Raw genomic sequence first — 280,330 nt, 5'->3', positions numbered from 1 at the left:
GGTCAGGTATCCCACACCTGGGGTGTATCTGAAGACAAGACACAGGCCCCCCAGCGTTCACCACAGCGCTGTTTACAGTAACCAAGACACCAGAGTGGCCAAAATGTCCATGGACCGATGAATGGATAAGGAAGAAGAGAGACAGTGGAATCTTAGCCATAAAGAAGAACAAAATAAGACCCTTCTCAGCAACGTGGATGGACCCAGAGATGATCGTACTAAATAAAGCTAACCATCACGTGATATCACTTAAAGGTGGAATCAAAAACTCATTCCATATGAACTGATTTGCAAAAAAATAGATTCAGAGACTTGGACAAGAAACATGCTTACCAAAGGGGAGAGGTGAGCGGAAAGGATAGATTAGGTGAAAGAAACCTACACACACTAATATATATATATATTTTATAGTAATTATAATAGATCATCAACAAAGACCTACTCTGTATCACAGGAAGATCTATTCAACAGGTTTTAATAACTTGTATGGGAACAGAGGCTGAAACAATGACCATGTGTAGATATATAACAATCCCTTTGCTGCACTCCTGTAACAAAACATTGTAAATCAGCCATACTCCTAGAAAAACTAAAATAAGAAACACCAACTCCATGAGAATTCCCTGGTGGTACAGTGTGGTTAGGACTTCGTGTATCAATACTGAAGGCCCAGGTTTGATTCCTGGTTGGGGAACTAAGGTCCCACAAGCTGCATGATGTGCCCAACCCCCCCCCCCCCCCTCCAAAGAACAGCAAAAACAACCTCGATGACACAAGGGTGGCACTTTCAGACACCTTTTGGAGTTTGTCGGCTGGGAGCTTGGTAAAAGTCATGGGGCAACAATAAGAACATGGGTAGGAGGTTCCCTGGTGGTCTAGTAGCTAGGACTCTGCACTCCCAGTGCAGGGGGCCGGGGTTCAATCACTGGTCAGGGAATTAGCTCCCACATGCTGCAATAAAGATCAAAGATCTTGTGAGCCCCAGCTAAGACCCAGTGCAGCTAGCAAATTCTGTATATAAAGAACAAGGGTATAGCATGCATTAGCAGGAGCAGTGGGTATGCACGATACAGATGGGATTCCTGGGCCAGGTAATCAGTCAAGCTGTATCAGAGAATTTTGAATTAAAAAAATTTCTTTAAAGAAATGTAATTGAAAACCAGGTAGAGGCAGAGACTTCTCATTGGATTTGGGGTGAGTATCTGGACTCAGCAGCTCACCTCCTCCATGTCCCTGCACTATTTTGGAACCCAGAGAATCCTTGAAGCACCCTGGGGAAGCCCAGCCCAGGTGTTCTCAGAGGTCCCAAGAGTCCTGCAGTTCTAACAGACTGAACAAACACATCGAACCCGCCTCATCTCCCATGTGAGGAGTCCTGCTCAGGGAGCGTCATGCCCAAGGGGCAGTGTCATCCTGAAAGTGGGTGCTTCCCTCAGAGAAGCCCTAGATCTGCTGCACGGGACAGTGTGTTTCATCGTAGCAAAGCCCTGGAAACAGCCTAGATGTCCGTACAGAGGGCATCGGCTAAATAGCCACTGCTCTGGCCACCTGCTGGAACATGGTGATGCAGGAGAGAATGAAGCTCAGACCCCAGGTCCCCAGCCAGGGAAACCTGAAGAATGACTGACCGTCTGTGGAAAGAGGATGCCATCCAGCTAAGTACACATGCATACTCTGCTGACTTACAGTACTTACGCCATTCTGCACTATCTTTCCTGGCAATATAGCTAGCTCGCTCTCACACCACACTGGTAACTGGCTACTTCTGGGAGAGGGAGAAGGGAATGGGGAGGGGGAAGATTTCAAAAGGGACTTTAGCTTTGCCCCAAATATTCTACTAAAAACAAAAAAAAATGTATGTGTCATTTGTGGAATGAAAAAGTCATAAAGGTAACTTTAAGAAACAGAAATGGGCAAAGCAGAAAATGAAGTCCAGAGAGCAGGACTGTTGTGGGATGCTCACCGTGAAAACAGCCTGGCTGCTCTCCCAGCCCACAGGCACCCAACATGCAGGGCCGGAGGAGGCCCTAGCTGTGTGGGGGGGATTCTTGCCTTGCTGCAGGAATCCTGAGCACCTGTCAGGCTCCTGGCCTGGGGATCCTGACTCGCTGTGTGACTGTCGGTGACTTGGCTCCACATGCTCACACGGGGGGAGTTAGAGTGAACATCAGTGTTGGGACAAACCCAGCCTGGCACCTGTGAAATACATAACATGAGTCTACCCAAGAAGAAACAGCTGCACATCCATGTTGAGGGACATTTTTGCAAAATAACTGGCCTGAACTCTTAAAATGGTCAAGGTCATGGAAGATCAAGAAAGGCTGAGAAATGGTTCAGGGAATTAAAGGATACTAAAGAGCCCTGGCAAATCATTTATAATCCAGGAGAGTTTCTAGACTAGGAAAGAGTTACTTGTAAAGAAAACCATACTAACAGCTGGCAAAATGTGAATATTTTCTGTGTGGATTGGATAATATTTGCTGTATTATACTGTTATATAAGAGTATATCATTGCTCTTAAGTAGTACATGCTGAAATATTGATGGGTAAAAGGGAAGAAATAAAGCTGAATTTTGACCAATGCACTTTCTCTAATGGGTCAAACTTATTTGGCGCAGTTCAGAACATGTCCACCAGAGGACACTGTCGCCCCACCCTCTGACAAACTCGAGTTGGCTTGAACCTCCTCTGGGAAGACTGGGCTGGTGATCAATGATGGTGAGGTAATGAGACTATAAATAATTCAATGACAGGGATAATTAAAAACTTTCTCACTCTGTCAGGAAGGCCTTCTGCTCGTCAAGTGCTATCTCTTTGAATCCTTGCCACAACCCTCTGAGGTAGGTATTATCCTTACTCCCACTATGTAAATGAGGAGTCTGAGATTCGGAGAGGTTGAATAATTCTGCCAGGATCACAGAGCTGGGAGTCCTTAGTCTTTGAGATTCCACTGCCTTGAGCTCCCCCCGGGTGGTCCTGCCTCCTGTCATGAGTCAGAGTGGGGAGAACTCACTGAGCCTGCCCCTGCCCATCTGTAGGCTGAGCACATAGAAGTATGTGTGTGTGTGTCCCCACCCATAAGTATAAAGCAAACACAACTCTGCCTACAGTGAGTTCTAAGTCCAGCTCTAAACAGCAACCCTCCCCCCCACCTCTAACCCACCCCAACCCCTACCTCTCCAAGGGAAATGACTACCGCCAGTTTCTCTGGATCTTTCCAGAGATAACTTTTCAAATATGACGGCCCAGTACACACACATCCTCTGCTGGCTTGCCCTGCTCATGCATGTTCTGCTCTGTGCTTCTTGCCTGGTACCAGGCACTGGGTGGCAGGTATTTGCTGCTTTCTACAGCAGTGGATGGAGATTCTGTGGTGGAGGCACTGAGGAGGCTCCACTCTATCAAACCTTTGGAGAAGGAAGGCAGGAGGGAGAAGCTGGAGCTCAAGTTCTCTAGGGGCTGTTCCCCATTCTAGGGGGCTGTCCTTGGGGAAGGGAAGAGGCTGTGTAGCATAGTTGCTGAAATATGCACAGATAGCAGACCTGATTTCATATAGGTCCACATTGGTTATGTGACCTTGGGCAAGTACCTGATGTCTCTGAGGCTGTCTTCTCATTGATAAAATGGGAATAGTGATGGGTGGCAGGTGCCAGGGCTGCTGTGAGGAGTAAGTCCTACTTCATACTGAGTGCTCGGCAAAGCCTGATCCAATTCTAGGCATCCAACTTTGGCAGCTCCCATGCCTTGGCCTGGGACTGGCACTGTCACCTTTGTCCTGAGGCTGAGGAGGGTGGGGCTGAAGAGCCAAGAGGAACACCCAACGTGGAAACTCATCACGTGTGACTGTTCTCTCTGGGACCCTTGAGATCAAATCGGTTAGGTGATCTAGGACACTGAGAATGACCCCTCAAAATATATACATCCCCTCAACTACCAACTTCACAGAAATGAAAAGGATCATAAAAGAATACTATGAACTGCATGTCAACAAATAGGATAGATGAAATGAGCAAATTCCTAGGAATATCCAAGCTACCAAAACTGACTCAAGCAGAAAGAAAATCTGAATAGAACTGCAGGTCTAGAGATTGGACTTCCTTGGAGGTCCGGTGGTTAAGAATCCGCCTGCCAATGCAGGGGACACGGGTTCAATCCCTGGTCCAGGAAGATTCCACATGCCGCAGGACAACTAAGCTCATGTGCCTCAATGAATAAGGCCATGTGCCCCGGAGCCCATGCTCTGCAGCCAGAGAAGCCACTGCAATGAGAAGCCTGCAATGAGCTTTTGAAAAACTGCAACATCCACTTATGATAAAAATTCTCCAGAAAGTGGGCGTTAGGGAGCCTACCTAAACACAGTAAAGGACATCTACAAAAAATGCACAGCTAACATCATTCTCAATGGTGATGTTGAGCATTTCCTCTAAGATCAGGAACAAGACAAGGATGTCTTGCCACTCATACAACATAGTTTTGGAAGTCCTAGCCACAGCAGTCAGAGAAGAAAATAAAAGGAATTCAAACTGTAAAGAATAAAACTCTCACTGTTTGCAGATGACATGATACTATATGTAGAAAATCCTAAAGATACTACCAGAAAACTGTTAGAGTATCAATAAAGTCAGTAAAGTTGCAGGATACAAAATTAATACAGAAATCTCTTACATTCCTATACACTAATGGTGAAGGAACAGAGGGAGTCATTAAGGAAACAATTTCATAAACCATCACATCAAAAAGAATAAAATAATGCCATTTGCAGGAGCATAAAAGGACTGAGAGATTCTCATACTAAGTGATGCAAGTCAGAGGAAGATAAATACCATATGGTGTCACTTATATGCGGAATCTAAAAAGATGGTACAAATGGACTTATTTACAAAACAAAAATAGTCACAGATGTAGAAAACGAACCTATGGTTACCAAAGTATGAAGGTGGTTGGCAGAGAGTGATAAATTAGGAGACGTGTAGGGGAAATCAACAAATAACAATACAACATATACAAAACATAACTAACAAGGACCTACTGTATAGCACAGGGAACGCGACTCAATATTCTGTCAACCTATATAAGAAAAGAATCTAAAACAGAGTGGATATACATAGCATGTGAATAATTCACTTTGCTGTATGCCAGAACTTAACAAGATACTATTTATCAACTAACTCCAATAAAAATTAAAAAATATAAAATATTTCAGAATTTAAAAAGTGAAAGGACTGTACCCTGAACCCTCTAAAAACATTACTTAAATTAAAAGGGCCTAAATAAATAGAAAACAACCCTTGTTTAAAGATTAGTATGCTTAATATTGGGCTTCCCTGGTAGCTCAGTTGGTAAAGATTCCGCCTGCAATGCAGGAGACCCCAGTTCAATTCCTGGATTAGGAGATCCACTGGAGAAGGGATAGGCTACCCGCTCCAGTATTCTTGGGCTTCCCTTGTGGCTCAGCTGATAAATAATCCGCCTGCCATGTGGGAGACCTGGGTTTGATCCCTGTGTTGGGAAGATCTCCTGGAGAAGGGGAAGACTACCCACTCCAGTATTCTGGCCTGGAGAATTCCATAGACTGTATAGTCCATGGGGTCACAAAGAGTCAGACACAGCTGAGAGACACTCACTCACTCACTCATGCTTAATATTGTTCAAATAATAGTATTTCCCAGAATAACATATAGATTAAATTCAATCCCTGTTAAATCTTAGAGTTTCTTTATGTTCCAGTTTGTATTTAATTTTTTAAAAACTCTTTATTTTGTGTTGGAGTATACCTTATTAACAATGTTGCCATAGATTCAGGTGGACAGCAAAGGTGCTCAGCCATACATACCATGTATCCATTCTCCCCCAAACTCCCCTCCCATCTAGGCTGCCACACAGCATCCAGCAGAGTTCCATGTGCTATATTGTAGGTCCTTATTGGTTATCCATTTTAATTATAGCAGTGTGTACATGTACATCCCAAACTCCATAACTATCCCTTCCCCCCATCCTTGCCCACCTCCCCAGCAAAAATAAGTGCCTTCACTAAGTCTGTGAGTCTGTTTCTGTTTTGTAAGTTCATTTGTATCGTTTCCTTTTAGATCCCATATATATGGGATGTCATACAACCTTTCTCCTTCTCTGCCTGACTTCACTCAGTCTGATATCTCTAGGTCCATCCATGTTGCTGCAAATGGCATTATTCCATTTTTTAAAAAAGACTTTGAGTAGTATTCCATTGTATAATATACCACATCTTCTTTATCCATTCCTCTGTCGATGGACACTTACATGACCTCCATGTCTTAGGTATTGGCAACAGTGCTGCAGTGAATATTGGAGTGAATAGATCCTTTTGGATCATGTTTTTCTCTGGATATATGCTTAGGAGTGAGACTGCTGGATCACATGGCTGCTCTATTTTTAGTTTTTCAAAGAACCTCCATACTATTCTCCATAGTTCAGAGTTACTTTATTTATTTTAAAAATGGGGGGAAATCCTAATATTCTTTGGAATTCCAAGGGACACCAAAGAGCCAAAATAATCTCGCAGAACAGTGGTAGCGCATTATTAGAATAGACTTACAGACCAAGGGACCGATATGATAATCCACAAACAAATGCTCACTTCCATTTTCACTTGATTTCTGATAGAAGTGCTAAGACTGGTCACTGGGCCAAGAACATTTCCAACAAATGACATTGCAAAACCTGGACCTTACGTGCAAAACCTTTAGGGTGGACCTGACCTCATACCATACACAGAAGTTAATACAGGATGAATCACAGCCTAAATTTTGGAGCTAACCCATAGATATGTAGAAAAACATCTGTGAACATCTCCATGACCTGGGCTTGTTCATAGTTCATTAAATATGATACCAAAGGCACAAGAAACAATGAAAAATAGATACACTGGCTTTCCAAAAAAATGCAAAACTTCCATGTGTCACAGGACATTCTCAAAAGAGTGAAAAGACAACCAAGAGAATAGCAGAAAATGTTTGCAACCCACAGGTTGCCTATGGGATTAATATCCGGAATATATAAAAGATGTCGACAACATGATTTAAAAATGCGAGACAGCAAAAGAAACACAGAGATAAAGAACAGGTTTTTGGACTTGTGGGAGAAGGTGAGGGTGGGGTGATTTGAGAGAAGAGCATTGAAACATGTATATTACCATATGTGAACTAGATCGCCAGTCCAGGTTTGATGCATGAGACAGGGTGCTCATGGCCGGTGCACTGAGGGATGGGATGGGGAGGGAGGTGGGAGGGGGTTCAGGATGAGGGACACGTGTACACTCGTGGCCGATTCGTGTCGGTGTATGGCGAAAGCCACTACAATATTGTAAAGTAATTAGCCTCCAATTAAAATAAAAAGAACATAAAAAAATGAGCCAAAACCTAAACATTTCTCAAAAAAGATGTATAAATGGCCAAGAGCACATAAAAGATGCAGGATATAACATTAAAGAAATGGAAATCAAAACTATAATGACATACACCCTCACACAGGTCAGAATGGCCATCATCAAAAAATCTACAAACAATAAATGCTGGAGAGGATGTGGAGAAAAGAGAACTCTCCTACACTATTGGTCGGAATGTAAAATGGGTACAACCGTGATGAAGAAGAATATACAGATTTCTTAAAAAAACATATATAGAACTACCATATGAGCCATCAGTCCCACTCCAGGGCATATATGCAGAGAAAACCATTATTTGAAAATATATGTGCATCCCAGGGTTCACTGCAGCACTGTTTACAATAGCCAAGACATGGAAGCAATCTAAATATCTATAGACAGACAAATGGGTAGACGAAGGGGTACATATATACAGTGGAGTATTACTCAGCCATGAAAATGAATGAAATACTACCATTTGCAGCAACATGGATGGACCAGGAGATTCTCATAGTCTCTGATGTAAGTCAGACAAAAAATGATAAATATCATATGATATCACTCATATGCAAAATCTAAAAAGTTGATATAAATGAACTTATTTACAAAGCAGAAATAGAGTCACAGATATGGAAAATAAACCTACAGTTACCAGAGGGGAAAGGGAGGGATGGCCAGGAAGGATAAATTAAGAGACTGGGATCAATATATACACACTACTTTATGTATGTATAATAGATAACCAATAAGACCTACTATAGCACAGGGAACTCTATTCAGTATTCTGCATTAATCCCTAGGTGAAAATAACCTAAAACAGAGTGGCTATAGGTATATGTTGAACTGATGCACTTTTCTGTATGCCTGAAACTGATAAACATTATACACCAACTATGATAAAAATTTATAAATAACGTAACATATTTCAGAATTCAATCAAAGAAGTGAGAGACTTCTACCCTGAAAACTCAAACATTGCTTACGGAGGACCTAAATAATTGGAATACAGTCCATGTTTAAATATTAGAATGCTTCAATTAATAATACTAGTCAGCCCAATATTCAGATTCATTTCACTCCTATTCAATCTGAGAGGTCCCCCCCCCCGCCAAATTAGGGGGGAAAATCCTAATATTCATATGGAATTCCAAAGGACACTGAAGAGCCAAATTTATCTTGCAAAAGTGTGTTACTGCATTCAAATAGACATACAGACCATGGAATAGACTTGGAACACAGAAGCAAACCCTCAGCCTAAGCTAAGAACTACAGACAAAAACACTGACACACATCTTCATGATCTTAGCTTGGGTTTTGGGTCCTAAAATATGACACCAAAGGCATAGAGAACAATGAAAATTAGATTCACTGGCCCTCAGAAAAATGAAAAACTTCTATTAGTCATGGAACATTATAATGAGAGTGAAAGGACAACTAGAAAATGGTAGAAAATGTTTGCAAATCATAGGCCTGTTATGGGTTTAAGATCCAGAATATATAGAGGATGCCAACAACACAATCAATAGTGGTCCAAAAACCTGAACAGACATTGCTCCTAACAAGACATACAATGGCCAACAGCACTTGAAAAGATTCTCAACACCACCAATTATTAGAGAAATGAAAATTAGAACTACAATGAGATATCTCATCATATAGGTCAGAATGGCCATCATCATAAAATTTACAGGGTCTGAAGTGACCTCTAAAAATGGAGCACAAGACACTTGACCCAGAAAACCTCACAGATCATGCAGATCAAGAGGTTCAGATCTTCGTGTTCACTTTAAGAACACTCGAGAAACCGCCCAGGTCATTAAGTGTATGCATATCTGAAAAGCCACCAAGTAGCTGAAGGATGTCACCGTAAAGAAGCAATGTATGCTATTCCATCACTCCCACATGGAGTTGGCAGGTGTGCACAGGCCAAACAGTGGGGCTGGACGCAGGGTCAGTGGTCCGAAAAGAGTGCCGAGTTTCAACTGCACATGCTCAGAAATGCAGACAGTGCTGAACTTAAGGGCTGAGATGTAGGTTCTCTGGTCATTGAGCACATTCAGGTGAACAAAGCCCCCAGGAGGCAGCACAGGACTTACAGACTCATGGTCAGATCCACCCACATGTGAGCGCTCCCTGCCACACTGAGATGATGCTAACTGGAGAAGAACATTGTTCCTAAACCAGACAAGGAGGTTGTGCAGAAGAAAAAAGATATCCCAGAAGAAACTGAAGAAATAAAAATTGATGGCCCAGGAATAAATGCAGCAAAAAATAAATGCATATAAAAGTAAAAAAAAATCTATGAATAAATGTTGGAGAGGGTAATGAGGAAAGGAAACTCTCCTACACTAATGCTGGGAATGTAGGTAGGCACAACCATGATGGAGAAGAAAATACAGGTTCCATAAAAAACAATATACAGAACTATTAATACCATAAGATACAGCAGTCCCACACCAGGGTGTATACCCAGAGAAAATGGTTATTCAAAAAGAAAGATGCACCCCAGGGTTCACTGCAGCACTGTTTGCAATAGCCAAGACATGGAACCACTCTAACTGTCCATCAGCAGACAAATGAGTGTAGAAGAAGCGGTACATATATGTAATGGAGTATTAGTCATAAAAATGAACAAAATAGTGTTATTTGCAGAAACATGGATGGACATAGAGATTCTCACAGCCAATAATGTAAGTCAGACAGAAAATGACAAATATGATATCACTTATATGCAAAATCTAAAATGTTGCCATAAGTGCAGAAATAAAATAAAACAGAAATAGAAACACAGATACAGAAAACAAACCTATGGTTACCAGAGGGGAAAGTGAGGGGTGGCCAGAAGGGATAAATTAGGAGACTGGGATCAACATACACACACTCCTCTATATAAAACAGACAACTAATAATGACCTACTCTACAGCACAGGGAACTCTATTCAGTATTCTGCATTAACCCCTGTGTGAAAAGAATCTAAAAGACAGTGGATATACAAATATATTTGACTTACTTTGCTGTATGCCTAAAGCTGATACAACACTGAACACCAACTATACTCCAATAAAAATTTAAACATAAAATATTTTAGAATTCAATCCAGGAGGTGAAATGGTTCTACCCTGAAAACTCGAAAACACTGCTTAAAGAAAACCTAAATAATTGGAAAACAACCCATGTTTAAATATTAGAATGCTTAGAAATGTTCAGATAACAATATTATCCAGTAAGAATAGATATTCATTTCATTCCTGTTCAATCTCAGAGTTTATTTTTTTCTGAATTGGGAAAAGTGCTCTAATATTCATATGGAATTCCAAGGATGCCAAAGAGCCAAAATAGTCTTCCAGATGTGTGTTACTGCATTGGGAGAGACATACAGACCATGTAATAGACTTGAGAACCAAGAAACAAACCCTCTCTTCAATTTTTACTTGATTTCTAATAGAAGTGCTGAGACTGGTCACTGGGCAAAAACAGATTCAAAAAATGACACTACAAAACCCTGACCTCACAAGCAGAATCTTGAGGGTGGACCTGACCTCATACCATACACAGAAGGTAATGCAAGATGAATCAAGGGCTAAATTTTGGAGCTAAGCTATAGAACAGGGCAGGGCAAAGGAGCAGGCAAGGGCTAATAGAGTTTTGCCAAGAGAATGCAGTGGTCATAGCAAATACCGTCTTCCAACACAAGAGATGACTCTACATGTGGATGTCACCAGATGGTCAATACCAAAATCAGATTGATTTTATTCTTTGCAGCCTAAGATGGAGAAGCTCTACACAATTAGCAGAAACAAGACCGGAAGCTGACTATGGCTCAGATCATGAACTCCTTATTGCAAAATTCAGACTTAAAGTAGGGAAAACCACTAGACCATTCAGATGTGACCTAAATCAAATCCCTTATGATTATCCAGTAGGAGTGACAAATAGATTCAAGGGATTAGATCTGATAGAGTGCTTGCAGAACAACAAGCTGTGGAAAATTCTTAAAGAGATGGGAATACCAGACTACCTTACCTGTCTCCTGAGAAATATGTATGCAAGTCAAGAAGCAACAGTTAAAACTGTTGCTGAAACAGACTCGTTCCAAATTGGGGAGGGAGTATGTCAAGGCTGTACATTGTCACTTTGCTTATTTAACTTATATGTAGAGTACATCATGCAAAATGCTGGGCTGCATGAAGCACAAGCTGGAATCAAGATTGCAGGGAGAAGTATCAATAACCTCAGATATGTAGATGACACCACCCTTTTGGCAGAAAGCAAAGAGGAACTAAGAGCCTCTTGAAGAAAGTAAAAGAGAGTGAAAAAGTTGGCTTAAAACTCAACATTCAAAGAACTAAGATCATGACATCCGATCCCATCACTTCATGGCAAATGGGAAAACAATGGAAACAGTGACAGACTTTTTTCTTTGGGCTCCAAAATCACTGCAGATGGTGACTGCAGCCATGAAATTAAAAGACACTTGCTCCTTGAAGAAAAGCTATGACCAACATAGACAGCATATTAAAAAAGAGACACCCAAAGCAATCTATAGATTCAATGCAATCCCTATCAAGCTACCAACGGTATTTTTCACAGAACTAGAACAAATAATTTCACAATTTGTATGGAAATACAAAAAACCTCGAATAGCCAAAGCAATCTTGAGAAAGAAGAATGGAATTGGAGGAATCAACCTGCCTGACTTCAGGCTCTACTACAAAGCCACAGTCATCAAGACAGTATGGTACTGGCACAAAGACAGAAATATAGATCAATGGAACAGCATTGAAAGCCCAGAGATAAATCCACAAACCTATGGACACCTTATCTTTGACAAAGGAGGGCAAGGATATACAATGGAAAAAAGACAACCTCTTTACAAGTGGTGACTTTGGGAAAACTGGTCAACACTTGGAGATAAATTGAAACTGAAAACACCTTCTAACACCATATACAAAAATAAACTCAAATAATTAAAGATCTAAACGTAAGACCAGAAACTATTAAACTCCTAGAGGAAACCATAGGCAAAACACTCTCCGACATAAATCACAGCAGGATCCTCTATGACCCACCTCCCAGAATATTGGAAATAAAAGCAAAAATAAACAAATGGGACCTAATTAAAATTAAAAGCTTTTGCACAACAAAGGAAACTATAAGCAAGGTGAAAAGACAGCCCTCAGATATGGGAGAAAAATAATAGCAAATGAAGCAACAGACAAAGATTAATCTCAAAAATATACAAGCAACTCCTGTAGCTCAATTCCAGAAAAATAAATGACCCAATCAAAAAATGGGCCAAAGAACTAAACAGACATTTCTCCAAAGAAGACATACAGATGGCTAACAAACACATGAAAAGATGCTCAACATCACTCATTATCAGAGAAATGCAAATCAAAACCACAATGAGGTACCATTACACGCCAGTCAGGATGGCTGCTATCCAAAAGTCTACAAGCAATAAATGCTGGAGAGGGTGTGGAGAAAAGGGAACCCTCTTACACTGTTGGTGGGAATGCAAACTAGTACAGCCACTATGGAGAACAGTGTGGAGATTCCTTAAAAAACTGGAAATAGAACTGCCATATGACCCAGCAATCCCACTTCTGGGCATACACACTGAGGAAACCAGATCTGAAAGAGACACGTGCACCCCAATGTTCATCAAGCACTGTTTATAATAGCCAGGACATGGAAGCAACCTAGTGCCCATCAGCAGACGAATGGATAAGGAAGCTGTGGTACATATACACAATGGAATATTACTCAGCCATTAAAAAAGAATTCATTGAATCAGTTCTAATGAGATGGATGAAACTGGAGCCCATTATACAAAGTGAAGTAAGCCAGAAAGATAAAGACCAATACACTATACTAATGCATATATATGGACTTTTAAGAGATGGTAATGATAACCCAATATGCAAAACAGAAAAGAGACACAGATGTAAAGAACAGATTTTGGGACTCAGTGGGAGAAGGCGAGGGTGGGATGTTCTGAGAGAATAGCACTGAAGCAAGTATACTATCAAGGGTGAAACAGACCACCAGCCCAGGTTGGATGCATGAGACAAGTGCTCAGGGCTGGTGCACTGGGAAGACCCAGAGGGATGGGATGGGGAGGGAGGTGGGAGGGAGTTTCAGGATGGGGAACACATGTAAATCCATGGCTGATTCATGTCAATGTATGGCAAAAACCACTACAATATTGTAAAGTAATTAGCCTCCAGCTAACAAAAATAAAGAAAAAAAAAGGGAAAAAAAATAAAAAAGAGACATTACTTTGTCCACAAAGGTCTGTTTAGTCAAAGCTATAGTTTTTTCCAGTAGTCATGTATGGATGTGAGAGTTAGACCATAAAGAAAGCTGAGCACTGAAGAATTGATGCTTTTGAACTGTGATGTTGGAGAAGACTCTTGAGAGTCCCTTGAACTGCCAGGAGATCAAATCAGTCAATTCTAAAGGAAATCAGTCCTGAACATACATTGGAAGGACTGATGCTGTAGCTCTAGTACTTTGGCCACCTGATGCGAAGAAGTGACTCATTGGAAAAGATGCTGATGCTGTGGAAGATTGAAGGCGGGAGGGAAACGGAACGACAGAGGATGAGATGGTTGGATGACATCACCAACTCGACGGATATGAGTTTGAGTAAGCTCTGGAAGTTGGTGATGGACAGGGAAGCCTGGCGTGCTGCAGTCTATGGCATCGCAGAGTTGGACATGACTGAGCGACTGAACTGAATTGAACTGGTTTGGTGGTGCTGAATTCTCTTAAACTTTGCTTGGGTTGTGGGTCTGAAAGTATAACACCAAAGGCATAGAAAACAATGAAAATTAGATACACTGCTCCTCAAAAAATTAAAAACTTCATGTGTCAAAGGATGTTCACACAAGAGTGAGAGGACAACTGAGAGAATGGCAGAAATGTTTACAAACCATAGGCCTGCTATTGGTTTAAGATTCAGAGTATATAAAGGATCCCAACAACACAATTCAAAGGTGGTCCAAAAACCTGAACAGACGTTTCTCCTAAGAAGGCATACAAATGGCCAACAGCACATGAAAAGATGGTCAGCACCACTAATTATCAGAGAACTAGAACTTAGAACTTCAGTGGGATATCACATCACAAGTCAGAATGATCATCATCAAAAAATCTACAAACAATAAATGCAGGATAGTGTGTGGAGAAAAGGGAACTCTCCTACACTACTGGTGGGAATGTAAATGGGTACAACCATGATAGAGAAGAATATTGAGGTTCCTTAAAAAACTGTATACAGAACTACCATATGAGCCAGTAATTCCACTCAAGTGTGGATATTCAGAGAAAACCATTATTTGAAAAGATGCGTGCACCCCACGGTTCCCTGCAACACTGTTCACAATAGCCAAACACGGAAGCCACCTAAGTATCGACAGACAAGTAGGGAAGAAGCGATACTCAACAGAAAAACTTGAAATCACTTTTTTTTTTTTCACGTCAGACAGGTAATGTGCCGATGTCATAACAAGGTTTGGAGGGAGGCACATATCACGCAGCAGCGTGAACACCCAGTCATCATGCTCATGAACTACAAAAGGATCTTGAAATCACTTTTAAGTCAAGACACAGAACAGAATTCTCTTGGAATATTTTGAAAAATACAAATGCTCAGGTAGAGCCGTTTTTCTCCAAGGCTTCAGATGTGTTTGTAACTGCAGACTTGTTGAAAAACGACTGGACTATATGCTGGTCGTTTACCTTTATCTAGTTTGTTTCACCTTTTCTATTTCATATTCCGTGCTCCCATTTCATTTACTTTATGTTTCCCAACTTCTCTGTCTCTTTTTGTGTTGTTGCTCTTTCTCAAGCATTTATCAAGTGTAGCACTAAAGCGTTTGTATATGAATATATATACAGTATGTATAATAAAATGGATATATATTTTTAAAAATTCATGAATTTTTGCCTAGCTAAAAAAACTTATGACATTTTGATTATACTTGTTTGACTCAGCATGACTAGAATGCTAGATTTTAATTTCTATTCACTCAGAACTTTTATATAATTCCATGTATTTTGCTAGTATTAGTGCTAAAAATTAGTGATTTAAAAAAATTTGAATGAGACTTGAAACTTCTAATCCAATTTTTAGAATATAGAGATATAGAATGTTAAAAAAATAGGAAATAAGTGATACAGTATTATTAACTAAAGTACAGATTTTGTTCAAATATTACAAAGTTTTATGCCAGTGTCCATTATATGTTTTAATCCTTATCAAGATTCCACATTGTATTTAGCTGCACCTTCAGCCGGATGAACAAATTCTGATAAATTCTCTTTTCATTTTTATTCTATTACAAATATTTTCTAATTTTCCTTGTTATGGCTTCTTAGATACAGTCATTATTCAAGAGTGGACATTTAATTTCTAAATACATGAGATTTTGTCTAAAGTATCTTTAATATTAATTCTCATTTTGATACTAATTTCTCATTTTAATGATTTCTTCTCTGCCATCACCCTCTGTTTTACTCACTCTAACTTTACCGAGGCTTTGGATGGCTAAGTCAAAGATCTCTCTTGATAAATGTTATGTTTTGTATGAAAATGTGTGGGTTACTTTCAAATATCTTTTGATATTCATTTCCAACATAATTCTACAGTGATAAGAGAACATACTCTATGATTTCAATACCTTTAAGACCATGACATTTTTGCACCTTGTGGTATGTCCCTGGATATGATCCAGTGTCTTGTAGTTTACAGTCTATGGGAACTTGAGTAGAATTTTTATTATACTGTTGTTTGAAAATTGTATAAATCTTAGTTATGTTGAATTGGTGTATAGCATTTTTCAGGTCTATTCTATCCTTCTACTTCTCTGTATATTCATTGTATTAATTTTGGGGAGATTGACTTGAGACTCCAAATAAAAATATTAATTTACTTAAAAGATAATTGTCAGAGAAGGCAATGGCAACCCACTCCAGTACTCTTGCCTGGAAAATCCCATGGACGGAAGAGCCTAGTAGTCTGCAGTCCATGGGGGTCGCAAAGAGTTGGACACAACTGAGCGACTTCACTTTCACTTTTCACTTTCATGCATTGGAGAAGGAAATGGCAATCCACTCCAGTGTTCTTGCCTGGAGAATCCCAGGGACGGCGGAGCCTGGTGGGCTGCCGTCTATGGGGTCACACAGAGTCAGACACGACTGAAGCGACTTAGCAGCAGCAGCAAAAGATAATTGTAATAAACAGTTGAACTGTATATAAACTTGTTCTGCATTTTCCAGGTTTTTTATAAATGTGTTATCATACTTTCACAATTTAAAAATAAAAAACTTTTTAAAAAAAGAAAACAGTGGTACATACCTACAATGGGGTAATACTCAGCCAGAAAAATGAGTGGAAAAACTACCATTTGCAGCTATGTGGATGGCTCTAGAGATTCTCATAGCCAGAGATCTAAGTCAGACAAAAAATGACAGATATCATATGATATTGCTTATATGCAAAATCTAAAAAGTTGGTACAGATGAACTTATTTACAAAAAGAATTAGAGTCAGAGATAAAGAAAACAAATGTATAGTTCCCAGAGTGGAAAGTGTGTGGTACTGGGAAGGATAAATTAGGAGATGGGGGAACATATACACACTACTCTGTATGTAATGGATAACTAATAAGGACCTATTATACAGCACAGGGAACTCTTTTCAGTATTCTGCTTTGACCCCTTTGTGAAAAGAATCTAAAACAGAGTAGATACAGATGTATGTCTAATTGATTCACCTAGCTATATGTCTGAAGCTGATAACAACATTGAACAACAACTATACTCTAACAACAACTAAATAAAAATTTAAACATAACATAAAATATTTCAGAGTTCATCAAGGAGGTGAAAGTCTTCTACCCTGAAAACTCTAAAACATTGCCATGAACTTGGATTTGGTGATGGTGCCTTAAATGTCAGACCAGAGGCACAGGATACAACAACAACAACAAACAGATACAGTGGCCTTCAAGGAAAAGATGAAAATTTTCCATGCATCACAGGACATTCTCACGATGGTGAAAAGACAACCTAGAGAAGGACCAAAAATGTTTGCAAACCATAAACCTGCTATGGATTTACTCTGCAGAATATGTAAAAGACACTAAAAACAATATAATTCAAAAATGGACCAAAAACCCAAACAGACATGTCTCAAAGGAGACATACAAGTGGTCAAATGAACATGAAAAAATGCTGAACACCACTAATTATTAGAAAAATGGAGATTAAAACTACAGTGAGATACTACCACACAAGGGTCAGAATGGCCATCATCAAAAAATCTGCAAACAATAACTGCTAGAAAGGATGCAGAGAAAGTGGAGCCCCCTACACTGCTGCAGGGAGTGTAAATGGGTACGCCATTTATGGAGAACACTATGGAGGTTCCTTAAAAAGCTCTATGTAGAATTACCGTATAATTCAGCAATCCTTCTACTAAGCATACATCTGGGGGGAAAAGTCAGTATTTGAAAAAATATACTTTCATTGAAGGGTTCACTGCAGCATTGTTTACAATAGCCAACATTAAAGCCATCTAAATGTCCATTGACAGAGGAATGGATAAAGAAAAAGTGGTACATCTAGGCAATGGAATATTACTCAACCATTAAATAGAATGTAATAATGCCATTTGCAACAACATGGGTGGACCTAGAGATTTTCATACTGAATGACGGAAGTCCCACTGAGAAGGAGAAATATTGTATGACATCCCTGGTATGCAGAATCTAAAAAGAAAGGATACAAGCGAATTTAGTTACAACACAGAAGCAGACTCACAGACTTATGGAACAAACTTATGGCTGCTTAGGGGAGAAGGACAGAGAAAAGGGATAATTAGGGAGTTTGGGATGGGCATGTACACACTGCTATATTTAAAATGGATAACCAGCAAAGTCCTAATGTATAGTACAGGGAATTCTGCTCAATGTTATGTGGCAAGCTGGAAAGGAAGGGAGTTTGGGAGAGGATGGATACACGTATATTATGTATGGCTAAGTCCCTTTGCTGTCCACCTGAAACTATCACATTGTTAATCGGCTATACTCCAGTATAATATAAAAAGTTTAAAACTAAAAACAAAAAAATAAGTAAATTAGATACTACCATTTGCAGCAACATGGATGGACCTAGAATTTTTTATACAAAGGAACATTAAGTCAGATAGAAAAGAAAACTATCATTTGATATCTCTTACATGCAGAATCTAAAAAGATGATACAAATGAACTTATTTGCAAAAGAGATAGAGAGGCATTTATATAAAAAACAAACCTATGGCTATAAAGGGGAAAGTGAGAGGGTGGCAAGGAGGAATCAATTAGGAGATTGGGATCAACGTATATGGACTACCGTATATATATTAATAAGGTCCTACCATATAGCACAGGGAACTCTACTCAGTTTTCTGTATTAGCCTACATGAGAAAAGAATTTAAACAAAGCGGATATATGTATAACTGGTTTATTTATCAATGCTTATTCACGTATTCACTTCAGGTGCTGTACACCTCAAACTGATAACAACATTGTTAATCAACTATACTCCCATAAAAGTTTAAAAATAATAAAAAGTATTTCAGATTCCAAACAAGGAGGCAAAAGACTTCTACCCTGAAAACTTTAAAGCATTGCTTAAACTAAAGAGGACCTAAATAAATGGAATACAGTCCATGTCTGAAGATTAGAACACTTAACAGTGTCCAAAATAGCAATACTCTCCGGAACAAATACAGATTTAATTTGATCCCTGTTTAGCTCAGAGTTTCTTTTTTTTCTGTTGTTTCTCAAATTGGGAATAAATTCTAATATTCATATGAAATTCCAAGGGACACTGAAGAGCCAAAATTATCTTCCAGAAGTGTGTTACTGCATTCCCATACAAACCATGGAATAGACTTGGAGCCCAGAAACAAACCCTAAAATTAAGCTGAAAATCACAGATGAAAACATAGACACACATCTCCGTGACATTGGCTTGGGTTATGGGTCCTAAGACATGACTCCAAAGGCATAGAAAATTAGATACACTGGTCCTCAAAAGAATTAAAAACTTCCGTGCATCACAGGACATGATCAGGAGAGTGAAAGGACAACCTAGAGAAAGGCAGAAACTGTTTGCAAACCATAGGCCTGCTACGGGTTTAAAATCCAGAATATGTAAGGGATGCCAACAAAACTATTCAAATATGGTCCAAGAATCTGAACAGACATTTCTCCTAAAAAGACATAAAAGTGGCCAAAAGCACAATGAAAGATGCTCAGCATCACTAATTATTAGCGAAATGTAAACTAGAACAATAACGAGACACCATGTCACACAGGTAAGAATGGTCATCATCTAAAAATCTCAAGACAGTAAATGCTGGAGAGGGTGCGGAGAAAAGGGAACTCTCCTACACTATTGGTGGGAATGTAAATATGTACAACCATGATGGAGAAGAATATGAAGATTCCTCAAAAAAAAAAAAAAACCCATATATAAAACTACCATATGGTACAGCAATCCCATTCCAGGGCATGTATCCAGAGAAAATCATTATTTGAAAAGACACATGCATCCCAGGGTTCACTACTTCACTCTTTACAATAGCCAAGACATTGAAGCAACCTAATTATCTTTTGACAGACAAATGGGTAAAGAAGAAGCTGTACTCACTTATAGAAAAACTTGTAATCACTTCTTAAAATTCAGATGCATTACAGAATTATCTTGGAATATTTTGGAAAATACAAATGCCCAGGTAATACTATTTTTTCCCGAAGCTTTAGAAGTGTTTCTCATGAGCAGCCATGTTTAAAAACAACTGGACTATATGAACTCTTTTAACTAGTTCATTTCACTTTTTCTATTTCATATTCAGGACTCCCATTTCATTTAGGTTGTTTTCCAATTTGTCTATTTTTGTTGTTCTTTCTTGAGCCTTTATTAAGTGTAGTAGAAAAGCATTTATATACATATATATAGAATGTATAGTGTTTATATTTAGAAAATTTTTGAATTTTTGCCTAATTATAAAAATTTATGACATTTTGATTCTACTTGTTTGATGTAGTGTGACTAGAATGTTAGATTTCTAATTTATATGCACTCAAAACTTTGATATAGTTCCATGCATTTTGGCATCTAGTATTACTGCTAAAAGTCTAGAAAATTTATTATCTTAGTAACACAAATAAATTTGAATGAGGCTTGAAAATTCTAATCCAATTTGAGAATATACAGAAATATTATGTTGTAAAAAAAAAAACACCAGGACATTAACAAGTGATACAGAATGATTAATTAGAAAGTACCATTTTTTTTCAAATTTCACAAAATTTTATGCCAGTGTCCATTATTTGTTTTCATACCTCACTCAAGACTCCACATTGTATTTAACTGCACTGAGCAGCTTCAGTTGCATGCAACAAACTGACAAATTCTCTTTTTATTTTTACTCTATTACAAATATTTTCTAATTTTCCTTGTTATGACCTCTTAGATATACCCATCACTTAAAAATGGACATTTAATTTCTAAATACACGGGATTTTGTTTAAAGTATCTTAATATTAATTTCTCATTTTGATATTAATTTCTCACTTAAATGCTTTCTTCCCTGCAATCACCCTCTGTGTATTTTTCAGTCTAACTTTATTGAGGCTTTCAATGGCTAAGTCAAAGATCTTTCTTGGTAAATATCATGTTTTGCACTTGAAAATATGTGTGGGTTATTTTCAAATATCTTTTGATACTGATTTCTAATGTAATTCTACAGTGATAAGACAATAGACTCTGTATGATTTCAGTACTTTTAGACAATGTAATTTTTGCACCTTGTTTTATGTCCCTGGATATGTTCCAGTGTCTCCTAGTTTACAGTTGATGGGAACTTGAATAGAATTTGTCTCCTACTGTTGTGTGAAAATTGTATAAATCTTAATTATGTTGAAATGGTTCATAATTGCTCCCAGGTCCACTCTTATCTTTCACCTTCTCTGTATATACATTCTATTACTTTTGGAGAGTATGATATTGAAACTCTAACTAAAAAACTTATCTAAGTAAAAAAATTATAATATATAGTGGAACTATATAACTTTGTTCTGAATTTTCTAAGTCTTTTGTAAATGTGTTATCATACTTTCATAATTTAAACAATAAATTACTCAGCCATAAAAATGAGTGAAATGCTACCGTTGCAACATGGTTGGACCTAGAGATTCTCACAGCCAGTGATGTAAGTCAGACAAAAAATGACAAATATCATATGATATCACTATGGGCAAAATCTAAGAAGTTGATACAAATGAACTTATTTATAAAAAGAATTAGATTCACAGATATAAAAACAAACCTACAGTTGCCAGAGTGCAAAGTGAGGAGTGGCTGGGAGGGATAATTTAGGAGAAGGGAATCAACATATAAACAATACTCTATATACAATAGATAACTGGTAAGGACCTACTCTATAGTACAAGAAGCTCTATTCAGTATTCTGCATTAACCCCTATGTGATGAGAATCTGAAACAGAGTGGGTATCGGTATATGTCCAACCGATTCTTTTGCTGTATGCCTGAAACTAATACAACATTGAACACTAACTACACTCCTATAAGAATGTAAAAATAATATAAAATATTTCATAATTCAATCAAGGAGGTGAAAGGCTTCTATGGTGAAAACTTTAAAACATTGCTTAAAGAGGACCTAAATAATTAGAAAGCAACCCATGTATAAATATTAGAATGCTGAATAATGTCCAAATAACAATACTATTCAGATCAATATGGAGCTTCATTTCATTCCTATTCGGTCTCGGAGTTTCTTCTTTTCAGAATTGGAAAAAACATCCTAATATTCATATGGAAATTCAAGGGATGACAAATAGCCAAAACTGTCTTGCAAAATGTTTGTTACTGCATTAGTGTAGACATACAGACCATGGAATGAGAACTGGGAATGAGAACCCAAAAATAAACTCTCTCTTCTATTTTCACTTGATTTCTGATAGAAGTGCTAAGCCTAGGCACCGGGCAAAGAACAGATCCAACAAATCGCACTGCAAAACCTGGACCTCATGTGCTGAACCTTGAGGGTGGACTTGATCTCATGCAATAAACAGAAGATAATGCAGGATGAATCAAGGCCTAAATTTTGGAGCTAAGCTATAAAACTGAAGAAGAAAAAACAGCTGCACATCTCCATGACCTTGGATTCAGAGATGGTGCCTTAAATATCAGACCTGAGACACAGAAAACAATGAAAAATAGGCATACTGGCCTTCAAAAAAAAAAAAAAAAGAAAAACTTCCATGCATCACAACAACAGAATCTTAGCCACTAAAAAGAATGAAATAATGCAATTTGCAGCAACACAGATGGACCTAGAGATTTTCATATCAAGTGAAGGAAGTCAAACAGAGAGGGAGAAATATTGTATGGCATCCTCTGGATGCAGAATCTAAAATGAAAAGATATGAGAGTATGACATTGAAACTCCAACTAAAAATCTTAATTTATCTAGGTAAAAAATTACACTATATGGTGGCTTTATATAGAACTTTGTTCTGTATTTTTCAAGTCTTTTGTGAATGTATTATCATACTTTCATAACTTAAACAATAAAAATATTTTTTAAAAAAATAAAAAGTGGTACATACATACAATGGAGTATTACTCAGCCATAAGAATGAGTGAAATATTACCATTGCAACAACCTGGTTGGACCTAGAGATTCTCATAGTCAGTGATGTAAGTCAGACAAAAAAATGACAAATATCATATGTTAATGTTTAGAGGCAAAATTTAAAAAGTTGGTACAAATGAACTTATTTACAAAAAGAATTAGAGTCATAGATATACAAACAAACCTATAGATACCAGAGTAGAAAGTGAGGGGAGGCTGGTGGGATAAACTAGGAGACAGGAATCAACATATACCGACTACTCTGTATATAATAGATAATTAATAAGAACCAACTGGATAGCATAGGGAACTTCATTCAGTATTCTGCATTAACTCCCATGTGAAAAGATTCTAAAACAGGGTAAATACATGTATATGTCTAACTGATTCACTTTGTTGCCTGAAGATGATACAACAGTGAACACCAACTATACTCTAAAAAAAATTAAGAATAATATAAAATATTTCAAAATTCAGTCAAGGAGGTGAAAGGTTTCTACCCTCAAAACTCCAAAACATTGCTTAAAGAAGACCTAAGTGAATGTTTAGCATTGTTCAAATAATAAAAATATTCAGACCAATACAGAGATTCATCATTACTGTTAAATCTCATAGTTTCTTTTTTTTTTTCTGAATTAGGAAAAACATCCTATATTCATATGGAATTCAAGGGACACTGAAGAGACAAAATTATCTTGCAAATGTGTGTTCCTGCAGTAGCAGAGACATAGTCTAGACCATGGAATAGACTTGAGAACCCAGCAACAAATCCTCACTTATGTTTTCACTTGATTGCTGATAGAAGTGCTAAGACTGGTCACTGGGCCAAGAACAGACCCAACAAATGGCACTGCAAAACCCAGACCTCACTGCAAAACCTTGACGGTGGCCTGACTTCATACAGTTAACACTAGATGGAAGTTAACACTAGATGAATCAAGGCTGAAATTTTGGAGCTAAGCTATAGAACTGTAGAAGGAAAAACAGCTGCACATTTTCATGACCTTAGATTTGATGATGGTGCCTTAAATATCAGACAAGAAGCACGGAAAATAATGAAAAATAGAGACACTGGCCTTCCAAAACAGTGAAAAAATTTCCATGCATAACTGAATCTTCTCATGGGATTGAAGATACAACCTAGCGAAGGGCAGAAGATGTTTCCAAACATTAGGCCTGCTATGGTTTTAATACGCAGAATATGTAAAAGCCTCCAGCAATACAACTCAAAAATGGACCAGAAACCCAAACAGAAATTTCTCAAAGGAAACATACAAATATCCAGCAGCTCATGAAAAGATGTTCAACATCACTAATTATTAGAAAAGTGGAAATTAAAACTACAATGATATACCACCTCACATGGGTCAGAATGGCTACCATCAAAAAATCTACAAGCAATAACTGCTGGAGAGGATGCAGAGAAAAGGCAACCCTCCTATATTGCTGGAGGGAATGTAAAATGGGTATACCAAATACTGAGAACAGTATGAAGATTCCTTTAAAAACTATATATAGAATGGCCATATAATTCAGCAGTTCCATAGCAAGGCATACATCTGGAAATAAAAAATAGTATTTAAAAAGATACATGCACCCCAGGGTTCACTGCTGAAGAGTTTACAATAGCCGAGATTCGGAAGCTACCTAAAAGCCCATCAACAGAGGAATGAAAGAAAAAGTGGTACATCTATACAATGGAATATTACTCAGCCATTAGAAAGAATGAAATAATGCCATTTGTAGCAACACTGATGGACCTAGAGATTTCCATACTGAGTGAAAAAGTCAGATAGAGAAGGAGAAATATCGAATGACCTCCCCTGTATGAGTAATGAAAAGAGAAAAGATACAAGTCAACTTATTTACAAAACAGAAACAGATGCACAGATGTAGAGAATGAACCTATGGTTGCCAGGGGTGAAGTATGGGGAGAACAGATAGTTAGGGAGTTTAGAATTGATGTGTAGATACTGCTGTGTTTAAAATGGATAACCAGCAAGGTATAGCATAGGGAACTCTGCTCAATGTTTTGTGGCAGTCTGGATGGGAAGGGGAGTTTTAAGGAGAACAGATACATGTATATGTATGGCTGAGTCCCTTTGCTGACCACTTGAAACTATCACAACATTGTTAATTAGCTATACTCCAATAAGCAGCTTAAAAGAAAAAATAAATAAATAAATGAAATAGTGCCATGTGCAGCAACATGGATGGGCCTAGAGATTCTCATATAGAGGAACATTAGTCAGATAGAAAAGAGAAGTGTCATTTGATATCTCACACACAGAATCTAAGATGATACAAATGAACTTATTTACAAAAGAAAAATCAAGGCACCGATATAGAAAACATACCTATGGCTACTAATGGGACAATTGAGAGGGTGGAGAGAAGGAATAAACTAGGAAATTGGAATCAACATATATACACTATTATATATAATAGATAACTAATAAGTACCTACCATAAAGCACAGGGAACTCTACCTCAATATTCCGTGTTAACTTATATAGGAAAAGAATCTAAAACAGAGTGAATATATATACAACTGATTCACTTATCAGTGTTTATTTATTGACTTCAGGTGCTGTACACCTGAAATTTACAACATATAGTCAGCTATATGCTATTAAAAATGAAAAAATAATATAAACTATTTCAGAATTCAAACAAGGAGGTGAAAGACTTCTACCCTGAAAACTCTAAAGTATTGCTTAAGTGAAAGAAGACCTAAATAAATGAAATACAGCCCATGTTTGAAGATCAGAACACTTAATATTGTTCAAATAACAATACTATACCAAACAATATACACACTCAATTCCCATTCAAGCTCAGAGTTTGCTTTTTTCTGCTGTTTTTTGAATTGGGAAAAAATCCTATTATTTATATGAAAATATGAAATTCCAACAGATCCTAAATGGCCAAGATAATCTTACAAAAACGTTCCTGCATACATACCATGGAATACATACCATGGAATTGACTTGGAACCCAGAAATAAATCCTCAGGCTAAGCTAAGAACTAGAGATGAAAACACAGACACAGATCTCCGTGACCTTGGCTTCGGTCATGGGTCCTAAAATATGACACAAAAGGCATAGAAAACAGTGAAAACTAGATACACTGGTCCTCAAAAAAAATTAAAAACTTTCCTGTGTCACAGGACATTCTCAGGAGAGTGAAATGACAACCTAGATATTGGCAGAAAATGCTTGCAAACCATAGACCTGCTTCGGGTTTAATATCCAGAATAGGAAGCCAACAACACAATTCAACAGTGGTCCAAAAATCCGAACAGACATTTCTCCTAAGACACACAAATGGCCAACAGCACATGAAAAGATGCTCACCACCACTAATTATCAGAGAAATGGAAATTAGAACTACAATGAGATATCACGTCACACAGGTCAGAATGGCCATAGTCAAAAAATCTACAAACAATAAATGCTGGAGAGAGTCTGGAGAAAAGGGAACTGTCCTACAATATTGGTGGGAATGTAAATGGGTACAACCATGATAGAGAAGAACATAGAGGTTCTTTTAAAAATGTATACAGAACGATCATATGAGCTAGCAATCCTACTCCAGGGCATATATCTGGAGAAAACCATTATTCAAAAAGATACTGCACACCATGGTTCACTGCAGAATTGTTAACAACATCCCAGACATGGAGGCCACCTAAGTATCTATCGACAGACAAATGGGTAAAGAAGAAGTGGTACATATATACAATGGAGTATTACTCAGCCGTAAAAAAGAACAAAATAATGTTAATTGTAGCAACGTGGTTCTACAATTGTGTATAAGAGATTCTTATACACAATGATGTAAGTCAGATAGAAAATGACAAATATCATATACAGGAGGGATAAATTAGGAGACTGGGATCAACTTATACACAGTCCTCTATATAAAATAGATAACTAATAAGGACCTACTATACAGCACAGGGAACTTTATTCAGTATTCTGCATTAATCCTTATGTTAAAAGAATCTAAAACAGAGAGGATATACAAATATATTTAACTGACTCACTTTGCTATATGTCTGAAACGGATACAACAATGTATACCAACTGTACTCCAAAAACTATACTATTCAGACTAACACAGAGATTTATTTCATTCCTCTTCAACCTCAGAGTTTCTTTCTTTTCTCTGAATTGGGAACACATCCTAATATTCCTATGGAATTTCAAGGGACCCTGATGCTCGGAAAGATTGAAGGCAGGAGGAGAAGAGGACAAAAAAGGAAGAGATGGTTGGATGGCATCATGGATTCAATGGACATGAGTCTGAGCAAAGTCTAGGAGGCGGTGAAGGACAGGGAAGCCTGGCATGCTGCAGTCCACGGGGTCGCAAAGTGTCAGACACGATTGAGCAACTGAACAACAACAGACCATGGAATAGACTTGAGAACTCAGAAACAAACCCTCACTTCTAATTTCACTTGATTTCTGAGAGAAGTGCTAAGACTGGTCACTGGGCAAAGAACAGATCCAGCAAATGGCACTGCAAAACTCGGACCTCACGTGCAAAAACCTTGAGGGTGGACCTGACCTCATACCATACACAGAAGTTAACACTAGATGAATCAAGGCCTAAATTTTGGAGCTAAGCTATAGAACTGTACAAGAAAAAACAACTACACATCTTCATGACCTTGGATTTGGTGATGGTGCCTTAAATATCATACCAGAGGCACAGAAAACAATGAAAAACGTCCATGCATCATCTGACATTCTCATGAGAGGGAAAAAACAACCTGGAGAAGGGCAAGAATGTTTTCACACTGTAAGCCTGCTATGGGTTTACTATGTAGAACACATAAAACACACCAACAATATAATTCAAAAATGGATCAAAGACCCAAGTAGGCATGTCTCATGGAGAATATACAAATGGCCAAAGGAACATGAAAAGATGCTGAACATCACTAATTATTAGAGAAATGGAAATGAAAATTACAATGAGATAACACCACACATGAATTAGAATGGCCATTATCAAAAAATCTACAAACAATAAATGCTGGAGAGGGTGCAGAGAAAAGGGAGCCCTCCTACACTGTTGGAGTGAGTGTAAATGGGTATACCATTTATGGAGAACAGTATGGAGGGTCCTTAAAAAGCTATAAATAGAACTACTGTATGATCCAGCAACACCACCCCAAGGCATACATCTGGAAGGAAAACCTGTATTCGAAAAGATGCAAGCACTCCCAGGTTCATAGTAGTATTGTTTACAATAGCCCAGACATAGAAGCCTCCTAAATGTCCATCAACAGAGGAATGAATGAAGAAAATGGGGTACCTCTATACAATGGAATATTACTTGGCCATTAAAAAAGAATGCAATACTGCCATTTGCATTGACATGGATGGCCCTAGAGATTCTCATACAAAGGAACATTAAGTCAGATAGAAAAGAGAAATATCATTTGATATCTCTTATATGCAGAATCTAAAAAGATTATATGAATTAACCTATTTACAAAAGAGAACTAGAGGCACAGGTATATAAAAGAAACCTATGGTTACTAAAGGGGAAAGTGAGAGTGTGGAGGGTTGGAATAAATTAGGAGACTGGGACAACATATATACATTAATACACATAATAGATAACTAAAAAGGACCTACCATACAGCACAGGAATCTCTACTCAGTTTTCTGTATTAACCTATACGGGAAAAGAATCTAAAACCGAGTGGAAATAAGTATGTGCATAACTGATTCATTTATCAGTGCTTATTCACTTATTTACTTCAGGTGCTGCACACTGAAGCTGATACAACACTGTTAATCAACTGCAATCTCTTACAAATTTTAAAAAATGTAAAACATTTAAGAACTCAATCAAGAATATGAAAAGGCTTCTACCCTGAAAACTCTAAAACATTGCTTAAATGAAAGATAACCTGAACAAATAGAAGACAACCCAGGTATGGAAATGAGAACACTTAATATTATTTAAATAGCAACACCATACAGAACAATATACAGATTCAATTCAATCCATATTCAGTCTCAGAGGTTTCTTTTTTTTCTGTTTTTTGAAATGGGAAAAAATTCTAATATTTTATGAAATCCCAAGAGACACTGAATGGCTGAAATAATCTTGCAAAAGTGTGTTACTGCATTAGCATAGACACACAGACTATGGAACAGACCTGGAACCCAGAAATAAACCCTTGTGGCAAGCTGAGAGCTACAGATGAAACACAGACACACATTTCCATGATCTTGGTTTTGGTTCCTAAAAATGACACTAAAGGCATAAGATACAATGAAATTTAGATACACTGGTCCTCAAAGAAATTAAAAACTTCCATGCATCACAGGGCATTCTCAAGATAGTAAAAAGACAACCTGGAGAACGGCAGAAAATGATTGTAGACCATAGTCTGGCTACAAGTTTAAGAATCTGAATATGTAAAGGATGCTACTATTTGGGTGTCACTATCTGGTGTCACTATCCAGAAGATAGTAAAGGACAGGGAAACCTGTGCGCTGCAGTCTATGGGGGGTCACAGAGTCAGACACGACTTAGTGAGTAAACAGCAATATCAACACACGAAGGATGCCAACAACACAATTCAAAAATGGTCCAAAAATCTGAACAGACATTTCTCCTAAGAAGACATACAAATGGCCAACACTACATGAAAATATGCTCAAAATCACTAATTATTAGAGCAATGGAAATTAGAACTACAATGAGATATCACATCATACAGCTCAGAATGGCCATTGTCAAAAAATATACAAACCACAAATGCTGAAAGGGGTGTGGAGAGATGGGAACTCTCCTGTACTATTGGTGGGAATGTAAATGGGTACAACCATGATGGAGAAGATATGGAGGTTCCTCAAGAAAAGCTATATACAGAACTACCATATGAGTCAGCAATCCCATTCCAGGGCTTATATTCAGAGAAAACCATTATTCAGAAATGTACTTGCACTCCAGGGTTCACTGAAGCACTGTTTACAACAACCAAGACAGGGAAGCCACCTAAGTATCTACAGACAGATGGTTAGAGAGGAAGTGGTACACATACCAATGGAATATTACTCAGCCACAGAAATGAACATAATCTTGCCATTTGCAGCAACATGGATGGACCTAGAGATTCTCATAGCTAGTGATATAAGTCAGACAGAAAATGACAAATATAACATATGCAAAATGCAAAACATTGGTACAAATGAACTTATTCACAAACAAGAAACAGAACCACAGATATAGAAAACAAACCTATAATCACCAGAGGGGAAAGTGAGAGGTGTCCGGGGCAGATAAATTAGGAGACTGGAATCAACATACACACACTACTCTATGTATAACAGATAACTAATAAGGCCCTACTATACAGCGCAGGGTGGAGAAGGCAATGGCACCCCACTCCAGTACTCTTGCCTGGAAAATCCCATGGATGGAGGAGCTGGTAGGCTTCAGTCCATCCGGTTGCTACAAGTCGGACATGACTGAGCGACTTCACTTTCACTTTTCACTTTCACACATTGGAGAGGGAAATGGCAACCCACTCCAGTGTTCTTGCCTGGAGAATCCCAGGGACAGGGGAGCCCGGTGGACTGCCGTCTGTGGGGTCGCACAGGGTTGGACACTACTGAAGTGACTTAGCAGCTTAGCAGCATACAGCGCAGGGGAACTCCTATTCAATATTCTGCTTTAACCCCACGTGAAAAAGATCTTAAACAGAGTGGATATAAGTATATGTATAACAGATTCACTTTAATGAATGCCTGAAAGTGATACAACATTGAACAACAGCTATACTCTAGCAAAAATTAGGAAATAATGTGAAATATTTCAGATTTAATGAAGGAGGTGAAACAAATACTTCTACCCTGAAAACTCTAAAAATTGCTTAAAGAGGACCTAAATACATGGAAAACAATCCACGTTTGAAGATTAAAACACTTAATATTGTTCAAATAACAATATTATGTAGAACAATATACAGATTCAAGTCAGTCTCTATTCAATCTCAGAGTCTCCTTTTTTCTTGATGTTTTTCTAATTGGGAAAAATTCTAATATTCAAATGAATTTCTAAGAGATGCTAAATGGTGGAAATAATCTTACAAAAGTGTATTACTGCATTAGCATAGACATACAGACCATGGGATAGACTTGGAACCTAGAAACAAACCTTCAAGCCAAGCAAAGAATTACAGACAGAAATACAGATGCACATTTCCATGACCTTGATTTTAGTTATGGTTCCTAAAATATGATGCCAAAGGCATAGAAAACAATGAAAGTTAGAGGCACTGGACCTCAAAAAAATGAAAAACTTTCATGCATCACAGGATATTCTCACAGAAGTGAAAAGACAAGTTAGAGAATGGCAGAAAGCATTTGCAAACCATAGGCCTGCTGTGGGTTTAAAATCCAGAATATGTAAAGGATGCCAATGAAACAATTCAAAATGGTCTAAGTGGCTTCTCAAGTTGTGCCAGTGGTAAAGAACCCGCTAACCAATGCAAAACTGGTCCAAGGCTTCCCAGTGGTAAAGAATCTGCTTGCTGGTGCAAAAGACACAGGTTCAATTCCTGATCTAGGAAGATCCCACATGCTGCAGGTCAACTAAGCCTGAGGGCCACAACTGATGAGCCTATGCTCTCAAGTCGGGGAAGTGCAACTACTTGGACCCAGATGTCACAACTACTGAAGCCCACTTGCCCTAGAGCCTGTGCTCAGCAACAAGAGAAGCCACTGCAATGAGATCACATGCCACAACTAGAGAGTAGCCCCTGATGGTCACAACAAGAGAAAAGCCAGCATGTCAACAAAGACCTAGCACAGCAAAAAATAAATTAATTAAAAAAAAATTTTTTTAATGGTGTACAAACCCAGGCACACATTTCTCCTAAGAAGACATACATATGGCCAACAGCATATGCAAAGATGTTCAACATCACTGATGATCAGAAAAATGGAAATCAGAACTATAATGAGATGTCAAGTTACATAGGTTAGAATGGGCTTCATCAAAAAAACTACAAAGAATCAGCGCTGAAGAGGGTGTGGAGAAAAGGGAACTCTCCTATACTATTGGTGGGAATATAAATGGGTACAACCACGGTGGAGAAGCATATGGAGGTTCCTTAAAAAACTGTATGTAGAACTACCAAATATAGGAACAGACTTGAGAACCCAGAAATAAACCCTTACTTCTATTTTCACTTGATTTCTGATAGAAGTGCTAAGACTGGTCAGTGGGCCAAGAACAGACCCAACGAATGGCACTGCAGAACCCGGACCTCATGTGCAAAAACTTGAGGGTGGACCTGACCTCATACCAGGCACAGAAGGTAATGCAAGATGAATCAAGGCCTAAATTTTGGATCTAAGCTGTAGAACCGTAGAAGAAAAAACAGTTGCACATCTCCATGACCTGAATTTGGTTTTGTTTCCTTAAATATGAGACAAGAGGCACAAAAACAATGAAAAATAGATACAGTAGCCTTCAGAAAAAAAGAAAAATTTCCAGTCATCACAGAACATTCTTAAGAGAGTGAAAAAACAAACTAGAGAAGGGCAGAAAATGTTTGTATACCGTAGGCCTGCTGTGGGTTTAATATGCAGAATATGTAAAAGATACCAACAACAGAATTCAAAAATGGACCAAAAACCTAAACAGATGGCCAATGGCACATAAAGAGATGCTCAATATCACTCATTATTAGAGAAATGGAAATTAGAACTACAATGAGGTATCACATCATATAGGTCAGAACGACCATCATAAAAAATCTACAAACTATAAATCCTGGAAAGGGTATGGAGAAGAGGGAACTCTCCTACACTATTATTGGGAATATAAATGTGTACAACCATGATGAAGAAGAATATGGAGATTCCTTTAAAAACTGTATACAGAACTACCATATGATCCCACAAACCCACTCCAAGGCATACATCTGTAAAAACCAGTATTCAAAAAGATACATTCACCCCAGGGTTCACTGCTGAAGAGTTTTCCAAAGCCAAGACAGGGAAGCCACCTAAATGTCCATCAACAGAGGATTGGATAAAGAAAATCTGGTGTATCTATACAATCAAATACTGCTTGGCCATTGAAAAGAATGAAATAATGCAATCTGCAGCAAAATGGATGAACCTAGAGATTTGAGTGAAGGAAGTCAGAGAAGGAGAAATCTCATATGACATCCCCTGTATGTGCGATCTAAAAAGAAAGGATACAAGTGAACTTATTAACAACACAGAAAACAGAGAATGAACTTATGGTTGCCAGGGGCAAAGGCCAGGGAGAAGAGATAGTCAGGAGGTTGGGATCAACATGTACACACTACTATATTTAAAATGGATAACTATCAAGGTCCTACTGTATAGCATAGGGAACTCTGCTCAATGTTATGTGGCAGCCTGGATGGGAGGGGAGTTTGAGAGAGATGGATACATATATATGTATGAGTTCCTTTGTTGTCCACCTGAAACTATGACAACATTGTTAATCAACTATACTCCAATATAAAATAAAAAGTTTAAAAGTAAATACAAACGAATAAATCACTGAAATGCTGCTATTTGCCGTAAAATGGATGGACTAGAGATTCTCATACAAAGGAATGTTAAGTCAGATAAAAAGAGAATCATATGATATCTCTTATGTGAAGAATCTAAAGAGATGATTCAAATGAACTTGTTGAGAAAATATAGTTACTAAAGGGGAAAGTGAGAGCGTGGTGGAGAGGAATAAATTAGGAGGTTGGGATCAACATATATATATACTACTATACATATAATAGATAACTAATAAGGACTTACCTTAGAGCCCAGAGAACTCTACTCAATATTCTGTATTAACCTATATGGGAAAAGAATCTAAAACAGAGTAGATCTATGTATATGTATAGCTCAGTGGGTGAAGAATCTGCCTGCAATGCAGAAGACACAAGAGACACAGGTTCCATCCCTGGATCAGGAAGATCCCCTGGAGAAAGGCATGGCAACCCACTCCAATATTCTTGCCTGGAGAATCCCATGGACAGAGGAGCCTGGTGGGCTATAGTCCATAGGGCTGCAGAGAGTCAGACAAGACTGAAGTGACTAAACACATAACTGGTTCACTTACCAGTGCTTATTCACTGATTCTCTTCAGGTGCTATATACCAACCAATACAACATTGTTAATCAACTATTCTCCAGAAAAATTAAAAAATAATACAAGGGCACTTCTCTGGTGATGCAGCGGGTAAGAATCTGCCTGCCAGTGCAGGGGACACGGGTTAGATCCCTGGTCGAGGAAGATTCCGCAGGAGCAATTAATCCTGTGCTGCACAATTGCTGAGCCCGTGTACAACTGCGGGAGCCCCTGAGCCTAGAACCTGTGCTCCTCAGCAAGAGAAGCCCCTCAAAGAGGAGCCTGCTCACCACAGTGAAGGGTAGCCCCCCTTGCTGCAACAAGAAGAAACCTGCCCAGAAACAAAGACCTAGTGCAACCATAAATAAATGGTTTACAAATAACGTACAGCATTTCAGAATTCAGTCAAGGAGGTGAAAGGCTTCTACCCTGAAAACTCTAAAACATTGCTTAAAGAGGACCTAAATAAATGGAAAACAGTCCATATTTGAAGATTAGAACACTAAACAGTGTTCAAATAACATACTATCAAGGAAAATACAGAGATTCAATTCAATCCCAGAGTTTCCTATTTTGTTGTTCTTTTTTGAATTGGGAAAAAAAATCTAATATTCATATGAAATCCCAAGAGATGCTGAAATAATCTTACAAAAGTGTGCTACTGCATTCACATAGACCGTGGAACAGACTTGGAACCCAGAAACAAACCCTCTGGCTAAGCTAAGAACTATAAACAAAAACACAGACACACATCTCCATGCTCTTGGCTTTGCTAATGGTTCCTTAAATATGACACCAAAGGCATTGAAAACAATGAAAATTAGATACACTGGTCCTCAGAAAAATGAAAAACTTCTGTGGGTCACAGGACATTCTCTCAAGAGAGAAAAGACAACCTAGAGAATGGCAGAAAATGTTTGCAAACCGTAGGCCTGCTATGGGTTTAAGATCTGGAATATGTAAAGGCTGCCAACAGCACCATTCAAAAGTAGTCCAAAATCTGAACAGACATTTCTCCTAAGAAGACATACAAATGGCCAATGACACATGACAACATGCTCAACATTATTCAGTATTAAAAGTGAAGTGTTAGCCCCTTAGTCATGTCCAATTCTTTGCAATCACATGGACTGTAGCCCACCAGGCTCCTCTGCCCATGGAATTCTCCAAGCAAGAATACTGGAATGGGTTGCCATTCCTTTCTCCAGAGGATCTTCCCGACCCAGGGATCAAACCCAGGTGTCCCACATTGCAGGCAGATTCTTTACTGTCTGAGCCACCTGGGAAGACCTGATGGCTACAAGCGTGATGGAGAAAATATGAAGGCTCTTTAAAAAACCATATATAGAAATGCCATATGAGCTAGTAATCCCACTCCAAATCATACATCTGGAAAAACCCTGTTCTGAAAGATACATGCACACCGGGTTTCACTGTAGCACTGTTTATAATAGCCAAAACAGGGAAGCCACCTAAGTATCTATCGATAGACAAATGGGTAAAGAAGAAGAGGTACATATATACAATGGAATGTTTTCCAGCCATAAAAATGAACAAAATACTGCCATTTGCAGCAACATGCAGATTCTCATAGCAAGTGATGTAAGTCAGACAGAAAATGACAAATATCCTATGATATCGCTTATATGCAACATCTAAAATGTTGGTACAAATGAACTTATTTACAAAACTGAAATACAGTCAGAGATATAGAAAACAAACCTATAGGTACTAGGGAGGAGAGTAAGGGGTGGCTGGGAGGGATAAATTAGGAGACTGGCATCAACATATACACAGTATATATATAATAGATTAACTAGTAAGGACCTACTATACAGCACAAGCAACCCCATTAAGTATTATGCATTAACCCCTACATGAAAAAAATCTAAAGCAGAGTGGTTACATATATATATATATAACTAATTTAATGGTTCATGACCATCACAAGGGCAGATGTTTCCCTTTAATAACCTAGCAGTTGGAGTCACACTGGCCTGAAGATTAGAAGAATCACTAGCTGGGGCAGGGGCGGGGTGGGCGGGGAACAAGAGCAGGAGAACAGCCCTCTGGAGTGGTTTGACTATACACTCCACCCCTCTTTACCATGCACGACCCTTACCATATTAGTCTGCCCCTCTTGTGCTCTGAGCTGAGGTCAGGTATGTAGAGGGTCACAGCAACCAAACAACACAAAGGTAGTACAGGTGACCACAGATATAGAGTGTCTAGAGTTCAAGAGGTGGGCAAACTTTGGAGCCAGGCAGTGTTTCTTGGAATTTGAGGACAACAATGGCATCTCACTGCAAACCCAACAATGAAACTCATTTCACAGTGAGGCCTCCATTGTCCTCCAGGCCCCAAAGAGATCCCCCAACCCCACCTTGGACTATGGACTATAACCAACCTAGCAGGACCAATGGGGCCTTCCTGGGACAGGGATTCCTCCATGTACACTTCCTATCTCTTTGTAGAAAAACTTGAGCCTCCAAGGCCTTTCCTGTGTTCCAAAGAATAAATTTAACCCAAGAAGACACAGAAACCAAAACAGTCAAGCAAGACAAAATAATAATTCAACCATTAAACAAAATCAAGGACCTTTAACTCATCCTCAAGTGTTATAGATAATATTCTGAACCAAATCCTTTGAGCTGTTGGCAGATATTGAAATGGACGAAATGTAAGATGTTTATGAGGCAGAGTACAGGGAAGGTCATGACCATTAAGCAAAATACAAGCAGTAAGAGCGTTCTGAGATAATAGCACCCCTGCCTGAGGTTTTGTCCTGGCCCGCGGTACCACACCCTCTGTCCACTCAGTCCCTGCAGCCAGTGCTCAGTACTGGAGAGGCAGTACAATAACAGACCATGGGTTAATATAATATAATGTGAAAGTGTTAGTCGCTCAGTTGTGTCCGACTCTTTGGGACCCCATGGACTGTAGCCCATCAGGCTCCTCTGAACACAGAATTCTCCAGGCAAGAATACTGGAGTGAGTAGCCCTTCCCTTCTCCAGGGGATCTACTAGACCAAGGGATCGAACCCAGGTCTCCTGCACTGCAGGCAGATTCTTTACCATTTGAGCCACGAGGGAAGCCTAAAATATAATTTAATATAACATAAAGAAAGCTGAGTGCCGAAGAACTGATGCTTTTAAACTGTGGTGTTGGAGAAGACTTTTGAGAGTCCCTTGAATTGCAAGGAGATCAAACTATCCCATCCTAAAGGAAATTGGTCCTGAATATTCATTGGAAGGACTGATGCTGAAGCTGAAAATCCAATATTTGGGCCATCTGATGTGAAGAACTGACTCATTAGAAAAGACCCTGATGCCGGGAAAGGTTGAAGGCAGGAGGAGAAGGGGACAACAGAGGATGAGATGGTGGGATGGCATCACTGACTTGATGGACATGAGTTTGAGTAAGCTCTGGGAGTTGCTGAAGGACAGGGAAGCCTGGTGTGCTGCAGCCCATGGGGTCACAAAGAGTGGAACATGACTGAGTGACTGAACTAAACTGACTGAATATAATATAATAAATATAATATAATGTTTTTCTCCAGTGGGGGGGGGCCAGATTAATTACTTTAGTAGTCTTAGGTGGGGCCAGGTAGAGGACAGGTGAAATCTGTAAGTCCCTTTCTAATCCTATTCCCCATGAGGTAGCAAACTCAAACCACCAGTAACCTGCAAGTTCCAAGGCCATTTTACAGTGTGTTCCCTTGGGGAAATGATAGTGTCCTGACGAATAGTTGGCAGTGGTCCTCTGGTAGTCAAGAGTTGAACTTGGATTGTGTTGACTAGTTGCTGCTTGGTAACATGGCAGAAGCACTGGGATGTGTCCACGAGTTGAGAAAGCAAGTCTTCTGTCTCTGTAGTTGTTTAAGTCTATTCAGAGCCTAGCAGCAGTGAAACTGCCATTTGTATCAGCCCATTCTTAAACTTCATGGCCAGTAAAATGGGTTCCTTGGTCACTATTGATTTCCATGGAGGGCCTTATGTCATGCACAGATGTTCTAGATCCTGAATAGTGGCCTTTTCCCATTACTCAACTTTTGTAGCACTGTTGATCACACTATATCATTGCTCTGCGCCTTTCCTTAGCTGGGACCAGAAGACCGAGAGGACTCAGATCATTTTGCCACTGCCACCAACTGCATCCAAATCCTTCCAGGTAACTAATACACAAGCCTGTCCCTGAGTTAATATTCCTAAGACTGATGTCTGTAACTTTTTAGTAGTGTCAGGGGTATGCTTGTCTTTTCTGACCAGTTAACATTCAAGTATTTGATAGATAATCCAGGTCCTTACATTTTGTCTGTACCCACTAGCTGTCCTCAGGCAGTCAGATGAGCCATGAGCTGCAACTTTTAAACTGAAAAGGCTCTGAGGTTAACAGGAAAGCATCAATTTAACGGGAGAAAGACATTTTTCATGGTAGTCAGCTTCACAGGGCTCCATTCAAATGGCAGTCACCCTTACTCCCACAATTTTCCATTCCCTGTCCTTATTTCCTGACATCTCAGTGCTCCCAGGAGTTTCTTGGGCTGGCTCGTCAATTGTTGGGCTGCACCCCAACAAGTGTTGTAGTTGCCCAGAGTCAAGACTAAAGAAAGGGTCTGGAAGTAGCGACAGAGACATCAATGGTTTATTGGACAGGGGATTTAACACGTCCGAAACAAATGGGTCTGGAGCGACACCCTCACTGTGAGTGGCAGCCAGCAGGCAGGATATGGCAAGTAACCTGAGCTACTATGAGGAAATGGAGGCCACTGTTATAGGGCGAATTGACATCAGGTTGGTTCCTCATTTACCATGGAAACCAGGAGCTGGGGCACCTCAGGTTCATGACCATCACAAGGGCAGATGTTTCTTTTTAATAACCGAGCAGTTGGAGATACTCTAGTCTGAGGATTAGAACAGTCACTAGCTGGGGCAGGGGGACAGCACGCCCACATGAATAGGGGTAGGAGAAGCAGGACTGGTGGAGCAGGGGATGTACAATGACAGGAGAACAGCCATCTCGAGCGGCCTGACCATACAAGCAGACACGCAAAAGGCCAATATGATTCCTCCAAACATCTAGCATGGGAAAATTCACAGGGAAAGTAAACTAGAGGTTATCAGAGGTTGAGAGAAGAGGGAATGGGGAGCTGAATGGTCCAGGGTTCCCGCTTGGGGTGACAGAAAATATTAGGAATAGAGAGATGTTTGCACAACACTGGGAAGGCAGTTAATACTTAAAAGTGGTTAGAATGGGGACTTCCCAGGCGGTCCAGTGGTTAGGACTTCATGCTTCCACTGCAGGGGGCATGGGTTCCATCCCTGGTCAGGGAAGTAAAATCCCATGTGGCGTGGCCAAAAAAAAAAAGTGGTTAAAATCGCAAATTTTATGCTATATATTTTTTAGCACAATTAAAATACATACATGGCATTAAAGGGAACTCTAAAAAATTGAGATAAAATTTACATTCCATAAAATAATGCTTTAAAGTGTACAACCAGTGGGTTTTATGTACTAAATTGGTATAATTGCAGTCATCACCACTCTCTAATTCTAGAATATTTAATCACCTCAAAAAGAAAAAAAAAGGTTCATATCCATTAGCAGCTGTTCCTCATTCTTCCTTCTTCCCAGTCTCTGGCAAACACTCAATTACTTTGTTTCTATGGGTCACTTATTCTGAAGATTTCACATAAACAGAATCCTACAATATATGGCCTTGTGTGTCTGGTTTCTTTCACTAAAACATAATGTTTTCGAAGTTCATCCACGTTGAAGCATGAATCAGTACTTCAAACTGTTTTCCACAGTGACCAAACCAGTTTGCATTCCTGCCAGCAATGTACAAGGGTTCCAGGTTTTCCACATCCTTGCCAAAACTTATTATTTTCCATTTTAAAAAATTATATCTATCCGAGTGGGTGCAAAGTGGCTTTTGATTTGCATTTCTCTGATAATTAATGATCTTGAGCATCTTTTCATGTGTTTGTTGGCCATTTGCATGTCTTTGGGGAAATGTCTATTCAAGACCTTTTGCCCATTTAAAAAATTTTAAAAAAAATTTTTTATTTATCTTCATATTTGGCTGTGCTGGGTCTTCATTGCTGCTTGAGGCTTTTCCTGGTTGTGGTGAGCAGGGCCCACTCTCTAGTTGCAGTGCTCAAATTTCACATTGTGGTGACCTCTCTCATGCAGCGCGGGCTCTGGGGCACATGGGCTTCACTAGTTGCAGCACAAAGTCTCAGGACTTGCAGTTTCCAGGCTCCAGGGCTCAGGCTCAATGGCTGTGGGGCACACAGCATGTGGACTCTTCTGGACCAGGCATCGAACCCTTGTCTCCTGCATTGGCAGGTGGCTTTTTAACCACTTGACCACCAGGGAAGTCCTGTTCATGTTTGAGTTGTCTTTTTTTTTTCTTGAGTTGTAAGGGTTCTTGATACATTCTGGATAGCTGGTCCCTTCTCAGATAGGTCATTTAGGTCTTTGATCCATTTTGAGTTGATTTTTGTGTATTGTGTGGAGCTGGGGTCCAACTTCATTCCTTTGCATGAGGACAGCCAGGCACAGAGGAGGATTAAGACTCATGAGTGTCAATCCACCCCACGTTCTATCCACAGACACTGAGAACTCTGGGCCAGAGGTTCCCAAACACCCACCCACGCCAGTCACAGACACTTCTGGCCTCAGAATCAATTGGGCAACTTCCAAAATTCAAATATTCAAATGCTCCAAATTCTGATTCAGGAACTCTAGGAAAGGCCCAAGAATCTGGGTTTTACCAGGTTCCCCAGGGGTTCTGTTGTGCATCCAGGTCTGGGAGCTGCTGGGGCTGGCAAGTCTTGATCACTTTAATCCAGTGTGCTTTCTTTCTGCCCTCTGCTGTACCAAGCTGTGTGTTTCTAGGGTGGCGTAGGGACATGGATCCCTGTTCCAGGTGACCCACCCCAAAAGACCCACAAAACCCCCATTCTTTTAAGTCTCTTTCTCTCATTTCTTCCCTCCTTTCCTCTGCCTACCATATTTATAGCCCTTAAATCTCTCTTCTTATAGGAAGTCTTCCTGGCTAGCCTCTACATACTCTTTGATAACAGATACCCATACTCATTTTGAAATTATAGAAACAGAATTTCTATAAATTATGAAGAGTATGATACAGGACTTCCCCAGTGGTACAGTGGGTAAGAATCTGTCTGCCAACGCAGGGGACAAGGGTTCGATCCCTGTTTCTGAAAGATTCCTCATGCCGTGGAGCAGCCAAGCCTGTGCCCCACAACTACTGAGCCCACACTCTAGAGCTCGTGTGCTGCAACCACTGAAGCCCTAGAGCCTGTGCTCTGCGACAAGAGAAGTCTCTGCAATGAAAAGCCCGCACACTTCAATGAAGAGCAGCCACCACTCCTCACAACTCGAGAAAGCCTGTGCGCAGCAATGAAGACCCAGTGCAGCCAAAAAATAAAATAAAATAAAAAATTTTAAAAACCACTTTTATAAAAAAGAGTATGATACTATAATTTATAATGTATGGGTTACATTAGAGGTAATAGTGTTATAGCATATGTTTATATTATACATATTTTTTATCATATTACAGATCTTTAATTGCAGGCATTTAGTCCCAGTGCATAGATATATGAATTAAGTATGATGTGGTAGAGCTGAGAAGGCCCATCTAGTCTCTTAGTTCCTCTCTTCCCCATTTTACAGAAGGGGAAATTGAGGCCAAGGGGCATAGATAATAGGGCTCAAATGACTTTGAGGACCCTTGGCCCCCACACCCCTTGCTCACTTGGCTGTAAGCTCACCCAGGACTCACCCACCCAGTTCTCTAACTGCCCAGCTCATAGCACCCTGTGGTCTAAGGAGGGGAGGCTGAGGCCAGTCCTCAATGGTCTGCCCAGCCCCCATCCAGCTTCCAGCCCTTACATGGGGGCCAGGGCCATCTACACAGCTGGAGTCAGTTATCCAGATGTTTATGGGTCTTTGCCTCTGGTGTTTATAGTTCCGCCTTTGGGTCTGCTTTGCATCCCACTCTAATTAGAACAATACCCCAGAAGGCGGTGTGAGGGGCGAACCACTGGATGGGGAGCTGGACCTGTGCCCTGGCTTCTGCCTCGCATCCATTTAACAAGGTCTTAGGGCCTCTTTCAAGGACGCAGGAGGGACAGCAAGATGGCGCCAATTAAAAGTGGATGAGAAAACAAGCACACAGGAGGAGAAAGGAGAGGCAAGAAAAAGGCTAAAAGTGCAGGCTACCATGACTCAGGCGCTTCACACAGGCAAAGCCTTGGGCCAAATCTTTCCTTTTAAGAAAATATGTTTTTTAATCACAGACGTTATAGATGTCCGTTGTGGAAAACTGAGAACATATAGACAAATCAGAAGAAAACAAAACTGTCTATACCTATGACTCTGAAATAATCATTGTTAATATTTTTAGGACTTTTCCTCTCTGTCTGATGTATGAATTCGTTTTGTAGAAATGAGAATATACCAACATTCTATTTTGCTTTTCAATCATAATAAATTGTCAACATCTTTTTGTTGTTGTTTAGTCTCTCAGTTGTGTCCAACTGTTTGCTACCCCATGGACTGTAGCCCGCCAGGCTTCTCCATATATGGGATTTCCCAGACAAGAATACTGGAGTGGGTTGCCATTCTCTTCTCCAGGGGATCTTCCCAGACTCAGGGATCGAACCCATGTCTCCTGCATTGACAGGCAGATTCCTTACCACTGAGCCATCAGGCAAACCTCATCAACATCTTTACATGTTATTAAATATTTTCCTCCTATTAGCATATCAAATTGTCTCAGTTCCATTTTCATCAAGATACAAGATTGTTGGCGAAAGAATTGCAGTCATCAGTGAAGTGCACAAAATCTAAAGCATAAGAGTCTCTCTTTTCTGGGTCCCTGGGCTAATACTTCTAACTCTTTGGTGGGCTTCCTTCACAAGCTCTCCTATGCACATTATAGAACTGTATTATAGTTTATTTAAATGATCCCCTTGTGTTGAACACTGAGGTTAGGTACCCGACTGTGGCTTGAAGCCCATGGGCAGCTAGTGTGGTCAGGGAATCTTCCTGGTACCAAAAGCAGATGAGTTTCTCTTAGAAAATCCCATCAGTGTATCATAATGAATAATGTCCCCCACACCATGCTGGCAGGAACCACAGGAACGAGTTCCACTGCTCTGTTTCCTTGGGAATTCATGTTTGCTTTTATTTTTCAAATTAATGCAAGTAATACACATTCAATTGCAGGAAAAAAATGTAAATACAAGCACGCAAACCTAAGAAAATTGAAATGACTCATAATGCACTTTGTTGTCTCTAATCATAAAAGCTAATGTTTATTGGATGTTTGCTCTGTGCTAGTCACACTGTGCTAAGTGCCAGCACACATCATCGAGGCAGTGTCATTCATCTTACAGAGGATACAGCTTGGCTTTGAGGTTTGGTGCCTTGTCCATCATCTCCTGGCTACAGGGTGGCAGTGTCTGCCTTTGGACCAGGCCTTGTAGCTTCCGAATCTACACTCTTACACCATACCTCCTGCTTCCTCTACATGTCTGCCTGAAGGTTTTCTTCTTCGGCTTTCTTTTTCTGATCATTTCCTGTTTCATTAAATATTCTTTTAATTCAGTTTTGTGAATGTCCCACTCTTTACCTGTTGAATGTGTTAAATCTTTAGTATCGTAAACAAAGCCACTTGAGCATTTTTGCAGCTTAACCCTTGAGCACATCGGCAGTTATGACCACAGAGCTGTTTTTTCCAACTGCCCTTGCTGACCCAATCACACCAATGGGCACGGGGATCAGGGTGAGGGGGGACACCAGTGAGATGTGAGCACCAGCTGTTGGCTCCATCAGCTCACCTGGAGGGAGACATTCTACTCTACGGAACAGACAAAAGGGACAGCTCATCTTAAAACTGTCTCCAGAAGTGGGTTCTCAGCAGAGCTCGGAGAACCACTGAAAGGCTAAGAGCTAGAGATGACACCCCTGTAGTCACATCAATACAGCCCCCTCGATTTCCCAGATGGTTGAGTCAGAAGCGGAACAGAGAAAACTGATCTAAGGGAGGGGGTGGGCATCTTCAACAGAGGGGAAAGAAAGCTCTCATTTTTCTGGGGAGACTGCTTTGGAGTTTGGAGCCCAGCCCATAGAACAGCTCACAAAGCCCTGGGGCTCTGCTCCCAACCCTCTGGAAAGTGGGAAAGGTGTGTCCCAGAGCCCAGTGGGGCAGTTGGGGCATCTGGTCTACCTGGGTGCTTGGCTGAGTCTTGAAGGACTGGTCAACCCAGGTGGAAAAGAAGAGGTTCCAGGCAGGTGAAAACAGGAACCAAGGCTGGAGGAGAGGGACAGAGGGCCAAGGGCTGCCGAGGAGCTGAATGTCTTAGTCTGGAGAGTGGGAATTGGGGGCAGGGGTGAGGGAGGAGGGGTGATGAAGCTGGAGACTTTTGCCAGGTAGGTCCTTGGGGCCCCATCCAAGGTATAAGGAGTCTACACTTTATCCCGATGGTGGCAGGACTGCCACCCTGGTTTGGTACAAAGACACAAGGTTTGTGCCTCCCCTGGATACTTCCCCCTCTCCTCTGTTGTCAAACGCCCAGGAGCTGCTCCACTGTGCCAGGTGCTGGGAGAGGGGTGTGGAGGAGCACATGGGTCCTGGAGCCTCTAGACAGGGCCAGGGACCCTCAGGGAAGGCACTCTCAGCTCCCTGGGCAGGTGACCCCATGCTGGCCACCCTGCTGCAGGTGGAATGGCTGCATGAGCCTGGTCCCTGAAGCCTCACGTCCAGCTCTGCCTCTCCCAGCTGTGTGGCTGCAGCCTGGTTGCTTACCCTTTCTGAATGAGTTTTGCTGTGTGTAAAATGGAAACATTAATAGAAAAAGGAGGAGAATCTAGTAAGATGCTGCATGTAATGCACAGAGTGCAGCACCCACAAAGTGCTCAACATGTGTTAGTCGCTCAGTCGTGTCCAACTCTTTGCAACCCCAGGCTCCACTGTCCATGGGATTCTCCAGGCAAGAATACTGGAGTGGGTTGCCATTTCCTTCTCCAGGGGATCTTCCCAACCCAGGGATCGAACCCAGGTCTCCTGCACTGCAGGCAGATTCTTCACCATCTGAGCCACGAAAGAAGCCCTGCGTTCTTTATTCCCATCCTGTCTGCCGTGGAGGAGGGAGGCCGGCCAGCCCCTGCTTGTCTGCCTCCTTCATGAAGCTGAGGTCTGCTTCTCTAGCTCGCTTGGTGAGGCCTTTTCAAGTGTGAGGGGAGCGGATGGAGCCATAGACGTGTCTGTAGCCCTCCCCCACTCACAAAGAAAGTCATGATGGAGACCAGTCCCCTTGCTCCAAGCCGGGGTCCTTTCCCTTCCCCATTAAATTGAGTATGTGAGCCCCCTGGCCCCCTGACAGGCTGGATGCTAGGAGCAGAGTGCACACCCTGTTCCAGGCCCTTTCTCCATGCTAAGCTCCATCTCACTGAAACCCTGCAGCCCCGGGAAGGGACTCTGTTACTCCCCTCTACACAGAGGGCGGCGCCCGGCCCAGAGAGCTTCTGTGCATTGCTCAGACTGAGCCTGTGGGTGGCAGGGCCAGGACGCCTCCCTTCTCTGTCTGACCACAGGCCCTGGCTCTCAACAGTGGTGCAGCCTGTCCCCCCAGCCCAGCCCGCACCGAGGTCCCTCACACTCCTCCCTCCCCGAGGCGGCCCACCTGGCCCGGCCTGAGCGGAGGTGAGCCCTGCCGGGCTCTCACAAGGCGCCATTCATCCAGGCAGGCTGCTGATGGAAACCATGTGTGGCGCGGCCGGCCAAGGTGGCGGCAGCTCCGGAAGCCGGGCCTGGCCGGGGGCCTGGGGGCCCTGGGAGGGTTGAGGGAGGCTGTCCAGCTGACCCACAGGCCTGTCGGGCTGGGGGGAGCTCCAGGGCGGGACTGACCTCCCCCTCCTAGGCACACACTGGGGATGTGGGGGGCAGAGAGGCCCCCTCCAGGTGCGGATGGGGAGCACCTTGGGGCCCTTCCAAGGCTGTCCTTGGCAGGGTTCTGTTACTGAGGACAGTGTGCTCATGTGTGGCTGTGTGTGTGCTGACACCCAAGGAGGGTGCCCTGAGCCCTTGGGCTCCTGAGCACATCAGGGTTTCCATAAAGCACATTGGTGCAGTGGTGAAGACCGTGGGCTCTGAAAGCTCACAGGCCTGGGTCTGAATTTCATGTCTGCTGCTTCTTGGCTGTGTGACCGGAGACAAGCTGCCCAGCCTCTCTGAGCTGTGCTCCTCATTCGCCAAAGGAGGTCTGGGGCCTGGTCAGAGGGCCGGAGCAAAGACACGCTGGGTGGGGGTGGTGTGGGGTGGGGGTTGGTTCTGGGCCCTAGTCCCAGCCCCAGGGCCCCTGAAATCATTTTAGCCCTGACTCCTGACCTGAGCTGTCTGGGAATTGGGAGGGTGCTAAGTGTGGGTGTCTGGGTCTCTTCTGAGGCCCAAGGTGCCAGATAGTGAGGGTGAGGGGGGAGCATTGGATCACCAGCCGATGTGAGGTGCGGCTGAACTATCCACCCCCTCCTGGGCCAAGAACAGAGTGGGGCATTGTTCACAGGGCCTCCTCCTTGGCACTGAGGCCCCCACAGGAAGGGGTGGGAGGGCCAGGCCACGGCCAGCACTGACCGCAGGCTTGGCTGAGCCGGGACCCTTCAGGGCCTTGGTGTCCCAGAAGGCACCCTGGTTTCGCAAGGAATGCACGTTCTACTGGGCAACTCAGGCCTTGTCCCGCCTGAGGTGGGGGGAGACAGACATTTTGAGGGCACTTGGTCCTGGCTGAGCGTCTCTTGTGGATACCCCAAGGATTAGACTTGGCCCGGAATACAGCACCCAGAGATAGGGGTCCTCAGACTCCACCCTCTCTTCCAAGGCCAGGCCCTCCAAGGACAAACCTGGAAGAGCCCCGTCTCCCCCGACACGAGGCAACGCTGAGGCCGGGGGGAGGGGTGCCCATATCACACGGCACTCAGGGGTGGACGCCCAGCATTTTCCTTTGGGGTGGGGGCTGCGGTGAGGGGGAGTGAGCAGATGGCTGTTGTGAGGAGGGGGACCTGAGCTGATACGGAACAGCCCTCCACTTCCCAGCTGAGAGTCTGGGGCAGCCACGTACCCTCCCCTCCTTAGAGCTCCAGTTGCTTCTATAGCAGAGAACAGGATCCACCACACGGGGTTGTATGAGTGCTTTTCTGACGCAGAACCTGAGAGTGGCGGGACCATGTGCTGGAGTGAGCCTGGTTCAAGCTCCCAGCTCCTCCCTCTCAGCTGTGTGAGCTTGGGCAAGTCATTTTCTTCTAGAATAAAAGAGTTTGAAAAATCTTCCAAATGGGTTTGTTAGAGAAGCAAACCAGCTGACTTGGGCTTGGCATTACATCTGGCCCTGATGGTCAGCTTTATGTGTCAACTAGGCTGGCTGCAGTCCCCCATTATTCAGTCAAACACTAATCTAGGTGTTTCTGGAAGGGTATCTTGTAAATGTGATTAAAGTACATAATCAGTTGAGTTTAAGTAAGGGAGATCAAGGGGCTTCCCAGGTGGCACTAGTGGTAAAGAACCCGCCTGGCAATTCAGGAGACATAAGAGACACGGGTTTGATCCCTGGGTTGGGAAGATCTCCTGGAGGAGGGAATGGCAACCCACTTCAGTATTCTTGCTTGGAGAATGCATGGACAGAGGAGCTTGGTGGGCTACAGTCCATAGGGTTGCAAAGAGTCAGATTGAAGCAATTTAGCATGCACACAAGAGAGATTATCTTAGATAATCTGGGTGGTCCTGATTGAATCAGTTGGAAAGCCTTAGTAGCTGAGCTACTTGAAGAAGATATTCTACTTGTGCCTGAGAGTTCTAGCTTGCCCTTCCTGACAGACAGCCTGTATTACAGAGGGTTCTCCAGAGAAACAGAGCCAGTAGAATGTATACATACGTATACACACAAGTAGTGTTGGTAAACTCAGGAGAGGTGATGGTACAGTTCCAGCTTGAGTCTAAAAGCCTGAGAACCAGGAGACCCAATGTTTCAGTTTGAGCCCAAAGGCAGGAAAAAGCTAACATCTTAGTTCAAAGACTGTCAGGCAGAAAGAATTCTCCCTTACTCACTAGAGCATCAGCCTTTTTATTCAGACCATCAACTGATTAGATGAAGCCCACCCACATTAGGGACAGCAGTCTGCTTTACTTTGTATACTGATTAAAAAAATATCAATTTCATCCAAAACCATCCTCTGAGAAATGCACAGAATAATGTTTGACAAAATATCTAGGCACCAGATCAAGTTGACATGAAATTAACCATCACCTACGGATTTCATACTTGCCTAGCCAGCTCCTACAGTTGTATAAGCCAGTTCCTTGCAGTAAATCTCTTAATATGTCCCTCCTACTGGTTCTGTTTCTCTGGTTGAACCCTGACTCTTGCAAATAGTAAATTAAAATAAGAATAGTAGTCGTCATCATCATCATCTTTGAGAATTCCCTAGCCATGGGCTTTCATGTTGTAGGCTCTTGGCAAATGTCATGAAGCCCTGTCTTAAAGGGAGCATAAGTCATGTCAGTTTCTTTCATGACTCGAAAGGAGCCCAAGCAGCAAGGACAAGTCCCTTCCCAAGCCCCCAGCAATGAGCAGCTTCACAGCCCCATACCATAACCGGGCTGGCATCTATGGGTGCCAAGCCCACACACATAGCTCCACCAGGATCTCTACTAAACCCTTCACTTATTAACTAATTTAATCCTCGTAACAGCCCTGTGAAGCAGCCACTGTAATTCTCCCCATTTTACAGAAGGAAAAACTAAGTCACAGGGAAGCTCATGGTGTACACAAGATCCCAAAGCCAGGAAGTAAAGTATCCGAGGCCCAACCTAAATCACACTCTTCCCCCACTGCTTTCATGACAGCACAGGACCTCTAGAAACTAAAAGAGGTTTTGGAGTGACAGTGTCAGGTTACTTTTATGTTTTCCCTCTTTGCAAGATGGTAACATGGGTCTGCTTGAACTTTGATCTCAGTTTGAATCCCAGCTTTGACCCTTCAATTCCTGATTCATCTTTGGGTCCTGAGTATTTGGTGCAAGGAAATGGCAACCCACTCAAGTATTCTTGCCTAGGAAATTCTATGGACAGAGGAGCCTGGTGGGCTACAGTCCATGGGGTCGCAAAGAGTTGGAAACGACTTGAAGCAAGGTAGCACGCAAATACAGGTGTCCAACAAATATTAATTATTATTTCTTTTTTCTGGACCTCAGTTTTCTCAGTTATACAGTGAGGTTCCTGATATATTCCCTGAGCTTTTAGGTGTCCTACTGATTTCCCTCTTTCTCATTTTACATTTGTCACTTACTTACACCACATTATGGTACCTGATACGGAAAGCCAACTCACTGGAAAAGACCCTGATGCTGGGAAAGACTGAAGGCAAAAGGAGAAGGGGGTAGCAGAGGATGAGATGGTTAGATGGCATCACCAACTCAACGGACATGAATGTAAGCAAACTCTGGGACAAGAATTTAAGTGAAGGACAGGGAAGCTTGGCATGCTGCAGTCCATGGGGTCACAAAGAGTCAGACCCAACTGAGCAACTAAACAAGAAAAACAACCTACTAACACATACATTCTCCTCTCCTGATACCCCTACCCTCACATCTGATTGGTGGGGAGGCGGGGAACAGAGGAAAAGGCAGCCTGAAAAGGAAGGGGAGATGCGGCACAGAGAGAAGAGAGGGGTCAAGGCCAGGACGTCTGCTTTGGCCTCGTCTCTCAGCGTTGTACTGGAGATTCTAAGACAACCACACAAGAAAAAGAAATCAAAGGCATCCAGATTGGGAAGGAAGATGTAAAACGTCATGCAGATGACACCATCTTGTATCTAGACTAGCCCCAGGAATCTACTAAAAAACCATCAGAACTAATGAATGAGTTCAGCAAGTTTGCAGGACACAAATCAATCTACCAAAATTAATTGTACTTCTATATATTTGCAATGAACAATCTGAAAATGAAATTAAGAAAACAATTCCATTCACAATAGCATCTAAAAGAATAAAATACATATGAATAAATTTAACAAAAGAAATGTAAAATTTATGTCTGAAATAAAACATTGCTGAAATAAACTCAAGATTTCAAGAAATGGAAAAACATCATGTATTTATGGGTTGGAAGACTCCATTAATATGATTAAGATGGCAATACTGGGACTTCCCTGGTGGTCCAGTGGCTAAGATTCTGTGCTCCCAACACAGGCGGCTCGGGTTTGATCCTTCGTCAGGTAACTAGATCCCACATGCTGTAACTGAGAGTTTGCAAGCTGCAACTAAGACCTAGCTCAGGCAAATAAATACATAAATAAAAATACTTTTAAGAAGATGGCAATATTCCTCAAATTCATCTACAGATTTAATACAGTGCCTATCAGAATCCCAGCTGACTCCCTTGCGTGAATTAATAAGCTGATGCTAAAGTTCAAGGGATTGAGAATAGCTAAAACAACCCTAAAAAAGAAGAGTTAAGTAGGAGGACTCATACTTCCAGATTTCAAAACTTACTACAGAGCAATGATAATCTAGACGGTGTGGTATCAGCTCAAGGCTAGACATTCAGAGCAGTGGAATAGACATCAGAATCTCTTCTAGAAATAAATCCATACATCTAAGTTCAATCAATTTTTGACAAGGGTGACAAGACCATTCAACGAGGAAAGAGCAGTGCTTTCAAAACTACTTGAAAGAACAAGGAAAGAAAAAGCTTGGTTTGGGGATCAGGCAGCCTCCGCCATTGTCTTGTTGTGTGACTGAGCAAGTAACTTAATCTCTCAGAGCCTGAGTTTTTTCATCTGTTAACATGAAGATAATGAGAGAGTGCCCTTCTCATAGCTATAAGCGAGATAACCTTATGTGAAATGAGCAGCTTAGATCTGGCCCCTTGAGCAAACCGGCGGACAGGGTAGAGGACCAGGTGGGACACGCTAGTGAGGGTTAGGGTCTGGCGCTCCTCCTAGGCCCCCCTGGGGAACCTCTTTCCCCAGGAAAAGGCAGGGCTGGTGAGGTCTGAATGTGCAGACTGTGCTTGGCAGAGCTCTGTGGGTTGGTAATAAATGGACAGGAAAGGAGATTCCATTACGCAGGAATGTCTGGGGAGGGGGTGGGGAAGGAGCCGGCTCCCTTCCCAGCATCAGCCAGCCCTGCAGCCTTGATTGATGTGCCTTGCATCACAGCAGCGATGGGGCCTGGCGGAAGGAGGCCCCTCCGCCACTCACCCCTCCTGGAGCAAGGCCAGCAACCAGATGTTCCTGGACTTTGGGGAGCTGGGATGGGGGTAGGGAAGGCCGGCCAGGGGGCAGCCACCCAGATGTCGAGCTTCTGCCTCCTTCTCTTTGGCAGTTGGACGCAGGTGGTGTTGGTTCTGCTGTTGACCTTTGGCCAGTGGCCACATCTCCTTGGGACCTGACTCTGTTCAGAATTGGGGATGGTGGTCCTCCCCTGCCCTGTTCTGCTGGGAGAGGCACAGAACCACCTAGGAAAGGGCTTTAAGCTCCAAAGAGGAAAATGTCCCAAGAGCCTGCCCAAAGCTCTTGTGTTACTCTGCCCAGAGCCACAGAGAGAGGTGTGACTGGGGCCTGAGCCCTCTGTGAGTTTGGGGGATCCCAGTGAGGGTCCTGAATTTGTGATTTAGTGAGTGGGTCTCAAGGCAGATTCTGGGCACAAAGGTGGTTCCACCAGCACTAAGATAAGACCCAAGACTTATTGCCTCGTGCTCCTGTCAAACCCTGTGACTGTAGCTAAGACTCACACAGCATCATTTCCAATCTACTAATGATTAGTAGTATTAAAAATATAATAATTAGAGGAGAACAGGAGAAAACATAAGGAACAACAAAAAAAAAGAGAACGTCACTCCAAGATTCACCATGCAGGAAAATTAACTGCTAACATGTTCATATAAATTCTTCTTTTACTTATATTCTGGACATATTGATATAAATATTTAGTTAGGTATGCACATTTGGGGGCTTCCCTGGTGGTTTAGACTATAAAGAATCCACCTGCAATGCAGGAGACCTGAGTTCGATCCCTGGGTCAGGAAGATTGCCTGGAGCAGGGAATGACAACCCACTCCAATACTCTTGCCTGGAGAATCCCATGGACAGAGGAGCCTGGTGGGCTAAGGTCCATGGGGCCACAGTCAGACACGACTGACCGACTGTCACTTTCACTACGCACATTTTTCCAAAACGTGGGATCATCGTAAACATCCAGCTTTGTAACCTGCCTCCCTCTACCCAGCAGCATGTGGTAACCACCTGCCCTCTTCCTGGATTGGGGATCCCCATAGCCTTGTTGATGCCTTCCCCTTGTGTAGATACCCCATGTTCTTGGCTTTTGGGTGATATCCAAAATCTCCCCAATCTGGACAATGCAGCCCTGAATCACTTTGTACCAGTACCTTTGTACACACGTGGATGATTTCCTTAGGATAAATTCCAAGAAGTAAAATTGGTCAGTTGAAGAGTACGTGATACGTGGAGTTTGGGGGACACATGATGAAACTGACTTCCTGAAGCTCGAGTCAATCTCACTCACACACACAGGTCCTGGTTCCCCCAGTTTGGCTCACTTGCTTGTTCCCACACCTGCTCTCCATGTCCACTGAGCCTGGCCCCCCACTTTGCAGGAAGGTGGTGGGCAGGGCCCACAATGGCCAGCCAGGGTCAGTCTGCAGGCCCAGAAACACATGCTTCCCTGTTGTTCTCAAGAAGGCAGCAGGGGTCGGGGAGTCCTGGATGGGAACTGAGGGGTCCTTGGATAAGTCCTGTCTGGTCCTAACTTTGTCCATCTGCAGGTCTCTTCCAGCTCACAGGGTCTGTGAACCCACATCTCCACTGCAATCCTGCCCAGCTGGAAGGGGTGTCTGTGACTCAGGCGGGGACTGTGGTAGCCACAAGGGCCCGCTCACCTCTAACAGACATGAAGACCAGGCTGGATGAGCAGCCCAGCCCCCAGGTAAGCCGCCGAGGCAGTCTCCGCTGTCTCCCGGGTCCTCAGGGAGAGGGGTGTGTGACAACTCAGAGGAGCTGTGACCTCTCAGAGAAGCACTGGATGAGGGGGTAGCATTGGAGGTGACTCCTCAAGGATTCCTGGAACCCAAGAATCCCACGAGTGGCATGGAACCTGTGCCCTTCATGATATTCCCATGCACATTCAACATCAGTTACTCCTGACAGCATTCCAGACCTTGCTTTCCTTCACATGTGTTCGTGTGAGTGTGCATACACATGCACACTGGAGCCTACACTTTCATTGTTTCCCACAGTCTTGATCATGCTTAGACATACAATAATGATAATAATATACAATAGCATTTGTACTAACACAATGATTGAGCATTTACTATGTGCCAGGCACTTCCCAGGCACTGTTTGATCACCCCTAGAGTAGGCACCATCACTAGTTCCATTGCATGACTGAGGTGAATTCACCTGACTGAGGTCACAGAGGTGGGAGGCAGAGGAACTCTGCGCTTGGCACGTACACATGTGCATACATACACACACACACACACACACACACACACACACGGCCCCTCTCCACCAGCTGAGACACACCCAGCTCACTCCTGCTCCCTGCCTGCTGTCTTCCTGCCCAGGCTGGGTCCTGGCCACACCAACCTCTCCGCAAAGCCTCTCCCAGCCCTTGGTACACAGTGAACAGACTCGGTTTGTTCAGATTCAGGCAGCTGGAGATGCAGTAAATCCAGGCTGTAAACCCCCTTCTTGGCATCTTGTGTTTTCCCCAGCCCTGAGCTTCGGAACTGGAAAGAGGCACCACCACCCCGTCCCTCAACAGGTCCCTGAGCCCTTCACCTTGCAGCTCTCCCCCTCCCCCCTCTCCTTTCCCCTCCTTCCCTCCTCTCCCCTCTTTTTCTCCCTCCTCTGCTCTCTCAAGCCAGTCTTGGGGACCTGCCTCCTGTGTGCCTGGCCATGGGGCTGGGCTGCTGTGGGGAGTGGAGCCCAGGTTCCCCTCCTCAAGGGACTGACAGCTCTTCCAGTCATGAGGCCCAGAGGATGGGCTTGCTCAGGGTCACACAAGGAGTGAGCGGCAGTGGGGTCAGGCTCGGGCTAGGGCTTTTGTTTGCAGAGACACAGCACAGACTCTCCCGCCAGGAGATCTGAAGGGTGTGTGAACCCTGCGAGATCAGAGCAGCGCTAACACTGACTGTAGCTCGTGTGTTGGGGGCTGCCTGGCGGCCATTCTTTTTATGCCTTCTCTTCTTTACTCCCCTAAAAAACCCACCACAGTGGAAACTAACATTACCATCTCGCCCCCATCTTACAGAAAAGAAAAGCAAGGCTTACAGCCAGACAGGACTCAAACCTAGGCCTGTTGCTCCAAACTCCAAGTTCTCACTAGGCCGCACTCACAGGCTTGAATGAGGAAGAAACCAGGGCACCAAACAGGTGAAAGCTTTAGGAAACTGGGATTTGAGCGGGTTTTTTAGAGAATAGGGGTAAGGATGGGAGGGGAGAGGGGCGTATTCTAGGAAGTGAGTGTGGCTTGAACCAAGGGATGAGGGTGGAATGTCCCATGAGCCCCGCACCAATGAGGGGACAGACCAGCCCAAGGGGGGCTTGTGGCTAAAGGAGCCACACACGGACTTCTGTCACCCCTCCTTTCTTGAAAGAGGGGTGACAGGCAAGCCTGGCCCTGGTATCCTGTCTGGAGTGCTCCTGGGGACCCTGCCAGTGTTGGCCCAGAGCTGGGCAGAGGTGTCCCTGGTGTCACTAACCAGGACTCATGGAGGGAAGACCCAGGAGGCCCCTCGTGACTCTGGCACCCCCAGAGAGGATGCTACAGGGTAGCACAGGTACCGGCTCCTGAAGGTCCTTGGGACACACCAGCATTAAGCCCTGGCACAGACCAGTGTTTCAGGCAACACAGCTGAGTGCCAGGCAGAGGCTGGAGATGGAGGAGGGAAAGGGGAATGGCACCTCGCCAGTAGTTTCCATGTGAACCCGGCAGGAGATCGGGCTTCTGCCCCTCGGGCGGGGCAGCTGAGACCAGCAGTGCGATGTGCTCAGCCAGATCCCCAGGTCACAGGCTTAGAATGGCTCACACTGCAGAAACAGTGAATGATTCAGGCAGAAACCCCCTAAACCACAGCCTGTGGGGTCACACTCCACTCCTGCTTCCCGTCTTCTAGTTAGCACCTCCTCCTCTTTCGGGTCTCGGCTCAGGTGACCCCTCCTGGGGGAAGCCTGCCCTGATGCCTGCCTCCAAACTCCACCACACGCTGGAGTGCAGCCAAATTCCTCCAGAATAGCACTTATAGAACGGGGGCTTCTCCTAGCATGGCTGGTGATTAAACTCTCCTCTGCAGGATTATTTGGTTGATACCGTGTACCTTCTAGCTGCAAGCTCTGGGAGGGCAGGAGATGTGTCTGTTGTGTTCATTTGTGTACCCACCAGCCCTGGAAAATAGTAAAAACCTACATTTGTTGAGTGAATGGGTGGGTGGATGGGTAGATGAATGTCTGTATGTTTATATGGATGGATGGGTAGATGGGTGGATGGATGGATGGTTGAAGGGACAGATGGATGGATGGGTAGATAGATGGAGGGATAGGTGGATGGATGTGTCCTGGATTTGGAGGTAGATGAATTGGTGGGTGGACAGAAGCATGAACAGAAGGATGGTTGGGTAGGACTATAAAACTCTAAATTGCCAAACTCAGATGCTTTTTATTTATTATATCATTAGAATAAAACAGCTCAGCATCATAATTAGAAGGTGAAATTACAGAACTCAATCCCCTCTTACAAGAGATAGACAGGCTCAGAAAGGTGAAGTTTTGTCCAAGATCACACAGCAAATCTGGTGACCCTAAGTCCGTTTTCTATCATACAAAAACAGCCTCCAAAAATGGGGTTAAAATCGCTTGTTTCAGTCCTGTCTCTCCTCTGGGTTCTGTGTGACCTGAGACAAGTCACTGGGCCTCCATGTTTCCCTTTAAAAGCAGAGGTTGCTAAATCTCGGGTTTCCTCTGCATTCTTGGGAAGGCCAGCCTCTCCACTGGGTTCTGTCAGGCCTGGTACAGACGCCTTCCCACACCTTCCTCAAAGCCCAGTGGGGCTGTCAGGGTGGACTCCAAGACCCTCGGAATGTGGTGCATGAGGCCCCAGGTCTGGGGTGGGAGGACCAGCCAGTCTCTCCCTCTTGAGTCGGCCTGGCCATCAGCCGTATCTCAGCGTATGATTTTCTATTCTCAGGTGTGACCCAGGGGGCTGCAGGTTGTGGAAGGACCCCCCATGAGTTTCTGGCTCCACATATCCTGCCTGGAACTTCCTCATATTCATGGACACCTGCACTTGCAGCCCTAAAGCTGGGGAGGGGGGAGTGTGTTCTGTGGAGGCGAACATCCCTAGAGCCAGCCTTGGGCTGCCTGGCCCAGGCCCAGGCCAAGGTACAGGCCAGGGAAATAGTACAACTGAATGTTTAGTAAAAAATAAACTTCTTCTCTGTCTCTAGTTCCCTCCCTAGAAGGCAAAGAAGGGGCTTTGTGGACTCAGACGTCCCAGACACAGGCCTGTAGAAGTAAGGAGGAGGGGAGTGTGTGTGTGTGCACGTGCATGTCTGCGTGCGTGCATGCGTGTGTGTGTGTGTCCCCAGACAGAGGACTGTAGGAGTAAGGGGAGGAGGGAATCTTGTGTGTGTGTATGTGTGTGTGTGTGTGTGTGTGTGTGTGTGTGTGTATAAGAGAGAAAGAGAGAGAGGAGCTAGCCACATGCCTTGTGGCAGAGGTGTGGGGTGGGATGCAGAGCGGAAAGGGTCTGAGGAAAGAAGAGGAGGCTGGGGCAGCTGTCACAGGGGCTCCTGGGGCCACAAAGTCAGGTTGAGGCCTTTGGACTTTATCCCCTAGAGTAAGGAATCTTTTTTTTTTTTAAGGCTTTCATGTTTTTTTTGACACTAAAAAAGTTTAAGTTGCACATTCATTGTAAAAAAAAAAAAGCAAATAGTACAATTAAATGTGAAGTAAAAATAAAAATAAGTTTCTCTTCTCTGACACCAGTTCTCTCCCTAGAAGCCACCCTGACTGCCAAGTCTTTCATATCCTTGAAGAGAGAGTCTAGGCCACATTTGTCCAATGTATCCATCTCTCCTTTTCACACAGTGGAAACCTACCCTGCCCATTCTGCTGGGTTGTATGTTTTACACATCATTTCTTAGTACAGATCTGAGCACCAGGTGCCATCTGCCTACATGCACACACTGTACTTGGGTACCTAGTCTCTACCAATGGACAGTGACATGTTTTCTAGCCTTTCACTTACACGAATAGTCCTACAATGAATATATCCTTGTGCCTCCCCACTTTGAGCACATGGGCTAGTTTATGTTGGATGAATTCCTAGCCATGGTACTGCTGGGTCAAAGGATACATGCATTCAACACTCAGGACACATCCCCAAGCTGTCTGCTTGAAAGGTCTCAAGCAGAGGGATGACAGCCCTCCACTGTCTGGTCAGTTGCTCCTGACACATTTGACAGGGATGGAAATAGCAAGGTATTGGATTATGAGCCACACAATCTTGAGGTCTGAGATGGGCTAAAGGATCATCAAATGAGGGTCAGCTTGTGAGCTCCCAGCTCTCTGCTATCTGCTGTGCCTTCTGGAGGCTGAAAGAAAGGGGCCCCTGATGACATGTCCCTTGGCTGTGGGGGGAGGCCTCCAGCCCGGAGGTGGTGCACGGGATCCACACCCCCCCACCCTGTGGGATGGCTGCAAACAGCCTAGCACGGACAGGACAGGCTGCCGGCAGCTGTGAGGGGCGCGAGTTCAGCCAAAGCCCGTGCAGAGGGCTGCCAAAAGCTTTTTCTTTTCATTTTTCCAAGGCCTGCACGTGGGGCTGGGCACACTGTCATCCTCATGTTTCCTATTACTTTACAAGGCTCTGCATCAAAGCACCAGCAGTGCAGGCCCTTTGATGTCTGGGCCCAGCCTGCCTCCGCCTTTGGGAGAAGCATCTCTGCTGAGGATCAAGAGGGGAGTCAAGCTGAGATGGTCCCTGGCCTGCCCTGGCCAATGTGGTCCCCTGGATCCACAGACACTGAGACCGAAGGCTCCTGGGGGAGGGTGGAGGGACCATCACAGCCTGACCGAGGCCCCCGTCACTGAGTCCAGGGGACCCCAAGGCCCAGAGAGGGCAAGGGCTACCCCAGGCCACATAGCGATTTGGTGACGGTGGATCGATGCTGGTGGAGGGGATTCCTATTGGATCAGGGGGGCGGGGCAGCCCCTCGGTTATTGGTCTCTCAGGTTCCCACTTTGCTTCCTAGGAACTTTCTGGTGCTGATACCCTGCAGCTGAGGGAGGTGGTTCAGTGAAGGTGTCTATAGTCACCCTGCCTTGGTTCAAATCCTGGGCTCATTCCTTTTTGCTGTGTTACCTTGGTCAAGTTACTTAACTCCTCTGAGCCTCAACTTTCTCTTCTCTAAAATGGGATAAAGATATTTCCTATCTCAGAGGGTCCTTGTGAGGGTGAAATGAGAAGATTCACAAAAGTACTTAGCTCAAATGCCTGACACAGAGTCTCAAAACACACACACACACACACACACAACTCTTATCACTTGATGATAAAAAGATCGGGGAAGGGTTTTCTAAGGGGAGGGGGCTAGTGTGAAGCTGACTTGCTAATACAGGTCCCCAGTCCTGCCCAGTTGTGCTCTGAGGAAGAGCTGGGGCCATCAGTGACATCCAGGGAATTAAGTCCTTCCGTGTTCCTCTCCCAACTCCCCAGCTCCAATTCAAGGCTCTCTTCTGAGCCTCAGCTGGGGGTGTGGGCCTGGGGTGGGAGGTCTGGGGAAGGGGCGTGTGGGAGGACACGGCCCTATAGCCCCAACTCCCAGCCCAGACTCCAGGAGACAGCCAGAGTGGGGAAGGAGGAGCAGTTTCCTGGCACAGCTGAAAAGGTTTGGATTTGACTTGGAAACACACTGAGAAGTCCCTGGAGGCTGCCTCCACAGAAACAGCCTCTCTGAAGTGGAGCCCGGACTGGGGAGGCTGTTTTGTATAAAGGGGCTCCGGGGACCTCAGTGATGGAAGATGGGCTGAAACCTCTACCCCAGAATTTCGCCACAGGCAGACCAAACCTCTGCACTTCCCGAGGGCCTGCCCTGAGGGTGGGAGAATTCCATCCTCAAGCCTGTGCCAACAGGGGACCGATGCCTGAGCCTGGAAAGGAGGGTCCCTGCCCCTGGGAGCCCACAGATGGGGGAGGAGGAAGCACCTTCTCAGGCAGCCCCAGGACTTATCCCTGGGCTGCACCTTCCTGGTTTTGGCCATATCTAAGTTTAGCCTGTGATTTGACTTACACAACTTTTTTCCTTTAAATTGACTCACCTTTAAAAAACTTGAATATATTTTTTTAAAAGGAACTTTATATATGCTACTGTAAATGGAAGACCTGTATCACTTGTCATACACAATAACCATATAAATGGACTACAATAAACAATGTTAAATTCTAGCTGGCGCCTGAGACTTGTTCTTTCTTTGATTAAAAAATAAAAGGGAAGATTAGCAAGTATGAGAACTGTGTTAAAAACAGGCTAACACCCAACTAAGACCTTTTCCTAGATTAGCACTGCCAGATAAAATGCAAGATGCCCAGTTACATTTAAATTTCAGATAAACAATCACTAGTATTTTTAGTATATCTTAAATATTTTATAGGTCATACTTAGACTAAAAAAATTATTTGCTATTTAACTGCAATTCACATTCAACTGGGCATTATGTATTTTTGTTTGCTAAATCTGGCAACCCTATCCTCAATGAACGTAAGATATTCTTTTAAAAGAATAACTTTCTCACTGCTGAGAGATTAGATGTTTGCATGCGGTGTCCCTATGCCACCAAAAATAATCTTGAGAAGAACTGTTCTGATTCAAGGTGGAATTGGAGTGACAAAACATACTAGTGTGGGAATTTGGAGGTGGGGAAGAGTTGTGGCTGGGAGAAATTCTGAAAGGCTCCCAGAGGAGAGGGAGGCATTTGGGCAGGACTCTAGGGCCAGCGAGGGCATGGCAGCGATCTCGGGGTTCTGAGGGCCCTTCCCCCCGACCAGCCCAGGGCTTGAGCGACAGAGGACACTCCTTAGGAATAAAGCCTTGACTCTGCTCTCAGAGGACAGAGGGGCTTGTGTTGGCATGACTGTGGCTTGTGAGTATGAGTGACTGTGTGTGTTTGCCCAAATCACACCCTCTTGGGGTACAAAAGGGCTTTTGAGGGCCTCTCCTCTCACACCACCCCCGCCTGCCCTATGTGGAAATCTGAAACTTGCTTGCATTTCTCCAGTGGTGGGGCGCTCGCTACCTCCTAAGGAATCTCTCATCATTGGGCAGGGTTGATTGCAAGAAAGCTCTTCCTTAGCCTGAACAGAAATCTGCCTTCCTGTAGACACCCTCTGTCCCGTGACAGTCCTTCAGAGGTTTGTCATCCATGATGACAGCCTACTGGAGTCTGAACAGACCCATTTCTTTGAACTGTGCCCCTTACGGCTTGGTTTCTGGCTTCCTCATTTGCAGGGAAACAGGGCCTAGGAGTGGAGACAATGCCTGGACAAGGAGAAGGAAAGGGGCTGTGTGTGGGCAACGCTGGGAGCTGAGGTGAACACACACCAGCACACGGACAGGAGTTCCTTTCCTGCAGATGCTCAGCCTGCAGGAGTGGCAGGAGAGCCCTGGGCTCTGTGCCCTGTTCGGTCCCCAACTTGCTGTGTGCCTTCAGGCAAGTGTCCTATCCTTTCTGGGCCTTGGATCTTTGCCTCATGCACTGTGAATGCACTGGCCTGTTCTTACAGGTAAAAACATCTGTGTCTGTTCTGACTGACTGGTGCTGTGCTGGCTTGGATCTCTGTGATAAGGATTCTGAGGCAGTGTCTGGGTCCAGAGGGAAATCAAGCCATATACAGACAGTGCAACAGTGGTCTGGGAGCTGCATATGGCCAGTCATGGCCTTGAGGGGGCTGCCAGCTCTGGCAGGGCATGACTCTGCAATGACAAAGCAGGACAAACCAAGGTGCTCGGTGAACTCAGGTATGGGGCAGGGGCTGTCCCTGTGGGGAGGAGGGAGGAAGCCTGCACAGCGCTGATGGCCTTGGCCCTGTCTTTGCCCAGCCTACTGCGGACTCTCACATGTGTGGGGGCCCACGCCCTGCCACCCAGAGGACCGGGGGAAGGAGCTGCTCTGTGGAATCCTGTGAGCAGGCCAAGACTCGTGGCTGGAGGGCCATGTGGAAGGCGGCAGGGGAGGCTGGCAGGGTGGGGCTCGGGGAGTGCAGATGGGGCTTCTCTGCCGGGGGCAGGTCTTTAGGGAACAGAAACATGGGTCAGAGCTGGGGCTTGGTTTCTACACAAAGAGGCTTTCTGCCCATCCCTGCCCTGCAGGGCCAAGAGGCTGGAAGAGGGCAAAGCCCAGACTCTGAGTATCTCAGAGGGCTCAAATTGAATTTCCAAGCTGGGTAAAATCTCTTTTTTGTTCTTCAATTGCCAAGTCATGGTCCAACTCTTCATGACCCTATGGACTGCAGCACTCCAGGCTTCCCTGTTCCTCACCATCTCCTGGAATTTGTCCAATGAGTACAACTGTCTGGTGGGCAAAATCTCTACAGATCAACAAGTGCTCACTCCAGTCTGTGAACAGGCTTTCCAGACAGACGGAAACTCTTACTTCAAAGGTGGTGGAAGAAGGGGGTTCCTCCACCTCCCTGTCTCTCTCCTCTTGCCCCTGGTTCACGACAACTTTGTCAAGTTCCTTCCCATTCCTCTGGGCCTGGCTTCCCCCATTGTATAAGAAAGGACAGATGGTCTCCGAAAGGCCTGCAGGTCTCACATTTACAGACTCCAATATCTCAGGAATGGTGATGGTAATGAAGAGCTCTTAGGGTTTACAGAGCACTCCCTACTTCCCATTTAGTTTACCTTCTAACTGTGAGGTGGTTAGTGCGGTGACCATGGTAAGTATTATTCCCCTAACTTTTTTAAGATGACAAAACTGAGGCTCAGAGAGGGCAAAAGGGTCTTCCAGGGACTTCCCTGGTGGTACACTGGGTAAGACACCACGCTCCCAATGCCGGGGACCTGGGTTCAATCCCTGGTCAGGCAACTAGATCCCACATGTCACAACAAAGATCGGGCACAGCCCAATAAATAAACAAACAAAAAAGGGCCTTCCAAGTTCATACAACAAGGTGGTGGCCAAACCAGGACTTCCATGGCTGTGTCCAGACCTTAGTCCACTTGTAACACTGGTTTGCAGGCTCCCAGGGTGGGGCAGATGGGGCCTGGGCCAGAAAAGCCACAGTGGCTTCACCTGTCTGTTTTCCATGTGGATTTCTATGTAGTAAACATTTTGAGGAGCAAATATTTGTGTCTAAAAAGAAATGAAAGCCCTGTGCTCTTCCGGGATTTCTCAGGTAGGAGCTGGGAAGGACCCATTTCTCAGCTGCACAGACTCTGGATTGGGTAGCTTCGTCTGGGGTTTAGATGAGAGCTTCATGTGTCTAATGGAAGTGAAAGGGATTCGCACAGTTTTTAGCGTGTGATGGCATTTGGGTGAAAGCTGGAAGTTTTCACAATGCAGAGAACCCCACGGTATGAAAATGTCAGTATCACAAAGTGTTAATGCTGAAAGGATCTTTAGAAAACATCTGGCTCGTGCATCCCTCCCTGCCCTTTACTGAGGGGAAACTGAGGCCCAGAGAAGGAAACGGGTTTGGCCCAGGTCACACGGCATCAGAGACAGGACGTGGGTACCCTGACTGCCCAGAGATTTTCGGCACAGACCACTTTCTGGGGCAGGGGAAGGGGAAGAAGCTGAGGGGGCTGCAGCCCCGGGACCATCAGACAAGAGGTATGTGGGACCCAGCCGCCTGCTGATAAGAGACCCACAACGCCTTTCCAAAGGGATATTTTATCAAGATGTAATTTTTCTCGCCGCAGACACTATTTTCTTTCTTTCAGACCATGCTGGCCTTTGCGATAAGGCGCCCAGACATGTTCACACTGAGGCAGCCAAAACATGAGGCAGGAGGAAAAAAATTCCCTTCTTAATCTAGCCCCCCCACCACCATAGCCCAATCCCCCCCCTCATTTCCTCTCATTCTCTCCAAGTTCTCGTGCCCGCCCGCCCCCCCCCCCCACTCCTCACCCCCACCCCCACGGCTGGCTGGCCTCTTCCTGCCTTCCAGTAAGTCAGCCCGAAGGAGCCAGGAAGGTATGTGGCCCGAGGAGGTCAAAGGAGAGACGCGTGGAGGGGTCTCCCCTGGGGGAGGAGGTCCTGGCCACAGGCTCTCCGGCTGCGTGCAGGGGTGGGTGGTGAGGGGAGGGCTTCCTTTGGAGCCTCTGCCTGCCCCAATCCCCGCAGATGGAACACAGACCTCTCCCTGGTTTAGGGGTTTGAGCTGGAGGTGAGCCCCACATGCTTTACCTCCTGACCCCCACTTCTGACCTCCTAACTCAAGGGTCGATGGGAACTTCTGGGGAAGGGGCTACCCTGCCTACTTCTATGCAAAACCCCCTAGATTTAGGAGATCTGGGACCCACCAGTCATGGCTGAACCAGTCCCTTCTGTTCTCTAAGCTCTCCAGGCCTCAGTTTCCCCAATTGCCGGCTACAGGGGGCTGGATTCAGATGTCCTGGCCCTGAAATTCTCCTTCTGGCCTTTTCAGAAGATGGGGTTGTATCCCAGGCCTCCTGGGTGCTTGGCAAGTTGGCTGCATGCCCCCGTGTATCAGTACCCCGCCTCTGCCTTGCTCAGGAAGTCCACCCCGCCCTCCACATCTGGATGGAATTTACCCCCCAAAGCAACTCAATTACCAGTGATCTGATCAGGACGGATCATGTGTCAGAGGGGGCCCTGGTGAATGCTGCTCTGCCAGAGATGGGGGTTCCTGGGTCTGTGATCTACCCCTCAAACAGCCCAAGGGCCCTTCCTGGGGCCCCAAAGACACTGGGCCAGGTGGGCAGTGTTCTGCTGAGCTGGACACTCAGAAGGGGCTGCCACCTCCTTCTCTGTCCTAGGCCCCCTATTCAGTTAAGACCAAATCAGTGCATAAAAGCTTAAAGGGGAAGGAAGATGCTGTATGAATTTTACATCGTTGATTCAGCCAAGTGTCCACTCAGCGGTGTTTGTAAGGGTAGCGAACCTCGTGCCTTCTCTCTACACTCTGATCCCTAACAGGGCACCCTGGAAGGTAAAGGATGCCTGCAGCTCACATGCAGAGCTGCAACAGCAAGGCCTGGGAACCCAGTCCTAGGTCTTGGCATAGCCTCTTTGGGAGGACTTGCTGTGTAGCACAGGGGACTCAATGCCCTGTGGTGACCTAGATGGGAAGAAAATCTAAAAAAAGAGGGGATGCGTATATACGTGTAGCTAATTCATTTTGCTGTGCAACAGAAACTAACACAATATTGTAAAGCAATGATACTCAAAAATTTTTTTAAAAAAGCAGGGATTTCCCTGGTGGTTCAGCATCCAGTCATTAAGAATCCACCTTTCAATGCAAGGGATGTGGGTTTGCTCCCTAGTAGGGAAACTAAGATCCCACAGGCCATGTGCTGCAATTAGAGAAAACCTGCATACCATAATGAAGAACCCTTGTCTCAACGAGGACCCAGCATAGCCAAAATAAAATAAATAATAAAGCTTCTGGCTTGAGCAACCAGAAAAAAACAGAAAAGACAATCCCTTCCTGTGGCTTCTGCTAAATGGGTGAATGAGGGGCAGTGGACTTGGAGGTTTCCTATTTCTTCAGGTCTGCCTTCAATACCCCTCATTCTGAGCTCATTGCTCAAGAAATGTTTTCCTGGACATGAGGGCTCCCCACTCCTCATTATCCACGTATGAAGGAGGGTCACTGAGCCCTGCGCTCCAGGCACTTGAGCTCTGTGCCCATCAGTATAGTGACCTCCTGGCAGCAGGGACCACCAGGTTGAACAGGCCTGGATTGGAAGTCCAGTGGGTCAAAACCCTCATGCTCAGCAGCCCCAGGATCACATGTGAGTGCCCACTGCCCTCCAGGAGACACGGCCCCAGCACGCTCCGTGTGGGCTGGGCAAGCCTCGCCAGGCTGGAGAGGCAGTGCACATATGCACGCAGACATGCCACCTCCTTCCATCAGAAAATCACAGCAGGATCAGTCCAGCCAGTTGACTCACACTGGTTAAGAGCAAATCACCGAGCTCTGTGCTGCTGCGAGGAGGCTGAAGAGTCTGAGGCCAAATGTCACTCCTCTGGATCCCACACTGTCAAGGATGGAAAACACTGACCCAAAAGGCAGTGAGGAGCCCAGGCCGGCGCCAGCAGGCCCTGCATGAGTGTGACTATGCCCCGTGCAGGCAGAGGGCTTCAGGCCAACAGGTTAGCCTCCCTACCTTCCTCTTGCTATTGTTAGGGTGTCAGGAGCGAGCAGATAATGCGTCTGAAACACTAGCGAGTACCTGGCACAGAGTAAGTTTCCCATGAAATACAAAGGCTATTTTATTGTCCATCTTATGAAATAATGAGCATCGAGGCAACCACCTCTCACTTGCCTGGAAACCTTCCTACCTAAAAGAACCCAGCCAAGTACTTGTTGGAAGCTCCCTTTCTAAAAACGCCTCTGAGCTGTCACCAGTAAAGAGTAGCAAGTTTGTGCTCTGAAGCTCATGGACCTTCACATCAGTAAACTGATGATAGAAGCAGGAGTGATGAGCAGGTGATGGGCGTGCTGATCACTTGGAGAAGGGAAAGCTTTCTGGAAGCCCAAGGATGCCAAGCCAACGCGGGTAGAGGGTCTGGGTTGGGAAGGAGAGGGGAGGCTCAGGTTCGAGCCAGGTCTCTAGAGGTCATGATTGCCCCTTTAACTCATTGACTGCTGTGGGGTAACTGTGGGGTGACAAGATGAAGCGGCTTCTTCAGGAAGCTGATTCTGGGGGCTGATGTGGGTTGCAGCAAGGGGTACCTACTGGTAAGGAGGCCAGTCGGGGCATGTTGGAACCTAGACAGGACTGAATGCCAGGATCCATCCATGATGCAAAATTCCAGACAGGGAAATCACCATGTACATGGTAAATCCCCCCTCACATCCTTTATATCACATGACTTTCATGATTCATATTCCCTCCTACTTTACAGAGGAGAGAAACCGTGTCCTTAGCAATGGGACCTCACACAGCTGTTAATGGCAGGGCGAGGCCAGGAACCTAGGGCTCCAGCTCCTGCATCAATGCTCCTCCTTTATGGAAGCTTTGGGGTTGCTCTGCCTGCCTGCTCTTATTACCTATAGAGATATTTAATAATAACACAGTGATGGACAGTCTTGGGACCAGGGTGCGGCAAGTGATGAATGAGCTCCTAGAAGGTAACAAGCATTGATTCTGGAGTCAGGAAATCCTGGTTGGAGGCCCAGCCCCATTATCTACCACCAGCGTGGCCTGGGGAAGCATCTGAACCTCACTGAGTCTCACTTTCTCCCAACTGGGGAGAAGATGTCTGTAAAGGAGGCTCCTTCTCTTCCATGAGCCCTGGGAGGGTATGGGCTTGGCCCCTGTGCCTGGCATGGAGCTTGGGGCAGGGTAGAAATGCAGTCAATATCATCCTAATAAATTGTTCACATTTACCATGGGCATTTTTTTCCTGTGTCAAGCATTACACTAATTACTCAACTAAATGGATGGTTAGATGGTTGGTAAGAAGAGATTAGACTCTAAGAAGAATGGTGTGGGGTGGGGGGTGAATACACGTAAGTGGGGAAAAGTGCAGACCAGGAGGAAGGGGCCCTGTCTGGAGGGAGCTGGAGAGGAGCTTACCAGCAAAGCATGCCAGCAAGCACAGAATCTGAAGACGCAGGTTCAATTTCTCTCTCTGTCGTCATCTTGCTGTGTGACCTTGGTCAAGGACTGACCCTCTCTGGGCCTCTGTCTTTTTTCTCACAGAGGACAGATGGAAGGCACAAGGGAGCTGGGAGCCAGGCTCTCAGGGCGGGAGGCGCCCTCACCTGAGGTCTCCAGGCCTGTTGGGATCTGCCAGCCTGAAGGGGATTTCCTGGGGCCGGCCCAGTTTCCAGCCCAACTGACGTCTCCCCTGGATGGGTGCCCAGAACAGCTCTCTAGTGGAAAAGGCAGGCGGGCATTCTCCCAGCCCACACCTCAGCCCTCCCTCTGGGGTCTCCCCACCCCCAGCCCGACGTGGGGAAGTGGGGGATCCCTCCTGCTGAAAGAAGAAGGCACTGCCCCTTGGCTCAAGCTCCTGATTTGCTGTGTGACCTCAGGCAAGTCCCTGCCCCTTTCTGGGGGCCATGAGGAGGGTAAAGATTTCCAAGCTCTGTGGGGACTCTGACACTCTGGGATCCTTCTGGAGGGCCTGAGAAAGAGGCTTGAGATGGGAGCTGGACCCCAGGGCCTTGCTTTTCTTGCTGCAGAGTGGACTGTGGAAGGAGGGCAGTGGGAGGCCCCCAGGTGGCTGTGAGAAGGGGCAAGGCGGGCCTGGGGTTTGGGAAACATATTTACTTTTAAGTGTCCGGTGTCACCAGGGGTTTTTTCTTTGGGTTTTGAAATGCTCCAGAAGTCAGCGCTCTTCTTGTGCGTGTTTGCCGAGGAGAATATGGGCTGTATTTATTCATCCTTTAGCCCGAGCCCTTAAAAATATAGACGGCTAATGTCTTCAGTATGTATGAAATATCCCATATGCTCGGAAACAAAAGGGGCTCTGTTATTAAAGTTTCATTTCCACACGCCCCCTCCCCTCCCTCCCGCCCGCCCCCCTGACACCCTGCCCTCCTCCCATCCCGCTCAGCCTGCTCGAGACAGAGCTGAGTGAGGAGGCAGGCGGGCAGCCGTGGCTGGAGCCTGGGCACAGCGGTCCCCAAGAGAGAGGGTGCGGATCCAGCTCCAGGTGAGGTGGAGACCATGGAGGACGAGAGCAGGGTCTTCCTGGGGAGAGGGGCCTCTGGGGCCGCTGGGATGGCCAGTGGAGGGGTGGGGGCCAAGGTGGCCCCTCTTGTGGGCGCCTGTGGGGCCAGGGCCTGGCAGGGCCCTGATGTCTGGGACGGAAATGCCCGCTCTGCTGCTAACTGAAACCACATGTGTCTCCCAGGCAGCGGGACAGAGAAGCCGCCAGGCCTGGGACTGGGGACTGGGGGGAGGAGAGATGCAGGCTGGCCCCCACTGTGTGCCCAGGGATGGCTGGGGGTAGGGAGGTTCGGGGTCATTTGCGTGTGTACAAGAGCGTGTGTGATGCATGAGATGTGTGTGTGTTCACACTGCATGGGTGGGTGGGCAGTGTGTGTGTGTACGTAAGCATGTCTGCAGGTTGGTGGGGTGTCTGCTCTCAGGACCAAATGAGTCTCCCCTGTGGCCTCCTGTGGCCTGAGCCCTAGGCAGACTCCTTCCTAACACTCAGCGCCTGGGACACTGTTGGCTGCCCCCTGGGATGGTCCTCAAGGGACGTCAGGAGACACCCTGGCCGAGCTGGTGGCGGTCCTTCTCTGCTGTCCTCTGGAGCCACGATCCTCCTTCCTTTTGTCTCCAGCCCAGCTCAGTCCCCTCACACCTGCACCACCTCTACCCATTTCCCAGAAAGAAAGGCTGAGGCATAGAGCAAAGGGCTGACAACAGTCTCTTCTCCCTCATCCGCCTTCATTTTTTTTCAGAGTGCTTGTCTCCGGGAACTTGGCATCTTCACTGTAGCCCTGGGAAGTGAGGAAACCAAGCCAAGATAGGGGAGAGCTTGCCCATGGCACCAGGAGGACAGAATGGGGCTGCCCCAACCCGCAGGGGTCAGGGGATGACTGAGACAAGGGTTCCTTGGAGAACAGCTGCACCCAGATTCTGTGACAAATAGGGGCAACCCCTTGCCGGGGGCCCTGTGACCTGAGTTTTCTCTTCCAAAAGAGCAAGGCTTGGGGGGAGCTGGGCTCTGGGTTCTGGGGGTGACCCTGCCACTGCCTTGCTCTGGATGTTAAATGGGCTTCCCCCTAACTCTGGGCTTCAGTTTCCCCATCCCCCCAATAGCAAGTGTAGACCAAAGTAGTATTTCCTGGAGTGTGGTGTGCACAGCATTGGCCACTTGGAGATGGTGCCCTGGGGACCGCCAGTTTTCATTTTAACAAAGGTTGTGTGTTATTTATACCACCCCCCCCCCCACATTAGGGGAAAATATATAAAATCCAAACCAGGGAGTGGATTTAAAGAAAAATATAAACCACCCAAATGAATGAAGACTGAGGATTGCTAGGAGATCCCTGGGGTCCTGTTCATTTTGGCAACAGGCTCTCTTTATGTTTCTACCATTTTCAATGTTCACGAGAGTGTGGGTTCTGGTTATCCAGGGTCTAAAATGTGATCTGCCAAGTAGATCATTTTTTGGCCTCTACAAATTAGCAGCCCTGAAATTCTGTGATTGGAGTAAAAAGTTCAGTTGTTACCTTAAGGGGGGGTGAGGGGGCGGGGAGGAGAGAGTATGTGTGTGTGTCGTGTCGTGTTGTGTTGGGTGGGAAGGGACCACGAATGGAATTGGCAGATCTGGGAAAAAGATCAGCCCATCTGAGGTTGAGGCTGCGTGCCCAAGGTCAGAGGCAGGGAGTTGGGGAAAGAGATTGTTCCCTGACTGACATTTTCAAGTGCTTTGTCTGGCCTCAGCCTTGCATTGAATTGTCAGGATGGGTGGGCAGGCGAGGGGCCGCCCTAGCTTCAGCCTTTCCTGCCATTCAGCCCCAGCTCCCTGGCTATCTGGCTGCATTTTATGTGCCAACCCAGGAGAGGCGCGCTGGGAGGGTGTGCGGGTGCGGGCAGCCCCTCCCATGGCAGGGCACCGTCACCTCTCCAGGCTGGGCTGGTTGGAGCTGGTATCACTGAGGATGTACTCCCTCATCTCCACCCCCAGCCCCCGGAAGGCTCCCTGTTGCTGCTATTGTTACTCATGACTGATGCCTCCTTTTCCATGGATTTTCACTGGTGATCTGTTTCATCACCAGCCCTCTAGGCTAGCACACACCGCCCTGATGTAGGAAGTTCACCTCCTCAGACTGCCTGTCTTGTCTCATCCTGCAGTGGGAGGAGGGCATCCAGGGGGCTCATGGAAGTGGATGGCATCCTTGTGGGGATGAATGCATGGCCCCTTCTTGGGGAGGCAGCAGGTGTGGAGGAAGGAGCCCAGAGCAAGTGCCCTGACTGTCCGGGGCCTTAGTGTTCCTACTGACCTCAAGAGGCTGAAATAATTTTCTAGTTCTGCCCTGGGATGGACCAACATCCATCTACCTCTAGAGGGTTCTTGTTCCTCTGCATGCACGCCTGCATGCATATGTGCTCAGCCACTTCAGTAATGTCTGACTCTTTGCAACCCCATGGACTACAGCCCACCAGGCTCCTCTGTCCATGGGATTTTTCTAGGCAAGGATACTGGAGTGGGTTACCATGCCCTCTTCCAGGGGATCTTCCCAACCCAGGGACTGAAGCCACATCTCCTGTGTCTCCTGCAATGCAGGTGGATTCTTTACTGCTGAGCCACTGAAGAAGCCCCCTTGTTCCTCTACAGAAGTGCTTTCCCAGGAAAGGTGGGGGATAAACCATGTGAGTTTGTGGAGGAGCTCCCTGAGCAAGGATGGACCACATGTAGTCATCCATACTCCTTGGGCCCAGGTTCCCTTGGGGGCTGAACTAGCTATCTCAAACCCTGGGGAAGCAGCTGGCGAGGATCATGGCCAAAGTTCCTGCTTGCAGACCTTATCACATTCTAAGTGACTTTCAGTGGCCTTGAGAATGACCAGCAGCTACGCCCAAGACCAAGGGCAAACGGAAACCTGGACAGTTTTATGGGCATCGTTACAGAGAAATCAGCCTGGCCTGGGAGTGGGAGGTGGCCCTGATTAGCAGGGAGGACATGGGCTTAAAGAGCAACTTCTTCCTAAGGAAACATTCTCATCTGGAAAATGAAACTGTTCATATGACCACTGTGTGTTTAAACATATTCCCAATGGTGGACTCAGCCATGGATTCGGACAGAGGGAGAGGATTGTAGTTAAACTTGTAGCTTATCTACCCACAGGGATGCCGGAGAGCTCTACTTCCTTAGATTTCATCTGGTTTTTCCTGGGTTTGCCGCACATAGGGTGTGAAGCGGTGACAAAGCAATTCACATATAGCTGTCAAACCCAGATCTACTGATAATATTGACAGGAGGCAAAAGAAAGCTGCACTTTGCTCTTGGGTTAGGAAAAAAGAAAGGGATCAGGTGACCCTGAGCTCTTCTACCACAGCAGTGGGACGTTGCCAGGTCCCTGCACCTCTCTCAGCTTGACTTTCCTGATCTGTAAAATGGGATGTCATGAAGAGTCAGGAGGTGATGGTACAGAAGGCCTGGCACACACTGTATCTGGCACTCAATAAATAGCATCTCAAAGGTATCAGGTCTGAGGATAACTGCTGACTTAGGGAGGGCATGGCATTGCCGCTTCATGGAGGGGAGGGGACACGGAGCGTGAGCAGTGATGAGGGACGGGCACGAGCTCCCCCAGGCCTGGTTCCCCGGCTCTGTATCTTCTAGCACCTTCCTTCACTCTCTGTAAAACTGGGCCAGGGATAACACCTACCAACCTTGTGGGACAGCTGTGGCGATTAAACAGGCCAACAGGTGCTCAGAGAACACTGCTCTAGCTGAGTAGGAACCTGGAGGCCTGAGGCCAGGTCCTGTGCTGACCCCAGGGACCAGGCCCCTCAAAATCTTTGCTTCAAATTGTCCCACTTATGCCCAGTCAGGGCCAAGGCGCCAGGAGTAGGAAGGCCAGAGGCCCCACAGCCCGGGGAGGGCATTCCCCAGACTGGTTTCAGAACCTGCCACACACACCACCCCCTGGAGCTCTGATCCATCCCCGGGCGGAGGGTGGGCAGCAGCAGGGCTCCTGTCCCCGCCAGCAGGGCTGTGGGGCGGCTTCCTACCTGAAGGGTCTCGAGAGAAAGGAGGAAACGGAAAAGTGAGGCTCCGAGAGGGAAAGGGGCCTGTGTGGGGTCCAAGTGGAGCCGAGGCAGGGACTGGAGGGGTGGAGGCGAGAGGGTGGGAAACCCTGCGGGGAGAGGGAGGTGGGGAGGCCCCGTGCCGACCCTGCCAGGGCCTCCTTCCAGCTCTGCTCCCTGGAAGCGGGAACCGGTTGAAGGAGGGAACCGGTTGAAGGAGAACCGGAAAGGAGAGAAAGAAAGCAAACAGACTCAGAGAAAAGCCTGGAGCTCCGAGCGCTCGGGTTGTTTGGTCTGGCGGAGCCACCTCCCGGGCCACTCCCAGCCGTTCTGCAGACAGACTCCAACAACCCCCGCCACACGGGGTGTGTGCACACTCATGCACAAACGCACACATACACAGATACAGATATCCAGGCATATAGACATGCACATACACAGACATGTTTGTGTGTACAGACACACACACACACACCCATACATACAGACACACACACACACATTCACAGACACACACCCATACATACAGACACACACACACACATATTCACAGACACACACACAAGGCACATATTCACATGCACATATGCAGGGCACAGAAGTTCTGAGAATGAGGGGGGGTGCTGGGGATGGAGGGTTTCCATAGCATCTTCCAGCTTAACCACCTCGCTCCTCTCACCCCACAACACACACAGCTCAGCCCCTCGCTGCAATTACAGTAACACCTCCCATGCACTTACCCCGAGCTCTAAGCTCCTTACTTGGATAAACTTGTTTAAGCCTCACAGCCACTCCACAAGGCAGGCACTGTAATTAGCCCTGGTGTGCAGATGGGAAAGTGGGCTCGGGGCAGCGGGGCCCGGAACATGGTGCCCTCCCTGACTCTGTGCCAGGCCCTGAGACCAGCACTCTCACCCCCGCGGTCCACACCACATGACTGGCAACGTGATGCTGCAGGCCCCAGGAAGGCTGGATATCTGTGTGTGCTGAGCAAGGCTTAGCAGAGAGGAGAGGCAGGGGTCGACATCACACAGACTCTCACATCACACTCAGGCTCCATGCCCTCAGGCCTCTTCTTCCAGCATCTCTGCCACAGCTCCGTTCAGTCACCTGCCTGACCCCTGAGACTCAGTCTGCCTCCTAGGCCTTACCATCCTGTGTCTTTCACCCTCACATAGTTCAGCCAGCCAGCCACTGCCTCAACAAGTGTGTCCTGAGCTTCCTTAATGATAGCTCTGGATGCCTATTGACAAAACATGTTTCCCTTCCATTATTTTACTTCATTTTGCATGTGTGTATGTGATGGGGAGGTTATTATTTTCTTTCACCTTGGCTCTACTACTCACTGAGAATCCTTTCAGTCAAGAATCAAACTAAAATATATATACATATATCAGAGTCCTCCACTGGGCTCAAAATGCCAACTGCAGAGGTCCAGGGTGTGGGAGATGTGGCAGAAAAATAACAGCAGCATAGTGACATCTTTGTGAACCATATGGACAATATATTCCTGCAGAGATACAGCTGTTAAAGGGGGAAGAAGTTAATCTGATGTTGTTCAGTTGCTAAGTTATGTCTGGCTCTGCGACCCTATGAACTAAAGCCTGCCAGGCTCCTCTGTCCTCCAGTATCTCTTGGAGTTTGCTCAAATTCATGTCCATAGAGTCAGTGATGCTATCTAACCAATTCATCCTCTACCGCTCCTTTCTCCTGTTAGGCTGCATTAATAAAGGTAGAATGCCCAGAATGAGGGAGGTGCTGGTCTTGCCATAATCTGTGCTGGTTTGATTTTCCTGGTTTATTGTGGTCATGTTAGTTCTGAGAATCTGACAGATAGGCTGACAGTAAACGAGGGTCAACAGGATGGAAGGGGTCAGAAATTCTTTTCTGTATGAAATAGTTGAAGGGATTGAAGTTTAGCCTGAGGGAGAGAATAGAAAACACTCAGAGGATGGGGTTAAGCTCAGTAGGATAGAGTGCGGGGAGATTTCACCTCTCTAGAAAAGGGACACTAAAGATGGAATGAATGAGTTGCCTGGAAAGTGAGGCCTCTAACATTGAAGATGTACAGGCCAAAGATGGAGGCCTGAGTGAAAGAGGCCAAGATCAGTGTCTCCTGACTCCCGCTCTTTCAACAGGGTGTGCTGAAGGGAAGGGGTCCCCAGGGAGTCCTGAGCACACCTGCTCCCCTGGTCTCTCCAGGGCCTCAACTCCTACCCCTGCCCCACGGCCCACCAGGATGAGGACAGAGTCTCAGACAGGGTCATCCACAGTGGGGGAGGAGCCCCTGGGCAGCACCTTGTCCACCCCCTCCCTTTAAGGAGGGGTGGGTGAATGCAGGCAACTGAGGAGAAAGGGTTTTCATGAAGTCAGTGGCTCGGACAAGGTGGAAGATCATAACCCCAGCTTGAACCCAGACCTCCAGCCCTGGTTCCTGCCTCCCCAGCCCGCGAGGTCATTGGTGGACCGACAGTCTGGTTCTCCCCAGGGAAGGCTCCCAAGTCCACTCTTTCCCTCACTCCCTAGTGCCTCTCATTTGAGGTCTGCTCGGCATGCATTTACTGAGCACCCCCTAGGTGCAGGCGTTACACTGGCACCTAGGGGTGCAACAGCAGCTGCACTAGAGGAGGGGGTGAACCTTCTCCCTCTGTCATCTACAGATCACTTCTTGTTTTTGAAAGTACTTGGTTTATTTTTTCATCTGATGGCTTACTGTCTGTCTTCCCTGTGCCACCCTGCCCTGCTCTCGACCTATCCAAGCCCCCACTGTACTCCCAGATCCGACAGGAGTCCAGGCTCATAGGGTGTGTTTAAAAACTGCTTGCCAGGGGCTTCCTTGTCAGTCCCAGTGCTTAGGACTCTGCAATTCTACTTCAGGGGGAGCGGGTTTGATCCCTGGTCAGGGAAGTAGGATTCCCTATGCCTTGTGGTACAGCCAAAGATTAAAAATCAAAAAACCCTGCTTGCTGAATAAATGGATGGGGAGCAAAACTCACATGATGCAGCCCCAGTGGAGCCAGAGTAACAACCAACACTTCCTGAACCTGTCCACGTGCCAGGCACAGGGCAAAGTGCTTCTCCTGCATCATCTCATTTCATCTTCACAACAGTGTCTACAAGGTCATGCTATCATTGGCCCCGTTTTACAGATGGGGAAACTGAGGCTCAGAGAGATTGAGGTCCCCATGACCCCCGTCACCTGCCACCTTGTATTATAGCTGTTCACACCCCCATCTCATGTCCTTCTGCCCACACTAGACTCCTGAGTGGCAGGAACCACATCTGCTCTCCCTCTGATATCCCCAGTGTCCTGCACAGGGCTGGCTTTTCATGGCACTTAAAAGCATTTGTTACATTCAATTGGGTTGAGTGAAGATTTACGAAAGAAAAGGAGGACATGGTGAGTAAGAGCGGGTGAACAGAGAGCATCAAGCAAGGGGCATGAGGGTGTGCTCAGTTGTCTCCGACCCTCTGCGACTCTGTAGCCCACCAGGCTCCTCTGTCCATGAGATTTTTCAGGCAAGGATACTGGAGTGGGTTGCCATTTCCTCCTCCAGGGAAGCAAGGGGCAGAGAGCAGCACAATGCAGTGTCAGTGCTGGGAATCATCTTCAAAGGTCTTTTCACCAGTGTCTCTCCTACCCACATTCAGCTTGGGGACTCCCTCAAGAGCAGCCTGCCAAGGAGTTTCCAGGCTCTGCTTGTTTACCACCAGTGACCAGGAGCTCAGCATCTATGAGATACGAGATGACCCAAGGGTATCAATTAGCCCAGGGTCAGGCAGTCCCGGACAGCTCATTTTTACTGAGCTGTGCCAGGCACATTAAATCCACACGAGGTAGGTACTATTATTATCCTAGTTTGACAGATGAGGAAACCGAGGCATGGAGAATTGTATAATTTGCCCAAGTTCTCACAGCTGATGAGTGGTAGAACACAGAATATAATTCAAAGCCCAGCAGTGTGGCCCTAGAGAGCCTGCCCTCCCAACCTGATACCAGTGCTGTCCACTGAAATAAATGTAAGCACATACATAACGTTACATTTTCTAAAAGCCACACTAAAAAAGTAAAAAGAAACAGGCGGGGAAAAAAGGAACCTGAGAAATTTATCTTAATAATACACCCACTTGAATCCAAAATAGCATCATTTTAACATGTAATAAATCTAAAAAAGTCATTCATGAGACATTTTACATTCTTCTTTGGGTTCTAAGTCTTGCAAATTTGGTGAATACTAGAGTACAGCTTAATTTGAACTCATCACATTTCAAAAGCTAAGCAGCCCTTGTGGCTAGCAGCCACCATATTGGACCTCACAGTCGAATACTAGACTGCCTTTAAAAGTGCTTGCTGTGCTAGATCCTAGTGCATAGGAAGCAGCCAATAAATGTCAGGCACTATGATGATTATTTTTATCATTGGTTATTGTTGGTGATGGTCCGGGGGGAAGCTGGGCTGGGGCCCCAAGCCCTTGGCATAAGCACTGATGTTTCTATTCTTAATGTGAGCCCTTCCAGCCAGCAGCTTGATGTCTCCCAGGCTAAGCCAAGCTGTGTGAGCCCTTGGCCTGTAGGTCGAGAAGAACCAGCCTCATTCTCTCTAGGATGGGAGGGAAGAACCAGGCTGAGGTCTCTCCATCTCCCCAGCTGAGAACCACATGAAGTGAGGCCTCCTTGGGGTTTGTAAGCCTGTGGTCCATCTGCTGTGGTGTGTGGGGTGGCCAGGCTCACATCTGGAAGGGAGAGCGCAAAGGCCCCTCCTTCTGGGGTCCTTGGAAGGACCACACCTTCTGTAGCACCTCCTGTGTGTCTTAGGCAAACTAGGCCTTTACACAGAACAAACAATCAAACAAATCCCCACCATTTTTTAGGTTGTTTTTTTTTTTTTTTTTCATGAGACTCCATGAGTTAAATGGAACAAAGATAAGGGGTCAGCATGGTCCCCATCCCTCTGAGGTCCCTGGATAGCTGCTGAGTGCTGGCAGAGTGGTTCCCAAACCTAAATTTCAAAACCTACCAAGCCCCAAAGGTTGTGATCAAATTGGCCTAGGGTGTGGCCAGGGCTCTGAAATGTGTAAAAGATCTTAGGGGGATCTATCAAGCAGACACGTTTGGAAACACTTTGGGGCACAAGCTCATCTAATTCTCACAGTAGCTAGGGTGCAGGTGTGGTTATAGTGTCTACTTTACAGATGGAAACACAGAGGCTCACAGAGGTAAAATAACCAGCCCAAGTTCAGACAGCCAGCAAACAGGCATGAGTAGGGGTTTACTAGCAATAGTCTTAGCCAGTGGCGTGCAGTTAAATGTTTAACAAAAATCACTGCGGACAGTGACTGCAGCCATGAAATTAAAAGACACTTGCTTCTTGAAAGAAAAGTTATGACCAACCTAGACAGTGTATTAAAAAGCAGAGACATTACTTTGCCTACAAAGGTCTGTATAGTCAAAACTATGGTTTTTCCAATAGTCATGTATGGATGTGAGAGTTGGACCATAAAGAAAGCTGAGCACTGAAGAACTGATGCTTTTGAACTATGGTGTTGGAAAAGACTCCTGAGAGTCTCTGGGACAGCAAGGAGATCAATCCAGTCAATCCTAAAGGAAATTAACCCTGAATACTCATTGGAAGGACTGATGCTGAAGCTCCAATACTTTGGCCACCTGATGTGAAGAGCCGACTCACTAGAAAAGACCCTGATGCTGGTAAAGATGGAGGGCAGCAGGAGAAGGGGGCGACAGAGGATGAGATGTTTGAATGGCATCACCAACTCAATGAGCATGAGTTTGATCAAACTCAGGGAGACAGTGAAGGACAAGGAAGCCGGGTGTGCTGCAGTCCACGGAGTCACAGAGTGGGACACAACTTAGAGATTGAACAACAACTACTCTAGAGGGAAAAAAGCCCTGATTCGTAGCATCTGCCTATATCCACGGTGTAATGACTCCCACCACAGCTCACTTCAAGCTATCAAAGCGATGTCACTGAGCAGAGTTGGGAAGTGCTTCCCACAACTGACCTGTGCGTCAGTATGCTGGGCTCCAGCATGTGGCTGGGCCCAGGCGCATGGTGAAACGGGAGTCCTGTTGAGTGGGAGGTAGATATGGTAGTAATTTGCTGAATTTTTAGTCATAGAACACTTCCTCAAATGAAATATTGGAAAGCCCCAATATTTCCAACACATAAAAAGCAGTATCTTATCAAAAGTAGAGATTTATTTTATGAACTTAAATGATAATATCTTGCTCTTGTTAAACTAGGTGAGCCCCAAGGCAGGGTGAGGACTTGTGATCCTGGGCAGAGTAGAATGTGTAAAGAGCAGCCTCTTCTCAGAATCAGGAAGGAGCCTTGTGGGCCAGGCCCACTGCTGACCTCACTGTCCGTGTGGCCATAGGCACGTCCTTGCCCCTCTGGGCCTCGATCTTCTTGTGTGTCCAGGAGGAGACTGGACTGCCCACAGGACCCCCGGGGTGTGACTTTCCAGGCTGGCATTGGCTCTGTCGCACCCCCTGCCCAACCCCAGCCAGCCTTGCCCTGTATTTATAGCCATGACTTCAGTCTCTCCAGTTCCACTGAAGCTAGTTCCCAGGCCACATATTTATAAACCCAGCAGGGCAGAAATAGACGTGACGCACAGAGAACTTGGCTGACTTGGTGAGCAGCCTGGATTTGGTGTGTCCGATGGAATGGACTCAAGCCCCCAGTATCCTGGGTACTAGGATGCACGGGCAATTCAGAGCTGGAAGGGCGCTTGGAGATGCCAAGCCAGCCCTGTGTGTGGCTGGGGGTCACTGAAGCCCAGGAGTGAAGGGATGCGTCCAGGGGTGCAGAGGGCATGACAGAACCAGACCCATTATGAAGAGATTTTTGCTTTGTACAAAATGGCTCTCCTCGAACCCTGGGGGACCTTCCCCCATCAATGACCGTGCCAGGTAACTTTCAGGTACCAGCTTGGTTTTTCTCCTGCTCTGGGACCATGAAAAGAGATTATCCTCTCTCAGTCTCTGTTTCCCCATCTGTTAAATGGGAATAGTAGTAGGTACCTATTTTATAAAGTTGTTGTGGGGAATAAACAAGATCATACTTGATATCATATACCTGGATGGTGCCCAGCACACAGTGTTCAGTTAAATATGGCCCTTGTTCTAATTATATCCTGTCACTCCTTAACAAACTCAACAATTATAATGACAGCAGCTGCCTCTTCACAAGCATCTATGCACATTAACTTATTTAATCCTCACCACAGCCATAGGATATCCTTATTATTATCCTCAAAATCATGGGATAACATGTTTTCACATACAGGAGACCCTCTATCCACTTAATGTAGTTGGGAAAGAATTTTCTCAAAGAAACAAGCTAATATGTGAAATCACATTTTTATATACTGGACCATAAAAATACTCAGTCCTAAATTGTAGACAGGTTTTTAGCAGGACATGAAGGTTCTAAAGTGGTGAATGGTTGAATAATCAGAATGTTAGCATAAGACATGTCTCAGGGGCTTGCAGGATTTGTGTTCCTGAGTTTGCCATCTAATATGGATTTTATATATTTTTAATTGCATATGAGAATTCAACATAATAGGGAACTTGAGGGACTTCCCTGGCAGTCCAGTTCAAAACACAGTAAACTTGAAATATATATGCCATATAAACAGAAGACAGCACTATATGTGTTTGTGTGTGTCTATACATATATATGATGGCACTACATATGTATATTTTTGCCACACTGCCACGGTATGTGGTATCTTCGTTTCCCAACCAGGGATCAAAGCCATGCACTCTGCAATGGAACCGCAGTCTTGACCACTGGACCGCCAGGGAAGTTCCAAGACAGCATCATATTAATGCCACTGTTTTTTCTGTCCTAATGATACACACACTCTCCAGTTTCCTTTTCTGCTTAATTATTTTTCCATCATACTTATCACCCTTTGACATATTTATTTATTTTTCGTCAATCCCAACTAACATGTGGGCTTCACGCAGGCAGGGTGCTATTTTTTTTTTCTCTCTCTCTCTTTTGTTCACTGTGTACTGCCAGGACTTAAAATAGTGGATGGCACAGAGCAGGCGTTCAGTAAATACGTGTCAAAAGAATGAATGAGTAAGCAACTGCATGCGTCTCCATCCTACAAGAGGGCAACTGGAATTCAGTTCCAGTTCAGAGTGGCTGGCCCCCAATTACCCAGCTACCATGGGGCTTCACTGGGGCTGGCTGACACTCCTCTCTCCTGAGACCACCCAGTGCATCTGGCTCAGGAGTTCTTCCCAGCCCCCCACAGCCACCTCTTGTCAAGGGACGGTTTCCTGATGCTTCTGGAGCTCTCCCACAGGATGCTCATCCAACACTGGCTCCTCATGTCCCAGGAGTAGGATGGGAACCCAGGGAGGAGGGAAATGGGGAGAAAGGAAGAGCAGTCAGAGCAGGCTGGGCAGCCAGAGAGGTGAGGGCTGCAGGTCAAGACAGGAAGAAAGGAGGCCATGATTGGTCAGCCTGTCCCACAGGTCTGAAGGGACAGGTCAGTAACATGGGGTCACATTTGCACATCTCTTTGGGACTGACTCTACCCACTGGACAATGCCTGGAGAGGGCACCTCCAGTGAGGATTTGGGGACACCGTGAACCTTGCATACTACCATCCCCACCAACCAGTCTGCCTTTTTCTGTGGGAAAACTGAGGCTCATTGAAAGGAAGTTACCCTTCCAGAACACAGAGCAAGATAATTTTAATTGGTGGGCTTCCTCAATCTCACCAGTTCTGGAGGCTGGAGGGGTTTGAGATTCTCCATTTGGAGTCATGGGGAAGAGACCCCACTCCTACCTTGCCTCCTACCCCCTCCTGGAGAAAGAAGCACTAAGGCAGGATCATACTCTCAACTCAGACACCCGAGGACCACAACAGCTCTCCTCCTAGTGGCAGAGAGAACTCACCTCTGGACAGTCCAGACAGTAACCCCCACCTCAGCCCTGATGTGAGGTGCTGTCAGATGGATGGGACAGGTAGGTGCACCCTGAGCCATCTGGATCAGTACTGGATTACCCCTTTCCCCAGGGTGACTCTATTTTCATCCCTAGGCTATACAGTTAGTACCTCAGTCACACTCATTATTCCACTTGATAAATATTTATTGAGTGATTCCTGTGTACCAGGCTATGTACCAGGCATTAGAGATAGTCTTTTCCTTCTCCTCCTCCCATCCTTCCTTCTCATTCATCTGTTTGTTTAGTAATTACTTTAACCATTAAGGCAGCACATTCTATGGATATGAGTGATATTTGGAGCTAGACTATCAGGATATGACCCCTGACTCAGTCACTCACTAGCTGCGTGAGCTTGGCCAGTCACGTAAGTTCAATTTCCTTATCTGCAAGATGGGGATAATAATAGCATCTTCCTTACAGGGCTGTGATGAGGGTAACATGAGTTAACGCACACCAAGTGTCTGGAATAGCACCTGACGTAGTAAACACTTCATAAACTGCAGCTATCATCCTTGTCATTGTTATTATGTGCCTGGCCCTGTGCCAGGTGCGGAGGAAGTTCTTCCAAGATGCTGCTCTCACAGGGATGCCTGCATGCCAGCTCTAGTTCCAGCCTCCACCTTCTGCTCTGGCCTTGCTGCCTCCAGTTCCACCCCCAGAACAGGGCCTTGCACTGGCTCCCCCAAGCCCGACAGGGCTACCCTCTCTGTCACCTCTCAAGACAGCAGGAAAGAGTCCAGACAACTGAAGTCTGTCACAGTTTGACCATGTTCGCTCACCTCCCTTGGCCCTGCCACACATGCCTTAGCCTCTACCTATCCAGGCCCTTGTGGTTCTCCAGGTTCATCCTCAAATGGTCCTGCTTTCTGGCCTTCACTGGGTCTTGATGGACGGAGTAATCTCCGTTCATCAGAATGCCAAGCACTTCCTGCCAAAGTCCGTCAAATTCAACTAAAACATCATTCTTCATCCCCAGGAAGCCCTCCTTTCTTCCCCTCAGCCAAGAATCATGAGACCTGCCTTTGAATCTGCATTTCCCTTTGTTTGCAACTTTTCTTTATCCCATGATCAATGGGGAGCCACGGAAGGTTCCTGAGTGTGTAAGCAGCACACTCAGAGATGTGCTTTAGAAGAATGGACCAGATCCTACAGAGGATGGATGGAGACAGGGAGAGTCTGCAGATGGGGAGGCCAAGGATGAAGTCTTTCAGAGGAATAAGAGTTTAATCTTCCTAGACTCCTTCTCCCCTTTCTGCCTCCTCTAATCTCTTCCTTACAAAACCAGATCCTGTGATTTCCCCAGCATTGACTCAGTAAGTCAGAGGGAAAGTCAAAAGTAGAACCCCAGGCCTGAGCCTGCAATGCATCCACTTAAGCCCTGACCCTCTGCATCCCCGCACTCCGTTTACTTCCTCTGCAGCTGCAAAAGCAGGCTGGGGGCCCTGCAGATGATGGAGAGTCAGAGGGGCCAGACTGGGCTTTCCATTCACCCAGCCTGTGAGCCAAGCATCCCTAGAGCCCCACAGGTGAGCAGCACACTGCCCTGGTCCCTCATCCACTGCCGAGTGAAGGAGGAGCCTGTATTTCCCCCAACAACCCTGGGATGCTGGCCGTGTTTTAATCTGTTTTTCAGAAGGGGAAACCAAAGCTCACAAAGAGTCAGGCAGCCAACGAATGGAGGAGACAGAATTCAAACCCAGATCTGATTCCAAAGCCAGTGCCCTTCCCCCATGACACAAGAAACAGCAGAAGGGACTTGAGGCTCCAAGGCCATGTTCCCTGGGCCCACTCATGGCAGGTGCCAGCCACAGAAGGAGCCCGTGGAGATCCCAACAGCAGACCCTCTACAGCCTCGGACAAGGGCTGTAGAGATCTGATGCTCAGCTAGGCTTCCAGTCCTGGGGGCCCTGCTTGCACTCATGGGAGGTCAGGGGAGGGAGGATGGGACCACTCAGGAGGCAGCAGGGGTTACGTGAGGGGCTGGAAGCGGGTGACTTGACACCTGGGCTCTAGCACCAGGCCTGCATCTAAACTTTCTCTACAACCTGGGTGATCCCTTCCCTGTTCTGGGCTCCTCAGAGCCCCCCTCTCTGAGGTGAGCACTGTGGGTATGCAGGACTGTCAGCTCTGTGCTAAGACTGGATGGCCTAGAACCTCGGCCTGCAGCCAGAGCAGGGCTGTGGCTTTTAGGGAAGCTGATATTAGAGGACCTCCCCTCGTGTCTGCTGAGACGGGAGCGGGCTCACTCCTGCCTGTGGTGGAGCCCACACCGACGGTGTGCTAAGTCTGAGCACAGCCTCAGGGGCCCTGTGGGGCGTTGCGAAAGAGTCTGATATATGAGTAAGAGCAGGGGGCCCAGCAGCTCCGCCACTCACCGCCCTGTGACTCTGGATGCTGAAGGTACTTCTACGTGCCTCAGTGTCCTCCCTGTAGACAGCACTCGCGCGGCTGACCCACAGGAGCGTCAGGTCAAAGCCCTGGCCGAGCACCAGCAGATAGTCAGTACGTGGTGGCTGCCATTATTGTTCTGGGTCCTGACACCCTGCCCCGGCCCCAGGCTCCCAAGTAGGGTGGGTGTTCCAGGGCTTGGGCCCACACGGGGCCTGCCCAGACCCCCCAGCTGGGTTGGGAGTCTTCCCTCCTTAGGAGGGAGACTTGAATTGGAGTGCTCCTGCCAACCCCTCCCTCCCATCTTGGCAGTGTGAAGACAACGCCGGCCAAAAATATTTGTGTGGGTGGCGGAAAGTTAACTTTTCCGCCTCTCTTTTCTTTCCTGGAAACCGTGGCCACCGTCAAATAGAGCAAAACAGAAGCAGGCATAGAGTGAGGCGAGGCCCCGTGGGGCGTCAGAGGGAGCCCTGCCCCCCCTCCACACCTACTCCTGCCTCCTGCCATCTGGCTCGCTCTCTGGTGGGGCGATGGCAGTGGTGGTGGGGAGAGCCAAAGGCTTAGAATCATGGCATCCCACGATGCCGGGGTTGGATGGACTCTCCGGCATCATCTGGCTTAAGCCCGCCATGGTGCCTTTGGGCAAAATGACTCCAGAGGGCAAGAAGGCACCAGCCCAAGGTCACACAGCCAGTTAGGTCTCAGAATTCTCCTGGCCCTGCATGAGATTCTAGATTCTTTGAAACTGTAGTGGCATAAATCTGGCAGCAGCTGGTGAGTGAGAAGGAATTTGGAGACAAATGAGACTCTGGAGACTCTATCATCTGCGTCCATCACAGTCAAGGTGCCAGATCTAGGTTCAGAGACTAGCGTTACCGGTTGCTAGCTGTGTGACTTAGGCTGGAAGTCACTTGGCCTCTCTGATCCTCAATTTCCTCACCTCTGAAATGGGATAATAAAAACAGTACCTCCCTCACAGGGTTGTTCTGAGGATCTCTTTCGATAACCTAAGTGAATAACCCAGCGTGGGATAGGGTAGGTGTTTAATATCGTGAGTGCCCATTCTCCTCCGAGCAGAAGGTTGGCTCCTCTGTACTGATTTCCCCGCCACTGAGGCTGCTGTAACAGGTGTCTCTTATCTTTCTGACCGAGGTGCCTGTTGGCTCCCCCTGGTTGGCACTGGTGTGCCGTGGCACCTGGGAACATGCTTATCTTTTCTCTGGTCTACCACACTCTGCCAGCACAGCTCCAGTCAGAAGCCAAGGCCTTGACCCAGCCTGCTGAGGTGGGGGATGCCTGGCCCTGCCGGTGGACAAGGGTGTGGCCTCCAGGCACTGCAGCAGCAGAGGTCAGCCCAGGCTCTGATGTTGCCAGTGTCCACAGTCTTTCACAACGCTCAGGATTCTTACCATCCATGGGACTGCAAGGATTCTCCCCTCCCTGTTTTGCAGTAGGATAAGAGAGTTGTAGTGAGTTCAGGTTCTTCCAAGTTCACACAGCTAAGCAGTGATGGAATATGAGATCTGGTAGCCATTATCTGTAAACTTCAAGGTTTCCTCCCAATGCAACTGGTCATCGACCCTGTCGTAAGCTCTACCTGCCTATCCTGGGCCATCTGGCCCACCCCTGCCCAGGACCTCCACAAGTGATTTTCACATTCTTGTCTACAAGCCTCCACAAGTGATTTTCAAATTCTTGTCCCCAAACTGGAACTCTCCCCTGCTCTTCAGGCCTCTGTGTGGAGCTGACCGTGTGCATCTCCCCCGGAAATCCCAAACTGAATACATTTCCCTGCTCCCCTGAACACCTGCTCCTTCCCATTTATTCCTCTCTATTAACGAAATCACGCTGTCACCAGAGTGACGAACTGGGCTGCATCCTAGCCTCCTCCCTCTTCCTCCACACCTACTCTCCATCTGCCTCCCAGCCCAGCCAATTCTTCCGCCCAAGTTTCTCTCCCATCCATCTCCTCGTTGCATCCCTATAGGAAGCCTCCATCCCCTCTCTCCTGGATTATTCTCATTTTTAACATTTCTAAATGATCATACTGTTATTATTATTGGCCCTGTTGTCATCCACAGCTCCCCCATCCACAGCTTCATGAGTCAGAGTACCATATCTTCTTTATCCCCATTGGATCTCCAAGACTTTTTATGATGTCTATAATGTAAATAGGAGCTCAAATTTTTGTGTGTGTGGAATGAAAAGAATAGTTGATATGTATTAAGTTATGACTCTGAAACTGTCTTAAACCCTCTGCAACACATTTTCTCACTTAATCCTCATTGCAACACTGAGATGGAAATATTACAGTTCCTGTTTTACAGATGGGGATGCGGAGGGTCACAAGGTCATGTGACTTGTTGCCCACCACACAGGTGGGATTCTAGCTCAAAGCCTGGGCAAATCACTGCACCACCTCCCTTGGTGCAGAGCCTCCTCCGGGGGTTGTGCCCCTAGTCTGTACTCTCTGCACCAGCATTCCTATGATTCCTGTGGCACATGTACCTTTGGGCCATATGAGAGAATTTTTTCTAGGAGGTGCCCAAATAAATATTTTTAAATAACTAGATATTTATTTAATGTGTATTAAGGGGGGAAATGACTTAGCACAACATACTTGTGGTTTTCTGCAATTATTGCTTAAGATAAGTCTAAAATAATAGAAGTCACTTAAAGTTGATTTATGGGACGATAATAAGCAAATAAAGTGTCAGGTGGCATAAGGATATAGCAGAAATAGGGGATGTCGAATGACTAAAGCTTGGGACTTTCCTGCAGACACGAGACCCAAATCCCAGTCAGTTCTCAGGGTCCCCCTAAAGTGGACTCAGAAATTCAGCCTGTAACACCCAGAGAACCAACTCATGCACTGTTTCTTTTCTTGCTTTGCAGATAGATCATCTTGAAGGGGAGGCCTCACAGACAAGAGACGGGTTAAGAAGGAAGCCTTGGGGGTCCACCATCCCCCCAGCCCAGGAAGGCTTGCAATTGGATCCCCTTCCAGCTCTGTGAGTTGGCTGAGGAAGGAAGGGCAGTCGAGAGCCAGAGAAGGCCCCAAGAAGATCAGACACCAACAATCACTCAGGCGCCTCTGGCCCCAGCCCCAGTACGGGCGACAGCTTCTTTGTGTCCGTGAGGAGAGGCTGAAACATGCTGGGCCCCCACCTCCCACCCCTACCCCCGGCACCCAGTGAAGGCAGGTCTACCCCCTGCGCCTTTGGGATCCCTGATGGCAGCTACAGGTGTCTGGCCTTGGAGGCCGAGGAGAGCGGCGGTGAGGAGGGCCTGCAGGGAGAGGTGGGGCTCACAGACTTGGAGGAAGACCGAGTGGCCAGCAGGAGTGGGGACAAGGTCTGCAGAGCCACCCAAGGGGCACCACAGCTTCCCAGAGCCCTGGGCACCCGGCCACCCAGCTGCTCCAGGGAGGCACGAGGGGTTTCCCAGCTTGACAACAGAACCAGTCAGGACGGGGACACCATGAAGGTCCGGCAGGTGATGACAGCCAGCCTCAGCCCCAGCCCGGGGCCCAGGGTTGCCCAGAAACCAGGTAAGCTCATGGCCCTTTTCCCCTGAACTGCCAGAGTCAGGGAGGATCCCACAGGCGCTCAACATGTACACACACCTCTGGCCATATTTTCCCATGGTACACGAGAGTCCATCCGAGTGCCCTGGGCCTGCACAGACTAACAGCCATGGAGACACAGGGGAGGCTGTGCTGTCTGTGTCATTCCAGCTGGACCACATTTAAGTGCACCCTTGGCTCTGCCAGAGATGGCACGTGAGAAGGCAGCAAGAGAAAGCCGCGTTATCGTGCTTAGTTAAAAAAAGCCCATCGCTCACTCTTGTCTGCCTGTTAATGGTTCGTGGTAACAAATGACCTTGGAGTGGGAACACCTGATGGGGTGGGACCATCTCGCTGAACACGCTGAGTGCCCGCTAGTTGAGGGGGCTGGGGACGCAGTGCTGGGCCACACAGGCATGGCCCCTGCCCTCATGGAGCTTCTGAGGTAGAGACTGAGCCTCTGCTCTAAACAGACCTCCTGATTTTACAGGTGGGAAACTGAGGCCCAAAGTGAGGAAGAGAGAGCTCCTAGTCAGCCTGTTGGTGGTTGAGTTGAGCCCGTATTCCTCATCCGGGCCTCAGTTTTCCATCTGTTAGGGGTGACAGAGGCATGTCATGGGGACTGCAGTGAGGACCCAAAGACAGTGTGTAGGGGAGAGCTTGGTGAACATAGCATGAAGGAAGGAAGGAAGGATGATCAATTTCCTATGGTGGCAGGAGACAGCTGAGCAGGGCGGGACAGGGAAACCCACACTGAATCACCTCCACTGCCAGGCCCATGGAAACACTGAAGTGGGTCCAGATGGGGAGGATGTGAGCCCAGCCATGCTCGCTCAGGCATGAGATGCTGCCAGCAGATCCCCGGGGCGCAGGGCATGTGGGGGACCCAGGCCTGGGAGGGCTTGTGCGTCAGGAAACTGAAGGAGCACTTCATTTCTGTGCAGGCGTTGCTGACACCCAACCTGGCATCTCACCAGCCTCCCGCCCACTCTCTTTTCTGAAATAATTCTCTCCAGGGTCTGATCAACCCCCACGGCCACCATTTCCTATTCTCTGTTCCCCCAGGCTCTGGTTACAACAGGGAGCAGGGACAAGGGGACTTACAACAGAGGAGGGGACTTAGATGCATCTAGGACAGGAAGGGCGGAGGGTCCCAGGAGCATCCAGCAACCTTGAACTTGGAGACAGACCTTCAGGTCCCCTAGAGCTGGGAGCGCCAGGATCTGCTCCCTCCCCTCTCACAGACCATGGCTACGGTCAGGAGACATGGGTGGCAGTTCTGGATCCCCTCAAATCCTTTCCTAGTTTCTTCATCTATGAAAATAAGAACATGAGCCCTATCTACCTCACAGAACTATCATGAGGTTGCAGGGTAATTCAGATAAGCATGTAAGGGATGTTGATAGCAACTAAAACGATAATCATCAGCTCAACAACACAATAGCTATTATCTGTTGAGCCCTATGTGCCAATTCCACTGTGCTAAGAGCTTCACAGGTATCACTTCATTTAATCACATAACAATTCCCTAAGGGACATACCGTTACTATCTCCGTCATACAGATGAGAAGACTGAGGGCCAGAGACTATAAGTAACTCATCCAAGACTCACAGCTAGCAAGCTCCAAGGCCATAATTCAGCCGCAGTGTTTTGCATGAGGACTTTGTTCTTGGCTACCACTGTGTTCTGGATCTATATGGGAGAATGCTAGGGAGAGAATTGTCTGCTGACACCTTGGAAGGGAAGAGAACGTGTAAGGAGAGACAACCATTAATGGGGCCTATTGGCTTTTCACATGGAGCTGGTCCACTTCATGGTATCTCATTCTTGTTGATCTTACTCTAGCCTTTCTAAGTAGGTTTTACTATCCCCATTGTACAGGCGAGGTAATTGAGGCTCAGAGACTTAAGCCCAAGGTCCTAGTCAGCACTGGAGCTGAGACTATCTTATTCTTCTTGCTCACAGTCTGGTTCATTCCTCTCTTTAACATCTAGCCAGATGGTTATCTAGTACTGTCCTGAACATTTCCTAGGACAGAAGAGGCAGGAGTGACCTCAGGAGGATGGAGTGGGCAGGGAAGACTTCTCAGAAGTAGAGGCAGAAAGGAAGCTGGGTCTTGCAAGAGAGCAGAAACCCGGGTGGTCTTGGGTTGGAGCCTACACTAGCCTTTCTGCTCCCTTGGGAAAGGGAGTGGCCATAGTCCCTTCTCTCTGCCTGGAGATCCGGAGGGTAGAGGCCTGTGGAGCTGCCAGGCTATTAGTGGATTAGGGCTTCCTTTTAAAGCTTCCTCCCATTACTGCCAAAGGATTATAAGCATCTTCAGACAATCACATCTATCCTTCCACAATTATACCTGCCTCTCTTGAGTGCTCCCTGAAAGTTTTAAGTATGTGCCAAGGCATCTTCTGCATTGGGCATCCAGTACTTGGGGTAGGTGGGATCCAGTGCCATTTCTCTAAGGCCTGGGTACCAACTGAGCAAGGTAGAATGGGGTCCTTAGCAGGCTGGAGGGTCAGGGGATGCAAAGAGAGGAAGTGGGCAGCAGACTACAGCTCAACTTTCTTGCCATCAACTGCTGCCAACTTGAGAGAAGAAACGTGGAAAGGAAAGTTACCTAGGGCTCCTCGTCAGCGCTAGTTAGTCTATAGCCCACCAGAGAGCCCCCCGCTGTCCTTTCCACAAAGTCTCAGCTGATCATAACTGGCAGGGCTTATTGAAATTATTCTATAGATAATCTTGTGGAGATCCTAAAGTGCAGAGATGGCAAGTAGCTTGTCCAAGGTCACACAGTAAGCTAGGTGCAAAGCTAGGGCTGGAACCCAGGGTTTCTACCTCCCAGTTCAGCTGCCAGGCCCTGGGCTAAATGCTTTGTATGGGCTATTTCGTCTCATCCTCTAAACAACCCTAAGAAGCGCACGCTTTTCTCAACTGTTTCACAGATGAGAAAACTAAGGCATAGCAAGTTTAAGTGACAAGTCAAAGTCTTAGGCTGGTGGGTGGAGGAGCTGACATTTGAACCCTGGGAGGTCTGGCCCATGCTTTCAACCTCCCTCTGTGCTGCCGTGTCTCCATGGAGACAAGGCAGCAGGCTGTGTTTTTCACCCACGAGGCCTGGGGAAGGCTGGGCTCTGAGGGATGCTGGGGGATTCTGCCAAGCCATATCCTCTCCTCCCAGGGAGACCAGGGATCCACTGCCAGTCCAACCCCTCCTCTGCCCAGGGCTTTGGGAGACCCACCTTCCCTCCTCTCCAGGCCACTGTTTTTGGGGGCCTGGGGTATCGGGAGGGTTTGGAGGCCTTTCCAACTCTGCTGGACACAGCTCCGAGCCTCTGGGGTGGATATGGGGGTATGGACCTGGGTTGTCAAGTAGCCCTGCCCCTGGCCATGTCTATCCTGTTGAGGTAGAGGAGTCAGTGTCCATGATGAGAGCTGACAGTGGTCACTGGGCCAGGGACAAGGACCCTGCTCCTCAGGCCTGTGGAAGAGAGGCTGGAGGCAAGGCCCCACCTACTCCCCTTCCTTCCCTTCACCATGGTGACCATGATATGGGGTGATGGTATAGAGGCAGGGCTCACAAGTTCATATATACCTCACACATGTACCCACACATACATGCTCACATCCCCTGCAAACATAGGTACAAGCAAATGATGTCTACACAACATGTTCTTATGCAAATACTCACGGGTATATATTCACATCTGCACACATGTGCATACACGTACGTGCTCTCAGACACCAACATACCCATGCATAGGGTAGGCATTGGCACATACCCTCCCACAGACCCCTGTCTCACTCATGCAGGTCTAACTTTGACATGTGGACACAGTCACCAAATTTGTATACATAGCAGTCCCATCAGAAAACATACAAACACACACATTCCTTCCCTTAGATACAGGTTAAAAGCATGTTCTTCTCTCCATTTTCCTTTGCTCACACACCTACACTGTGCAATCTCTCTTGCAGGCACACACGTTTTTTCTGCAGGCATATCCACTCTGCACACCCACTGTCACACACCCACATACAGACCAAACCACTTTCTGTCCTTCCTTTTCTCCATCTTTTTCACTTTCATACCCACCCACACAGTAATCCTAGCCTCCCTCCCTCCCTCCCTCTGTCTCCCACACAGTTTGTTTCCTGGTTTCTCACAGGCTGGGCTGTAGCACATGCACTCACAGAGCAGGCAATACCCTGCCTGATGCCAATCCCCCAACCCCTTCAGTGCCCGCTCCCCCCACCACGCCACCTGGGGCAGCCCTGGCACAAGAGCAGCTACTGGGTCAGAGGAACTTTCTGCAGCCAAGAAGCCAAGCAGAGGGTCAGGAGAAGCCGGGGAGGGCTTGTCCCGTCTGTCAACTGACCCCGTGCACTCTAAGCCCATCCGCTGAGAACAGGGGACAACTCAAACCAGGCCACTTGCGGCTCTGCATTTCACAGAACCTCAGGTGGGTGGGCTTACGTCAGCACATTTCCAACTTCCTCTAGCAGAAATCTAAACACAGAACCCTGACAGAAAAAACACACAAGTGGAATCACCCTGGTTAAAGGGGTGGGGTACTTGGAACCCAGGGAAATTTTGGTGAAAACCCAGGACAGCGTTGTTCCAACTGTGGTTTTGTTTCAGAATTGCTGGGGGAATGAAGGGTGCTTATTATTCCAAGCCCACTGCCAGCCCTTCCACCACTGGGAGGAGGCACCTGATAGTGAAAATCTCAACTTTCCACAGCATCCCTACTTGATTCTGATGCACGATGACCCCTGCCATGGGCCTCTGAGCATCACTGCCTCTGTTGTTGCTGGCCCACCAGTTAAGTCAGGGGATGGCCCCAGACAGCCTGGGAGATGACAACCTTCCTCAATCTCCCTTTGCCTAAGTCCTACTTGGGCAGTCCTGCCTGCCCAAGTCCTGAATGGTTATTCTAGTTACTGCTGCTGAGGAGGGAGGGGATGGGCCTGAGAGGGAAGGCATCTGAGTCTGAAAGGAAACGGGCTGGTGAGATTGGAGGTGCTGTTAGTTATGGGGGACAGGATCACAAAGACAGATTTAAAACGGAGTTAATGGGAAGGAGAGAGGAAAGGGGGTGGGGGTGAATAGATGCGAGAGACAAGAAGAAACTGAAATAGCAGCAGAATTTAGGGAACGACCAAGAGGGAGAAAAATTGAGGAAACAGAAAGACACTCAAGCAGCAGAGAGTGAGGCCAGGGAGAGGAAAGAGAGAAGGAGGAGACCCGCGGGGAGACTGTAGGCCGAGCCCCAGGGGGAGGGAATCGCACCTCCGAGGGCTGGGCGGGGCGGGCGGGGCGGGCGGGGCGGCGCTAGGGCCCCGGGGAGCGGGCGGCTGGAGCTCGGCTCTCCAGCCCGCCCAGCCCTCCCGGCTCCGGGTCCCCACGCAGCCCGCTAGGCGGTGGTGGAGGGGGCCTGGCGGAGGCTCGGAGGGGGCGCTCAGCGTGGGGTGGGGGCCGCGGCGGGGGGTCTCGCTCAGGGTGGGGCGCGCTGATGGACGCGGCCAGGTGCGCGGAGGTGGCGGCGCTGGTGAGATCTGGGACCAGGCGCGGAGGCTGGAGGTGAGTGAGGGGGCCGGCCGGGCAGGGGTGCCGGCGCCCAGCAAGCCTCTCCCCTTCCCACCTGTGTTAGTCCGGGCGCCGCCCAGGTGGAGGTGCGATCTGGGCTCCAGTCCCCACAGGCAGGGTGACCTTGGCCAAGTGGCTGCTACAGGCTGGGCCTCAGTTTCCCCACCTGTACAGTGGGGCGGCAGAGGAGGGGGCTGGGGAAATCGCGAAGCCTCGAAGCAGCTCAGCGGCGGAGGAGGGGGTAGTGGCGGGAACACCCCTGACGCCGGGCAGCTACTCCCCGAGGCTGCATGGGAGATCCAGCCCTCGAGCCCCAACCCGCCAGCAGATCACGGCTGGGACAGCCCCGGGCTCGCAGGTGGGCGACAGCCGGAGGTGTGCGCACCCAGACCCATTCAGGAGAAGGAGGGGGGTGGGGGGGAACGGCTGGACGCGTGAACGCGGAAAGCGGCTGGTTGGGTTGGGCCCCTTGCTGGGTTGACCAACATGGGCGCCTGTGGGGCAGAGGGAACGGCGTGTGCTGAGCCCGCGCCCCCCCTCTTCCCGCGGGCGGGGCGCCCACGGCGCTGTGCGGGCTAGGCACGCAGGATCTGGGCCCCGCAAACCGCGAGACGGGACAACCTGCGCAAGCTCCACCTGGGGAAATCGAGGCCTCTCCTGAGTGCCTATGGGGGCGAGGCGGAACTGCCCTCCAGGCTCTACATCACATTCTCACTACTCGCTGTGTGTGCCAAGGTGATTGCTGAGGCTGGACAGCTGAAGGGTGGGGCTCCTATCTAACCAACCACCGCACCGCCGCCTCAGCGGGCTCGGTCCAGAGCCCTGACAGGACCTTTTTGAGAACTTGGAGAGAAGTTCTCCCTCCCTCCCCACCTCCACTCCAGGTTATAAGCTAATTCTGGACGGGGACAGGGCCTCCTGTGTTCCGCGGGGTCTGGGTTGTTCACAAAGGACAAGAGACAGTGGGGAAGCACCATGCGACCCGGTCCCCACCCTACCCCGAGTGGCAGGTGGCACGGGAATACACCATTTTGCTCTGTGATCTTGGGGCAAGCCCCCTGCCCTCTCTGACTCCCAGTGAGAGGATGGGCGGGTGGCCCCTGAGGGGCTACCTGCATTGAAGACAGCAGCCACTGGTAGAGGCTTCAGGGGCAGTCAGAGGTTACCCCACCCTTGTCATGCTGCAAGGATTCGGATGAGATAAGATGCTGTTCAGAGGGACTAGGGGAGGCTAGGTAAGAGGCTAGAAGCCTTGCAGGTGCCACCCTGCCTGTCACCAACCCCAGGTCTGGGCCCCATCCTGTATTGGGGGACAGCACCACAGGCAGACTGATGACCTCTTCCTCCTCCCAGACTTGTGTTATGTCAGACAGTGGGATGGCACCTTGAGGGAGATGAAAATACTGTGTGTGAGTGGGGCAGGAACCCCTGCCTCTGTCTCCCAGGGGGATCTTGCATTGGTTCCTCCTCTCTTCCCTATCTGTACATTGAGGGCAATGGACTCAGATCACGCTAGTCTGATATTCAGAGAACTTCCCAAAAGTGAATTGTTTGCTGCTATGCCAACCTTGGCTCCCAATTGCCACTTTGCAGGCTGGCCCTTGGGACCACCCCTCTTTTCTCCAGTCTAGTACCTAAATGAAACTGTGGTTGAAATTAGGATTTACATGGCTAAAATAAGGCCTTTAACTCCTTCCTTCCCTTGTTATCTGTTACTTTTCCCCTAAGGTGAAAAAAAAAAACTAAATAAATAAAGACAAAAAACCCTGTGGCATTTCGAGCCTGGCCTGGTTCCCAACGAATCCCTAGCCTCTTCAGTCAGCATTTTATCTAATCTCTCCATTTTAGAGCTGGGGAGACTGAGACCAGGGAGCGGAAGAGATGGGCTCGGGGGCTTCTGTGACAAGAAGGCAGCAGAGCCCCCTTTCCTTGGGACAGAGTAGCTCCTTGACAAGCAGGAGGGCCAGTGTGGCCGAGGAGCCTCTGGAGAGATGGGAGAAGTGCAAGAGGGGCCTCCTCTGCGTCTCCTCTCCAGCCCTAGTCGTGCCCCATCTCCCTGGGTGACACGTGTTTCCCTGAGTCCACCCCACAGCCCTGGGCTGGGCAGGGGTCAGCCCACTTTCTCCACCTGCCAGGACCAGGTTTCTCCATCCGGCCAGGCTGAACACACCTCCCGGCCTAGGGGCCTGGCCTGGGAGGCACCTTCTCCTTCAGGGCAGCTCCCAGGCTCCCAGACATGAGCTCATCGGAGCTGCTGGTGCCAGGAAGGGAGGGACTGAGGGGGAAGCAGGCTGTGCTGCCCAGACCGGGGCACTGAAGGCCCCTGGGGCAGTGGAGAGGCACAGCGGCCCGGGCCTGGCAGGCTCTGGCCCCACTGTAGTGTGAAGGCAAGGACAAGAAAGGTCAGCAGAGGGTCAGCTGGGGTGGGGATGGGGGCGGGCTACGTGCTGGGGGGGCCCAGTGCAGAGGTGCAGGTGCTAGGCTGACCTCTGCCACTTGCCTGCCACATGACCCTGGGTGAATCCCTTGCCCTGTATGGACCTCAGGGTCCCTGTTTAATTAGGGGGTGCATGGGTCCTTAGGCACTGGGGTTACAATAGTGAACATGATAGACAAGTCCCTGCCCTCAAGATTGCATTTTAACTGGAGAGGGAGAAGAAAAAGGAAAGCAAAGAAATCAGCAGGACAGTTTCAGATAGATAAAAGTAGTATGAAAAACAACAAAAAGCCATGTTGCAAATTTGGCAAGCACTTAGAGCGGCTTCTTCGTGTTGGTGGGTAGGGAAGGGCTCTCTCCGGAGGTGACATCTGATTGGAAACCTGAATGGTATTTGAAGGTGTGGTCATGGCAGGCTTTGCGGAATTGGCTTGTCCAAAACTTGGGTCTAGAGAAATGGTAAGAATTGGGTTGGGAGGAAAGATGTTTCAGAGGATGGTAAATACTCTAAACTAAGAGCTGGGGATGGGGAGTGGGGTGGTCATGGGCTGTGGGTTATGAAAATGCCTTCGTCCCTCAGAGCTTCGGGCTGTGGACCCAAAGGAACCCAGGCCTGTGATCTGGTCACGGGGTGGCTGGGCTCTGCTGAGTTAGGCCTGTGAGTGTGTGAGTGTGAGTTCAGAGTCCTTTGTGAACTGTCACTGGACACTGTGGCTCAATTGCTACCCAGTGTGGCCAGAGGAGGAGTCAGCTTGGGGACAGCCTCCAGGCCCTGTAACTCCAGAGGTGCACAAAATCCCTCTCTCCGGAATGAAATCTTCACCAACTGGCCGCTGTGTGAAATTCCACCATCCCAGCTTCATCTTTTCCACTCAGTGAGGCAGTATATAGCGTAGGGCTGTGTTGACCTGACCCTACTCTGCCCAGCCTCCTAGGGCTGCTGCAAGTGAAGCAAAATTCTGTCTACTCCTGTGCTAGCCACTTCCTGCATGCCTGATACACAGACCCTGGGGTTGGACCCCTGGACTCTCTCTCTGGCTTTCTGGGAGATCTTGAGCGTGTTACATAACCTCTCTCGGCTTGTGTTTCCTTGTCTATAAAACAGAAACAATAGCAGACCCTAACCTGTATTGTTGTTCTAAAAATTTAATGCGAAGATAAAAATAACTATTACCTCTTAAATAGTATTATCATGTTTTGATCTCTGTTGAAATAGCAAGCCCTGGAGAAGATGGACACTCGCTCAAGACTTGTATCTCAGTGTGTATTACTTTTTGATGTTTAGCCAGGAACAGGTTTTGATAGTGGGAGGATGAGCACAGTAGAGTGGATGGGGCCTGGATCAGGCTTCAGGAATAGATACTTGAACCCCCTGCCTCAGCTAACAGGCTGGTGGTCTTGGACAAATCATTTGCTCCCTCAGGGGCTCAGGCTTTGGTCCTGAGCTACTATGGAATGGACTAGGAAGGATGGAGTGGGAAAGAGCTTGACAGACATGAAAACCACTGGGTTGGCAGGACGGGCAGCCACCAGGGTGGGGCAGGAGGGGGCAGGCTGGATAGGAGAGGGGGCTGATGTGAGACTGAATTATGTGAGATTGCATATAACCCTCTGGAATAAAATCTCTTGGAGACTAAGTGTTTGACAGATAAAAGCCAAAGTTCTTGGGAAACAGTTATCTTTTAGGGTTGCTGTGTGCCAGAGTCTTTTAAGTTCTTTACATGTCAGCAACTCTATGGAGTAAATACTATTATAGGTACTATTATTATCAATAGCTTACAGATGTGAAACAGGCACAGAGAGGTTAAGTGAGCTTCCCAAGGTCACACAGCTGGTGACCAGCCAGGTTCAAACCCAGGCCTTTGGCCCCAAAGCCTGTGAGCTTAACTCCTGTACACCATGCTCTCTCCTGCCTTAGGGAGTGCCAGAGGCTCAGAGGAGCCAAGCCACGTGCTTGAGAACATACCTCATTCCCCTCTGACCCCCATCATCCCTGCCCCCAAGGTGCTGGAAGGAGGAGCCTCCCTGGGCCTGGGGTTCTGAGGTGCACCCTTGAACCAGCTCAGTCTCTTGTCTTCCCCTCTCGTCCTCCTCTGGGAGTCGAGGTCGGGGAGCATTGAGTATACTGGGAGTGCTATGGGCACAGGAGGCCCTGCCAGGGCCTGACGAGTGGGCAACCTTAGTGTCGGTTGTGACGCCTGAGTGGATCCCAAGAGCTGGAGCTGTAATACACCCCCATGGAGTCTGGCACGACTCCCATCGCTGGACGGACGGGGGAAACTGAGGTCAGAGAGTCCAGGGACAGGCCCAAGGCCCCAGGCCACACAGGCTCCCTGAGTCTCCTGTCATGCTTTCCAGGCTGCTCAGGACTCGTGGGCTTCATGAGGATGTGGGACTTTGGGGACCCTCCCACCGATGGCCAAGGTGGCCCCTGGTGTCAGCCAGGACGTGATTCCTGACATGGCGCCTTTGAGGACGGCACATGAAGTTGGGGGATGGGGAGGGTGCTGATTAAAAAATAGGCTGTCACGCGCATGAGGAACAGGCCTGCCACCACCCAGCTCTCGCCAGTTGGCTCCCATGCCCAGCTGCCAGGCCCCACTCAGGGCTCCTGCGGGAGGCCCCGCCTATGCCAGCACTGGCTCTGGGCCTGAGGCTGGATGCTCCCAGCCACCTCGCCTCTCCTCCTCCACCCCTGCCCCACCTGCAGGCGGATGGTGCCCTCACTGGGCCTGGGTGGGCCTGTTGGCTTCAAGCTGTGCAGGGGGTTGGGGCGGGGGGGGGCACGTCTGGCGTCCCCACACACTGGCTGTGTGGCCTTGAATGCAGCCCTTTGCCCCTCTGGCCTCAAACACGGAGGAAGAGTGTTACCAGCTAAAGCTCTTTCCTGCTTCCAGAGCCTTTCTCAGATTCCACTGCTCATTTAGACCTGACCACCAGCACTCCCCGCTCAGAGAGGTGATGTGCCCTGTGAAGCCCACTCAGCTGGACTGTAGCAGGGCAGAGGGTTAGAACCACATCATCTTCCAAGTCCTAGTCCCTTACAGCTTCTCCAGGGTAAGCAAAGTCACAGAGAACCACCAAGGTAGATGTGAGCACTGTTTCTATTCATTTATTCCTTCATTCAGTCAGCAAATGTTTATTCAGCCCAACTATGGCCTAGGCCATAGGACTGGAAAAGGTCGGTTTTCATTCCAATCCCAAAGAAAGGCAATGCCAAAGAATATTCAAACTACTGTACAATTGCACTCATTTCACATGCTAGCAAGGTAATGCTCAAAATCCCTCAAGCTAGGCTTCAGCAGCATGTGAACCAAGAACTTCCATATGTACAAGCTGGATTTAGAAAAGGCAGAGGAATTAGAGATCAAATTTCCAGCATCCATTGGATCATAGAAAAAGCAATGTAATTTAAAAAAATATACCTACTTCTGTTTCATTGAGTATGCTAAAGACTTTGTGTGGATCACAACAAACTATGGAAAATTCTTAAAGAGATGGGAATGCCAGATCACCTTACCTACCTCCTGAAAAACCTGTGTGCGGGTCAAGAACAACAGTTAGAACCAGACGTGGAACAATGGACTGGCTTAAAATTGGGAAAGGAGTACGTCAAGACTGTATGTTGTCACCCGGCTTATTTAACTTATATGCAGAGTACATCATGCAAAATGTTGGACTGGATGAAGCACAAGCTGGAATCAAGATTGCCAGAAGAAATATTAATTACTTCAGATATGCAGATGATACCACTCTAATAGCAGAAAGTGAAGAGAAATTAAAGAGCCTCTTCATGAAGGTGAGAGAGGAGAGTAAAAAAGCTGGTTTAAAACTCAACATTCAAAAACTAAGATCATGGTATCCAGTCCCATCACTTTATGGCAAATAGATGGGGGAAAAAAGGAAACAGTGACAGATTTTATCTTCTTGGGCTCCAAAATCACTGTAGATGGTGACTGCAGCCATTAAGAAATTGAGACATTTGCTCCTTGGAAGAAAAGCTATAACAAACCTAGACAGCATATTAAAAATCAGAGATATTGCTTTGCCAGCAAAAGTCCATATAGTCAAAGCTATGGTTCTTCCAGTAGTCATATACAGATGTGAGAGTTGTATACAAAGAAGGCTGAGCACTGAAGAATTGATGCTTTCAAACTGTGGTGCTGAAGAAGACTCTTGAGAGTCCCTTGGACAGCAAGGAGATCAAACCAGTCAATCCTAAAGGAAATCAACCCTGAATATTTACTTGTAGGACTGATGCTGAAGCTCCAATACTTTGGCCACCTGATGCAATGAGCCCACTCATTGGGAAAGACCATGATACTGGAAAGGATTGAGGGCAGGAGGAGAAGGGAGTGATAGAGGATGAGATGGTTGGATGGCATCACCAACCCCATGGACATGAGTTTGAGCAAACTCTGGGCAATAGTAAAGGTCAGAAAGCCTGGCGTGCTGCAGTCCATGGGGTCACAAAGAGTGGAAAATGACTTAGTGTCTAAATAACAACAAAAATGGCCTAGGCATGGGGGCAGGGAAATGACATTTGAGGTCCCTGCCCTGCAGGGGCTCCTTACCATGGGGCAGGACAGACTGACATTAAAACAAATATTGATGGAATTACAAATCTCATGAGAATTTGCAGGAGAGGTAGAAGGTGCTGTGGGAGGAATGTGACTTCCCAGGGCAGGTGCGTCCTCCCTGAGACCTGTCAACAGACCTCAAGGAGAGGTATAACCAGAAAGGGACAACTGAGGGGCATGGGGAGAAAGGGTTCTAGGGAGGAGTAGCAGCCAGTGCAAAGGCCCTGAGGTGCAAAGTGCTTGATACCTGTCTGAATCCTTGAAGGAAGGCCAGCATGACTGGAGTGTAGGGAGAGCAGACACCATGAAGGGAGCTGCAGCGCAGACTGGAGGAGCAGTGAGGCTAGTCTTGCAGGGCCTGGAGCCTGCAAAGGGGCTTGAGGCCAAGCATAGAAGGGAGGAGCTGTTCCTAGTGCTGGTCTTAGAGGCTGGTCTTGCTTCCTTTCTTTTCTGCTTTCCCTCCCATTCCCATCCTGACTGTGCAGCAGACCCCTGCACACTTCCCCAGCCACTCACTGCACAGGATGACAATGCAGAGTGCTCACACCTGACCTTCTGGATCTTGTTTGCATTCTAATAGCCTGTTGCTTCATCCTGCCTCCCAGGAGGGTTCCAGTCCCTGAGATCTTGAATGCAAGTTGATGAGGGCCTGATCTTGGGCTGGAGCTCCAGCTGAATGCCTCTGTTCAGGTGGGAGCCTGTGGACCAGGAGGTTCAGCTTTTGGCTGAATGAAGGCCTGCCCCTGGACCAAAGCCCGCTGCCTGAAACTGTGACCTGTCCCCTGTTCCACTCCAGGCACGTCCATTCAACCCCAAAGCCTCGCTAAGACCCAGCCCTAGGAGGAGTTCGGAGGCCTGCATTGTGAGCTGAGCTCTGCTGTGTGCTTTTGGGCGTATCTGTCTTCATTTCTGGACCTTGGTTTCTCCATCTATTTTTATAGGGAAATACTTGAGTTTTCCTGCACTCATTGTTTGGCCATCATGGATGCAATATCAGCATCACCCAGAAGCTTCTTAGAAATGCAGAGTCTGAGGCCCCACTCCAGACCTACTGAATCAGAATCTGCAAGTTAACCACATCCCTAATTACTATGCACATTAAAGTATGAGAATCACTGTTCTAAGTCCGTCATTTTTAAACTTAAAAAATGTTTTAATTAAAAGCTATAGGATCTTCCTCTCTCTCTGAAGTCTTACAGATGAAATACATAAGAGGGGAACCACCTACTCTGTACTTATTCATCACATGAATGAGAAGGGGGTCATGGGGGCTAGGCCTGGGGCGCGGGCTTTATTGAGAAGGGAGGAGGAAGAGAAGCAATTCTGGTGGGAGAGGGTGGGTGGTGCCTGACTGCCCAGGCCACTCCTGACCAGGTACCCCTAGGAGCCCTTTCAGCTCTGACCTCTAGGGTCCTCAGACTTAAGGGTTTGGAAAAGTGGGCTTGAGGAAAAGGCGCTCGACAATACATAGTCTAGCAATGCCTTTCCCCGCCTGTCCCCATCTTGGTGTCCTACTCTGTTCCCTGAGAAATCCCTGAAAGGGTAGCCGGTGCTATTCTTAGCGTGACAGGATGGTGAGGAGAGAACATGCTGGTGCATTATTTATGCCTCTGAGTCAACAGGATTACATTCAGGTCTCCCAGAACACGGCCCTCCCCAGTGGCCTTCATCACTGCCTTCCCAGGACCCAGGACTCCTCCCGCTCTGGCCCTGACCATCCCTGCTCCCTGCCTCCAGCTCCCACACTGGGAAATGGGTCATGAAAGACAACGGTGAGCTGGGATCAGAAAGGAGTTCGCGATATCGTCTCATTTCTCACCCATTCGGCGCATACTAACTGAGCATACGGCACGTGGTAGGCGTGGGTTCCTGCCTTCCAGGAGCTCACACTTTAGCCTGCAAGTTAATGGTGCTTTGTCATCGCAAGAGCCTGTGTGCCAGGCCAGATGCTGCGAGCTTCTCATGGAAGACCTTATCCTCCCAATCACCCGGCGGGATAGGAATTAGGAGACCCCTACACCGAGGAGGAAACTGAGGCTTAGCATCTATCAGGTAGTGGTTGCTCGGCTGGGCTCCGAACTCAGGTTGGCTGGAACAGAAAGACCATTCCAGACCAAATGGCAGCATGGAGCCTTAGGGCTTTGGGAAACCCTTGCACTACCTGCTGAGAAGGGCGTTTCAGCTGGAAGGAGATTAACTGGCTGAGGTTGTCCCATTGTCAGTGAATCCTGAGTAACTGGAGAAGCACCTGGACTGGAAGGACTGTGTTTGCTGTGTACACAATGCCTACTGTGGGCTGGAAGGCAACGCCTTATAGGATGAGGTGACAAGGCCCCAAGGTGGCACATCTCAGAGAAGCTAAGCCAAGGACCCTGGCTGGGAGCCAAAGACCTGTGTTCTGTGAGATTCTAACCTTTCTCTGCCTCAGTTTTCCGGTCTGAAAATAGCATCTCTGCTCTACTTCTTTCTCTGCCGATGTGAAGCTGCTAGGAAAGCTATAAAAGTGTGTGCATGTTCAATGATAATTACTACATAGAATTATTTATATAAATATATTTTCTTAAACGTATTTTCTGTTGACATGGGGTCTATTTGCCAGACTGTGTTCCAAGCATTTTCCTATTTGTTAATTTACTTATAAACATGTTTATAAAATCAGGAGCTCTAGGGACTTCCCTGGTGGTCCAGTGATTAAGACTTCACACTTCCACTGAAGGGGGTTCGGGTTCAATTCCTGGTTGGGGAATTACGATCCCTCATGCCACAGCCAAAATTTTTCTTTAATTAAAAAATAAGATAAAGTCATTAGCTCTAAAGCCCATTGTGTCCCCAACCTGGCAGTACTTCAGAACCCCTCAGGGAGACTGTTAGCATGAATATTCTGTGGTCCTGACTCTGTGGCAGAGCCCAGGAATTGGCAGTTTGGACACACACACCCCTACCCCAAGAAATTCTGCAGCACCTGTAGGTTTCTGATCTGGGCCAGAGAGGTGAAGGGACTTGCCTGAGGCTTCACAATGAGTTGGAGACCAGATTGAGACTAAAACTGAGGCCTGAAGTTCCTAGTCTGGCGCTTTCCTCCTACTCATCAGTTGCCCCCGAGCACCTTAAAGGAATGAAGCCAGGGATGCAGATGACTTTGATGAGCAATGATGCCAGTAGCTACTGGTACCGTTTTTTCCATTTAATTGCTGAAGGGATAGAAAGAGGGATGTTTTCCACAGCAACATGATCCCTTAGGACATTTGAGCATCAGGTGGCCGATTTTAATGTTGACCTAGAAATGGGAAACCATGACTGCGGTGCAGAGATACGGAGAAGGGAATTTGAAACCACACATCAGGTCATGTGCCCTCCAGACAAGGGTGGTCTGGTAACTTGGTTACCTGGAGACAGGGCAGGCTGGCAAGAGGGAGACAAGTGTGTCCACCCACAAGGTGTGTACCTGTTGTGTCTGTGTCGATCTGTCGCCTGAGTGCCTGTGTGTCTCCACATGCATGCCTATGGTTGTTCTGTGTGCATACACTGGTGTGTAGGTTCTGCCACCTCTGTGGGTGCATGCGTGAGCAGCACCTTTGTGTGCGGACGTGTGTGCAGAGGAGGATATGCTGTTGCCGGCTAGGCTCTCGCCAGCATTAAGGAGGTATCGAGAATGTGTGTGTTGCAGGGTGTGTGTGTGTGTGTGTGTGCACGCGCGCGCGTGTGTGCACACAAATGGTTGCAATGCAGGGGAGTCCCTGAGACCCTGCAGGGCAGAGGTAGAAAAGCCACTTGAGAAAATGTTTTCCTTATTCATGTCCCACCTCCACATTTCATGCACCATCCTCAAGCCTGCAGCGTGTGAGCCTGCCTCCAGATCTTAGCCCTAGCAGTTCCCTCTGCCCTGTCTCTCCCTAGACATGCACAAGCCTCACTGCCTCACTTCTTCGCTCAGACGTGATTCCCAGTGATGTCTACTTCAATTACCTTATGTACCTTTGCACACCACTCCCCACCCCATGCCGTCTGTGTATCTCCCACCCCTGCTTTATTCTTCTCTCTAGAATTTACCGTGTGACTTAGTTGTACGGTTATGCATACGTTTATTATTTGGCTCCCCTGCTAGAATGCAAGCAGGGATTTGTCTGTTTCTCTTCATAGCTATGAACAGTGCCTGACCCTTAGCTGGTGAGCAATAAATATCAGTTGAATGAATGAGTTCATGCACCACCTGTACTTACTTGTTTCCTTTAAATTGTCTAACTTTTGTTACTGAGATATCCACTTTTACCTTCCCCTAAGCAGTAATATTGGAGAAGGCGATGGCACCCCACTCCAGTACTCTTTCCTGGAAAAGCCCATGGACGGAGGAGCCTGGTAGGCTGCAGTCCATGGGGTCGCTAAGAGTCAGACACAAGTGAGCGACTTCACTTTCACTTTTCACTTTCATGCATTGGAGAAGGAAATGGCAACCCACTCCAGTGTTCTTGCCTGGAGGATCCCAGGGACAAGAGCCTGGTGAGCTGCCGTCTACGGGGTCGCAGAGAGTCAGACACGACTGAAGCGACTTAGCAGCAGCAGCACGCAGTAATATACCTTTGATGTGTTTATTATACTCCTTTTCCAATACACATGTGAAATTTATATAACTAGTAAGATGTTAAGTATCAGGGTACCACTTAAATCCTTTTGCTCCTACTTAAGGTATGGGGGTACCACACTCTGGGGATCATTGCTTTCCCAGTGAAGGGGGCAACTTCACTGGGAATCAGAGAAGTCTGATGTCTTCTCTGAAACACATGGACAAAATGAAGCTCAAAGAGGATCAGGAACTAGTCCAACATATCGTCCGTACTGTGACAGAACAGACACTAGAACCAAATTTTCTGACCTCCAGTCTGCTTTCCTTTTGCAGTGTGAGGGACAAGGGGAGGGTGGGGCTGGATGGTTCAGCCTCTCCTCTGGCTGAGGGGAGCCAGATATGCCCGGTAACTGGCGAATGGCATGGGAGGTATTGGTAGCCTTCTGCCCGCTCAGGGCTGCAGGACTACATGCTGAGTGGTGGGAACCTCGGCCACACCTTCCCTCCCAGGAGTCTTGGGTCTGGGGGCCACTCCAAGGGGGCCTGGGCACTCAAATCCAGCAAGAAACAGACCTGGGATTCGAACCTGATTCTCCCCTGCCACAATATGTTAGCTAGAGGTTGACACTAGAGCACCCTTGCTGAGAGGATGCTGGAGTGGGAGGGGTGTCAGGGGGAGGGAAAGGTTGCGCTGTGCCTGACTGTGAACAGAAGAGGGAGAGCAGACCCAGAGATAGCTGAAAGGGGGAAGGAGACAGACAGCAGCCTAGCCTGGGAGAATTGTACAGAGGTAGGTTTGTGCAAAGGCTTAATTTAAATCCCCCTCAGGCGTGCACAGTGTTTTATGCTATAGAAATAATTTCTGCATTTCATTTGCTCAGCAGTGACTCTGCAAAGCAGACATAATCAGCTCTAGTTTCCTGATAAGGAAGCTGAGACCCAGAAGTGAAGTGACGTGCTAAAGGCAACCTTCACAGGACGCTCTTTTGAGCAGGACATGGGAAGGACATGGGAAGGGAACAGGCTGCACCTCTGGTTGGATTTGGTAAAGGAGGGCTGTCTAAGGGAGGGCAGGCAGGCTGAACAGATACAAGAGTGAGAGGGTAGACCACTTAAGATTTCTAGCACCTTCCTCAGCAGAAATGAGTGAACCTGAGACCAAAAGTGAGTTGACAGGGCTAGGGGAGTTGCAGGCAGGTGAGCTGTCTATCCCAGGGCCTGCAGTGAGGATGCCTCCTAGGGAGAAGCAGCAGCGTGCCCACCCTCATCCCCTCCCCCCCCCGCCCCCCGACGGGCTCTGCTCTATAGAGGCTCTGCTCTATAGAGCAGGCTGGGCAGCGAGCTGGGACTGCTGCGTGCTGGGGCCGTCATTATCATTCCTCCAGAGTTTTTTCTCCTCGTTATTTATTTTTCTGTGAGGAAGGAATGTGGGGAATTTACCACAGGGTTACTTGCTTTCGGCAGTGCGGCGGCCTCCTCTATGAGAGGGAAGCAGCAGAGACAGATGGCTGGGGAGGTGGAGGCGGAGGAGGGTCCCGGCTGAATCTGTGGCCCCAGCAGTGGGGCAGTTATGTAACCCACCCGGAGGCCCAGGGAAGATACCACGGTGCTTCTGGGCTCTGAGCATGAGCCTGCTCATGTACACAGCTCCCTGGAACTCAACCTGGACCATCCCAGTCACCATCAGCCTCTGGGCAAGCCTAACGAGGGGATGTATCCCCTTGTCAGAGGTGCTTTCCTCTCCAGCTGTCTTGACTGGGGGTATGAGCGGAGGCGGGGTAGGGGAGTCAGGTGGGGACTGTCTTGAGCTTTCCAGCCTCCACGAGGCTGCCCCATTGCTTGGAATGCTTTCACAACTCAATCTTTTCAGAACTAGGGCATATGCTACCTCCTCCAGGAAGACTTCCCAGATTGCTTCATCCTCATTCCTCTCTCTTTTAGGCTCTATGTTCTCCTGGCACTCAATGGAATATTTTGCCTGTTGGATCTAACACTGCCATTCGAGTTTCATCTCCCTTTTCAGTCACAGGCTTGTTACTACCTCCCTCTTTCCTTTCCCTGCTTCCTCCAGAAATCACTCTGTAGATCGGGGATCTAGGATCTCAAGGAATCTGAGGCCTAGACAAATCTAGAATTCGTCTCCTGGGATGCCTGGTGGAGTAAAATGTGAAGGTGAATTTGGATTGTGGGAGGCCTCCTGGGTGATGACCTCTGCTGAGTCTGGAGAGGATGGGACCAGCTCTGGCCACAGGCTGCCACAGAGCCAAGAAGAAAGGCTATATCTAGGCTTTCCAGGTGGCATTAGTGGTAAAGAACCCGCCTGCCAATGCAGGCAGATGCAAGAGACGTGGGTTCGATCCCTGGCTTGGGAAGATCCCTTGGAAGAGGGAATGGCAACCCACTCCAGTATTCTTGCCTGGAGAATCCCATGTACAGAGTAGCCTGGAGGGCTACAGTCCATGGGGTCACACAGAGTTGGACACAACTGAAGCAACTTGGTATGCCCTGGGCTGGGTGCTGGGGACCCTGAGATAGTCTAGACCCCGCTCAACTCCTGGGAGAGGCACAGGTTGGGGGAAATTCTCTCTCCTCTGCCCTCTCTCACCGCCTTTTTGTCTCCTAGATTAAGTGCTTTCTCTGGAAGGGTAGGGTGCGGTAGTCCTTTCTGTACACTCAAGGCTCCCCGAGCTGGGAAGATGGAGGCTGCAGCAGGAGATGGTTTGGAGATGGGGGCAGGCCTGGCTCAGCAGGGCTCGACTGGGAGGGGGAGCCTGGGTCTGAGCTTGGCTCCCTGGGAACCAACTTTTTCCAGTTTGCTCTGCATCTGGGGCTGAGCTTGCCTCTCTTTAGGTCGCCATGTCCAGGTCCCTGAAAATCTGATTGTGGATGAGTGTTCCAGCTAGTAGAGTAGGTGGAGGAAGGTGGTGGCTCCTAGCCTTCAGCAGAGGAGGACGGCACAGCATCAACCAGCAGAGATCCGTGCCTGTGGCCTACAGGCTTAGCTGCTCACCAAGGCCCATGCCAATCTGACCTGGGTGCCCTCGACTTGGCCCACCCGCCGTGCGCTGCCTGATCCCAGCCCCCTGCCAGCAGGAGATACAGGAGTTGGGCCAGTCCCTGCCTCCTTCTCTTTGGGCATTGGTTCCTTGGCTTTCTCAATCTGTTTGTTTCCTCCAAACCCCCTCCTCTTGGAGGCCCCTGGGCCAGGTGGAGCAGGGCAGGAGCGCTGATCAAGGAGTCTGGATGGATTGATGGAAGCTTCCTGGAGGAAGCAGCAATGGGGCTGGGCCTGGGACAGTAGGTGGGGAGAGTGTGCTTTGTGGGCAGAGCTCTTCAGAAGGAGGGCCCAGGCGTGGAATCAGTCAGACTCCCGGCTCCAGCTCCACTCTGCCTGTCCCTGGCTGCATGGGAGACCTGGGGTGAGTCTGCCAATTCTCTGGTCTTGTTTTCCTCATCCCTAAAACAGCAGTTAGGGGGCCTCCTTTATGAGTTGCCATGAGGATTTAATGAGAGCACACACACTACATACAACTTTGGCTTGGCAGCGTCTGGAGCACCTCACTTGGCTATGGCATCCTCATCGACTTCATCATTTCTGCAAGCCCCCAGGGAAGGTGCAGGGGACAAGGCAGAAGCAGCTGAGACCCTTGCCCCTAGGCTCTTGCGCTCTCTGGGGGAAATCAGACCCAGACCCTGACTGCTGCAAAGCAAGACGTTGGGAGGAGGCAGCATGGCCCATGTGATGGGTCCTGGGCTGGGTGCAGGGCCACCCTAGGTTCGAATCCCACCTCTGCCTCTGACTAGCCATGCCACCTTGAGCAAGTCACTTCACCCCTCTGAGTCCATTTCTCCTCTAATGCAGAGCTGAGGGGACCACTGTCCTCCTGGCTGCTATAAATGAAGGAAAGGCCTGGCATGGGGCATGTGGTGAGCATGCCCTGGAGGAGAACTCTCACTCAAACGAATAGTATACAAAGTGATGAGGTTGTTAAGTGGTGCAGATAAAACCTGGATGGTCTGAGGACTGAATCTATAAAAAGGACAGGAGACAGAGCAGTGTTCTGGGTGGAAGGGTCTGTGCAGACCCATAGCAGAGGCTGGAACTCACAGGGCAGGTGAGGGAAACACACACCTTTGGACTCCCTCTGACCCTTGCTGAGGACACAGGGAGCAGGTGAGCAAGCTCTCGGGCAAGCCCTGACTGCCAGGATGAGGCCTGGCTGCTTGATGCCCCATGTCTTGGAGAGGAGGAGAGAGGCCTGATACAAGTGGAGTCAGGAGGGAGAAAGATGAATCTGGCAGCGTGGGGCGGGTAGATTGGCGGGGGAGAGACTGGAGGCGGAGAGGCCATTTAAAAGGCTGTTGCAAAATCGGTTTTCCTGATAAAGAGCTAGGCTGAGTCATCTGTGGAGGAGAGAAGTCAGATCCAGCTCCTCTGCGTTGCCGTCGATGTAGGATTTTCCTCTTTGTCAGCTGGTCGATGGGCTGCCTTTCCAGGAGGCTTTCAGAATCAAGGCCGGCTCGGCATCCAGCGGGGGCGCAGGACAGCAGGGAGGACCCTGCCAGGGTGAGTAAAGCGAGCCTCGGTGGTTTGGGGTGTGTGATTCAGGGCATAGGGCATCCTTCTCTGGTCTCAGGTCCCCCCTGGGGCATTAAGGGAGAGGCATGCGATGACTTCTGCCAGCCTGTTGATGGCAAGGCTGGAGCTAGGTCTGGGGCTCTCCACTTTTATTCCTATCGTCTCCTGTGCTGGCAGTCCTTCTTACCTTAGTATGAATTATTCCCCTCTGAGAAGAGACCTGGCAGTCTGCCGGGACTCAGTCAGGTTGTGCTCACCAGGACTCTGGCGAGGATGGAGAACTCCCCAGGGAAAGGAGGCTGTGTCATTTCCTCCTTTCAGTAAGGAGGATGTGGGGCAGGGGCTGGCAAGGTAGCCAGGCCATTACTCAGGCCCAGTTCATCTTCCTGCCCCCAGCTGAGGCTGAAGTTGTGCAGCGGCCAGCCATTGGTTCCTTCCTGACCCCACAGGGGGGCAGTTTACCCAGCCTGTTTACCTGTCCCATTGCCAAGACTTCCAGGCAGCCACAATGGGCTGTCTCCAGCCAGTCTCTCTTCCTACCTCTGGCTCCCCGACCCTTTCCACCCTGCTCAGGTCCCGGGCACTCCCATTGACGGCAGCCGTGTGAAGAAGCATTTCCTTGAATTCTCTCTCTGTCGTGACCTTCTGTTCTGGCCTCCGTTCCCCTGCCCCGCCTCCCTCCTTTGGGTCCTTGGTCAAGAGGCCTGATGGTCAGCAGAACAGACAGCTGCCTACAGAAGTGATAGGGGTGAAAGAAAGGGCTTATCGCCGCCTGGGCACAACTTGAATTCAGGTCTCCTGACTCCCCACAGTGCTCTTTCCACTCCACTAGTTTTTTATGTCCTAGCAATCTTTTTCCCCTTAGTAAAAATGAGTTTATCAGCTCTTCTCCTGAGAGGAAGAAGGGAAAGAAAGCATCAGCTGCTCTAGGCAGCTGCATATGCAGAAGAGAGAACACCATGGTGGGTGCAGATTGTCAGATGTGGGAACAGAGGGGCCTGCAGATCAGTATCAGGGAGCACTGGAGTCTCTACCCATACCCCTCCCACCAGAGTCAGGGTCCGGAAGGCAAGGTGGTTAAGAAATGAGATTCAGCAACCAGGCTTGGGAGTTTTGAATCCCAGCTCTGCTATTTACAAGTCATATGACCCTGGGCAGGTTTCTCTGAGCTCTAGTTTCATTTGCAAACTGGGAAGAATAATAGTACTTATTCCTCGTGATTGTTGGTAGGATCGAATGAGATGATGGGTATAAAGTGCATGGCGCAGCACATTATAGCGGGCTGTTGAGGGCTCAGTAATTACAGCAGCCACTGCGATCTTCACTCTAAGGGGTATACTCAGGGCTTCTCGTTCCCCTTCCCCACTTGGGGATTCAACCCTGTCAGACCCAGGTCCCCTGACCCTGGGGCAGCTCTTCCTTGAGTCTGTCCTCATCCCTTCATCTCCTGAAGGCCTGTCTTCAGAACCCCTCATCCATTGTCCAGGGTGGGTCTTTCAAGGACCACCACTGAAGAGGCTGGGAGAAGAGGGAGCTGTTACGACTTTTACAGGTGGCAAGCTGCAGCCAGGAAGACTGGGAGCTCAGCAAGGGGGCTGCCCCTGTGGGCCACAGCCGTCTCTTGTGTCTCTGACGCTGGGGACCACAGTCTTGAACCCAGTTGGCTGGGGCGTCACCAGGGGTGGCAGTTTCCTAGTCTGGGGAATTTGGGGTAGAGCTGCCGCCCCCGATGCCCTGCAGTGGGGGGATCTGAGGTGCCTCTAGTTGGCCCAGCCCCCCATTCTCTCAGCCTTGTTTGTGCAGGGTGGCAAAAGTCATCTGGATTGCTGGCTGGGTCTGGTCCAAGCCTCCTGCCAAATTCCTTTTCCATGGAGTCACTGCGGGCTGGGATGGGGGTACGGGAGCTCCCTTGGAGGCAGGGCTGTCTCACCTCCTGGCCTTTTCTGCTGGGTTCCTCTGGTCTGGGAACAGTAGCATGGGGGAGGGTCCCAGGCTGGCTGGAGGTCAGCAGACCAGGTCCTGGCCCATGGCCTTCCCTTTGACCCTCTCACTCTCTAAGGCCTCCCAGGCCAGCTTATCCCTCAGGGCCCTTCACGCTCTGACACTGGAGCATTTTCTCGCCCTGTGACCCTGAGAACCAGCCTTGGGATAGGACTGAAACAGAGACACAAAGAGAAAAACAAAACAAGCACAGAGACTTGGGAAGGTCTGAATTATACACACACAGAGGCCCTGTCTAGGAGCCTGGCACTGTGGAAGCTGCTGGCTGGAAAGCCTGGTGCTCCCTGGAGTCCTGAAGAGCCAGGGGTGAGCCAGCCCCCGCTGCTTTCCGGCTCTGTGACCTTGGGCATTATCTCTGAGCCTTGGTTTTCTCATCACTAAAAAGTGAATCATAGGGGCTTCCCTGGTGGCTCAGTGGCAAGGAATCCGCCTGCCAGTGTGGGAGACACAGGTTTGATCCCTGATCTGGGAAGATCCCACAGGCCGAGGAGCAACTGAGACCATGCGTTACAACTACCGATCCCGTGCTCTAGATCCTGGGAGCCGCAACTGCTGAGCCCAAATGCCACAACTAGAGAGTAGCCCCTGCTCCCCACAACGAGAGAAAAGCACACGCAGCAACAAAGATTCAGCACAGCCACAGCAACAAAGATTCAGCACAGCCAAAAATAAACAAATAAAATGATTTTTTTTAAGTGAATGATAGTAATTTGTGCTTCATAGAATCGTTTCAGGAATTAAATAAGATAGTATGTGTGAAGTCTGGGTGCACAGTAAGAGCCCAGTCAGTGTGAGCTACGATGGCTGCAGCTGTGTCATAAGAGCCGCTGGTGGGCCCAGGGATGTTTATCCTGACCGTGCCCTGTGGGATGGGACTTGTGGCTGAGTCTCTGCAGGGCTGTAAGTTGGAAAGAGAAAGCACTTTATCTGTGTGGCGGTGGAGGGCAGAGCCATGTCAAGAGGTGGGAGTTAATATGACTTTAGAGCTGGAGAATGTTAATTAGTAGAAGGCGCATCCTTAGGGTAGTGAGCACCCTGTCAGTTGAGTGTGTAAGGCTTGGACACTCAGGGACGTGGTTTCAGGGGTGCAGGAATTGTTTGGGGAGGTAGGCACGGTGACAGCTCTCCCTGAGATTCTGAGGTTCTGTGATCACTTGGGGCAGTGATCCCCTGCCTGCCATCACCCTGGAATCCCCTGCTGTGTGACCAATAGAGAGTCATATCCCCTCAGGACTATGATCTGTGGAATGAATCTCCTTTGCTAGAAGCAGCTCTGACCCCTTCCAGGGAGTCATGTGGGGTCACCAACTGCCAGGTCCATTCCAGGGAAGCATGGGCCCTCTGTCCTGTCTACTTGGGCTGAATGACAACAACCCCCCCACCCCCCGGCATCTGTGACCTCATCGTAGCCTCCAAACCCTAATGTCAGGGCTTTTATTGCCTTCTCAATTAAGGAAACTGGCTCCGAGAGGAGCAGTCACTTGCTGAGGTCACACAGCTAGCAAATAGCAGAGGCCTGGTTTCTGAGCAGAGCAGAGGAGAGGGACATCGCATGAGCTAAGCAACTCCTCCTGTGTGGCTGGCCTGCCCCTACCTAAGTTACCCCTGGGAAGCAGCCTGGCTCAACCTTCAAAGCTGTCACCTTTTATCAATGCGGTGATCCAGGCAGGAGAGGAGCTCTACCACAAGCAAACAGGTATCAGGGGGCAGGCTGAGTTATAGCTGTTCTGCAAGGTGGGCGCAGGTGTGTATGGTGGGGAGCCAGGTGGTGATGGGAGGAAGGAAGGAGGAGGTTGGGGCCAGAGAGCCTGTGGTCCCGTGAACTGGCGGTCAGCAGTCACTGTGCTCCGTGTGGGCCTTCCCTGGTGTGAGCTCCACCTTGAGTCATCTCCAGACCTTGATTTCTTCATCTATAAAATGGGGGTGATAGTGAAAAAGCTCCTTTGTAAGGGCCCTTCCAGCTCTGAAAGCCCATGAATTCTGAGCTTTGCTGGCAAGATGCCTAGGAAAACTGTCCCGGGAGACCCACTCAGCATGTCACAGCCAGTGCTAATGAGGGCAAGGTAGGAGGGAGGGCAGGGTCAGATTCCTCAAGAACTAATTAGCTCCCTCGGTGGGGGGGGTGACAAAGGGAGCAATTTTCCCAGCCACCGACTGAGCTGCTAGCCCTGGCCACAGGCTGTCCCATCCATCTGTGCACAGGTCCATTTGTTCATGTGTCCATTTCTTCATTCCTTACTCAATAAACACAACAACACTGACTGTGTGCCAGCTGGGCACTGGTGATAGAAAGAGGAATGGTCGCCTGTGGTGAACTTACAGATTAAGAGGGCCTGACCCCACCTGATCCCTGACCTCAGGCCCCAGACTGAACCCTGACTCCCACCGACTCTGTCCCCTGTATGTCCCAAGAGGGACCTCTGGGACAAGCAGGCAGCCTGAGCATGTGCTGTGGCCCAGAGAGAACTGGTTCTGACTCCAGCCTTGCCACCCTTTGCTGTGTGATCTTGGGTGAGTTACTTACAAGCCTCTGGACCTCATTTTCCACTTCTGTAAAATAGGGGTTCCTAGGGTTCTTGTGAAGATAAGATGAGGTAATGTGCTGTTCTAGTATAGTCACTGCTGAAATTAGCCCAACGTATTACCTTTATAATATTAGAGTGTGAGAATTTTTAAATGATTGTTTAAATGAAAATAGGAAGAAATTTTTCAAGGACTTATAAGAAACCATTAACAGTTGCTACCTGATTTGTGATATGGAGCACTTTTTTCACCATATACCTTTTTATGTTTTTAATTTTTTTTAGTTCATGTAAATGTATCACCTATTCTAAAAAGGGGACACGTTAGTATTAACAGATGACTATACTCTGAAAGTATAAAGGGCCCAAAGAGATGCAGAGAAGATGTCCTGTCAGTTCACTCATGCAGATAGTGATGCTTACTAAGTGCTCACTTTTTGCCAGGCACTATTCTAGGGGCCAGGGTTAGGGGATGAACAAGTCAAGCAAGGTCATTTCCCCCTTAGAGCTTATGTTCTAGGCAGGGAGATAGATAATAGCCAAGGAAACTTGTAAAGAAGATAATACTGAATTGTGTTGAAAGCTATGAAGAAAACAAAGAGATGAGTTAGGAAAGGGTAGGGCTGATTATAGAGGAAGACCTCTCCAGAGAGGTGAGTCCTGAGTGATAAGAAGGAACATGGAATGCTCCCTGGGAAAAGATCATCCCCAGTAGAGGGAACCACAAGTGCAAAGGCCCTGGGGCAGGAACAAATTTGTCATTTTCAAGAACCAGAATGTCAACCTGGGCAGAGCCCAGTGAGAGAGAAGAGTGGCATACGATGCATCCAGGATGTAGTAGGGCCTTGACTGCTGCGGTGAGGCATTCTTGCTGAGTCTGGGAAAGTGCCGCGTCAACAACCTTCAGGGGGAATCCAAACAAGGGGTCGGTGCATACTGAAAGGGTAGTCTGGGAAGGTTTTACATGGTTGGTGGCATTTGAGTTGGGCCATGACGGTTGGGTCAGGGATCTTTATGAGGAGAGGAGGTTCTAGGAAACGGTGAGTAAAGATCAAATTCCAGAGGAAAAGGCCATCTGTAGTTGGGGAGCACAAGTGACCATCTGTCTGTCTGTGTACCGCTGTGGCTCTGCAATCCCATGTGCTAATTGGGCCTCTGTCCCTCCCGCAGCGCTGGGCCGGAGTACTAGCCTCACCGAGAAGGATCTAAAAGAGGCCAAGGCGAGGAGCCAGCAGATCGCAGCCCAGCTGACCACCCCTCCCAGCTCCAACTCCCGCGGAGTCCAGCTCTTCAACAGGCGTCGGCAGAGGGTGAATGAGTTCACCTTGGAGAGCCACGGCCAGAGGGGACCGAAGTCTAGCCAGGAGCCCCTCAGAGTGCCCCCTGCCAGCCCCACAGGCCATGCCCCGGGGCTCAGCCTGAGTCCCACCTCGCTGCCTGAGCCAGGCCCTCTGAGAAACCCCGCCTGCCAGAGCACTGACACAGGGGTCCCCAGTCACAGCATGGAGGGCTGCTCGGAGGAGGCCAGCCTGCTCCGGCACCTGGAGAAGATGGCCAGCGAGGAAGAGGAGGTACCACTTGTGGTTTATCTAAAGGAGAATGCAGCCCTGCTGACGGCCAATGGGCTCCACCTGTCCCAGAACAGAGAAGCCCAGCAGAGTCCCCCAACCCCACCTCCAGAGGAGGTCCACAGCCCGGCCACAGATGCCAACCAAAACCTTCCCTCGGCCAGCACCACGCTCATCATGCCAGCTTCTAACGGCAACCACAACCCGCCAGCCACAGATGTCAACCAGAACCTATCGGCAGCCGTCACCCCGCAGAGCCTGCCGCTCTCCAGCGTCCAACAGAATTCTTCCGAGGCGCAGGTCCCTCCGAATGACACAGTGCCAGATTTCAAACCCAGCACCCCGTGTGCCGGTGGGCAAACCCAGGAGTCAGCCGCGGAGGTGAGATCCAGCACGCTCCTAATTGATAAGGTATCAGCTCCACCTACCGCCACCAGCACCTTCTCTAGAGAAGTTACTCCCATCTCCAGCTCCAGGCCCCTGGGCCCAGATTTCATGTCCAGCTCCCTGCTCATTGACGTCCAGCTTGGAGCCCCAGCCGTGTCCACAGAGCAAGAGATGTCCGGGCGGACAGCCGCCACCACGCCCACCAAACTGTACAGCGAGGTCCACCTCACGCTGGCCAAGCCTCCATCCGTGGTCAACAGGACGGCCAGGCCCTTTGGGATCCAGGCGCCGGGCAGCACCGGTCAGATGGAGCGAAGCCCCATGGTAGAGAGACGACATCGTGGGGAGAAGGTCCCTGCCCCCCAGCCCTCCAGTGTGGCAGACAGGAGCCCCCGGCCACAGAGACACGTAATGTCCCACAGCCCCATGCTGGAGAGGAGGCCCGTGGCACAGCGAAGCCCCGCCTTGGAGAGACGCCCCGTGGGAAACTTCACCCCACCGCCCACCTATGCTGAGACCTTGTCCACAGCCCCCCTGACTTCCCGGGTTAGGTCTCCCCCGTCTTATTCTGCCCTGTACCCCAGCTCCGACCCCAAGCCTTCTCATCTAAAGGGCCAAGCTGTCCCTGCCAGCAAGACAGGCATTTTGGAGGAGTCGATGGCCCGCAGGGGCAGCCGGAAATCCATGTTCACCTTCGTGGAGAAGCCCAAGGTGACCCCGAATCCAGACCTGCTGGACCTGGTACAGACGGCTGATGAGAAGCGCAGGCAGAGGGACCAGGGAGAGGCAGGCCTGGAGGAGGAGCCCTTCGCCCTTGGGGCCGAGGCCTCCAACTTCCAGCAGGAGCCCGCACCCCGGGACAGGGCCAGCCCTGCTGACGCCGAGGAGACCGTCCCCGAGTGGGCCTCTTGCCTCAAGTCACCGCGCATCCAGGCCAAGCCAAAGCCCAAACCCAACCAGAACCTCTCAGAGGCCTCGGGGAAGGGGGCTGAGCTCTACGCCCGCCGCCAGTCCCGGATGGAGAAGTACGTCATCGAGTCTTCAGGCCACGCTGAGCTGGCCCGCTGCCCGTCACCCACCATGTCCCTGCCTTCATCCTGGAAGTACTCCACCAACGCGCCTGGCGGCACCTTCCGAGTGGCCTCCCGGAGCCCGGCCCGGACCCCACCTGCCTCGCTCTTCCACGGCTACCTGCCCGAGAATGGGGTCCTGCGTCCAGAGCCCACCAAGCAGCCGCCCTACCAAATGCGGCCCTCGCTCTTTGTCCTCTCACCCATTAAAGAACCTGCCAAGGCCTCGCCCAGAGCCGCCTCGCCCGCCAAGCCCAGCTCCCTGGACCTGGTGCCCAACCTGCCCAAGGCGGCTCTCCCACCGTCACCTGCCCTGCCTCGGCCCTCCCGCTCCTACACCGCCGCTGGCCAGGACGGCCTCCAGCCCACCACCGTGAGCCCCACCTACAGCAGTGATATCTCGCCCGCGTCACCCTCCAGGGCGTGGTCTCCCCGAGCCAAGCAAGCCCCCAGGCCCTCCTTCTCCACCCGGAATGCGGGGATCGAGGCTCAGGTGTGGAAGCCATCCTTCTGCTTCAAGTAACGGACCCTGCAGGGATCCCACTGCCTGTCTGAGCCCCTGTCCGGGGACCGGATGGAGAGCAGGAAGTGGCACGGGGCTGAGTCAGGAGTACGGGGACTCAGGGCTGACGCTGCCACCAGCTAGGTTTGCGCCGTATGGGCAAGTCACCTCCCCTCTCTGAGCTATCGCTGCCCCTTCCCTCCCTCGAGGTGGCTGGACTCCACGTCTGAGAGATCTGAAGTCAGCTACCAGTGGGGAGAAGGGTCACGGAGAGAGGACCACTTGGCTGGCCCTAGTGAGACTGGGGGCTTCTTCACCTGGCTTTTGTGAGCTGTAGGGCTGCCAGCGTCTTGCTGAGGAAAGGCCTAGAGGGGCCCTAACAGGGGCTTCTGCAGCACACAGAGCCTGCCCTTGCGGTGGGACCGGCCAGCCCAGGGCCTGCCGCCCCAGTGGGCTGCCCTCGCCGTGGCCCCGGCTCCGGCCTCTTTCTGCCTGTTGCTGGACTCTCACCTGCTCGGGTCTGTCTCTTCCACCTCTGCCTTCCGGACACTGTTTTCTCTCCGCTGCTTCAGAGACCTCTGCCTCGGCCTCCACACTATCTCCTCTCCCGGGTTCTTCTGGATGAGGACTCAGCCCACCACAGCTGGCTGACGCTTTTCTTCCTGCCCCTCTGCTCAGCTGCCTTCACGCCCTCTCCGAACATCTGGCTCTGCTTTCTAGACAGCTTATGCAGTTCATCCCAGACTTCAGTCCTGGTTCCACCTGGCTTGCCCTCACTCTTCTGGGGTGTGGGAGGTCCCCAGGGATCCCCGAGAGAAAGCCCAGGAGAAGGCTCTGCAGAGGTGGGTGTGTAGCAGGGAGAGGGTCCCTAGAAATAGATCCATTGGCTGTTTTGGTTTCACCCTCGGCCCAGATCTGCACGGCTGAAAGAAACCATCCACATGCCACAGAAAGGGGCCCCAAGGAGAGAGGCATCTCGGCCTCCCGTTTGCTGTGTGACTTTGGTCAAGTCACTTTCCCTTCCTGGGCCTCAGCTTTCTCATAAACACAATGAGGGCCCTCCTAGCTGTGACCGTCTGTGAGGAATGAGAGGACAGGACAGGCTGTTACTTTGGGAGAAAGGTCCTGTAAGTGACAAGAGAGTCCCCTGGGAAGAGAGGGGAAGGAAATTAGGACTAAGGTGTCCTAGGACAGATGGGAAGTAGATGTCTGTAAGGGCGTCCGAGGAGGATGTGGCTGGGGAGGCCAGGAAATCAGAAGTTTAGGCTCAGGTTCAGGATTGCCTGGAGACAGACCGTGGGAACACAGCAAGGACTGGGGCAGGAGCACGGCAGCCCAGGGAGGGGACAGAGGAGACCTTGAGGTCTGGAGGAAAAGGCTGGGACTTAGATCTGGATTCTAAAATATGGCCTCCATGTGTATCTTTAGGTCTCGGTTTCCCCCTTCATACTGTGAGGGTTTTGAGTCAGGTAGCCTGAGATCCTTCCCATCTCTGACACCTTTGATGTGCTGCGGCCCCCCAAAACCACGTTTCGTGAGGGCGAGAGAATATAGACGCAAGAGGCAGAATTCAGATGGAAGCCTCCCCAAACCGGGGGCTGAGCACCACCCACTATCTCTTTCCTAGCCCTATTTCTGGGCTCCCCAGCGGAGCAAGGGGTGGTGGAGGCGGTGCCCGTGCTGGGCTGAGCCTGCAGTTTTCGTGAGCTCTCAGCTCGTCTCCATGGGAACAGGGGGTGCCTTCCCAGTGAGTTCATTCTGCCCGGAACGTGGGGGCATGCGTGGGGAAGTCAGGAGTGAGCTCAGCTCCTTCATGCCAAGCCCCTCCCAGGACAGAGTGAAGCCCGTGTTCCGGACCCCTGCTCCCTTCGACACCCGAAGGCCAGCAATGGAAGAGCCCACCCTCTGTCCTGCAGTTCCTTCGGCCAGGCTGTTTGAGCTCTGCCCTCAACTTTGTTTTCTCTCCTGTTCTCAATACACTCTGCCTCAAATCTGTCTTGCTTCTTCTTTTCTTCCACACTCACGGGCTGGTGGTCTGGGCCCTCTCCCTCCTCCCCGACTCTGGCCTGGGAACTGTGGTGAGAGTCCGCATGCTGCCTGCATCTGCTGAGTGTCTGGATCTGCTGTGGGTACAGATGTGTGCTGGCTTGGCAGTAAGGGCTGCCTTCTCTCTTCCCCCAGTCAGCTCTCAGGGAACCAGAAACCCTTGGAAGACACATTCTGTTTTCTCCTTCCTTTGGAGTTTGGCCAAAAAGCCTGTAGATGGGAAAAACCCACGCCCCTTATGGTCTGGATTTATTTGAATTCTTTATAAGTGCCTTTAGCCAAAGCATGTACACTTTTCTTCCCCCTTAGTTTCTCCCAGCATCCCACTCTCCCATTATCTAAATCTGGGAGCTTCTCAGTCATCACTGCATATAATAAGTTTCTGCCCCTCATGGAGCCAAACTGCCATCGGGAGCCAGAAAAAATGGGTTCCAGCCTCAGATCTGCACCTGACTCCTTGTGTGACCTTAGACAACCCCTAGGCCCCAGTCTCCCCTTCCACACAAGGAGAGGATTACAGAAGCTGTGGGCTAGCTGGCTGTCTTTGGTCTCTGATATTCCTCTTTGCTCCACTCATGCCCACCTCACACACATGCCCTACTTTGGGACTGGTGCTGGGTTAAGTGGGTGCTCCTTTCTGAACTTTCACCCATGTGCATTTCCAGGAAGCTCTGGGGTATATGATGAATTGAGATCTTTTTCAGAAAGTGAGTAATTCTGATTCCCTGCAGCATTTTTGTATTATACACTCCCCCCAACCAGGGTGCACATGCCCACGGACACACACACACACACATACACACGCACACACACAGAGTCAGTACCCAGACAGGGCAGTTGTGATGAGGTCAGGCCTTGGCCCAATGCCAAAAGATGAGGAGCTGCTCACCACTTCCCCCAACATTCCAACCCACACATTCTGAGAAGTAAGTTCTGTTACTCCTTCCACTTGCTGGCCCTAGCCTTTCCCTTGAAGCCACCAAAGGCAAAAGCAGTCCTTAGAGGTGTCAGACAGTTATCACAGCTCCTCCTGCCGCAGCCTGCTCTTCTCCTGGCTGAAAGCCCTGGTTCCTCTGCCTTAGTGCTTGTTGATGGACTTGGATCATGAACTCTTGGCCCCACTTCCCACAGCCTGGCTGATTGAAAGATTCCTGAGATGGCTCACAGACAGCAGCTCGCACTGTCTCTGGCTCATATACACACAACTGTGACCCTGGAGTAAAAGGGGTGGAGTCCATGCTGAGCTTTAACTTTCCTACTTGATGATTGGAGCCTTGGATGTCCCCAGGAGGTCCCTAACATTACCAATCCCATGAAAACTCTTTAGACTGTGATACATTACTCTTTAGGTTAAAAGTTTCCATTTCTGAGTCTGGGCCAATCTAGTAGCTGCTGCATTGTTTGGAGAAGACAAATAATTTATCGCTTCCTTTTGATGGAGAGAAATGAGATTCTGACTGGATGAGAGGTTGACTGGTTAGGCTGTGAAAGTTCACTGATTGGATGAGAGAATGGAGCTTATGAGTGGTTCTAGATTTTGATTGGATAGGAGACACTGAACAGACCAGCTAGTTCTGGACTCAGAGATGACTGCTGGTTAATTTGGATTGGATTGCAGATTGATTGGACTGGCTTTTGCTGAAATCTGATTGGCTAAACAGATGGATGGTTTAGTATAGTAGTCCTCAACCTTTTTGGTACCAAGGACTGGTTTTGTGGATGACAATTTTTCCACCAGGTGGGAAAGGGTGGGGGTGGGATATGGCTTTGGGATGATTCAAGGGCAGTAGGGTTCATGCTCTTATGAGAATCTAATGCTTCTGCTGATCTGACAAGAGGCAGATCTCAGGGGGTAACGTGAGCAATGGGGGGAGGGGGGTGACTGTAAATACAGATGAGGCTGGCTTGCTGGCCACTCATCTCCTGCTGTGTGGCCTAGTTCCTAACAGGCCACAGACCAGTACCAGTCCATGACTCAGGGGTCGGCGACCCCTGATTTAGCAGATACATGCTGGACATGGGTCCCCAAGATCTGTATTCTCAAACCAGTTCAAACTACTTAAGCCCACCTGCAGCTTTTGAGCAGCAGTCAGTCACACACACATTTCCTGGTGGGGCAGAATACACCAGAAAGCTATTTACACCTCTGAACTTCCTTTTCATCACTGTAAAATGGCTTGTGATAATACCGGCTACCTCACCAGACGGTTGTGAGGATCTGATGAGAGAGGAAGGATGAGAACAAACTTTGTAGACTGGAAAGTCCCCAAGGAGGTAGGAAGCAGGTATGATTGTGTAGAGCAGAGCAGTGCTTTATAACCTCAAAGAGGGTCACCAACTTGGCCTCACCAAATCCACTCTCCCCTACCCCATGCTGGCAAGAGGTCCAGGGAAGGGAGCAAAGACCCAACTTTCTTTTATGCTTTATCTGTTAGTAGGAACTTACATGATCAAGGATCCAAGGAGCAACTAGCAGGTGACCATGGCAATACAACAGGGGGATTGGGACTGAGAAGGCCTTTCCCTAAGTCCAGTCTTAGAAATAATGATCAATATTTTTGGTTTTAATTTTTTAAATAGATAGCATATCCATACGGTTCAAAACCTTAAACTTATATAAAAAGTAGTACATTAAAAGTCATTCCCACCCCTGTGGCTGTGTACCCTGCCCAGTTCACCCTACTTCCCAACAGAGACCCACTCTGGTTAGTTTCATGTATATCCTTTCAAGTGTGTCTTTATGGTAACTAACATCTGTTGCACACTTAACCTCTTCTAGCAAATCTTATCATACTGTGATATTCTTTTACATAAGTTATCTCATTTACTTCTCACAACAACCCTCTAGGGTACAGGCTGACATTATACTCCCATTTCACAGAGGAGGAAACTGAAGCCCAGGGGCTTCCAGTTGCTTCTGTTGCTGAAGCAATTTGACCAAGTTCATTCATTAAACAAAAGGGTCTATCTCCTAAGAGAGCGATCTTAAACCACCCGGCTCTCTGTGACGCACAGGAGCAAGCAGCGTGGGCTCTTTCAAGCATCTGAAAAATGAAAATTGGGGCACCTGCATTTTACTGCAGTCACTGCTAACTTCAGTCCAAAACCCCGGTATAGAGGAGCCCAGCACTAACGCCTGCCCCCAACCTCTCTGCTCTCTCCCCAGGACCGCCGGGAGAGCTTGCCCACCTCCCCGCCCTGGACGCCCGGCGCATCCCGGCCCCCCAGCAGTCTGGATGGCTGGGTGAGCCCGGGGCCCTGGGAGCCGGGCCGTGGGAGCAGCATGAGCAGCCCCCCGCCGCTGCCACCGCCGCCGCCCATGTCCCCCTCGTGGAGTGAGCGCTCTGTATCCCCGCTGCGATATGAGACGGAGGCGCGGCCCCCCAGCCGCCAGCTGCAGGCGCTTCTGGCTAGAAACATCATCAACGCGGCCCGGCGCAAGAGCGCCTCCCCGCGGCCAGCGGGCGCCGAGAGCCTTCGGCCCTTCTCCCCGCCGAGGGTGGCGGCACTGCCGCCGCCGCCGCCGCCGCCGCCGCCGCCGCCACCGCGCATGCGCTCGCCACAGCCTGCCCGTCCCGGTCCGGCCGCGGCCGCCGGGGCCACGTTCGCTCCGATCCCCAGGAGCCCGCTGCCCGCACCGCCTAGGCCCTTCCCCTACCGCCGCTCGCCCACGGACTCCGATGTGTCCCTCGACTCCGAGGACTCCGGGGCTAAATCACCCGGCATCCTCGGCTACAACATCTGTCCCCGCGGGTGGAACGGCAGCCTGAGGCTCAAGCGTGGCAGCCTCCCCACCGAGGCCTCCTGCACCACCTAATAAGCCTTCCCCGCCCGCACCCCATCCCTGCCTTGGGAGGGCCGTGCGGGAAAAAGTGTCATCGGGCTTGGGAGATCCCAGCACCATGTCCCCAAGGGGTCTGGCTACTTTGACAGCCCCAGAGATCAGGAGTCAGCGGGAGAGAGCTCTGGCTTTGGGGGTGGGGTGATGATCCAAGTTTGGGTTCTAGCCCTTGCTCTATGGAAAGACCTTTCCAATGCTCCTCAGCTTTCCCATCTGTTTAATAGAGCTTTGGCCAAGGCAATCTCAAACCTCTAAATTCCCCCTTTTATTAATACACACATGCAGGGCATTGTATGTATGGCCCCCTAAACTTGCTGCACTGCAAGATTCCATACTCCTCTCCCACCTTCCTGGCTCTGATCTCTGGAGTCTGGCGAATGAGGGGGTGTGTTCCGAGGATCCTATGCCTGAGTTGCCTGTCCAAGTCCTGGCTTGACCATCCGCCTCCCTGGCACCAAGTCTCAGGGAGCAGCTGTTTTCCATCTCTTCCCAGACAGGCTCTATTTTTACCATGATGACCTTTAGAGAGGGTCTCCCAGGCCAGCTCAAGGTGTCCGGCTGGCCTCTCTGGAGAGAAGAAGCAGGAAAATTCCTCCTCTCAGATCCCTCTCATGTTTTCTCCATCCCAGTTCAGACTGCCTGGGACATCTGTAGCCAGAGAAGAATTGTAAGGCGATATTTCCCCCAGGCCCAGGACTTGGGCCTCCAGGAATGCTATAGGTGTCTGCAACTCATCTGTCCCTTCTGGGCCCTTTCATGGCAGACTCTGGGCTCAGAAGTGAGCTGGGGAGAAAACAGTTTGACCTGGAGCAATTTGTTATCCTCTGGCTTTACTTGATAGCCCTGAGTTTGAGGTTGCCCACTTGGAAGGAGGGAGGCAAAGAGCTGTTCTGGGCAGTATGCAAGCCATGGCAAGGATGCAGAGAGGAGATTCTAGTAGGGAATGAATTGGCTCAGACGACCTCTGAGGGCTCTTCCTGTCCTGAAATGCATTCCATAGTATTAGGAAGGAAGGGAGAGGAAGTGGTCCTGGAGGACTGGCTGGGCAGATGAGTCTGGGAGGGTGAGTGAGGGGTTAGACCAGAGTCTGCCTGTGTTTCTAGTTCCTTAGGAATTACCCCCACTCTTCAGGCTCAGCATCTGTATTGTGCCCAGATGAGTAGGCACTGTTCTGCCTCATCTCTTTCCTATCACACTCTGGGCTAGCCAGTGTCTGGTGCCCAGTAACAGTGGGCAGCCTGGCTGCAGGCCCTGGTCTGTCCCTTAAGCTGTAGTGACTCTGATTGGGAACCCCAGAAGGGACACAGAGAGGAATGTGCCTCTGTCCTATAGTTTCCAGAGCTGACTCATGGTGCCCTCTAGAGGTTTAAAATATCAGTTTCAAGATCCTAAGGGTGGGGGTGGGGGCTGGAACTGGCTGAGGATCCGAGGTATGTATGTGAAAGGATACCAGGATGTTGCTAAAGGTGAGGGACAGAGCGTGATTTGGGGGTTTTGGGGTAGACTTACCCCACCCCTCAGGTTTATATTAGACCTGGAACCCCTTAGTGAGGCTAGGGCAATCTGGGGTCAGGATGGGAGAGAGAATCAGGGGGAGATGCTTTGGAATAAAGGACTGATCCCAGAGGATTCCTCAGGCCTAAAGATTGGGAACATAGGCTCTGGTGGTAGGATGTTGAGAGGGTGCTCCAGCTTGTCAGTGATGAGTGATCATATTACTGAAGTCCCCACCTGCTTCAGGGACCCTTGTAGCATGGGGCTAAGGGCCTCTTTCAGAGAAAAGACACTATTAGGTTACAGTTAATGCAGTGGCACAGAAAAATCCACTTGTACCTGCATTTCCCACAAAGAGCCAGCAGGAGGCAGCCTTGGGAAGCTGCAGTTCTGTCTGGCTGTTCTCTCCCTGTCACCGCCTTTTCCCCTAGTCCTCTTCTCTAACCCACTAGAAATTGCCTGTGTCCTGCCTTTTGCCTCCTGTAGAATTCAGCTCTGGCCCTCAATAAATGCTTCTTGCATTCTTCTGTCTCTTGTGTCATTTTCAGTTATGTCTAAAGCTCTTCTCTTTCCCCCAACCATGGAACAGTCCGTGGGATGTGGGGTGAATGAGAATGTTTGATACACAAGGGATGGGTGCTTGGAAAGTAGCAACCCTGAGAGAGATGAGGAACAAAGATAACACTCTGGGCCACAGAAGAAGTCCCTGGGTTGAAGTTCTGGTCCTATCACCTACTAGCTGAGTGACCCTGGGTAAACCCACTCCTTCTCCAGGCCCTAGCATCCCTATCTGTATAAGGAATGAGTGGGGCGAAGGGATGTCTCAAGGTGGTATCGCCTGGGCCCTGACCACAGGACACTGTCACTGCAGTGGTCAGGGCCAGGCTGCACCAGGGCCCAGCATTCTAGGGCTGCTCCCTGACGATGGGCTTCAGGCAGGAGGAGGAGCCCCTACAAGAGGTAACATCAGAGTCCAGGCAACCCTAGAGAGCTCAGGACCCACACCATTAGCAGTGCTCCTCTTCTGATGGGGCGTCCTTTGCCCAGAGAAGGGGATCATGGCTCTTCTCACAGGTGAGGCCAAGCCTGCCCTCGGGACATCCCTCACCTTCCTCTAACAGGGACAGAGCAAAGGACTCTGAGGGTCAGGAAGCTGCATTCAGGCGATCCACAGCACAGTCCAGGCTTCTTAAGAGAGATGCCCTTGGACAACCTATCTGGCACACAGGTACAGAAGATCACGTCCCTGGACCCAGCACATCCCCGCCCGTCCCACCTTTCCCTGGCAGTGGTTAACGCACCTCTGACACAATCTATCTTCAGCAGAAGATAAACCTCTCCTGAGCACACTGTCCCCATGCCTACTGGTGATCCTGGTGCCCAGACACCTCAAACCAATTTCATTCCAAACTGAACTAAGTATCTGCCCCCCACCACCATTGTTTTCCTTGAATGACTCAAGCCAGAAGTGGGAGTGGCTCTTTCCTCATCTCCTGCAGCCAGTCTCTCACCACGACCTGCTAATTTCCCGTACCCCTCAAGCCCCTCTCCTCCTCTCCATGCCCTTTGTCACCGCCCTGGTCCAGCCACCCGCTGGCTCTCGCTTGACCACAGTGAAATCCTCCTGCCTCCAGTCTCGCTCCCGCCAACCCACTTTCCTTAGGGCAGCCAGAGATATCTTTGGAAAATGCCATCCAACTGCTCCATTCCACTGCTTTAAACTCCAACAGCCCTTTCTAAAACTTTGCTTTTGAAAAGCCTGCTGTGATCCAGCCCCTGCCCACCTGTCTGGCCTCATCTCTCAGCACCACCCCAGCCCCCAGTCCTAGCTGGCCCCTAATATCCTTATATGTGACGCAGCCTCGGCCTGCAATTACCCATGCCCCTCTCTGCCCCGTGAACTCCCACTCATGCCTCGAGGCCCAGCTCAAATGTCTCCTCCTCTGGGAGGCCTTCCCCACCCCCAGGCTGAGCGGGTGGCACCCTCCCCTGGGGCCCTCTCGGAGCATTTCCCATGATGCGCTGCAGAGGCTGTTTACGGGGCTGACACGGGCCTGGCTGAGCTCCTTGAGGACAGAGCCCTGCCTTATTTATTTTCAGTCCATAGAGAGAAGCTCAGAGAATGTGAGAAGGTAGAGGGAGAGAGAGAAGAAGGGAAGAAGGAAGCAGAAGGAAGAAAGGAAGGCAGGAAAGAAGGAAAGGAAAGAACAAGTCAAGCAAAGACATTGGGGGATAAATCATTCATTCACCTACCCACCCATTCCATCACTTGTTCAACAAATATCTACCAAGTTCCTACCAGGCCCCACTCTAGGCACTAAGGATATCGTTAGCAAGCTCAGGGGACCGGTGACTCACTCTCAGCATTTCCAGGTGACTTTGGTGTGTGCATGTGTATGTGTGTTGTACATGTGCATGCAAGGCCTTCTGTGTGTGAGGGCTTGCTGCCGGGGCACCTGTCTTCTCTGGGGCCTGGTGCTTTTAGCATCTGTCCCTGGATCCTATTGCAGCCCGAAATAAGGCTGTGAGCCACGACAAGGCAGGGGCGACTCTCGTCAGCTGAGGCCAGAGCTGGCTGCAGGGCACACCCAGCTCGCTGACCGCCTGCACAGACACTGACCACTCTGCTCTCAGCTTCCCGACAGAGGTGTTAATCTGAGGGTCTGACACCCGCTCCTGCCCACTGTGGCTCCATCTCTCAGGTACCAGGATCCAAGGGAAGCTTGAGGGCTGTGGATAGTGGGCGGTGGAGAGGAGTAATTCCAGAGCCCCTTCCCCCCACAGCAGAGCAAGGACCCTGCAGAAGGGCAGGGAGTGTGGGGCCTCTTGGAAGCCTGGATCCTGAATTGGGAAGGGAGGGATCCTAAGCTCTGGGTTAAATGGGGAGGGGTGGCTAGGATTCCAGCTGAAGGGTAGGTTATGACTCTGCTCAGACTTCAAGATCTTTCAGCAACAGAGGGAACAGGGTCCTTGTCTGTAAAATGAGGGGTCCTTCCTGATGTCTGTGAATTTCTGTAAGGAGAGTGTTTGTCAAGAAACAGATCTAGGAACTTGGAATCCTAAGTGGTCAAAGTGGAGCATGCTTTACCAGCTCATGGGCCCCACCCCAAATGCATGTACTTGTGCTCATGTTTGCGTGCAGTTTTAGGTGGCACAGAGAGACGCGGAGCTGGAGAGCCGCTTGCTCACACTTACCGAGGGAGTCAGGGGGACAGACTAGAGTCCAGGTTGGAAACTCAGCACCCAATGACCTGGGGCCAGGTATGGGTATGGGAGGGGAGATAATGGATGGAGGCAGGTTGCTTTTCTAAAAGAAGGAATATAGAAGAACCTGGCAGCAAAGCAGAGGGGCACAGAAGTGCGTACGGCTGTCAGGAGGCTCAAGGGCTCTGCCTTCTCTCCTGAGGGCAAGGTAGGGACTCTGGACTTGGGGCCTGCAGGACTTCTCTGGGGCTTTGGACCTCATTTTATTTTAAATCACCTCCAAGATTCCTGGGACATGCCATAGATGCAAATGGGGGCTGGTGGAGGAGGAAGAGAAGCAGAGCACCATGGAAGTGAGCTGAAGGATATGGCTACAAAGGGGCTGATGGCCCTCCCAGCTTCCTTGCACCGGCCTGTGCCCCCAAGCTTCAGAGCTGAATACTGGGGACATGAGGGGCACACCTTGAAGACCCCAGTGCAGCCCCAGCCTAACCAGCCATGCTCCTCTCCCTCAGACTTCAACCTTCAACCTCTTTAAGCCCCTGAATAGAGCTCACCCGAGTCAATGGACAACAACAGTCAGACACCCCCACCTCCCCTTCTAATGTCCCAGAAAAAACCCTCGATGAGCCTGTGCTTCCTTAGCAACCTGGAGGCAGATCTGCATGACCTTGAGCATCTCCCTTGCCCTCTGTGGACCTCAGCCTCCTGTTTCCAACCTGGACAGCCCTTGCTTGAGACTTGGGTGAGATACAGCTGTGTGGGGCTAAGGCTGGGTAGACCAAGGACTGGGAGGAACAGAGGCAGCTGGACCCATCTGTAGGGGTGTCTCCTCCACAGGATGATCCCCAAGGAGCAGAAGGGACCAGTGATGACTACCACGGGGGACCTCACTGAACCAGGTAAGGCTGACCCAGCCCCTGTGCATTCCTCAGATCCCATCCTTTCTTGGTCCCAGGCTATAGCCACTCAGCCTGCTGGCCCCAGGCCTGGGCAAACAGGTGTGAGTTCCAGGCCAGCCTGTGGAATCTGCCGCCTGGGCTGGGAAGCTTCCCGAAGCATTGGGAGGGGCCTGGCCCTGATTTCGGGGCACACGAGAGCTGAGGTCGAGTGCCAGACACGGGGCCCCGGCCCCACCAGAGCCATTCCTCAGCCCCAGACTGAGCTCTGAGGGTCCCCGATCGAACCCTACCAGCGGCCCAAGCTTCCCACATAATTGCCCGTGTTTTAACTCGGGGTCTCGCTGGGCAGCCACAGCACGAGACAAGGGGTCAGGGGAGGGTGGGGCAGGGGAGCAAGAGCAGGCTGCCCAACCTGAGTCAAACCATTTCTCTTAAAAGCTGATTCAGCCAATGGATAAATCACCTAAAATACATACTTATCAACTTTATAAGACCTCTTACAGAGCTCTTGGCATAATTTTGGAGCCTTTATTTGGCCTACTTCAGAGCATTTCATATATTTTAAAAACAATTCAGCTAAGTCAGAACTCTCACACTTTACTGTGAATCATAGTGACATGGCGCTGTTGCTTAAAAGTACAGATTACTGAGGGAGTCAGGGGGCCGATCAGAATCCAGGTTGCCCAGCTCAGCGCCCACGGACCTGGGGCCGGGTATGGGGGGTACAGATGGAAGCAGGTTGTTTATCCAGAAAAAGGAATATAGAAAAACCTGGCGGCAAAGCAGAGGGGCACGGAAGTGGGTAAGGCTGTCAGGAGGCTCATCCCAACATCCCTACCCAGGAGTTCTGATCCAGGGGACCGAAGGAGGCGGCCGAGCATTAGCCGCTGAGACAAGCACCGGCAAGGTTGCCATGCAGGAGCGCAGTGAACCAGGCCCTGATAAATCCCCGCCTAAGGGCTTCACTGCAGTTTTGCCTCCTTCAGTGTTCTAAGTGTTTCATCATGTGTACAACTTCATCTGTGAGGCATACTTTTAATTCGTTTTGTGTGTTCCTGTCTCCTTTTGTTGGTTTCATTTTTTTTCATTCCGTGATTTTCATGCTGAAATATGTAAGCTTTGTGAGAGATCGAGGCTCTAAATAGAAGAACCAGGCAATGCATTTTCTTTTCTCTTGTCTAATTGGTTACAGACCCCCCAGTGTTGACGCACATCATTTATGCCAGACTGGAAATACGTTCTTTTTTTGTTGATTATGGCTAGAGTATTAATTAAGGACAACTTTGAAACTAAAGAAAAGTAGAAAGGGAAAAAAAGTGCATGAGCTCATCACCAAAAGACAGCCACTGTAAAATAATAATAAAACATCCTTCTTGTGTGCTTACTAATGTCTCAGATACAGTGCTAAGAGCATTTGTACTTTTTGTTATATATATAACCCTCACAACAGCTCTGTAAATTAGATATGATTGTACCCATTTTTTAGAAGAGAAAACACAGACTCAGGAAAGCCAGGAAATCACATCCTCAGTAGATGCAGAGCTGAGATTTGACCCCAGATCTCTCTGTCTCCAAAACTGCTCCTTTACCACATGGTTACATAAATAAAACATTCATTTTATAAAATATTCAGACAAAACAGATATGAATGACTTTGAAAGCGAAAGTTCCTCATAATGAAACCATCTGGAGATAACCATTGTTAACAGATTTGTGTAAATCCTTCTTCTGTTCATATATAAACATATTTATATAAGCGCATATACACGTGGGCTGAATACTATACACTGTGTTCATCATCTTTTTTTTCACTTTGCAGCACACCACATCTTAAATTTTTTTCACTTAGCAGCATACCACAGACTTCTTCCCATCTTAGTGTAATTTATCTCACCCCTCCCCTCCCCTCCCCCCCCAGCATATAAGATATTATATATATTTATACACCCTCCCCCGACAAGGAGGCCATGAAGGCTTGACTAAGGTTAGGGGTAGAGCCTGAGGATTCCTGAACAAGTGACTTGTTGAGACTGCACACCTAGGAGAAGGGAAGTGACAAAAGCAGGACTGGGCAGAGGAAAGTAAGGAAGTGGGTTCCAGAGCATAAGTTAATTGCCCTATAGAAATCGTCTCAGCTTTAGCAGGCACTGTTGCAGCCTCTACTCACCGGGGCAGTTCTCTGCAGAGGTGGCCATTGTGAGCTGTTAGTCACTGATAAAGGGTGTCCAAGCAGCATCCGTAAGACTCATTCCCTGTTTTCATAATCTGACACCTCACTGCAGCAAACATCCTTGTACGTATATCCTTGGGTGTATTTATTCAACTTTTCTCCCCAAGGATGAAAGCCTAGAATTAGAATTGCTTAGTCAAAATAGGTTTCATCTATAGCTTTTTTTTTTTGTCTTTAAATATTGAGCTCAGTTCATCTGAACAGCACTTGAGAATATATGCCAGGGGACTTTTATTACATATTTAGGTATAAATGGTCTTTCATCTGTTTAAGACAGAGTGCATTGTCTCGTTTGAAAAAAAAACAAAAACAGTGCAAACAATTTCCAGCCCTCCTCTTTTGTATATCCCATAAATAGTCACCGCTCATTTGGCATGTCTCCTTGCAGATTCAATACACGCATAAGCATATACTTATTTTTTTAAACATATGAGTGGAATCTTAGAATACAATTCTTCAGAAATTTACTCACCGCCCCCCCTTAATCTATAGTGGATTTCTTTCTGATTCTAACATGTAGAAGTTTCTTTCTCTACATTTGCTGAAAGAATGAAAAAACCATCAGCCTCCTTTTTTAAAAGGTCATTTAGGATTCCGCTGAATGGGACGAAGCACTGCACTTGCACGGCCTCAGTGCTAACTGGTGACCATGTCCGTCTCCCTGACCCGTTCACTCTACTGTTCTCTGGGACCATTTCAGCAGCTGCTCTTCTCAAACCTAAAGTACCTCCTCCCCCACATCCATTCTCAGCTAGTAACCTTGCTTCTTATTTCACTGAGAAAAGGAACCAAGAGAGGCTTCTGTGAGCTCCCGCCTCCACATCTGTCCGCTTGTTTGCATCCGTGGCCCTGTTCTTCGTTTTCCTTCCTCGTGTGCTGGATGAACTCTCCTTGCACCTGTCTGAAGCCACCGCTTCCAGCTGGGCGCCGGACACCCTCCCTGCCTTCTCCCCTGCTCTAGGACATTCCTTCAGTAATTCTCCTCTTTACAAACAAGCAAGCAAACAAACAAATCCCTCTTGTTTCCATAGCTGCCTCCAGCCGTGGTCCTTCAGAGCACAGCTCCTCAAAGCTGCTGTCTTTACTTCCCTCCTCTCTCTCTTTTTAACATTTTATTTAACCAACCTACACACACACACACCAAAGTAGAGAGGGCAAGCCCCCAAGGTCCCCCTTTTATTCCGGGAGTCCAGAATAAATCCCAAGAAACATGTCATTCCACCCCCCAAACACTTCACAATGCATCAAAAAGTAATAAAAAGCACATTTCCTTACATGTAAAGGTATTAACACACTGAACAAAATGAACAATACTGATTTAATACTATCTAATAATCAGTCCTGTAGTCAACTTTCTCCAATTTTCTAGTTTGTTCACAGTATCTAAATAAGAGCCACTTTGGATTCTAACGTTATCTAGTTTCATGTGTACAACATTATATTTCTACTTCTATACACATTAGAACATGAAAAGTGAAAGTGTTAGTCCCGACCAACTGTTTGAGACCCTGTGGGCTGTAGCCCACCAGGCTCCTCTGTCCACAGAATTCTCCAGGCAAGAATACTGAAGTGGGTAGCCATTCCCTTCTCCAAGGGATCGCCCCAACCCAGGAATCAAACTCTGGTCTCCTGTATTGCAGGCAGATTCCTTACCATCTAAGCCACCAGGGAAGCCCATACACTATAGCATGCTCACCACCAAAAATATGGTTTCTACCTTTCACCACAGTTGACCCCTTTACTCATTCCCCCTCCCTCTTGGCCCCCATTCCCTTCTAGTAACCACTACTGTTCTCTGTATATGCATGTTTGTTGATGTTTGGTTTGATCATTCATGTTGGCTTTTGTTTATATGTTTGTTTTTATATTCTGCATATGAGTGAAATCATATGGCATTTGTCTTTATCTGACTTATTTCACTTAGCACAGTACCTTCAAGGGCCGTTGTTTTTATTTGGTAGCTATGTCTCTTAAATCTCCTTTAATCTAAATCACCGTCACCCCCTCCTTTTTTTGCCATGTCATTCACTCCTCTGAAGAAACTGGGCCAGATGCTCTGTACAAGTCCCACATCCTAGATTTGGCTCATTGCTTCCTTGTGATATGGCTAAACTGTTCCTCAGTCCCTTTTCTCTTGAACCTTTTCCAATAAGGCTTTCACACCCAAGTACACCACAGGGACTGCTTTTGTGGAGATTACCAATAATAGCCCCATGTTACTAAATATAATGGTCAATTTTCAGCCCTCCTCTGACTTGACTTGTCAGCAACATTTGACTCTGTTGATCAGCTCATTGTCCCTGAAACCTTTTCATCCTTTGGTTCTAGGACACCACAGTCTTTAGATTTCCTCCTACTTCTCCCCAGGCTCAGGCTGTTTCTCATCTGGGGCTCAGTCTGTAGATCTCTTATGCATCCTCATATCCTTGGTGATCTCAACCAGCCTCCAGGCTCAGGATGTCATTTAGAGAGCTGGAACATGAACCTATGTGGATCTGATTTTAGAGATGACAAACAACTCTGCCTGTGCTGTCCCCACGTATCCCTCTCCTACCAGTGTCCTCATCAATTTTGACACTCCTCTCTTCCAAAAGTCTCCCTTTGTTGGGCCAGCATGAAATGTGCATTTTGCTGGTGGGGAAAGAACAAAGGCTATGGATAGGCCCCCAAACTACTGACAGTCATCAGCCCCGAAGTCCTTCTACATGGCTGTAATGACTGGTCCTAACTATGAGAAAAGAAATCAACAGAACACTCTTCACTAAAAAACAACGATAGCCAATACCATTTGTATACTCCCAATGTCCCAGTTTTTACATCCAAGTCAGTTTTCTCCCCAAGCACTAGACTCATATATCCAGCTCCCTCATCAGCATCTCCACTGGGATGCCGACAAGACTCTTCAAATCTTCTTCTCAGTTTTGGAAACCATTAGGGGAGTCTGAATATGGGTTAGGCATTACATTGATATAAAATAAAAATTCATTCTCTTGAAAAGGTAGAGAGCTTTGAATAAAACCAAGTTACAAAGCAGCTATGCTATGATTTCATTTTAGTTAAAAAGTCACATGAATATATGGTCAATTAAGAAGACAGGGGTCTTCCCTTGTGGCTCAGTTGGTAAAGAATCTGCCCACAATGCGGGAGACCTGGGTTCGATCCCTGGGTTGGGAAGATCCCCTGGAGAAGAGAAAGGCTCCCCACTCCAGTATTCTGGCCTGGAGAATTCCATGGACTATATAGTCCATGGAGTCACAAAGAGTCAGACACGACTGAGTGACTTTCACTTCACTTCACTTCATGAAGACAGGAAAGGATATACACTAACAGGTTAGGAGTGGTAATCTCTGGATGGTAGAAAATGGTGTTCTTCTTTTCTTTTTCTCTTATGTCTATATTTTCTAACTCTCTTCAATGTACATATATGGTGTTTTGGTGGCGCTAATGGTAAAGAACCCACCTGCCAGTGCAGGAGATGTAAGAGATGCAGGTTCAACCCCTGCGTTGGGAAGATCTCCTGGAGGAGGGTATGGCAACCCACTCTAGTATTCTTGCCTGGAGAATCCCATGGACAGAGGAACCTAGCAGTCTACAGTCCATACAGTCGCAAAGAGTTGGACACTACTGAGCAACTTAGCATGCACACACAGCACATGATGATAAAAGGCTATCTTAACATGAAAAGAAGACATGTCTAGACCTGAATGCCTGGTCTTCCCCACACCTCCTCCTCCTCCAGTCTTCCCATCTCAGAGAGCGGCCGCTCCATCCTCCCAGCAGCTCAGGCCAGAAACCTTGCCGTCACCTCCAGTCCTCTCTCTCTCTCTCTCTCACATCCAACCCCTCAGGGCCTTCCTTCAGAAGATATCTGAAATCTGATCATTTCTCATCACCTCCACCACTATGGGCACAGAGCTGCACAGGAGATTCAGGGACTAAATACACCTGGCCAAAGAATATCTGAAATGATGCTTGATTTCAGCATCAAACACAGGCAAATCACACTCAGAGGAATCATCTCAGCCCATTGGCTGGGCAAAGAATCCACAGAATGACACCCAGTGTCAGCAAGCACGGGGGGAAACTGACATCCTTGTACATAACGGACAGTGCTGTGAAGAGGTCCCCTTAGAGTCAGCAGCTGGAGTATCCTGCAGGTTTGGCAGTGAGAGCTCTCTCTGCCCTCTCCCGCAGTTCCTCTGCTGGACCTGGGCAAGAAACTGAGCGTGCCCCAGGACTTGATGATGGAGGAGCTATCACTGCGAAACAACAAGGGGTCCCTCCTCTTCCAGAAGAGACAGCGCCGCGTGCAGAAATTCACCTTTGAGTTTGCAGCCAGCCCACGTGCTGTGAGTAAGCTCTGACCATGCTCACAGGGAAACTGAGGGCCAGTCATCAGCCACACAATGAGCCAAGTGAGAATGTCTGGCCCCTACAGGAGCCCCTCGAGTCCAACCAGGGGATGACTATGGCATTGCCATCAGACTGACGCCTGCCCTGCTCTGTGATCTTAGAACAGAGTCAGCTCTTCAGGCATCTCTCCCCAGACACGAAACAAAGTGGGTTGGACAGGGTGAGCCATGGAATGAAGGGACTCTGGCTCCTATGAAAAGTGCTAAAGGACAGTCAGGTGCTCTGGGCTGAATGTGCAGCAAGCAGGATTTAGATTAGACTTGAGCTTGATCTAAGATGGAAAATGCAGAACACTTCTCTCTTCTTCCCACTGGAAGAAGGTAAAGTCATCTAAAGAATGGGGCTTCCCTGGTGGCTCAGTGGTAAAGAGCCCACCTGCCAATGTAGGTGATGGTTCAATCTCTGGGTCAGGAAGATCCCTTGTAGAGGGAAATGGCAACCCAGTCCAGTATTCTTGCCTGGGAAATCGCATGGACAGAGGAACCTGGCGGGCTACAGTTCATGGCTCGCAAGAGAGTCAAGACATGACTTAGTGACTAAACAGCAGCAGAGCAAGGAAACAAGAATGACCTGCCCTTGGACTTCAGAGAGGCGGCAGGCAATCTCAAGTACCTCTAATGAACTCAGGGCCTGCCATCCGGCTCCACTCAATTTCTGGATGAAACAGGAGATGACAAGAGGGCACCATGTGGCAGAATAATAAAAATGACAAAACATCTACCTTTGCTGTGTACCTATGACAGCTCTAGCTAAGCAGTTTGCATGTGTCATATCATTTAATGATCAGAGAGTGACAGTGTTATCATCATGCCCACTTTACAGAGAAGGAAACTGAGGCTCAGGGAGGTTAACAGAAGTCCAGGGTCAATACAACAGTAGCCGCTAACGTACATAAGAGCACGTCTCTGTTCCAGGGTCTAGCACTCTACATTATGAACTCATCCCCCCAACATCCTTGGGAGGTGGGCTCTAGGATTATGCCCCTCCCCACTCCCTGCCTTTTTTAGTGGAGGCAGAACCCTGGTGAGCCTACCTGTGGTTTACTTGCCACCCGCCCCCCAACCCTGCAGGTCGTGGCAGGAAGTGCAAAGAAGAAGGGGACTGGAACAGCAGAACCTGGGATGGTGAGTGTGGACAGAGACCTCCCCAAGAAGGGGAAGCCCAGGGGAAGGGGCCAGGCAACTCAGATTCTCTGAGCTTCACTCCTGTGCCCAGGTTGCCAACAGCCATGAGGGGCAGAACTACCGCTCTGAGCTCCACATCTATCCAGCCTCGCATGGGGGCCCTGGGGATGCTGAGTCCATGGCCTCCCGGCCGGTGAGCACCTACAACCCCAGCGCCCTGGCACCAGGTAAGTGGCATTCCCATGTCCCAGGACCAGGGCTGGAGGACCAGAACATGGGTGTGTTCCCTGATGGGGCAGAAAGAGCACCCAGAGAGTATCTAGTCCATCTCCTTACACACACACATCCCTCTCTACAGATACAACACAAACCCAGAGAGATGCAGCCATGTCAGGTCACAGAGCGTGCCAGAGATGAGCCAAGACTAGAGTCTCTGCCCTAACTTGCAATTCCCCTGCTCCATCCTCCCCATTTCCAGGGATGGGGAAAGGTCCTCTTTGCTGGAGCGACTTTGGCATCACATTCCACGCCCTCCCTTGACTTCCCTTTCCTAGTCCTTCCTTCCCATCCCCAAACAGTGTCCATGGGATGGGTGTGAGGGCCAAAGGAGAAGGGAACCCAGGCAGCCCGCTCGCCTGCCTGCCACGTGCCATACTCCACCCCTAGGTTATGCTGAGCCACTGAAGGGCATCCCACCTGAGAAGTTCAACCACACAGCCATCCCCAAGGGCTACCGCTGCCCGTGGCAGGAGTTCATCAGCTACCGGGACTACCTGGGCGAGGGCGGAAGTCACATCCCCAGCCTGGCGGAGTATCGAAATTTCAACAAGTAAGACAAGGCGGGGCTGCTCAGGGAGAGACCTGGAAGGAGGATGCACTGGAGCCAGTCACAACCACAGCAGCAGCTGCATTTCCTGAGCACTTTCTACATGCCAGGCTCTACCCCAGCGCCTTGTATATTTATTGAGTTCCTGCTAAAACACAATAGAACGCTTGTGCCTTAGCACATAGTAGGTGCTCAGTAAATGCACAGGGAATGAATGTCTGTGTGTGGCACACATCTTGTTGAATCCTGCTTCACAACAGGGTGGGGCAGATGCTACAATTTTTCCCATTCTGCTGCAGAAGAGGATTATTAACAACCTGCCCAAAGTCACACGGCAAGAAAGCAATGGCAGGGCTGGGATCCACATCTGGGTTTGTTGGACTCCAGAGTTCAGTTTCTTATTCTTCATCACTGCTATGTGCCACCTCCTTGATGGATGTGGAAGTGTGAGTCCTTGCCCGGGTGGGGGCCCCAGATTTCACCAGTCCTAGGCCAGTTCAGCCTTTCCCTTTCATCAATGGCCTGGAAGAGGCCTAGAAAGTGACCTTGAGGCTGTCCCACTGTGGGAAGTGGCAGTGAAATGTTGGACACCAGAGGTGAGAACAACAGATAAGTGGCTCATAGTGTTTAGAGCGTGGGGCTTCATCAAGGGCTTAATGCAATCTCTACCCCTGGCTGTGTGACCTTGGGTGAATGGTTTAACCTCGCTGGGTCTCCAATTCCCACTTGTAAAAGGAGACTCTTATAGTATCAATACCTACTTCATAAAATGGTTGTGAGGGTTGCATGGGAGGCCATAGGCAAAGTTTCTGGCAAGTGAGAAGCTCTCAAAAAATGGTAGCTTCTATTATTACTATTTACAGGTTATTATTATTTTCAGGGGAGAACTTGAAAGGGATAAATTTAATGTTCCACTCTAGGGGCCTGAAAACAAATCACAGCAGGCAGGACAGGAGCCTGGCACTGGAGGAAGGCATGGGGCTAGAGGATGCATTTCAACTGCAATTGGCTTCCTTAGTCTGCTGCTATTTATAAGAAATTCTCTGCTGGCTTGGGCTGCATTAAGTGAGAAACCGGAGGGTCCACAGAGAGGAGGCCACAGCCCAGCTCTTCTGGCACCTGCTCAGACCACATGTGGAGACTATCTGCCTGGCTTGGCCTGGAGACCAGGCACCCTAAGGAAGGGTTGAAGGAGCTGGGGGTGATGGGCCTTGAGAAGAGAGTGCTCTGGAGGGATGTGACTACCCTCAAACAGCTGAGAGCATGGGAGGACCATGATGGGAAGAACAGGGTCCAACAGGCATCGTGTGAACCACGAGCCATTGGCAGAGGATTGGGGGTTTCCTGCCAGGAAGGACTGGGCTGCCTCTTCTCCTGGGGCCCTCCAGCCCTGCCTGTCTAGCTATTTAAAACCCTCAGTAGACATCAGTGCTAGCAAGGCAGCTTCCGGGCTGGCCAGGGCAGGCCGTGGCCCCACTGATCTCACGGTATGACGGGCTGAGGCATGTTCCCACCGAAAGAAGGGGGGTTCTTAAGGAGCCTCAAAGCCAGACTCTTCCTGGCACAGAAGAGGCAACGGAGGTAGAGAGAGAAGGAATAGCAGTGTTGGCAGTCAAGCTGCGCTCAGCATCCATGGCCCGACCATGAGGTCTGCTCAACTTGGAAGCGGCCTGGCCTGCTCCTGTGGGGCCAGGCTATTGCCACCACAGCTGGGGTGGTCCAGGCAGAAACTGTCCTGGCTGGAACCTGGGTCCTGGCTCAGGAATGGTCCCAAGCTGCAGGGAAAACACTACATGAGTAATGCTCTTTGTTCTCTTAAAAGTAAAAAATAGTTTGAAAATCATGTATTTGTATTATCTTAAAAACAAAACAAAACCCAACCCTAGGCAACTACAAATAAAAGTAGGGCCCCTTTGTTCCCCATCCTCCAATCCCAGGTCTCTTCCCAAAAGTAACACTGTTGTCAGGTTGGTGCCTGTTCTCAGAGCATTCTCTACAAGCAGCTACATACCTTCGGGGATGTAGCATTGTTTGGTTTGCATGTGTATGTGTCTTTTTTGATATTTTGAATCTCATCCTATACCTTGCTTTTTTCACTCAACATTATGCTTTTGAAATCTCTTAATATCTATAGCTCTGTTCATTCCTTTAAAGCTGTTATATAGTACTCTGCCATGAATATGTTGATCTTATCCATTGCTCTGCCAATGGGCATATGGCGTGTCTCTGGTTTGTCACTAATCACTACTCGTATCTGCTTCCTTGTGCACATGTGCATGCACTTCCTAAGCCATATGCTTACAGGTAGAGTTGCTGGCTGACAGAATTTGCACATTCTCAGGTTTAAAGGATCCTGCCAAATTCCGCTGCAAGGTAGCAGCACCAGTTTACCCTCCAGCCAGCAGTATATGAGTAAGAATCTTTCCACCATTCACTAACTTTGGCCCATTACCAAATCACTTATTCTTGCCAGTATTATGGGTGAGAAATAGCATGTCTTGGTTGTAATCTGTATTCTCTGATTCTGAATGTTCTTTCTAACTCTCCTTTTTCTCTCCAGTTTGTGATATATTTTTGTAAGGGGAGATGTCGAGAGGAAGGAAAAACCATATTCCAATTCTTCTCCCTTCTGGACTTTATTTAAGAGGATCCGAGAGTTTTGCCAGGACAGGCCAATTCTCACTCTGAAAACGTCATTCTTATTAATATTTCCAAACAATGAGCCATCCTGACTAGGGGCAGATTTGGGACTGGGCAGAGCTGGAGAAACCTGTTAAAGGTAGTACAAAATCTTTGCTGAGTAGCAGAGAAACTGAGGCCCAGAGAGGCGAGGAGGGAGCCACACGCGGTGACCCCCATGTCTGTTCTGCCACCCGACCCCCACACAGCCCACCTCCCCTGCCGCTCTTCTCTCCCCAGGACCCCGGTGCCCTTTGGAGGACCCCTGGTGGGGGAAACCTTTCCGAGGGCAGGCACCCCCTTCATCCCGGAGCTCACCAGTGGCTTGGAACTCCTTCGCCTTAGACCCAGCTTCAACAGAGTGGCCCAGGGCTGGGTCCGCAACCTCCCAGAGTCCGAGGAGCTGTAGCCCCAGCGCCTTCACTTCCCTCATCTCAGAGTTCGAATAACACCTGGAACCAAGATTTGTGGCCAGCACTTCACAGTTTACGAAGGGCCATCGCACATGAAACCTTACTGCAAATGGCCTCAAAAGTCACAAAGTTCAGCAGTCCCCAATGTGGCATACTTCAAAATCACCTGGGGGTATTTTCCTACAGGTTTCTGACCTGCCCAAACTTGCAGCATCAGAATTCCCTGAGCAGAGGATCGCTATTAGTAACTCACACTTCGAGCTGATTCTAAGAAAACTTGTCCCTGGTTTGTGTCTTTAGGAATCCAAGCCTCCAGTGACCACGTCCAGCCTCCACTCTCTCCTGCTCCTGTACTCTAGCTTAGTCGCCCCCAGGGACAGGGAGCCCACTAGCTGCCTATTTACCTGTGAAGCACTCTGACAATTAGTTTTCCCTTTTACTGAGACACAGATGGTCTTTATCTACTCACGCTGCTAACGTTTACTAAGCACCAACTGTGTGTTAGCTGCTGTGCCAGCCATAGGGAGAGGGTGTGGGGAATAAGCCCAGGCCCTAGCCTAGACAGAGGAGGGGAGACAGATTTGTAAAGCAGTAAATCACCTTAATGCTCCCTAAAGCATGCTGACAACCGAGGAACCATGTGAAGCAGAGGAGGGGGTCTCTAACCCTGGGTGTGGGGTGGGGATTCTGGGAGGTGTCCCAGAGGATTTGAGGAGGGCCTTGGAGGACTGAAGGGAGGGGGTGTGACAGGGAGGTTGTGGAGATGAAGGCGTTTCTGGCAAGTGGGTGGTGAGTGCAAGGGTGCAGAATTGTCACGGGTGCTGGCGTGAAGAAGGGGGACGGCAGTGTCAGAGGAGGTGGTGAGTCCTCAAGCGGGGCGGAGTGGAGTGGGGTGGGCTGCACTAAGGAGATGGGGAAGTTCTTAAGCTGGTTGCTATGTGGGGCACAGACTGGAGAGGAGCAAGGCTGGATGCCGGGAACCCTTCAAGGACCAAGGCCTGGACTAGGGAGGCAGCCATGGGGTCAAAGGAAGGAGCACCCCTCGACGCCCTCCAGGGCAAGTGCGAAGTGGGGTGCTTACAAGGATGACTCCCTTCCACCCACTTCCACTCACCATTTGGAGCAGACCCCGGGCTAGGTCTCGCTCTAGTCCCCACCAGGTGTAGTTCGGCCTCTACGCAGGTTCCTTGGAAAGAGAAGGGAAGGGAACGCCTGCCTGCAGGTGCTGGTGATGACGGCACTGATGGTGGCTGCTTTTTATTGGGTGCCTCAGTGCCTGCACTGGTAGCAGGTGTTCTACGTAGCCCACTTCTAATTTTCAGTACAACCTTGAGACAAAGACGTGGTCCCGCTTTACAGATGTGGCTATCCAGGCCTAAGCAGGGGAAGTGACTCATCTGGGGACAAAGCCAAAGGGGGGATCTGTCCAATTCCAGTGAATATTTCTTATCACTCCGCTGGGTGGCCAAGTCCGTGCCCGTTCAGTCTGGAATCACCTAATCATGGTGTCATGCTTTTAGACTTTAGAGCTTAAGAGTGCAGGCTGGGGGTCAGACTGGATGGGGTGGGTTCTAGTGCCACCGCTAGCCGTGTGAACTCAAGCAAGTCATTTCTCACCTGTGGGCCTCTGTTTCTCCACTTGTAAAATGAGGACAAGAGTACAAGTCCCTGCATGGGGTTTTGTGACCATAGTGATGGACACACAGGTAATAAGCAATCAGTCAGATTTTAGGCAATTACTGCTCTTGGCCGGATAAGATGTTCCTGCAGTGAATGCACCTTGAGAAGTAGGCTCATGGAAATGCCACTGGGGGTCAGTAAGGCTGAAACCTGAAGGAGAGACTCCGATGACCATAGGGCTCCCTTTGGACATGACTTATTCCTTCCCCGCTGCCTCTCTCTGCCTCCTCCCTGACTCCCTCTCCTGGGGAGAGGAGAAGGCCACGCATCTAGCTGGTTCCCAGGTGTGAACCCTGGAAATCTAGCTGGCTTCCAGAAATAGAAAGAAAATGGCTGCATCTTCCTTTTGCTCCAGAGGAGTTTCGCTGTGCCCCACCCAGTCTTAAGGGGCCAACAGCTGATTTAGATTTACTTGCAATTGATGTGTGGTCTTGAATGTGGGGGCTGCCATTTAAAGCTGTGTTTCTATGAACCGAAAGCCAACCATTAAAGTGTCTGAAACACGGAAGAGAGGATATGGACTGTCTTGGGTTGGCTCTGCTGTGCTCTGAGGGTAATGTTAGCCAGCGGGTATGGAAGAGAAGCTTGCTGCACCCCAGAGTAAATCCTCATTCCTTCTTTTTTCTGAGGTGACTCTTACTTATGTTGTTAACAAAAAAAAAAAAAGGAATGTTTATTGTAAAAGTAAATAAATAAATGAGGTAGTAAAATGTGAAGGTGTCGGCCCATAGAGCTCCTCCCATACACATACGGAGCCCTTCCCTGCTTCCTGCATTCTGCCCCATTCCCATATATACACCAGAGGTAACCACTGCTAATTGTTTGGCTCCCCTAGAATTCTAGACATAATTGAATAAATATGTACATGTATATAGATGCATAAGTACAAAGACATGTCTTTCTTTTAATGGGATCATACAGTATTTGTTGTTCTATATTTTGCTTCTTTATTCAACAAGTAAAATTTGGATCCTGAAAAAGCAAGCCATTAACTTTTCATGTAATTGGGGAGCCTGGTATGCCCTTCCTATAAATTTTGTACTTTTGCCTGCTTTTGTTCTTTACATGAATGAAATCATACAGTGATATGGAAATGAAAGGGGCTGAGGATAACCCAAACACTGGGACAACTGACAGCAGACACGGCAGCAGTGAACATGGATGAACTACAGTTACATACAACGTGGAGGCATCTTAGAAACAGAACTGTGAGCAAAGGAAGGCAGGTATACAAAACACGCTTACTGATGCAAGGAGGTGTTTAATATGAAATGAGGACTTTGGAGGAAAGAAAGGTTTGTGATTGTGAAGGGACATAATGCCCCTTCTGGGGAAAGCTGGACAATTTCTATTTCCAGATATATGTGATTGTTACACAGATATCCACTTAAAATATTTAATTTAGTTGTGCATCTGTTGTTTATGCACTTTTTTGGTACATGAGTTACATTTTACCAAAACAATCACTCCTTTTAAAAAAAAGTTAGTGGACATGGGAATTCCCTGTCGGTCCAGCGTTAGGACTCAGCGCTGTCACTGCTGAGGGCCCAGGTTCCCTCCCTGGTCAGGGAACTAAGACCCCACAACTGTGCAGTGTGGCCAAAATAAATGAATAATAAAATAAAATAAATTAAAAAGTTAATGGGCAGATTGATTGTCCAGCATTATTAACAAGAGTTCCAGGAGTTTTAAATGACTTGGGGTTCTCTGGATTTGATCAGAGACATAAACTCACACAATCTCCATGGCTGATTCACGTCAGTGTATGGCAAAAATCACTACAATATTGTAAAGTAATTAGCCTCCAACTAATAAAAATAAAGGGAAAAAAAAAAACTCACACAATCTTCATCCTGTCATGAGAAGGATAAACTAAAGCCACACTTAGGGGCCATGGCAGTGAACACTCACAGAATCCCAAAGTCACAAAGATACTTTGGAGGCTCCAGACAAAAAAGGTCACCTGACAGCAATAATGGAAAAACATCTTCAAGAAGTGAGTGCAGAGACTTCCCTGCTGGTTCAGTGGTTAGGACTCTGTGCTTCCACTGAGTGGGGTGAGGGTTTGATCCCCGGTGGGGGAACTAAGATCCTGCAAGCTGTGCACCACAGCAAAAAAAAAAAAAAAAGTTAACTTTCAGACAAATAAATAGGAAAAGAGTTTTCATTAATCTCTGAGATAACTATAAAAGAACATTTTTTGGGCAAGATCCATAGAGAAAGCATAGTATCTAAGGAGCAATGATGACATCAGGAAGAGTTTAAAAAAACACCAAAGGCACATGGAGTGGTATAAATACATTTAAATATAAATGCACATGGATAAGACTCACCAGTTTAAAGGCAGAAACTCACAAATTCGATAAAAAGTAATTCTAGCTCTATGCTGTTCACAAAGCAGCACTCCTGAAAATGACACAAAAGTAAAATAAATAGAAAAGGATAAGCCAGTTAAAGAAGTTATTCCAAAGAAATGTGCTCTAGCCATATTAACATCAGACAAAGGGGACTTCTGGCAAAAAAAAAAGGATTATTATGATAAATACCCTTATATAATACACTAAACCCATAATCACAGTGGAAGGTTTAACACATTTCTTTCAACTGTTGACTGCTTAGCAGACAAATAATGGATATGGATATAAAAATTTTGAACAATAAAATGAAAGTGTAGAATTCTGCCTCATCAAATTAGACAATACTCATTATTTTCAACTATGAAACACTTTAAAAAGTGAATACACAAAATTAAAACTTTTGTGCATCAAGAAACAGTCAAGAGAGTGAAGACAACCCATAGGAGATTATAACTGAAAGAATAAAGTAAATATTCGTGAATTCAGTGATATAATTAAGTGACTGAATAAACAAATACATGAGGGGAAAGGACAGATCTTCCTTCCCTACAAAAGACTTACAAATAATACATATAAACAATGCACGTAGGTACCACCTCTTCCATGAGGTGGAACTTATTTCCCCTCCTACTCATTACAGACTGGACTTACTGACTTGCTTCCAAAGGGCATAGGAAGGAAAAATAGTAACTTCACAAAGACACCACTTTAACCAAGTGATCAAGGTTAACATCATCAGCAATATTCAACTTCCTGATGTAAACAGATGAGAAGGGCACCCCCACCTTGTGATACTTCCCTCAAATTCATCAGCCCAGTCTAAACAAATACAAACTGAGAGACATTCTACAAAATACCTGACCAGTTAGTCCTATTTAAATCTATCAAGATCATAAAAAACAAGGAAAGACTGAGATATTGCCACTGCATTCTCTATTCGGGAGAAGGCATCTTTCCACCCAGTTGACTAAACCAGACACTTGACAGGTTAGTGGTGAGGGAAGAAGGGTCACCCGACTCCTCTGATTTCACCTCCATTTACTTCAGGTCCCGTGTACCTTTGGTTTGGCTTTCCAACAGTCACTCTTTGCCCCATGGGCCATTACTGCCTTTGTCCAGCTGTCATGAGGCTATACCTTCTGAGCCTTCTCCAAGAGGGGAGGAGCTCAAAATACTACAGGCAGTGAGAATGGTTAGGAGGTAAGGCATTATGACAACTAGACAGAGGTTAAGTAGTGTGCGAGCTGGGAGTGCTGAAGTGAGGATTTGAACTCAGGTAATCTGGCTCCAGAATCTGTTTAAATCACCATTACTCTCACCCAAGTACTAACCAGGTCTTATCCTGCTTAGCTTCCAAGATCAGATGAGATCTGATGTGTTCAGGTGACACGGCTGTAGCAACATGGCAGTATACAAGATTAACATACAGAAATCAGTTGCATTTCTTTATATTAACAATGAAATAGCAGAAAGGGAATATAAAAAGAATACCTTTTAAAATTGCACCAAATAAAATACTTAGGAATAAATCTGACCAAGGAGGCGAAAGAGTTATATGCTGAGGACTTGCTTTTGACTTGGAAGAAGACTCTTAAGAGTCCGGTGGTCTGCAAGGAGATCAAACCAGTCAATCCTAAGGAAATCAACCCTGAATATTCATTGGAAGGACTGATTCCAAAGCTCCAATACTTTGACCACCTGATGCGAAGAGCCAACTCAGTGGAAAAGACCCTGAAGCTGGGAAAGATTGAAGGCAAAAGGAAAAGGGGGCTGCAGAGGATGAGATAGTTAGATAGGATCACTGACTCACAGGACATGAATTTGGGCAAATTCTGTGAGATAGTGAAGGACAGGGGAGCCTTGCATGCTGTGGTCTGTGGTCACAAAGAGTGGGACACGACTTAGTGACTGAACAACAACAGCAAATAAAATGTTAATAGAAGACATTAAAGAAGATTCAAATAAATGGAAAGATATCCTATGCTCTTGGATTAGAAGAATATTGTTGAAATGGCCATATTACCCAAAACAATCTACAGTAATGTGATCTGTATCAAATTACCCATGATATTTTTCACAGAACTAGAACAAATAATCCTAAAATTTATATGGAAACATAAAAGACTCAGAGTTATCTAGGCAATCCTGAGGAAAAAGAACAAAGCAGGAGGTATAACCCGCCCAGAATTCAGACAATACTACAAAACTAATCAAAACTGTGGTATTGGTACAAAAACAGACACACAGATCAACAGGACAGAATAGAGAACCCAGAAATAAACCCATACACATACGAACAATTAACCTTCAACAAAGGAGGCAAGATATAAAGTGGGAAAAAGGTCTCTTCAACAAATGGTGCTGGGAAAATTGGACAGTTGAATGTAAATTGATGAAGTTAGAATACATTCTCACACAATGCACAAAAATAAACTCAAAATGGCTTAGTAACTTAAATATAAGACAAGACACCATAAAACATCTAGAAGAGATCATTGGCAAAACACTCTGACATAAATCATACTAATGTCAGTCTCTCAAGGTAATAGAAATAGAAATAAGAAAATGGGACCAAATCAAACTTAAAAGCTTTCTCCTAGCAAAGGAAACTATAAAAACAAACAAAATGAAAAGACAACCTACAGAATGGGGGAAAATATTTGCAAATGATGGGGCTGATAAGGGCTCAATTTCCAAAACAATGTTGAGCCCATACAACTCAACAACATAAACAAATCCAATTGAAAAACGGGTAGAAGACCTAGACATTTCTCCAAAGAGGACGTACAGATGGCCAATAGGCACATAAAGATGCTCAGTATCACTAATTACTAGAGAAATGCAAATCAAAACTACCATGGGGTACCATCTCACATCAGTCAGAATGGGCATCATTAAAAAGTCTGCAAATAACAAATGCTGGGGAGGGTGTAGAGAAAAGGGAACTCTCTTATACTGTCAGTGGGCATGTAAGTTGGTGCAGCCACTATTGAAAACAGTATGGAGGTTCCTCAGAAAACAAGAATTACCATATGATCCAGCAATCCCACTCCTGGGCATATATCTGAACAAAACTGTAATTCAAAAATACACATGCACCCCAATGTTCATAGCAGCCAAGACATCTATCAACATTTAGGATAAATGGATAAAGATGTGGTACATACATACAATGGACTACTGCTGCTGCTGCTGCTGCTAAGTCGCTTCAGTCGTGTCCAACTCTGTGCGACCCCATAGACGGCAGCCCACCAGGCTCCCCCGTCCTTGGGATTCTCCAGGCAAGAACACTGGAGTGGGTTGCCATTTCCTTCTCCAATGCATGAAAGGAAAAGTGAAAGTGAGGTCGCTCAGTTGTGTCCGACTCCTAGCAACCCCATGGACTGCAGCCCACCAGGCTCCTCCATCCATGGGATTTTCCAGGCAAGAGTACTGGAGTGGGGTAGTATACATGTGTGTAACTGAGTCACTTTGCTGTATATTAGAAATTAACACACTGTAAATCAACTATACTTCAATTTTTAAAAAAGTAAAAATCTCCATTACTCAGTGTAAATAAAAAAGGAGTTTCTTCTTTATTTTTTTGTCATCAGATCTGACATCTTTTATGAGAGTAACACTAGCTGCTGTTACAGATAGATCCTCAGGACTCAACGGCTTACTGTAACAAAAATTCCTCTTATCATAATGCTCTCCTTTTAGCAGCGATAGAGGAACCCAGCCTCCTTCCATTTTGTGACTGCCATCTTCCAGAGATCATTCAGCCAGCAGATGGGAAAGAGTTCATAGCTCTGAGTGGGTGAGATGTTTCTACAGCCGAGGTCTGGGAATGGCAAAGTTTACTTTTCACCAAGTGAACCCCTGGCTATGTGCCCTAGAGGAAAAAGAAATGGAGTTTGGTAAGCACCTCTGAGTTTTTGCCAAAATCTAATTGCTCATAATTCTGATTTACTTAAGGCTAATCAAGTACTTACTTTATACTTCGTTTGCTTATACTTTTTAAAAAACACTTATCCACAGCCAGCTAGTAAACAAACATTTAGAATGTTCTCAAAAAGGCAGGAATACACAACTGGATAGTCAATTACATATGTATATATACATACACAGATATAGCTGAATTCGGAGATAAAAAACACTGCTTCACATTACCAGACTGGCTAAAAATCTCTCACATGCTCAAAAGTAACCCTCCCTCCACCATCACAAAAAACCCTACCCGAAGCGTGTCAGAATATCTGGAAGTATCCCTACATTGCTTCACATCTGATACTAGTAGAATTAAATTATCTAAGTGCTTCTAGATCAATTTTAAATCTTAAAAAAAAAGGCAAGATAAAGTTCTCTAGAGGAAAACAACAAAAATTCGCGAGCTAAAACAGGGTAAAAAGAGGTATATTCATTGTATAAGTAGGTACGTTTGAGATAAAAGTGACATGGGAATTAGTTCTAGAAAAATGGGCTTGTAGATCAATTTTTCCTGATTCCTTTTAAAACGACTTATATAATACTAAGATGACATTTTAAAGCTACCATGTATCCACAACCACATGGCAGGCTCTGTGTTGAGTACCTTCTGTGTATTATCTTATTTCGACCCCACAAGTAACCTTTGACATAAGTACTAAAAGGGCCTGGGTCTTCAGAATAGATAAAGATCAGAATCAAAACAGAAACATATCTAAAGCAAAAACATATCTTTATATATAACTTGTTTCTAACTCCCACTGACCTCAAGTTCAGCTACCAAGGATAAAGAAAACAGAAATAAACCTATGACAACATTTGGAAAATTGACCCGTTTTAATTTTTCAAAACAAAAATACAACACAACATCAATTTTTTTTTTTGCCATCTACCATTCAATTATTTCCAAATATTCTAAGACCAAACAGAATCCCCTGCCCAGAGCAGGGAATTAAAATGAGAGGCTGAAGTCACACAAAGGTGAATGCTGAAGATTGACATTCCAGCCGTAGGCCACAAGTCTTCCATTCAAACACACTCTTAATTCTTTTCCTTTCACAGTTTGTTAAAGTGTTTTACAGGAAGTTCTTTAAAATAATTTCATTTCAAATACCAGGTTTCTTCAGTGATACACAGCTCCATGAAATCTGTGTCTCCATCTGATTGACAGGAATGAAAAGGAATTTTTGTCTTTTTTGGTGGTGTAAAAAAGTAAACCTATCAGCCAGATTCCTTTAGTAATAAATCAGGAAAGGAGAGAGAAGATCTGGGTTGTGCTGGGTGCTGTTTCTACTTGTCTTTCAAGAGTGTGACTTTAGAAGCATTAAATCACACTCTTGCCACTACAATGATTAGTACTAGTAATCTTTTTTTTTAGATGATAAAAAGGAAAATATCCAATGGACACAAAAAAGGTCAAAAATTGTTTGCTTGTTTTTCTTACTGCAGGTCATTTCCCACCCGCCCCCCTACCCACCAATGGCAACCCACTCCAGTACTCTTGCCTGGAAAATTCTATGGACTGAGGAGCCTGGTAGGCTACAGTCCATGGGGTTGCAAAGAGTTGGACATGACTGAGCGACTTCACAGGCCAGGCATCCACCAAAAGAAGATACAAAATGAACATACGGTTGGGATGGTTAACTCCGTTGGACATTCCAATTCACCCAGTTGCTTGTTCCCCATACAGATGAGGGGAAGAGGCACTAGGTTTTATTAGTAATGTTATAGCAGTAACCAGATGTGTTAATGGCAGCTTATTTCAGGTCCATCAATCCTTTGAGAACACATAGAGGAAATCATGGCTGTCGTTCTCCAACTGCCCACATCTGAATACATTCCACTACCATGGAAACTACAAAGGAAGGAAAAATATATTTATTCCGGGATTCATTTACTAGGATCTTTACGCGCCCTCGCTTCCGTAGAGCCCCAGAGCGTGATGAGTGCTAGGGGCTGCTGTGTTTCCCGGCATGTGCGCCCATCCTCTGCGGGTCCTGAGAAGGATAGTGGATTGGTCCTGGAGCCCTCATGAACGGAGGGGGTGGTCCCATGGGGTGGAACATGTGTGGCCCAAAACCTACAGATGGGAGAGAACAAATCTGTTAGGTTTGCAATTCTCTTGACAACCTTTCAAACCATGAATCTAAGGTCCAAACCAGCTACACATAAATCAAACTGACATGGTGCTTCAGAAAATGCTGGTTCACAAGACTTGCTTAGGAATGTCTACCTGCATGACTTCTTTGGTTTCAGAAATCTTTCCCCTCGGACAGCTAAAAACAACTCCATAGGTCTCAAGGTATTGTTAGTATGTCACCTGAGCCTTTGCTATCTCTCGAACATGCCAATCCTACCAGATAGGATTTGATCAGAATTTGGGAGGTGAGGGAGAAATCAGGCTGACGGCAAGACCCTGTCATCGTTAATCTCAATGCTTTATACTAGAACGAAGGTTGTTCAGAAACCAGGACTTACTCCAGCGAGTATGGGAACTCTGCCCAGGCGAACTGGTTACTTGCGATTTACTTACACAGTTCACGCTGGCACTGACAGTGCTGTACACAGTGCTGATCTCTGCACTGTTTATTACTTGTCACGAACAAGATAAAGAGCTGGAGCCAAACTGTAACTTCATCACACAATTAAGCACACTGTTCAGTTCATCTAACAATTTTTTTGTTAACACAACTTCCTTACGAGCTTCCTTGGTGGTTTAGTGGCTAAGACTCCACACTTCCAATGCAGGGGGCCCAGGTTCCATCCCTGGTCAGGGAACTAGATCCCACATGCCACAACTGAAGATCCCTCATACTGCAACAAAAACCTAAGATTCTGCATGCGGCAACAAAGACCTGGTGCAGCCAAATAAATAAATAAAAATATTAAGAAAAAAAAAAAAAACTTCCTTAATGAATTTACATTCTGGTGCAAACTCCTTATCTTGCTACAAGCAGATGACACCCACAGCCTACACTTTAAGCAATGATGCTCCAGGGCATCAGTTAGGATTTAGAACAGAGAACAAACTGATGATATTAAGTTGCTTTACAACTTAAGTTTAAGTTAAGTTTAAACTTAAGTTTGTCCAATTCTTTCTTAAGCTATGTACTGTACCCTGTCAGCCTCTTCTGTCCATGCGACTTCCCAGGCAACAATACTGGAGTGGGTTGCCATTTCCTCCTCCAGGGGATCTTCCCAACCCAGGAATCCTTTTTATGTCTCTTGCATTGGCAGGTGGGTTCTTTACCACTAGTGCTACCTGGGAAGTCCCAAACTAATGATAGATCGTTGTAGTCACAGTAACGCCCATTCTGACGATACATATACTTAGATCTTTAGAAAACTGGTGACTTCCTTCTTAGCAAACCAGTAAAAAATGAAAATACCTGGAATGACATCAGTCAGGTTTACTTGCAGACTTCTATGGAGCAGACCTGAAGGCTTAGATATGTTAGACATGATGGTACAGGGTCTGAACAGACTTCAGGAGGATTTCCCTGAGTAAAGTCTAACCCATTTCCCTACTTCCTAAGAAAGAAGTTACCTGGGGGTGGGGGCGGGGCAATACCAGGTGGGGGTGGCAGGGCAATGTTCACCACGGCCGGAGGACCACTGGGGGGTAGGTTGAAGTAGTTGGCAGAGGCTTCTTCTTCTGCGGCAGGAGGAGGAGGAAGAGCTACAGAAGAGAAAACAGCTAGTTAGAGCAGAAGACCACTGTGCCACAGTCCCCACTACCCTGAAACCCTGAGAGGTCCTGCTGGGAGAACACAGCTGCTGGGAGCCAGAGGCCGGTCTCCTCTAACATTCGAGGAAGGTCAGGTAGTATGAGTATTTGAAGTTAGCAAGCTACTGGGTAGGCAGAATCTGCACTCACCTCCTGGGAGCCCTGGAACGGGCTCGAGCTTGATTCCAGAGTCTGTGGTTCCGTCCTTCTCCTTTTCTTTCCCTCTGGCTGCCTGGGACCTGGGAGACAGACATTCATGCAGTCAGCACTTGGTTCCACCTTCTCTCACACCTCTGTTTCTCATGTTTCCTAGTCAAACAGAGCTCCTTCACTCCTGCCTCTTCAGCACTCACTTTTTCCTCATAAATGCCACAGTGCACAGTGGATAGGAGCAAAGGTTTTGAAGACAGAAAGACCTGGTTTCAAAATTTGCTAGAATCGCCTTAGGGGATTCAGGAGGCAACAACACTGGGTTGAGACCAGTGTTCAGGAAGCACTCTATAAGGTCTCCCTGGCTCCAAGCCAGAAACCTGTTCCACTTTTGAATGTTCAGGGCATTTTACCTGTCTCTCTCTTATGCAATAACCACTTTCAGGCTTAAATTAGCTGTTCTTCTTCACTAAACAATTGGCCTTTAAGGACAGAATCCAGGTCTACTTAATTCATGTGTAAACTCGCATGCCCTAGTATTATCCTTGGCCTATAATATCTGGTCACAGAACACATGAACCTTCAAACCATCAGATTGCTACACGAAAACCCTGAATAAATTTCCAAAGTAGCATCTTCCTGATATCCACAGGAACAAGTGTCAGACATAATGAAAAATTCTTTTTAAATGTCCTGCTGATTTGAGGCTGTTCACCAAAAGCTTACTAATCCCTAGATAATGAAAAGGTTTCTTGAAAATCTCAATAATGGTTTTTTTTAATTTTTGCTGTGCCACGCAGCATATGGGATCTTAGTTCCCTGACCAGGGATTGAATCCACAACACCTGCAGTGGTAGCACAGAGTCTTAACCACTGGCCGGCCATGGAAATCAGAATGCTATTTTAATATAGTCTCATGCTCACCTTCCCCATTTCACGTTGAGCCTGCGGCCATTGACAATCAACTTATTAAAGGACTTCTCGGCAGCCACTTCTGCAGCCTGCCTTGTGGCAAACTGGATGAAAGCACACTGCTGTCTTTGCACAACAGTGATGGTCCGGATCTCTCCAAACTGGTAGAAGTGATTCCTGAAGGGATACAGGTAAAGAAAAATGAGAGCTGACAACACAGACATTCCCAGGAGGTTGAATATAGATTATTAACTCTTTCACTGATTCACCATGAGGCAAGTGGCCTCACAGTGATCTGCCTAATTACCTGTAGGTGGTTTCCGCTATGCCTACTGTGGTCGCCCCTACTGTGGGCACTGTATACTGAGGAAGGGAAAGAAAAAAATGAGTAAAGGCTATCAAACATTTTAGGGCTTTTCCTATGGAGGAAAGGGGGCTCCAATAGGTTCCCTAAGGATGTTAAATCCTAGGTAAGAAGTTAGCAAAGTATTGCGCCCAGGGCTGATAAGCCAAGAATGTTTAAGTAAAAAATGGTTTAAGGTTGCAAAAAAGAAGAAGAGAAAGAGGAGGTGGAAGAAAGTCTGCCATCCCTGGGGAACTGTCTAGCTCACTTAGGTTTAATGTAGATAGGCTAACAAGGGTAGGTTCTACACCTGTAAGAGTTTCTTCTCCACACTCTTTGCAAGAAGTAATTTCCACCACTATCTGCCCAGATGTCTTATCCAGCCAAGCAAAATACAAGAATAACACAAAATTACCAAATACCAATCTCTTAAAAAAAAAATCAACAAGTTAAACCATCTATTTTTTTTTTTTAAATAATTGCAAATCTTTCTCCTATGTAATTAATCATTCCTGGTTGTGTGCCATCTTTAGAAATTCTAATGGTTATTAGGTCAAATAGAATCTCATGTAATTATTATCCTAAGCAAGCACAGAATAAGCACTGTTGAAGAGTATTATCTGTCATCATAAAGAACTTTATAAAAATTCCAGTCAGCGTGATACTACAGGGCAACTAAAAAAAATGTACTTGGTACAGAATTATCATGTTTTCTCAAGTTTTTGCCAAAAAATATTATTCCAGGGCAGGTGAAAGTAAAGATAACTCATAAATTATATTCACAAACCTTAGATCGGTCTCAGTAATAGTATCGCCCAGACCACCAACATACAGTGTGGTGATAGTCTTGTCCTCTGGTGGGTCCAGACGCGGCATTGTTGAAGCCCGCTTCAAGAGTTTATCTGCCACAGGGTCATTGATTCCATAATATCGGTCTTTAATGTTCTGATCAGCAAGGGGGTCATCTGGATCTGTTGGTTTTTCATGTCTATGGTTCAAGAAAGAACAATGCATAAAGATGAAACAAAAGAAAAAATTTTACACATACCAAACAACAGCAGCTATATAAAGACCCCTGAAATGTTTTTTGAACTAGATACCATGGCCATACCAAGACATAATTATTAAAACAGAGCTAATATCAAGGAACTTACTGTATCACACAAGGACATGCTAGCCTCCTAAAAGTCATTTAAATGGGCCACAGCGTGGAAGTTTCCTTATAAACAAATGCTTTTGGGCTTCTCTGGTGGTACAGTGGATGGCAGTCTGCCTGCCAATGCAGGGGACACAGGTTCAATCCCCAATCGGGGAAGATTTCACATGCGGTGTAGCAACCAAGCTGGTGCACCACAACTACTGGAGCTCGCACGCCGCAGGGCCCTTGAGCCACAAGTAACGAGGCTGTGTGCTTCAACTACTGAAGCCCAAATACCTAGAGAGAGCCCATGCTCCGCAACAAGAGAAGCCACCACAATGAGAAGCCTGTGCACCGTAACGAAGAGCAGCCCTCACTCACTCCAAGCAGAGAAAAGTTCACACAGAGCAACAAAGACCCAGAGCAAGCAACAAATAAATAAATGCGAAAGAAATGCTTCTCGGCGCAATTCACTTCAAAACCAAAGGTAACCACAACATGGTTACCCCTCTCCATGGCAACGGTTCTTAATGTATCTGAGGTCTGGTATTCCACGCAAGAGTATGATTAATCTATGGACCCAACCCCAGAAATAGGGAGAGCTAATTTTTTGTCAGGGGTGGGGTTTACCAACGCCAAGGTAAAAACTCCTAATCCAGATGCCTGGCAGTCTTGACTCAAACATACTCACACTTTAGAAGTCTGGCTTTACTCTTATTTCAACTATACACTGAGATTCAAGCCAGTCATACCATGATAGCCAAGACTGACATCGTAGGTAGGAACCTGAGGTCAACACTGATATTTTACGGCAAGGCAACTTAGTCTCCCAAGGCTTGGTCATAGGTAAAAGTTCCATTATACATAAGAACAACAATTCAATCTATCTCTGCTCCTAAGATATAAGATACATCACACTAGCTATATAAACTTTAACATTTTGAAGCATAGTTTAAGCCAACATGTCCCCCTTCATAGATAACTAGTCATCTGAAAGCAAACACTGAAAAAGCAGTTCAGCTCTTGCCTGTATGGACACTCCTCTCCTCTCTTACACTCTCCTTTCACCCAGAAGGAGCAAATGTGCGGTCGATTCCTTTTGTAGTAGGGTGTGGTCCGGGCCAGTTTGAGCAGCATGTCACTGGTGGATGTGGCTTTCCCCAACATGCCAACTGGCCGCGTTCCATCAGAGTTGGAAATCTATAGAGGAATGACACATTCCGAAGGTAAATTACACAGACTATGTCAATCCCCTAGGATTCTTTCATCAAATATAAAACTATATCAAGCAAGTGGCAGCGCACCTCTCTCTCCATATTCTGCGTGTAGTACTCTTTGTTGACGTCGGACTTTGGCATGTCATCCTTAAAAGACAATCCTGCATCACGAACCTGGATGGGCAGGCCTAGAACAAAGGAAAGGAAGAAAAAACTCAAGATACATTTTAAACCATATCCAAACTGAGTATGTAGACAGAATAATATAACATCATTCTTCCTTTCTCCACTTTATTTGGTAATAGAAGCTTTATTTTAATTCAGAATCTACAGCACTGTCAAGCTAATACTACTACAGAGCATTCTAAGACATTATCCAAATTCCTAAGTTTTCATGAAATGAATGTTTAAATATTTTAGATGAACAAGCTCTTACTACAGTCAGATTTGACCTGCAGTTAATAATGCATCTAGCTTTTACTATATCATAACTTATATGTAAAAAGTGGATTATTTTTAGGTTTGTCCTGCAGATCCTCTGAATAGTCATAGTCATGTAAGGATCACTGTACTGCAGAACTAGAACACTCCCTTAACAAACATACAAATAATATTAAACAGAATGTGACCAGGACTCTGATTTGCAGAGTTAACTTTCTGAACTTAACATAAATAAACTTAGATTTTCCCTTTTCGTTTTATTGCATAGTAGAAACTTGCTGAAAGGATGTTTTTCTGAAAAACAAAAGGATCCGCGTGAAGCTGGACGGCAGCCGACTCATAAAGGTCCACTTGGACAAGGCTCAGCAGAACAACGTGGAGCACAAGGTTGAAACATTTTCTGGTGTCTATAAGAAGCTCACGGGCAAGGACGTTAATTTTGAATTCCCAGAGTTTCAGTTGTAGACAAATGACTAAATAAAATATTATTCACAGTAAAAAAAAAAAAAAAAGTTGCCTGCAGTTAAAAAGTTACCCAAAAGCAGTTACTCTGAAACAGTAGCAACACAGTGTATCAGTCCTAACAACACAGTTGATACAAAAACCCAAAGCACAAAAGCCTGAACTCTGGTAGGGATTGTGGAAGAAATGTTCCGGATCTAGACAGGAGTCCCAGACAAAGAAATTACCTGTCACAGCAACAATGCCTCTAACTTACCTTGGCTACAAACGGAAGGGAGGTTTAAGGTTTAAGGCCTCCCTTCTGTATAATATAGTATTTAGTATAGTTGTGTTGACTAATTACCGACCTTTCTTAAAATCACTATTGTTCAGAACTCTAGAATAACCTAGTATGGTTCTTTTCTTCTTGGGAAAAGCAGAGCACAACAGACATTTCAAAGTGGGTCAGAGCCAGAGACAGGGTGAGAAAAGGGAGACAGGAAGCCTGCTGTGTTGTTGAGAGCAGCGGCACACTTTCAGAACTGTGGGACAAGTCAAACATACCGTACTCGAGGTCTAAGAGGCAGGTCTGACAGACATTCTTCAATTTACTGCAGGTCTGGCACACTTCAGTCTTCTTGAAACGCATGCGGACCCCAGGGCACCAGCGAAACACTGTGAATGGCCTGGCACATATCTGGAACACAAGATAAAGCCACAGGGTGTTAACGGTCCTGATCTGGACAATTAATCCAGGAGATTTAGTAACATCAGGGGATTCAAAGAAAGGATCCCCAAATCTAGGGTTTAGAAGAGATCTTAGCAATCATCTAGTCTAAACAGGATCTGATGTTTCAATCCTTTACAACACTCTTCTTCAGTAGTTTAAATACTCAAAAATCAAAGTCCTCCCCACTCTAGAGGTCACCAGCATTAACAATGTAATTCTTAAATCTTTTATGGGGTGAGTAGGGAGTGTCCTACACTTCTTTAAGAATTTTATATCTATGACTTTCCCCCTCAGCTTAAAAATGTTCATGGGCATAATCACAGAACATCTGATATATGCAATCCCAGGGGGTTCAAAGACCAACCACAGACATCAAGTTAAGAATCCCTGCATTAAACAGCTCATTTTCTTACCTCTACCCTAAACAGTTAACAGCCAAAGAGTACATAAATGATACATGAATGCATGTGTCACACTCACTTTTATAAAGGACTTCAAACCTCAGGGAGTAGAAGAAAAGAGGAAAATAAAACTAAATCATTACTCTTTAACACACTTACTTTGCATTCCTTCCCATACTTTTCTTTGGTCTGAAAGAGAAAAAACAGAGGAGTTACAGACACGGGGGAAAAAAGCTGATGCCTGCTCCTTCTCTACATAGGATCCAAGAAAAGTATCTGGAAATCCCTGGCATCTTAAGGGGTGGGAGGGGGAAACAGGACCCTACCCTTTTTGGGGAGGAGGGCAAAGAACGGGCTGGGATATAATCTAATCACATACAAACTATGACCTCTTAGGAATTTTATGGATCTAACACGGAGTAAGTATGTACCTTTCCACAACCACAATTCTTAGATTCACCTCTGGCTCCCAAGTTCTCTCCCAAGAACAATTTCCTAATGGTTTCCACAGTCCCTAAAGCACAGAGGATGCAGCCACGGCCAATCCATTTTCCAAAGTTTAGTCAGAGGCAACTACTACACACTCATCCTGTGATGGTCCTCTGTATATAATAAATCAATACCTCCGAGATTGATCACAACACAGCCCTAATTATTAAATATAAACTGCTGCTAATTTTACTCTTATTTATAAGGAGAGAAAGTATCTTACACTAAACACATTATAAGGTGTGGAGGCCAAAAGGCACTTGACTTCAGTCCTGGTTCTCCTTCTAATTTGCCGAGGTCCCTGGAGTCAGAATGTCTGAACTTAAATCCAGTTCCACACCATACTTGCTGTATTCAACATAAACTCTCTTTGTCTCTGGTTAACAGACCTGATTCCTATGTAAATGTTCAATGGATATTAGCTATTATTATGACTCCTAGATCACAGACCGTCGCCAAGTTCCAAAGTGAGAGAACATGACAGTCCTTTGCAAATTCTTCCTACGCTTCAGGTTAGTAAAGAAGCATCATTACTTCTTCGTGGCTAAGAGAAATACATGACCGACAGTGTGCGAGTACCACAACATTGACAGAACATATACAGCAGGTCCCGTTTTACACTCAACTCACTCACCATTCGGATATATGGGTTTTCTCCAAGACACGTCTGGCACAGAATAGGGAAGTCCTGGTGAAAATGGGAAAACTGGTTGAACGCCAAGCTCCAAAGGCCTTGCCATCTCAGCCACTGTCGTGCGGCGCGGGGGAGGGGGCGAGGAGCGAGGCTGGGGAACAGGGGGAACCCGTGGTCCAGCACAGGCCGGGTCGCGGGAGGGGGTGCTGTATGCACTTCCGGGAGGCGGCGGGAGTAAAGACCCGCTCGAAAAGAGTGGAGGGAGTAGGGACAGAAAGGGAGCTGGTCCCAGACCCTGGCTAAACCCCCTCCATCCAAGCCCTCAGGAGGGCCGCCCTCCAGCCTTCAGCCGTAGCTGAGTTAGGCCGCGGTGCTGGCTTCTTGGAATCCCCTCGGCCGCACCGCAGCCACGTCCCTGCCCGCCCGCTGGAGGTCTGACTTCGCTGCCTCTTTCTGTCCTCCTCCGGCAGGCTCACTCACCGCATCCTCCCAGTTCTGCCTGTTGTAGGTGTTGGAACCTAGAGAGGTCGCCATCTTGAGAGCGTCTGGAGGCAGCCGCAGCTTCCGAGTTGGGAGAGGACCGCCACAATCCCGTCAGGCCCCGCGGCTGCCTCCCCGCACGTCGACGTCTTATTTACGCGTCTTGCGCGCCCTTAAGGGCGGCACCTTGTGTAATGGAATCGCTTGCTTGGAATTTCTTAACAATTGGACTCCAGGTACTTCCTTCCAGGGGTGACAGCCAGGAATGAAGAGTCACAACTTCAACTGGTTTATTTAAAAATTGAGTGAAAGAATAAAGGAACTATAATAAACGAGGGCCTGAAATTAAAACAGCGTCGACCCCAATGAGCGCTTATTATGCCAAAAAGTGGGGGGAACGTCTTGGGGTGACTATCTCTTTTAATTCCCACAATAAGCCCGCTATAAGGTTGCCAGATTTAGCAAAAACCCAGAACGTCTAGTAAAATGTGAATTTGAGATAAACAACGAAAGTTACTTTAGTATAAATTTGTTCCAAACATGCTTACACTAAATAATGACTCGTTTTTCTGAAAGTGAAATTTAGGAGGATGTCCTGTACTTTTCTGGCAACCACTGCCCTCTAGGCAAGTGGGAGTGTACCTCGTTTATAGAAGGAAACCGAGGTTTGGAGAGACTAACTTGTTCTGGTCGTGTAGCTAAAAAATGGTGAAGCCACAAATCCAAAGACAATAGTACTTTTTCCAACTTCTTAAATGAAAAGTTTTATGGATCAACACTGCTGCTGCTAAGTCGCTTCAGTCGTGTCCGATTCTGTGTGACCCCACAGACGGCAGCCCACCAGGTTCTGGCGTCCCTGGGATTCTCCAGGCAAGAACACTGGAGTGGGTTGCCATTTCCCTCTCCAATGCATCAAAGTGAAAAGTGAAAGTGAAGTCTCTCAGTCGTGTGCGACTCTTCGCGACCCCATGGACTGCAGCCTACCCAGCTCCTCCGCCCATGGGATTTTCCAGGCAAGAGCACTGGAGTGGGTTGCCATTGCCTTCTCCGATGGATCAACACATGTACTGTTAAATCATTTTTGGAACAATTATCCTTTTGGGTTTGACTTCTCTTGCAGATGGTGACTGCAGCCATGAAATTAAAAGACGCTTACTCCTTGGAAGGAAAGTTATGACCAATCTAGACAGCATATTAAAAAGCAGAGACATTACTTTGTCAACAAAAGTCTAGTCAAGGCTACGGTTTTTCCAGTAGTCATGCATGGATGTGACAGTTGGACTATAAAGAAAGCTGAGCGCAGAAAATGGATGCTTTTGAACTGTGGTGTTGGAGAAGACTCTTGAGAGTCCCTTGGACTGCAAGAAGATCCAACCAGTCCATCCTAAAGGAGATCAGTCCTGGGTGTTCACTGGAAGGACTGATGTTGAAGCTGAAACTCCAATACTTTGGCCACCTGATGTGAAGAACTGACTCATTTGAAAAGACCCTGATGCTGGGAAAGATTGAAGGCAGGAGGAGAAGGGGACAACAGAGGATGGATGAGATGGTTGGATGGCTCACTGACTCAATGGCCATGAGTTTGAGTAAACTCCGGGAGTTGGTGATGGCCAGGGAGGCCTGGCATGTTGCAGTTCATGGGGTCACAAAGAGTCAGACATGACTGAGCAACTGAACTGAACTTGGCATACTGTATTTGAAATTCATCCATATTGTTACATATACCAGTAATTTGTACCTTTTTATTGCTGAGAATTTCACTGTATGGATGTATTTGGGGTTAAAACACACACATTTGCAAACTAATGGACATTTGAGTTATCCAGATTTCAGTGAATACAAATAAAAGCATTAAAAACATTCACATACAGGTTGTTGTATAGACATAGGTTTTCATTTTGCATGTGGATTGGGATTGCTTGATCATATGGTCTATTTTTTCCTGTATAGGAAATTGCTTGGGTTTTTTTTTATCTGAGCTTCAAACATTTGTGATTTGTTGTCCTTCATTATAGTTTGAAAATTCTTAACAGTTTTAAATATTCTTTAAATATTCTGCCCAGTTTCTTCTCTGTCTGGGACTCCAATGACATATTAGACTGTATGATATCAGCCCATAGACCTTGAGGGCTTCCCTGGTAGCTCAGACAGTAAAGAATCTGCCTGTAATGCAGGAAACCCTGGTTCAATCCCTGGATTGGAGAGATCTCCTGGAGAAGGGAATGACAACCCCCTCCAGTATTCTTGCCAGGTAATTCCATGAACAGAGGAGCCTGGTGGGCTACAGTCCATGGGCTCACAAAGAGTCAGGCACAACTGAGCAACTGCTATATATTATTATTCATAGACCTTGAGTACTGTTTTCTTTTTGGGAGTTTCAGTTTGGATAATTTCTGTTCACCTGTTTCCGAGTTTCCTGATTATTTCCTCAGGTATGGTAAGGTGTTCTGATGAGCCCAGAAAAGATATTCCTCATCTCTGATCCTGTGGTTTTCATTTCAGCTTGTCCCTTTCTTATAGTTTGTTTGCTGAAATCTGCTCATGTATATTATCCCAATTTTCAACTAGATCTTCAACATGTTAATCAGAGTTAAATCCCTGACCAATAGTTCCAATATCTAGGTCATATGTGAATAGAGTCTTATTGTTTTGTCTATCACAAATGGGTTGATTTTTTTCTTGCTTCTTTGTGTATCTCAAAATTTTTATTGAATGCCAGTTGTTACTTATATATCAGTAGAGACTTAAGTCAATAGTATCAATGTCTGGAAAAAAGCAAGTCTCTTCTTCTGCCAGGCCATTTGTGTGGGGTTTGGTCAGTCTAGGCAGGAACTGGGCTAGGTTTGGGCTTTGTTGTTGCTATTCTTGCCTTTAGTGTACCACAGATTTCAGATCGCTGATGTTATTTTGTCTTTTGCTTGGGACTGTAGAATTTTTCTCAAGTGTTCATACTTCATCCTTAGCTTTCAGCTGTTGTGCATAACTGCACCATAACAACAGGTCTCTATGCCCTTTGCCCATGCCCCCAGCAACTGCTTGCTGGGTTGGTAGTCAGAGAGAAGTCAGGGTTCTTTGTTCTAATTCAGCCTCAGTCTTTAGTAAGTCCTTTGTGCCCAGTCCTTGGGAATGAGTCTCTTCTCAGCATTCTTGTCCCTCCTTTCTGTGGCAGCCAAACCCCGACTTGTATCTGTGGTTGGTCTTGAGAGGGAGTTTCCTGCCCCTCTTGCATTGGCAGGAGGCCTTTAATGGTAATGGTATAAAATCCTGGAGCTCAGGATTGAATCCTGTCCCTCCCAAGAGTAGAGGTTTTTTCTTACCTTGGCCCAGCAGCAATGAGTTTACATGTGCCCTATGTAGACAGGGTTTTCTGCTCCCCCCAGTGGCATAGGCCTTTTTTGCTCCTGTTGAGGGAAGGACCTAGGCAGGGAGAAGCAAGGTTTCATGACTTTCCTATGTCTCCTTCCTTTGCATGCCTCCAAACCCAGGGAGGCGCTACAGAGGTTCAGCACCCCCATTCCTCCCAAGTCTTTCTCATGAACACAGGGTGGAGTTTTTTGTTTTGTTTTGTTTTTTTTAGGGTGGAGTTTTTGGGAAGAGCTGGTCTGTGCATGCACGGTCCCTCAATATCTCAGGCTCCCAGGGGTTTTATACTGTCATGTTAGCTTCAGTTTGGCCTTTAGCAATTCTTTAATATTTTAGTTGATTTTCTCTTATCTGCGTATATGATGGTCAACACTTCTCCCATGCCCTGCTACAGGTGAACAAGTCTACATCCTGTCTCTCCTTGGAGGGGTTTGTCCATCCTTGAAATTCAGGCTAGTTGACTGCCCTGCCACATTCGCCATCTGACAGACCCAATAAAATGCATGATTTTGTCATCTATCCAGTTTTCTGTTTGAGTCAGGGTGATACTCTTTCCAGACAGCTACATCACAGGCGTAAGTGGAACTTCTGAGTCTCCTTTTACCTAATATATTTTAAGAGGAACATTTTTAAAATCACTTCGGTAAATGTTAAATCATATCACGTGTGTATCGTATCACATGATGTAGCCCTAAGAACAAATACAATGAAAACCAAACAGTACTTTTCAGTAAGCTACTGTTGTCTGCCAAAGGCTGAGCCAGAAGCCCATGTTCTAAGAAAAAAAAAGTGTTACACAGGACTTCCCAGGGGGCGCAGTGGACAAGAATCTGCAAGTCAATGTAGAGAACATGGGTTCCACCCCTCGTCCGGGAAGACTGCACACGCTGCAGAGCTGCGTGCCACAACTCCTGAAATCTGTGTGCTCCAGGGACCGCAACAAAGGGTAGCCCCCAGTCTCCAAAACTAGAGAAAGCCCTGGAGCACCAAAGACTCAGCACAGCCATGAATAAATAAAATTATATATATATATAAAAGTGTTACATAAAAGAACTGATATTTACCTTTGATGTAACAGAAAGATGGGTGGGAAGGGGAGCAGGGCATGAAAATGAAACAACTTTTTGACTGTTTGATTCCATGTTATTTAATGTTACTTTTGCTTCACTGTCTTGTGTAGGCAGTTTATATTGTGAAATAAATTTCACTATAGATGTCCCTGACCACTAGAAAATGGGGATAAATAAAGGTTGACCCTTGAACAACACAGTTTTGAACTGCATGGGTCCACTCATACACACTCCCTGCCCCCTGTCCAGTAAACACATACTACAGTACTATACAATCTGCAACTTGGTTAAATCCATGGATACAGAACCTTGGATACAGAGGCTAACTATAAACTTATACACAGGTTTTTACCCGTGTCAGTGTCCTTAATCCCTGCACTGTGCACTGTTCAAAGATCAACTATATTGCAATTGAGCAAGTGACTTAGCTCTTGAGTTTTTGAATTTATTCCAGACTACCCTTTGACTGGAATATACTGGGTTGGCCCAGAAGTTCGTTTTGAGTTTTTCCTTAACAACTTATGGGAAAACCCTAACAAACTTTTTGGTCAATCCAGTAGAAGAAACAACAAAAGGGCCTGGATTTGGCTCTGTAGGGGTGTGCAGTATAGCAAAGGAGTGATACATAGACAAAACCCAGTAATAGGAAGCGGTAAATGCCCTGGTGGCTCAGATGGTAAAGTGTCTGCCTGCAATGCAGGAGACCAGGGTTTGATCCCTCGGTCAGGAAGATACCCTGGAGAAGGAAATGGCAACCCACTCCAGTACTCTTGCCTGGAAAATTCCATGGATGGAGGAGCCTGGTGGGCTACAGTCCATGGGGTCGCAAAGAGTCGGACACGACTGAGAGACGTCACTTCAAATGCCCTGGAAAGGTTAGGTACTAAAGATTAAGACCACATCTAAATGGGATGAAGAGAGAGGTGAGAGCAGGAAATTAACTCTGGAGAAGGCACAGTGAGGAAAAAGTATCCTAGGCAGAGATGACACCAGCACAAGAGAGGTCAAAGCAAGTAAGATATTTGGCTTATGACCAAAAATAAGCATATATATATACATATATATATGATACATATTATAAGATAAAAGGTCAACAGCTATATAAACAAGAAAAAGGCAGATGGTATTATTTAACAAATACTAGTTGCCTGCTACTTGCCAGGTATTGCTCTATGCTCTGCAGATATATCAGTTAAAAAAAAAGAAACAACACACTACGGAGCTTACATAAGCTCCATAAGTACAATGAATCAATAAATATATAGTGCTGGATGGTGATTAGTGCTACTGGGGGAAAAAAGCCACAAAGAAGGGGGATATATGTCTGTTAGTGGAGAGCAGTTTACATGGTTATCTGGAGAGGTCATGGAAAGCCTGAGGAGGAAGCAATTAAACATAGATCTGACTGGCGGGGGTTTGGGTCATACAGGAGTCGAGGAGAAGTTCTCCAGGCAGAGGGAACAGCCAGTGCAAAGACCCTGAGAGGGTGCCTCCTGGGGTGACTCAGGAACAGGAGACCCCCGTGGCTGGGATGCAGTGAGCACAGGGATGTACTTGAATTCATCCCTGGGAGGCAGGGGGAAGCAGTGGGGTTCAGTTCCTACAGGTCCTCCTAAGTTATTGTAAGGACTTTGTTTTGCTCTTGAGCAAGCTAAGAAGCCAAAGGATTTTAAGCAGCAAAATGACTCTGGCTGCTATGCTGAGAACTGACTAAAGAGTGGGGCAGGGACCAGGATGGCTTCAAGATCAATTTAGACCTTACTGGATTAATCATCTAGGGGTCTATGTAGATGACCTGATTTAGCCCAGGATAGTAACCCTGGAGAGGCTGTGGAGTGGTCACAGTTTGAAGACAGAACTGAAAGGGGTTGCTGACTTACGGCATGTGGCATGTAAGAGGAGTCATTGGTGATGTGTGGTGATGTGAGCAACTGAAAGTATACAACTGCCATCTGCTCATTCGCTTCAGTCATGTCTGACTCTTTGTGACCCCATGGACGGTAGCTTGCCAGTCTCCTCTGTCCATGGGATTTTCCTGACAAGAATACTGGAGGGGGTTGCCATTTCCTCCTCCAGGGGATCTTCCCCACCCAGGGATTGAATCGGTGTCTCCTGCATTGCAGGCAGATTCTTTACCACTGAGCCACCTACTGAAAGCCATCTAGTTAGGGATGAATCTGCTGGAGAGGCAGATGTGGTGACAGAAAATCCAGACCATGGTTTTGGACTTTCATAAGAGTAGAGTTGGTATGTAAACTTGGGAATGGCTTGAAAAATGGGTGAGATCGCTAACAGTGAGTAGAAATAAGACCTGGCATATGCTCCAAGGTTAGGAAGATGGGATAAACTAGCAAAGGACACAAAAGCAAATTGCCAGAAGGGTACAAAGAAAACCAAGAGAGCTGTGTTCTAGAAACCAAGTGACTCATTCTTTCAAGCAGGGAGGCGTCCACTGGCAGATGCCACCCACGTACTAAAGAGGTAAGATCTGAGAACTGACCACTGTATTTAACGGGGTGGACTGCTGGGGACCTTCACAAGGACTGTTTTGGTGATGTGGTGGTGGTGGCGGCAGCCTAAGTGGAATGGGTTCGGATGAAAATGGAAGGAGGAACTGGAAGGTAAAGCTGGGAGCTTTGCTGAAAAGGGAATAGAAAAATGGAGTGGTGGCTGAAGAGGGGTGTTAGGTCAATTTTTTAAAGATTAATCACAGCATGCCAATGGAAATGATGCAAGAGAGGGAGGGGGAGAAACTGCTGAAGTGCATTCCTTGAATAGGTAAGAAGGTGAGACCGAGTAAGTGGTGGCACTGGCTTTAGACAAGAGGAACATGAACAATTCACTACAATAAAAGGAGGGAAAAGCTGAGTACAAATCAAAGTGGATGAGTGGCTACTTGTACATTTAAAAGGTATCTTTGCCAGCAATGATGCAGGAGAAAAGGTGGTTGAGTCCTAACAATGTAACATTTACACAACAGTTCTGAGATAGGGAGCTCAAGCAACATCTATCTATATAATGTTACAGTGAACTACTTGAGGTTTTACCTTAGTTCATTTTAAGAAATGAGAAGGGAGCATGCCCCACTGACTCTCATGCTAACTGCTGACTTCACCCTCCCCAAGCACTGGCATGCTATTCCAATCAGCCATCATGAAACCAAACAAAAGACACACTCAAGCTTTGTCTGCTTTATTTCACTACATGAAGTTAAGCAATAAGGCAAAAGAGTAACCTGTCATTCATAAAGACCAAGGAGTGCCTCTCATTCCCAAAATGGACCAAAAAGGATATTTCTTACAAATATGCATGACATTTAGCTCATTAAGTCTATAAACAGTCTGAACAAAAGAAAACTCTAGTTGGCCAATCAAATCACAAATTCAGATTAAATTCCCCAAATTGCAGTTTCTAGTGCTAATGACATCTAATTTGCTTGCAGTTGTACACACTCACCATACTTTAAAAATCTTGCACCTGATCTAATATAAAAAACGAACAAATAAAAGTCCAAATTCACCAGCTGCAGATATTGAACCATTTCTACTAACACACAGAATTACCAGCTTGTACTGAAAACTATCTAGAAGAAACATTAAATCAATAGCTCTGTTATTCTGCGAGTTAACTTGGCTTCTGAGGAAAAAATTCTATGATCAAAAGTGTTTTTGTGTTTCTGTGTCACATGGGGGTGATGAGACCCATTACTTCAACATTGTTATTTCTGGGAACAAACACCAGCTATATGCCATAAATGCGTAACAGTGTGTAGTCTGTGCAAACATGTAAACACAGGACGTTGTTCTCTACCTTGAGGTTCATCTCCTCCACTGGCAAATATGAAGCACTGGCGTCATGGCAGGCTGTAGCGGGCAGTGAAATAGAAATTAATTTGACACTTTGTGTGGTCACAAAAACTTAAAATAATTTCTACAGTTTGCAAATTTGTCATTATACAACACGGTGCGCCAACTCCTAAGAGGCTAAGCCTTATTACTGTCATAATATTAGAGATATGACTTCTTTTTTTCTTATGCTGCAGCACATATATTACTCTGTAGAATATTGTTTCATAATATTGGTTTGATCTTAAGAGTACTATTTAGTGTCTTTCAAAGGTTTTCTAAATATTTCTACCTTCCAAGGGGAGCTGAAAAGTTACTGTGTCCTATATCTTAAATTGCTATATACATTTTTTTTAAACTAAAGGCTTGAACTTAGAAACAAAACCAGGGTATAAACAGGAAATTTCTCTTTCCCCCAAAAGTCTGTTGGCCACTTGCTAACAATACATTTATGGAAATGTGGTGCAGCTGGTAGTCTACTTTGTCAAGTCTCATTTTAGAAAACATCACAGAAACTAAGGTTGGCAAGCCAACTCCAGGATACCAAGTGAAAACAGCATGTGTGTTGTTAGGCAAGTATTCTGGGCTGCTTGTTGAACTATTTTATGGTTTATGATCAAAACGGTCTTATGTGACAAACTGTACGATAAAAGTCATAAACTCAGGAAGGAGGAAGGTTTCTTCTTAATATCCAGTTTTGGATTAAGAGATTACAAATGTTACTTTCCTCTTTAATCACTGGAAAGAACATTAGTTCAGATCATGATAAACATCTAACCTTTAAGATATTTTCTGCATTCCAGAAGTGAACTTGCCCACCAAGTTTTCTTTGGGCTCTTTCCAGGTCCCAAATACTCAACAACTTACTGAGTTAAAGAGGCAGAGAGAAGAAGGGGTACGGAGTAAGACATATAAAGCATGCCTCCCTGTTGGCAGCATCAATCCCTGGATATTGTGGCAACAGTTAAAATGAATAGAATTTGCCACCCCAGTGACATGACATGCAATTGCTTCCTTCTCAAATTTTCCCTAGGAGAAAAAGTTCCATATTCTGCTGGGAAAAAAATTTTAACAGCAACTAATACGTAAGTATCCTACATTCACTTAAAGAGGTCAAATGAAGGTGCCTTAACTATTTCACAGGTCTTTCCAATCATCGCAAAACTAAAGACGTGACAGTTCTATTTTCCTGCCAAATGGATGGGAGCCAGGAGGCAAGGAAAGGGATATATATTTAGAGTGCTAGACTATATCCAGTGGAATGCAAAAAGCAGTTGGTACAACACTGAGACCAGTGCCAGGTCATCAATAGCAGGTCTAACTTTCGGTTATTTTACGTTTTCATCTGTGAGACTGATCCTTTATGAGATCAGGTCAGGAGATTGTATGGACAGTTTCTCAACTGGTCAATTGAATGCCACTCCAAGGAACAGCCACCCCCTTTCCTGGGACGGAACTATGCTGCTGTGAGTCAACGTGCAGGGGTTCAGTGAGGGAGACAGACTTGCAGGTGTGAACAGAGGAGGGAACCAGAGGTACAGCAGCCGCTGTGCTCCTAACGCCTTGCCTGTGCGCCCACCCTCCCCGGAACAGGACTCAGTAGTGCACGGTACACCATTATAAACAAGGCCTAACGAAGCAGCGGCTTCCACACCGTAACAACGCAGGTTCGTGGTGATACTGTCCTTTGGGATCTGCCCGCCAGCGGAGCATTTTAAGGAAGAAGCGGGCCCAAGCTGAGCTCCACATGCTGGGTGAGCCAGATGACTTCTGCGCCCTGGTCAGTTTCTTCCATGGGGCGGATGGGAGTGGCCAGGTTTTTAAAATCATGCTTCATCTTAAAGCACACGGTCACTTCGCCCTCCTCACGTTGTGGGGTCACTTTGATGAAAATACCCACTTTGTTGGCCTTTCTGAAGGCTATAATGCTATGGAAGGAAATAAGCACAGCATTAGGCAGGTCACAGGTCAGCCAAGCCAGTTAGACTCACAGTCATTTTATGGCCCACAGGAAATCTCTGATGACAAGATATGATCAGAATCCCGTTTGTCAACAATGAAGAGTTTCTTCAGCAAAATGCCCATCTTCTTATTTTATTACAAAAGTAAAATACAGTCATAAAACTTAAGATAGGAAAAAGTAAATCTTTCTTCTTCCTTTCCTCTTCAGTATACAGAGAAAAACTGTCAACAGTTTGGCTCTTGACCTACTACGTATTTTTCCATGCACTTACACTTTTATGTTTTTTTAACCAAAACAAAAGGGACACACTATTCTGTAACAAGCTTTTTTCCCACTGTTTATCACAAACACCTGTCCATATTGGTATATATAGATCTTCTCCATCTTGCTTAATGGATGCAGAGCAACCATAATTTGTTTATACTGATTTCCTGTTACAAACATATTTTCACATTAACTTCTATAAACATGTGGTAATATTTCTACAGGATACAGACTGGTGCTAACTCAGAGCTTTAAAGAATTTCTGGAATATCATAAATCAGTGTATCTTGCAAATAGCCTCTGTGAATTAGGAATTTTTAGAATAGAAAAAAATCTCTAGTTGAAGTTTCCATCTCAGTTTTCTGATATGTACTTGAAGTTTGTGTTTAAACAGTTTAGCTTCAAAAGTAAAAAACAATGAAATAAACAGAACTTGATCTACTATCCAAATGATACTCAACTACTGTAAGAAAACTTACTGAAACTAAATATTTACATATTATCCACTATTATGTACTATTAATTTCCAGATATCTGGAAGTCCTATAAAGTACAATAATGTGAAACATAATTAAGCACTATACTAGCACAGCCATTTTGAACTAAATTTTATTTATATTAGATTCATTTAAAAAATTCAATTAAAAATAGTTTAAAAAAAAAAAAAAAGTCTTTCTAGCCTTAATTTCCCAGGCAACCACTAATGCCTGGGAAGCTTTAAAAAAAAAAAAATTCAGATTCTTGGTGCCTACCTAGACCTGCTAAAGAGAAGCTGTGGGGACTGGTACTCTATATGGAATTTAAGAAAAGACAAAACACCCAACCTGGTGCTTTCTGAAGTTAACCCAAGTGTTGCGATCACTGTACTAACCTCACCTTTGCTGTCACTTGGTTTTTCTAATTTGTCCCATGTTATTATATTTGTTCTCTCCAGTATCTTGGTGAGGAAGCTTTTAATCATTTTGTTAAAAACCCTTAAATGTGCCCTATACTAGTGTACTAAATGCTATTGCTTTTCAGCTCAAAGCACATTCTTTGTTTTCTTAATTTATTTTCTTGACCACACCACACATCTTGTGGGATCTTAGTTCCCCGAACAGGGATGGAACCTGGGCCCTCTGAAGTGGAGGTGTGGAGTCCTAACCACTGGACTGCCAGGGAATTCCCTAAGCCCACTTTCTGTATCCTGCTTTGTGACATAGGATTCTGCTAACCACACTCCTGCTTTTTAGGCTGGCTCCCTTCAGGGGCTCTAACAGAGACCAGTAGCCTCTGGGAAGAAGGGGCTGCTCCTCCGGGTGAGCCTCCTATCTCCATGCAGCTCCAGCGGGCAGCACGCCAGCAATGCGTCTTCACTCAGGAAGTGGCATATCCAGGTGCGGTTTCCAACTGCATAACCAGCTTCAGCATGCCACTCTGCCTCTGCCAGCCTGCCATGCCAGCACCAGTCAGGCAGTGTCCCCTCCCTCCCCCATTTCCCAGAGGTCTGATTTGCAGCTCCACAGGGCTCCTCCTTCCTTCAAGCTTCTAAATTCTAATCATTTTATAACCATTTCTCTTAATTCTCTTAGCCCTAGGCATGGTAACTGCTTCACTGAATTGCCATCTCTGGGATATTTCAGATTTCTTTTTAACTTTTAAAGTTACCCAGTTAACAAGTCTTCATATTAAATTCTCTCTGTTCAAATAACAGATGTGATTTCTGTTTTTTAGACTGAAAGCTAACCAAAATATTCCTCATCTGGGAAAGGTTTGGCTTTTACTTCTCAGTTAGTAACTGAGAAGTATTAGGTATGAGAGAGTAAAATCTATTAATCACTCAAAGAGGGACAGGTGGCGGGGAAGTTGACAAATCCAATGATAAATCTCTGGGGAAAGAGTACTGTACCCTGTACACAATCATTAACAAACACGCACCTGAAAATTTTTTACCATGGGAAACACAGGTTAAAACAACTGTGCTTACAGAATGATCCTAATTATGGAAATGTTACTGGTGTTTATCTCTGGTGGTGAGATTTCATTTTCTTCTTCATATATATGATTTAATATATCCTATAATATGGGTTTCCCTTGTGGCTCAAGTGGTAAAGAATCTGCCTGCAATGTGGGAGACCTGGGTTCGATCCCTGGGTTAGGAAGATCCCCTGGGGAAGGGAAAGGCTACCCACTCCAGTATCCTGGCCTGGAGAATTTCATGGACTCTATAGTCCATGGGGTCACAAAGAGTCAGACACAACTGAGCAACTTTCATTTTCACTTCACCAATCTATCTTCGTATGTATCAGTTAATAATAATAAATAGGAAGAAAAAACTACTTAAATTCAGGTAAGAAAACAGATCTACCAGTGGGCCTCCTGTAAACCAGCCAGCTGTGGCGTGTGGGTGGGAGGGTGGGGGCGGGTCACAGGAAGCTCACTCACTCAGGATCGTCCTGGAAGTCCTGGGGCTCTGCCAACTCGTCGTACTCTGCTGCTGCATCCTTGCCGGCTAACACGAGCTCTTTGGGAGGCACCACCACCTGGAGAGCAGCACAGACAGGCTGGCCTCAGAAGGGGTCGGCGCACTGCAAGCATTCATCCAACAGAGGACAGCAAAGCACTGCCCTGACCCAGACATACAGAAGGAAGCAGCAAGTTTCAAGAAACATACAACATTGCTTCACTTACAAAAAAGTTTAAAAGCATATTGTTTGGGAATACAGACATGTATGATAAAGATTAAGAACAAAGAAATTTAAGGGAATGAAAAAGTCAAGAGAGTGCTTAGTTCATTGGGGTTGCCATGGCTAATTCAAGTGGGAGGACATGGGGGCTTCAATTGTGCCTTCAATGTTTTATTTCTTAAGGGGCTGGTAGAACATGGGTGTTTAGTATATTGTTCTCTATACTCTGTGGTATAAAAAAAGAAAAACAAAAAGGAGAAACACATAAAACATATAAAGGAGAAAAACACATAAAGGAGAAACTTAAAACTTCCAACAATACAAGAGAAGATTCTACACATGGACATCACCAGATGGTCAATACTGACATCAGACTGATTATATTCTTTGCACCCAAAGATGGAGAAGCTCTACACAGTCAGCAAAAACAAGACCGGGAGCTGACTGTGGCTCAGATCATGAACTCCTTATTGCCAAATTCAGACGTAAGTTGATGAAAGTAGGGAAAACCACTAGACCATTCAGGTATGACCTAAATCAAATCCCTTTTGATTATACAGTGGAAGTGACAGATTCAAGGAATTAGATCTGATAGACGAGAGTGCCTGAAGAACTATAGACGGAGGCTCATGATGTTGTACAGGAGACAGTGATCAAGACAATCCCCAAGAAAAAGAAATGCAAAAAGGCGAAATGGTTGTCTGAGGACGCCTTACAAATAGCTGAGAAAAGAAGATAAGCTAAAGGCAAAAGAGAAAAGGGAAGATATACCCATTTGAATGCAGAGTTCCAAAGAATAGCAAAGAGAGATAAGAAAGCCTTCCTCAATGATCAATGAAGGTGATCAATGGAAATAGAGCAAAACAATAAAATGGGAAAGACTAGAGATATCTTTGAGAAAATCAGAGATACCAAGGTAACATTCCATGCAAAGATGAGTACAATAAAGGACAGAAATGGTATGGACCTGACAGAAGCAGAAGAGATTAAGAAGAGGTGGCAAGAATACACAGAACTATACAAAAAGATCTTAATGACCCAGATAACCACGATGGTGTGATCACTCACCTAGAGGCAGACATCCTGGAATGAGAAGTCAAGTGGGCCTTAGGAAGCATCACTACAAACAAAGCTAGTGGAGGTGATGGAATTCCAGCTGAGCTATTTCAAATCCTAAAAGATGATGCTGTTAAAGTGCTGCACTCAATCTGCCACAAATTTGGAAAACTCAGCAGTGGCCACAGGACTGGAAAAGGTCAGTTTTCATTCCAATCCCAAAGAATGTTCAAACTACCGCACAATTGCACTCATCTCACATGCTAGCAAAGTAATGCTCAAAATTCTCCAAGCCAGGCTTCAACAGTACGTGAACCGTGAACTTCCAGATGTTCAAGCTGGACTTAGAAAAGGCAGAGGAATCAGAGATCAAAGTGTCAACATCTGCTGGATTATAGAAAAAGCAAGAAAGTTCCAGAAAAACATCTACTTCTGCTTTATTGACTATGCCAAAGCCTTTGACTGTGTGGATCACCACAAACTGTGGAAAATTCTTCAAGAGATGGGAATATCAGACCACCTTACCTTACCTGCCTCCTGAGAAATCTGCATGCAGGTCAAGAAGCAACAGTTAGAACCAGATATGGAACAATAGACTGGTTCCAAACTGGGAAAGGAGTTCATCAGTCAAGGCTGTATATTGTCACCCTTCTTATTTAACTTCTATGCAGAGTACATCATGCGAAATGCCGGGCTGGATGAAGCACAACCTGGAATCAAGACTGCCAGGAGAAATATCAATAACCTTAGATAACGCAGATGACACCACCTTCATGGTAGATAGCAAAAAAGAACTCAAGACCCTCTTGATGAGAATGAAAGAAGAGACTGAAAAAGCTGGCTTAAAACTCAACATATAAAAAACGAAGATCATGGCATCTGGTCCCATCATTTCATGACAGATAGATGGGGAAACAGTGGAAACAGTGACATATTTTATTTCGGGGGGCTCCAAAATCACTGCAGATGGTGACTGCAGCCATGAAATAAAAAGATGCTAGCTCCTTGGAAGAAAAGGTATGACAAACCTAGACAGCGTATTATGAATCAGAGACATTACTTTGCTGACAAAGGTCTGTCTAGTCAAAGCTATGGTTTTTCCAGCAGACATGTTTGGATGTAAGAGTTGGACCATAAAGAAGGCTGAGGGCTGAAGAATTGATGCTTTTGAACTGTGGTGTTGGAGAAGACTCTTGAGAGTCCCTTGGCCTGCAAGGAGGTCAAACAAGCCCATCCTAAAGGAAATCAGTCCTGAATATTCTATTGATAGGATTGACCCTGAAGCTGAAATTCCAATACTTTGACCACCCCGATGCAAAGGACGACCCTGATGCTGGGAAAGATAGAGGTGGGAGGAGAAGGGGACGACAGAGGATGAGATGGTTGGATGGCATCACCAACTCGCTGGACATGAGTTTGAGCAAGCCCTGTGAGTTAGTGATGGACAGGAAAGCCTGGCGTCCTGCAGTCCATGGGGTCGCAAAGAGTAGACACGACTAAGCGACTAAACTGAACTGAAAGGAGAAACAGTGGTTCCAACATATTTTCTGAAATGGGAATATTGGCTGTGTTTATGGCCATGAAAAACAGTTTTCTTCAGACTTAGCCTGTGGCTGTAACTAGGCTTCAACTTTGCTATGTTAGAGGTTAACAGATAATAACGTTAATAAAATTTCTAATTATGGAAATAAATGTGGCTGGGGAGCTGAAAGAGAAAAGCAGCAAATTCATAAGCTAGGTATATTTATCAGGCACTTATTTCTATATGGATAGAGACACTGGATAGATAGCTCACTAGTGTTATTTTGAAAAGGAGCAAGGACAGATGAGTGTCATCTCTCTTTGGAAGTGATGCTGGGAAATGAATCATTAAAAAGCAGAAGGAAAAATAAAGAGATAAATTCTCTACTAATAAGCATAACTTGAAAAACGGCTAATTAAAGACATAGGCATCCTTTCTGCTGATTTGTGATGAATATCATGCTGAATTATGAGTCAATAAAATGGTCTATTATAGAGAAAAGTTCTTGTTCTAAAATTTCAAGTACTAGATGAATCATGAAGTAAAATGTAGAAAGGTCTCAGTTCATTCATTCAAGTAATACTGAGAGTCAAAACTGCCTATTTTAATATTTAGTGCCACGTATACTCTATGTAGGGCTTCCCAGGTGGTGCTAGTGGTAAAGAACACACCTGCCAATGCTGGAGACACAAGAGATGCGGGTTCAATCCCTGGGTCAGGAAGATCCCCTGGAGGAGGGCATGACAACCGACTCCATTACTATTGCCTGGAGAATCCCACGGACAGAGGGGCCTGGCGGACTATGGTCCACAGGGTTGCAAAGAGTTGGACATGACTGAGGTGACTTAGCATGCACACACACACGCATACTCTATGTAAGCAGAGGGGATCTAGCTGAGGCACATCAGCTTTTAAAAGGAAATGTCATTTCCTTTGCATCTTGAAGAATGAGTATGCCTCAGGCAGAAAGAGAGGTATGGGCATGTCTGTCAGAAGAGTGGGATGGGAAGGAAGAATTCTAGGTAAAATGAGTAGCATATATAATTCTCCAGGAACATTAGAGTTTATGACCCATTGGATCTGCTTGGATCTCAATTAATGTGCATGATCTAGAGTACGCTAGATTTAGTCATTTTAGGGAAGATCATCACGGAAGAAAAGAGATGAGGTTATTAAGGAGCTCTTAAGCTATGCCAAGGAATTTAGTTTATTCCAACGTCAGAGGGACACCAAACAAGCAGCCTGCCATGATCAAAGCTAAATCTTAGAAAGATAATCCTAACTGCAAGACAGAAGATGGGCTGGAGTGGAAGTGGGGGTGAACTAAAAACAGGGAGTTAGAAAGTCACTGTCATAGTCCATGTGAGAAATGATGAAACCCTCAAAAAGGGCAGCGGCAGTGTGCCTGCAGATAAAGTAGAAAATTCTAGAGGTGAAATCAAGAGAACCTAAAGACTGGATGTGAAAATGAGAGTGTGGAGTCCTTTAAAGCAGGTCAAATGAGGCCACTCCAGGAAAGTCAGGGTCACTCAGAATGAAGCAAAACACTCCTACCTTAGCAGTGCTGTTGATATTATCAGGGTCCCCCTCCTCGCACTCCAAAAGAGTCACATGTGTGAGGTTCTCCACTGGATTCGTGAGAGTCAGGAGGACCTGGCTCTCCTGGGGAAAAGGAAAGGTATCTTTCAGACATTCTTCACTGCTGCCACCTAGGTCCACCTTCTTTCATGATTATATCACAAAATCATCACCCCGTGCACCCCTGCCTCCCACCATCACTCCTGAGCACCCCACCTGTACCTCTACATCACTGCATTCTTAAATGCTCACCTCCTATATTACTTATACACTAGTCTATATACTCTCTAGAGTTGCTATTTCACTGAGGAAATAGATCAGATTCCATAAAAAGGGCCAGTTACTAGATCCAGAAATTCTGAGAAACATACATTATCTAAGTGATTGTTTAAAGTTTATAACTCTTACCCTACCCAGGATGTCACTAGGACTTAAAAGAAGGAAGTCCTCATGAATAAAATATAGGAGCCACAGCCAGCCAGATGTATTAATACAGGGAAAAAAAAGGGGGGTATATCAAGACTATAGAAGACTTTTAAGATTTCTTGAACTTTTTTGGTATGCTCTTTAGATTAGCAAAATAAAAGAAATCTTTGAAATGAACAGGGACTATAAAAGTGTCTTTATTGCTGTAGAACATTCTGTAATTTGTTGGGAGGCATGTGTGGGAGTTAAGGACTCAAAGAACAGAGGGGCTGCGGTAATGAAGAAATCTATGACAACACACACACACACACACACACAGATGTTACAGAATCATACACACACACGGTGTACACACACACACACACACACACACAAACACACACACACAGAGGAAGAGAGCTGAAGCTACCTGTGGGGTCTAATATTCTCTCAGAATCATACACACACACGGTGTACACACCCACACACACACACACACACACACACACACACGCAGAGGAAGAGAGCTGAAGCTACCTGTGGGGTCTAATATCTCCCTTTTCACCAGCCATAATTCTACCACCATATAATGTGCACCCTGCTCCTTCTGCACATATATCAAAAATGCTACGATCAAGAATCCCAGCTTAAAAAAAAAAAAAAAGAATCCCAGCTTAAGGACACTTAAAATCTCAGTCCCTTTATTATTTCAAACTTCCTTCTTTTCTATGTCTTGCTCATTGAATCCCGTGTCAAATATGCACAGCCACCACATACACTAAGAACACGTCTTCAATCAATTAACTCTTTCTCTTCCCGTTAATATACATGGTACTAACCTTCATGTAGCGAAGGTTGGGAATTGACATGATTCTCACTTCTGGGATATAATTGCTGTAAGTGAATAAAAAATGTATTAATGTTCATTGTGGTCTCTTAAAAGATATGATTTTTTCTTATTAATCAGAACATGTCAGAGAAAATTTTAAAGATTCTTCCTATCACTATAATAAGAATTTAAGACATGAAATCAAACCGGTAATGAGTTCTTTCTGAAATCTCACATGTACCTCTATATATCCATGCATCAAGGTGGATATCTCCCTTATGTATTTATTAGATATGTCTTTTGAGATTTTTATTAATTCATTTCTGTAAATCTATACAGCAACTGGTGATAAGATCCAACACTGACTTAATAATACATTGCAGGGGTGCAAAAACAATACCACATACTTACCAAACACTTTTACATAGCATTTACTATGTGCCAGGCAATATTTGAAGTTTGTTACAAATATTAATTCATGTAATCCTCATTGCAACTGCATTAAACAGGTATTACTATTATCCCCATTATAAAGATGAAGACACTAGGCTTAGGAGAAGCAGCCTGCTGGAAGTGGCCAGGATTCAAACCTAGGCAGACTGGCTGCAAGGTCTTGCTCTTAACCGCTCTGTATCGCTACCTCTCTGAATAAGACAATAGAATACTGTACTTATGTGTACTTGTTCTGGATTCAAAACCACTGTGGTTCAAATTCCAGCTTAGTATTTATATACTAAGATATTCCTTTGTAAAGAGCAGGGCAAGATGTTTAGCTCTTTGTGTATTGGTTTCTTCAATCATAAAATGAGAACATTGAAAGTTCCTTTTTATTGTGAAGAACAAATTAAATAGTATGTACAAAAAGTGCTTGGGACAAAGCACGCATAAATGTTATCATGCAAATATTAACTAAAGATAAAATCTATTGCAGAAACACTTCAAGAGGGTGCATGTAGGAGGGCATCTTAGCATTACGGTATTTTAACTTCAGACTAGCTATTTTTCATGATCGTCATCACAATTCTCTGAGTAATTTGATATAAAATTCAAGGGCCCCACTATCAAAGATTTGGATTTAGCTGGTCTGATTTGTGGCCAGAACGTATGTATTAAGATTCCTTGGTGACTCTGCCATGACGCCAGAAAAAAAATACACTTTTTTCCCCAAAGAACTCTTAAAAAACTGATGTGAAGCACATCTGGCCATTGAGGATTTCTGCAAGGAGTGTAATTCTTAATTAATTCTTAATTAGGAAAGGAGTTCGTACCACATGTCACTTCTGTAGTCCTAATCAGTCATGCATTAAATAACGGTAGTTAGGGAAACAGATCTTACTGTATGGGGTTTTACAGTTACAAAGCATTTGCAAACATAATAGCTCATTTGATCCTTCTTAACAAACACATGACGATGGCAGGACTGGTATTATGCCCATTTCAGAGATGAGGAAAATCAGTTTAGACAAATTCTGTGACAGAACCCATATCTGGCCCTCCTAGTTCCTTCCTCCTAAGTTACCAGACCAGTACTTATCTGCCATTTGAATGCCAATGATTTCTTTTTAATTGTTGTATAATACTCTACATGCATGTATCTCAATTTAATCAACTATTTCTTTTTTAATGGTTAATCAGTTTGACAGTAAAACTGTTTCTAGCTTTTTACCATTAAAATGTTACAACACACATCTTTTAAAAATGTATCTTTATATATTACTGGTCTTTATATATTGCTTTTGTTTCTATAGAATAGATTCATGAGATAGTACCACCAGGTTAAAATGTGTATGTCATTTTGTCTTGATATTCCAAGTCACTCTTCAGAAAGACTCTAGCAATTCACTCTACCAACAATATGTACAAGTATGTTTATCCACATTCCCATGAGCACTCAGAACTATTATTTAAAAGTTCCCTATCAAGTCTCAGCATCTTTCCATATATTTACCAGCCATTTGGAATTTCTATTCTGTGAGCGACATTATTCAAATCCTTTGCCCCACCTCATCTCCCCATCCCACCCATTCCAGGGATATTCAAGTTTTATTTATCATGGAGTAGCAAATATTCTTTCTTACTCAACTGTCTCAGGACTTTGTTGTCAATTTTGTTTTTTATAACTCATATTTTTCTCCTAAGGTCAAAGCTGGCTATTTTCCTTATTAGCTTTTGGGCTTCCTGCCTTACTGGCTCTCTCACCCTAAAGTCAAGATAATAATTTCTTAGTTATTCTTTTTGATAGATGATTTTCATACACAAAATTCCCTTCTACTGACAAGTCCCAGTGAGTTAACATGAATTTAATTATTTTCATCCCATGCAACAAAGCACTATCAGAACATTCAATAACAGTGTCACAGGATGGTCTTCCGTCTGCTATATTTATAGTTTTTTACTTTATTTTTTAAAAAGATCATCCCAAACTTAGGTACTTTATCATTTGGAATGAACGACTCTCCAACCAACAACATACCACATTGCCAGAGACCATACTATTACATGTCCCTGATACAAACACCTTGGATTCTGTGTCTGTAGACTTGCCTTAAACTTCCTGTTATGTATTTCAAAACCAAAACAAGAACAGAATAGCAAGATTATTCTGATGTAGCTTCTCTCTTCCTTTTTTAAGCCAAGAGTAAGCACATTTCATAGTGGGGGAAAAACAAAACAGTAACCTGAAACACCAAGCCCAAATACTCACACAGCAACCATCTGGATTTTGAATTTGATAGATGTTGGATTAAATTCTGGCTTGCTCAAATTATGTTCACATTTCTAAAATGAAAAAAATACATAATATATATCGGAGGAAAACAAGAATACAATCTGCTGATCCACACAGCTGTTAAATTCAGAAGCACAGCATTTAATACAGTTTGATTTTATTTTGCTGCAAGATCACATATATTTTAAAACAGTGTATATTACTGATAACCAAAATATAGGAAAGATGATGTTTTGGACTTCTGGAAATAAGCAACCACACTATCAAATATTATAACCCTTATTCTTCAAATTGAAATAATAACTAACAAATACTTTATAAGATTTTTTTATTTTTAAATGTATTTCTGGCTATGCTGGGTCTTCACTGCCATGCACAGGGTTTCTTTAGTTGTGGTTAGAGGGCTTCTCACTGTGGTGAGTTCTCTTGTTGCAGAGTACAGGCTCTCCTAGAAGGCAATGGCACCCCACTCCAGTACTCTTTCCTGGAAAATCCCATGGATGGAGGAGCCTGGTAGGCTGCAGTCCATGGGATCGCTAAGAGTCAGACAGGACTGAGCGACTTCACTTTCACTTTTAACTTTCATGCATTGGAGAAGGAAATGGCAACCCACTCCAGTGTTCTTGCCTGGAGAATCCCAGGGACAGAGGAGCCTGGTGGGCTGCCGTCTATGGGGTAGCACAGAGTCGGACACGACTGAAGCGACTTAGCAGCAGCAGCATAGGCTCTAGGTTCGTGGGCCTCAGTAGTTGCAGCTCAAGGGCTTAGTTGCTCCACAGCATGCAGGATCTTCCTGGATCAGAGACCCAGGAACCCGTGTCCCCTGCCTTGGCAGGTGGACTCGAAACCACTGAACCACCAGTGACGTCCCTAATACATACTTCTAATTAAGTGTGAACAATGTGAATTTTGCTGAGTTTTCCTCTTTCCTGTTTTCTTTTTGGCTGTGGCTTTCAGTGGCATGCAGGATCTTCCTCAATCAGGGATCGAACCCATACCCACTGCAGTGAAAGCATGGTGTCCTAACCACTGGACTGTCAGGGAAGTCCCTTCTTCGTTTTATGTTATTATTAGTCCTTTTTAATTTCGTCTCTACTAGTCTAAAAGATACGCATTCTTGGTTTAAGTGAACTTTAACACCACACTGATTGTAGGAGGTAGGTGTAGGTACTGTAAATATTGTCTGTATTTCACAGGTGATGAAAATGGGGCACGGGAAAGGTAAATAATCTGTGCAAACGTCACAGAGCCAGTAAGACTTGGAGCTGGGATTTAAATCCAAGTGCTGTGATTCCAGATCTCATGTTTTAGAATAAACAATTACTTGCTTACTATCTTGAATAGGCTCCACCTATATCCAGTTAAAAATTTTTTTAACCCTAGGAAAAAAAGAACAGTGTAAAGATACCAGTTACTGATCCTACTGCTCCTCTCCTCAAAGCCAACCAGTTTCTCATGTACAGCTGATGAGCATAAAAAGTATACACACACATCATCTTTCTTTTTCACAGTAACACAAAAGAGAACATTTTATAGTCTTCTGCCTTTTTCACCAAATCTATCTTGGAAATTATACACCAACACACACAGAGGTATCTCTGTGTCCTATTTAATAACTCTGTAACTTATTTAACCAGACCCAAATTGATAAATGCTTCCACAATTTTGCTACTACAAATAACACAGCAATGAGTAATCTTGTATGCAAATCACTTCCCACATGCATAAATTTATCTGTAGGATAATTTCCTAAAAGTGCATTTGTTATTTTGATGGATATTGCCAAACTGCTAACTTCTGCCAATCTGATGATTATGCAATGGTTTCTCACTGCAGTTTTAATATACACTTCCTGATTACTGTACATGTTTGAGTATCTCTCCTCTTTACTGGGAACTGGGATTCCCTCTGCCATAACTGGCACATTAGTATCTACTTGACAATTTTATAATGGGGTATTCTCTTTTCCTTACTGATTTGTTATACTTCTTCACATATTCTGGATACTAATTCTCTGTCAATTACATACTTTACAAATTACTCTTCTCAGTCTATGATCTATCTTTTCATTTCTTTATGGGTTTTCCTTGTAATGGGGGTACAAATTTTAATGTGTCAAACATGTGATTTTATCCTTTATGGTTTATCTTACTATGGACTACTTACTCCCTTAACCAGAAGCCATAAAGAATATTCTTCCATATTTCCTTCTAGAAGTATTGCTCTTCATATTTACTCTTTAAAGTTTTCAAGGTTCCTAAAATTGACTTCTGTGTATCGTGTTAAGTTAGAGGACCCATTTTTTTTTTTTTCATAGAATCACTTGAGATGATTTCACAGGCTATTCTTTCCCCAGTGACTTGAAAGGCCATTATTTGGTGAAATCAAGTTTCCCGACATGCATAAGTCTGTTTCTGCTTTCTCTATTCTGTTTCAACAGTCTATAAATCTAACATAAACAAATACTTTTTATATGTATGTGTGTATATATATATATTCCCTCTTACATAAAAAGTTATGTGCCTACTATACACCCTGTTTTTATTGCATTTATAAATACATCCCATATTATGACATTGTTTCTTATAGATCTGCAGTACTCATTGGGTGGATGTATCATAATCTCTACATATTTTGGTTTGTATTTGTAGAGGTGTATCTCCAGGGAGGTTGATGGGTCAATACAATACTGATTTTTCGCCTGCTGGATCTGTCCATTTCTGAGAGACAGGTGTTAAAGTCTCCAACTATGATGGTGGATTCATCTATTTCTCCTTATAGCTGTATCAGATTTTGCCTCACATGGTTTGACACACGATTGTTGGGCAAATGTACATTAGGAATGGTTGTATCTTCTTGGAGAACCGACCTCTTTATCATTATGTAATATCCTTCTTTAGCTGTGGTAACTGTCCTTACTTTGGAGTCTGCTCTGTCTGAAATGAATATGGCTACTCTTGCTTTCTTTTGATTAGTATTAGCATGGTATATTTCCTTCTTTCCTCTGGTTTCTTCCTTCCTCTATCTCTCCCTTCTTTCTTTCTATGCCTTGTTTGAATCAGGAATTAAAGTCTATACACTGTATTTGTTTGGTTGACAGGCCTAAGTCTCTTCTAATCTAATGCTGTATTGTTTGATAATAGGAGCTATTAGTCACATGTCATTATTTAAATGAATTTCACCTTAGAAAGACTCAGGACCCGCAGCTGCACTACCATATTTCAAGTGCTCAGTAGGCTACATGTGACTTGTGTCTAACATGCTCGACTGTACAGATAAGGAACATTTCCATCACCACAGAAAGTTCTGCTGGATGGTATTGATCTAAAATGTTTCCTTTCCCTTTTTTGGGTATTTTTTCTTTTACAGTATTTCTTTTATTAATTGAAGAGACTGATGTTTCATAGATTTCCAGAGCCTGGATCTGCTTATTTTTCTTCTTTCTTGCTTTTCTTTTAAATTGATTTTTAAAAATCAGTCCTTTTTGTTTCCTCCTTACTCTCCTAAAAGCTTTATATTCTTTCAGTATTCTTCTAGGGGTTAGCAGTATGTACTTAACCTACACATACCCTAGCTTCCACATTTGTAAAATAAGGCTAACAAAGAAGAGTACTTACCTCACTGAGTTAGGGGCTTTAAGCTTCTTTTGAAAGCTTTAGAACAGTGCCTGCACACTGGAACATTCTCTATAAACATTTTCTAGTTACTACTTTCCAGAGGTTTTGATACTGACCAGATGTCAACTGCATTTATTTTTGCTTTTCTCTTACACAAATGACAACTCTACAGAGAGGAATACTTACTCGGCAGCGCAGGGACCGTTTGATCAGAAGATGCTTATGACGAGGATAGAGCTGTGAGGCACAGACTGGCTGGAAGTCAGGCTGTAAGAGGCGCTGCTGAAGGGTGGTCACTAGCATGAAAGGCAGAAACCATGCTTAGTTTAAGTGACTTGCTCAAAATCAGATGTATACGTGATGACTACACAAAATAACACTGCCTTTGTGACCAGCACTCTTCAAAAAAAAAAAAATGGAAATTTGACAGACATTTCTTCAAAGGATTACCTCTATCTTATTTTCTGCATGATTCATTTTAGTACTAACAACTACATTAAAAATCTCAAGTCAAAAATAAAAATCACTAGGCACAGAAGTAACAAAAACAGAATTAGATGTAAAATAGAAACAAATTAGAATCATGTATAAAATTACCCTCTGTTAAATTTACTGGTCTGGTATAATAGTCTTCAGGTAGAGGTTCCACTTCATCTACAGCCTGAGCTGGCTCAATTTTTATCTCCTTCTGGTCCTCTCCTTCTTTAAGGCTAAAAGATAAAAGCAGTCATTTCTCAAGGGTCCACCTAAAAGTCCATGATATTGCTAACTAAAGTACTCCTCTATCGTAGAATATTTTTTCTAGCTAGGTTTTTCCTAAGTATGAGCATCTTCTTCCCCACTGGCAATTGTTACTTTAAAACCACAGTCCTTCAATACTGATTTTGATACCAGCTTTTTCCCTCAAAGTCATTTAATGTCCAAACTTACGAAAGTCCAGCAAGGGTACTGATGGTTGTACCAGCTCTTGGTCGCTGAAGCCGGGTTCCAAGACCGTATTTGTCCTAAACAGAGTTAAGAAATTTCTGTTAGAAATTCTATTTTTATATATGCTATGTATCAAAATAAAGAATTTGGGGAGGGACAGCATGAGAAGCTCAGGGAAATAAGCAAAAAAAAAAAAAAGCTAATTTAATAAATGCTTCTTTTAAAGAGAGTAAGTGTAGCCCCACATCCTCTTATTCTCAAAATGACAACAAAAGCACCAAACATGGAGATTGAAACTACGTTAATACAGTGAAAATGAGCAAAATGTGATTTTTAATCTAAAAATATCTAAGCAATGGCTTAGACCAGAAAACTATGTGAAGTATCTAAGACACACGATGAATGTCTTCTGGGAACACCAGTGATCATCTGCTAACTTTAGGGTCAGCAAGAATGATAAAAGCACTTACCACTACATGAATAGTGTGTTGCTGTAGGCCCCAAAATAGCAGCAGGTTGCAACAGAGACAAAAAAATGCAGGATAAGATAGAAGCAAGCTCATACAGCGGGCAGGTCACGGGGAAGGTGGGAGAGTGACAAACACACTTAATGCAAAGTCCTCCCTAAGTACACTGCTGCATATGCTGATTATACCACTGGATTGTTCAAAAAACTGAGATGTCATAAAAGTCTCTGGCAAATGTGGATGCTTTGCAAGTTGTAATGTTTTATTAAATTCTAAAAGACATTTTTATATGACTCTTACCAATTCTTAGGGTTTTAATGGCTTAACTAATTCTCAGGCAGAAGCAGTACAAGAATTTATTTAACCATTACAAGTCCCATTCCCTTCAGTGTAAAACGGGAATATACCACCTACTACACAGGACTGTTGTGAGGATTAAACACAGTAATATGTATAAAGAACTCAGCACTGAGTTTGATATATCACTGCCATTCAAGAAACATTATTTATTAAATGCCAACCTGCTTGGCTCCAATCAAACACACAAAAAATAAATTATTCTGGGAGCAAATAAAACTTGGGGGGACAACAGCAAAAGCTTCAAATCCTAATTTCTCACTTCTAATTGGTAGTTTACAAACTAGTAGAGAATAACTTTGATCAATAATTTCTATCAAAATTACACCTGCATATATTACTACTTATTTAACCACAAAAGAGCTCAGTATAAAAGTCAGTATTTTTCACATTGGAGAAATATTGGGAGGTGCCAAAAAATTATGATAACTAAAGCCCAGAAATCACTATTACCAGGATGCCAAAGGTGGGTGGACTACATGTGTAACATGAATAAAATCTACCATTTGTTCATATTCCTCTGACTTTCTGTAATATGCAAAAGCTGTAAACGTGCGTGCCTACAAAACTAATAGTAGCCTCTTTAGGAAATAAGAAGATGATAGAGGGGAGTGATGGAGAAAGAAACACAAATGTACTTAAAGAACTCAAAAAGAACTAATGATATAGCAAAAGCATATCCGTTGGACTTAAACACCTATCACCTGAGGGACCTTTTTTTGCTAGCCATCATTCAGGAATCTAGAGACAACGGCCACTTTCTGAAATGTTCACCACTCTTGTACCATACTGGTCTTGATCAGTGAATTAGAAATTCCTCTTTGGACCAAGTTCTCACCGAAAAAGCCAAAGGCATATAGTTTCTACGCCGTGCCAGTTTCTTGCGATCTCGCTCAACCTTCTCCTTCTGAGCAAGCTGCTGGTAATACTCAATCAGTTTGTTCATCTGTAAGAAATCAAAATATTTGAAACAGCTAACAAGAAGCTTAGGAAATTCATCAACTAAACTGACTAGACATATAATGAACAGAAAAGACACATTGAGTGGGCAAGTTTCTCTTCCCAGAAGAGAATTTGTCTTCCTTACATGATCTATTTTTCAGAATTGAAATGGAACTTTCAAGTTCAACAACAGAAGAAATGAGCAATGAAAAGGCTTGAAAATTCCACATTCTCTTTTCACTGCTCTTTTATTTCACTGCTTACTTCCCCTCACAACCACTCCTATTTTTCTGGCATGGCCACAGAACCATTATTTCCAACAATGTGACATTTCATACTCGACTTTCTCCTTGACTCCAACACATATTTTCATTTCAAAAATATACTTTCATCATAAAAGCCATACAACTGTGAAAAGTTCAAGCAATATAGGAATATAAAGAATAGAAAGTAAAATTTCTCTTTATCTCTCATGCCCACGTTCACCCTTCTCCTCACCACAGGTATCCACTACTACAGGTGAGAAATCTTTCTTACACACAGGCACAGGTATGATATTATATTCTGCACACATTAAAAAATGCATGCATAGTCATACAATTTTTATATGTGCAAAATAAATATAGGTCTTTATATTTTCCATATAAGGGGGAAAAACTTGCTCTTTTAAAACTTTTTCACTTTACGTGTGAATTTTCCACTCAGTACATATATTAATAGATTTACCTCATTCTTTTTAAAAGTTGCAGCTTATTAAATGGCACAGGTGTCCTAAAGGTATTTAACCATTTCCTCTGAGAGCACGTAAATGGTCTCCTGATACCCACTCTTGTTCTCTCAACTCAATAGTAATTATTTCTTAGAAACACTTATCTGATCCTGTCAGCTCTTCTGCTTTAAAGGCTTCTCAAATGCCTTAACTTGGTCCACATGGTTCTGCAGTTTGGCCCCAAATCCTTTTCTCCCTTCACCTACCGCAACGCTCCACTCTGGCGCACTTGCCCACTGGTCTACAACTTGCTCCTTCCACTTACAAGCTCTTTGCCTTGAGTGTTCCTCCACCCTGAATCCTTTCCCTTCTCTGCCTGTTGTCCTCAGATCCTAGTGCAATCCTCAGATGTAGACTTATCTAGTTCAAATTCCCTATAATAAATGCTCACACGCACAGATTCTCTCTCCTTCCATTACTTTGAGTTTTTCCTTTATCTGGGGATTAATTGATTTTGTTTTCCCATCAGTCTTAAACTCTGCGAGAGGAAAGGTCATATATTCCTATTGCTCAGCATGGTCCCTGGCACACAGATGGAGCATATGCTTGATAACTCCTTGGTAACTGAATATACAGATTTTTGTGCGTGAGTACAGGTATTTCTGTAGGTCAGAGTCCAGGAAGTAGATACTGCTAAGAGACCAAGAAAGCTGTAGTAGTTCACACTGACAATAGTATATGTGAAAAGGTCCAACTGGATACACTCCCATCCAGGATATTTTCAGTATTTCTAATTTTAGCTGAGGTCATAAGTGAATAATTGTAAATTATTATTTAATTTCCAGTTTGACTGTACAACTTCATTTCAATCACGTTTCACCATCTTTCTAATATTCTGCTTCGGAGGCAACAAAATCAGTCCTAATGTACACTGCAGAGATCAATTCACTGTGAACTATTAAAGGATGTCTAAATCATGATTGCTACTGATTCCAAAAGCATCTTCTAAATTAGTGGTGTTTCCAAGACTTAAGATATGCTGATATGTTTACAGGTTGAGGATATGATATTTCTGAGAACAAATGGACCCTTTAACTTAGTTTGTGGGTATACGGAAAACAGAAACATATTATTTCCTTTTTCCAATTCACAAGAGTACAGAAATAAAATTACTCTTAGGTTTCTCTATTAACTTATGTCAGGCTGGAAAAAACTGCCATTATGATTTAATGTCTTACACAAGAAGCACTTTCTGAGTGTAAAAGACACCAAAACACACATCATAGATTTATAAGCCTAAGCCATATTCACTAATAAAATGGTCTTTTTCCTCATCTTTCCTCATGTCATCCTCTCTCTGATGACCCTTTACTTACCCGTTGCGTGTGAGGATTTTCAGGTTCCTGCCAACCACCACTAGCTGAAAAATAAAGGAATATTAAACAAGGCTTACATAATCTGATTTTATTTTCACAAAAACAGGTCATCTGCAGGCCACAGACTTAAACTTAAAAACATAAAATCACAGAATTTTCAAGAAAGAGTCCTAGAAATTACATAGGCCAGAGTGCTCAAAATCAAATTCTTTAAATATAATGATGGTGATAATAATAACCACCACTAGGACCACCTCTACAACTAATACATGTATAATTTCTCTGCCAGGTATGTGAAATGTATCAAACTTCATTTTATTCTCATAATAACCCTCTGAGGTAGAGACTTTCATTATTAGTCTTATTTTACAAATGAGGAAATTGAAGCTCAGAGAGTTAAATAACTTGCCCAAAGTCACAGAGACAGTAAGCAATAAAGCCAGAATTCAAACCCAGGCAGTCTGACCCCAGAGAATTTGCCCTTACCTACAATATTGTGCAAATTGAAAACAACCTAAATGTCCATTTGGAAGAGACTAAAGAAGCAAACTGTGGTTAAGTCAGGCATGAATCACTTACTATCACTACTACATACCACAAACAAACTTGATAGAGATAAGCTGTAGCAGCATACATAAAACAAGGTTCTATTTGTTTCAAGTTGAGAAACACATTTGCTAATGGCTACATACTATGTGGAGAACTGCAAAAATATGCAAAGAACTGATGAAAACTCAAGACTGATGACCATCTCTCTTTAGGAAACAGAAGGCAGATGGAGTGGGAGGAAGACTATACTGGGCTTACACTGTTTTGGTTCTGTTTAATTTCTTAAGCTGAGTGGTAAATTCATGAATGTGTATTATTTTTATAAAAATAACTTTTTTTCCCAAATAAAAACGACTCCTAAAAAACAACAACAAAAAAACGACTCCTGTTGAAGGTGACACTGTAACTCTTGGCAGGAAATGGCAGCAGTAACAACCTTTAGTACAATATTTATATTTTAAAAGTTGCTTTACTTAAGGCAAACATGAAAAATAATTATGTGAAAAAAATGTTTCAGTAATATTTTAGAAAAATCTTAAGTTTTACCTAATTGCATTTTTAGAACTGCTGATTGATTCTAAACACAAATTTAAGAGCCATTATGATCTCATTATAAGTTTTTGCACATTACTGACACAAGGGCTTACTTATAAATAAACAAATAGTTGTAACTAAAGTGGTTTCGGGGCTTCTCAGATACCAATGACATCATGGAAGAAATGAAATTATCTGTACTTCTTAAGAGCTCCGAGTATTCAATTATCACTGTCAACATAGCCTTAGAGGAGCTAGATTTCTAGAAATAAGCACAGGCTTTAAATTCTAAAAAATAAATTATCCAATCCTAATGGTTTATAGTCCAAAAAGTATCAAAAAAAGACTTCCAGAGTAACAAACTGAGAAATCTATTTGGATTTCCCGGTTTTGTTTAATCTGATAAAAAGAAACAAAATACAAACATGGAAAAAATACACTTTAACTCACTGAACTAAGTGCCACTTTGAGGTTGTTTTTCACATCTAACTTAAATTCATAAACAAATTTAAACAATCTACTTGCTACACTGACATTAAGACACAAATATTTACTGACAATCTAAAAAGATGGTACAGAAACTTTCCAATATAAATCATATTTCAGGAAATACCTACCCACCAACAAACACTTTAAGAAACTTGTTTGTTAACTTTCTGTTTTTGAAGAATGTTTTATCAAAATAATGTATGAAATTAGGAAAATAACCAAGAGCTCAGGCATTCTACACCAAAGGGCAAACTCAAGAAAATCAAGAATTAAGTTTTAAGAACAGAGTTGAATCTGAAAGAACTTCACCCATTTTTACTACCAAATTATATGAGAAACTATAGGAAATTTTTACCTAATGTCCATCTTCATTTGAGTTACATCAAATAACATAATTTTTTAATTGGCTTCCTCATGTATTAGTAAGCTGATATTTTTTCAAACTTTAAACATTTTGTATTGGGGTACAGCCAATTAACAATGTTGTGGCAGTCTCAGGTGAAGAGCGAAGGGACTCAGCCATATATACACATGTACCCATCCTCCTCCAAACCTCCCTCTCATCCATGCTGGCACATAACACTATACATGTGCTATACAATATGTGCTTTACAACAGGTCCTTGTTGGTAAGTTGACATTTTTAATGAAAACCTAAAAATGGTAATTTTTAACAAGTCTAAAAAATTTCAGAAAATTAATGAAATTTCAGAAAGAAAAAAGACAATGGAGAGTTAGCAGTGCTACTGTTTATATAAAAAATAAATAGCAACTCAAGATTCTGAACTGACTGTAATAAAGAGTGTTTCTCTGTTATTAACCATGGAGTACAGAAAATGAAAAAATAAAAGAAGCTTCCTAATAAAGATTAAGTGCAACCTCTGCTTTGAAACACAAAAATGATGGAGAGGTAATTAACATTTTAGACTGTCTTTAGGTCCAAACACACATAACTTTTCTGTAACACTTATGATATATATGGAGAAGGAAATGGCAACCCACTCCAGTGTTCTTGCCTGGAGAATCACAGGGATGGGGGAGCCTGGTGGGCTGCCATCTATGGGGTCGCACAGAGTCAGACACAACTGAAGTGACTTAGCAGCAGCAGCAGCAGCATGATATATATAGATGTCTCTTTAAGCATGTGTTTGAATGCTCCAGGATAGATACCTGGACATGGAATTTTTGGATAAAAGAATAAAAGCAATTTAAAAGTTTAATAAATGTCAAACTGCTCTCTAAGGTGGTAGCAGACAAAAAAACTTTTCCTATATTTCTGTCACACTACCAGATTTTTACAATTTTGCCAAATCAATGGACTAAGTTTTAATATGCATTTTCCTGATTACTAGTAAAACTGAAACATATCCTTTTGCATATTTATTGACTTTAAAACATCATCTCACTAAGTTGTGTGCAAAAAACAAATTCCAATGATTTGTGCACATTTTGGTTATTGAACATTTTTATATCCATTTCTGAGGGCTGCTGTTCATATTCTTTGACAATTTTTTTTTTCTCTTGGGTAGCTTCCCTACTGATTTATAAGGGTTCCTTATTTTTGGTTATTTATCTGTAGTCTGTTAAATATGATATAAGATTTGCCACTTTAATCCTTTAAGTTTGTTCATGGTGTGTTTCACCATCAGCAGCAATTATTTTTTATGAAGAACATTAATCTTTTGATTCTAAAAATACCTGTCAGATATATAAATGCTATTTTACCAACCTTAAGAATACCCAGTTTTCAATGAAATATCATGGTCATAAATGTGAGAATTTGGGAACATAGAAGTTTAGTGGCAGAATACTCTGAATTTATCTCCTACCTCCCAACAAGTAACAGAATTCATGATTTGTGTGCAACTACAACTCTGTTGATTTCACAAAATCTCATGCTGAAGTCCACGTCACTCACCCACAGATTTATCTGCCATGCCCACATCTCTAGACGTCCAGCGACAAAATCCACAGGCCAAATAGTAGGCTTTCTTCATGGTGGTCTTGGCTGGGTCATCTGGAAGCTGTGTGGAGATGCTTGTTGCCCGAGTGGAGAGGGTGTGCATACAGCCAGGACAGTCAAAGCAGTTGGCACATCTAGAATACAACAAACAACCACTGATTCATTCAACAAGTATTTACCAAGCACCTACTACGTTCAAGATATTGTTCTATATGTCAGGAATTCAAGAGAGAACTATAAGGGAAGGGTGACTCTCAAACAAAAAGAAATCAAAAATACTCTGAAGAGACTCTTATAAACTGTTTTAAAATTTCAAAAGCTTTACATGCTAATTATTTTTTAAAACGTGCAGTCATCACCCAAGTTCCTGAATAACTACAGCATGACCCAAGCCTATTCACAGAGGGAATCACTGTTAACAGTCTGGAGTTCACTTTTAGACTCTTCTTATGCTTGCACAGACCACAAAGATTCTGTGGGACAAAGAAACGTCACAGCTTATGACTTTAGAGAGGACAGACCAATTGCACAATGGAAAACTGAGAGGCAACAATTCAATAAGCTCTGACACTGGGTTTGGAAAATAATTGCTTGTTTGCCATGCCAGAGAGCTGAAACAGATACCAAATAATGCTACCAAGGTGAAATGGTTCAGAAGGGTGGCGTTTTCAGGGCCTTCGGTTCTCTTCAGGCATTACTTTTCCTAGTGAACCAGCCAACATTCCCCTACAAGGGCCTCCATGCCTTTTTGTTTTTCTAGTAGAAAGTTTTCCACTTTCCTACCACCTGAGATTATCAAGATTGTACCTTCAGTCAGAGACTTGCTCTAAAGTTCCATAACTCCAATTTTCTGTGATATTTTGCTACTGGACAATATCCTCAAGTAAGGATAATAATAGTAACTACCTTAAAAGGATAAGGACTTCCCTGGTGGCTCAGACGGTAAAGTGTCTGTCTACAATGAGGGAGACCAGGGTTCGATCCCGGAGTCGGGAAGATTCCCTGGAGAAGGAAATGGCAACCCACTCCAGTACTATTGCCTGGAAAATCCCATGGACGGAGGAGCCTGATAAGACTACAGTCCATGGGGTCGCAAAGAATCGGACACGACTGAGAGACTTCACTTTCACTTAAAGGGATACTTTGAGGATTAAATGATAAAATAAAGGTATGGATGGCATACAAAGCTGGTTTATATGGAGCTGTTTCTCTAGGAGAGGAAGGACAAATAGTGGTTTATATCCATGGAGGTACAAAGGTGTGACTGGTTGCAAACGACTTCCACACCATGCTAAAAATCAAAATGGCACCAGTAACAATGAGCGTTATCTACTACTCAGATCTTGATTTTTAACACCAATCTCTAGTAAAAGGTACCAGGGCTCCTTGGAGAAATGGCTCTGGAACAGAAAATACAGATGAGCCTGGAGTAAGTAGGAAAGTTCTCAAACAACTGAATAACGCTTCCCTCCCCCTCAATGCCATAAAATGATGGGGGTATGCCAAAGGGAGACAGAAATCTACTAAAAAAGGGTTATAAGAGCCAAAGCTGGAACAACCTGAGTTAAAAAAAAAATAGTAGTATTGGAGTATAATCTAAAGTATACAAAAATATTCACAAGTCCACGCTGCTTTAAGTAAATGATTAAATAAATAAAAAAGGGAAAAGAGAAAAATCTTCCATGCAAAAGAATTCCAAGTAATTCATGAAGACAGCTCTCATGGAAGGGAAGCATAACTTGCTACTAGTTAAGTGTGGGCTGTATTAGTACATTTCCTTCCAAGAGTATGATATGGAAAAGGAAAAAAAGAAAAGAGTAACTTAACATCAGAAAAATCTGACAAACAATAGCTCAAGCCAAGTAATCAAGGTTAACATCTACCGTGAAAAGTCATATTGGTGGTATATACCCCTGATATGATGTGGTGAGAGATGCACTTTACCTATGTGATCCTCTTCCCCAAAACACATTCTCTTAGATGATGACAAAAGCATCAGACAACTTCCAATCAAGGGACATTCTACAAAATATCTTACCAGTACTTCTCAAAACCAAGGAAAGTCTAACAAATTTTCACAGCAAGAGGAGCCTAAAGAGATATGACTATTAAATACAATGTGGGTATCCTGAATAGGATCCTAGAACAGAAAAATGAGATTAGAAGAAAAATTGAGGAAATCCAAATTTAATAATAATGCTACCAATAACATTCATTAATTGAGACAAATAATACCATACTAATAGATGACATTTACAATAGGGGAGAATGGGTAAAGATTAAAGGGAATTCTCTGTATCATCTTCACAGTTATCTTAAGTCCAAAACTGTTATAAAATACAATTTTTTTTTAATGGAAGTGTCATCTTTGGCAAAAAATGATGCTAAAAAAAGAAAAACAGCTAATTTCATGTGTTTTCTTACCAGCTATTAAAATTTAGCTGTGGAAAATAGGAAAAATGGATCCCAGTCTTACCTATTCTTTTTTAGTTTGGCTTCAGCCGATGGCATATTTTCTAAACAACTGGGACAATAATGGGAGTCCACCTAGAATGAAACAAGAAATCAAAAAATCATCTTGGCTTGTGTACATACCTATAACAAACAGTGAAATTTAAAATACATTATTCTGCAGCAGAAGGTGAGAGACCATCGTTCTGGCAAAGAACTTGGACTGTTTCCAGCACAGGGTTTATTCTTACAAAAATCCCCTGTTTTTTTCTTAACCTCTCAATTTCCTGAAATCCTTCTATTTTTCTTTTCTGAATTTTCCTATTCCCTTTCACCAGGGTTTTATGTGTTAGACACATTAAAATACGTTCATGTTAAAGAAGACTCTAACAAATAATCCAATTTATGAAGCTGTGGTCAAATATCCTTTTATCTACTCTAGCTTTATGGGACTGCAATAACTGGACCACACTTTAATGGTTAAGAGAGATTTTAAAAGTTCTCTCGTTACTGATGTATTACATGTTCACTGAAGGAAAGCATAAATTAACAGTTACAAAGTTAGCTATAGTCAACCAACTAGAGATTTTTAAATGGCAAATTAAACCACTAAGTTAATAAGATAGTCTTATTGTATTTAGCTCGAAAACATAGTATAAAAATTAAATTCACTGTATTTTTTTAAGGACTGAATAATTATTTCCTTTAATGTAGGAAGACCCTATTTGATAATTCTAGAACTCTGGGCATCTGCAGATGGAAAGACAGATTCACCCGAACATAAATACTATGACAGAAACTGGTTTCTGTTTTTATCATCTGCTTATAAACAGAACCCCTTTGAAAGATAAAGTTGCTGCTCAAATAGTCACCAGGAACACAAAATACAGTACTGTTAACTTATATTTGCACTTACACATCATAAAAGGCAAAATGTAATTCACTCCATTTTGTTCCTTTCTGAATTATGCTCTCTTCAAGTGCAGCTCCAATTCCAGGCTCCCCATTAGAACTTTCTGGACTGCTTCAGCCTTCATTGGCATCATCCTCCCCCAAACCCTAATGCCTTCTGTTTCTCAGGTGCACACCAGTCCATAAAAAATACAGACTGAATGTAATAGCTGAAGCTGTCCTTACAGATTATGAAAACTAGCTCCCTACTGATCACCAAATGAGAATCTAGTCTAATTCTGGAGGTGAAGCTGGGACAGGGGGGCATCACAGAGAGAAAGGACCTACCAAAGGGATAAGCATACAAAGTGCTAATAGAGAAAAACAAATGCTGTATATAAAACAGCATTGATTTTTCTTTTTCCCTTGTGTTATTTAACTGCTTTCTCTGACTATTCTGAATAGTATGAAAAATATTCTCAATAGTAATTAATAATGTGTAAAATGGCTTATAGTATAGGACATATTCTCATAAGCATTTTTAACAGTCCAGGGATCCTGACTGAAGTCCATTGAATCAGGCTGCTTGGTTTCAAATCCTGGTCCTTCCTCAAATTTTTGGCTGTGTGACATACTGCAAACATTGTGTTTCTTTAACTGTGAAGTACAAGAGGCATCAGTCACTTCAGTCCTGTCCGACCCTTTGCGACCCCTGGGCTGTAGCCCACCAGGCTCCTCTGTCCATGAGATTCTCCAGGTAAGAATACTTAAGTCAGTTGTCATGCCCTCCGCCAGGGGATCTTCCCCATCCGGGTATCGAACTAGCGTCTCCTGCATTGCAGGCGGATTCTTTACGGACTGAGCCAAACCCCTAACGGTAAAGTGTTTTTTTTTTTTTAAAAAAGATATTTATTCTGTTGGTTTGTAGAATGATTAAAGGAGATTATGTAAAGCACATGGCATACAGAAAGTACTGAATAAGCAGAAACTATGTATTATTAATACTAATCAGCTTTTCCTTCAGGAGCCTGCAAGTAACTCAAGAGCAGGATTTATGTCTTAACCCGTCTTTTAATCCCCAAAGCTTACTGAATGAACACGTGCCAAGTGCTGCAGACGTTTTGGGGCTTTGTTATTCGTTGATGATTTTTTTCCCCCAGGGTGGGGTCTTTTACATTCTGAGCAATCCCACCTCCAAAGCCCACTTGTATCAGTGAAGGACAGAAATGTACCCCCAGAAGAAGGGCCATAAATATCATACTTTGAGCTTTTTAAACAACAGATCCGATTCTAAGCGCTTTTCAGTCAGCTCACCCCACCCCAACCCTCTTCTCTGCTGCAGGCCTTGGGCTGGGCCGGGAAACAGAACAAGGCAGTCAGAAGGCCGGGTTTCTGCCCAAGGAGGGGCAGAACTTCCAGGATGGGAGGCGCTTGGATGAGAACAATCGCGGACTTTCCCACTACCTCAATCAATCCTGTAAAGACTGTATCTCGCCCCTCAAGGGGCCTTAACTAAGCACCCCCACATCTTTTCCCCCCACAACCCGCCCAATTACCAAACCCCGCAGCAGATGGCCAGGGTCCCCAAAGTCTAGTTTGTCCAATCAGAAGACACTCTAGAACAGAAAGGCCGCTCAGCCCCACCCAAGGCAGCGCCTCCTTTCGAAGTGACAAATTATAAGGAAATTAAATCATAGACAAAACTGAGTGACGGAAGGCAAAGCCAATCAGCATGCTAGGAAAATGACTACCCGCCTCCAACCGGCGGAACTTCCCCGCTGGTCGCGGTGACTAGGGGGAACGCCTCCCCCATCCCCCAACAGACACTCTTCATGGGACGACTGCGTTACCTCGTGAGACACACATTCCAGCGACCGCAGATCGCTACAATAGCGGCAGAAGTAAAGCTGCGACAGCGGGGCCCGAACCTTCTTTTCTCCCTGGACTAGGTAGAGAACCCGCTCCGATTGCAGCAAGGACGCCATCTTGTGGGGGAGGAGTCAACGACGCTCCCGTCGTATCACGTGACCCGAGGGCCGGCGTTTCCCTAGCTTCCTTCCTTACGTCTTTCAACGTAGACTTTGACGTAAGCTTTCCGAGCAAGTGGGGCTTTGCGCAGGACGAAAGTCAAAATGCGCATGCTCAGCTGGGATACCAGCTTTCTCCCCCAGTTTGGGGCCTGTCCCACCAACCTCGGCTCCCCAAGCTCGTCCCCCTCCAGCATTTTTGTGAGTGTCAACCGCCCGGACGGAGCTCAGACCGTTGTTTTGCTAGATGTGGAGTCGCAGATCAAATCCAGACAGACTCAATACTGTTCTTTCCTTCATTTCTAACAGGAAGGTTGCTCTTTTATTTACAACTGCCTCTCCCGCCCTCACCTTCCAAACAAATCTCCAGAAGTTAGATGGAGGGTTTCTGAAACAGAGTTTCTTGGGAACTAGAAAACTAAGAGTCCACACCAGCACTTCCTTCCGACAATCTTACTATTGACCTATAGGAAACTCTCACAGATATTATCTCTTTTGAAGTTTCTTAGATCGAGCTCTTACACGCAGAAGCTATATCTCATTTCCTGGTTTTCCATATTTAGCATTAGAGTCAAGTCTATATTGTGGATGTTAATGAAGGAATGAAATCAATGAACAGTGTTGCTAGGTGTCATTTACATTTTTCTAGTGCACGCATTCAGGCTTAGACATGTAAAACGACCACTTAGAGCTGGGCTGGCAGAGACTGGAGCCCATGTTACCAGCTTCAGTTCACTGCTTTTCTCTTTGTACTACAATTGAAAGTGAAAGTCCCTCAGTAGTGTCCAGCTCTTTTCAACCCCGTGGACTATACCCATGAAATTCTCCAGGCCAGAATACTGGAGTGGGTAGCCTTTACCTTCTCCAGGGCATCTTTCCAATCCAGGGATTGAACCCAGATCTTCTGCATTGCAGGTGGATTCTTTACCAGCTAAGCCACAAGGGAAGCCCAGTGTTGTATTAATACCTGTCTGATATTAGAGTTGGTGACTGAGAAGAAATAGAACTGAATAGTAATAATAGTTAACATTTATTGAGCACTTACTGAAGGCAGGACGCTTAGTCAAAACTATGTAGTCTCATTTAATTTTCACCGGAACTCCAGAAGGCAGGTGCTATCATTATTTTTATCTCACAGGGCAAAAATGAGTAGGCTATCCATTGAGATCCCAGTTGCTCTTCTCTTCTCCCTGGAAAGCCTGGCCATAACTGGGGTAGACTGAGATTCCTCTGCTCTGTGACTAGTAGTCACCAGTAGTAGAATCCCTAATGCATAGGGTAGTGACCAGCCTGGGCCCTGGGCAGCAGCAAGGCCCAGGCACTGGCATGGGAGGCAGGCACTGGGAACAGAAGGGGAAAGTGAGTCACAGGAAGATACCTGGCTTCATTTCTGAGGCACACAGGACCAGCCTGCCTTAGTGGTGCTGGCAGGTTTTTACCAAAACAGACAACAGCCACAGGTTGGAGTTTGCTGATGCGTGCTATAGCCTCCAGGGGTAGTAGACTGGGTAACTGAGGATTATCATATACTAGAAAGATCCTAGTTCAATCCTTGTAGTTTTCAAATGGAGGAAATGAAGCCCCGAGAGTCAAAGGAACGTGCCCCAGGTTTTCTCACTCCTGGTAGAGTAGTATTCTGTTTTCTGATTCCACAAATGCAGTTCCTCTCACACTATGTCAGTACATTCATATTTACAGTTGAGTAGGAAACCAGTTGCTGTTCTAAAAAGAGAAGAAAGCAAATGCAAGGGAAAGTGGAACCTTAATGGATAGCCTACTCATTTTTGCCCTGGAAGTTTCCCATTTGGGACACATGAGTTTCCCATCACTAGAATGCTCTCTGCTTGTCTTCAACAGGAATTTCCCAAGCATACCTCAAGCCTAACCAAGGCTTGGCCCCTTCCCCTTACTCCCTCTGCTTGGTAGACTAACCGTTTCAGTTCAGTTCAGTCACTCAGTCATGTCCAACTCTTTGTGACCCTATGGACTGCAGTATTCCAGGCTTCCCTGTCCATCACCAACTCCCAGAGTTTGCTCTAACTCATGTCCATCGAGTTGGTGATGCCATCCAACCATCCCGTCCTCTGTCATCCTCTTCCCCTCCTGCCTTCAGGTTGTCCCAGCATCAGGGTCTTTTCCAGTGAGTCAGTTCTTTGCATCAGGTGGCCAAAGTATCGGAGTTTCAGGTTCAGCATCAGTCCTTCCAATGAATATTCAGGACTGATTTCCTTTAGGATTGACTGGTTTGATTTCTTTGCAGTCCAAGGGACTCTCAAGAGTCTTCTTCAGCACCACACAAAAGCATCAATTCTTCAGCATTAAGCTTTCTTTATAGTCCAACTCTCACATCCATGCATGACTGGATGTGAGAAAAACCATAGCTGGACTATTTGGACCTTTGTCTGTAAAGTAATGTTCCTGCTTTTTAATATGCTGTCTAGGTTTGTCATAGCTTTTTTTCCAAGGAGCAAGCGTCTTTTAATTTCATGGCTGCAGTCACCATCTGCAGTGATTTTGGAGCCCAAGAAAATAAAGTCTGTAACTGTTTCCATTGTTTTCCCATCTATTTGCCACGAAATGATGGGACTGGATGCCATGGTCTTCATTTTTTGAATGCTGAGATTTAAGCCAGCTTTTTCACTCTCCTCTTTCATCAAGAAGCTCTTTAGTTCCTCTTCACTTTCTGCCATAAGGGTGGTGTCGCCTGCATATCTGAGGTTATTGATATTTCTCCCTGCAATCTTGATTCCAGCTTGTGGTTCATCCAGCCTGGCATTTCTCATGATGTACTCTGCATAGAAGTTAAATAAGCAGGGTAACAATATACAGCCTTGATGTACCCCTTTCCCAATTTGGAACCAGTTGGTTGTTCCATGTCTGGTTCTAACTGTTGCTTCTTGACCTGCATACAGATTTCTCAGGAGGCAGGTAAGGTGTTCTTGTATTCCTGTCTCTTTAAGAATGTTCCACAGTTTGTTGTGATCCACACAGTCAAAGGCTTTAGCGTAGGCAATGAAACAAAAGTAGGTGTTTTTCTGGAACTCTCTTGCTTTTTCTATGATCCAACGGATGTTGGCAATTTGATCTCTGGTTCCTCTGCCTTTTCTAAATCTAGCTTGAACATCTGGAATTTCTCAGTTCACATACTGTTGAAGCCTAGCTTAGAGAATGTTGAGTGTTATTTGCTAGCGTGTGAGATGAGTTCAATTGTGCAGTAGTTTGAACATTCTTTGGTATTGCCTCTCTTTGGGATTGGAATGAAAATTGACTTTTTCCAGTCCTGTGGCCACTGCTGAGTTTTCCAAATTTCCAAATGTTACTCTGTAGCAGCATGGAACACTTCCTCTGTGCTCTGCTGAGGATGCAGGGAGCTGAGATGGTCATCCTTTTTTGGCTGGAGTTTGCAGAGGTGACTTCAGGTTAAACACTGCAGCTGTTACCCAGTTGCTGCTGGTGCTGAAGGCAGACCTCAGGCCCCTCAGGTGCTGGCTCATAAGAGATAGTTTATGACCATGCACTCTCTGTGCCACTGATCCCTTACTCCCGCTTGTTTGTCCACTCACCCCTGGGAACTCGCAACTGACACAAGAAGTCATAGCTCTCAGTGTGATAAGGGCAAAGTCATGGAACTATAGAGCCAAAAGTGACCTTAGAGATTAATTAATCCTCTACCCTTATTTTCAAGATGGAGAGCTGAAGCCCAGAGAAGGGAAGAGATCCACCCCCAGATTCCCAAAGGACGTTAGAGGTGAAGCTAAGGCTTGAATGCAGATCCCTATTCCAACTTTATAGCCTTTCCACACTTAGCTGGACTTCCATCTCTCTATAGTTCACCTTCCAACCCTAAAGCTTGCTTCTAGGAGACCACCAGTGTATTGCTTGAATTGAATAAAAGAGAATTGAAAATTAGATTCCAGCCTAACTCAGTAATACAATCTTCAACTATCTGACACCCCTAAATTAAAAAAAATATATATATATATATATATATATATATATATATTGGTCTTTAAGTAACTTCTTTAAGAAGGTAAAGGAAGAAAGAGGAGAAGGAGGCTGGTCACAATTTTAAATAGGGTGGTCAGGGTTGGGCTCATGAGAAGGTAAGACAGGAGCAAAGATTTGAAGGAGGTGGGGAATGGACCAGGTGGCCATCTGGGGAAAGAGGTTTCCAAGCAGAGTCTGAGCAGTTTCTAAGGCCTAACTGAGGAACAGCAGGGAGGCAGTGGGGCTGAGGAGTGAGCAAGGGGGAGAGGTATAAGGGTGCAGCTCATGTAGGATCTTGAAGGCATTTGAATGGCATTGGATTTTGCTTTGAAAGATGTAGGGAGCCATTACAGGATTTCAAACAGAGCAGTGATATGAGCTAACCTACATTTAACAAGGGTCACTCTGGATGCTGTTTTGGGAATGGACTTCAGAGGAAGAAGGATAGAAGCAGGGGTTCAGTCTGGAGATTACTGCAGTGACCCAAGTAACAGGCAACAGTGTCATGGACCAGGGATTCTGACTATATTTTGAAGTAGACCTCACAGGATTTCCTGATGCCAAACTCTGGAAAGACGTGTATAGAGACTGGCATATGAAGGGTAGTTTGGAGTCTCATCAGAGATGTCCTTGTTGGGCTGGGGGAAAATCCATTTCATGGTTTGGCCAAATTCAGCTGCTAGGAGATTATTTCCTCAGAAATTATCAAGACTCTCTGTTTCTTGTGCTGGAGATCAAAAAAAAAAAAAAGCATCACAGAAAGGATTAGACAGTTTTATGTTTAAAGGAAGCGGATGAAGCTAGTTTGTTTGGTCTCTAGTTAACTGTGTTCCAAGTCACAAAACATGATGATTGCCACACAGGAAAGCATATTTCACAAGAGGCCCAGAGAAGGAGCCAGCCCATTACCAAACTCATGAATCAGATCTTCAGAGCTCCAGCTCAGGCTGAGAATGGGAAACTGGTGTGGGAGCACCCAACCCATTTGCAATGGTGCCAAGAACTCTTCCAAGCAAGTTTTGCCCTTCATCGTGCAAGTAAAATGTGTTGAAAGTTAAAGCGAACATGACAGAACATGATAAATTGCTACCTATGTATTTGTTCTGAGGCCACAGAGTTTAGCCCAGTCTCTTCATTTACAAGTGAGAAAATAGTTCCAGAGGGAGGAAGAGTTTGTCTGAAGTTACATGGATCTCCGGCTTACTCAGTGAACACTGAGCTGCTTTCCTTTATTATGCTTGGACGACTGGGATCTCCAGGCTTTCCCACCGTCTCATCTGTGCCTCTTGAGTGCCTCTTACAGCTCATTTCTGGGAAGCTCTTTTAGATTTTGAGCTGTTGCTTCGCATCAGAGAATCTTTCAGCCCTCCCAGGGAAGTTCAAAGGGATATTTTGTTACTTTTGACTACCTGTAGAAGCCAGCCTGCAACTTGTCCTTCAGCGGTGTTATATCTTGTGTATTCCCCTTCCTCATTGTACCAGGTTTGGTCTGTGTGACCAATAGCATACAACAGAAGTGACACTTCTGGGTGACACAAGCTGGGCTTGTGTGGTAAGGAACTGAAGCCTCTGCCAAGAGCCAGTGAGGACCAAGGCCTGCCAACAACTAGTGTGTGAGCTTGGAAGTGGATTCTCCCATTCTAGTCAAGTATTGAGATGACTGCAAACCCAGCTGATAGCCTGACTGCAATCTCTTGAGAGACCTTGAGTTAGAACCACCTATCTAAGCAGCTCCTGCACTTCTGACACTCAGAAACTGTGAGATAATCAATGGTTGTTTAAGCTGCTAATTTTTTTTTAAGATGGGGTTCAATATCAATTTTATTCTGACTCTTTCACTTTTAAAAAATGTAAATGCTAAGAAGTTTTGTTCACAAGAATAGGTAGGAAGAAATGAAAAGTTTTTCTCACAGCACTGTCACACAATTCTTTGAGTTATGTACCAAAAATTACTTTCCTCTGAGTTATGTACCAAAAATTCTATCATGATCCTCAAAAATTAATTTTCATGATTCATTAACTGACAATTCTGTTAGTCACTTCAACAATTTTGTTGAAAGCAAAGAATTAGCAACCGCTTGTGTTACAAAAGGTCCTGCTAGGCAGAGGATAGAGTCATTCATTTTTCCACATTAACACCCTTGTTTTGGCTGGCCCTGTTGTTTGGTGCTCAGAGGTTTCTGCCCCCTGCGACAATGCACCAAGGTTAGCCACATGGGGGGTAAAGGGGAAAGAGGATTGTGTTTCTTCTATAAAATGAGAGAGGGCTGTTGAGAAAGAGGAGATGGGGAAGGAGAACCTGCCTGTCAGAAACTCAGGTACTTCATTTAAGGAAGTCAGTTCAGTTCAATTCAGTCAGTCATGTGTCACTCTTTGTGACTCCATGGACTGCAGCACGCCAGGCTTACCTGTCCTACTCAAACTCATGTCCATCGAGTTGGTGATGCCATCCAACCATCTCATCCTCTGTCATCCCCTTCTCCTCCTGCCTTCAGTCTTTCCTAGCATCAGGGTCTTTTCCAATGAGTCAGCAGCTCTTTGCATCAGGTGGCCAAAGTATTGGAGCTTCAGCTTTAGCATCAGTCCTTCCAGTGAATATTCAGGACTGATTTCCTTTAGGATGGACTGGTTGGATCTCCTTGCAGTCCATGGGACTCTCAAGAGTCTTCTTCAACACCACAGTTCAAAAGCATCAATTCTTTGGTAGTCAGCTTTCTGTATGGTCCAACTCTCACATCCATGCATGACTAATGGAAAAACCATAGCTTTGATTATTTGAACCTTTGTTGGTAAAGTAATGTTTCTGCTTTTTAGTATACTGTCTAGGGTAAGAATTCAAGAGTCTAGAAATTGTTTCCTTTACAACTGAATGTGCCCACGGACTTGTGGCAACTCTTCATGTTGCCATGAAGAACATACATACATATCTATCACACTTTTTTCATCCTTTCCTTCATGGGTGGATACTTGTTTTGGCTACTGTAAATAATGCTGTAATGAACACAGGGGTGCAGATCTCTTTTCAAGTTAGTGCCTTCTTTTTCTTCGGATAAGCTGCTAAATTTTCAGTACGTTGTAACACAGGAATAGGTAACATAACCAGCTTCGTGTCCCACTACAACAATTAGTCTTTTTTGCACTGCCACTTGTCGCTCCATCTCTGTGCCCTCCACCATCCTTGTCTCATCACCTTGTGCCTTCACATGTATCCTCATCACAAACACTCCTGAGGTCAAACTCAGAAGTCATCAAACCTGCTAGACTACACATGGTACCAGTTGGAGCGGATTGTGGACTTAACTTGGAATTTGAGAAAAGCTGAATAAAGCAACTACTTGCAAAAGTGTAAGTAGGGCAGAGGGTAAGGAATATCGTAGGGCTAGTAGAGGTAGGCTGCTGTTTACGGACTGTCGCCTGATGGAATAAGGTGAGGGAGCACTAGTTGGCACCTGGAGACAGAGAGAACTCTGTGAAGAAGGCCCCCTGACAGGAGTTGGACCTGTCGGTCCAGGACCCAGCCAGGCATTGACATGCCAGCTGGGAGGGTAGAATGCAAAACACCTCAGTTCCTGCTGGTGCTTCGCTCTCAGTAAATCCAGCAGGAAGACATCAAGGAAACCTATGTTAGTTTGGCTTCCCTTAGAAGACTATGCAATAAAGGCGTAAGTAAAAGTCATTCATTTGAGAGGTTCAGGGTAAACTAGTAGAGAAGGGAGGAAGTGATGCGGGGAAGAGAAAGTAGCCAGGAAGACTGAATTATACTAAACCAACTATCAGAGTGGGCGCCTGGAGCTGAGTCCCACAGAGCAACTCGGGGAAACAACATAAATGCACGCCTCATAAGGGTCTCATCATTTCTGCTATTACAGAACTCCACCAAAGGGTGAGGGGGTGGGGGTGTTTATACCTCTAAAGTCTGTGGTTGAGAGCTGTTCCTGGGGATGACTGTTAATTCCCGGGTATGTATGGAGTGTCAGGCCAGCAGATTGGCCTTGTGTGGTTCTGGGAAAAGCCCTCAGACACAAAGATGCAGATACAGTAGCAGCTGGAAGTCTGGAGAGAACGGAAGAGGGTGAAGTCTAAAGGTTTTGGGCAGGGCATCAACAGGGTCTGCTACAGGGCCCAGTGATGTGGGCTGGATACAGTAGAGATGCACCTCCCCATGCACAACGCAGAATGGAGAAGTGTATGAAGGATGAATCTGGAGGGACAAATAAAACTTACATGCATATCTAAAGTAACTAGGTAATCACTTTGCTGACAAAGATCCATGTAGTCAAAGCTATGGTCTTTCCAATAGTCATGTACAGACGTGAGAGCCAGACTGTAAAAAAGACTGAGCACTGAAGAATTGCTGCTTTTGAACTGTGGTGTTGGAGAAGACTCTTGAGAGTCCCTTGGACAACAAGGAGATCAAGCCAGTCAATCCTAAAGGAAATCAACCCTGAATAGTCACTGGAAGGACTGATGCTGAAGCTGAAGCTCCAATACTTTGGCCACTTGATGCAAAGAACTGACTCATTGGAAAAGACCCTGTTGCTGGGAAAGATTGAAGGCAGGAGGAGAAGGAGGCGACAGAGGATGAGATGGTTGGCTGGCATCACCAACTCAATGGACATGTTTGAGCAAACTCTGGGAGATGGTGAAGGACAGGGAAGCCTGACGTGCTGCAGTCCATGGGTCTCAAAGTGTCAGACATGACTGGGTGACTGAACAACAACAATATTTACCAATACTCTGTAAAATTTAGTAACACTGTTTGCTTTCAAAACTACTTTTCCTTTTGAGTCTCACAATTACTTCCTCTATCACTGTCATGCATCTAGTGTTCTGTTTGTGCATTAACCATGGCAGGGATTACTCCAGTACATGGAACAGAAAACAGAGGCACAGAGAGGACTTAACTTAGTAAAAGTCAGCTAGGTGCAGGGCATTTAGAATCAGTTCTGCCACTTAGTGGCTGGGTTATCTTAGATAAGTGAACTTATCCTCTTTGGGAGGTTAAGTTAATAACATTGAGGGTGCTGACATTTTCACAACAGAATTGTTGCAACGAATAAGTGGTATGATGCATGTAAAATCCTAGCTACATTGTATGTGCTCTTAAAGAAATGTTTTTTAAGTAAGTAATCTTTTTTGAGGAAAAAAAAGCAAAGGCTTTTATTACATATATTTTTCTTGATCTCATAGTTTACTTCAAAAATTAGTCCAACTGGACTGAGATATCTTCCAGTAATAGGCATTCTCTTCTCTCTCAGCTACATGACTGTGTGATAATTGAACATTCTGGAATTAAGCCATGAGAATTGATTCAAATAATAACCACATTAATGAGACCACATGACCGCCACTCCATTTGAAAGCTATAAAACAGAAACTTTCATTTCCTCTTCTTTATTCCTGTAGTCTCAGAAGCCTGTTTTATCTCAAATTCCACATATTTGGAGAGAGTTATTTCATTTTACCTCCTTGCCTAATCATTAGTTCAGAAAGTTCTTTCAGCTGCAGTTAAAAAAAAAAGTTGTCAATTAAAAAATGCTTGTATCTAGTTTTCAGACTAAAAGCATATTTCTTTTCAGAGTTAGCAAGCAAGTGGGGCTTCCCCAGAATAAGAAGGCATTTTGCCCAAGGATCTGTAGAAAGACCTTGAGAATTTTTCCAGGGGAAGGGAAACGGAGGAGCACAGTGATCAGAGGAATCCTAGTGCCCAGTGCCTGAACTCTGGAAAGAATTGAGCTGTCTGGGGGCCTGTAAAGAGGGAGTTTATGTCTGAGCCAGGCCATGACCATATGTGGAATGAGATGGATCACCCCACATGCATATGCTTTTAACTCAAAACTGTGGTCATCTTATGATCCGTGAGTCTTAGCTTTAAAGGGATTTTGAAAGTGTAAGTGTCTTAAAAGAATACCTAATTTATCTCCCCCCGCCCTTTTGGGGTCAAAAGACCTGGAGAGGGGTAGGGACTCACTGAAGATCACTTTGCAAGCTAGTTAGAGCCAGCAGAAGAAGCCAGAGTACAGTATGATTTAGTGGCAGTTCCATGCCCATTACTTTGTGTCCATGGGGCACTCACTTCCCTCTGACTCCCCGACCTTCCACCATTCCGTTGGAATGGTGTACCTCTTTGTGTACCTCCAATGTAGAGAGCTCATGATACCCCAAGAAAGCTCATTTTGTTCCATTTTCAGACAGCTCAAAAAGAATTCTTCTTTAGAGTGAACGAAGAACTGCCTCTCCTTGGCTAACATTTTGGGTCGAGACTGGCCCTCAAGATGGCTATCTCTGTCCCATGTACCTTTGAGTTTTGCTTGGAGTCCACGTGGCCTCCAACAACTCCCCATCTCTGCATCCTGGTTTCTTATAATCCTGTATTTTTTGGACTGCTTTAGAAGCTGAGAGGGATTTTATATTCTCACTTCAGTTCAGTTCAGACGCTCAGTCATGTCCAACTCTTTGCAATTCCATGGACTGCAGCACGCCAGGCCTCCCTATCCATCACCAACTCCCAGAGTTTACTCAAACTCCTATCCATTGTGTCGGTGATGCCATCCAACCATCTCATCCTCTGTCGTCCCCTTCTTCTCCTGCCCTCAATCTTTCCCAGCATCAGGGTCTTTTCCAATGAGTCAGTTCTTCACATCAGGTGGCCACAGTATTGGAGCTTCAGCTTCACCAGCAGTCCTTCCAATGACTATTCAGGACTGATCTCCTTTAGGATGGACAGGTTGGACCTCCTTGCAGTCCAAGGGACTCTCAAGAGTCTTCTCCAACACCACAGTTCGAAAGCATCAATTCTTCCACGCTCAGCTTTCTTTATAGTCCAACTCTCACATCCATACATGACCACTGGAAAAACCACAGCCTTGACTAGATGGCCCTTTGTTGGGAAAGTACACACACAATGACCTAGTTAAGACTTCCATCAGACTGTGGGAGGCCAGAAGGAAACACAAATGCGATGCCTGATTTTGTGCATCAGCTGGACAATAATACCTAGATACTTGATCAAACACTTCTTGGTGTTGCTATGAAGGTATTTTTTAGATGAGATTGCTAATTTAATAAGTAGACTTTAGTAAAGCAGATTATCCTCCATAACATGAGTGGGCCTCCCACAATCAGTTGAAGGCCTCAAGGAAAAGACTGTCCACCTCTGAAGAAGTGGGAATTCTGCCAACAATACTTCCTCTGGGCCTCCAGCATGCTATTCTACCCCAAAGATTTTGAAGTTTTCAGCCTCCACAATCATGAGCCAATTCCTTAAAATAAATCAACTTGTTTCCTCCCATCTCTCTTTATCACACACACAATTGGTTCTGTTTCTTTGTATAACCCTGGCTAATACATGTTTTCAAGCATAGGACTTTGCCTTTAAGCAGAACTTCAGATCTCTCAGCATCCTTCATTCATTCATTCAACAGAGAGAACACTATTCTGAACCAATTGCTGGTGATAGAAAGGAAAATATTGCAAAGAGTTCTGAACTTAGGGCCTTAATAAACTCATGGCTCAGACCATAAAGTGTCTGCCTCCAATGCAGGAGACCCGGGTTTGATCCCTGGGTTGGCAAGATCCCCTGGAGAGGGAAATGGCAATCCACTCCAGTACTCTTGCCTGGAAAAGCCCATGATGGAGGAGCCTGGTAGGCTACAGTCCACGGGGTCACAAAGAGTTGGACACGACTAAGCAACTTCACTTACCTTACCTTAAACTCATATTCTGACCAAAATCATGGTGCAGAGTGCCAGAATGACACAGTGCAATCAGGATAGTCCTGGGGTCATGTCCAGCTTTGACAATTGCCAGCTGGTGTCCTTGGGAAGTCACTCACCCTCCTTGAGCCTCAGTTTAGTTTTCCCATCTATAACAGGAGGGAATTGGATTAGATGATTGTTAATTTTATATATTCAGTGTCCTAGTTTATTGAAAATTCAGAAAGGGAAGAACTGTAAATAGTATCAGGCAACCAATAAGATGACAAAGAATGCTGAAATGAGACTGATAAAATTAGATGCAAAATGGGTTAGTGTTCTAAAGGGCAATAAAAACATCTACTTTAGGGCTCAGGAAAAAACCTATAGATGAGTGTATAATTTATATCCACTATGTATACACAGTGAAAGGAGTGTGACAAAGCTGTATTGTCACCCTGTTTATTTAACCTCTATGCAGAGTACATTATGCAAAATGCTGAACCGGATGAATCACAGCTGGAATCAAGATTGCTGACAGAAATATCAATAACCTCAGATATGAAAATGATACCACTCTAAAAGCAAAGAAAGTGAAGAGGAACTAAAGAGCTTATTGATGACGGTCAAAGAGGGGAGTGAAAAAGCTAGCTTAAAACAAAAAAACTAAGATCATGGCATCCAATCCCATCACTTCATGGAAAATAGAAGGAGAAAAAGTGAAAGCAGTGACAGATTTTATTTTCTTGAGTTCCAACATCATTGCAGACAGTGACTGCAGCCATGAACTTAAAAGACACTTGCTCCTTAGAAGAAAAGCTATGACAAACCTAGACGGTATATTAAAAAGCAAAGACATCACTTGTCCGATGACAAAGATCCAAATAGTCAAAGCTATGGTTTTTCTAGTAGTCACGTACAGATGTGAGAGTTGGATCATAAGGAAGGCTGAGCACCAAAGAATTGATGCTTTCGAACTGGTGCTGGAGAAGACTCTTGAGAATCCCTTGGGCTGCAAGGAGATCAAACCAGTCAATCCTAAAGGAAATCAACCCTGAATATTCATTGGAAAGACTGATGCTGAAGCGTAAACACCAATACTTTGGCCACCTGATGTGAAAAGCCAGCTCGTTGGAAAAGACCCTGATGCTGGAAAGGATTGAAGGCAAAAGAAGAGGGCAACAGGATGAGATGGTCAGACAGCATCACCAATTCAACAGGCATGAATTTGAGCAAACTCTGTGAAATAGTGAAGGACAGGCAAGCCTGACGTTCTGCAGTCCAGGGGTGTGCCATGAGTTGGACACGACTGAACAACAGATGTATGCCAATAAGCAGTGTTACCAGTCATAAGCTCTTTCACATTCATGAGTTTATTCTATTTCATCTTCATTAAAACACTTGGAGGTAAGCATTGGCATTCACAGTTTGTAGAAGAGAAAATTGAGACTCATAGACAGTAAATGCTTTGCCCAAGTCACATAGTTAGTAAGTGCCAGAACTAGGATCTATTCCTAATACTGTATCCTCTCTGAATGGTTTGTCCAAGTATAATTTTGAAAATGCTAAAAGTATTCATATATATAGTGAGCATGTATCAAAGTTTTATTTAGATGTTTAAACAAAGGAAATATAAGATGACAAAGAATGCTGACAAAATATTGCTGTTAGATGCAAAATTGGTTAATGCCCCATAGGGCAGTAAAAACACAACTTTTGGGGTTATCTTTTCTATCAGACAAGAGTAATTTGCATCTCTACTGGACAAACCAACCAAACAACCAACTAACCAAACAATCAAACTATACCTTATCAAACATTCTACAAGTTAGCATCTAACTTTATACAATTATAAAATCTCTGGACCCTAATTAACAGTAAATAGTGAATCAAACAAACATACGTATTTCTAGAGAGTCAGATAATCTTTAGGCAACTTGTTAGGCCATGCTCTTGTATGATGTTGACAAGACGTCTGGTCATCCTTTTGATTTATTCCTGAGTTCTGGGTAACTTCATCAGTTCACCTCTATGACTACAAACTTTAAAAATTGTTTATGGTCACAAAAATGGCTGGTTTCATTATACATTGGGGATATTTGACCTGACTCATTTCCATAGAAGACTCCTTGTTATATGGTGGTCAGCAAATCCAGAGCACATGGTGCTGAACAACTACCAGAGCTGGGGGACTGACTTCTGCATGAGATTTCACAAGAAGCTAGGATTGAATGTTCATTACCCACCATCGTTACAAACATATTTTAACTTGACTGAGATATAATTCACATATCACACACTTCATTCACTTAAAGTATGCAGTTCATTGGCTTTTAATATGTTCACAAAGTTGTGCAACTATCACAACAATCAATTCTAGAAGATTTTCATTATTCCAGAAAGAAATCTCACCTTCTTTAGATGTTGCTCCCAAAACCCTCACTACTCTGAGCCCTAGGAAACCATTAATATTTCCACCTCTATTGACTCACTTGTTTTTGATGTTTTATGTGAATGGAATCACATAATATGTGGTCCCTTGGGGCTGGCATCTTCCATTTAGCATGATATTTTCAAGGTTCGTCTTGAAGTCTGCATCAGTACATCAATTTTTTTTTTATTGCTGAGTAATATTCCATTGTAAGGTCATGAAGAATTACTCTGATTTCCTTTTAGAGTTCCACAGTTTTAACTCTTCATTTATGCCTTTGATCCATTTTGAGTTAATTTTTGTATGTGGTGTGAGGTGGGGATCCGATTTTACTCTTTGGCATGAGGATATCCTGTTGTCTCAGCACTTATGTTGAAGAGACTGTTCTTTCCCCACTTAATTGTTTTGGCACCCTTATAATCAGTTGACTGTAAATGTGAGGGTTTATTTCTGACTCTTCACTTTTATTTCATTGATCTACATACCTATCATTATTCTAATACTACTGCACTGTTTTGATTACTGTAGCCTTGGAAGTTTTGAAATTGAAAAATGGGAATACTCCAACTTTGTTTTTATTTTTAAAGATTGTTTTGGGTACTTAAGGTCCCTTGCATTTTTATATGAATTTAATTTACAAGCTTGTCCATTTCTGTGAAAAATACACTTGGGCTTTTGATAGAAGTTGAATTAGATGTGTATTTATTGAGATGATCATGTTATTTTTGTCCTTTGCTCTCTTGATGTGGCATAGTACATTGATTTTTGGATGTTAAACAGCCTCATATTTCTGGGATAAGTCCTACTTGGTCATGTTTTTGTGTATCTGTGGTCTTGTTGCTAGGTGCATATATGTTTATAATTTCCTGATGGATTGACCCATTATAAAAGTGGCTCTTTTTTTATAGTTGGATGTACACCTGCCATTTCATTTTTTAAATATCTCATATGCATTTTTGTTCTTTTATTCCTCCTTTACTGTTTTCTTTTGTATCAAGTAGTATTTTCTATAATTAATGATATTTAAAAATTGCTCTTCTTTGCTTATCTATTCCAGTCTGAGAAACCCAAAGCTAAGAAATTAACCTCTGTCAGATTTTACTTGCAGTCCCTAAAAGTAAGTGACTTCATCTTTTCTCAAGGCCCCCAACATTTGCTAAGCTTCCTGACCTGCTAGCAAGTGAACTTCTTACTATCTTACTAGCATAATGTTGGGCTCTGTAATCCATAAAATAGGTTTATCAGACCAGTCTCCTGGGAGGATTCATGGTCTTGCTTCCACAAGGAAGCACAACTCCTGGTCCTTAATGGTTACATGATCATATTTTCTCAAAAGTAAAACTATTTGAATGGCTTTGTTTGTGTAATAGATTTGTTCAGTTTCATCCTGATAGAGATTAAGGGCAGATTCTTTGATTTTTGGCCATTATTCTTTGCAAATAATTACTAGGGGCTCACTAAAAGTATTCACTTTTGAATTCCAAGGGGTCAGTGAGAATGAAGTATCATTTTAAAATATTTCCTTTTAGTTTGTATAAGCATAGCTTGCCATATTGAGGGTTAGAGAGATCAGGAAGAAAGCAAAAAAGCAAAAGAGAAAAAAGGGTATTCTCACAGGCACAACAAATATGAAACATTAAAAATAGTCCAACGACAATATTCTACAACAAATGACCACAATCCACAATTATGCTCCCCTCGTCAACTTATTAGGCTTATATGACTTATTCTTGACTCACAAATCTTGGACCAGAAGCATACTTCCATGAAGCTTTCACTTGTGGATTAGCAAGAGTCCTAGCAATCCTGCCTCAGTGCTGTGGTTCAGTCTGTAGGTATCTACTTGTGGCTGCAATGCCAGCTAGTATGGAGAAGTGCTGCCTGGTGCAGTCTTTCCCACCAAGACACTGGGACTGTCCTTGGTTGAAGACTTAAGCATTCAGTAGAGGACTTGAGGTAAGCATGCAAGGAAAGCCAGAACCTCTTGATCTCGATCAGACTGATGGCTCTGTTAATTTATTTGAGAAAACAACTAATACTGATTTTATTCTGAAATCCTACTGGATTGCAGACTTTGTCAGGGTTTCCTCAAAGGTAAGAATATACTGTGGACATGGGGATACTGATAAATCTATTTCAAAAAATTTACATAGGGAAGACAGAACTTCCTTTTTTGATGGGACAGCTTGTCCCATTTTGTAGGCTTAATATATAATGTGTACCCTACAACAGTATTAAGCCAATTAAGAAAACAGAGCATATCAAACACACCTAGGTAACTTTCTTATCCTTCCTGACTGTGAATGACAAACCATGGATTATAAGGTAAGAGGTCAAACCTTTGGTATTTTAGTCATCTAAAATAGAAAACAACAAAGATGGTTTGACCTGTAAAAACACATTAATACTTACATTTTTGTAAGCTACAAAACAGATCTTGGGAAGATAATATTGAAAAGAATTTTCAAAGAACCATCAATAGCTTAAAACAGAAGCACAGATGCCTGGGGACAATGAATGGTTGCAGCTTGGCTACCTATTAAGCAGAGTGACAATGCTCGCTTGCTTGGTTATGCTCAGTCATGTCTGACTCTTGCGACCCCATAGACTATAGCTTGCCAGGCTGCTCTGTCCTTGGGTTTCTCCAGGCAAGAATACTGTAGTGGATTGCTATGCTGTCCTCCAGGGGATCTTCCTGATCTAGGGATCAAACCTGGGTCTCCTGCATTGCAGGTGGATTCTTTATCAGCTGAGCTACCAGGGAACACTGGTACTAAATAAACATAACTGTAGGTATAATGATAAGGAATTTCAACTGTTTAAAAAATGAGGAACTTCTGCTCTTGCTTCATTTTGAAATAATCAAGGGCATGACAAAGTCAACAGAAAGTACAGACAGTTTCTTCTGGTTAGATATATACTATTTCATATCTGAGCAGATTACACAGAAATTGAAATTAACTTTTACTATCTCTTGTTGAGAACAAAATGAATGGTGGTGGAGGTGGTGGTTTAGTTGCTAAGTCGTGTCCAACTCTTGCAACCCCCTGGACTATATATAGCCTGCCAGGCTCCTCTGTCCACGGCGATTCTCCAGGCAAGAATACTGGAGTGGGTTGCCATTTCCTTCTCCAGGGGATCTTCCCAATCCAGGGAGAGAATTCAGGTCTCCCACATTGCAGGTGGATTCTTTACCAGCTGAGCCAGAAGAGAAGCCCACAGACTGAATAGTCCAAGACAAGTCTGTCATTTTAACATAGAGAAAAAAAGCAAATTCTACTCTTGTATTAATATAACAGTTGGCATCAAAGAGCTTTTTAACAAGTCTTATGAGTAACAAGCCCATTAAAGCAGAACCAATTTTGTCAAAAATTTTAACGTATTTCATTGCTTCTTTTGAGACTTATTATTTGTAGGTATTATAAACCATAGAAAACAAAGTTTTCTTTCCCTCAAACTTCTACAGTGTATTCATTCAAATTTTGTCTCTTACTAATCTTTCACATTCTGACACAGTCATTTATTTTACTTCAAGACAAATTGCTCTTTTATGTTGATAAACAAAACCATGCTCATAATCGTACCTACACATTCATATTTCTTTGCTACTTCAATTCTTAATATAGTCTCAATGGCCCATATAAATTAAAACTTTTAAAAATTTATACATTTATTTGAAGAGAACTGACATCATCACAACTAGATTCTTCTAGAAAAGTGATAGGTTCATATGTTTGCTTGTATCTTATTTTGTGTATCTCAAAAAGATTTTTCTTGTTTTCATCATATTGAATAAAATGGGATCCTAACAGAATAGATAGCCCAGAAATAAACCCACACGCCTATGGTCAATTAATCTTCAACAAAAGAGGCATCAATATACAATGGAGAAAAGATAGTCTCTTCAGCAAGTGGTGTTAGAAAAGCTGGACAGCCACATGTAAAGCAACGAAATTAGAGCATTCCCTCACATTATACACAAAAATAAACTCAAAATGGTTTAAAGACTTAAATATAAGACATGATACCATAAAACTCCTAGAAGAAAATAAAGACAAAATACTCTCTGTCATAAATTGTACCAATGTTTTCTTAGGTCAGTCTCCCAAGACAAAAGAAATAAAAGCAAAAATAAGCAGATGAGACCTAATCCAACTTTTGTACAGTAAAGAAAACTATAAACAAAATGAAAAGACAACCTACAGAATGGGAGAAAATATTTGCAAATGATGTGGCTGAGAAAGGCTCAATTTCCAAAATATACAAAGAGCTCATACAACTCAGTATCCAAAAAAACAAACAACCCAATAAAAAATTGCAGAAGACCCAAATAAACATTTCTCCAAAGAAGACACATAGATGGCCAAAAGGTACATGAAAAGATGCTCAACATTGCTAATCATTAGGGAAATACAAATCAAAACTACCACAAGGTATCACCTCTCATTGGTCAGAATGGCCATCATCAGAAAGTCTGTAAGTAATAAATGCTGGAGAAGGTATGGAGAAAAGGGAACCTTCCTACACTGTTGGAGGGTATATAAATTGGTGAAGTCACTACATAGGTTCCTTTAAGAACTAAAAATAGAGCTAACATTTGATCCAGCAACCTCACTCCTAGGCATGTGTCCAGAAAAGATGAAAACTCTAATTTGAAAACATACATGTATCCCAATATTCATAGCCACAGTATTTACAATAGCAAAGACATGGAAGCAACCTAAATGGCCATTGACAGATGAATGGAGAAAAAAAGATGTGCCCCCTACCACAGAATATTATTCAGTCATAAAAAAGAATGAAATAATTCCGTTTGAAGCAACATGGATGGACCTAGAGATTATCACACTAAGTGAAATAAGTCAGATAGAGAAAGACAAATGTCATATGATAGCACTTCTATGTGGAATCTAAAAAAATGATACAAATGAACTTAATTACAAAACAGAAATAAACTCACAGACACAGAAAACAAACTGAGAGTTACCAAAGGGGATGGGGTAGGGGGGATAAACTAGTGGTTTGGGATTAACAGAGTACTATACACAAAACAGGTGAACATCAAGGTCCTGTTGTGCAGCATAGGGAACTTATATCCAGTATCTTGTAATAACCTATAATGGAAAAGAATCTGAAAAAGATTACATATTTATATATAACATACAAATCATTGTGCTGCACACCTGAATTAACACATTGTAAACAACTATGCTGCAATTTTTTTAAAAAAAGATCATACCCATTTCTCTTTTTTCCCAGCTCTACTAAGATATAATTGGCACTTAACATTGTATAGTTTAAGATATAGAACATGTTGATTTGATACATTTATAAACTGTAAAATTATTCCCACCATAGCATTAGCTAAGACCTCCATCCCATCACATAGTTACCATTCCCTTTGTGTGCTGAGAACATTAGGTTCTACTCTCTTAGCATATAAATTACAACATTTAACCAATGTAACTGCCTTCTATTTCCTCATGGAGATAACTGTAGGCAAGTAACTGAATACAGTTTGAAATACACAAACATTTAACTACTAGCAAAACAAACATTACAAAACCTCCTCTGGCCACACACATCCCTTTGACATATCTTAAGGTGGCAAACTAAAGACATATACTTGCTGCTGTTGTTCAGTCACTCATTCATGTCCAATTCTTTGTGACCCCATGGACTGCAGCACGCCAGGCTTCCCTGTCCATCACCAACTCCCGGAGCTTACTCAAACTCATGTCCATCCAGTTGGTGATACCATCCAACCATCCCATCCTCTGTCATCCCCTTCCCCTCCTGCCTTCAGTCTTTCCCAGCATCAGGGTCTTTTCCAACGAGTCAGTTCTTTCCATCAGGTGGCCAAAGTATCAGAGTTTCAGTTTCAGCATCAGTCCTTCCAATGAATATTCAGGACTGATTTCCTTTAGGACTGACTGGTTGGATCTCCTTGCTGTCCAAGGGACTCTCAAGAGTTTTCTCCAACACCACTCAAAAGCACCAATTCTTCGGCACTCAGCTTTCTTTATAGTCCAACTCTCACACCCATACATGACTCCTGGAGAAATCATAGCTTTGACTATTTGGACCCTTGTCGGTAAAGTAATGTCCCCGCTTTTTAATATGCTGTCTAGGTTTGTCATAGCTTTTTTTCCAAGGAGCAAGCGTCTTTTAATTTCACGGCTGCAGTCACTATCTGCAGTGATTTTGGAGCCCAAGAAAATAAAGTCTGTCACTGTTTCCATTGTTTCCCAATCTATTTGCCATGAGGTGATGGGGCCAGATGCCATGATCTTAGTTTTTTGAATGCTGAGTTTTAAGCCAGATTTTTCAGTCTCCTCTTTTCACTCTCATCAAGAGGCTCTTTAGTTCCTCTTCACTTTCTGCCATAAGGGTGGTATCATCTGCATATCTGAGGTTATTGATATTTCTCCCAGCAATCTTGATTCCAGCTTGTGCTTCTTCCAGCCCAGCGTTTTGTATGATGTACTCTGCATGGGAGTAAATAAGCAGGGTGACAGTGTGCAGCCTTGACATACCCCTTTCCCCATTTGGAAGCAGTCTGATATTCCCATCTCTTGAAGAATTTCCCACAGTTTGTTGTGATCCACACAGTCAAAGGCTTTAGTGTAGGCAATGAAGCAGAAGTAGATGTTCTTCTAGAATTCTCTTGCTTTTTCTATGATCCAACGGATGTTGTAATTTATATGCTAAGAGAGTAGAACCTAATGTTCTCAGCACACAAAGGGAATGGTAACTATGTGATGGGATGGAGATGGTAGCTAATACTATGGCAATTTGATCTCTGGTTCCTCTGCCTTTTCTAAATACTTTCTTTGGGATTGGAGTGAAAACTGACCTTTTCCAGTCCTGTGGCCACTGCTGAGTTTTCCAAATTTGCTGGCATATTGAGTGCAGTACTTTCACAGCATCATCTTTTAGGATTTGAAATAGCTCAATTGGAATTCCATCACCTCCACCAGCTTTGTTCATAGCAATGCTTCCTAAAGCCCACTTGACTCAATAATTACATTAGACCAGAGGAATAGGTCTTATTTTACTATTTTACAAGCAAGGCAACTGAGCCAATAGTGGTTATTTAGCTACTGAGTGACACACTTAGAATTTTGGTTTCCTGATTTCTAATCCAATATACCACATTATTTCTCAAAACGTGTGCATGTGCAAGTGAAAAATATACCAAAGAAAATACATTGAAGAAGAAAATTCTTGCACAGATGTGATTCACAGAGAAGGTATCTGAAATGGCTTGCATCCTAGTGGAGGAGACTTTAGACACTGTTTTGGTAGAAGCTAATGAAATTAGACTACAGTTTCTTTTACTCAAATTCCCTCTACTATGGGGGAGGGGAAGATCTCCTAATAAGTTGAGCTCCTGATGGTTTTCCCTTTGGAGTACTTGTAATGGAGGATCAAGAAAATGAAATGTGAGTGGTTTCCTGATTTTTGTTGTAACAAAAGCTTGTTGCTGAAATTAGCTCTTCTCCCCACTTCTACTACCCAAACACAGCATCCATTATTCTTCCCTTCCAAAGCCATCTTAGCAAAATCAGCCCAGCTGAGACACCAGACCTAATGTAGGACATCTTCCATAGGATACTCAAGCTTCCTCTTCTGGCTTGCTTTTTGGGTGTCAGGGCAAATTGTTACTAAAGAGAGACTGCTGCTGCTGCTAAGTCACTTCAGTCATGTCCGACCCTGTGCGACCCCATAGATGGCAGCCCACCAGGCTCCTCTGTCCCTGGGATCCTCCAGGCAAGAATACTGGAGTGGGTTGCCATTTCCTTCTCCAAGGCATGCATGCATGCTAAGTCGCTTCAGTTGTGTCCAACTCTGTGCGACCCTATGGATAGCAGTCCACCAGGCTCCTCTGTCTACAGGATTCTCTAGGCAAGAATACTGGAGTGGGTTGCCATTTCCTTCTCCAAAAGATAGACTGATACACCACCAAATGGGAAGGCAGACTAAGCCTGGCTGTAAGTGGCTCTGTCTGGGGCCTCTGGTGTCCCTAAGAAGGAAGCCAGTGTTCACATAGGGCCCTTGGAGTTACCAGTGGTCCACTCAAAGGAACCCCCCTCTCCCTCCACTAGCCAAAAAACATTTTGTGTTGAGATTGTCCTCCCGTAACTTTTTAATTTTCCCCTTTCACCAGTTTTGTATTCAACCATTCAGAATTCTCCGGGTACTTTAGGATCCCTTTTCATTAAAACATGCTGTTGGGTAACAATTGCTAGAATTTTCTTCAAGTCATTTTTCATGTCAGTCCCCTTCATCCTCATTGTTCTCCCTCTAAAAAACTGGCATCCAGGAGGGATGATTTAAAAGTCATTTCTGCTGACCCTATCACTGACTCAGAGAAAACAGTAGGGGTTAAGTCTGGTGCCTACACCACACAAAATTTAGTCCTGGGCAAGTATGGTTCCTACTGTACATATCTATTGGCCAAAGGAAGAAACGGAAACACATCTGGGCTCTAAGACTCCTCAAGGTTGCACTGATGGTCAAGGTCTGGGCTCTGTTTTTTTGTTTGTTTGTTTTGAGAAGCAATTTATTGACAAAAATATGGAACGCTTCACGAATTTGCGTGTCATCCTTGCGCAGGGGCCATGCTAATCTTCTCTGTATCGTTCCAATTTTAGTATATGTGCTGCCGAAGCGAGCACTGAGCTCTGTTTTTTAGAATAGTAAGACTGAATAACGCCGTGTGCCGTGGGTGCGTGTGCGACCCTATGGACTGCGCCTGCCAGGCTCCTCTGTCCATGGGATCCTCCAGGCAATAATACTGGAATGGGTTGCCATGCTCTTCTCCAAGGGATCTTCCCGACCCAGGGATGGAACTCGCATCTCTTATGTCTCCTGTGTTAGCAGGTGGGTTCTTCACCGCTAGTACCACCAGGGAAGCCAAGAATGCTGGGTTACTGAATTTAAATATTGTAGGTGCCAAGATGGGACTGGGAGTCTCCCTCACTGGGTGGATCACAGAAGCGTGTAGGAGACTGCAGAGTTGGCACTGTCCCCTGGAACCCGGGGCAGAGAACTGGTAGGGCCTGGGAGGCCTCTCAGACACTGGGATCTAATGGGCCTTAGAGTGGGCCCTTTGACTGTTAGCACAAAATAAACAGGAGCCGCCGAGGCATGTTGCAGCCGACAACCAATCAACTTCATAGTGGCCCTTCAACTCGGTCCCTACAACAGGACTGGGAGGCAGGTGTTACTGCCCTCATTTTACAGAGAAAGCAGCTGTCAGGAAGATGAAGCCTCTTGTTAAGGATCCCATGCTCTGTACATTGCAAAGGAAGAGCTTTGAGTTCTGCTCCTTAATTCAAACCTCCTCCCAAACCAAACTCCACCTTTCCCACGTACAAGAATACAGCTGAAAAGGATCACGGACGACACATTTTAGGTCAACTCTCTCTCGGTTTACAACACAAGAGAATGGAGCTCCTCAACAGAAGTGACTGCTAAGGTCACAAGCCTTGCGCGTGACAAGCTGCGCTCTCGGGAACCAAGCCTCAGTTTCTTGTTTCCAGTGCCGCCTCCTGGGGGGCGGGGAGGGGCCGCTGCCGGGGCCCTGGCGTTCCGGGGCGGTCCCTGGCGGCCGTGCGTTCCACAGCCACCCGAGCGCCGAGCGCCGCGAGCCGGGTGCGGAACTGCGCGTGCCGGCCACTCCTGCGCGCTCCCGCCTGCCCGCCGCGCCGAGCTACCCTGCACGTTGACTGTCGAGGTCCGAGGGCCAGGGGTCGCATCCCGCTGCTGGAGCCCGCCGTCCCCAGGACGTCTAGAGAAGCGTTCCAGCTGTCTCTGCCCTAGGAACTTTTCGCAGACCTGGCACGATCCAGCAGCGGCGGTGGCCGCGGGTTTTCAAAGCAGCTGCGCGGATCTCGGGTGAGTGGGGTCATCGAGTGCCGTTCGTGGGCTCCGGCTCCGTGCTGCCTCTACCCAAGTGCCCTCCCAACTGCCTTCTTTTTATCTTTTCCCCCGCCCCGCCACCTCATTTCTCCCTCTTGACCACTTTAGCTTTTTCTTTTCTCCTTTTGTCCGCCCTTAAGTTCCAGCGACCTTCGGCGCTCGAACTTGGGCCTCCCCGGAGGCCGGAGCTCGTATGGGTGGGCTCCAGCCCTCCGGGAAGCCGGTCTGTTCCGCGTTTCCCTAGCGCTGCCTGTGGTCGCGGGGCCGGGGGAAGGGGGAAGCGCGCCCCTTCCTTGAGCAGGTTCTGCTATCTCTTTGATCTCCAGGCGCGGCGGCGGAGCTCAGCTCGGCGGCCTGAGCACCCGCTGTGGGGCTGCGCTGGCAGTTTAGGTCTTTGCATCCCCCAGAGCAGCAGGCTGTCTGTCTTACTCTTCTCAGAGCCCCGCGTGGAAGGCGCCCGGAGTTGGGAGTCAGGGGTGGTGGGTTCCAGCGTGGTCTGTTACTAGCAGTTCTCTGTGAAATGGAGAAAATACCCTTTGCATTCCGGTCAAATGAGAAAGGGAAAGTTCAAAGTACCTTGGAGACAAAGAAGCCTTCCTCCCAAGCTCCCTCCTGCCTCTTTACTTAGGGGATGTTCCGACTGCCAGTTCACCCGCATCGCTGACCCCCATCCACGAATTCCTTGAGGGTGGGCTCTGTCTCTCATCCTCAGCACCCGGCACAGGACGCCCAGTACTGCCTTCCGAGTGAAAGAGAGACATAAATCGTAAAAACCTCACACAGCCGTTAAGGTTGCTTTTTGGATCGAGTGGCCAGGCTGGGCTCTTACTCACGCGGCTCCACTCGTTTCTTCCTGACTCCCTTGTTCTAGTCTTGTTGGACCTGGGGGCTCCTGTGTCACCCCTTTATCTACAGATTCCCTCAAAGCTCTAGGCTGCAGTGGTGACAGCCCCTTATTCATTATGGAAGATTCCCTGATCATCTGCTAGGATCCGTGATCCCACTGTGGGGGGTAAATAGTCCATAGTCCCAGAGGACTGTGAAGGGGTGACGTTGGGGGTTAGGGTGGGAAGAACTGTTTCCCTGGGAGTCAGGAAACACTCTGAGTACCTTGAGGGGTTTCCATATCTGGACCTTGCCTTCGCCATCCCCATAAAATAAGGAAGTGGAGGTGGAAAAGTTGGGTGTCTATGGTTAAATGGGATGTGCTTTGGGGTTATTCAGGCCACTCAGCAATCCTCTGAGCACTTCTGAGACAGCCCAGCTGGGCTTCAGGACATCATGTACTTCTGTAGTAACACCCAGGAAAAGCCAAGGAGAAATGCTTCTCTGCTCTACCCGAGACCTCCAGTTTCCAGCGGTTTAGGGGTTATGAATCATGCCACGGGGGTTATAGGTCATGCCCCATCAAATCTTCCAAACACTTGACCACTCAGAGCGTCAGCACTGTGGGCTCCGCCGCAAAAAATGGTCTGGGGATTTCCCATTTCTGGCCCAGCCTGAGAGTCACTGGACTGTGGTGAGGTGTTTGAGACGGAAAACCGATCAGGCGCTCTGGGGGCTGAGTATGGCTGGGTCACATATTGGGCTCTGGGGTGTCAGACTAAGGGGACAATAAGAGGTAAGTACAACCTTAGATGCTTTCCCAGCCATATTCTGACCCTTCTTTTAAGAAGAGTGCTTCTGTTTCTTCTCCATGAAAGCACTTCTTCTGTTTTTTCTTCTATGCTTTAATAGAAACCCAGAAAATATTTCCAAGGACAGAGGATCTTTATCTTGACTGTCTTACACTGTTGCTATTGGCAGTGGTATCAAAGACAGGCACATGTCCTCCCACTCACAGTTTATAAGAGTAAACACTAGTATTACCACACCCTGCTGATCCCTGCCTGGTTGGCCAGGTAAGCTGAATAATGTAACAATAATCATATTTGTTGTTGTTTAGTTGCTAAGTTGTGTCCGACTCTTTTGTGACCCCATGGACTGTAGCCTGCCAGGCTCCTCTGTCCACAGGATTTCCTGGGCAAGAATACTGGAGTGGGTTACCAGTTCCTTCTCAGAGGATCTTCCTGATCCAGGGATCAAACATGCATCTCCTGCATTGGCAGCGGATTCTTTACCACTGAGCCACCTGACATTTACTGAGCGCTTGCTATTAGCCAGGTATTATTCTAAGCATTTTACATCTATTAACTCATTTAGTCTTTACCATAATCCTATGAGGTAGGGATCATCATTGCATCCATTTTATAGATGAGGAAACTGGGGTCCAGAGAGTAGCTTACACATATCACACAGGAAGTAAGTGGCAGAGCTGCAATTTGAACCCAGGCAGTTTGGCTTCGGGACCTATGCTCTGAACCTCATTGCAATTGAGGGGATCTAGGTTCAGATCTTGCCTCTGTCAATTACTTACAGGATGACCTGGGGGAGTTAATTGAGAATTTGGCAGCCTCTGGGCCAGTGAATCACGAGGGCCCTTGGAATCAGTTCAGCTCACTCACTGACAGTGAACCTCAAGTGAGAGTGATGTACATCTGGTGTAAAGATTAAGAGTTAGGGAACCAGGAAGGGTAACAGGTCAGAATTATAACTTCTTGGCATATCAGAAAGCAACAAAACAGATCCAGTGACTAAATTGTGTACTTCAAACTGCTTAGTTATGTACACATACAGCTTCGTTATTTTGGTGATTTGGATCCTGGTGGGCTAATTGGGCGTGTGAATTGCTGATGACCCACTGCATAGGATAGGATAGGGGAAAAGACATGGAGGAGGGAGACAAAAAGACAGAGAAGACAACTGGGCTCCCCAGATCAGTTACAATTAAGATGACACGTCTGGCACACACATCTTTCCTCCTAGCTCCCTGCCTCAGGCTGACACTGAGACTCAGGACTTTTCAACAAACCTCTATAGGCAGGGAAGATCCTTCTTAACTTGGTGCTCTGGCCTCTGCCGAGGAGCTGTGAAGCATCTGTCTAGCCCTCCCAGACTTCCCGCTTCCTTCTTCTTGGTCAGAGAAGTAACAAGAGGGCAAAACAGGAGACTTTTCTCTTTGAGTGCCATGGTGGCATCTTAGGGGACATCTTGGGGCTGTTTAAAGATTCATCTTTTTCCCTCACTCTTTTCTAGGTTTTCTTGAATGGTTTTTAACTCAACACCATCCTGACTGGGACAGGGCTCTAGGGGCAGCAGAGCCAGTCTTTGAGAGCTGGCCCTTTAGAGGTCACCTTGTCCATCCTCTCCTATTGACCTACAGGAAACTGAAGCTCAGTTTGAAAGAGGAAAATACTCAGGATCACACCCTGAATTCATTTTCTAATGCTGTAACAAATCACCACAAATTTAATGGCTTCAAATATATTGTAATACAGTTCTAGCAATCATAGGTCTAACATGGGTCTCCTTAGAGTAAATCAAGGCATCTTCAGCTTGCGTTTCTCTCTGGAGCTTTGAGGGGACTTGGTCCCCTGTTTATTTGAGTTGTTGGTAGAATTCAGTTCTGTGGTTGTAAGACCAAGGTCACTGTTTTCTTGCTGGCTGCAAGCTGAGGGACATACCCTGCTTCTCAGGCCACTGCATTCCTTGGTTCATAGCCCCCTTTCTTCATTTTCAAAGCAAGCAACAGTGAGTCAGATCCTTTTCCTATCATATTTCTCCCACTCTTCTGCTTTCCTTTTCACTTTTAAGGATGCATGTGAGTAGATTGGGTTCACCTAGATAATCAGGCTCATCTACCCATCTCAAAGTCCTTAGCTTTAATCACATCTGTAAAGTCCCTTTGCCTATTCTCTTGGCTCCTCCCTCAGAGTCATGCTTCCTTGTTCATAGTCAAGGTTTTGAGGACCAGGACTTGGACATCTCTGTAGGGTCGTCTTTCTGCCTACCATATACAGCGAGGCCCACTTTAGGAGAGTGACTTGTTCTGGATCACACATCTTGGCAGGAGATTTCCACCACTGTGCTGCACTTGCAGCTCTGTCAATGACACCCCTCTTCCCCCCAGCCCCCCAACAGTCCAGCTCATGGAGCATCTCCTTTGTCAGCCCAGCAGAAGCAGGCACTTAGTCAGTGGCAAATAGAAATGATGGACGGTGGAGGCTTAAACAGGATACTGTGGATTTGGGCCTGGGTTTCTCCTCTGCTGGCTCCCTGCTGATTTCTAAGACTCTGTGATTGGCTGGGTCAGATGGTACGTGCAGTCTTGAATAGCTCTGGCATGATTTCTGATGTCTTTGAAATATCTTGGTGTTTTTCCATTTTTCCAGCCACAGAAGAGCAGATAGAAACTCAGGCAGGGAACAGTCTTTATACTGTTAAGAATTTTGAAGGCGATAGAAGCCAATTGGGGTAAAATGAGAACAGAGTTCTCCCTAGAGACCTGGGGTCATTGGAGAAAGTCCTCTGGTTTGAAAGAGGTTTGTTTCACATTTTTGATACTTGTGTGTCCTGCCCATTCCTTCCTCTGGCCCCTTTCTTTGGAACAAAGGTCCCTGATGAAATAGACTCCTTGCTGAGTTGGTAAATGCTTGAGGATAACTATAACACTTGTTTCCAAGAGCAAATATGAGTCTGTGATGGCCATTTCACACTGGACTTGGCATGAGGAATCCCCTCCCCTTTTATCAGGCTCCCTGTCCTCTTTAGAGAACAGTGAGAGAAAACTCCATATTCTGGGCAGCAACTCCCCAACCCCTACACCTACATCAATGCCCAGCCCCTGAGCACAAGGAATTGAAACTTGAATTTGAACCACTAGCCCAAGCAAGTCAGGAAGAGGGAAGTCTAGAGGATATTATTCAGAAAGGCCAGTGCTTGTTCATCTAGTACATACAGGGTAAACTGGGAAAGAAAGAGGCCCCATAATCCTTTGGGAATGTACAGAGATCAAATCAGAGGGTGTCGTTTCATTTAAAAGATAACGTTCTGGGCGCGGTGCAGTGAGCGCGGGCGGCATGGCGGGTGGCGGGCTAGGTGCCATTGAGCAGACTCAGCTATGGAAGGTAAACCATTGGTGACATCCAAACAGAAGACTGCAGTGGTGTGTGGAGTCCCCACTCGTGGTCTGCACAGCCTTCAGCAGTCACATCCTGGTAGTGGTGACCCAGTTGGGGAAGATGGGTACCCTGGTCTCCCTGGAACCCAGCAGTGTGACTAGTGACATCGGCAAGCCTGTGCTGACCACGAAAGTCCTCCTCGGGAAGGATGAGCCTCTCGTCCATGTCTTTGCAAAGAACCTGGTGGCATTTGTGTCTCAAGAAGCTGGAAACAGAGCCGTTCTCCTCGCCCTGGCCATGAAGGACGAGAACACGGAGGTGGTGAAGGCCCTGAAGGAGGTGATCCAGACGTGCCAGGTGTGGTGAGCCTGGAGCGGCCACCCCTGCCGTCCCGAGGGACGCAAGGATCTGAAGGTCCTCCTTGAGTTAGGAGGAGCTCTCTGGCTGTGGCCCTTGAAGCTAGAAGAAGCACAAACTCCTCAGGCTGACCTTGGTTTGGAGGCTGACGTCCCCTGTGGAGTGAGGACAGGAAACGTGTCCTGAGAAGGTTGTGAGTCCTCCTCCCCAGGTCCAGACAGCTTACCTGTGTGAGAATTGACAGAATGAGTCAAGGCCCTTAAATGTTGGGGGAAATTTTTTTTTTTAATTAAAAATAAATGCATATCCCCAAATAAAAGAAAAAAAGATAACATTCTGACTAAGGTCATTGAACAGGGGTAAGCATCCTTTCTGGACCTCCCTCACTAAGTTCCAGGAGTTAAGTCAAATCTAATGTTCCCCAGCCTGTCCATATTTATTTGTCAGTCTTATATTCATCGGACACTTACTGTGTGCCTGGGCCTGTGATGGGTGCTGAGGGAACAGCAGTGAACAAGAGACTTCTCTCTTCTTTGTATTTGCTTCTTCTCTCTTTGTATTTGCATTTGAGTCAGCAAAGATGGCCAATAAAAACAAAGAAGCAAACAGGCTAATCTAAGGCTGTGAAAAGTGTGTGAACAAAATAAAACAAGGTATGAGACAGAGAACGGTTGGTGGATGAAGGTGGTAATTTAATAGGGTCTGGAAAGGCTTTTTCAAAGATGTAACGTTTAAAAATTGAGGTCGTGGTCATTGAGACACTGCATGTTGAAGGGAAGATCTAAGACGATCTAGTGCATTCTAGGAAGAGCGAACAGCAAACAAAAAGGTCTTGAAATGGGACCAGCCCTCGGGATAGAAGTCACTAGGTAGCCCAGCTACTGGGTGGACAGTGGGATCCCTTCCTGGTACTTGAGTTGCCCTCTCTGTCTGGCCTAAATGCTTCATTCTTTTCTGACAATCTCACCAGCTCTTTCTGAGGGTGGAGCCTCAGGAAGAGGTGCTATGGACTAGGCCATGCAGGTAACCCCCCTAGTCTACTGTCCTGTGAACCATGACCTTGTTGTTCACATTCTGCAAGATGCTTCAGGAGATTCCTCCAGCATCAGTGACTCAGAGCTGGTCTAGCTGCCTCCTTTGTGGCCTCCATGTCTAGTGGAAAGGAAACGGCAGCACTGGGTGCTCAGTCAGAGCTATGGACTAAGTCCACACCTTCAGGAAGTCACCTGCCTCTATCTGCCTTTTCTCCCACTGTGGCATAATTAAGCTTGAAGCAGCAGGAAGTCACTTCTTTTATTACATTCATCTTTGGAAAACTCCTTGGTGGTAAAACCGGTTGGATAGCCATTGGCAGTCTCTCAAAAGTTAACTGTTAGCCGCAGTACAGGTGTGGAGAGTGTGCATTTCCAGTGGAAGGTTAAAGATGGGAAGACATCAAAGGCTGTTTGTTTATGAAACTATCACTGCAGTTTCTTGATCAGATACAGAGCAGTCATGGCGCCTAAACTAAGCAGTAGGGGCCACTGAACTTTGTGTGACTTTAGGAGCTGTGGTCGCTAGCTCAGTTTAACATTTATGACGCCCTTACTGGTGGCTCAGACAGTAAACAGTCTGCCTATAATGGGGGAGACCTGGGTTCAATCCCTGGGTCGGGAAGATCCCCTGGAGGAGGACATGGCAACCCACTCCAGTATTCTTGCCTGGAGAACCCCATGGACAGAGGAGCCTGGCGGGCTACAATACATGGGGTTGCAAAGAGTCGGACACGACTGAGCACACACACACTACTGTGCACCAAGGCACTGTCCAGGCAGGTGCTTTGTATGTATTAGCTTGCTCAACTTCCATGGCGTCCCCATGAAGTTACTATTATTAGTTAATACTACTCCCATTTTTACAAATGAAACTGGAACTTTTAAAGGTTAGGTTTCCTGCCAAAGCCACTAGCACTACATATGCTCCCGATATACCAAGTAACTCATCAGCTCTGGGCTTTGTTGATGATGGTTTTCTACTAATCCTGCCTTTTCCTCGTTTCTTTCTTTTGAACTCCTACATATCTTCAAAGTCCATGTCAAAACCCCCCCTTTTGGGTGAAGTGTTCTATTTTACATAGACAAAAACAAAGGCATGAGAATTAATATTTTTTTGAACATCTATTATTTTCCAGGACTCCACACATATTAATCCCCTATTATCCTCACAATAGGATGTTGCAGTGCAATGCTTCTAATGTCCTTATTTGGAAGATAAGACAAAGGTTTAGAGATTTTAAATAACTATCCCAAAAGTCACACTTCTATGGGTGAAAAACAGAATTCAAATCAAGTACTCTTTCTGCTTTTTTTCCTGTTTGGAGATGGCATATGGTTTGTAGCTTCAGTCCACTTCTCTGCCTTTTATTGCAATTTGTGATTGTAGTTAATGTCTTTCCTCCAGAAGAGTGTGAGCTTCTTAAGGGAAAACACCGTGTTTATCTCCACACCCACTCCCCAGTGTTAATCACAGTGCCATGAATGTTTATTGGATTAGACTGAATTGCTACTTGGATTAGACTGAATTGCTACTCTACTAGTTTCATACTTGGACTGGAAAAATAGGTCAGATTAACCAATGCTGCTGCTGGTTGATTTAAAAAACATCATTAATATGGATTAAGCATCTGTCAGCTTCTTTAGCATCTCAGATGGTAAATAATCTGCCTGCAAGGCAGGAGATTCGGGTTTGATTCCTGGGTCGGGAAGATCCCCTGGAGAAGGGAATGGCAACCCACTCCAGTATTCTTGCCTGGAAAATTCCATGGACAGAGGAACCTAGCAGGCTGCAGTCCATGGGACTGCAAAGAGTCAGACATGACTGAGCAACTAACACTTTTACTTTCAAGCATCTATCATTTTTGTTGATAAAGTGAAGTACAGTCCAAGTTAGGGATGTTACCAAACTCTAGCCAAAGTGGGCGAATATTTGCTTAGGCCAGAGAGTCCTTATGGTCAGGGATTATTAATCAAAGGATGAACATTTGTAGAGTGCTTACTGTTTGTCAGAACACTACTAAGTATTATATGTGATTATCTCACGGAATTCTCCTTAACCCTACAAGGCAGACTATTATTTTCCCATTTTTGTTTTCAGCTGAGTAAATGGAATCATTAGGAAGTTTAAGTAACTTATTCAAGGCAGGTCAGCTGGAAAGTGGTAAATCTCTTGGATTTAAAACAGCCACATTTAAATCCAAGCCAACTGGCCTCCTGTCTGGCCTTTTAACACTACTCTGTAGTCTGAGTGTTTCAGAAATATTTCCCTGCTGTTTCCAAGTATTCTCTATATTTCTAAGAGCTTCCATCACCTTACCAGATTACAGTAGTTTGAGAATTTGTTGATTTAAGAAATGTTTTTTCAGTACCTATACCACTGAGCAGAGAGGGAAGGCATTCTGTGAGGAGAACTGTGTTGGGTAAAATCAGTGCTGGTGAAAAACTGGAATCCAGGCAAAGTCCATTCCTCTCCCAGTTTTCAACTTCTATGCATGCTGGCTTTCCCCTCCAGTTTGGTGAAATCTCTCATTACAAGTAGGATTCTGGTGTCTCCCTCTCTTCTCTGATGTTCTTACCCATGGTGAGGAGTAAATAAGTTACAAGGTTTAGCCTTACCTTCTTCACCAGGTTGATTTGTATTTGGACCTTAAGTCAAAGAGATGAAATACAAAGGGTGGAATTATATCCATGAGTGATTCTGACAGGACCCTGCTTTGCTTTTTGGGGATGTGTCTGTGTGTTCCTGGAAAACTTTCTCACTGCCTCACCTTTGAGGAAGTTGCTTAGGATTCTGAGCCTAAAGTTTCCCCTAGGTATTTACACAGTAAAAAGGTATAGTCAAGAAGCCCGTGGAAAACAGTATGGAGGTTTCTCAGAAAACTAAAAATAGAATTACTATATGATTTAGCAGTCCCACTCCTGGGCATATATCTGGACAAAACTTTAATCCAAAATGATACATGCACCCCTATGTTCATAGCAGCACTATTCACAATAGCTAAGACATGGAAACAACCTAAATTTCCATTGACAGATGAGTGGATAAGATGTGGTGAGTAAAGTATGAAAGTCGCTCGGTCATGTCTAACTCTTTGTGACCCCATGGACTATACAGTCCATGGAATTCTCCAGGCCAGAATACTGGAGTGGGTAGCCTTTCCCTTCTCCAGGGGATCTTCCCAACCCAGGGATTGAACCCAGGTCTCCCTCATTGCAGGCAGATTCTTTACCAGCTGAGCCACAAGGGAAGCCCAAAGATTTGGTACATATATACAATGGAATACTACTCAGCCATAAAAAAGAATGAAATAATGCCATTTGCAGCAACATAGGTACAACTAGAGATTATCATACTAAGTGAAGTAATTCAGAAAGAGAAAGACAAATATCGTATGATATCACTTATATGTGAAATCTAAACTATGACACAAATGAACCTACCTGTGAAACACAGACAGACCACAAACATAGAGATCAGACTTGTGGTTGCCAAGGGGAAGGAAGTTGGGGGAGGGATGGAGTGGGAGGTTGGGGTTAGCAGATGTAAGCTATTGTGTACAGAATGGATAAACACCAAGGTCCTACTGTGTAGCACAGAGAACTATATTCACTATCCTATGATAAACCATAATGGAAAAGAATATGAGAAAGAATATATATGTATAACTTGAATCACTTTGCTATACAGCAGGAATTAACACAACATTGTAAATCAACTATACTTCAATAAAAAACAACGAAGCCTGGCTGGCTCTCTTTCTTTATATTAGTTTATTCTCTATCACTGCTTACTCCAACCTGTTGCCCCACTGTCTTCTCCTGACTCCCATCTGAAATGGGATAGTGATGGAGTTGAAAAAGAGCGCTGCAAATCTGGAGGCCTGAGATGTCCCCTGAGTCCTGCCATTAAATTGCTTTGGTGACCTTGGGTAAGTCATGTCCTTCATCTGTAAAATGGAAGGTAGACTAAAGTAGATAGTCTCTAAATCCTGTGTAGATTTCTAGAATATCATTGGTTTGTAGAAGTTCCATCTCCACAGAACAAACCCAGTAGGATGTAATATTGCTGTATTAGTTTTCTACTGCTGCCATAACAAATTACCACACTTTAATGGCTTAACACATACCTACATAATCTTAGTTTCCTTGAGTCAGGAGTCCAAATACAGTTTAGCTGGGTCCTTACGGAGATGCAGTCAAGATGTCAGCCAGGCTGCCCTGTCATCTGGGGGACCCAATAGGAAAGAATCTGCCTACAAGCTCTTTCAGGTTGTTGGTAGATTTGTTTCTTGCACCTCAAGGCCAGCAGAAAAGTATTGTTGACCTAGGGAAGGTTTCAGCCTTCTTTTAGATTTCCACCTTATTGAGTCAGACCTACCCAAGGTCATCTTTCTGGTTACTTTAAAGCCAGAGGTTCTGGAACCTTAATTACACCTGCAAAATCCCTCACCCCTGTTATGTGACCTAACCTAATCACAGGGTAACTCCAGGGAACAGATTGTGGGAGCCATCTTAGAATTCGGCTTCCTGCCATTGTTTTACAGAAATAGCCTGTTTGCAGTTATAACTGGAGCATATTCTTTCCTGAGGGACTTCCCTGGTGGCTCAGACGGTAAAGCATCTGCCTATGATGCGGGAGACCCAGGTTCAATCCCTGGGTGGGGAAGATCTCCTAGAGAAGGAAATGGCAACCCATTTCAGTATTCTTGCCTGGAAAATCCCATAGAGGAAGGACCCTGGTAGGCTATAGTCCATGGGGGTCACAAAGAGTCAGACAAGACTGAGCGACTTCACTTTCACTTTCACTTTATTCTTTCCTGAATCAGGTCAAATGACTTAGCATATGAAATCAGTTCTAAAACTTACTTGTTCCTACACTAAAACTACCCTGCTTTGAACTTACTTTTGGAACACAATATATTATGCTTCCCTTTATTCTTATATAATTACCCTCCAAGTTATTTTCTTCCAATACTGTTCATGAATATATAGTTACACATTGTTGTTGTGTTAGTCACTCAGTCATGTCCAACTCTTTGCAACTCCATGGACTGTAGCCTGTCAGGCTCCTCTGTCTATGGGATTCTCCAGGCAAGAATATTGGAGTTGGTTGCCATTCCTTTCTCCAGGGGGTCTTCCTGACCCAGGATTCAAACCCAGGTCTCCTGCACTGTAGACAGATTCTTTATCATCTGAGCTATTGAGGAAATAATTTAAATTTAACTTATTTTAAATTAGTTTTTCTATTTGAAATCATATATTGTGAAAAAAAATATTAATGTTAAGGAGTCATCTTTGTCCTTAGGTGATTCTTAAAATTATTTTGTTCCATCAATATTTGAGAGAGATGTATTGAACTCCCCCACCATAATTGTAAATTTGTCTATTTCTTCTTATAATTCTGAGATTAGGTATATAAAAATTAAAAATCATTCAATCTTTTGGTATCTCTAGTTATACTTTTTACTTAAATGTCTACTTTGTTCAATGGTAAAACAGCTCTACTAGCTGTCATGTCAGAATTCATGACAGATGGTATTTCTTTTGTTTCCAATTTCTTTCAATATTTCTGAACTCCCATGTGTCTCTTGTAAAAAGTATTTATATTTTTATATACTCTGATAGTTTCTGTTAGTTTTGGTTTAAATCTACTATTCTTTATGCACTTTCTATTTGTGTCACATATTCTATTTTCCTCCCCTCTTTCCCTTGTTTTCTCTGGAAATTATGTATCCATTTATTACTTTTAAATGGCTACCCTAGAGATTAAAATATACATCCTTAATTTCACAAAGTTCAGTGTTATTGGTTATTTTGCCCTTTCCCCGAAAATAAGAACACTTTGATTCTTTCTCCTTATTTATTATTATTGAATATTTAAATTTTATATTTTATCTGAAATTTTATTTCATCTTAATTCTCAGTTATTTTTGTTCACTTTAAAGAAATCATTGTTTTCTAGATTCCATTGTTTCTGATGAGATGTTAGGTATCAGTCTAATTGGTTTTCACTTGAATATAATCTTTTTTTCTCTTTGTCTTTGATTTTCAGCAGATTTACTATGATGCACCTAACTTAGGATTTCACTTGATCTAACCAGAACTTTATAGGGCTTCTTGAGTTTGTGAATTCATATCTTTCATCAGCTTTGAAAAATTCTATTTCTTACTGTAATGTTTTTTCTTCCCCATTCTGTCTTCTCTTTTTTTAGACTCCAATTACATGGATGTTGTATTGTGTCACTGTTTCCTCTATACCCCTCACCCAGTTTATTTTTCATCCTTTTATTTCCCTGCATCATTATATTTTTTTCCCTCTGATCCTCCAGTTCACTAATTCTTTTTTCAGCTATGTTTCATCTGCTGTTAAGCCCATTCACTGAATTTTTATTTTCAATTATTGTATTCTTCAGTTCTAGAATTTCTGTTTGGCTCTTTTAAAAAATCTATTGTGTTCTTTCTTATAGTTTTCAGTTCTGTTTCAAAATTCTCAATCTTGTTTTATTTTCTCCTCAAACATATTAATCAAAGTTACTTAAAATGTGTGTGTCTGACAACTCCAATATCTGGAGCCCCTGTAAGTCTTTTTCTATTGTCTGTTGTTTCTGATGTTTCCATTCTAGTCATTTTGTCTTTTTTCACTGCTACTTATTTTTAGTTATGATTGGACATTATATTTGAATAAGAAATTTGAATAAAAGTTTGAATTGTGCTGTTATCTCCTCTACAGTGGATATAAATTTGCTTTTGCCAGACACCTGGAGGTACTAGCAATCTAGAACAAGCTTAATTCAATTTCAAGGACTGTGATGATTCAAAGCTGGGTTGCAGTCTTGGGGATTAGTATACTTCTTGTTCACTCTTGCACTAAGAGTGCTCTTTGAAGTCCAAACCCAAAATGCACAGGTTTTACTCTCTCTGTTTTGGCAGTCTTATATTCCTGAGTCTGTCAGAAACAGTTAGTCTCCGTCCTTCACTAAGGGAGATGCTGCTTCAAATACCAGGGTTACCTCCCTGGATTTGTCTTCTCCTAGATCTTAGCCTGGTAATTCTTCGTTATTTTGCTATTTCTTAGTGCCTTTGAGCAGATTTTTTTGGGGTCTAATTTTTCTAGTTGTTCTCAGTAAGAAAACAGGTCAAAATTATCTAGCTTGACATTACCAGAAATGAAAATCCTGATCCTTACAGATTCTGTCTCTTTTTCTTTTTTATAATTGAGGTATAATTGGCCTATAACAATATATCAACTTCAGGTGTACAACATAAATGATTCACAATGTGTATATGCCATAAAATAATCACAATAACCCTAGTTACCATCTGTTATCATACAAAGTTACAAAACATTTTTTTGTGATGAGAACTTTTAAGATTTACTCTCATCACTTTTCAAATATGCAATACAATATTCTTGACTATGGTTACCATGCTGCCTACTTTTTAATCAATTTTTTTGTTGAGTTGTATGAGTTCTTTCTACATTTTGATTATTGACCCCTTGTCAGATATATGCTTTGCAAATACCTTCTCCCATTTAATAGGCTGCCTTTTTATTTTGCTGATAGTGTCCTTTGCTGTGCAGAAGCTTTTTAGTTTAATGTAGTCCCACTAATTTATTTTTACTTTTGTTGCTCTTGCCTTTGGAGTCAAATCCAAAGAATCCTTGCCAAGACCAGTGTCAAGGAGTTTACTGTCTGTGCTTTCTTCTAGTTTTATGGTTTCAGGTCTTTAATCTACTCTGAACTAATTTTTATATATGGTGTAAGATACTAGTCTTGATTATTTTGCATGTGGCTGTCTAATTTTCCCAATGCCACTTGTAAAAGAGACTATCCTTTCCTTATTGTATATTCTTGCCCCCTTTGTAGTAAATTAATTGACTGTATATGTGTGGGATTATTTCTGGGCTCTCTGTTCTGTTCTAGTGATCTGTGTGTTTGTTTTTATGCCACTACTGTTTCTGTGTGTGATTACTGTGATTTTGGGGCTTCTCTGGTAGCTCAGACAAGTAAAGAATCTGCCTGCAGTGCAGGAGAGCCATGTTCGATCCCTGGGTTGGGAAGATCCCCTGGAGAAGGAAATGGCAACCCACTCCAGTATTCTTGCCTGGAGAATCCCATGGACAGAGGAGCCTGGTGGGCCCCATGGGCCCTAGACAGAGTTACAAGTCCTGATAGTGCTCAACCAAAAACCACATTGCTCTATCAGAGAGGTGAAAGTTACTTGTAGGGGAAGGGAGTCTCACAGTTGAAAGGTAGATAGCACAGATGAGACACTTTGGATTCAGTTATTCTAATACTTCTGACTTGTAGACATTTTTAATTTATGAAATTTCTATATATATATATATATGTATAAATATATATATACATATAGTTGGCACTAGAAGATTTGCCAGATGATAGAATTGACTGGAAGGATTATTATTATCTTGTAAACAAATTTTCAGTTGCTTAAGAAAAATAGTCCCAGAAGTAAAACTTGATGTTTCAGAATCAGGCAGCAGGGAACCTCCACTTTCCTTCCTGCTGCTGCTGCTGCTAAGTCACGTCAGTCGTGTCCGACTCTGTGTGACCCCATAGACGGCAGCCCACCAGGCTCCCCCATCCCTGGGATTTTCCAGGCAAGAACACTGGAGTGGGTGGCCATTTCCTTCTCCAATGCATGAAAGTGAAAAGTGAAAATGAAGTCGCTCAGTCGTGTCTGACTCTTAGCGACCCCATGGACTGTAGACTACCAGGCTCCTCCATCCATGGGATTTCCCAGGCAAGAGTACTGGAGTGGGGCGCCATTGCCTTCTCCGCACTTTCCTTCCTAGTTTGGACCAAATAGACTACTTGATGGATGGGATGAATAGTCTACCTTTGGAGAAGGTACAATGTTTTCCTCCTTTGAAGGAACTACAATTTTTTACTCTTACACTTAGTTTTGTTAGTAGATACAAAATAGTCCTTTTGAGTTTCTTAACTTTTCCACTGAATTGTCTAAACCACTTAAGTTTGTGGTCTAAAGTGGAGCCAGGATGTCTCCAGGTCACAGGGCAGGTGGTGTAGGGCCTGGAAGGCACCCATGGTTGACAATGCAGTAGCTTCTTTGTCCATTCAGGGTGACTTTAACATAGTCTTTTAAACAAACATATTGAATATATGTTAAAGTTCATCTTTCATTAATGAGGTAAATAGCAGATAAAGTGTGCCAGTTTGAATTAACAAGAATTTAGGCCTGACTGCTGTTTTGCCTCCTATGGTCATAAAAACATTGTATTTTTAATCAATGATAAGATTAAATTTATGACATGAATGGTTTGTGTCATATCCTCTGACATGACCTATTAATCAGAAATCACAAGTAATATATCTGAAAGCAAACAATGAGCTTGTTGATCTATAGTTACTCATTAGATGTATCAAGAAACAGTTTTACATCCTCACAAGGCGCCAATCACCCAGATGCCAGAGGTCAAACAGAAGTCAGCTAGCTAAGCTAGCAGCTTAGCTGAGTCCTGCTTTTTGTCAAGTAAAATTTTCTAGCATGCCATTAATAGTGCTGAACGTAGGGTTTGTGTAGTTCCTATTTTGGGGAAAATTTTTTTTCTTTCACAGTGGGGAGAGGTGGAAGTGACTGTAGTCTCTGTTACGTGGGAGGGAACAGGTCATCAGAGAACACGTGGGAGGACTAAGAGGACTGAGACGGAGCTGGAGCTCCCAGTGCCCTCTGACACTTGGCCACGTGTACGTCCAGCCTTAGCGCCCCGGAATAGTGGCTCCAGAAGGGTCCTCGGCGAACATTACAGCCTGCGGCTTTCAGTCTGTGTTTTGAGAAGCCCAAGGGGTCAAGAATCAGCTAAACAGTTCTGCTGTGCCAAGTGAGCAGGCTGGGCTAAGAGGGGACACCAGAAAAATAGCTGGGAAAAATTATGTTCTCGGATTTTTTTCAGTTACAAGAAAAAAATGACTACAATTTCATCATAACATGTACATTTTGGTGTTACGGTTTAGTATTGCTTTTAGTTTGAATTGTATATATGAAGGGGGTGGGCACCCTACTGTCTAGTGTTTAATGTCTGCTCTAAGGATATTTATTCAGCTCTGCTGATGTGATAGGACCCCCAACCCACTCTCTCTGGGCCCTCCCCAGCAATCTAGAGCAGCTCCAATTTTATCTGTTTTTGTGATTGGGTTCTAAACAATTTCATGTGTGAGAAAGTAATAGTAGTATAGTCTGGAATACAGATTACAGACTAGAGTTTCTTTTATTCATCTATTTGTTCTGATTTGTTTCAGTTAGGGTCAGTGATCTGATCAGATTTGGGTCTTTGAGTGATTATTCTGAAGGGGGTGGGCTTGAAGTCGAGGGAAAACTTCAGGACCTCAGTTTTGCTGCTTAGGAAACAAGGCTGATGCTAGCTTCAGTGGGTTTTGGTTGTGGATCAGCCTTGGAGCTCAAGTTCCTGTAAATGACAGGTTTTCCTTATGAAAATCAGCCAGGGAGATTATGTGTTCCTGGCATTTGGTGTTCCAGAGACTGTTTGATGTTAATGGGTTTACCGGAAAGGGCTTTTGTGGGGTTCTTTTGGCCCAAAGCAAGCTAGCTATTGATGTAATCAGGAGACCACAATGGATGATTTCCCCCACCCCCTCTCTCTTCAACTGTGTGCTTCTCCTGTGACTCACACTTCAGTACCTTAGACTTTGGAGAAAGTGACCCTGTTTCTGAGGTTGAGGCAGGGCCGGCCTGTGCCTCTTCCTCCCGGGCCTGATAATCCCCCTGCCTGATAATCCGGTGGCCTGGAGAGCCTTGCCAGAGGCTTCTCCTCCATCCTAGAACTTGCTCACATCTGTCCAGACTGAGTACAGAGGAATCAGTTTTGACAACATGGAGCTAGGAAGTGTTGTAGAAGCCATAGAGATCATCTCATCCAGGGGTTCCTAAACCCAGCTGCACATTCAAATCACCTGGGAAACATGGGGAACAAGGCCCCTCTGGAGTCTAATTCAATTCATCTGTAATGGGACCTTGAATCGATATTTTTTTAAACTGTCCTAAGGTGGTTTTCACTTAGTATGGTTTATGGCATTTAGTGACTTGGAACAATGCATGGTGTGTAGCAAGCACTATATATTTGTTAAATAAATGAATGAAAATTGTTGCACAGTAGTCCATTATATGGATATACTCTACTATATATGGCTACTTCTGTTGTGTTGGTTTCTATAGCAAACAGTGCAAAAACAAACTTCCTGGTATGCATGTCTTGGAGGCTGTACCCTGGGTAGAGTGATCAGTAAACTTACTTAACGCAACCACAGTAGGCATGGGGCCAAAAAGCATTAAAAAGGAAAGGTTATTGATGCAAGTAGAAGCAGGAAATAGGACTGAAGTTGGGAATTTTGCCCAGGACCTTGAATCACAGAGTTATAGACCTTTTAGATCTAGAAGGAACCATAGGAGATTGTTCTAGCCTGTGACTTCTGGGCAGGGAATGTATCACACCTGTGGCTTCCAGGTTGCATACTTACCTGGGGAGCCAAAGGGAACTCACTGGAAAAGTGTGTGTCTGGGGGCTGTGGGATCTTTAAAATTTTTGACAGGAATATTGACATTTGACACCTCTCAGACATTGTGCCAACTACTAGCTCAAGACAGTTTACAGTTTGACATTAGTCATACTGCATTCCTTTTGGTGGTGCTACATTTTGTAATGCTGAGTCTTCGGCAGTTGCTATGATATGGCAAGCACTGCGCACACATGAACGTGGAAGAGGAAGTGAGCATGGCCCCGTCCCATCTGACTACAAAGCTCAAGAAGTTGTGCAGTGCCTCACAGTTGCACACATGTCGTTAGGAAGTAACTGGCGAAGAATGAAATACAGACTTTTTTCTTTCACTTTGTGTGTATTACTTTTTTCAAACAGCCAAGCATTTGTTAGGACATAAGTGCTTAGTAAATTGAACCTAACTACATAATAAATGGAACTGCTAGGTATTTCTTTTGGCTTGGAGTGCTGTGAGAAAATTACTGACACAAAGGATGCTGTGAATCAAAAAGTTTGGGGACAACTGATTTACGTCTTTAGCTGCCAGTGAGAGAAACAAAACTGACACTGGCTTCAGCAAAACCAGAGTATTATTCGCGTATATACCTGGGATGTCCAGGGTTGCAGATGGTGTCAGATTGGCTGGGTTGGGATGCTCACCTGAGGCTGTCAAGGCTCCACTTCTCTTTCCACATCTAGGACAAGCTCTCACATAGGCGAGATAGCCCCATGCCCATCCTTTCCAGACTCACATCCTTTCATCTTAGCAATCCCAACAGAAAGAATCCTCTTTCTCAATAGTTTGTGCATAAAAGTCCCAGGAGGACTTTGGTTGACCTCGCCCAAGTTATTTGCCTAACCCTGAATAGAGGCTTTGGAGATGTGTAATGGCCAAGCTTAGGTCACAGTCTTTCCCTGTGCTCAGGTGCATGCCTTAACTAAACCACACAGAAAAGGTAGGTTCTCCAGAAAAGAGGAGGTTCTGTTACCAAAAGAGGAGAAGGGGTGCAGGACCAAAAACAATGAATTTTTTTTCCACCTTACCGATGAGGGAACAGACTGGTGGTATGATAGTTTAATAGTTCAACGTGGAGGCTCTGGAGTCCTACCCATCTGGCTTTGCTTCCTTGGGCAAATTAACTACATCTACACCTTTTAAGGCTTTAGGGTCTTCATCTCTAAAGTGGAAATAACTGAAGATAAAGGCCAAGAAATAAAAAAAGCACGACGATAATAGTCCCTACCTCAGAGGGTTGGTGGTTGAAGTAAGGACTGAGTGAGTTAATACACATAAAGTGCTAAGCCTAGGGCCTGGCATATAGAAAGCCCACAGTAAATGAGACTGTTGTTATTATTAATCAGGCAACATCAATAAGTACACAGCAGCTGGTAGGTGACCTACCGTCTGACTCCTAGAGCAGGTTTCTATCCGACTAGAGAGGCAGGGAGAAGGTACAGAACGGTGATTTGCTCTGTCCTGTTTGTTGCAGAGTGAAGCAGCATGGAAGCCACCAGCCAGATCCCCATGGAAGTTGTGCTCCCCAAGCACATCCTGGACATCTGGGTCATTGTCCTCATCATCCTGGCCACCATTGTCATCATGACCTCCTTGCTGCTGTGCCCGGCCACCGCGGTCATCATCTATCGCATGCGATCCCATCCCGTCCTGAATGGGGCCGTCTGAGAACCTCCCAGGAGGGGCGGGTGAGGGGTGAGGACAGCCTCCTGGCCCCCAGCATCTTCCCCTTTCCCAGAAAAGCAGCCGGGGGACTTGGCAGTGTGGACTCTGGAGCTCGATATGTGAGGAGGCCTGAGTTCTGGCTTCGATTCTGCCACTGGCCAGTGGTGAGAGCTCGGTCCAGGGACCTAATTCCATGAGTTCCAGGTTCCATATGTTCCAAACGGGGATTACGCTCCCTGCCGTCCTACCTCATGGGGTTGTGAGAACCCATGACCTGGTGGAGGTTAAAGCGTGTTAGTGAGCAGGTTCACAGGTGTTAACTGTTGGATGTTGATAAGCTTTGAAGAACCACAGACCCTTATTACTGATGAGAGCCTTCAAGGTGGTGAGGGAGACACTGGGGCGGAGCAGCCTTGCCAGTGACCCTCAGGTGAAATGAAGCAAAAGCACCCGTCCTCATTCCAAGGGACCAACAGCATGTGGCTCAATGTTATTTTCTTTGAGGTGCCACTCCCTCAAGTTTTCTCATTTGGGAGGCAATTAAGTGTGGCAGGGGGAGGGAGATGGGTGGATCTTCCCAGGACACCAGAAGCTCTGCCCCTGTGAAATCTGGAGGGGGCTTGACCATTTTTTGGCAATGACAAGGGATCTGGGGTGATGGACTTCATTCTGCATTAGAGTCCCAAAGCTTTGACACTCAAGCAGTGTTGGCAAATGCAGAGTGGCTGAGTTCCCTGGCCAGCTTTCAGGAACTCAGCCCCTATCCCCTGTGAGCCCCTCTGCCCCAGCTCCTGCGTAACACATACTCACTTCATTCCCTCCTACCAACACTACAACCATTCCAAGGTATAGACTTATATTTTAAGAGATGTTCCCAGGAATTTGAAACTAACTCAAACAGCAATGTTTATTTTTAATGCTATGATTTATATTTATATGTATAGAGAGATTTCTGGACTACTTAAGCTTTTTGGCCAAAACCAGGAGCATCTGGAGATTGGTTAAATTATGTAAGAAGATAGCACAGGTTATCAGGATATTATTGTGTGAAAATGATGCTTTTACTTTGATCTGACTTCATTGATGTACACAATTAATTTCCAATAAAGTGCTAGAATGAGCATGTCTGAAGTCTTTCTTTTTAAACAGCACCTATTAAACTCAGTAAGAGGATTCCACAGAATTTATGGCCTTAGGGACAGGTTGAACATTGGAACAAAAAGGGAAAGAGGACAATCAAATTGACTTCCAGGAGTCTAGCTAGTGGGTGAGCTGTTGTGCAGTTTACACAAAGAATGCAGGGAGAGGAACAGATTTTGGAAGTAAGATGATGAGTTTAGTATTGGGTTGAGTGTGTTGAGTTTGAGGTGCTTGTGATATGCAGGTAGACCCTTTCAGGATGCTACTGGAAACCTGGGAAAACTTTTATGGCTAGGATTATGTTTGGGGGGGATTATCTGTGTATGGTAGATATGCTACACAGGGGGACAGGAATACCCAGACAGAGTACAGACTGGGAGGAATGAGGTGCTAATGCAGTACTTGGAGGATGGTTAAGAGGAGTGGAAGGGGAAGGGGGGAGGCAAAGCAAGGAGACTGAAAGGTCATGTGATATGAACTGACTATGAGAAGGATGCAACCGTACTTTGTAAGTGAAGAAAAGATGGGAGGTTAGAAAGTAGAGACAGTGGGAACAGACAGTTCTTTCCAGGAATAGAATGTAGTATAGAAGTAACAGGAAGGTTTAGGAGAAAATGGTCAAGGGGGAATAGACATTTATGGTAAGATTCTGATTGGTTTGCTCAGTACCTATATTCCAACATGCCTTCCTGGGTGGCAGAGGCTGGAAAGTGAAAAACTATACTGAATGTGAAAAACTCCCATTTTCCTAACTAAACTTTAGCCAGAGATTCATATGTGATCTGGTGGTGGTGGTTTAGTTGCTAAGTTGTGTCCGGCTCTTTGTGGCCCTGTGGACTGTAGCCTGCCAGGCTCCTCTGTCCGTGAGATTTTCTAGGCAAGAATACTTGAGTGGGTTGCCATTTCCTTCTCCAGGGGGTCTTCCTGACCCAGGGATTGAACCTGTGTCTCCTGCACTGCAGGCAGATTCTTTACCCGCTGAGCCATTGGGGAGCTAAATAAGGGAGGGAGGTTGGCTATCAGGCTGTGTTCACCCATCTGAGGCTGGCACTTTGTAGTCTCAGCTACAGAGGCGGCCAGTGGGTGTGCATGCCCCATGCTACGTGGTGTGTTCAATTATTCAGTCATGTTCAACTCTTTGTGACGCCATGGACTGTAGCCCACCAGGCTCCTCTGTCCATGGGAATTCCCAGGCAAGGATACTGGAGTGGGTTGCCATTTCCACATGCCCACATGTGCTGTTTTTGTTTTTTTTTATGGATTTTTTTTTTTTTTTTGGACCATGCAGCATGTAGGATCTTAGTTCCCCAACCAGGGATAGAAACCGTGCAGAGTCTTAACCACTGGAGGCATTCGTGGTGCTGATGTGAATCCAATAAGAAGCAGTGGACTGGGAAGCTGCTGGGTACGGGGCCGAGGCTGTGCGTGCTGCCCAGCCTTCCTGAGTCACACTCCTGGTCTCTATACTGGAGGGTATCTGAGTGAAGTAATTCAGAAAGAGAAAAAGAAATATCGGATATATGCATATATGTGGAATCTAGAAAAATGGTATGGATGATCTTATTTGCAAAGGAGAAACAGAGACACAGACGTAGAGATCAAATATACGGACACCAAGGGGAAAGAGGGGGTAGGATGAATTGGGAGATTGGATTGACACATATACACTACTGATGTCACATACAAAATAGATAACTAATGAGAACCTACTGCATAGCACAGGGAGTTCTCAATGCTCAGTGGTGACCTAAATGGAAAGGACATCTAGAAAAGCAGGGCATATATATACGTATATTTGATTCATTTTGCTGTTCAGTAGAAACTAACACAACATTGTAAAGCAACTATACTCCAATAAAATTTAATTGAAATAAACAAAAAAAAAAAGTGGATGGTATCAGAATTAAATGAGAAAACCCTCTAACAGTTTTAGGTTATCTGAACGTGAAGACTTTTAGGCAGTCTACCAGATGGCAATACAGCTCTTTTTCCCATGTGGAGCAGTCAGCTCACAGAAGTTTCCAGTCAATCCTAGCATGTTTCTAGCAGCTCAAGAGTTTATTTTACATTTCTGATTCCAGAGACTCTGGATGTAACATAGGGACCATCCAATCCAGCCTCCCCTGAAATGAAGGAATCCCCTTACTAACCACACAGCTGCCAGTCGCTGCCTCTTTGGTGTTTCTCTGTGTGGCCCTGGGCTTCCCTGGTGACTCAAGATGGTAAAGAATCCACCTGCATTGTGGGAGACCTGGGTTCAAACCCCACGTTGGGAAGATCCCTGGGAAGAGGGCGTGGCAACCCTCTTCAGAATTGTTGCCTGGAGAATCCCCACGGACAGAGGAGCCTGGCGGGCTACAGTCCATTCAGTTGCAAAGAGTGGGACATGACTGAGCAACTAACCACACACACACATGTGTGGCTCTAGGCCACCTGCATCAGGGTCACCCAGGAACATTTGCTTACACACGCAGCCCTCAGGACCCTGCTTGACACTCACTGAGAGTCCCTGGGAGAGGGTCTTGAGTGTCTGCTTTGTAAAAACAACCTCCCTGGGTGATCAGAGAACAGGTTAAAATTGGATAACTGTGTCCCATGGATGGAGGAGCCTGGTAGGCTGCAGACCATGAGGTCGCTAACAGTCAAGACACGAGTGAGCGACTTCACTTTCCCTTTTCACTTTCATGCATTGGAGAAGGAAATGGCAACCCACTCCAGTGTTCTTGCCTGGAAAAATCCCAGGGATGGGGGAGCCTGGTGGGCTGCCACCTATGGGGTCGCACAGAGTCAGACATGACTGAAGCAGCTTAGCAGCAGCAGCAGCAGCAAGATAGATATAAAATTACACTTACATCACAGAATTGTTATGAGTATTAAGCGAGGTCACAGATGCAAGGTGGGAAGGCAAAACACTGCAAATACTCAATAAATGTGATCTGTATGATGAATCTCAGTTTCTCCACCTGTCTGATGGTCACAACAGCTCCTTCTGAGTGTGGGAAGGACTAAATGAGATAATGTAAGTAAAGGATTTGGCCAGTGTCTGACTCATAGGAGTCTTTCAATAATGGTAACTGTCAGGTAGCCAATAATGTAAAAACACCAAAGGCCTGTGATCCTAATGGGTGGGATTTTAAAAATCACTAGTTAAAACCATGAGATTAGCAGAAAATTTCCCTACTGACCCCCTGAGGATTGGCACTAAATACACCAATGGCCTTAGAACTAGTATAAAAATTATACCTCTCCTCCTTTCAGAAATTATTTCATAACTAATTCACAATTAATAAAATACCAAGTTTTCAATTTCTAAGCTTTAATTCTCCACAGAAATGGCCTTCTAAACTTTTAAGAGCACAATCTTCAAAATCTTTAAAAAAGATTAAACTTTAATCAGGTCTTTACATAACTCTTGCTAAAGAGAGAGAGTGGAAAAAGGATTGTGAGATAATGATGGTAATAATAAATTTTCCTTTGAAACCCTTAATCCCAAAAGTTGAAGAAGCAACTTTTACATTGTTTAAATCACACAAATAATTTAATTCAGGTATATGAAAGATTCTTCAATTCCCATAAAGATTTACATGCTAGAAAAAAAGTTTCTGAGTTAGCAGGTCTCTAACATTATTAATCAAAATCGTAGAAATTATTGTATGTATTTAAATTTGGACAGATACCATTATAGAGTGAATTGTTTACATGCAAAAACTTCCAAGTCAAGCAGACTGAATTCCTCTCTGGCTCCACCAGTATGTTTCTTGAAAGTAGCCGTCTTGGAACTTTGCTGCCCTTATAAATAAAAGGGAAGATCATGTTTATCTCCACAGGGCCCCTGGAAGGATCATGTCAGGCTCTGTACTTAAAATATTTATAGAGAGCCTGGCCTGTGTAAATACTCAATGCTTATGTTATCTAAAAACAAAGGGGGATTTCCTTGGTGGTCCAGTGGTTAAGAATCCACCTTGCAATGCAGGGGACATGGGTTCAGTCCCTGGTTATGGAACTAAGATCCCATATGCCATGGAACTAAGCTTCTGCACCAAAACCAATCCCAAAGTGTGTGTGTGTATGTGTGTGTGTGTGTGTGCATGCGTGTGCACATGCAGGGGGCAGGGAAGGGAGGGGTTGCCTTGTACCAATAAGCAATTCTCAGACACCTAGGTGTCCAATAATTCAACTCAATTCTGGCACTATCTACCTGGGAATAGCATTAGATTCTACAGGTAAAGAACTCAGTCCCATAAGACCATCCTCTACTTCAGATGCCAACTGCAAGCCCAGGTTGTTACCTGTCCTTCTGACTGGCTATAAATCAGAGGCTTCCCTGACCTCCTTGGGTTTGATTAATTTTCTTGAACAGCTCACAGACCTCAGGAAATTTACTCCCTACATTACTCACTTATTACAAAGGATATTAAAGGACTTGAATCAACAACGTGATGAGGAGATGTATGGGGCAAATTTCCAAACAAAAGGGTTTCTGTCCTCATGGAGTCTGGGGCCAGGTATGTGAGAACATAAAAAATTTCTGGCTTCCCTAACCAGGAAGCTCTCCAAATCCCCTCCATTTGGGTTTTTATAGAGGCTTCATTATTAGGTGTGATCAATTAACTCATTGACCATTGGTGAGTGATTCAACCTCTAGCCTCTCTCCTATAACCAGAAACGGAGGTGGGACTGAAAGTTCCACCCCTCTATTCCTGGGTTTGGTTTCCCTGGCACCCAGCCCCCATCCTTAGCTGCTTTCCAAAAATCACCTGATGAACATAACCCAGATGTGGTGAAAAGGGGCTCATTATGAATAACAAGACACCTATTTCACCTTTATAGCTCTGAAGGGTTTTCGGGAACTGAGAACAAGAGACCAAATGTTATAACAAATGAGTATTGCTCTTACTGCTCAGGAAAGTCCAAGGGCTTGGGGAGCTGAGAGTCAGAACTGTGGATGAAGACCAAATGTATATGAGAAATATACTTTGGTCATCTGAATGACCAAATATATATATTTCTTATAAATTATGATATCACAGCAGCCAAACAGTCTGAGAAATTAGGGTAAGGTAAGCTAGCTACAGCTGAGTTGGAGGGTTGTGGTTGGTGAATGTCGGGATTCCTTGTGGGTATTTCCAGTAAGTGACTGAGGTTTCGATAGGTGATGTAGGCTGGACCATGGGGTAACCCTCCATTTTGTGGGTCCCCATATATGAATTAACTTTATCACATCAAATGTGCATATGTGCTCAGTCATGTCACAACAGTATAAGGAATATACTTTAAGGAATTTTAAATTGTTATTAGTGGCTTTAGAATTTCCACTACTGGGGGGTTTTATACTTATACTTCTAATTAAGATTTATACCTCAGAAAACACACTTAGAATTGTGTCAGAAAAAAATCCAGTATGAATGTTGTGTTGTTGAACACAACAATTACTTGGGTCATGTATAACAAAGAGTGGATATCTACTCTAAAAATGAAGATATTTTGTGATTTAGAAGTTGAACAGCAAATGGCCAAAGAATAATTTATGGAATCTCTGAACATCAGGGCAGTAGATTGCTCTTAATTATTTTTTCTATGTCCATACTTAGTACTGAATTATTTTGGAATTTTGGGAAGTTAAGCTAAATAAAGTATAACTTTCCATTTTGTTGCAAGAAGCCTGATGCTTTCAAAAGGGACTAATTCTCTTTCTTAGTGTAACGGATTAAATGGTGTCCACTTCCCCCCACCCCAAATAGGATGTCCACTTCCTAATTCTCTGAATCTATGAATGTGAACTTATTTGGTGAAAAGTTCTTTGATAATGTCATTAAGGATTTTGAGATAAAAGAGATCATCATCCTGGATTATTTGAGTGGACTCTAAATCCAATGACAAGCATCCTTATGAAAGCCACATAGAGGAGAGACAGAGAGAAGAGGAAGAAGCAATGTGACCATGGAGGCAGAGACTGGGAAGATGTGGCCACAAGACAAGGGACGCTCAGAGCCACCAAGGACAGAAGAGCCAGGCAATGCACTGTCCCCCAGAGCCTTTGGAGGGAGTGTGTCCTTGCTGACACCTCAACTTCAGACCTCTGACACCCTACACGGTAAGAGAATAATCTTCCCTTGTTTTAAGCCACTAAATTTGTGGAAATTTGTTAAGGCAGCCCTAGAAAACTAATACACTTGGTAAACTGATATGGGATGACAAAGTTTTTCAACAATTCTATGAATGGACTAAAAATTCCAAAGAGTGAACATTACTGGATAAGGAGGTATAACATGATAGACACTGAAAAGGGAGAGGAGGAGGCAAGGGGAGAAATAGAGAAAAGAAGGGAGGTAATCAATGTGAATTAAGCCTTGTCAGCTTTCCAGGGATAGTATAAACTGTTGGGGCCCAGGGCAGGCTGCCCCCAGATATGCCACAATGGCATATTACTTTGATTACAGTTATTTAAGAAGCAGCTGGCACCAAATGGACACTTTGACCCTCCTCTCTGTCTCCCTGAAAGCAGGAAATAAACCTCCCGTGTGAAAGGTGCTCTCCCTGTTTCTGGAGGTAGAAGGACACCCTTTTCACCAGAGATGAGGAATTCAGGCCAAGAAGCCTGTGTGAACAAACCTTTTTACCTCCTTAATTCACTAAGCCAAGCCCCAAATCTGTTTAGATTCTTCACTAATTAAGCACTAATTAAACAAAGTCTTGGAAAAGGAAATAGCAATCAACTCCAATATTCTTGCCTGGGAGATCCCGTGGACAGAAGAGCCTGGCAGGCTATATAGTCCATGGGGTCACAAAGAGTCGGACGTGACTTATCAATTAAACAACAAGCAAAGCCTAAGTTTTTCCTGTCAATTCCTCACAAATTGTCTAAAAAATATAAAATCTGCTTCTTTTGTAGAAACATGCTATAGTTTAGTCATTTTAGTGTTTATAGACATTAAGTTTGGCTCCCATTTGGGGCTATTATGAACCGGACCATTAATACTCTTGTTTAAAGCTTTTTGTGAACATGCTTTAATTTCTCTTGGATAAATGCCTGAGTGGAATTGTTTGGTCATAGGGTAAGATGCAAATTTAATTATATAACCAACTACCAGCCATATCTCCAAGGTGGCTGTCCACTTTATGCTCCTACCAGCAATGTATGAGAGCTCCAACCGAGTTACATCCTTGTCAGCGTTTGGTGTAGTCATTTTTTTAGCCATTGATTTTATCATTTCTGTGAAATGAGATATCCCTGTGGTTTTAATTGCATTTCTCCATTGATTGCAAATACTGAGCACTTTTTTACAAGTTTATCAAACTACTGTTCTTTTCTGAAGTATCTGTTCAATAGTTCAAGCCTTCTGGTTATTTTTAAATATTGGGCTTTTTGTGGACTTCTAGGTATTCTCATGCAAGTTCTTTGTTGATAAAGGTTTTGCAAATATTTTCTCTCAGCCTTGTCTTGTGGCTTGTGTTTTAATTTTTGAATGGTGCTTTGATTAGAGGACCTCTATTGGAGAAGGAAAGGGCAACCCAATCCAGTATTCTTGCCTGGAGAATCCCAGGGACAGAGGAGCCTGGTGGGCTGCCGTCTATGGGGTCCGCACAAAGTTGGGCACGACTGATGCAGCTTAGCAGCAGCAGCAGCTAATTCTGATAAAACCTAACTGAATAATTTTCCTTTTATGGTTCATGCTTCTTGTGTTCTGTCCAAGAAATCCTTCTCTATCCCACGGCTATGTAGCTATTCTGCTGTATTTCCTTTTAGAGGGTTTATGGTTATGGTTTTCCACTGAGGTCTACAATCCATCTCAAATTATATTAATACCTTGAAGCCAAGTGGTGTAAATCTTCCCAACTTCTTTTTCAAAATTGTTTTGGCTTTTCTACATTTTTTGCATTTTGATATAAAATTAGGAGTCAACACATGAAAAAAGCCAGCTAGTATTTTGGTTGGGATTACACTTAGCCCTGCTCTCCTCCCTGGTTCCCCTTATGGAGCGTAGGATGAACAAAGCCCTCTGCTTCCAGCAACTGTAGTCTGGAGTCTTACAGCTGGTGGCTTTTTTCCCTTTTGTATCGGTTGAGAAGTTTCACTGAATAGAAATTGTTTAAGCAATACCCATATCGGGCCTGTAATGTTTATCAGTAAGTGAATGTCTCTGGCATTCTGTTTGAATAGACTGGTTTTCTTCATTGTGCTTGGAGAAGATCCAGATGAAACATGTTATCCCTACCCTAATAACTCTTAGTGTCCTTAGACTTCTGTGTATCAAATTGAAATTCCAAACTGAAGATATAACCATTCCATGCTGGCCCTGGTCTTTTCCCGGAGCTCTCTCACTGCAGCTTAGCGCTTTATCAGGAGGGCATCTGCGAGCTCCAGGGCCCAGCACTGGAAGGTGCTTCAGGGCTGTCCCTGACACTGAAAGTCTAGGCCTGAGTACACTGTATTTGGCAGCAGTAGCTGCTGGAGGTTTTCTGTTCTTTGCACTGAAGTTCAAGCCACTCCTCATTCTTCCTCCTGTGGAGGTGGGAGGAATTGCTTTTCTCTTTGTATTTATTGCTGGGTGTGTCCAGCCACTTAAGTCTAGAGAGGCTACCTGGAAAGTGGCAGGTTGTGGAATTATCTCCCTAAGTCTTGAAGCTCAGCTCTGCAACTTGCAATCCTTCACCTTCAGGACCCTGAGAACAGCTTCCAGCAGAGGGTTACTGCTGTTCTTGTATGGAGACAGAATAAGTTCAGTGACTCCTATATGATGACCTCGCAGAGTAGCCTTTTTCATAAATTCCTCTAATGTGTGGAGCTTTGGGATACTGAATTTTTTTTTGGGGGGGGGGGGCACACTTATACTAAAGATCCTTGACCAGTCCCTGAACCAAGAAGAAATGATGACCATTAAGGAGCTGAAGAAATTATTTCAGCCAGGCCTATCATTTCTTACAAGCACATAAAGTTACTTATCTGTGAATTTCTGTGAACTAAAGTTTCATTACTGTGAATAATAACACAACCCAAAGAGATCTTAATTGTAGTATATTCATCAGATATGATCAGATGGTAAACGTCCAGCTAACTGATGGGAAGATGGGGGACAGGGGTCCTCGGTCATTGATGACACAGACTGGGCTCTCAAAACATGAGTTAATTCAATTACAACTGGACTCCCAGAAAACAGAAGCTGAGAAGACTCTGCACAATGTTTAGCTCAGAGAAAGGTTGGGATGAAGTCGTGTGTCAATCTTGCTCTGAGCAGTAAGAGTGTAATAATTAAAACTGGTGGAGGCAAGAGATTAGCCTCTGAATGCAGGTAGTCAAGGAGGAGGTGGTGGACACAGTGGTGGACAAGGGCGTGAAGGGAGAGGGATCATCTTGTAGTTCTGTGTTCCACACACACTTTGTCAGTATGTCTGTAAATGCCCCATATGTCATTATCTCCATTTCTTCCAACACTTCAGTTTTTCTTTAATTATATCTCTAATTCTCATTTTTTTCATTTAACTCCTGAATTTTTGGATTTGCTAAGTTACGGTTTTTCAACTCATGTTCAGTGTGATTTAGTAGTTGAAAACATTGACCTTGAACCAGATGGCTTTGCTTTCATCCACAGGCTACTGCAGCTATTAGCTGTGATCCCTGGGAAACTCTCTGTGCCTCAGTTTCATCATCTGTAAGATTAAAATGATGATATTAATAGTATGAACCTCTAAATGGTATATGTGAATACCAAATGAGGCATATACATAAAGAGATTTAGAAGAATAATAGTAGTTTCTATATAAGTGTTTGTGATTACTATTACATTACTTGTTGTTATCTAGAAACGCAAACAGTTCTGGTTGTATTATTATTTTGTCTGAGTCCTGCAAAGAATGCCTATCCATTTGTCGGTCATCTTTACGCAAAGGAAGTGCCCCAGGATAGCGATCTTGGTTGTGGGGTTAAAACAGTGGCAGCTGGATCAAAAGTAGGAGAAAGAAGGAAGGTTCAGAATTTATTTTGATCTTAAAACTCTACAGAAAAACTTGAGTGAACAGAATGCATGATGGTGGGCCCACGACTGTTATCACCTGCTTTGCTCCCTTGTTTTCTCCATCTTCCTCCCACTTCCTCTCCTTTGATTCTACTCCTTTCTCCTACTATTTTCCACTTTATATTTTCCCATTCTTCACTATTAAACTCCTAGAATTCCCAAATAAATGAAAACACATTCATTTGACAACGCTGAGCACTAACCAAGCATTAAGAACTGAGCAAACAGTGCTTGAAACAGAATGACAAATAAAGACCTACCTCTGTGCTCTTCTTTCCCTCCCTACTCACAGGGAGAATCTAAAGAAGGTAGACAGACATGCAGATTAACAACGATGATGCAGGGCTATGCCTTAAGTTTTACAAAATAGATATATACAACATATTGCAGGGGAACAGAAGAAAAGTCTGTGTGTGCAATGGGCCACATGTGGGAAAGTTGTCTAGAAAAAAATGACTTAAACTTTTTAAATTGAGAAGTAATTCACTAGATGGAAGCAAGAGGGAAGGGCATTCTAGACAGAACAAACAAGCTTGAAGGCACCTATGGATCCAACACCATGGCATATTTGTACAAAAAATTATTGGGACTTTTTGGCTGAAGATAAAAGAAAGTATGTGAAATGGTGTGAGCAATAATAGAAAGTTATGAAGCATCAGTATTACGAAGCACTTTATGTTCTAAGTCTCAGAGTTTTGGCTTTAACCTTTAAGGCAGAGACCAGTTGTTAAGTGACACGCAAACTGAGTGAAATTTGGGCAGCTGCTAGTCAGTCCAGCCAAATGTTGCCATGTAGGAATGTAAGCCCAGTGTTACCAGCCCACCCACGTTGTCTTGAGACACTCAAATCTAGAAGACAAGTAAAACATAATTTTAAAATGCTGGTAACTAAAGTAATATGTCAATTATCAAGAGATTCAAACCAAACTTCATCTCTATTAGGTAGTAGGAGCCATTGAGAAACATGAGTTTTGAGAAGATTACCTGGGGTGCAGTGCAGAACACATATGCATTCAGTGGCCAGCATGGCAGCAGGCTGGTGAGTGAGGTGAACATGCTATGATAAAATCAGAAGGAGGTCCATGGCAGTGGGAATGGAAAGGTTAAGACACTGTATCGTGATGACTGAAGATAATCTACTGATTTATTACCCTGGAATTGAGATAAAATGTAAAATTGTTCTCAAGACTCTGGATTATTCAGTTAGATGGGTAAAGGTATGGTACACTGAGTTGAGGAATAAAAGTAGAGTTTGGTGGGAAATGAGTTCAGTTGTGGAAATTTGAATCTCTGGTGGCTTTCATTAACCTGATAGGAGATGTCCAGTACATTCTTAAGATGTATGCTTGGACCTTATCAAAGAGATCTAGGCTAAGAATATAGTTTCTGATTTATTAACATGTCATTTAAAGCTTTTCATTTAAAAAATTTCATTAGGGGCTACATATTATACTTAAGTATTGGTTCCATGAAGAAAAAGAGAGACTAGGATAGAGCTTATATGAAACCTGATTTGGGGGAAGCATGTGAAGTGTCAGAAGGATGACATGAAACTAAAGAGTTACCAAAAATGACAGATGAAAATCAAGTGAGAGATGACATACAAAATCCAATGATGATGGATTATCTTTAAGGAAGTATAAGCATCGAATACCTAACAAAAGATGAAGCAACATATAAAGAAAATGTCCATTGATTTTTCGTACTACTAAAGTAATTGATGGACTTAGAAAGAATACTTACAATATTATAACTAGGAACGTAAAAGGACTTTAAGAAATGTGGAATTATCTAATTCCATAGAACAATACAGAAATTGTACTTTACAGAGACAGAAAATGATCCTAGAAGGATGTAAGATGTATGAAAACAATAAATTGATGAATGTGTACAAATAACTAACAGAAAGCTCTTTATATAATAGTGGTAGTAACATCTAATATAAGGGACTAAACCAATCTACAGAATGGAAAGGGAAGAAAGGAATGTCAAATCATTATTTAAAATTCGCTGACTTAAGAATATTCACAGACTTCCCTGGTGGTCCAGCGGTTAAGAATCTGCCTGCCAATGCAAGGGACATGGGTTCTATCCCTGGTCTGGGAAGATCCCACATGCCACAGGGCAACTAAGCTTATGCTGCCACAACTACTGAGCCCATGTACCCTATAGCCCATATTCCCCGAATCACTGCAAGGAGAATCCTGAGCACTGCAATGAAGAGTAGCCCCCACTCCCTGCAACTAGAGAAAGCCCATGCACAGCAATGAAGACCCAGCACAGTTAAAAATAAATAAATAAAGATTTTTAAGGTGAGGGGGATATTTTCAATGGTACTGATAGCAATTAAAAAGTAAAATGGTTAAATGGTAAACAAATCAAATATAAAAATATACTAAAGTCCAGTGTATTAACATTTAGTAAGATGAATGGTCAGAGTAGATTTTTAAAAGCCTGAACTTCATGATATCTACAATAGCCAAATAAAACACACATGAACATAGAAAGCTTAAAACTGGAAGGATGGAAAAATATGTATCAGTAGAAAACTAACCTAAGCCAGATAACTGATATGACTACTTTATATTATCAGAATGTTTTAAGATGAAGCACATCTGTAGGCATAGGGGAGCAAATACATAATAAAAAAAAACTAATTCTTTTAGAAGATACATCACCTACAAACATATATGTACCTAATAAAATAGCTTTAAAGTTGATAACACACAAAATAATAGAATCAGAATGAAACTAAGATACTCCCAGTAAGAACAGGCTAAACATATCTTTCAATTATTGACAACTCAAGAAGAACAGAACCATACAAGTAATCTTATCTTGATCAAATGTAGATATATAGACATCTGTAGTGAGCAATTAGAGAACATACATTCTTCCCAAGACTATAAAGCACATTTATAAAAATTGATTCTGTAGTAACTAGGTCATAAGCTATTGAGAAATACCAATAGCCTCAGATGTGCAGATGATACCACCCTAATGGCAGAAAGCAAACAGGAACTAGAGTGCCTCTTGATGAAAATGAAAGAGAGTGAAAAGACTGGCTTAAAACTCAGCATTCAAAAAACTAGGATCATGGCACCTGGTCCCATCACTTCATGGCAAATAGATGGGGAAACAATGGAAACAGTAACAGACTTTATTTTCTTGGGCTCCAAAATCACTGCAGATGGTGACTGCAGCCATGAAATTAAAAGATGCTAGCTCCTTGGAAGAAAAGCTATGACAAACATAGACAGTGTATTAAAAAGCAGAGACATCACTTTGCTGACAAAGGTCCATATAGTCAATACTATGGTTTTTCCAGCAATCATGTATGGATGTGAGAGTTGGACCATAAAAAAGGCTGAGAATCAAAGAATTGATGCTTTCGAACTGTGGTGCTGGAGAAGACTCTTGAGAGTTCTTGGACAGCAAGGAGATCAAACCAATCAATCCTAAAGGAAGTCAACCCATAATATTCATTGGAAGGACTGATGCTGAAGTTGAAACTCCAATACTTTGGCCACCTGATACAAAGAGGTGACTCACTGGAAAAGACCCTGATGCTGGCAAAGAGTGAGGGAAGGAGGAGAAGGGGGTGACAAGAGGATGAGATGGTTGGATGGCATCGTCGACTCAATGGACATGAGTTTGAGCAAACTCTGGGAGATGGTGAAGGACAGGAAAGTCTAGTGTGATGCAGTCTGTGGGGTTGCAAAGAGTTGGACATGACTGAGTGAACAACAAGAAACTCATCTTCACAAATTTCAAAGAATAGGCATGTTTATTGACCACAACACAATTGGAAGTTAGTACAAAAAAGGTGAGTTTAATGCCTAATATATTTGAAAATTAAAGGAGCATGTTTAAATAACCCAGAGTTCAAAGAAGAAACCATGTAAATTAAAATATCAATAAATTAATGACTATGAAATCATGTATCAAAATCTTTTTGGTTTTGTAAAAAAAACTTTTTGGTTTTGCATATTTTATTTTATACTCATGGGTTATTATCTTAGAAATGGAGACTGCAGAATAAAAGTGAGTCCAAATAAAGAAGGTAAGAAACATCCAATAAAATCATTCCTGATAAAATTATGCGAAGGCACTAAAAACAGATTTAGTAAGAAAATAAAGGAAACCAATAAAAATGATTGATTAGAAAACAAAAGTAAAATGGAGAGAATCAAGAAAATCAAAAGATCATCCTTGGACAAGAGAATTTAAAAAGACACATAACTATCAATTCAGTCTAGATTAAAATATGGTAAGAGAATACCAGAAAGTAATTTGTATTGATAATTTCAAGACTACGTCTGAGAAAATATAACTTACTAAAATATATCAAGAATAAAAAACCTATAGTCCTATAACAATGAATAAAATTACAAAAAAAAAGTTTTTATCTTCTCCTACATGAAACACACATACAGAAAGTTATATAGGCAATTCTCCAACAATTCCAAAAAGAGTTCATTCTAATCCCTTACAGAAACTCTGAATGTGAGAAAAAGGGAACTACATCCCAAGTTTATGCAGTGAAGCTAGTTTTACTTGGTCACAAAGTCGGATGAAGATGGGATAAGAAAGGCACACTAGAGTGTCTTTTCACACATGAATGTATATATAACAATTAAATTATCAGCACAATAAATCCAACAGTCACTAGATGATTTTTCATTATGACAAACAAAAGTAAACATAACTGTAGTCCCACGTGGAGAAGAAAGTAGAGAACAAGGCAGAAGAAATGTTTGAAGACATAATGACTAAGAATTTTTCAAAAACAATGAAACATCAAACCAAAGTTTCATGTTTGAAAAACCTCAGATAGAATAAATGATGAGCAATATAAACAGCAAAACCCCAAATAACCAACCAAATAACTCCACCCTCAAATCTAAACTCATTATTTTTGAACTGCTGACCATCAATGATAAAAAGAAAATTTTGAAGACATTGAGAAGATGAAGACATTAAATCAGAGGAATAAGGATAAGAAATACATGTCCTAGCAGGGAGTCAATGGTATGACATCTTTAAAGTTCTGAATCTCAAAACTGTCCACCCAGAATTCCAGTCAGAATAAAAACACCTTTCAAAGTCAAGGTGTCAGGAGCCAGGTGTTTGAGCAGCCAATGACAACAAGGCAAAATAAAAATAACAGACAAATTTTTAATTACTAACTGTCATAGTACAAGCAAGAGGCTAAATAGGAGAAAGCACTGACTCCTCCATTCCATTTTCCCTCATGGAATGGTAACTCCTGTTAAGGGTTACGTGGATTAGCACAGATGTGGGGCTTGTCTCACTGCTGAGGGAGCCCCTGATCTGAAAGCTCCTACAATTTTATGAACCTGGAGGCCAGGGGCAGGGAGAGCAGGGAAGACTAGACTGGAAAGGTATTGGGTACTGAGTCAGTGTGGAGAACATGGGTTCCCTCCTCTGTTCCCAACAAAGGGGTTTCATCAGAAGTGTCTGAGGAAGGCTTCTGCCAAGAGACCCCAATAAAGAGATCTCCAGAGACATTTGAACCAGGAACGCTAATGTACAAAAGAGCACAGGTAGCCGGGTGGACTGTGTCATTGACTGCAATTCCTTTCAGAGACTGCAATGCACAAGCTGTGTGTGCCAAGTCTAGGCTGGTGTGGGGAGGGCAGCCAGATAAAGTTATAAAAAATTAATAAACAGAAACCTCAATTAAATAGAGTTGGGAGACCAGAAAGAGGAGCTCTCACACTCAGCACCACTGCAGAGCCCAATAGGAAGAAGACTCATCTTCTTTACTGGCAAGAACTCAGGCAGTGAAAAGCCTTGAATTCTTTATTAACTACAGCCCCCCTCCCCTAATTTCCTTTCCTCCTCTATAAACATGTTCTTCTTCTGTGTGGGGACTTGCATGTGGCTCCCCATTGTTGCAATTCTCCGCTGATCCTAAATAAACCCACATTTGCTGGAGAAAGATCTGTAAATTTGTTTCAAGTCAAGAAAGACTTTGTAATTGCCTATGGTCAGACCTGGAAAAAAAATCACACGTAGGTTTTTAGTTAGAAACAGGACTACTTGCAAGATAAATTAAAGACTCTATGAGACAAATAAAAGTTGAGAGAATTCATTACCAGCAGAATATGCTACAAAAATGTTAAGGACATCCTAAAAAAAAAAAAAAATGTTAAGGACATTCTTTAGGGAGAAGGAACATTATCGTAGACAGAAACTACAACACCAAGAGTGAAACGTAATATAAACTATGGAGTTGGGGTGATTATGATGTTCAATGTCACTTCCTCAATTGCAACAAATGTGCCCCTCTGATGGGAAATGTTAATAATAGAAGAGGCTGTGCATGTAGAGGGGTAGGGGAGTCTATGAGAAATTTCTCTACATTCCTCTTTATTTTGCTTTAAACACAAAACTATCTTTAAAAAAAAAAAAAAACAAGGTCTCATAAAACAGAGAAATAAAACACCAAGCCATCACTCTTGCCATCATTTATGTTTTCATTAGTCGTGAGTCACAGAGCCCTTAGGCATCCCTTACATGCTGGCTTTCCTGTGTCGTGCTTTTTTGTGTTTTTTTGGTTTGTAAAGTCACTTCAGTCGTGTTTGACTCTTTGCAACCCTGTGGACTGTAGCCCGCCAAGCTCCTCTGTCCATGGGATTCTTCAGACAAGAATACTGGAGTGGGTTGCCATGCCCTTCTCCAGGGAGTCTTCCCCACTCAGGAATCGTACCCGAGTCTCTTACATCTACTGATGGGTTCTTTACCACCAGCGCCACCTGGGAAGCCCTTGAGCACCATATGCTATGTTAGGCAGTTTCCTGACATTCTCATTAGATTTCCATGATGACTTATGAGCTGAGGATTATTTCTAGAAAACAGAAGTTCAGTTCCAGCTAACACAAATTGAGCATTTCATGTGTGCCACGCCTTGTGCTATCTACTTTTCACAATTGTCTTATTAAATCCTCACCACTAACCTCTGAGGTCACAGGTTCTATCATTTTCCTAATTCACGGTTGAAAAATCTGGAAGACAGAGTGCTTAAGTAATGTGCCCAAGCACAGACAAGTAGGAAGCATTGGTGTCAATATTCCAAGGACCCATACTCTAAGCACTAGATAGCTACATGATTGCCTGGAAAAAGTGGAAATGACAGCAGAATGAACACAACAAGAAAACTAAAGCATTATAAAGAGAAAAGCAGAAAACTGGGGACTTTTCCACCTGGAAAAGATAATAAGATTAAATGTTGGAAAACAGTACTAGCTATCTTTAAATATTTCCAAATTCTGGAGGGGAGAGCAGTCATGCTCTATGTGGTTAGAGCTGACTTGGGTCACTGGGGGTATATTTTCATTTAAAGAAGAACTTTAAAGTATGGAGTTCCCTAACATCTCAGTGGGAAGCTTCAGTAGGTGTTCTAATGTGCTGGAGTTTACCATAGTGCAGGATGCTATAAAGGGAATTTTTGTAAGTCAGGCATGGATCTTGGTTGACTAAGAAAGCTGGAACTTCTGGAGGGACAACCTGGAACCAATGGCAAAATGCTCCATTTTAAAAAAAGAGCCATGCTGCCACCTGGTGATCGTAACAATTATTATTTTTTATTATTTTGTTTCTGAGTCATTGGAAGAAAATCCATTAATATCCATCAATAATTAAGATATAAAAATTTCCTTAACTTGTTGACCTTTTTCCTTCAGTGTCTTTTCTCTGTAACATTCCCTTCTGAAAAGGGCCTGTTTTGTTTTTACATTTTATTTCCATAAGTAATAAATTTTTGCATCTATATCCCTATACGGTTATCTAATAATTTCTCTGCAACAATTTTCTTAGAAAGGAAATGCTGCAGCAAAGAGTATTGTCTAATTTTTAAACTTTTCTTAAATTATTTTTTTATTGAAGGATAATTGTTTTACAGAATTTTGTTGTTTTCTGTCAAACCTCAACATGAATCAGCCATAGGTATACATATATCCCCTCCCTTTTGAAACTCCCTCCCATCTCCCTCCCCATCCCACTCTTCTAGGTTGATACTGAGCACCTGTTTGAATTTCCTGAACCATATAGCAAATTCCCATTGGCTATCTATTTTACATACGGTAATGTAAGTTTCCATGTTACTCTTTCCATATATCTCACCCTCTCCTCCCCTCTCCCCATGTCCATAAGTCTATTCTCTATGTCTGTTTCTCCAGTGTTACCCTGTAAATAAATTCTTCAGTAACATTTTTCTAGATTCTGTATGTATGTGTTAGAATATGGTATTTATCTTTCTGTTTCTGATTCATTTCACTTTTTTTGATATGCATTTTCCTATCGTTCTTCTCAGAAATATTGTGCCAGCATGCCATCATTTTACAAGGGAATCTTCTTCCCTGCACCCAGTTCTACATAAAATCTTCAAGCTGTTTCTTTGCCTATTCAAGTTTATTCAATTGTATATGGGTAGAACATCCTCTTCTGTAAGTTTGTAATTTCTAAATACTACTTACGTTGAATATTCAGATACACACTTTGTAAATATTTTTGGTTTTATTTTCTGCTGTTTTTTTAAGCCTGTTCACCTTTACTTATTGATTTGAAGGTTTCTTTATAAAATAAAGTAATACTTTATTATAAAATATTCAACATCTTTATAAGCCAGGCACAGGGCTGGTAAAAACACATGTTTGAAAATAGCTCAAATTCTGTGGGAGTGTTTTTCTTCTCTACCCCATCAACATGTAATCAGTTTTTAAAAAATTAACTATCAAATATGCACTAGGCATATCACAGTGCTGGTGATACATTCATGCCTTTCTGCCCTGTTGCTGTTTAGTTGCTAAGTCATGTCTTTAAAGAACAATATTGCATAGGAACTTGGAATGCAGTTGTTGTGCTCAGTCATGTCTGACTCTTTGCAATCCCATGGAATGTAGCCCACCCGGCTCCTCCGTCCATGGGATTTCCCAGGCAAGAATACTGGAGTGGGTTGTCATTTCCTTCTCCAGGGGATCTTCCCCACCCAAGGATCAAACCCACATCTCCTGCATTGGCAGGCAGGTTCTTTAGCCACCAGGGAAGCCCTTTCTGTCCTGACTCAGAAGTAAATGCGTGGTTAAAAAATAACTGCATTTACGGCTAAATAGGGAACAATAGCTAAGTTTGCCTCCTCTCATGTGCAGAATACCACTGCTATGACACAAAATTTTTAAAAAATTAATAAATCCTTATAAGGGCTAGAAAAAAGAGAAAAATATTCTACAAGGATTACAAAATTTATATGAAGATATTGTGAATCAATTTGACAATAAATTTGACAACTTAGATGAAATGTATTAATTTCTAGAAAACATGACTTGCTAAAATCAATTCATGAAAAAAATAGACAATCTGAACAGGTCTATCTATTAAAACAACTGAATAAAACATTAAAAATCATCCCGTGAAGAAAGCTATAAGTTCAGATGATTTTCAAGAGAAATTCTTCTAAACATTTATAATGGAAGAAAGCAAAAATCTATGGCAAACTTTTCTAGAGAATAGAAAAACATGGCCACTCTTCACCACATTTTGTAAAGGCAATTTAACTTTGATGCCCAACTTGATAAGACTATATAAGATATATATCCTATAATGAAAATTATAGGATACCAGGGCTTCCCTGGTAGGTCAGCTGGTAAAGAATCCACCTGCAATGCAGGAGACCCGGTTTGCTTCCTGGGTCGGGAAGATCCACTGGAGAAGAAATAGGCTACCCACTCCAGTATTCTTGGGCTTCCCTGCTGGTTCAGCTGGTAAAGAATCTGTGTGCAATGTGGGATACCTGGGTTCGATCCCTGGGTTGGGAAGATCCCCTGGAGAAGGAAATAACAACCCAGTCCAGTATTTTGGCCTGGACAATTCCATGGACTATACAGTCCATGGGATCACAAAGAGTTGGACATGACTGAGTGAACAGTCTAGTCTATGTTAATAAAATGAATCAGCTTATCTATCGATCTGTGTGTCACAACTAGTAAGTTTATTTTCAGAATGAAATGCTGATTAATATTTGAAAATAAATTGTTGAAAAGCACCACAAGGTAAGACACAGAAGGAGAAAAAATATGATCATCTCAATGGCTGCAGAATGAGCATTTGAGAAGGACTGGATGCAATATTTATCCGCGAGATAATCCTAGGAAACACCAGTGAAGAAACTGGGAGAGTGAGACTCGGGTGAAAATAAGGTTAAAGAGCAGGTTACTATTGTGGAAAACTGGAACTCTCCGAACGAGTGTGAGAAAAATGTCTCAGAATAACACTAACAAGGACAAGGATGCTGAGATTTTATCCACTGATTGTCACTCCCTGCACATCCAGCTGCTCCTTCCAGCAGCTGAGAAAGCTCCCATGGTGCTTGAGAAAGCGCCCAGGCAGAGAAGAGAGCTCCAGGCTCCCAATGTGGAAAGCTGTCAGGGCAAATATCTCTTGCTGCTACTACTGAACTCAGATGGACCCACAAGATTTGGGGCAGGGCACCGACAGCACATGAATCCAAGGGGATGACGTAAAAGACAAGAAGTCAAGTATGAAAATCTGATAAAATGTTTAAGAGCTAGTTTTTCCTTAAGCAAAAGAAATACAAAGGTCAACCTAAATGATCAGAAAACATTGTTATGGAAGGTAGCAGCCTCCTACTTTCTATGTCAGAGTAGCTATGGGAATGTATTAGCTTTAGAAATTATATCTACTGTTTAATAAAATAATAGGTAAGATTAATAGAAAGTATATTTAATAAATATTACTATTAAGTGTTTTTTAACCTGTGATTTAATTAATTATTTTTTGGCCAGGCTGTGCGGCTTTGTGGGATCTTAGTTCCCCAACCAAGGATTGAACCCAGACCCTTAGCAGTGAAAGTGCAGAGGCCTAAACACTGGACTGCCAGAGAATTCCCTACCTGTGATTTTAAAAAGCTGACTGTCCCAACCCCATCAGATAATTATGATAATTGCTATTAACCCTTCTTTCCTCCCCTCCCCGCCCCGCCCCCCTCCGCCATCTTTTCCTGTTAAGAAAATGAAGATTAGAGAGGTTTAGAAACATAGTTAGGGTCACACCTCCCTAGCAGCGGCACTAGGAAATGCTTCCAAGCAGCCTGAATCCAGAGCCAGTGCTTTTATCCACTGTCCTCTATTATGCATGCTAAATAACTTCAGTCATGTCCGACTCTTTGCTACCCCATGGACTGTAGCCCACCAGGCTCCTCTGTCCATGGGATTCTCCAGGCAAGAATACTGGAGTGGGTTGCTATTTCCTCCTCCAATGCTGTATTATGGCTTTATGCTAAAAAATTAAGTGCAACTACATAATAGGTAAGTGAAATAGGAAAAAAATACTGAAATGATGGAACTAAACCAAAATAAACATTAATTCCATTGAGTGTAAACAAACTATACTAATTAGAAGTAAAGACTATTAGACTAAATAGAATGGAGGAACTACATGTTCCTTGTGTGAGATGTAACATAAATATGCACTTAGTCACTCAGTCATGTCTGACTCTTTGCAACCCCATGGATTATAGCCCACCAGCACCTCTGTCCATGGGGATTCTCCAGGTAAGAATACTGGAGTAGGTTGCCATGCCCTTCTCCAGGGGGTCTTCCCAACCCAGGGATCAAACCCAGGTCTCCTGCATTGCAAGTAGATCCACCAGGGAAGTAACATAAATACAAAGCAAACTAAAAAGTTATTTCAGCTGCAGGAAGAAAGCCCCATATAAAGTCTGACAAAAGGAAAACTTGGGTACTGTGCTAAAATTAGTCAGAGTAGGCTTTGTAGAATAAAGAATAACTAGACTTATGAAAAGACACTTTAGAATTGTAAAAAGTTCAGTTCGCTAGGAATATATAATAATTGTTTCAGCTTAAATGGCAGCAGCCATTGAATAATGGCATATTTTTGTTTTCTGTGACAATACACTCATTTTCACTAAATGAGTATTATAAAGAAGATAAAATAAACCCTTGATCAGGAAAAGATGTCCTTACGTCCTGAAGTAAAGGCAAGGCATTCTATCAGATGAACTCTGTTGCCTAGCTTAAGTTTGCTGGTTCTGTGACTCTGAGTTTCCATGGTGTTTGAGTCTCTGCTTCTAATCCCAACCAAGTCAGTTGTTCAGGCAGCTAATGTCATTCTCTCTGTAGTGGGAATGGACTCATCTCGGTCCCAGTGTGGGAGAATTCATAACCCTAACGGCTGGAAACAATGCTCCTGCAAGGTGCCAGAATGACCAACTTGGGACAAGAAGAGGACTTAGCAGTTCATATGTTTTCTCCAGAGCACTGGCTTATCCTGATTTAAGGCTTAGACTGGAACGCGTCCCTATGGCGTGACTCGGGTAACCTCACTGGGAGGGCTGTGGGTATGGATGAGTTGGATGATATTAAATGTTGAAGACAGGGCACAATGACTGTCATGTGTTAACCAAATGTGATTTTAAAAAAAGAAGCTTGACAAAGACACTGCTGATAAACTGATGGAAACTTTACACAACTCTCTACAACCCACCTGGCTGGACAGACTGAAGTTAGGGTTGCTCAGACTGAAGTCAGCTTTAGAGATGGCGGGTTCAGTGTGCCCACTGGATGTCACGTGTGGGGCTTTGAGCAATTCAGTTCAGACCTGAGATATGGTTTCTTGCACTGCCCATGACCCCCCCACTTCACCTTGTCAGGTCTCCTCTGTTTTCCCATCTGCTCCATTTTTTCTCCATGCACCACTCTCGCATCTCTGTCCCTTCTTCACTCCTCTATTTCCCCTGCCCCTCTCTCTGCTGCTAAGTTCCAGACAACTTTTAAGGAGATCTCCAGGGAGGTCTGGGAAGTGAGGGCACAGCAAGGAGTTCAGGTCTTATTTCACACAGACTGTGTCCGGCTTCTCCCAGAGCCCTGAATGGAAAGCCAGAGCTTTGCACTAGGGCGACAGGTTCCAGATCTGGCTCTGCTGCTCACTGACTACCTGCCTTACCAAGGAATCTCATTTCCCCATATATGGAACCATGAAAGACCATAATAGCCAAAGCAATCTTGAGAAAGAACAACAAAGTTGGTGCCATCATGATCCCTGTATTACAAAGCTACAGTAATCATAGTAGTACAGTACTGGCATAAAAACAGACACAGATCAATGGAGCAGAAAAGAGTGTAGAAAATAAACCACACGTGTAAGGTGAATTAATTCACATCAAGAGAGGCAAGAATACACAGCGGGGAAAGGACGTGTGTGCGTGTTAAGTTGCTTCAGTCACGTCTGACTCTTTGTGGCTCCATGGACCGTAGCCCACCAGGCTCCTCTGTCCATGGGATTCTCCAGGCAAGAATATTGGAGTGGGTTGCCATACCCTTCTCCAGGGGATCTTCCTGACCCAGAGAGCAAACCCACGTCTCATACATCTCCTGCATTGCCAGGCAGGTTCTTTACCACTAGAGCCACCTGGGAAGCCCTAGTGGGAAAGAAGGGGAAAGGACAGTCTCTTCAGTAAATACTGTTGGCAGAACTGGACAGCCACACAAAAGAATGAAGCTGGACCACTATCTTACACCATGCACAAAAATTAACTCAAAATAGATGAAAGATTTAAATGTAAAACCTGAAACCACAAAACTCTTGGGAGAGAACATAGATAGGAAGCTCCTTGACACTGGTCTTGGCGATGATTTTTTAGATTTGACAGCCAAAGCAAATGCAACAAAAGCAAAAATATACAAGTGGAGCTACATCAAACTAAAAAGCTTCTGCACAGAAGAGGAAACCATCAGCAAAATGAAAAGGCAACCTATGACTAGGAGGAAATAGTTGCAGATTACATACCTGATAAAGAGTTAATATCCTATCCACTCTCTCCTTCTCCCAGGAAACATTTATCCACAATTTCTGGTGTGACCTCACAGAAAATTCAACACATACACTGGTACATCCAATTTACATCATAAGAAGGAGCACTGTTCAGCGGGAACACAGACTCTAGAGTTGCCTTGTTCAGTTTGGAATCCTGACACTGCCCCTTAGCTGTGTAGTCTTGGGTAAGCAACAGTCCCCTCTGGGCCTCTGTTCCTGCAGGAGGTAGACTCTAAAGTGGCCCCCAGAATGGCTGCTATCAAAAAGTCTACAAACAATAAATGCTGGAGAGGGTATGAGGAAAAAGGAACCCTCTTACACTGTTCGTGGGGATGCAAACTAGTACAGCCACTATGGAGAACAGTGTGGAGATTCCTTAAAAAGTTGGAAATAGAACTGCCATACAACCCAGCAATCCCATTGCTGGGCATACACACTGAGGAAATCAGAATTGAAAGAGACATGTGTACCCCAATGTTCACCGCGGCACTGTTTACAATAGCCAGGACATGGAAACAACATAGATGTCCATTAGCAGATGAACGGATAAGAAAGCTGTGGTACGAAAGAGACACGTGCACCCCAATGTTCATCGCAGCACTGTTTATAATATCCAGGACATGGAAGCAACCTAGATGCCCATCAGCAGATGAATGGATAAGGAAGCTGTGGTACATATACACCATGGAATATTACTCAGCCGTTAAAAAGAATTCATTTGAATCAGTTCTAATGAGATGGATGAAACTGGAGCCCATTATACAGAGTGAAGTAAGCCAGAAAGATAAAGAACATTACAGCATACTAACACATATATATGGAATTTAGAAAGATGGTAACGATAACCCTATATGCAAAACAGAAAAAGAGACACAGAAATACAGAACAGACTTTTGAACTCTGTGGGAGAAGGTGAGGGTGGGATGTTTCAAAAGAACAGCATGTATATTATCTATGGTGAAACAGATTACCAGCCCAGGTGGGATGCATGAGACAAGTGCTCGGGCCTGGTGCACTGGGAAGACCCAGAGGAATCGGGTGGAGAGGGAGGTGGGAGGGGGGATCGAGATGGGGAATACGTGTAACTCTATGGCTGATTCATATCAATGTATGACAAAACCCACTGCAATGTTGTGAAGTAATTAGCCTCCAACTAATAAAAAAGAAGAAAAAAAAAAAAGAAAGCTGTGGTACATATACACAATGGAATATTACTCAGCCATTAAAAAGAATACATTTGAATCAATTCTAATTAGGTGGATGAAACTGGAGCCTATTATACAGAGCGAAGTAAGTCAGAAAGAAACACACCAATACAGTATACTAACACATATATATGGAATTTAGAAAGATAGTAACGATAACCCTGTATGCGAGACAGCAAAAGAGACATAGATGTAAAGAACAGACTGTTGGACTCTGTGGGAGAAGGTGAAAGTGGGATGATTTGAGAGAATAGCATTGAAACATGTATATTAACATATGTGAAATAGATCACCAGTCCAGGTTCGATGTATGAGGCAGGATGCTCAGGGCTGGTGCACTGGGATGACCCTGAGGGATGGGATGGGGAGAGAGGTGGGAGGGAAGGTCAGGATGGGGAACACATGTACACCCATGGCTGATTCATGTGAAAGTATGGCAAAACCATCACATATTAAGCAATTAGCCTCCAATTAAAATAAAAATAAATAAAAATATAGTGGCCCCTAGTGATCCCTGCCTTCTTCTAGTCAGTCTTAACATAATCCCATCCTTTTGAGTAACTTGTGTCTAACCAACAGAAGCAATGATGAGGAGATAATACTTCCACTAGGTTCCAGAATATTATGGCTTTTATATTGCTGGCAAACTTGTTTTTCTTAGTTTGATGAAGCAAGTTGACACGCTGAAGAGGCCCACAAGCAAATGAGATTGCCAACCAGCCAATAGCCAGCAAGGAACAGAGGCCCACAGCCCAGCAGCCCTTGAGGAACTGGATCCAATAAAAACATATGTGAGCTTGGCAGCAGATCGCTTCCCAATCAAGTCTTCAGACGAGTCCTTGGAACTGGCTAACACCTTGACTGCAGCCCTGTGAAAGACTGAGGGCATGCCCAAATTCCTGAGCCCTAAAACTGTGAGATGATAAATGTGTGTTGTCCAAAGTCGGTATGTTTTGAATAATTTGCTATGTAGCAATAGATGAATAACACATTTCCCTCTAATGTAAAAAAGAGACAGCAGCAGTTACTAACATCATATATTTGTTATGAAGATTAAAGAATGCATTCAAGGATACAGAACAGTAACTAGAATAAGCTAAGCATTATGTAAGTGCTTTTTTAAATCAATAATTTACATTCATACCAAAAAGAGAAGATAAAAATGTAAATGTTCCCCGCCAACTTTATGGACTCCTTGAATTCCATTCATAGACTGCCAAGGGCCTTATGGACCTCAGGTTAAGAATTCCTGGGTCTAACATGTACCCCCCAATGTTTACTGCAGCAATATTTACAACAGCTAGCACATGGAAGCAATGCAGATGTCCATCGACAGATGACTGGATAAAGAAGTTGTGGTACATATACACAACAGAATATTATACAGCCATAAAATGAATGCATTTGGGTCAGTTCTAGTGAGGTGGACAAACCTAGAGCCGCAGGGTGAAGTGAGTCAGAAGAGAAAAACAAGTGTCGTATATTAATGCTTATATTTGGAATCTAGGAAAAAGGTACTGATGAACCTATTTGCAGGGCAAGAAGAGATACAACCATAGAGAACAAACTTAGGACACAGTGAGGGAAGGAGAGGGTGGCACAAACTGACAGAGAAGCACTGAAACATATACATTACCATATGTAAAAGAGATAGCTAGTAGGAAGTTGCTCTATAACACGGAGTTCAACTCAGTACTACTCTGACAGCCTGGAGGGGTGGGATGGGGTTGGGGGTGGGAGGGAAGTTCAACAGGGAGGGGACATATGTATGGTCATGGCTGATTCACATTGCTGTGTGGAAGAAGCCAACACAGTATTGCAAAATTATTCCCCAATTAAAAATAAATTAAAAAGAATTCTTGGGTTTAGAAAAAATGGAGGGCATTAGGCAAATGTCTTCTCCTGGCTTCTCCAAATCATTTCTGCCTAAACCATCTTTTCCTCCTGTACCAGAGAAGAAAGGTCCTCTTTAGTCCCCACTTCTAAGCCCCAAGATCCATGCTTTCACCACCCCATCTAATTCATCACCATGTCTTGATTCAATCCCTTTTTGATTCTTGAATTTGGCACCTCTTCTTTTCTCTCAACAATTACTGTCCTAAATCAGGTCACTATATCTTGCCTAGGCTGTTGTGGAGCCTCATATTAATAACTGGTCAGATTCCACAGACATTCCTCTTAAAGCCATTTTTTCAAGAAGCTACTGGGACCCTTTTCCTAAAACCTAAATATCATTTGTCACAGCCTTGCTATAAAATCCTCTGTTACCCTTTGGCCTTAAAATGCCTTCTGTGACTCGATGCCTGCTGACTCCATCCTCAACACATCCTCCGGTCTATGTGGTAATTTCTAGCAATCTTACACAACTTTTGCCTCCTGACCCATGGCCCCATGGTATTCTTCCTGAGGCCCCCAGATCTGTGTTCACTTCATTATCACTGACCTGTGACTCGCAATAAGCCTACTGCTTGTGGTGGATCCAAATGTTGAATGCAGCACACCTTGTGAGTTCCATTAATATCTCCCTCCTTCCAGAACCTTGGAAGAGTAGACTTAGGCTCCCATATCCCTCCGGAGGGTCACAGGGTCTATTGCAGGGTGGCACTATGTTTTGGGGGAGGGAGGTTGCTGGGGGCCAAGGACACATGGGTGTGAGATGGTGACAGTTCACAGTGGACAAGAGAGGATTAAAAGCAGCCAGCCGCAGTGGCTTAGGCTGAGGTGGAGGCTCCTGAGAGCGCCAGACAGTTGCAGCATTGCTGTCGGCTGCTCACATTGCAGCATACAGCAAAGGCTGCAGGGAATTGGTGTATCAGGCTATATGGCCCTACAGACTGCCCACCATGGTTCCACACCCTGCATGGGGACCAATCTGCATCCATGGGCTCGATCATCTCTGGTACAATAGGCTAAGCAGTCCACAATCACTGACCCCATTCCATCCTCAGTTGCTGTGGGCTGTCCTGCCCTCTGGGGGTTTGAGGCTAAAAGGGGATTAGTGTGAGGTATGTGCATAGGAAAGCAAGGGGGAGCCCCAAGGTGGTGGGTCCAAAATGTGGCAGTAATGGAACTGGACCCAGACAAGGAAGAGCTGAACCAGCAAGTTCCACCTTCCTTTGCCTGTGGTTAGGATCCACACACATTCGGTACCCTATGCCAAATTCTCCATGCACTTCTTACAAAGGAAGGTGCTGAAACCCACTCCCATCTACTTAACATCCTACTGGATCTATCTATGCTGGAACTGAGTATATTAACTCATATGCTGCACATCTTCTACCATCTCCAGCTTATGCCTGAATAAAGTGAGGTTCCCAAGGCTACAGGCTAGTAAGGAGCGACGATGGATGTCATACTAGATAGGTGAGCCCTGGAAGCCCTAAGGAACATATGCCCTTGCTCTGGTTGTTTGGACAGAAGAGCAGAGACCAACCACAAGTAGACTTTCAGTAATAACATAAAATACATGGGATTTGGAGGTGCTTCTGGTGAACTAAGTTCCAGACACACAGAGGTTTTGGACATGGTAGGCAAACTTCTTCTGTAAAAGGCAAGATAATTTAGTCTTTGTGAAGCCATATGGTCTCTGTTACACTCACTCAACTCTGCCACGGTGACACAGAAACAGCCATAGAAAACATGTAAAAGAAAGTTGTTTTCCAGTAAAACTTTATTTCCAAAACAGGTAGTGGGTTGGATATGGCCCATGGTTGGCTGACCTCTGTTCTACAAGTAAAGCTAAGCTGCTCAGATTCATGAGCAAGTGAACTTGAGTAGGCCTGGGGGTAGGGGAGGGTGGCGGAATTCAAGTCTGAGGTTTGTGAGTCAGTAGGTAAAGCATCTGACTGCAATGCAGGAGACCCGGGTTCGATCCCTGGGTCGGGAAGATCCCCTGGAGAAAGAAATGGCAACCCACTCCAGTATCCTTGCCTGGAAAATCCCATGGACAGAAGAGCCTGGCAGGCTGTACAGTCCATGGGGTCACAAAGAGTCAGACATGACTGAGTGACTAACAAGGCTGTCCCACACAGTTCTGCAGGTAGCTCACTGCACAAGGGCACCTGGCTCACCTGGCTCAGAGCTGAGGGTAAGAGTACACAACCCAGGCTGCATTTCTTTCATCAAGCTGCGTAGTCATCACAGTACTGGCTTGCCTCAGCCCGGAGGAAAGGGCACTGATCTACTAGCTAGACTGTCTGAGGGGCTATGTCTGCCCAGAGGGCCCCTTTGTCTAAAAGGGCACTATGTATGGGTTCACTGCGTTCACCAGACACTGTGCTTGTAGGTGCTAGGGAAACGGATCCTTATGAGGTTGATAAGGAAACTGGGACAAGAGATAATGTGTCTTTTCAGCTGTCTTCACAAAAGATAGCCTTAAGCAACAAATCTGTGTTGCTGCATTACATGGTTCAAATGGCTCGAGCCTACAAAGACCTTAGAGCTGACCAGGTAAGTCTAGGCATTTCGGGCCCTTGCTTTGAGAATCATAGAGAGGAACAAAGACAGCGATGCAAAGAATACACTCCAATGTGGAACTGAAGCTGTTAGGGGGTCTCTGTGGCAGGACTCCCAAATATGGCATGGATTCAAAGGAAGGAGAGATATGACATGGCCCCAGAGCCTTTGTGGAGGAAGAGACCTTCGACTGAGTATATAAGGGGGATTGTGGAAAGTAACACCAGACAGGGTAACAGGGGATGTTCAATGGGCCTTGCATGCCAGAGGGAGGGAGGGATTTGCATGTACTTCTTTTAGCAGATGGCAGGGAGCCATCCTATGGAAGAGGAGCCTGGTGGGCTACAGTCCATGAGGTCAAAAACAGTCAAGACACGACTGAGTGACTAATATAATGAGATCAGTGATGTACTTAATGTACTTAATCCAAATTAGGGCTTGGCCTGTCAAGAAAAAGAGGTGGATGTGAGAAGTGAAGTAGGATGCATAGGACTTGGTCCCTCTTTGAACAGGGCGAGTAGAATAAGGCTAGGCCAAGGGTTAACAGCCCTGTTTGAACTTAAGATATCAATCCACAGGCCCAGATCTCCACAGGCAATCAATCCACAGGCAACATCTCCATCTGAAAGTTGCCACCAGTTGCTCTTTTTACCTTCAGGTGTGTTGCTCTTTCGGAGAAGGCAATGGCACCCCACTCCAGTACTCTTGCCTGGAAAATCCCACGACAGAGGAGCCTGGTGGGCTGCAGTCCATGGGGTCACAGAGAGTCGGACACAACTGAGTGACTTCACTTTCACTTTTCACTTTCATGCACTGGAGAAGGAAATGGCAACCCACTCCAGTGTTCTTGCCTGGAGAATCCCAGGGACGGGGTAGCCTGGTGGGCTGCCGTCTATGGGGTCACATAGAGTCGGACATGACTGAAACAACTTAGCAGCAGCAGCAGCAGTGTTGCTCTTTAAGTGTTGGAGATCTTTCCATTTACTGGAAAAACCTCCTGAGACTATCAGAGAAGAGCTCTAGCAGTGCTCAGGCCATCCCAGCTGGGACAGAGTGGATTTAGCTGCCTTTGAGGCAGAGGACAAGAAGAGTCTACCTAGGATTCGGCAGAAAATCTGGAAAATGGAGCCATGGTGCTTTGCTCCTACAAAGCAGTTGGTGCTGTTAGGCTCATGTGAAAACATGAACTGCCTTTGGAATCTATTCTGCAGCTGTATGAACAAAAAGTGCACAAAAATAAAGGTGTATGAGGACATTCACTTGTGCTCTTTTTAACTCGAACTGTTCAAGCAAAACATGAATCGCTACCATATGACAGGGTGTTGAGATTGGACTTGACATCAAAAATTCTTCTAATTGTAAGCCCTTGAGTTATTCAAGGGAGAGGGAGAGGCCTTTCACTCATTTCCTTCTCTATTTGTTTCTCCCCCTCAGCACAGGTCATAAATATCTACGGAGAAGAACACCAAGGTCAGGTCAGCATCAGGTTGACTTCACATCATCTCTGAGATATTTAAAGTCATCTCTTCCGGTTATGCTTAATGGGGAGTGAGGAATCCAAGAGTCCTCCTAGCACTCTTATGGGAGCACATACTCTCGCCATCATGAAACCTGCGATACCTGACAGAAGGATGGCAGCAGGGGCAGGGGAGGCAGCAATAACGGGAGCCACGGCAGGTACTATGACACGGCGTCCACCAAGTCTTCACGCCCAGGGCAGATCAACCAGCACTGGCAGGAGCAGCCTTCATGAATCCAGGAGGAAGCAGAGCCAGCATGGCCAGGGCAGGTGCTTCCAGCATGTACCCACCTATGAGGTGGCAAGGCCTGTGAGCATCTCCTTGTCCTCAGAGGGCAATTCAGCATGTCGGCAGGAGGTGCCAGTCTCTCCCCAGAAGGCAGCATGGGTGTGGTGCTTGCAGGAGAAGATACCACCAGCAAGCCTGTATCAGAACAGCTAAAGTTCCAATGGTGGGATCCCTCATCTCAAGTTTGCAGACTGAAAGCTGAATGATTAACAGGATGGAAGCCAGGAGGTCTCCCAAACCATGCTGAAGTCTAGAGGAAAAGAAAGGAAAATGACACAACTCCCGATAAAAGGCATTCCCATCACCTTATTACTGGAAGAAGACAAATCAACTCTTAACATCATCCTTCTGCTGGCCCTTTGCCTGGCACGGAACCACTAGGAGTGAAAAAGAAGGAAAAAGACTGCAGCAGCCCAGGATGTAGGGGACACAGATCCTCCTTCAATGAAAAGCCAAGCGAAAGCAAAAAGCCATCGGCCACAGCCTCATTCACTGGGTGTGTGGTCAGATTCTCTTCCTTTCTTACTTTCCACTGACTTCAATACAATTGTGAAAAGCCCTATACTCAGGTCTGGGTGGTGAATCTGGGAAGTGAAAAACACTAATCCTCTTCTCAAGGAGTTCACTGTATAGTAGAGTGTATAGTCATCTTCTCTGTTACTCTCTTTGCCTGCTCATGAGAATCATTAATGCTGAATCACAAACAGTACAAGGTAGACTGAGAAGTGTCCTAGGATAGGAAATCATGTACAGTAAAGCTGAGATGATCAGAATGTTTTTCTGTCTGGACTATGGGCTCCAAAAGAATAGGGGCATAGCACACAGATCAACTCAACTGTGCAGTGGGAAGAAACACAGTCTGCGGCCGCCTCCTATGTGCCAGGCGTTGTACTTGGCCCATAACCTACATACCTAATTCTCGTAACAATTTTATAATTAAGGTATCAACATCTGTTTTACAAATTAAGAAAACAAAGCTTCAGAGGACTTGAGCAACTTACCCAGAGTTACATAGGTAATAAGTGATAACCTAGGTTTGTAACCTAAGTCTTTTTTACTACCTTAACTATGGCAGCAATTCACAAAAGCTAATAGGCAAAAACCGACTTACATTTTAAAAAACCTTATTTTGACCTACAGTAAAGTTGCAAAAATTGTGGAGAGTTTCCATATATTCCTCACCCAGCCTCCCTTAATGTTAATATCTTAATACTACAGTACAATGATCGTAACAAGGAAATTAACATTGGTAACAATATTACTAACTAAACTAAAACTTTCATTTGTTTTTCATCAGTTTTGCCACAAAAGTCCTTTTTTCTTCCAGGATTCCATTAAGGATCCCACACTAATGATTTTTTTTTCCACAGTAGTTTCATGCTAACAAGGATATGAATAAGGCACGTACCTTATATTTTGCTGAAATCTTTCTTAATTTTATGACACATAATGTAAAATGATACTTTGTAAATGGTCTATAGGCACTTGAGAAAAAGTTATATTTGTACTCTGCTATTGTGTTGTGGGATGTCCTATAACTGTCAATTAGGTGAAGTTGGATGAGAGTCATGTTTAAATCTACTGTGTCCTTAATGATTTTCTTTCTACTTGTTCTATCAATTACTGAGATAATGACATTCCTGAGTATATATTGTAGATGTGTCACTTTCTTCTCACAGACCTATAGGTTTTTTGCTTCATGTATTTTGAAACTTTGTTATTTGGTGTATAAAGAATTAGAATTGTCTGATCTTCTTGTAAAATTGGCCCTTTATCATTTCTACATGGTCTCCATCCCTGTAAATATTCTATACTCTGAAATCTAATTTGATTGCTATTAATATAGCCACTTTCCATTTCTCTGGATTAGTGTTTGCATGCTATGTGTTATTTTCTATCTTTACTTTTCAGCAACATTTGTATTTTTATTGGGTTTCTTATAGACAACATACTGTTGTGTCTTGTTTGTTTTTTTTAAATCTAATTTGACAATCTGGCATTTAGTTGGGTCTTTTGGCTTCCCTGTGGCTCAGCTGGTAAAGAATCTGCCTGCAATGCCGGAGACCTAGGTTCGATCCCTGGGTTGGGAAGATCCCCTTGAGAAGGGAAAGGCTACCCACTCCAGTATTCTGGCCTGGAGAATTCCATGGACTTTTTATAGTCCATGGGGTCACAAAGAGTTGGATATGACAGAGCGACTTTCACTTTCACTTCACGTTGGACCATTTATGTGTAATGTTACTATTGATATGCTTGTGTGCAACACCTTTCTATTTGTTTTGTACTTGCTTACCTCTTTGCATTCTTTTTCCTATTAGACTATTTTTAATTATGTTTTATAATTTTGCTTTACATTATGATGACTTCTTAGATAACTATTTATAGTATACATCTTTAAATACAGACCACCTTCAAGCAATATTAAACTTCATGGCACTTTGAGGACCATATAATAATACACTTCCATTTACCTCATTCTTGTCTAAGTACTATTCTTATCACTCATTTCTATATACATCATAAAACTACAAATGTCATTTTTTTAGCTTTAAATAGTCAATTATTTCCTGAAGAGATTTAAATTGTAAGAGGAAAAAGTCCTGTATTTGTTCTAGATTTATTTTCAATGAATTTCATTTCTTGTACAAATCCAGATTTCCACATGCTCTATTTCCTTGAGATTACAGGCTTTCCTTTGACATTTGCAGTGAAGCTCTTTTGGCAATTAATTCTTTAACCTTTTGCAGGGATGAGTAAGTATTTTACCTTTGTGTATGAAATTTATTTCTGGTGGGTAGACTGTAGACTGACAGATTAAAAAAAATTTTTTTAATACTTAAAAGAAGTTACCCTTACTCTCCTCTGACATGCATTTTTTTCCACTGACAAGTCTGCTGTAATTCTTATTACAGGATAAGAATAATGCATCTTTTTTGTGTTTCTGGACTTCAGATTTTCCTTTTATCATTAGATTTAAGTAATTTAACTACAGTGTGATTTTGTGTCATTTTCTTCATGATTCTCATGCTTTCGGTTCACTGAGCTTCTTAGAGCTCTGAGTTTTCACTATCAAATTTGAAAAACATCAGCCAATATTCTTTCAAAGAACTTTAGCACTATCTCAACACAATGCACAACAATTGACTAACAAAGTGAAAGACGGATGGGTAATGCTCATGATTACAATGCATTTACATGCACAAAAGTCATATCACTCAGACCGATGCAACAATAGGTGATTCATCACTGTGAACTGCAAATCATGATTGCCAATATCAGTAATCAGGGGGAAAAAAAACAGTGACCGTGACTTAAAAAGGTAGATAATCTATGCTGTATTCATCTGGTATTAAAAATATTGCTTTCAAACCTGTCTTGGGGGGCTGTTGCATTAGTTTTGTTTTCCTCCAACCTTCTGTACCTATGATAGAAAACTGGGGATTTTCATATCATGTAAAGGTTTCCTGAGATACATGACTTTCATTACTGAAACCAGGCTAGTCCCAGGCAAACTGGGATGATTTATTACTCTAGAGCCAAGCTTCTTGGAGCCTGACTGGAGAGCACCAAAGCTACCAAACCATGTTTTCACCCACCTCCCCAAGAGACTTGATTCACCTAAGGAGAGGATTTGATATGGATGGCAGGAATCAGTATCACACAGGGGCAAGAGAAGCTCAGTAAAAGAACCCAGTAAGGGAAGGAAAAGAGAAGAACCTGTATTACAAACTGGAATCAATGTGGATGAAGTTTTGACCACAGTAGTGGTCTCCACTGTTCTGATAAATCAACTATATGATGGTCCGTTCAAGTGGAATTTATTATTGCACTGATGGAAACCTGACAATATTAACTCTAATCCCCAGGAGACTTTAACTTTCATATACTTCTAGCACAAAAAACAGTAAAGATAATTTTAAGAGAAAGGAAAAGAATCCATATTTTTCAACAACTGAGAGACAGGATTTGAATGGACAGATCAGAAAGTATCCAGAAGTTTGAGTCATATTTCCACCAGTGTCAGACATATAAACTGTTATTGGTAATAAAACTATGCAGTGTGAAAAATAGAGGCCAAAGACTATGACAAAAATATTCTGCCAAAATTTACTGTTTCAGATAGCCAAATCGTGGTAGAAACTCAACGTACTGAAATGTCTATAATTTTACTCTAGTTAAAAATAAGCATATTAGAGAGATTGATGAAGAGTAAAAAGATGGGAATTATAAATTTTCAGAACAAGGTTAACTATGATGAAGATGTTCCTAGTAGAACATGGAAATTCAGAAGACACAGAGAAATGAAGAGATAGGAAAAAAACAGCGCACAAGTATGAGTAATTACTAGCTCTCTGCTACTACAATTAGCAAAGTGAAGCATACTCTGAATTCCTGGAAGTGGTCTCAGTAAGTTCCATAGAGAAATTTATTTTGATTATGTCTTAAAAGTTATAAGATTGTGAGTCTAGATATCAAAATTGTAATATTATTCATGGCAAACAGATGATTAGATCATAAACTACCTGTGATGTGCATTCAATTGAATATGTGGTTAAAGGGAAAATGGGCTTTTTCATACCAACTTGGCTGTGGATGAGAGAAGGTGAGAGGAAGGAAGGCAGCAAGGGAGGGAGGGAGGGAGAGGGACAATATTTTAAAAATTGTTCAATATGGTTTTTATGAGCTAGACTGTGAAAACAAAGCTTTTGAATAAAATATGAAGGCTGTATGGAAAAATGCAGACAAAAATTGGGAATAAAGAAAAGTTCCAAGTGTTAATTCCAAAGTAACAAAGGTTGGACAGTTTTGGAGATGTGTTAGAAGAGTCTTAGGGAGGGGAGAATAAATGCTCTAATCCAACAGGTGCTCTCCAAGCACATTCATCCTTGAGGCCAGGCAAGCCCACACCATGGAAAATGTTCATGTCCTCCAAAACTGAAGAGAAAGAATTTGGGCAATGCCAGAGAGAGGTTTGCTCCAAACTACCCAGAAACCAAACTTCAGAAAGATGCAACAGAAACTGCGCCTTGGGTAAAAGGATCAATCCCAGATTAAAGAGTTTTGAGTCATTTTATTGCAGAACATTTTTTCTCCCTATAGAAGTGTGATAGGGAAACTGCACTGATCTTTACCCCATCACTGTTCTGTTAAGCTTTGCTTAATATGAACTACTTAGCCAAATTGGACAAATTAAATATATGTAGTCTTCAATGGGTGATGAGTGGCAATGCCAAGTCATGTCCTCCTGGGTGACTATTGAGGATGACTTCACCTATTTTCTAGTTGTCACTCTGCACAAAGTGAGCACTGTGAAATGTATGGGTCTATAGCAGGTATACTAGATCTAGGAGGAACTGAGATTAGGAAAATGCAGCAGCATTTTGGGCATAGATTTACTTAGATCATGGAAAGAAGAACAGTCCCAATTGGCAGCTGGCGTTGAACACAAATATTAACAACATTGTATTTCAACTCGAAATTGTCCTTGCTTAAGATAGATATCATGGCAGAGAAAAGGACTGCAAGACTGGAAACTGGGTGTTCAGAATCCCAATCTCAGTTCTGTTAACAGGACTAAATTCATCAGTGAATGTCTTTAGACCTCAGTTTCTCCACATGGAAAACAAAGGATTGGGTTCAACATGTAATTCAACGTAACATAATTCAAGTGTCTCATATGCTCCAGGAATTTTACTGGAATAAGAAATTGTTAGGATTCTTACCATTTGGGGGCTCCTGTTACAATTCTCCTTAAAGAGGGATCCTCACCTTTTGTCTGATTGATATGCATAGAAAGTATTGCTAGGGAAGAAAACTATCAGACTGTCTTTTCTAAACTTTTTTTCAGAGTACTGTACATTCTTTATAATGCCTAACTGGGAGGATCAGAAATACATGGAAAATAAATATCATCCATGGATATAAAAAGAAAACTAATTCATTCCATCTGAAGTATTTTTTCACATTATATATTTACTTTTAAAATATGGACATTTATGTTTTTAACTTAGTATTTTCTGAAATATTCATTCATGAAATTAAACACTTTCAGAGATTCATAATTCATATTGTATTTCATATCTCTGATTACTTTTAAAGTAAGAAATTTTAACTTTATTTAGTTAGGTATTCTCCTAAATTAACACTGGGGAAACTTTTCTTCAGGAGAACATTTGAGAAAGCTTAAATTATCTCTAAGTTATCCCCTTATTTGAAAGTGAGCTGTATCTACACTTTGGGTTTCTTTCTACTTTACTTCTTGTGACAGTTTGTCTTTTGCTCTAGTGTTACCT

The 280,330-nt window shown here is 44.6% G+C and overlaps 5 protein-coding genes, 1 long non-coding RNA gene, 3 other non-coding genes and 2 pseudogenes across 19 annotated transcripts in view; 6 read left to right on the top strand and 5 right to left on the bottom strand.

Moving 5' to 3' along the window:
* Positions 1 to 9,151: 9,151 nt before the first annotated feature.
* On the top strand, positions 9,152 to 9,658 carry LOC122439193 (annotated as a pseudogene).
* A 5,225-nt stretch (positions 9,659 to 14,883) lies between these two features.
* LOC122441155 lies at positions 14,884 to 14,988 on the bottom strand. Its single transcript, XR_006269286.1, has one exon. It is a non-coding gene; the product is annotated as a small nucleolar RNA U13 (small nucleolar RNA).
* Positions 14,989 to 68,099: 53,111 nt separating this feature from the next.
* On the top strand, positions 68,100 to 124,940 carry SYNPO (synaptopodin). 2 transcript variants are annotated; one of them, XM_043464953.1, is made up of 4 exons: positions 68,100 to 68,233; positions 86,567 to 87,221; positions 114,672 to 117,019; positions 122,241 to 124,940. In XM_043464953.1, the coding sequence occupies exons 2-4, from the start codon at positions 86,825 to 86,827 to the stop codon at positions 122,889 to 122,891; spliced, it is 3,396 nt and encodes a 1,131-aa protein (XP_043320888.1). In that variant the 5' UTR covers positions 68,100 to 68,233; positions 86,567 to 86,824; the 3' UTR covers positions 122,892 to 124,940. The 2 variants fall into 2 exon arrangements, with proteins under 2 accessions (XP_043320888.1, XP_043320889.1); XM_043464954.1 differs by lacking the exons at positions 68,100 to 68,233; positions 86,567 to 87,221 and adding an exon at positions 108,791 to 108,966.
* Positions 124,941 to 126,455: 1,515 nt separating this feature from the next.
* MYOZ3 (myozenin 3) lies at positions 126,456 to 142,759 on the top strand. 8 transcript variants are annotated; one of them, XM_043464944.1, is made up of 8 exons: positions 126,456 to 126,782; positions 128,259 to 128,358; positions 128,454 to 128,515; positions 134,940 to 135,094; positions 136,229 to 136,282; positions 136,374 to 136,509; positions 136,949 to 137,111; positions 140,028 to 142,759. In XM_043464944.1, the coding sequence occupies exons 2-8, from the start codon at positions 128,279 to 128,281 to the stop codon at positions 140,194 to 140,196; spliced, it is 819 nt and encodes a 272-aa protein (XP_043320879.1). In that variant the 5' UTR covers positions 126,456 to 126,782; positions 128,259 to 128,278; the 3' UTR covers positions 140,197 to 142,759. The 8 variants fall into 8 exon arrangements, with proteins under 8 accessions (XP_043320879.1, XP_043320886.1, XP_043320881.1 ...); XM_043464945.1 differs by lacking the exon at positions 126,456 to 126,782 and adding an exon at positions 126,828 to 127,111; XM_043464951.1 differs by lacking the exon at positions 128,259 to 128,358 and having other exon boundaries at positions 128,437 to 128,515.
* Positions 142,760 to 147,783: 5,024 nt separating this feature from the next.
* Positions 147,784 to 159,448, bottom strand: RBM22 (RNA binding motif protein 22). Of its 2 annotated transcripts, XR_006268964.1 has the most exons (12): positions 159,307 to 159,448; positions 158,827 to 158,880; positions 157,863 to 157,892; positions 157,137 to 157,269; positions 155,778 to 155,878; positions 155,501 to 155,673; positions 154,123 to 154,323; positions 153,005 to 153,169; positions 152,081 to 152,169; positions 151,751 to 151,882; positions 150,102 to 150,283; positions 147,784 to 148,111 (listed from the first exon to the last, which is right to left on the bottom strand). XR_006268964.1 is itself a non-coding variant. In XM_043464943.1 (11 exons), exons 1-11 carry the CDS (start codon positions 159,358 to 159,360, stop codon positions 150,153 to 150,155), a joined length of 1,263 nt encoding a protein of 420 aa, XP_043320878.1. In that variant the 5' UTR covers positions 159,361 to 159,448; the 3' UTR covers positions 149,022 to 150,152. The 2 variants fall into 2 exon arrangements, 1 of the variants encoding a protein (XP_043320878.1); XM_043464943.1 differs by lacking the exon at positions 147,784 to 148,111 and having other exon boundaries at positions 149,022 to 150,283.
* Positions 159,449 to 166,915: 7,467 nt separating this feature from the next.
* Positions 166,916 to 197,882, bottom strand: DCTN4 (dynactin subunit 4). Its single transcript, XM_043464942.1, has 13 exons — positions 197,717 to 197,882; positions 195,001 to 195,071; positions 192,480 to 192,658; positions 188,991 to 189,034; positions 186,802 to 186,909; positions 185,143 to 185,216; positions 184,810 to 184,922; positions 184,399 to 184,508; positions 180,572 to 180,645; positions 177,878 to 177,932; positions 176,610 to 176,717; positions 172,236 to 172,333; positions 166,916 to 169,512 (listed from the first exon to the last, which is right to left on the bottom strand). Exons 1-13 carry the CDS (start codon positions 197,849 to 197,851, stop codon positions 169,299 to 169,301), a joined length of 1,383 nt encoding a protein of 460 aa, XP_043320877.1. The 5' UTR covers positions 197,852 to 197,882; the 3' UTR covers positions 166,916 to 169,298.
* A 22,697-nt stretch (positions 197,883 to 220,579) lies between these two features.
* LOC122441185 lies at positions 220,580 to 220,686 on the bottom strand. Its single transcript, XR_006269305.1, has one exon. It is a non-coding gene; the product is annotated as a U6 spliceosomal RNA (small nuclear RNA).
* Positions 220,687 to 221,565: 879 nt separating this feature from the next.
* Positions 221,566 to 242,662, top strand: SMIM3 (small integral membrane protein 3). 2 transcript variants are annotated; one of them, XM_043464940.1, is made up of 2 exons: positions 221,566 to 221,908; positions 241,351 to 242,662. In XM_043464940.1, the coding sequence occupies exon 2, from the start codon at positions 241,362 to 241,364 to the stop codon at positions 241,542 to 241,544; it is 183 nt and encodes a 60-aa protein (XP_043320875.1). In that variant the 5' UTR covers positions 221,566 to 221,908; positions 241,351 to 241,361; the 3' UTR covers positions 241,545 to 242,662. The 2 variants fall into 2 exon arrangements, with proteins under 2 accessions (XP_043320875.1, XP_043320876.1); XM_043464941.1 differs by lacking the exon at positions 221,566 to 221,908 and adding an exon at positions 223,949 to 224,095.
* Positions 224,102 to 227,599, top strand: LOC122439689 (annotated as a pseudogene).
* Positions 232,918 to 232,989, top strand: TRNAH-AUG. Its single transcript has one exon. It is a non-coding gene; the product is annotated as a tRNA-His (tRNA).
* A 31,530-nt stretch (positions 242,663 to 274,192) lies between the features above and the next one.
* LOC122439691 overlaps positions 274,193 to 280,330 on the bottom strand; it is a 7,603-nt gene continuing 1,465 nt past the window's right edge. Inside the window, exon 3 of the long non-coding RNA XR_006268963.1 lies at positions 274,193 to 274,287. This is a non-coding gene — a long non-coding RNA (uncharacterized LOC122439691). The remainder of the gene's footprint in view (positions 274,288 to 280,330) is intronic.

Source organism: Cervus canadensis, chromosome 4, assembly GCF_019320065.1.
Source record: "Cervus canadensis isolate Bull #8, Minnesota chromosome 4, ASM1932006v1, whole genome shotgun sequence".
In the NCBI taxonomy this organism is placed as follows: domain Eukaryota; kingdom Metazoa; phylum Chordata; class Mammalia; order Artiodactyla; family Cervidae; genus Cervus; species Cervus canadensis.
Note: the sequence above shows the minus strand (reverse complement) of the source record. Positions and strands in the feature narration are given on the sequence as shown.

What these genes read in the sequence shown, in the direction of transcription:
- SYNPO (XM_043464953.1), top strand. Translation starts at nt 86,825, where the DNA reads ATGCTGGGCCCCCACCTCCCACCCCTACCCCCGGCACCCAGTGAAGGC. An exon ending in CAGGGTTGCCCAGAAACCAG is followed by an intron (nt 87,222 to 114,671) that starts GTAAGCTCATGG and finishes TCCCTCCCGCAG; the next exon opens with CGCTGGGCCGGAGTACTAGC. An exon ending in ATGCGGGGATCGAGGCTCAG is followed by an intron (nt 117,020 to 122,240) that starts GTGTGGAAGCCA and finishes CTCTCTCCCCAG; the next exon opens with GACCGCCGGGAGAGCTTGCC.
- MYOZ3 (XM_043464944.1), top strand. Translation starts at nt 128,279, where the DNA reads ATGACCTTGAGCATCTCCCTTGCCCTCTGTGGACCTCAGCCTCCTGTT. An exon ending in CCCCAGCGCCCTGGCACCAG is followed by an intron (nt 136,510 to 136,948) that starts GTAAGTGGCATT and finishes CTCCACCCCTAG; the next exon opens with GTTATGCTGAGCCACTGAAG. An exon ending in GAGTATCGAAATTTCAACAA is followed by an intron (nt 137,112 to 140,027) that starts GTAAGACAAGGC and finishes TTCTCTCCCCAG; the next exon opens with GACCCCGGTGCCCTTTGGAG.
- RBM22 (XM_043464943.1), bottom strand. Translation starts at nt 159,360, where the DNA reads ATGGCGACCTCTCTAGGTTCCAACACCTACAACAGGCAGAACTGGGAG. An exon ending in GGCAGAACTGGGAGGATGCG is followed by an intron (nt 158,881 to 159,306) that starts GTGAGTGAGCCT and finishes CATTTTCACCAG; the next exon opens with GACTTCCCTATTCTGTGCCA. An exon ending in TGCCCCGCCCCCACCCCCAG is followed by an intron (nt 150,284 to 151,750) that starts GTAACTTCTTTC and finishes TCCCATCTGTAG; the next exon opens with GTTTTGGGCCACACATGTTC.
- DCTN4 (XM_043464942.1), bottom strand. Translation starts at nt 197,851, where the DNA reads ATGGCGTCCTTGCTGCAATCGGAGCGGGTTCTCTACCTAGTCCAGGGA. An exon ending in GCCAAACTAAAAAAGAATAG is followed by an intron (nt 192,659 to 195,000) that starts GTAAGACTGGGA and finishes GTTGTATTCTAG; the next exon opens with ATGTGCCAACTGCTTTGACT. An exon ending in AGTACCCTTGCTGGACTTTC is followed by an intron (nt 184,923 to 185,142) that starts GTAAGTTTGGAC and finishes TTTATCTTTTAG; the next exon opens with CCTTAAAGAAGGAGAGGACC.
- SMIM3 (XM_043464940.1), top strand. Translation starts at nt 241,362, where the DNA reads ATGGAAGCCACCAGCCAGATCCCCATGGAAGTTGTGCTCCCCAAGCAC.